At 41.8% G+C, this 209,638-nt stretch overlaps 6 protein-coding genes, 1 long non-coding RNA gene and 1 other non-coding gene across 46 annotated transcripts; 3 read left to right on the top strand and 5 right to left on the bottom strand.

Annotated features, from left to right (window-relative positions):
* Positions 1-43,060: 43,060 nt before the first annotated feature.
* LOC128909679 (uncharacterized) lies at positions 43,061-49,215 on the bottom strand. The gene is made up of 4 exons (XR_008466452.1): positions 48,959-49,215; positions 48,688-48,876; positions 47,531-47,647; positions 43,061-46,158 (listed from the first exon to the last, which is right to left on the bottom strand). It is a non-coding gene; the product is annotated as an uncharacterized LOC128909679 (long non-coding RNA).
* Positions 49,216-51,416: 2,201 nt separating this feature from the next.
* Positions 51,417-54,176, top strand: ANKRD9 (ankyrin repeat domain 9). Its single transcript, XM_054201680.1, has one exon. The coding sequence runs from the start codon at positions 51,531-51,533 to the stop codon at positions 52,665-52,667; it is 1,137 nt and encodes a 378-aa protein (XP_054057655.1). The 5' UTR covers positions 51,417-51,530; the 3' UTR covers positions 52,668-54,176.
* A 154-nt stretch (positions 54,177-54,330) lies between these two features.
* On the bottom strand, positions 54,331-114,185 carry TECPR2 (tectonin beta-propeller repeat containing 2). 7 transcript variants are annotated; one of them, XM_054201647.1, is made up of 21 exons: positions 114,038-114,185; positions 109,096-109,380; positions 108,875-109,003; positions 108,327-108,458; positions 107,229-107,386; positions 105,814-106,126; positions 104,876-105,008; positions 103,109-103,573; positions 101,471-102,462; positions 99,848-100,031; positions 97,674-97,847; positions 95,284-95,464; positions 93,687-93,828; positions 92,081-92,321; positions 91,208-91,297; positions 90,117-90,350; positions 86,250-86,398; positions 73,238-73,379; positions 71,837-71,986; positions 65,741-71,570; positions 54,331-55,444 (listed from the first exon to the last, which is right to left on the bottom strand). In XM_054201647.1, the coding sequence occupies exons 2-20, from the start codon at positions 109,321-109,323 to the stop codon at positions 71,413-71,415; spliced, it is 4,395 nt and encodes a 1,464-aa protein (XP_054057622.1). In that variant the 5' UTR covers positions 109,324-109,380; positions 114,038-114,185; the 3' UTR covers positions 54,331-55,444; positions 65,741-71,412. The 7 variants fall into 7 exon arrangements, with proteins under 7 accessions (XP_054057622.1, XP_054057626.1, XP_054057625.1 ...); XM_054201651.1 differs by lacking the exon at positions 54,331-55,444 and having other exon boundaries at positions 65,744-70,044; positions 71,354-71,570; XM_054201650.1 differs by lacking the exon at positions 54,331-55,444 and having other exon boundaries at positions 65,745-70,044; positions 70,679-71,570.
* On the top strand, positions 114,155-120,197 carry CINP (cyclin dependent kinase 2 interacting protein). Of its 2 annotated transcripts, none has more exons than XM_054201681.1 (5): positions 114,155-114,218; positions 115,218-115,386; positions 116,557-116,683; positions 118,251-118,380; positions 119,845-120,197. In XM_054201681.1, exons 1-5 carry the CDS (start codon positions 114,212-114,214, stop codon positions 120,045-120,047), a joined length of 636 nt encoding a protein of 211 aa, XP_054057656.1. In that variant the 5' UTR covers positions 114,155-114,211; the 3' UTR covers positions 120,048-120,197. The 2 variants fall into 2 exon arrangements, with proteins under 2 accessions (XP_054057656.1, XP_054057658.1); XM_054201683.1 differs by lacking the exon at positions 114,155-114,218 and adding an exon at positions 114,274-114,453.
* A 597-nt stretch (positions 120,198-120,794) lies between these two features.
* ZNF839 (zinc finger protein 839) lies at positions 120,795-137,366 on the bottom strand. 7 transcript variants are annotated; one of them, XR_008466441.1, is made up of 10 exons: positions 135,193-137,366; positions 133,220-134,152; positions 131,023-131,274; positions 130,186-130,278; positions 129,681-129,833; positions 127,843-127,983; positions 126,699-126,837; positions 123,109-124,972; positions 122,926-123,014; positions 120,795-121,658 (listed from the first exon to the last, which is right to left on the bottom strand). XR_008466441.1 is itself a non-coding variant. In XM_054201654.1 (8 exons), exons 1-8 carry the CDS (start codon positions 135,865-135,867, stop codon positions 123,996-123,998), a joined length of 3,363 nt encoding a protein of 1,120 aa, XP_054057629.1. In that variant the 5' UTR covers positions 135,868-137,366; the 3' UTR covers positions 123,093-123,995. The 7 variants fall into 7 exon arrangements, 1 of the variants encoding a protein (XP_054057629.1); XR_008466443.1 differs by having other exon boundaries at positions 120,795-123,014; positions 123,109-123,190; positions 123,931-124,972; XR_008466442.1 differs by having other exon boundaries at positions 120,795-123,014; positions 135,193-136,454; positions 136,686-137,366.
* On the bottom strand, positions 136,485-136,558 carry TRNAI-AAU (transfer RNA isoleucine (anticodon AAU)). The gene has a single exon. It is a non-coding gene; the product is annotated as a tRNA-Ile (tRNA).
* Positions 137,367-137,429: 63 nt separating the features above from the next.
* Positions 137,430-158,472, top strand: MOK (MOK protein kinase). Of its 8 annotated transcripts, XM_054201676.1 has the most exons (12): positions 137,619-139,099; positions 142,117-142,231; positions 143,978-144,067; positions 145,702-145,772; positions 149,729-149,807; positions 150,254-150,302; positions 151,223-151,401; positions 153,817-153,918; positions 154,341-154,514; positions 154,750-154,861; positions 155,831-156,028; positions 156,116-158,472. In XM_054201676.1, the coding sequence occupies exons 2-12, from the start codon at positions 142,212-142,214 to the stop codon at positions 156,194-156,196; spliced, it is 1,155 nt and encodes a 384-aa protein (XP_054057651.1). In that variant the 5' UTR covers positions 137,619-139,099; positions 142,117-142,211; the 3' UTR covers positions 156,197-158,472. The 8 variants fall into 8 exon arrangements, 7 of the variants coding, with proteins under 7 accessions (XP_054057654.1, XP_054057650.1, XP_054057652.1 ...); XM_054201679.1 differs by lacking the exons at positions 137,619-139,099; positions 142,117-142,231 and adding an exon at positions 137,430-137,572; XM_054201675.1 differs by lacking the exons at positions 137,619-139,099; positions 143,978-144,067 and adding an exon at positions 137,465-137,572.
* Positions 158,473-161,556: 3,084 nt separating this feature from the next.
* WDR20 (WD repeat domain 20) lies at positions 161,557-209,155 on the bottom strand. Of its 19 annotated transcripts, none has more exons than XR_008466450.1 (5): positions 208,793-209,148; positions 180,004-180,186; positions 173,700-174,977; positions 171,862-171,929; positions 161,593-162,459 (listed from the first exon to the last, which is right to left on the bottom strand). XR_008466450.1 is itself a non-coding variant. In XM_054201657.1 (4 exons), the coding sequence occupies exons 1-4, from the start codon at positions 209,054-209,056 to the stop codon at positions 161,922-161,924; spliced, it is 1,767 nt and encodes a 588-aa protein (XP_054057632.1). In that variant the 5' UTR covers positions 209,057-209,149; the 3' UTR covers positions 161,591-161,921. The 19 variants fall into 19 exon arrangements, 15 of the variants coding, with proteins under 15 accessions (XP_054057640.1, XP_054057635.1, XP_054057632.1 ...); XR_008466449.1 differs by lacking the exon at positions 161,593-162,459 and adding an exon at positions 165,586-166,577; XM_054201657.1 differs by lacking the exon at positions 171,862-171,929 and having other exon boundaries at positions 161,591-161,963; positions 208,793-209,149.
* Positions 209,156-209,638: the final 483 nt, after the last annotated feature.

Here is a 209,638-nt window from a genome sequence, read left to right as displayed (position 1 = left end):
CATCACAGAGGCTCTCGTCTGAAAAGGCATGGAGCCAAACCTGGCACGAACCGATCAGATATGTACAAAGGAAAATCTTGACAGCATCTGTGAATAGAGTTTAAGGGAAAGGAACAAAATAATACCACATATGTTAACAGATTGAAATGGTAGCTATGGTGACCACGGACAGACAAAGAACAAACCATTTTGACTGAATTCAGCCAATTCTTTCTGACAACAAACTGCAAGTACAAAGCAAACTTTTTAAAATCCCTAATGAAATCATTATAACAAATCCATTCGGCTCCATTTGGCTTGTTTGCTTTTCAAATTTCAGTTGCAGCTATTACATTAAACCTATTAATCATTGATGTAGTCAAATACTTTCTGCCGACTAAAAATGGGGATTTTCTCACTGTAAAAAAAAATATGTTTCATTGTTTGTATTTTCAAAAAAAAAAGTCAAGGAATAGTTATTGTAAAATGACAGGCATTCATAATTCAGAGCATTTCCTTGTGCATGAGAGAGTGTCTGGGTTTTGTAGAATAAAGGCTTGTTTATAAAAGTTGGATTACTTTGCCTATCCTGATATGCAGCATAGCTGTGAAAAATTACTGTCCTGCTTATTGTGTATCACAGTGTCAAATGTCTCGGAGTCTCTTTCCTCCAGTGTGCCAGCCATTTTTTTCGTCCCTACGGCAGAGCTCATGCTCAGCACTCTCCCATCGAGGGCTGGCTGGCTGTGCCTTGGGGAACCGAGCTGAGGACCATGCAGGAGAGCACAGAGCTGAGATAGTGAGGGATGGAAAAGATGCCTACTGAGAACCAGCCCTGGAAATATGCAGGCAGGAGACAGGAGGGGTTATTCCACTGCCAGCACAGCATAAGGCTGCCCAAAGTGATGCAGAGCTGCTTGCTTGCTCACAAACTTCCACCCCAAGGGGTTTGAAGGGGCTGGAGGAGGCTCCACAGTGAATGTCATGATGGTGACTCCGGCATATCGCCTGCTGCGGAGCATCCCAGGCACACCCTGACAGAGACCCCACTGCCTGCGGCCACCCGGATTTAGCCTGGAGACTGTTTCAGTACAACCCAAAGAAGAGATGCTGCCCTTGCACACCCTCCCTCCATCCAGCCACAATCACTAGGTATAGTTTCAGAGCACAAGGCATAATCTTACTTCTAACCTGTAGAAAAGCTGCCGTCATTTCCCTGACTGAGTGCTTAATATTTAACTCGGTGTGTTCAGTACCTTCTGCAGACTGTAAAATGCATAACAATATAGATTTGCAATGTAGCCATGCTTTTGATGCTTCAAGAGCAATAAATCCAAATTGCTGTAGTGCACAGACACTCTCAGCTCTACTCTCACATTTTCATCTGCTGAAGTTCATCGTTCTTTAAAGAACAAAACAAGAACAAAGCAAGCAAAAGAGCACACAAGTGTCCCCCATTCAAATGCTGCTCCCTTTATCTGTCTGCTAACTGGGGCTCTGGCATAGCCTTCTGTAAATTGAATTAAGTTCCTGGCTATGCCATCACTGCCTGTGTGAGGAAGGACACTTCACCGTCAGTCTCTATTCTTCCATTCCCCCTACACTAAAAACGGGATCAGCTTTAAGGCCTTTCACTTCTGCCTAGCGCGGCCCTTCCCTGTATTCTCCTCCCACTCGCTTTGCTTTCGCTCTTGCGAGCGAGGGACCTGACCCAGGGCAGGTCCTTTGGGACTCTTCCTACTCAGGGGGGGTACCCCGAGAGCAGCGCTGAGTGAGGGCGAGCACATGTGATCCCTGTCTTTTGTAAAGGGAAGGACAGAGAAATAAGCGTTCAATCCCGCACAGCCTCACCTGCTCAAGCTGTTTGCTTTAGCTGTGGCTTGAGTGCAGCAGTAGCATGTGGGCTGTGAGGGGGTGGTGGTGGGGAAGAGGAAAAAAATAAATAGCACTTTTTTCTTTTGGTATTGCCTGGAAACAGTAAAGAAACGGTTACTTTGATTTTATGTGCAGTAAACTCTCACTAGATGGCTCCTTACAGCAAGTAAATACATTCCCCACAGAAAAAACACTGATGTGGCATAATCTGTGCGAGAGCGGAGATAGCGTGATGCTAACTGGGCTTTATCGCTGGCTGAACGTTTTGCATGGAAAAGCAGTGTATAACACGGTTGTGGGTGGGCGAGCAAGTGAGCATTTACATGAATTACAAATGACACCGCTCCGCGAGTTGTGCACTATGAGTCACATGGGCACGGGCGTCTCAGGCACATGAAAAATGCCACTTGCCCTTTTCTGTAGGGTTTTAAGTTAATCGGTGTCCCATTCGACTTTCTAATTCAGAAAGCAGAACTGGACTGCAGTCGGGGGTACCAGCAGTGGAGATCCTGGGGGGAAACAGCTGATCCCAGCAGCCGTAGTGATAGATGGTATTCAGCCTGAAACCCCGAATGTCATGCAATCACTCCTAAAACAAAGAGGCGACACTCACTTCTGAAATGCTCCCCCCCACCACCACCATCACAAGAACACGTTATTTATAATGTGCGTATTGGCAGGATGTTATGGGCAGAAGAACAAAAAGAAATGAGCTGTCATCTGCAGTTAACCTCTCATTCATACATCACTGTGGGCACTCGGTGGTTCAAGGTTATGCAAGCTGATTGTGCCCTCATTAATGAGCAGTGTTAATTGGTGTCTATTCTGCATTGAGATAAACATGCACATTATGTGTTAAAAGTACTGCGGGCTGTGAAGGAGCTGTACAATATACAAACGTATATGGGCCCTGTGTAGGGAATTACAGGGAGAAACTGCGTTGTGAAATGCCAGGTCTGATTTAAATCCACCAGCGATTTCAACGTGGGCAGCCCACGTCCCTGCAAGATGGGCTGGCGCTGACTCCAGGGCCGGGTGACTTCTGCTGGCAGAGCTCTGCCACCGTCCCCGTGGCTGCCCACACCAGCTCTTGCCACCCCGCTGAGCACTCTGCCTACAGCCCACCTCTCCAGGTGGACCAGCAGTGATTTTAGTTTCCCTTAAACCACCAGGCTGTAAGCTCTGGCAGTCAGCAGCTCGCGGGTGATGTAACCGTCCGTGTGGCAGGGCGAGAAGACGCAGCAGCAGATGTTGTCCATCGCCATAGAAACTGCCCCTGCTCAGGAGTCAGTGGCGGGGCAGCCAGGTTGGCTCCCTCTGTCCCTGTCAGCTGCCCTAATGGCTTTATGCAGCCTCTTCCCTCTCGCTTTCCCCTCTGCCCACGTGCTGGCGCGGTGCTATCTCGGGATGAGCTCAAGTACACAGATCTACCAGCCTCACCTCTCCCGGCGAGTGGCAGAAAGCGAGGTCTGAAACGGTGGCAAACTTGCACAGCGTGAAAAGACCTTTTCTTTTTTTCCCCAAGAGCTGCTGAAAATCGGCACAGATAAATACCCTGAGCCAGGTCGTAATCAACACACAACATTGATGAAATATACGGATTAGAGAATTAAGGCAATTATATTAAATAACTTGCTGGAAAATTTTCACTATAAATGCTCAAAAGAAGAGCCGCATGTCTTATAAACAAGCCCAAGCCATCCCAGACCAATGCAAGAATTTACTAAGAAAGTAATATTTGATCATCTAATTAACAGAGCTGTTATCTCCCCACAACAACTCGAGGCTTAGAGCTTTTAGACTGTTAAAAGTTTTCTCTCATGGCTTATGAAAAAGTAGCACCCGACAGACTTTTCTTTTCTTGCTAGCGTTCCCTTGAAATGCAGTTGTTTACTTCAGGCCTTGAAGGCCAGATTAAGAGAGGAGATTGTTTGCTTCAAATTGTACACACAAATTTTATCGTCAATGCTTCTGCCACTAATAAGCTATTTAATAAATGTCAAAGCTTACCAATTGCAAAAGTGAAAGGGTCAAACCAGTGATTCCAGAAAGAATATTGAGATTTTTCTCTCTTTTCATGAAATGTACTTGCAGCAAGCAGCATGAAAGTGCTTCCAACTTTCATAGCAACCAGCTCATGAGTCAACCCAAAGAGGAAATATGTCATCGCCCAGCGAGGCTTCCAGATATGCAAAACCATCCCTGTGTCTACGGCATCCAGGGAGGAATTTTTATAATACCAGTTGTAGTCAGCACTTTATTACCACAGTCCTGGGTGTGGGCAAGTATCTGGGTGACTGGGACCGGGATTGCCCCCCACACCACTGAGCATTTCATGCTCCTCCTTTTCAAAAACAGGAAAGAGACGAGACGTCTTTCTTTGATAGCTGCTGGAAAGACCCAATTAAATTCTCACGGTTCTACCTTGAGTACTCGCGTTCCCCTCCATGCTCACCGCACCGAGGAAAGGGTAGGGCTCTTATCTCAGCTTTCTGGAGTTCCAGCCCTTCTGCAACTGAATGAAAACAAACAGAAAGAAAAAAAATAATCAGCTTCGTATGTTTTCTTGCCTGTGTAAATTATGCATCACACTCATTATAGGAAAAAGGAAGATGCAGATTTGGAAATCACTTGAGGGTTCCTCCATTTTTCTTACAATCATGCAAGTGTTACAGCTGGATACACAGGAGACTTTCTTTTTTTTCTTGCAGCTTTACACCAAAATAAAGGCCTCGGTTGTTCTAGTTGGTGATTAGGCTCAATGTTATGCCTCTGGGAATGGGAAGCACTGGGACTCAGAGGAATAGAAAACTTAATGAGTTCTTTATCTGAAGAAGGGAAAATTTTTCAAAATGTTTTCCTGAGCTCACAGGAGGGATTCGGAGGCTATTCCCTCTTTGGGAAGATGCAGCTCTTCCAGGTGAAAAAATTATACCCCTTGTCTGTTGAGCAGCAGCCCCTCACCAAAGGTTTCCTTGGCCTCCGAGCCCACAGCCGAGCTGCGATGCATGTATTCTCTCACTGGCTAAAATGAAGTCTGCCCTTTTACTTGATCTTTTTACCAATATGGTTTGTACTGGCATGTCTCCCTGCAGGACTTGGGATGCACAGTGGGATCACTCAGAAACCAATCTTTAGTTGTACAAGCAGCTCCGGAAAGACAAGGAATACGGCCAGTGAATTTGTATCACTCGCCTTGGAGTGGAGCTTGCAAGTGGCCCATGAACCAGGCTTAGGAGGCCCCTGTTTTGGACAGGCTCCTGTAGCCAGGGCTGACCCAAGAACATCTGAGCTCAAAATGGAAACTGCTGCACCATGAGCCAAAGAGCCAGGGACCTGGCCCAGCAGAAGCAAATGGAAAATATTGTTCTCTGGGAATTTTGGGGTGTTGTGGGGTTTGGGGTTTTTTTGAGATGTGAATATTTTATGTAATAGAATAAAGAAAACCAAACCCAACCTCAAAATGCTTACAGAGCAGCTGGGCAGCTGGCAGAGTATCCATGAGGCTGGCCAGTGGCTCCTCACTGTCACCCCGAGGCAGAACCTCCCGGTGCTGCTGCGTCTGTGACACCTACCCAGGGAAAACACCGCAGAGGCCACAAACCCCAGAACCAGTTTGCCCAGTGCTGGAGCCGTGGGCCAGCCCCAGCTCAAAGCAGCTCACCTAACAGCCTTCCCTGCTTAGAGTCATAGAATCATGGAATGTGTTGTGTTGGAAGGGACCTTTAAAGGTCATCTAGTCCAAGCCCCTTGCAGTAAGCAGGGACATCTTCAACTAAATCAGGTTGCTCAGAGCCTCATCAAGCCTGGCCTTGAATGTCTCCAGGGATGGGGCCTCCACCACCTCTCTGGGCAACCTCTTCCAGTGTCTCACCACCCTCATTGTAAAGGACTTCTTCCTAATGTCTGATCTAAACCTACCCTGCTCTAGTTTAAAACCATTGCCCCTCGTCCGATCGCTACATACCCCTGCAAACAGCCCCTCCCCAGCTTTCTTATAGGCCCCCTTCAGGTACTGGAAGGAGCTATAAGGTCTCCCCGGAGCCTTCTCTTCTCCACGATGAACAACCCCAACTCTCTCAGCCTGTCCTCAAAGGAGACGTGTTCCAGCCCTCTGATCATCTTCGTGGCCCTCCTCTGGACCTGCTCCAACAGGTCCATGTCCTTCTTCTGCCGAGGGTTTCAGAGCTGGACACAATACTCCAGGTGGGGTCTCACCAGAGCAGAGTAGAGGGGGAGGGACCCTGCCATCACTGCTGCTGGGACACAGCACTTCCAGTGCTGAGGCATCTTGTTTGGTAGGGCCACTCACGGGCATCTATTGAAGATGACCCTACTGCCAGCTCTGTCTACACTAGGAGGTAAAGGCATGATGGTAAAAGCTAGTGGGTATCTTATTTTATCCCAGTGCAGATGTCTCTAAATGTGTGAGATCTGCCTGGTGCTTCCAAGTGCACTCAAGGCTGCACATGAAAGAGGATAGGCGAAATAATAACGTTGCACAATGCTGAGAAGAATAGAAGTGCTCACCCGCTGTATCTGGGCTGCTAAGTTCTTTTGAGTAAATGAAACACAGAGCACAAGAAAAATGCACACATCATACATGATAGCGTCTCCTGGGCTGCCTTATACCAAGATGAAAAAGAAAAAATTACCCATGCAAAGCCCACATCATCTATAATCTGCAACGCATTTGGACAGAGGGAGACCAGCCTTAACCCAAACCATGTGCATTTGCCTTTAAAAACAGCATCATGGGGGCTCAGCCAGCCTGTGTGCCATCCCGCCTGTCCTGGATTCAAGGCTGCTCTCCCGGATTCCGTGTGTCTCTCCACGTTTGCAGCTGAAGCACTCTTGCATCAGCAGCAACGCCGTGGGGAGTGTTCCCTCTCTGGGGCAGGCAAGCGGGGAGACCTCCAACTCAGCTCCGGCACAGGATCTCTTCCAGGATGCCATGTCAGACTTCTACAGGGCCTTGTGCAAGTTGGTTGCTTGGGGCTTTTTTAATCCCAAATTAAAACTTAAGCTTCAAAGGCATAGATCTAGGGGGGTCTCTTCATGCGGATACTGTATTTCCTGGAACAGATCCTTTAATTTTGTGGTGTGCCGGAGCTGAAGACATTTGTATTCAAATCCTTATTTAGGCTCTAATGCTTTTTAGTATTGGATATAGGGATTTTAGGCTGGAAATGGCACTCTTGACTTTACTATCACCCCAAACAGACAATCAAAATTTAAGCTGCTATTTCTTTTCCAGCCTTCTTATGCTGCTCCCAGCACTCTCACAGAAATTGTAATTATTCTGCTGTATCTACTCCGCTAATAAAATTTATTCTGGTCTGTGTTTTTCCCCCCATTTTCTTCTCAAGCCTTACACCATCAAATAAAATCAAGGTTTTCATTTGTAAAGTGGTTATCAGCAGCTCAGGGTTTACTTACAGTTCTTTGAAGGGGCCGCGGGGATGCTAGATGAGTAGAAATGTAACATTATAGCATATACTGTGGTGCAACCTCCAAGCATCGTTTTGTATGGGATGTCCCATAGTAGCCCTGTCCTTTTAGGTTTTTTTTATCCTTGTTGATGATAACAGTAATGGTTCTAATAATTTTGCTGGATATTAAAAACAGATATGATCTAGTCAACGTTCATGTCATTCATGCCACCCCACCTCACTGTTTGCCATCCTACACACAACAGGACTTCGTAACCTCAGTGGGCCCTTGTAGAACAGCCCTCACTTAGGGATCTCTCAGGGCTTTACAAGCTCATGTTATGCTGTTGTGTGTCAGCTTTAGGTATGAGATGGCTAAAAAACATGGAGATGTACATCTGGGCTCTTAAAGAGGCGAGGGCAGAAGGCACCTGTAGGTTCCAGTCCAGGCGCAAGACCACATCCCTCTAAAAATGCACCAACTCAGACTTCCTACAAAGGATCGAATGCATTTAAATTCTTAACTACACACAAAAGGTATGTTGAATAAGCACAAAGGATGTTTAAATCTGCGTTTATTCCCCAATTTGCTCATCTTTTTTTGCTGGTGGCTTTGGGAGCTGCACCTTTTGTAAGCTCTTCAGCAAAGGATTCATTCCCAAGCATACCTGCTGTGCAGATGTGCCTTTGGTGTCCGTAGGGTGCCATGGACCTCCTCCACTCCCAGGTGTGCAGGTTTGTTTCCCCAAATGTTCGTATCAGAGCTGGGATGCATGGGCAGAGCATCAACAAACACTTGATTCGCAGGCCTGGGAGAGTTTTGTTTCATAGGCTGGCATCGGCCCTGAAAAAAAACCACACCCACATTAAGGACGAGCTGAAAATTTGCTGTATATTCCCTTGGCAGAAAACGGGGACTCCAAAAAACTGGGGAGGGGGAAAAGAAATCAAATGTCATTCCCAAAAGGCAACAGGCACCAGCCATTTGCGTGGTCTCACATTCCCTTATCTAAAACCAGTAACAAACACCCCCAGATAAATAAAACAGACAAGCCTGTTCAATGATTTTGGATCTGGGGAAGAATGCAAAAAGTAGTTAGGAAGAACTTTTCATATTCTCAGTGTGTGGATGCGCACTGCTTTGGTGGCAGCTTTCCACGAGCGCTCCAGCTAACAAACTTGCTGCAGAACGATCTTTGAGCAGCAAATTTTCAAAGGAGACCTCGAAAATATTCCCCAGAATAAAAAAAAAAAAAAACAAACCACACTAGACACCTAATTTAGGAGCTCTGATCATCCCTCCAGCAGCTAGAAATATAACACTTCATCAGAAGAAATGTGTGTAACTCACAGCTCAGTAAGTTATCGCTCACCGATATCATGTGCTGGAAGTCAGGGTTTGCTTGCAGAAAAGTCCTAAGTGAGAACGAGCATGTGTGTGACGGGGGGTTCCCTCGAGTAAATTATTTACCGTGAATTACTTACCCAGCCCTAGATTTTAATTGATAATTTTTCCCTTGATGTGCTGTGTATAAAGGAAATGTTAGCATTAACCAAAGCTAATCCACAGCGCAGTTGGGAAGGGGATTATTTTGCCAATGATTACTTCCTTTAAACATGGAATTGTGATCAAAGCAATATGGTTCTGATTTTTTCCTCTATTTTTAGCTTTGTAGTATGGTTCTTCTTAATAGTAAGTTACTGCTATAAGCATGCTGTGAATTTCCGATATAGCAAAGCTTTAATAATTTGCAGCCATAATTGTTCCTGCTTCAGTCTCCAATTCAATTTGGTGTGGAATTCCCATCTCCCAACACAAAGCTTAACTCAATGGTATCTGTGTGAGACAGACTATGAAACTAGTCTGGTATAATGGACTTCATTAAGGGATAGTCAAATTATTTTCATCTGTAATCTATTTTAAATGGAAAAAAAGGGCTTTTGAATAAATATTTTTCCTTCAAAAGTTATTAATTTCTGCGGGAAAGAGGGGATGGCTGTTGCTCATTTTTTCCTTTGTTTTCATAAAAGGTTTGAAAATTATTTTCTGGTTGAATAATTTCTTTGGTTGAAATAACAAATATTTAAGCCAGGAATGGAAACAGCATCTTTTTACTTTACTGAAGAGTCAAACCGTGCTAGGAGCTTTCCCCTTTTTGGCTGCCCAGCCGTAACCTCTTTGGGTGCTAAAAGCTAAGCTTCTGGGCTGACACACTGAGCATCACCCACCTCCAGACCTCGGTGGCCATTTGTCTGCCAAAGTGCAGATTCGGTAGCCTCAAACCATTTTTCAGTCAGGCCTCAAAGCAGTGAGCCATTTGATGCTAGCACAGAGATCTGGTTTTAAGGGGCAACCTGCACTGGCACAAGACCCATTAACCCTAACCTGAACCACACACATGCACAGACTAATAACAGGTTGGTGGAGAGCCTTATTCAAGCCCCGCCATGAGAGTAAATTACTCCCTTGATGAATAAAAGCCATTACTTAGTATTTAGCATCATAGCAAGAAGCCTCTTCGGCCTGTTCCTAACAGAGATGTTATAGTTAATTTAGTGTAAAATTATCACCTGCTGTACAATAAAACAACAAACTGCAGTCAAATAATCTCTTAATAAATGAAAATGTGTAATAAACTGTGTCAGCACCGCAGAGACTTGGCAAGGCTGAATACTCTAAAGGTACCAGTCCAAACAAATTCACCATACAATATATGGCCTGTGTCATTTCTGGTTCTTATCAGAGATGATTCATCTGGGAATCCTTGGCACTGAGTTTTACCTCTAAAGGCCAGGCAGTTATTACAATGATATAATTTCTGCCACATTAATTAAATATAATGCCTGTAAGCCCCTCTATGGGGGGGGGGTGTCTATAAATGTGATGTAAACTTATGCTGTAGACGTGCATATGTAATCTTCAGAATGTAAGAAACATTCAGTCAACTTCCTCTTGGTTGCGGAGCAGGGAGGGAGGTGAAACGATTGCCGTGCCAAAAAAACCCACAAACGCCCAAAGGCAAGCCTAATGCCATGCATTAAATATATATGTACATGGACAGAAATCCAGGTGTCCGTCAGAAAGGAAAAGTTGGAGGGACCAGAAGCACGGGGTGCACAAATCAGCCGCAGCAGCCAGGAGGACAAGTGGCTGCTCTCCCTGCCCACAGGCTGCTGGCTCCAACCTTGGTATCTGCGGAGGACAAAGGCACCCCAAGTCACCGCAGTTCAGCACGGTTCCTCTGCTGGCATCTTCTGACTGCGGGAGAACAGCAGATGCGTGAGGTGTTGCTAAAAATCTATTTTGCGCTAATTTACTAAGGATTCAAATGCTCCCCCTACCCGGTATGAAGGAAAATAAGAGGAGAAAACAAAAGGTAAAACGAAAGCTGAGTAACACTTCTTGCAGTCAGCCAGACCCAGACTTTGAGTGGCTTGTCTGAGGACCAGGCTGAGCAGAAACAACAGACTTTCTGCTGCATTACGTAAGAAGGTTAAGGAGGAGCTTCCCCATCCCCGTGCTGCCCTGGGAAGAGGAAGGCAGAGGTGCTGGTTGCCCAGAAGTCCAGCCCATCCTTTTGGAAAACACAAAAGAATCTTCAGGCTCTGCCTTTCTGTGCCCTGACTTCACACTGGTAGCTTCAGAGTGCGCTGGGAGCTTGGTGCCCCTCAGCCATGCAGGTGAGAGGCTTATTGCTGGCATGAGGAGCAAGTTGTCTTCTCCTGGAGCTCGCTCAGGGCACATCTCCAGCACCACTGACTCCTGGCCTCTGCTCTTGGAGAGAGCCTCAGGGAGGTCTGCAGCACAGGCTGTTCACACCTTCACGCTGTACGTGTTCTTGGTTTGTTTCACATAGTTTACAAGACAAGAGCAAGGGACACCCCGTGACAGCTGAAAGCAATGTAGGGTCATCGCAGGACACAGTAGGATGCAGCTACCTAGCAGAAGTTTTAAATACAAATCACCATCAGGAGCCTTATTTTTTTTTTGGTGTCAGGCGGCCATCCGCTAGCCCCTTTATAATGCAGCCCTTGCTGTTACAAACGACTCTGGTCCATCAATGTTTCCAATCTCAGTCTAGTACCATAGGCAGCAGGAATGACCCTTCCAGTCTACTGGCTCACACATATCTTCCAAACTGTTGCTGGTGTCTTTACACAGGGAATTGTGCCCCCAAATGCTCAGGTCCCCATGTCTCCGTGGTGCCTTCTGCAGAAGAGCTATGGAGCAATTTTTCTCAGGCTTCCAGAATGGGGAAGAAGGCTGTGCTGATGCATAGATTTGGCTGGCCACCTGGAGGTAAAACAGCACTATTCTAGCCCTTACCTCCAGCAAAGTGGCTGACGTCTCTTTGTCCATCCAAGTTCCTGGCTAGCAGGTTGACGTGACACCACTGGAGATGCCTGAGAGGTTTGGGTGCTGCTACAGGGCTTGGTGGAACCACCACGTGGGTGTGAGGGGGGAAGAAGCTCCAAGAGCCCATGGGGTAACCACATCGACTGCCTGGTAGCTCTTACAGGGCATGTATCACACGAGGCAGCACTAAAGGTGGAGCAAGTCCCTCCTATTGCTGATATACCCCTTCCCGTTATTGAACTGAAGGGGCCTTCTGGCGGGTACCTGTTTTCCAAAGATGGGACCACCCAACCCGCCTCAGATGCTGGGCTTCTGAGCCATGAGGGCCTCCATGAGTGGGGCCGGAGGCATCAGTTTACGCACATCACACCACCATGGTGATGAAGCACACATCCAACACAGCTTGCCCCTGTATTCCCTCTAAAAGGCTGAGACCAATCATTTAAAAACAGGAAATTAAAATGACAACTGAAGGAGACATCTCCTCCGCCCACCTCCCTCCTCGGGAAACTCCATTCCCATATAAACATCCTCTATCGTTAACCTTTCTGGACAGCATCCTCGCCAAGCAACAAGAGCAAAGCCTTTTCTTCAAATTGAGTTAAGATGAGCAAAAGATAAATACAGCATTTTTCCTCAATTACATCAAGCATTTTTAACAGATGGGATTATCAGGACGTGCCAGCACCTTCTGGTAGCAGGAAGGGTCTGTGCAGCAGAAGGGCTGGAGGCTCCTGACATCTGCCCTGCCAAGTGTCCCCACTTCCCCAGAGGCTTCGGCCATGGGGCCAGCTGGTATCTAAGTTGGCCTCAGGGACAAAACGAAACGCAAAATGCTCTGCGCTTCAAGTCAACGCTAAGGTTTTCCTCGTTTTTAAGAATGTTTTTTATCAAAAGGGTGAAAGATTCACTGTTTTGGGGAGTTTAAAGGCCGTGCCTCATGGCACAGCCAGTGTCCTGTCCTACTGCCCCACGGCCACGCATGCTCACAAAGGTAAAGAACAAAAGTAAAATTAGGAATGCAGTGAACATTTTTTTTGTTTTTTTTTCCCCTTATAAGGCTGTGAACGGTCTGTATATCCATCATTATTCATCCAGTGTTTGAGAGGGATCCTGCCCGGCCAGCAGATAGATCTCAGAACCAGAGCAAAGCAATAGGCCTGAGCCACCTCCAGCAGGTTTCGTTCAGAGCCATCCTGTCTGAAGGAGTGGAGAAGGGGAACTGCATAGTCAAGGACACAATCCTTCAGCCTTTAGTTACAGAACAGATAGGGAAACACTGTCCTAACACCAAGCCGGGCCAGGCCACGGGCAGGCAGGCAATGGGCTCTGCCCCAGCATGGCAGCTTGGCCCAGGTAGGCAATTCCTATATCTTCTTCCTATGTTTTGCAATGCTGGGTGGGTTTTTTTGTTGAGGTCTCATCTCCCAAACCCACATGTGATAACCGAGCTTTCCATAAACATCATGCTCCCAGGAAAAGCCAGAGAAAAACCCAAGCGGGACCTTGCAGTTCAAACCTATAGTGTGCAGAAAAGGGCTCGAAAGTGTCTTTTGACCTTTACAAATTATTTTCCTTCTGAAGACAGGGAGAGGAAGAGTGAAGTAAATGTGTTTTACAGCAGTTCTTGGCCAGAAAACCAGCCAGGTCTTTGGGTGGCCGGGAGGGGACCCTGACATCCCGCCAGTGTCTGTGCTCTTCGCTTGGCTGCGCAGATTTGCATAGGGGAGATATCTATAGCTGCTTCTCCTCTGGCAGGCGAAAACCAAGAAGTCTATTGTCTGTGTCTGACACAAAGTAGAAGTTGGCAATAACGGGATGTTGTAGAAAACCTTGTCGCTTCCGAGACAGGCCGAGCCTGACGCAGTCTGATACCTCCAGCCAAGGGCAGCAGATACGACACCGGGATCTGGCCACCAAGACACCACGCTAATCAAAAGGACATCACAGCAGCGAGGCTATTGATCCAGCTTGCTTTGTGGTCCCCGACTGATGTCTGACAGGAAGCACTGCCTGTGAACCCATCCACCACAATACAGGAAACAAAAACGTTAAAAGTGAAGCCAAGAGGCAGAGCTGAGGGGGAGGCTGCCGCCCGTCGCTGCTCCCTGCTCACACCCGTGGGCAGGGGAGATCGGGGACCCACCGGCTCGTTCACGCTGGTCACGGGCTCCATCCTTATGGGCAGCAGGGCTATATGTGCACCCCCGCATCCTCCCACCCCTCCGCGTCTGCCTGCTGGCTGCTAAAACAGTTAAACTGAAACCATCTCGAGCTGGGCGGTTTATCTCGTATCACATACAGCCCTCTCAGTGCTCACCGCTCTCTGATGATGTTCGCTTTCCTCAAAATGTCATCTTATTTAAAAAATCTAATTCTGCTGGGGGAGGGAGTTTCATATTTTTTTCTGGGGTTGTAGGGTTGGGTTTTTTTCCTTCCTTTTTTCACCAAGCAAAGTCACTTTTGCCTCCTGTAATTGGAGAGAGAGAAGGGAGAGGATCAGTGTGGTCCAGAGTCTTAAACTGCTGTTAAAGGCAGAAAAGGAGGGACTGTAGTTTCCTTATTCCACCCTGGAAGGGTCACTCTGTCTGTAAGGCCAGTGACCATACGATTGACTGTGTGATCTTACTCTGTCAATGAAGTGGATGGACCACTGCACGCGCTTGCGTTCTTGCTGCTGTCACCAGGGTGCCCCCTGAAGCTCCCCTTCCAAACGAGATCTCCAGCCTCAGCATGTTCCTGTCTTTGTATTATGAAAATGGCTATTAATATGAGTATTATTGCTCCTGGCACTTCAGTTTGATGTGAAATTAAATACCTGGTTTGGTACTGAACCATGGTGTTAAGGTTTTTAATGAAAATTAATTAAAATCAAAGAAAAATAGAAGAAAAGTTTGAAACAAAGTGTTGTCTGAATTTTTTAGAAAAGCACGAAACTGTTCAGTTTTAATTTTCTTTAGAAAATTAAATTTCAGCCATTTCAATGTCATTGAATTTTTGCATTTTTTATGGAAGAAACCCAGCCACTCCAGTTATGAGCTGTAAAGCTAAGAAAGATAAACAAGAAAAGTTTCACTTAGCCTTTAATCTGTTGCCAAATCAGACTGCGCCTTTTGCCTGAAGCACAGTTACATTACAGCAGAGATGCCCATGTCAGAAGGGTTTTCTCACAATACCCATGGTCATCGCCATCACTTACATCCTCAGACAGGATTCACTTTGCTCATCCGGGATCACCTTGCTTTCTGTTTTGCCTAATCCTGGATTTTTTTTCTCTCCATCAAAGGCAAAACCCTGTTTGTGCAGTGGGGTATGTTATGGTAAGCAACAAGGGCAGGAAAACATCATCCCTTTGCTGGGGGCTAGCTGCAAAGGCGTGGGGACGCCCCACCTCTGCCAAGAACAAATACCACCCAGGAGTGATTCCCCCTTGGCTGCCGGCATCCTGCCCAGGGCACCGGCATACGTAGGACCACACCGTACTCATGTCCTCAACGTCACAGCTTATAGCGTGCCTTCCCCCTTTTCTGAAATACCTGCTGAAGGACAAGTGCGGAAGGGTGATGCTGGCAGCCGTTTTGGAGTCACTCCTGATTTACACCACCACTACAGCTGGCATAATTTCTGTAGGAATGGCACTTTACTCCTGGCTGCATTTAGTCCAGTGTGACTGCTTAAGTGGTGACAAGGAGCAGGATTTGGGCCTGTATTATGGCCTCGTTATTTCGATAATGACTTCTGCTTAACAGACATTTTTTTTCCTCTCTGCTGAGTGCAAGTTTCACACTGAACCAAAAGCCATCCAAAGTGCATTAAAATGCAAAGCTATCCATAATTCACCACAGGACCCTTCCCATGAGCACCTTTGATAGGCTACATGGATAGCTCTCATTCTATTTTAAAAAAGACCCTGTTACAGTAAGAAAAAAGGGGGATGCGTGACATGAAAGCTGTTACACTTTTTCACCAGGTCTGTCAAAAATGCACATACATAAAATGAAGTTGCAAGAAAAAGGAAGAAAAACACACACCTGAAAAATACCCTACAGTCCAGTTCCCAGGCTACTCAGTGCTGTTTTGCACGCACCCAGACGTCGCGTAAAGGCATAGCCTGGACTTTTCAGCCAATAACTTTTTTCTTGAATCAGATCTGCGTTTCCTCTATGCAGCACACCAGCACTGCTGTACAAACTGGGCAAGAACGGGAGCAGAGACATCTGTACATGACACACCCATGTAACCAGAATTATAAAGGGTGGATATTGCAGAAAGAAACAAAGAAGCAGGAGAGACCTACGTGCACCCTGGTCTTACCTCTGCCCAACAACAGAGGTGGTCCCACCAAAGAGTCGCCATTGGCACGATGGTTTGGGCTTCTCCCTGGTTTGAGTTTCTTTCCAGCTGCATGTTCTGGGCATCACAGACGCGCCCAGGGTCTCAGCATCCCAAGCACGGCATGCCAGCACAGCTCAACAGCGGTGGCTCTAAAGGGGACATGAAAAAGTTTGTTGCTCAGTAATTAAAACTGAACTCTCACCTGGCACACAGCTAGGAGATGGAGCAGCGGAGGCTGCTGCGGAGGTTTATCTTCCTTGGGGTGCCGCTCACGAGGGAGAGCACCCCCCTCACCATGCTGCTTTCTGAGCCCTGTGCCTGGCGTCACAGCTGCAGACCCAGGCACAGCCCGAGCCCGTACCCAGCGCTGCAAGGGAAGCCCCCGGGGCGAAAAACAGCTCCATGGACAAGCCCTGCTCCCATGTGCACAGCATGGATGTATCCCAACAGCAGAGTAACTAACAGAGAAACAGCAAAACAGCTGCCCCAGGGTTGCTCCAGAGAGAGAAGAGCACCTGAACCCACTTTTACCCCACTTAGTAAGGAAAAGAAAATCTAATCCTGCAAAAAACGGCTCTACAGCTTGCTTCTGTTCCTTTGCACTTTTTCCATTCTTTATGGACCTTGGTCCTCTTTTTCTTGCTTTGACTGTCCAGGTTTTTCTCTCAGTGTAACCAATTGCACAGCTGTCCTGAAACCAATTTCTCCACTCCCAGGAGAGGAGAAATATAAAAGCACAGATTTCCTCCCTCAGTCCATCTCTCTTCTCTACTTTCTACAGATTTCCATTTTCCCTAACGCTAATTTTCTTCTGCTGAAAAAGTCCCTCAAAACAACTAATCCTCCTGTCCGGCCCCCTCTCCCTCCCACCTCCCGTCTCCCCATTCCCTGCTCCTCTCCTGCTTCAAGTTTCTTCCATTTCATCTGATTTCTCTCCACCAGCTGCTCTATCCACACGCACAGCTCGCCTTTCCTTCCCAGCCTCTCTTCTCTGTTCACCCTATCATCGTGTTTTCACTCATGCTAATTAGGCCCTCAGCAAACACCTTCTCTGCCTCCCTTCCCCCTCCCTCCCTTCCCATGCCTTCCTAACCCGCCTTGTCCTGGCATTTTCCCCTCCAGGGTTGCCTTTAATACCCTCCTGGGATAAAGAGGCCACCCAGCACTTCCAGAGGTCTGCATGGGCTCTGGCAACCCACATGAAAACACCCTTGCTCAGAAAGCTGAGCCAGCCCCACGCTGTGTGCGTGTCTGCCACCCCGTGCAGCTCAGCATCACCAAGGAGCCACCATAATTACGACTGCCCCAACCGGGGCCCACCAATTAAGAGAAAGAGGTCAAATCATTACCAGCAGGTCGGCCCACCAATGCTGTGCCGGTCACCCTCCTCCCCCAGCATGCCCAGTTCCGCATGCAAATTCCTGCTCCGTGGTCCCAAATCACAACCGCGCAGGGACGGATACGCATGGCCGGACTGCACCCTAAAGACCGATTGCCAGGAAGGGCTGCCAAGATGTGCGCATCTCTCCTTGCAGAGAGGAACGGAGCCACAAAGGAGTATTTCATGTCAGAGCCGCTATTCATGCCACTCGCTCTCAAGGACATATGTTACAGCAGCAGCCTAACTTATAAACAGAGCCTTGCTCTGCATCCTGGTGGCAAGTTCCCAAGTCTCCAAATAGCTCAGGTCACCGACAAATTGTATGATTCAGATGCTAAAACCCTGATATCGGGGCCAGCTCTAGTCAAGAAGGGAGGAGCGGAAGGTTTGCAGCTCCTGAAGAACCCAGCCCATTGCTGGGAGAGGAGATGGAGGGAGAGGTCAGAGGGTTTTGCTCTGTACTCCTACACTTGTGCGTGCTTTTGCCAAAGCTGCACTGGAAGAAAGTTTCCCCTCCCAAAAACACCTTTTAGTTTCTTGTCCCAGGAGTATTTGTGCCACCATAGGATCCCCAGGCAAAGATTTCTGCAACTGTCAGAAAACAAAATGCTTGCAAAGAAAACCGCTCCGGCTCAGTATATTTTGTTTCACCATCACTTCATTTTTCTTTCTGATCAACCTGTACCACCAACCCTGCTACTGCACTAGACTGCGCCCAACATGGAAAGATGAACTCTCTGGAGCAAGGGCAATCAGCTAGACAATTAGCTCACTTTTTAAAACAATTTGGAAGAAGAAAAGTAGATTTTTTTTTTTTTTTAAACTTTGAAAACATTGAGACATCGCTTATCTGCCGGTAGCAGGAGTTGTCCAGTCACATCGCTCAGACGCACCATCCACCTGAGGGTGCGGGAGGGAAAGGCGGGCGCTTGAAGCTGGCTTTTGGCCAGCACTGCCAGTAATGCCCAGACTTTGCCTCTTCCCAGGCTGCTTACAGAGGCTATAAAGGACAGGAGGTATGCCTCTTACAGGAGGTAACTGAGGAACTGGGGGTTGAGATGTGTACACGAGTGCTCAACTCCACTGAAGCAGCACCCGAAGCACCGTCTCGCTGAGAAGAGCCCCCAGCAGACTTGCGCCTTCAGACCCTCGCTGCTGCCAGCGCCAGGCTCCGTGCTCTGGAGGATTTGCCCCAGCTCATCACAGCCCCTCCTCAAACCACAAGGACATCACGTGGAGCCCAGTAAGACCAAGGACCGGAGAAGGGCTCTGCTGAACTTATATGAGAGCTGGCACAGGGACACTGCTGTCCCTCCCCGGCCCCATGGGGCCTTGCTGAGGACAACGAGCCACCGCAGATGCATCTCTGTGCTGCAGCTCTCCCCGCTTGGAGGAACACCCGCTTGGGATGTGTTTGACCCCACATGAACTTCTCCCTCCTCCCCCTGCCAACTGCAAATGCGTCACCGAGGGACACTGCCAGAGCCAACCCCGCTGAGAAGTCGGGTGCTTTTTATTGCAAAATCAATGAAAACGAGGCAGTTTGCACATGAAGCTATCTCCAAAAAAATATTTCAACAGGGATAAAGTTATTCAAACTTTTTTTTGCATCACCAAATCTAAAGGATTCTATTTTAAATTTTAAAAAAAGTTTCAGTTGATTTCTTTCTCTTTCACTGCCCCTTTGATTTAAAAGCTAGGTTAGCAAACACCACAACGCAGCAGCAGTGCTGTAAGCTCCCAAGCAGCCTCCTCATTAACCTTGCAGCACAGGCAGGTGAATGAATACCAGAGGACTCTTTTAAATTGCTCTCTGCTTTTCCCTTCACCTCCCACTCCCCGCTCCCCAGGACACGGCTTCCCCTGGGTCCGCTGAGCGCACACAGACCATCTCCGCTTCCCCAAACACCACACTTCATTACGCAATGGGGATAAACCCTCCAGGCTGGGGCTGTGCCCCCTCGGCTGTCTCTGGGTTCACAGAGGTTGAGGAACATCCCAGCTCCTCCCCAGGTCAGGGCCGGTGGCCCATCCCGCACCAGACCTTTGCCAGTGCTGGGTTACCCCAGCACATCGTCAGCCTCCCAGGGTTCTGCACCCCTGCCCACCCAAAATGTTGTTCTTCCTCTGGTGTTCACCAGCCGTGGGGTGGAACAAGCATGCCCATCTCCAGCCATGGCTTCACCTCGCCAGGTGTGAACACCAGTGCGTCACCCACAGCGCAAAAATTGGTGGTGGTCAGGTACAAGCACAGGAAGGCTGAACTACCCCAAGTGCTGCCAGTAGCTACACTCCGGGGCCGCGCTGGCTGTGGGAAGATGGGTAATCTCTAATGAACCATGCAGCTGGAGCAGCCCTGACAAACACTATCTGATCATACATCAAGCCAGCCGATACAGTTTACTTGTCAGAATGTTTTAAGCCCATTCGGACAGGCGGCAGGAGCTCGTGCTGCACCAAGCCTCTGTGGCAAGGGGGTTACAGTGGCAGTGAGCTGGGCTCCAGCAGTGGGGATTCACAGCACCAGCAAATCAAGCTCGTGGCTCTCCTCCCATCCAGCTCCTGAAGTTGACATCAGACAAAGTGGCACGAAGCAAAAAGCAGCAGGACATTTTAACCCTGCTCCTTGATAAACAGTAGCAACAGCCCCAGCCAGCCAAAAAGAGGGAATTTTAAGGCAACGACTGGACCTCAGACAGGATTAACAGCACATATTCTGGAGATGAGGTACTGACACAAGAGGAAGTGATAGGGACAAGACCAGCAGCGCTTTCCTCTTATAGCAGTGATTCATCCAAGACAGTAAAGAAACTAAGTAAAGTTTTTCCAGAAAACAGAACAAGGTTTGTCCCTCAATTAGAATCGTAGAATGGTTCGGGTTGGAAGGGACCTTAAAGATCATCTAGTTCCAACCCCCCTGCCATGGGCAGGGACACCTCCCACTAGATCAGGTTGCTCAGAACCCCATCCAGCCTGGCCTTAAAAAATTCCAGGGATGGGGCTTCCACCACCTCTCTGGGCAACCTGTATATATATACACTATATATATACACTCATATATATATTATATCTTTTATATATATATGTATATAAAAAATTATATATATAAAAAAATCATTCAAAAAGAAGAGCTGTTTCTAAGTTTTCCATTGAGCTTTTGCACTCTCCTTGGCCACTCTTCCCAGGAAAACCTTTAGAAATGTTGAGGGGGTGGAAGGGGAATGACAGGAGAAGGCTGGTGAAGGATGCCTGCAAGTTAACAAACAGAAATCAGTGTGGAGGGCTGTTCTGTGATGAAAATTTGATCATCTGATTTCCTAAGGGCTCCACACTAGGTTGTTTTTTTCTTTATTGATTTTTAAGAAATTTGTGCATATTTCCAAGCAGCTGTAGTACTAGTTTTATACACCATCTCCCTGAAACGCCTAGAATTCCCCTCTCTGACATAGAAATTGCTCCTGGGAAGATGCAGAAGAGGTGCAGCTCCCCCTCCCATCCCCATGGCCAACACTGGACAGGGCGCTGGTAGCACATTTAAGGCTTTGAGTACCATAGCTGACCTGGAGCAGGTATCAGCCAGGAGACCCTTGCACAAGGTCTCAGGGCTGGAAGCTTCAAATCTCAGGTCAGCAGTGCAAGAACCAGGCACAGAAAGGGGACTCATCCTGGTCCTGGTGAAAAAAAGACAACCCCAGGCTCCCACAAAACCAGCCCTGCAACGGACGTGAACTTTTAGAAGTGCTTATTTCCTCTGCTGCACCCTAAAAAATAAAGAAAAAAGTCTTTTAATGTGTATTTCCTGAAGTTTTTCAAATGCTTGCTCCCTGCTGTGCTCTGCCAAGTGCTGCCCTGACACCATTTGGGGCAGAGGAACAGGACAGACATGCAGGGTTAGAGTCATCTCCATCAGCTCACAACTGACACAGGTGCTACATTCCAACAGCAGGCCTCTTAAATCAAACTCCCGAAACCCAACAGGCTGCATCCTGGTTCACAAGAGGAACATTGAGGAAGGAAGTTTCCCCCTTCTGAGCCTGGGCAGAGTGCGGATACCCCACGCAAGCTTAGATAAAGCACCTCTCAGCCTGGTGGCTTTCTCCTTGCCTCTCTGTGCTGCTCCACAAAGGAACTGGGCGTTATGTGTAACCAGAGGGTCCCCACAGCAACACATGCTGCCGCCCCATCATGCCTCCCGACCATAGGAGCCCAGCCGGGCTGCTGGCATGGCACTGTGGTTCCTGGGGACAGCTCTGTCCCAACAGGCTGCTGAGGAGGACAGATGCCCAAATGTCCCCTAAGTTACACTGGCAGCCCCGTGGAGGTAGGAGTGGGAGACCAAGGAGTCAAGGCTGGAGGTGGAAATGTGCTTGGGGAGAGGATCAGGCTTCCCATGGTGGGTCTGATTGATTGCATCCCCTCCAGCTCTCCACATGGCTGGTGCAAACCCAGCCTGGACCAGGCTTGTAGAATGAAAGCCAAAGTTTTGCTCCTTGTCCATCCCCTTCAGGGCCTGCACACCCATCGCTTGCCATCAACACACTACACACCAAACCCCCACTGGAACATCACCGTTGGGCTGGCTTCCTCTGCCACCCACAGGCTTCGAGCATCCAGCAGGGCCACGGGCACAGTGGGGACTCACTGCACCTTCTGCTGCCCACGTTCCTCCGCTCACCCTTTCCCTATGGCTTTTGGGCTGAGGACTATCCTGCCCTGCCCAGCACCTCCAATACTAAACATTAGCAGATAACAAAAAATAATGCTCTACCTGCCACTGGCAGCACCTGTCTTAGGCTTTGGTTTGTGAGGGGGGAGTGAAATGCATTTTCAGGGGCTTTTTATGCTGTTACAAGGTTCCACCACAAAAAGAGAAGGGGGAGCCAAGCACCCTATTTCCACCATCAGCAGCAAAATGTTACATAGCTACAAAGCTGAACCTGAGATTATAAAGTAAGACTAAGTTGAAATTTAGTACTGTTGCCTTCATTTAAGAGGTTGCATTTTCAGTGGAACCTTAATTACTTCTTCCAGCTGTAGGTCTTAAATAAGCCTGTCCATCAAAAGCTCACAGTTTGGGTTGAAGTGGAAATTTCTGTGAGGCCAGATTTGGAGCAGATGAAATTAGAGAAAAATAAACCACAGAAGAAAACCAAAATGACATAATGCACTAAACTGGAATTTATTTTGCTTTCTCGCCAACCCTCTCAGAAGTAGTCACCGAGTCCCACACACCTGTGCCCAAGGTGTTGGGCAGGAAGAGAAGAGAGCTGCTACGGTGTTAATGCAGTGAAGACCATCTACCAAAAGTTGAAGAAAACCTGGGATAACTAAAGTCAAACTTCATTAGGTAACTCCTTAGTACAGCTGCATTTTATCATCTCCCAAGGTCAGTTTTCCTGCAAGAGAATGTCAAAGTCAGCAATTCACGTTTTTTTATTGATGTGCCACCTTGCAGGTTCCACATTAAATTTAACAGGTGCAATTTTCAGCAGGGCAGGCGGCTGCTGTGATGTGTCACCTCTCACACAGGGAGCCTTTAGCCCTGGCTACGGCTGCCCCGGGAGCTGGCTTGGGGCAGAGCCAGGGCCACGCTGGGCTTGAGAGTCGTTTGGCCACCAAGAGCTGTGGAGAGGGGTAAGGTCCCATGGGCCCCCTGGCACTGCTCACACTGCACCACAGCCTTCCATGGAGACAGTAGTCAGCCTAGCATGGACAGCTCAGGGCAGGGGGCTTTGATGGAACAGCACGAATGCCAAAGCCAAGAGTCACTGTTGGAACATTAGAATCTACTGCCAAAGCACATCCCCATGAAATTTGTATGGAGAGTTGGCCTTAAACCCTGAAACCACATCTGGAGCAGATCAAGACTCCTTCAGGTCATCTTCCTCCTCACTTTTCTCCTACAGACAAGCGATGTGTTGCTCAGCCACCACAACAGGTGGGAAATGAAGCACTGGGGACAGTATTCGGCCCTGGAAGAAGAGGACCCTCTGCAGAGAAAGGGGCACTGGAGGGAGGTAAGGCTCTGCCCGTGGGAGGGATCAGCTTGCAGACAACAAGCCATATTTGAAGGTGTACGCCCTTTATAGCCACACCACACAGCTGCTGGCCAGCTGCCACAGCTGCTTACCAAGTCTGCCATCGCTGTTGGCGAAGCCCAGAGCTCTTCTTCAATGAAGGCACCCCATCACCCTCACCTCTCTGCCCAGCCAGCCCTGCGCACCCCCAGTCCTCCACACCACATTTGGGCTGGTCGCCTGCCTGGAGCGCCCCTCTGTCTCCCTCCCCACCTCTGGGCCCATTCCTGCAGGTTTTGTTGTGCCTGATCACATGTAGCAATGCACAGATCATCAGCTGACCTTCATGCCCTTAAAAAGCAAAAAGAAAAAGACATGATGAAACTCAGTTTTTACAGCTTTCTGGGATGCCAGCAGAAGCCACACTGCATCACACACGTTCTCAAAACCTAGTGGTATGATGTTATAACAAACTTTACCCACCCAGACCAGGGAAGGAAGCTGACCCTCTCCTTTATATTCAGTATATTGGGTAAAACACAATCCCCCAGACTCTATTAAAACAAAGTGCCGCCTACGCCTACCTCCCCCCAGGAAAGGACAAGAGAACAGACAACTCGTGACAGACGCTGTCACCTCCCACTGCACTGGGCGGTGCTCAAAGCACAGAGCAGTCGTCCTCGACATCTCCAGGGAAGAGAAAGATGTGTCCAGAGCGGGCTCCCCTACTCACAGCAGGAACACGTACTTGTGCATGTCATCCATCACCCCCCACCTGCATATTTTCTTTGCCATTTCAGAAGTGTTCGGTGTTACTTTGGGCTTTCCCCCTCCTTTTCGGTGACATTCATTGACTGTCAAGACCTTTCCTGCCTCTGCACCGCCCAGTAAGCCTCCCAACATGCAGGTCAGCAGCGACACGGGAGGTGCTCTCACCCCAACGCTGGGCTCCCACTCAGGGACAAGCCGAGCCCTTTGCTCAGGCCCACACCAGGCCAGTGCCCAAGGTGGCCCACCGCCATCACATCCACAACGTGCATGTTGTGCCATTTCCTCGCTGGCTCGCTCCCTTTCCCATGCCAGACCACATTGCCCTCTAGTGGAGTTGAATTTATAAAAAACCATCAGCCGGCAGTGACAATGGCTGGGGGGAAGGGGGCGGAAACAAACCAGAAATTAAAAAAAAATAAAAATTCCAAACCCAGCAGTGCAGCTCCCAACCAAGCTCCTCCCATGCGTGAGGAGCCACTGTCTGAACACAAGATCCAACAGGCGGCAACCCCAGTGCACCCAGCCATGGGGGATATCAGAAGCCCCCCAGCACAAGGAGCCACTGGCTCTGTAATAGGAAGCACCAGAGCCAAGCGCCTGCCCCATCCGTGCTGCTCAGCCCCGTGAGAAGCCAAGCAGGCTTTACAGAGCCTATGAGCGCAGTTTACAGCCATCCCACATGGCAAGACCAGGACAGGGCCTTTTACACCCATCTGGTTCCCCTTTGCACCCCGGGCTGAGGCCTGCATTATCAACAGGCTGCTGCGTTTTGTACGAACAAGCAAGGAGGGAGGAATTAAAGTGAACAGTTACCAACCTCTAAAATGCAAACACTTTTGGGAGGGAAACACTCCAACTATTCAACTGAGGTGGTGGGTTAGGAAGGCAAGGAACGAAGCGATCACTGTGAGCTGCTCCAGCCTGCCAGGGGGCTAATCCCATCACTCTTGCACTGGCACCCAATGAGAAAAGCGAGATCAAAAATCCCCACAGACAACAAGATTTCAAAGCATCTTGCACAATCAGGCCCACCAGGACAGCAGCCTGTCGTTTCTGAAGGAGGGGCAGCACAGCTGGGAGCTGCTGGTGACAAACATGGCACCCTAAGTCCCAAGTCTGGGGACAAGTCCTTAAGCTGCAGGTCAGTCCTGAGACACAGGCACCCCCCCAAAGTTCTGGAGAGGCTGGAGCAGCTCCGATTCCCAGCAGTGGTTTCAGGGTGAATCCCTGCCAGCTCCTGCAGGGCAGAGCCAGGGGAGAAGCTTCAAGGGGAGCCACAAAAACAACACAAGAGGCATCATCAAACACTACAAAAGCTGCCCACCTTTCCAAGGCGTTGATTTTCTTTGGCAATCTGACTCCACATCCAGTAATGCAGGATCAATGCAAGACCTGGTATGCTCATTGCAATAACTGAGGGCTTTGGCACAGCAGGTCACGCCAACATTGAGACCACTCTTCCACTGCACCAGGACAAGCCAGACTCTTGCCAGGGCTTGGTGGAAAACCAGCACATATGAGAAGAGAATTGGGCTTTCATGCCACTCCTCCATGTAAAAACAGTTAAAATTAAAAGAGATATGCCTATTTTTGCCTTCAGGTCAGCACAGACCAGCCTCACCCTGTGCTCCCCAGTAGATTTCACCCACCCCAAGATGCCACCAACCACACCAGGAGCTTGGGGCCATGTTGGGTCAGGGCATTGTCCCACTGAGCCTTAGAGAGATGGTCCCAAGGAGGGTACTTTGGGCCTTTCACAGGCCTCCCCCTCGGTGCCATTCAGCAACTTCTGTTTAAAGTTTCTGTTGCTTTGTGGTTTGTGGGGCCGGACGGCTGCCACCACATGACTGCGCCACAGAGTCATCCCGTGTGAACATTTGCTGAGGGGAAGCTCATCCAGGCTCAGATGCTGACCAGAGCCTCCCGGGGCTGGCACCCACCTTGGTCACTCACCCCACATAAGGGCATCCCCCACGCTCTTTCTGGGGTGACTCTGGGCAACACCAACCACCAGGCAAAGCAGATTTGTGGGCTGAAGCACATAGAGCCTCATATCTCCCAGCCAGCAGCACCTGATCAGGATGCAGGACAGATTGCTGCACCCCAGCAGGACAAGAAGGCAGGGACTCACATGCAGAGGGCAGCAAAGTCTTCCCCTTCTCTTGATCCACCTCAACCAGGAAGGCTTACACCCTCTCAGTTAGCCAATGTCCCTCCATGCAGGAGCTTCAGGGGTCCCTATACCACCAACACACAAGTTAAGATTGAGCACATGGTGTCCATAGCTGCTTTTTAGGTTTGGTTTCTCCTTCTGTGCTCCTTATAACCACAGCTCAGGTGTGAAGGCCCTGCAGGAGAAGTCCTGTCACCAGATGTGTACTCAGGTCTTGCAGGTCATGCCCAACACCATCCAAGATGGGGCAGGAAAGGAAAAGGAGGTCAGCGCACAGGAGGTTACTGTGCTCCTTCCTCCAGGCCTGGGTTAGTGGATGACAGCCCAGCTGTCCCTGCTGAGACAAGACCTGAGGAGGCAAACAGCACTCTCTCCCCCCAGTGTTTCTGCTTGCGTTGCTCTGCTAAATCAACATTTGCATAATTTCTCCTGAGTACCTGTGCACGCTCACCTGGTTCACAAGGCTAAACAAGCTTTGCTCAGCCAACACATAGATGCAGGAATATATTATAAATAAGCCATCTATAGTATGTCTTCTTGACCTAATCCATCTTTCTATTTCAAAGGTGAACAGATGCTGTGCAGGACACTGGACTGAAGTGCACAATCCCCTTCTGCTAGGCAGCAGGATGTGGGGAATGGCGTCGCATCCCATTGCCAAGGACTGAAAGAAAAGCAGCAGCGTTTGACCCTCTGGTCCCTCATTCACTATTGCTCCTTGACAGACACTGTGTCCCTCTGGGGACATTGCAGGTCTGTCACAGGCACCCGATGGTCCGGACCGCTGGACCAGCACATCCGCTCCTGCGGAGCTGGGGGTGAGGCAGGGAGGGAAGCAGAACCCCTTCTTCGCTCCTGGGAAGTCCATCCACGGGAAGAACAGCATCAACCTCCCCTCGGCAGCCCCTTTCCCTCCTCCAGCCCATTTCTCCCCAACTCCCTCACCCACCCCAACCCAAAGCCGCTCTGCATGCTCCTCTGCTGCCCGGGGCAGACCACACTAGGAAATTAGTGTATTTTCCAACACACCCTAACAATAAAGAATAAATCATCCCCGATCTACTGGTGCCAAATGGGGACAGCATTTACCTTCAGATGTCCTGAAGCACAGCATCCCAAGGGCAAGATTTATAAGAGGTCCTGAATAGACAGAGAAGGAATTCAGACAGCTTACGCTATTTGGGACATTGAATCTAAATTTGGAATCAAGCAGTTGCCTTCCTGTTAGCCCTTAGCCATCCGCTTTCCCAGAAGTAGCTGCCTGTGTTTCCAAGACATTTGGCAACTTTTCTATCTCTTGCTCACATCATGACAACTTCCACTGGCTTCTGTAAAAGTTCTCCGAATAAAGGGAAAATGCTATAGAAAGGTAAAGCATCCCCTTCAATACAGGTTACAGAAGGCATAACCGCCTTCTATCAACCTCACTCATCAAGAAGAAAAGGGGGTTTAGTTACAAGTGCGTTTTCAATGATGAATTGCAAGTTCAATGAAAGAGTTTCAAACAATTTTTTCATTATTACTACTGACAAATTACGTATGCGCTCAACTAGTGCCAAGTAATGTCTTCTAAACCACCGATAGAGCCTTATTTTATCTGATCATTAGTTACAAAATTAGTTCTTTGGGAATACTGTCTCCTTGGAGAATCAGGCAAGTTGCAAAAATTTCCCTCCAGGGAATCACTGGTTTAATGTTCAGATTCAATTATCTTCTAAATTTCTGGTCTGACTCTCCGGTACAGTTTGAATATATAGTTGAAGACATTTAGTAGAATATACTTTATCAGCAAGCTGAAATTTATATTTGGTCTGGGAACTTGAAGGTAGAAGCGTATCTTTCTTCCCACCTTGCTCTGAGCCTGTTCCCCCTGTCGGGGCCATATCACACGCGGCACCGTTACACGTAAGACTAATTTTGCAATGCGCGGGTGCTTTGTAGCACCGCTCCCCACGCGAGCACAGCTGCTGGGACGCAAAGGTCTGTGCCCCAGAGCCCAACATTAAAGTAGCCTCACATACAGGCTGTTCCCCGGCCAGGATGAAGCAACTCAGCGATGGCCGTCCAGCTCAAAGGGCAGAAACCCACATCAGAGGAGTCCCTGATGCAACCAGCACCAGGAGCTAAGGGTGGTAGCAACAGAGTAAAATGCCTTTTACACCTAAAAGCAGACTGGATGTGGGAGTGACGTGTACAACACCGGTGGCTGCTGGAGGAGGGGAAACCTCACCCACCAGTGCCCCAGGGCATTTAAAATAATAAATCTTATTACACTAAGCATATTACTGTTAAGCCACTGTTGGAAGAGCTGGACACAGCCACAAATCAGCCTAAAAGCAACACATCCGAAGCAGCAAGACAATACTTCTGAGAGCAATAATTACTTTGGCTGGGGAGACTCAGAGCCAGTGCAGCGACCATTGCTCCCATATGCATCACCAACACCACAGAAGCACTGACTAGTTATCATGGGGGACCTTTGGGAAACGTCCCCTGAGGCCAGCTGCCTACAGACATGCCTTCCTCCAGCCTCATGATGGAAACTGCTCCCCCTGGGACCCACCTGCTCCTTGGGTTACAGTTCTGAATAACTTAGACCATCAGGTTCTCCCACATCAGGGAGCAGCCCACACAGAACTCACCTTTGTTAAGGCACACAGAGCTCTCCAACCCTTGAACATCACACAGGCTCTGCTTCTCCATCCTCCAAAACACACAGAAGCCTCACTAGCCCTGAGCCCAGCTCTTGCACCCTCCAGAGAGGCAGGAGCCCACCTCCATCTTCCAAGGCAGAGGAAGGCTCCCTGCCAGCACTGCTCAGCCCCGGTAGAAGGCTTAACAAAACAAGCTTCCCTCCAGCCCAGATCCCAGGACTGCCACACACATTTATGTCTGAGCAACATCCCAAGGCAGCACCTCCTCTCCAGGATTCCCAAACTAAACCTCCCCCCAGCTTCTAGGCACCCTCTATAGCCACCATAAATAGCTAACAGCAATCACCTGAAGGCCAATCTGTAGGACCTGTAGGTTGTTGAGGGTTTTGTTTTTTTCTTTAACCACCCACCTGGTGAGGGGTTTAGCAATCCAGGTGGTTTCTGTGGGTATCTGGGCATTGATGATGTACAAGGGGTTGGAGGCAAGTGAGCTGTGCTGGGCCTGGGTCTGCACCCACCCAGCATCCTGTGGGACCAGGCAGAAACCATGCTGGGTTGCACTCACATCACCTATATTCTTTGTGTCATGGGTTTTTTCAAGAGGTTTTAATATTGGTCCAATCCTTCCGTACTATTTGTTTAAAAGGGACATTATCTTGAATACTCTATTTTTTATATTATCAGCTGTGATTCCAGCACTTAAAGATAGCACCGGACTCAAATTATCTAATGTAAAAATCATAAGTTATCTTAAAAACAGTGCATTTTGGGAGTGTGTTTTAAGTTCTTCACCTTCCTAAGCCTGTCTAGGGCAAAATTTTAAGTTAGAAATTGGGAGCCGGAACAGAATTTAAAATAAAATAAAAGCTAAGGTTTGACTCCAATACCAAGAATACCTGGGGCTCTGAAAGGTTCCTTGAATATTTGAAACCAGAACAGTGTTACAAGAACCAGCTGTGCTAAAACTATTCATGTCACTGTTTTCACACAGGAGGTGGAAATCTATATTTGCTAAGTATTGCAGGGGACTTGAGCACCCTACGGGAACCAAACAAGAAAAATTCAACCCTGAAGATTTGGTTGATTGAACCTAAATAATTGGAAAAAGAGCGTGTGCTGCTTCATTCCATTTGTGACAGACCCTGTCATCATTGTCACTTACTTGATTTCCTTCTCTGTTTCACAAGGGACAGAGAAGGCTGCGTGCATGGTGGGGTCCTTGGAAGCTGTTAGTCATCGGCACGCTCAGATCTGCGACTGAAGGCTGTGGCAACACCGTCTGGCTCCTTGAGCTGCTGGTGGGTAGGAAACAGGCAGGTAAAAAGAGATCTGTGTCACAGAAAAAAACCAGATCCGATTTCACAACACTGCACACGGGATGGCTCCATCCGACCATCCTAACAAACGGGCTGGGACACCTTCATTTGCTGCTAAGGCTATCCTGCACCCAGCTGGGGCAAACCAGGGGGGTTTCCCCAATGGCAAAGGATTCCCAAAAAGGTTCTCCCAATGCATGCGTGCCTTTCTCCCACCTCAGGGAAAGGATGCCTGCTGGACTAAGTCAGGCAGAGGCAGGCAAGGGTGGACGTGGCCCCTGCTCCTGCTGCCCTCCCCCAGGAGCGGCCTCGCTCCATCCCTGCTGCGACGGCTGAGGAGGCTGCACGTGGACTGCCCACCATGGGATCTCTCCTGACGAGCCTTTCCCAGGCCATTTGGGACAACAACATTAACAAAAACAGTTGAAGGCCCATTAAATATGAGTCATGCATCCTGTGACAGCCTTTGCACAGGGACACCATCTCCTACCGGTTCCTGGTGTGCCAACAGCCTCCAAACCAGTGCCACCAGATCAGCACAGAGCACATATTCCGTCCTGAAACTTGCACTGGTTCTTTGATGGAGTTGCTTGGCCCCTAAAAGCAGAGCCCAGCCATGCAGCAATCTCACCGATAGCTTGTTCCATGCAGCCTTGGTTCTGCTGGGGAAAAATGGTGCTGGAATAGGAAGCCTGACGTTCGATAGCCCAGGGGCTAGCAGCCTGGGTTTGAGGTACACCCTCTCATCTCTGAAGCGTTATCCATGGTTTGTTAATATGACTTGCTCTGAGCAGCCCGCAGAGCACAAAACTGTTTTATTGGAAAGTCCTTGGCTATTCAAGACACGCTAGGAAATCAAATGGGATGAAATAAAACAGCTCCAGTGAAGGTGGCACTCCACTGTGTTATCCCAGTTGGAAAGGCTGAACTAAATCCAGCGGTGAGAAAAATCTTGATTTCAGTCCTGATTTAGCATTTTAAAAACTAACACAAGACCACAGTACGCAAACGTACTGTTATCAAATTAGTTGACTTCAGGCCCTGCCCAGCTCCATAAGCAGCTGGATCGATACAGACGCATTTTGCTCTTCGCTGCACCAGGCTTCTGGATGACTCCATCAGAGGCCAGGTGGCCACCACACTTTCCAGCAGAAAGGTATAATTTCATCTTCCTATTTCTGCATATTTGGGGCCAAAACTGCTCTTCCGTCCCCTTTCCGTGCTCAGGCACAAAGATCTAGACAAGGACACTTCACCACCGTTGATGAAGACCATCTCCAGACAGGAGGCTGGTTCGAACAGGCCAGGGGAGACAAGACCTTTGCTTTGCATTTTCCTTCTCTGCTTTCTTTACATTGTTTGTCTTCTCGCCATTCCTTTCTCCAGAAAGTGCCCCCAGCAACAAGACCAAATTAATACTTGCAAAGAGCGTCGCATCAGACTGCAAATGCCACTGCTTTTTGTCCTGAAATAATTCTCAGGTGAGTGACTAGAATACGGATTCCCTAAATTGCAATTTCTTTTACCTAAGCCCAAGTGTGGAACCTAAAACTATTTTGACTTTTTCAGGAGATGGGGAGTTCCCAGAAGTGCCATTTGCTTCTGGAGCGAAGCGTGACCTCTGCAGGGAACGGCTGTGTCCTCTGTCACTCCTGGGGGTGGCTGTCCTGCTCCCAGCAGGGTGGATGGAGTCAAAGCTCCGATAAGTCTTTTTTGATGCTCTCTTTGATCCCAGGAAGAGCTGCATTTGTAACAGATAACGGCTCAGGGTGATGTTTGAAGCTGGCAGATCCATGCTGAGGTGGCAGGGAGGTGGCATCTTCCCCTGGGTGATGTCTGTGTTTCCAGAGGACGGAGGGGCAGCACTGGGCACAGGGACATGGCCCCACCAGATGCAGAGGGACTGGGGCAGGTCTTGTCTCAGCAGATGTAATTTGTCACCTACAAATATCTTCTTTATAGACAGTACGCTATATTTGGTCTTACATACACATGTGCACACGTGTTCCTATCAGCAAGGTTGCTGATGTCCCTCCTACATTGCCACTAGGTTGAACACTTGAATTTCATCACCCAACAGCTAAAAGACACTACAAAGTGTCTTTTCCCTTGGGGGAAGTGGAAACACCAGTCTCCACCCTGGTGGGCCCTGTTGACATACCCATATACCCCAAACACAGCCGCTCACGTGGCCCAGAGCCCAAAGAGACTTTTGGGGTCGGAGACAGGACTACGTGACAAAGCCCAGACTGCCAGTCACCCAAGACATTGGCAGCAACCAGATCAAATCCAACATTTGCACTGAGCAGCTCAGCAGGCCTGTGTACAGCGTGACAAAATCTCAATGCCAAAAGTACTAAATCCAGAGGAAGTTTAAATCCAGAAAGAAAACACTTATACTAGAATCAGCCAGTATTTAGAGTGTGTGTTCATAGACGGGAGTTTGTGTGTTTGCATCCCATCTACACGCGCTTGTATGCACACAACGACTACTTTAATTTTTAACAAAAGTTAAAATCTAAGTTAGATCACAAGAAAAAAGAATCGCTCATATTAGTCACATTTTTCATAGGCAAAATCACAGCTCAGGCTGGCACCACGGTCTGCTTTTGCTCAGCTCTTTTCCCACAAACAGCATTTTGGGGCACAAACCCCCTGGTTTAGTGAAGGTGCAGAGCACCAGCCCGTGCCAGGGGCAAATTCCAGGCCTGGCCTAAATGAGGGTAATTCACATTCAAATCAGTTGAAGTTATGCCAGCCTGCTCCAGGACTGGCCCTGCTCCTGCTGCAGCTTTTCTCCTGAGCTTTGTTCCCAGCCTGTCATGGTAATGAGCGCAGGGACCCAGGATTTTGGCACAGAAGTGAGGCGAGGATGAGGACGGCCACGCCAACCAGTCACAAAGCTTTACATTGGACGGAATTGAAATCAGTCAGCGATTTACCACCTCCCAGCCTGATGAGGCCTGTGACGATGAGGAGCATTTGGGGATACATATTTATGTTCCCAGAAATGAAAACATAGAGGATTATTAATAGCTGAATCTAAAAGCATCCCTGAGACTGCGTGAGGTCTCATCATCTGGCAGCACTTTGCTGTACCCACTGCCGGGAACGTAATCATGTAGGTTGTCATTGTGCAGCCACCATCATCAGCAGGAACACGAGCTCAGCCCCACTTTGGGGCCAGCTCAGTCTCCACCAAAGGGGCAGCAATGTTTTAACCCCCCTCCAAGGCACTTTGCAGAGGGAACAGGTGCCAGAGCCGGCTCAGCTGTTTCTGCCTTCCCTTGGGAGACAAGCCGCCTTTTCTTCTCTTCCCAGACAAGCTGAGGGAAAGCCTGGAGCCACCCTCTGGTTTAATGACAAAGGTACACTTGGGAGCAGGAGGGCACCCATGAAGGATGCTCCTCTTGTCCTGGGGGCAATGATGAAGGAGGATTCTTACCTTGGAACAGGACCTGGCCGGGGCTGGGGAATGGCTGGACCAGTCTCAGTGTCATGCCTAGACCTTCTCAACATATGGACCAGGAGGTCGGAAGTACTTCTCACCACCCACATCCAGCGGAGCCAGAGGATCAGGTAGGACTCGGCTGCACAGGCCAGGTTTTCAATGCCCTGTGCGTCACTATTCATCACGAGGAAGAGAAACGCAACACTCTTGTCCGTTTGCTTTTATGTCCGCTCCTCTATCCCCCTCCCCGCTCCCTTGAAACTGCGGACACAAAAGACTTTGCTGTCCAACTCTGAGACAGCTGTTGCGCAAATAGACAAGACGGTGCAAGAGGATACTGTCCTTCTCCAACAACCTCTCTCGGGTCTCTGCTGTTGCTCTGTAGAGGTGGAAGCGTGGGCAGAGAGCAGGCTGGGGTACCCACTGCTAGAAGGTGAAAGGCTAGAGAGGAGGGTGGTGTAACCAGCTGAATCCTGGCTGGAGTGCTTGGGTCCTGGGAACCTTTTATTTTCTTTCTTTTTTCCTAGAAGCCTGTGAGTTTTCTAGGTAAAACTTTTCTGAACATGCTAAAACACAGGTAGCTCACATCTGCTCTGCTCTCATCCTTTAGCGTGGTCATCTGGCACCCCGTTGTGAAGCTCTATTTCTAGAAGGTCATTCTACTGTAAGGCTGTTTCAAATAGCTTAAAGTTAGTTACAGATTTATAAACAATCACATATTTATGTAAGGAGAGGAATTTATGGGTTTTTTTAATACACATTTAATAAGACACTCAGAGTATGAGCTGGCTATGCTTTGGGATTTTGTTAATTTTTATGGTTTTTCTACCCATTTATTTTATGAGCTCTGGGCAGTGGAGGCTAAAATTGGGAGCTTATAAGAGGTTAGAAAAGAAAAGGATGGACATATTTTTCATGGCAGTTTGAATAGCCAGGTTGGAAAATATTTAAAAAAAAAAAAAGAAAGAAAAAAAACCAGCAGTGCTTTTTATTTACATCATAGCCAACACTTTTCAGCCAAAGGTAGAAATAAAGAGACACACATGCAGAGCCCCTAGACTGAGCAGTACTTGCTCAGCCTGAGCTCAGCACCATTTTTTCTTAGCGCTGGACGCAGGCATGGAGATGTGTATTTTATTTTCTCATAGGCTTTTCTCTGGAGTGCCCTGGAGGAAAACCTTTGAGAGCTTTTCTCCATCTCCACCAGCATGAGAGCATCTGCTCTAACTGCAGCCCAAGGAGCAGAGGGCTGTCATTGTCCCCACCTTAGGGACTGGGGCAAGCCAAGGAGAGGCTGCGAATGGCCATCAACTGCAGGGGCCCAGGCAGAAAGCCCCAAGACCTGAGTTGTCAGGGTACATGGCACCATGAAACTCTCTGGGTGTTTAAAGCATCACTCCTACTAATGTCTGTCAAAGCTGCAGGCACCTGGCGCTTATGTAAGTCATATTTTCAGGTCGTCAGCAGGCACCAGGAGAGTGCAGAAAACACATGTATGTGCCATCTGTGGTCAAACATCACAGAAGTCCAGACACAGATTTGCACAAACCAGAAGGTCCCAATGCCCAGGATGGCCTGAGGAGTCAAAAGCTCAAACTGCCTTGTGTGTGGCTGGTTACACATCTCACGTGCCCCACTGCTGGCCCATCGTCTTACAGCAAACTTCTTGCAAGGAGAGGGAACAGCTGGTGAATAATTCATTGTGCGCCCTCCCGGTTGTACTGCAGCCTCTCTGCTTGTCCGCAGGCAGGGTTATCTGTACCACCACGAGCCAGTCCCCCAACGCTGCTGGAAACAAAGGCTCCCTTTTTGCGGCTGTTTATCCAAAGGACATAGAGAGGGATGCGGGAGGAGGTGGGGAAATAACAGTGGTTGGAGATCCCACCCAGCAAGGTCCCTCCTCAAGGAGCAGAGGTACCTCCAGGCAAGGAGGGCTTGGGACTCGCAGCCACGTCCCAGGTTTATCTGCCGGCTCCATTCCCCTCACCACCAAGCCTTCTCCCAGCTTACTAAGGAGTTAATGACCCGTCCTCCCTTATCAGAAAGACTACTTCTCAACTTGGTAATGAAAATGAAGTTATGAAAGAACTAGCAAAATTAAAGAATTAAGAAAATCAAGTAGCACAGTGGCAGAAGAAGGCTTCAGGAACATTTCGGAGGGTGAGGAGCAGGGCTGGGCACAGGGTGTAACAGGGATAAATTCACAGTGGGAGCTGGGGCTCTGCTGAAAAGTTGAGCAGAAGCGTGGTACCTCTTTAAAAAGTTGTACTGGCCAGGTACATACCAGCACCCTCCATCTGGAGTTTGGTGGCAGAGAGCACCCTGGGAGACATGTCAACAGGGGTGGCTAGCTCCAGGGACTGTGTTTTTGGAGAAACATTCCAAGTAGAGATGAGCCATTCCCCGGGACAGAACTGCCAGCTGGGATAACCACGCTGCTTATCTCCTGCTGAGGACCCCAGCCATCATCTCACTTCCAGCTCATCCTGAACCGGTAGAAAAGTTATTATACTTACTGCACCTCCCAGCCCATAATTCACGCATCTAGTAGTCAGCAACACTCTACTATGTTTTTTTGCCATCGCTCGCCGTGCTTTAGATGTTGCCAGGGTCCAGCTCAGGGAATGTTTCTCCGACACGTCTTTAGACGTAATTAAAAAAAGGACTCTTTCATCAGCTGACCATCCCAATTAGCCTGCAGCACGGAGACCAGGAAGAGGTTTTGCATGCTTTTTTTACAGGATTGCAGTAAAAAGCTGTTTCCTCTCATATCCAAGAAGTTTCCTGCGGGAATGAGCCGGGCGCAGCCACGACGCCACGCGGAGGGTCACAGGCTCCATCTCCATACATGGCTGCTTCGGGCAGGGGGCGAGAGGAGGTGGGCACACAGCCTCGCAGCGCTCCCCCCAGCCTGACCACGTCCCCCCGCAAAAATCCAAGGAAACAGCCCATTTCCAGGCTGCCGCTGCCAGACGCTGCTCTTTGTGAGCTGCACAGATGCAGCGGGAGAGAGAACATTGGTCGAATCCTGACAGACCTTGTGCTAATTCACCAAAGAGCATTTTAGACCATCCACGGACTCTTAATCGAGTGGGAGAGCCAGCAGCGAACACGACATTTAATTGTGGGAAAGAAAAACGAAGTCTTTTACCCTGCATTTGGCATTCTCCCAACACACAGTTAATTGTTAGGAGGGTATATTAGAAGGCAATGAGGGAGAAGATTGAAAACCCTGATTATGCCAAGGTCCTGAAAATGTTGAATTTATTGAATTTCACATGAGAAAACACAGGCTGTGCCACGCTGAGGGCTGTGCCAGCAGCCAGCTAAGGGCTCAGGGGGTCTGCGTGTGCATATTAGAGGAGGACAAAGCACTCCGATCTCTTTATGAGCCCCTGCCAACTGCTGGCCAAGCCCCACTGCATCCCTAACATGGGGCAGGTCAATATAATGGAGTAGACACCCCTGAAGCGTGGGCAGACCTTGGCGTAGGTGATGCAGAAGGCCAGCATGCTCTTCAGGAGCTCAATTTTCCTTTGGAAAAAGGATCTAAGCAGGCAAAGCTGTAAAGGACGTTTCAGCTGTGACCTCTGTGCAATACATTCAGCTGGTTTTGCCTAAATTTGGCAAGAGTCCGCAGAAAGAACAAGCCCAAATCACTTTGGGAAGCACTGGCACAGATGCCTATGAGAGTTGGGCTGGATCATGTGAAGGTCCATCCGTCCTGGGTGCACCCGAAGGGCTGGGGGTACTATAAAAACAGAGAATCTGCAAAAATTCTTCCCCAAAATTCCCACTGCCCCCAACAGTTTGATTCTCAGGCATGTCCTTGGCCTGTGGGTGTAGCTGTAGCATCCCTCAGCACATATTTCCCCATGAATTTTCTCAGTTGTCCCTTGAACCACATAAAATTTGAGCCCCTATTTTGTTCATGCCTGGTCATTGGCGAGGGGCAAAACCGTGCCTGGAGCTGACCTGTGGATTTAGTTGTTTTATCACGATCCTTGGCCTAACGTGTCTCCCTGAGAAACTCTCCCGCCCCAGGAAGAAGAAAAGTGCTAATAATGGCTGATTCCTTCATGCCATTGACAGCTCTTTGCTGAAGTCGGTAGAATTGACTCAGGATTTTAGGGGAGCAAGCTGGGGGTTTTTCTGTCCCCCTTGTTGCTTTGGTTTTTGGGTTGTTCATTTTTGGTTTTTTTTTCCTTTAACATGAAAATCTACACTGATGAAAGACATCCAGCTCGTGTTGTACCTGCAGTAGCTGTAGGTGTACTGCAGGGGGGAATCTTTGGCTGCTGATGCACTCGCTGCCGCAGCCAAGGCAAGCGGAACGGGCACCACAAGTCAGCTCACAAAGGAGCCCTGGTGATTTGTACCCTGGTCCCAGTTTAATTACAGGAAGCTTCTGGTTTTCCTAGTTTGAAATAGCCTAAGAAAATTAGCCTTAAAAATAAGTTTAAAAAAAAAATTAAAAGAATACAGAAAGACTCTGACGTTGGGGGTAAGGTAAATTATTCTTTTGCTTCTCTCAGGTTGCATGACTTTTGTGCCTGACCAATGTCACCGGAGATACCCAAATTGAACACCTGAATCTGCCTCATGGGCACAGAGCCAGGCTGTCACTGCAGAGGGGAAAGTCCAGCAGAAAACGTTATTTCCTAGCTCCTAAAAAAGTGCAGTAAACAAGGGGAAACCTAAAAGGCTTACGGAATAGAGCAACACCCACTTCACATCAGCAAAGTCAAGTAGGTGTCCCAGTTCAGAGCACCTGGCTCACGCTGAGCTTTGATGTGAACCCCAGCAGCTCCAACGGGAGTTAAATTAATTCCCAAGTCAGGTCCCAAGCCGCTGCCCTGGGAAGCCATCGGAGTCCATGCATCCTCCCAGGACACCCAAGGATGCTGCTGCACGCGCCTCCCGGGACAGGGAGCTAAGGCAGAACTGTGTGACATCTCCATGTTCATCGATGGGGATCTCAGGGTGAAACTCCACTCAGCTGAGAAAAAAACCCCAAACCAAACAACTGTCAGTCGGTCTGCCCCCAGCAGCCAAACGCACTTTGGTTTTGGCTTCCATTTATCAGGAGCCTGACCCACCTAGCACTCAGCAGCAAGCACTAGCCAGGCCGAGTTTACAGGGCCAGCCCTGCTGGCCACCCTGGGCTCTGGGGCCAGCACAGGGGCCGTGGGCAGAGCAGGGCCGGCGGCTGCAGGACCGGCTGAGAGGCGAGACCCCGGAGCTCCGGCTCAGCCCCGCAGCCTCCACCCCTTGCGATACAGCACTTAGGGAAATAATTAAGTGGAGCTCTTTCTTTTTTTAGTGAGTCAAGAATAAATGTCTTAATTAAAACATCCAATACACTGTTAAAAATACGATCTAAACACTTCCCACTGTTTTTTATAATACTTGGCCCTCTCTGTGGGATTTTTTTTGGTGAAGCAATTTTCCCCTTTAAGCCCTACAAACATTTTCTTCCGCTGAGCTCTGGGAGGAAGGGGCTGGCTGATCATTTGCAAGAGTGCTGTTCCCCGGGGCTGTTCCCAGCTGCGCTGCCCGGTAACGCTCCAGGAGACCTGGCAATAATTCACCCCCAAGCTGTGCATGTCCCCAGTCACATTGGATTTTTCAAGAAACATGTCAGCGTGGAACCACGTGTGCCAGGCACCCGATGCCCTGCCCGGGGCAGCAGGAGGAACGTGGGAGCCCACACCTACGGGCAGGTCACACAAGTGGAAATGAAAGTTAGAATACTGCCAAAGCCACGCGGCGGCAAAAAGCAGCTTCCTCATTTTGGATTGATTTGAATCTTTTGCCTTTAGTCTGCAGCAACAACCACACCTCAGGTCCCTGTGGTCCTACCACTGCAAGCGTCCTCCAAGTGACCTAGGGAGACCTCTTGATGTGAGGAAGAATGGAAGGTCTCAAGACAGCATGGGCTCATCAGTGGGAAAGCAGTGAGACAAACCCAGGCCTCACTGCAAAAGAAAGGGGAAAAATAAATATTTAATCTTAATTGTAAAAAAAATAAATATTAAAATAAACTCAGAGCAAAGCCACCTCATCTACAACACTTTTAAAATGGAAGTCAAACTGAAGCCTGGAAGACTGGCCTGTGCAAGAAGCACATTTTCCTGTCCCCCGTACAACAAGCAGAGAGTGGTTTCGGTTCCTCAGCGGCTGCGCAGTTGCACAACGCAACTCGCTGATGAATGAGCTGCTTTAAACGCAACGGAGCTTTGGCCTCTGGGTGGCTCAGCTTCTCCAGTGTCTCTAAAATGTTTGCTTATGAGTGGGAAATGACTAACAGGCCTTTGCAGAAACGAAGGCAGTTCAGGCTCCAGCTTTGGGAAGTTGCCCACAGCGTCAGGAGGACGGAGCCAGGGAAGTCCCATGGGAGCAGGGGCTGGAAGGCAGCAGAGCCAGAGTGGATACAGCTCCACCCTCACCACTGCAGGTGACCTGAGGAGTTCAGCTCCTGGAGACTGGTTCAGGCCACCAGAGCCCTGAGAGCAGGCCTGAATGTCGCATCCGGCAGTTCTGAACTCGCCCCTCCTCTCCCCACACTGCCATCCTTACGCTCTGGCTTAAAAAAATCCAGCCCTCGGACACATGTAGTCTTTGAGAGCACAAACCAAGCATCAGTCCCATCTTCTCCAGGTGACAAAAAGCTGGAAGTGGCAGCACCAAGAAGGCTTGCCTTGCCTTTACATCTCCACAGGTTGTCAACTCTGAAACTTAATGATGATGCTAAAGCAGCAGCCATCCTTGGCTTGCTTCCTGGGACCACTGCAGTGGGCTACCAGCCACAATGGGCTTGTGCCACCATCCAACGCTCCTTTCATGAAGTCCCAGCCCCTCGGATAGAGCATACAGCTTAGCCCACGTGCTTGCCATGGCATAGCCACTGCAGCATGCCAAAGACTGGAAACCTGGAAGCTCACCTCTGATGTAGGACAAACTACAACCCACACAGCACAACCGTATCGTACTCACCAAGAACAGCCTGGACACTGGGAACAATAGACCAGCACCCTCAGGGAGCCCATGGACGCCAGCAGCAACTTAAGAAAAGCTGCTTTTATTCTATACAAGCAAGCAAAGACCTTGAACTCTTATCAGGCACTTATCACCAGGACAACAGAGAAAGGTGCTTGAACCCTCGCCAAAATGTTTTTCTTTCTGCTCCACAGAACACATGAATTGCAAGAGCAGCATGTCTCCAGGAATACTGGTGCCACAGTGACAGCAGCAAGATTTCCAAGGTAAACTGATATGAAATCTTATGTTTCCTGTGGTCTAAACCCGACCACAAGTATAAGGGATCTCAAATGCTGACACCATTTGAAAAAGCCCAGCCCAGCCCAGCCCAGCCCAGCCCAGGGGCATTACCTCTCCTGAGCACAGGCATTACTCCAAGACCTACATCCCTTCATCACACCACACTGATATATTAGCCCAGACCCACTCTTCTCAGTAGTTTAAGCTGAAACACCTGGCTGCAAACTGGGGCACAGGCACTTTGGTCATCCCTGGTTTGGGGGCAGAAGAGTGGGGCTAAAGGCTGGCAGAAACAAAGCAGAGAAGTGAACAGGGGAGCCTGAGCATTTTGTCCGACTCCTGCAACACTTCTTAGCATGAGCTGTAAAACTCTGGAAAGTTTAATTATTCGTACGCGTTTCCAGCCCCTGGAGTCATATGTAACACACCGTGAATAGACCTCCTTGTTTGTGTTACCTGCCTTCCTAGTGGATTTAGCAAAAATTCCTATTTTATTGAAGTGAAATTCCCACTCGCATTGTTGGGCGCTTCAGGAGGGGCTGCCCTACCCAGCTCTGGGTGAACCTGAAGCCAAGAACCCATCAAACAACCCCCATCTGTGATGGACCACGTTGGCATGCGTGGGGTACACAGACAGACTGCGTGGCCGGCACTGGGCAACACCCCTGCCCAGCCTCCACAACATGCCGTGCTCCGCAGCCCCGGCAGCACCAGGATCTGGGAAAACACCTGAAGGAGCCCAAGACCTTGCCCAAGCGTGCTGTGCACCTTTCTGCAAGAAAAAACCCATGTGTGCTCCAAACACGTTGCTCATGTCAACGGCGGCTGCTGCTCCAGCCCCACGGCAGGCAGCCCCTCTGCCGAGAGGGAAGGCGATGGTGAGCCCGGCGAGCCCGTCCTGGTCCTGGTGTCGGAGCAGGGCTGCAGGAGAGGTGTGGGGAGCAGAGCAGAGGGGGAGCAGCCGGCCGGGACCCCCACGCTCGCCCCGCATGGCTCAGGCGGCAGCAGGGAGCAAGCCGACCTTTCTGCCGTGCTTAGCAGCTGGGCTCGGGTGTTTCGCGGCCTCGCTATTTATACCAGCCTCACTATTTATACCTGGCTTGTTTTTGTCACACATCTCCTCTCCCCGTTGCCTTACATCGTCTTTTTAGCCCTTTTTGATTTCTATTTCCTGGGCTGGAGGCATCACAGAATACTGGCAACACCTTGGAAACGATCAGCTCTCCCATCTCCCTAAACTGCGTGTGCAGGAGCAGAGGGAAATCCTGGCAAGGGGAGCAGCTCCCTAATCTCCCAGCCACTTATGGAGCCATGAAAAGACATGCTAACAGACAAGCCTGACCAGGCAGTTACAATAATTTCAGGCACAAAAGCAATAAAACAATGCTTGGGCCGAATCCTGCAGGTAAAAGGCATCGCCACCCTGATTGTAGGTGCCTTTACATGCGCCTAAATAAATAATCTTATTGCCTCTACATAGAGGATAGCTACTGATTTAGAAAAAGAAAAAGCAAACCGAAAAACCCTCCTGTGAACTTGCTATGGTCTAACCTCGTGATTACACTTGGATTCGAAAATTTAATTAGAAAATAATTACAGAGAAACCGGAAATATTACGGAGGCCTCATCACCAGACCCGGGAGGTTTTCTTGGCAGCAGAGTGGCTTCAGGCAGCACTAGAAGACCTCTGACTATTTTTTTATAAAACAAAAGGGAAAGAAAGACTCCTTCTAAATGCTACTTTGCAGCAAAAAGGCTTTTGACTGATAATACAATCTTTTTTTCAGGAAAAAAACAGGTTTCCTACTGGGATGTCCACGACAGATGAATATGTGCTTATTGATGCAGCCGTTGCCATTACAGTTAATGCTGTAACGCGGCCGCTTCCCACCGAAGGAAGCTCGTGACAGGGCTGCCCTCTTTCCTCACCCCTCTTTGTTATTTCAACAGACACAGCGGCAGCCAAGAGTGGAGAGAACGAACAAACGGGAATAAAAATAAGTCCTCAAAGACATGCAAAGCATTAGCCAATTTTTTTTATTTTTTTTTTTTTAATCATTCTGCTTGGCCTTATATCTATTGTGTTTTATGATTCAAATGGCAGGGGGATTTATACAGCAAACACATCAAATACAACCCTTGGGTAAGCGTTATACCGTAGGGGTCTGCTTCTAAAGAAAAGTGAAGTGGCTGCTTTGCTTTTTCTTAGATAGGAGGGGTTCGCCCTGCAACAAGCTACGAGGCCAGAACAGTTCCAGACTGAGCAGCAGGGTCTGAACCACCACCTGTGCCACCAAAATTAAATAGACACTGATCACAGGTGAACTCGAATTGTTTAGGCCCAGCTGTTGAATAGTGGATTGCTGAGTCTCAGAGCCCTGCTCGCGTCCCAGCTATAAATTCCTTGGGTGTAAAAAAGGGATGGTTAGGGTAACGCTCCCTGCGGCAAACCCGAGCATCTCCACGGTGATGTTGCTGCGGCGGGAAGACTTCTCTCTGCCTTCAGCTCCAAAGAGGCTCCGTCCCCCCAAACCTCATCTACAGACGGGCACCTACACAGCCCTGACAAGTACAGCCTGCTCCAGAAATCAGGAGCCTGTGAACATACGGCTCACAGCATATACCTACGCATCCCTGGGCTTTATGCAGAGCCACCTCAGCGTCCCCAGCAGCGTCCCCTGGAATTAGGGCGCTGCTGTGCCAGCAGTCCCGGGGCCCTAAAGCCCGGAGAACCACAAGTTTCATTCAAGCCAATTATAGCACATTATAAATAGAGGATCCTGCTTGTTTTGGAACCGGCAAATAGCGGGCGGCAGGTTCTGCTTCCGCAAATAGCCCGGGAAGCGGGTAAGGTCAGGCTCATGTCAGCTGGCCTGAGAAACGCTGGGGTTAAAATGCCATCGCCGGGGAGCACGGAGGTGCCTCCCACCCCTGCCAGAAACTGGGGTGGACAAGCCTGGGCGCCCATCCTCAGCGGAGTCAGGCTCTGCTTGAGCAAAGCCTTTATCCTACTGACCTGCAGGAAAATGGAGCTTTCGTCCTACGCCTTCTTCGAGTCTTTTAAGTCAGCAAACGTCAATAATACAGTTTTATAGGCAAACAGATGCTTTTGTAACCATTTTAGGCACATTCACGACACACAATGCAAAAAGCAGACACCTTGTTGGTTCATTACCTATAGCTCTGTTCTTAGGGAGCCAGAGGGCAACAAATTCACACTGAATTGAATCGGGCACCTGCTCAGAGAGATTCCCAATGGGGAAGGCATCTCCTTCTCTAATTGTAAAACACAGCATCATTTTTCTAACCTTTGAATATTATTGATTAGTTTTTTTCTTTTTTTTTTTTTTTGTTCGGGTGCAGAGAGAGAAATGCCAAGCCTGATGTCAGCAGGCAGCAGTACATGGCACAACCGCTCCTTCCGAAAGAGGAGCACTGAATGCCAACTGAAGCACCGGCTGGATATTGCATGATAATGGAGACAAGCTACGCTGCGCACGTTTCGGGCAAGGGAGGCCAGGGTTTGACCCCTCAGGCCCCCCGGGTTTGCTCTGCCAAGGCCAGGTTGCTATATCATTGTGATAAGGGTAATCCTGTTGGGCAAACACATCAAACAAACAGTCATTCCTGATTGCAGACCTTGTCTAGGCAAATCTAACCCCGGGGTTAAAAATGTGCTGAGCGCACAGTCCTGTGGCACAGCAACGCTTGGGGCCGAGCGAGGGATACGTGGGGTCTTCTGTGCCCCAGGACCCTGGTGCCGGCGCTCCCCAAGGCTCAGGCCAATGCTTGGAAGCATCTAAAAATTGCACGGGAATAAGTTCCCTCTCTTTCCCCTTCACTTCTTGTGTAGAAGAGGACAGATGACTCTTATGTCAGGCTGTTTTGCTTCTATATTTATGTCCTGCCTTAGGCTCACAATGTTCAGCTCAGATGCAATCCAGTCTGGTCATATTAATACAGCTGGGATAATATTTTTAACAACCAACATCAAGCTGAAGGCCACAATCACCCTCCAGCGCCAGGAGCTCTCTGACCCCTCTCATCCTCTTGCTTACGAAACAGAAGGGCTCCCCAAAAGGTAACTTTTTGTCTTTTAAGGGCCAAGTACACATTTCAGCTTCCCCCTGTAACACACTGGATCAAATTTAATCTCTGCTGTGGCTCTGGGAGTTTCCCCAGGTTTCCAAAAGGATGAATGTTGCTCGTTTATTACAGGTACCGAAATCAAGACTTAATGAGGGGTGGCCTGCGGACCTAGCCAAAATAAAGAGGACACTGACGATAGCCTGCAACCATCCCTGAGGGCCTGTGAGATAGCTACAGCTGAAGGACCTTATCGCCTTGCTGCCCACCACACTTCTGCCAGGCCACTTTTCTTTGTCAAGGAACCAGAATAAAAAATAAGTTTCAAAGCCTTAAAAATTGGGTTATCCCACCAGTGGACACTGACAACCTCAACAGACCCGTGACACCAGCTGGGCCGTTGATTCAGCCTCCCATCAGCCGGCACTGACATTTGAGAGCAGTCAATCCTCATGCTACGTACTTCCTCAAGAGCCGGTGGAGAGATTTCCTTTCTAAAACGAAGTGTTTTCAGAGTTCCACTTGGGCTCCCAAGCGTCATTTGGGATGCAGAGTTTTGGAGGGGTGTCACATTCGCTCAGCAGCAGCCAGGAAACAAGGGGAACAAGAGAAGGCTTGTTCGCTTTGCTGTTTCCAAAGCAGATTTTCTTTCACGCTGTGGGTCAGGATGGAGCTGACCCTACAAAGCAGCAGAGAAAGCAAAGCAGCCAGGGTTACGGGCAGCTCAGGCTCCACATAAAATGATGACTCATAGAAAATCAGGCAAGTAGAGAGTGCCCGTAATACAAAAGAAGCCTGAGGAGGAAGAAGAGGTGGGTGCTGAGTGAGACAGTGCGGGGGTGAGTGGTGAGAACAGGGTTCAAGACCACGACTCCTCCCCTGGATGGAGCGACGTTGCCTGATGGCTTCAGCAAGGCAGCCAGGAGCGATGCCCCAGCCCAGATCACCTCTGACTCTGCGGCATCTTCAGCACTCTTCTTTCTCAAACGAAAATGTTTTCCCACTTCCCAGGAAAACTTTTTTGTCTTTTTTCCAAAGCAATTTGAGATTCTGAAATGAAAGGACAGGGTGATTTTTGACCGACACTTGCAAATACATGCCCCTGAAAAAATGAAGTTGGGCAAAACAGGCACACAAAAAGCATGTACACGGTGGGTGTTACAAACTCAGAGGTGGGTATAGTGTGTGTGGGGGGGTGCTTTCCTCTCCACGTCTGAAGTGCAACAGACATCCATGACAAGTTGCTCTCACCACCATGCAGGGAGGAGACATAGAATCACAGAATGGTTTGGGTTGGAAGGGACCTTAAAGATCATCCAGTTCCAACCCCCCTGCCATGGGCAGGGACACCTCCCACTAGACCAGGCTGCTCAAAGCCCCATCCAGCCTGGCCCTGAACACTTCCAGGGATGGGGCATCCACAACCTCACTGGGCAACCTGTTCCAGTGCCTCACCACCCTCACAGTAAAGAATTTCTTCCTGATATCCAATCTAAATCTCCCCTCTTTCAGTTTGCAACTGTTACCCCTCGTCCTATCATTACACTCCCTGATAAAGAGTCCCTCCCCATCTCTCCTGTAGGCCCCCTTTAGGTACTGGAAGGCTGCTATAAGGTCTCCCTGGAGCCTTCTCTTCTCCAGGCTGAACACCCCCAACTCTCTCAGCCTGTCCTCACAGCTCCAGCCCTCTGATCCTCCTTCTTGGGGAGAGAAAGGACAGTCCCTGGGCAGCCTTCCTGGGCTCCCATCCCCAGTCCTGCAGGCAGCCAAGGGCCCTGCTAGCTGCTTCCCAGCTGGGTGCTCTGGAGATGACAGAAATACAGATGAGCTCCTCAGATGGGGAATCAGCAGCAGCAGAGGAAATGAAACAGAAAGGTTTCTGGAGAAAATGTTTATCCAAGGCTTCCACGAGGTGTCAGCAACAGCTATTATTCATCACAGCCAAACAAACAGAGGTGCCTGGGACTGCCATCCGCCTCTTCACCTGGCGTGTCCTCACCAAAGGAGAACATGTCCCGTCTAGTGACTGCCAGCAGCTCTGCCTTTTGTCTCCCCACGGGCCAGCGCCGGATGAGCAGCCTCTGTCCCCTGTCTAGCACAGCAGAGCAGAGGGGTCCCCCACAGAGCCAGGACCCTAAGGTTCAAACCGATACATTTGCATATTATCCCCGACCTAAAGAGCTCGCCGGCTAAAACAGAACGGTGGAAGCGGTGTGACTGCACCCCTTCTGCCGATGGGATACTAAAGGCACAGCGAGATTAAACCAGAGGTCAATGACGTACCCGCGGTGGGAGGGGGATATTCAGTGTGTATATTCCAGCCCAGCACCCCTACTGCAAACCCCTGACTCTCCTCACTCATTACTTCTCTCTGAAGATGTTTCATTTTAGCTAAACGGGACATTGGGTGTTTCTATCCAACCTGTAGACAAAGACCCCAGCGCCAGGGGCTCCAGGCAAAGCGGCAGCTCTGCTGCTTCGGCCCACCGCGGGTCTGGGGCTGTTGTCCGAACTCTGCTGACCTTCGCTCCCGAGCCTGCTTTTGAGAGAGGAGACTGGTAAATGTTCAGAGTCAAACCTGTACACAAAACCCTTGCAAGGACTGGAGTAAAACCCATATCTTTCAGCCCTTTTTCAAAAATGAGGGATGTACGCTTTGCCCAGCCTTCCTCTCATGCTCAAAACCAGTGCTAAACATTAACTATGTTCAGTGTGCTCACTGATGCTGCCTATTTTCATATTGCTTTTAATTACACCCACAATCGTGTCCAGTAAGTCAATATGATCCTGCCCTCAATTTAATGACAAACTCAGGAAACAAATGATGCCTGGCACAAGGAACGGCAGAGCTTTTCCTTTTGTCCCATTACGTGGCTGGGTTTCAGTAGAATTAAGCGGGCTTTAGTTGGTCACTGGCTGGAAAAAACGAAGGATCAATGTCCTGGAGGAGGATGAAGAAAAAAATAGCTCCAAGAGGACACGTCACATTACTCAGATGCGGTTGCACCGACGGAGTAATCTTCGTCATGTGCCAAGGAACCTGTGATAAGCCCTCTCATAGTCGGATCACTAATAAGATCAGTTACTTAATTCAAAGTGATTAAAACCAGGCTGGACTGCAAACAAGCAAGTCATGTCCATGGGTCTGCGTGTAAAATACGTATCACAAAATTAAAACCTTTCTGGGTTCATCACTAGTGCTGGGCATGCTATAAACAATTTTTGGAGCAAATGTGACAGTTTTTTTCTCTGGTGCAGCCCACAAACAGGCTGCCTTTCCTACCTTCCTGCTTTGAAGGTACGTGACAAGTACATTTCGCAAACAGGGGCCAGACGCTGTGTAACCCACCGGCCACGAGGCTACGAGGACTCAGACAGCTCCGGCCTACTTTTAAGCCAGTGCTGGGGCCCAAAGCACCTTATGGTTGTGGCTGGTCCCCCCACATCCATGGGAGAGCTTGGCCCAAGGAAACCAGTCGCACTTCCACACCAAAGACATTAATTTCTTATGCAAAAGCCACTTTGGCTTTGTGACTACGCTAATCCCCCATCTTTGGGCTCCAACAGCACTCAGCTTACCCAGGCGTGCAGGGAAGATGAGTAGAAAGGTCTGGACATCCAAACGGATGGCAATATCCCGGTGCGACAGCAGGGAAAGGATTTGGGATTCATGGTCGGTCAGGGCCATCTCCCGGTGCAGGTGGCACACAGAGATGTAGCAGGTACCGCTGCCATCGGCGACGGGCAGCCAGGCACAGGCAGGTGAGGCTGCATCGGACAGAAAGGAAAGGTTATAGAATTAGCTATTTTGAAACCATTTCTTTTGATCCTGTGCTTTGGTACAAATTACCCTGTGTCTGCAGTAATGGGATGCAACTGACAGGCGAGTGCCCCGGTAATAGCAGAGGGTGGTGGAAGCGGCTGCCTTTAATGAGTTTTCATCTGGAACGGGACACGAGCGATGAAAGAGGATTTTCCGTGCCGCGGCTGACATCCGAGACGCCAGGAGCTGCAGTAGATCCACGGGGATCCTCGGATGACGAATCACACTGACAAACGCTGGACGTAATTCTCTCCGGCAAAGCAGCTCAGCGCACGTTACCCTGATTTCTCTGCCCTCAGATGTGGTCACTGAGAGTTTCTGAGCATTGACAGCAGCGTGCAGCATCCTGCCCGGCTTGGCCCCCCCACCTGCATCCCCTCCCACGGACCCCCGGGTTCTGGTGCGTGAGCATCGCGTGGCAGGGAAGAAGGTACAAAGCAAACCCAGCACAGTCAAAGCATTGTTTCCCTGGCTGAATGGCGGTTCAGAAGAGGCACGACAAAGGGAGCACTTGTTCCTCGCCAGCTTCGCTCTCACGGGGGTCAAGGAGAGTGTTGGCAGCATGCCGTGGGCTCCATCCCTGCCACCCCGAGCACCTTCAGAGGGGGCTGCAAGGGAGAGGGGCATTTCAGCAGACGCCTGGCGATCCCCCCCACGGTGTGCACACACACGTCGTGCTGGGACAGCAGAAACTGTTGCCCGTTCCAGCAGCTGGAGAGGGGAAGTTTGGGGAACCCCAAGGGTGGAGAGACTGTCATCCATGAACCTGACAGTGACCAGCATCACCCGCCTGCGGAGAGTCTGATCACACCCTCTGGATCAAGAGAGCGATGGCTGCTGGGGGCCAACCACACAGTGCAAAAGAAGGAAATGCTCTGCGGGGGAATAACAATGGAGCAGATCCCAGGATTTGCTGTCAGTAAGGAGGCCTTATGAGAGAGCGCAGGTCCCAGTAACCATCTCCTCGCTCCTCTGTAGCCAAAGCCTGATGGATGACTGTCAGCAGGAAGGGCTGCAGGCAAATGTCACTCTCCAGGAAAGAAGTGAGAGCCATGAGTTCCACAGCGAGCACGTGTGCGTGCACATGTGGGACCCTGCAGCCGGCGCCGGCTGCAGGGCAGTGCCAGCCTCCGGCCACAGCCACCCGCAGGGGACGAGCCAAGAAGTGGGGTGGGCCAGGCTGGGCCCTGCCAGGGCAGGCGGGGAGGCGTGACACCACCTGCCTGGGACCCTGTGTGCCCCCCGTGCCTGCAGCCTCCTGCACCCAGGAGCCCGGCTGTCCCAAAGCCCCTGTGCACGGGTCTCCCTGTGTTCCCCAGATCCCACAGACTCAGGACACCATGCTGCCAGGACTCTATGCTCTTTGCACTCCATACCCCCAGGACCTCATATCCCCATGACTCCATGTGCCCCTGGCCACATGTGCCCTGGACCGCATACCCCCAGGACCCCATGCTCCCTGGACACCATGAGCCTGGGACTCTATATCACCAGAACCCTATACCCTCTGGACCCCATGCCACCAGGATTCCATGCACCTGGGACCCCATGTCCTCTGGACATCATGACCCTGGAACCCCATGACCCTGGCACTCTATACCCCCCAGACCCCATAATCCCTGGATCTCATGCCACCAGGACCCCAAGCCCTCTGGACACCATGACCCTGGGACCCCATGCCCCCTGGACACCATGACCCTGGGACTCTATATGCCCCGGACCCCATAACCCCTGGATCTCATGCCACCAGGACCCCAAGCCCTCTGGACACCATGACCCCGGGACCCCATACCCCCTGGATCTCATGCCACCAGGACCCCATGCCCTCAGGACCCCATGCACCCATGCCCCTATGCACCTGGGACCTCATGCCCCCTGGACCCCATATCCCCAGGACCCCCTGTCCCGTGGACACCACGACTCTGAGACCCCATACCCCCTGAATCCCAGGACCCCATGCCCCTGGACCTCACGGCCCCAGGACCCCATACCCCCTGGATACCATATCCCCATGCCCCCTGGATCCCACAACCCCGGGATGCCGTGCCCCAGGACCACAGCACCCCATGCCCCCGTACACCGCCCCCCGGCCGTCCCCGCCCCGCCCCCGCCGGGACTCCGAGCCGGCAGCCAAGTTTCTTGGAACTTTGCCTCCGGTGACGCAGGCGCTGGTGCAGGGCCCCGTCCTCCCGGCCCAGCCAATGGGCGCCGGGGGGGGCCGGGGCGGCGGCCAATCGGCGGCGGCTGGACAGTTCCCGGGTCCTGACCGACCTTCACCGCCCGGGGCGGGGGGTGGGAATAAAAGGGCCCGGCGGCGCCGCGCCGCGCGTCCGTCCCCCGCCCCTCCGCTGCGGCACCGGCACCGGGGAGGTGAGCGCCGGGCGGGGGCGGGGGGGAGCCGGGCGGCCGCGCACCGGGAGGGGGATCCCGTGCACCGGGAGCGGCGGGTTGCCGGGGGCGGGGGGGGGGAGGTGCAGGCGTTCCCGTGCTCCGGGATACGGACGTCCTGTGCACCGAGTGGAGGCCGTTCCCCCGTACCGCGTTCCCGGGCACGGGGTTCCCGTGTACCGGCGATGCAGCGGGTTCCCGTGCACCGGCGATGAGCGTGTGCACCGGCGGGAGGGAGGTCCCACGCACTGGGCTGTGGGTGTCCCCTGCACCGGCGGTGTTGTCCGATGCGGCGGGGCCGCCGCAGCTCGCTCCGCCCCCTTCCCGGGCAGCTCCCCGTTCTCCCCGCAGCCCGAGGAGCCCCGGCCGCTCGGTACTGACCTCCCTTCCTCTCCCGCAGGTCTTGGCCCGATGCGGGCTCGGTGCACCGGCGTGGAAGGTAGCCCCCGGCAGAGCCCAGCCGCCCGTCATGCCCTGGAGCGTCCGGTGGGTCGGCGGCCGCGGCGCCCAGTCCCAGAAGCAGTGCAAGAAATCCTCCTTTGCCTTCTACCAGGCAGTGAGGGACCTGCTGCCCGTCTGGTTCCTGGAGGACATGCGGACCATGGAGGTCTTCCACTGGGAGGACGGGGGCAAGGTGAGCGTGTACTCACCCTCAGAGGCCCTGCTCTACGCGCTGGTCCATGACCACCAGCCCTACGCCCGGCACCTGCTGACTAAGTTCCCCCAGAGTGCCCTGGCCGTGCCCAGCCAAAGCTTCAGCTGCTGCCAGTCCTCAGCCCCACACCTGGCCATGGCCGTCCGCTACAACCGGGTCCGCATCCTCTTCCGCATCCTCAAGGCCATCCAAGCCTTCCCACCGAGCGACAGAGCTGGCCACCTGGACCGCCGGGGCTGCAGCCGTGTGGAGGGTGGCAAGACGGCCTTGCACGTGGCCTGTGAACTGGTGCGGCCTGAGTGCTTGCTGCTGCTGCTGGGGCACGGCGCGTCGCCCTGCCTGCAGGACAGTGCCGGGAATACCCCCCTCGACACCTTGCTGCAGCAGATCTCCCACACGCCAGCGGCCAACATGCGTGCCAAGCTCCTCTGCCTTGACTGCCTCTTCTTCTTCGTGCCTCAGGACCTCCAGTTCGCAATGAAACAGCAGCTGGTGGACAACCGGCAGCGGTGGCAGGACCTCCTGGGGGAGAACAGGTTCCAGTGCTTGGTGGGCTTAGCTCCCCCCTCGCTGTTTGTGGGAGCCATGCGTGTCTTGATCAGGACCATTTCACCCGAGCATTTCCCAGAGGCTCTGGACAATCTGCCTCTGCCTCATTTTCTAAAGCCTTTGGACTTGAAATTGGAGAGCTAGAGGGGTGGTACGAGAGCCTCCCGCTCACCTGACAGAAATAGACTGTTGTGCTAAAACTGTATGGGTATACAAAGCTGCTAAGGCAGCAGCCAAGTATCTGTTTTAATTAGAACTGTATTTTTTAAAAGAATTGTATCTGGCACTTTACAATATATTTTATTTAAACATCCTTGTGGTGAGGTGAGGCCCGCACTGCATTTTATAAAAACATTCTACAGCATGTACAAATTGGGGTATGTGGGAGAATATGTTTGTAAATACATCTGAATAAACCAGTGGCAGATGTGGTCAAAATACCAATGGAGCGATGGAGAAGCCTGAAGTGGCATGTGCCTTGGAACAGCGTGTGCGGGGGGGGTGGGGATAGTCGCTCTTCGTTAGGACTTCCCTCTTACATAAGCCTTGCAGTCCTGGAACAGGATGACTCTTTTTTTACAGCTCTCCTAATAATCTTGGCAGGGATATGGATTTTTTTTTTTTTTAAAGGCACAGATGAAGACTCCCTTGTCTTGTATACGAAACCAAAGAGAAGCAAGATACTATTAAAACTTCCCTAAAGAAGGCTGGCAGGGATGTGCAACTGAACAAAATATATTTTAAAATATGCACAAATAACAGTTGGTTTCCTTGTGAAGTTCCCTCTGCTCCCCTGGGAGAGCCAAGGTGCTTGTTGCCAGGTGGAGGAGAGCAGGAGCACACACATTGCTCTGGCCAAGAGTGTTTCCGCCCTGGCGGGGGACAGGAATGGACCCTGCAGCCCCTCTGTGCGATTGCTGTGGGGTGAGGAGGGTAGCACGGAGCAGGAGGGCCAGCCTCCTTGTGCCTGCCCTCTGCCATTCCCAGAAGGATTTATGTAGGCATGGCAATGCCCCGGGACCCTCGAGCAGCTTTTTCCAGTGGATTCCAGCAGGATGTGATGGCTTAGGTTCCGCTGAGAGTACTGTAGCAGTCTCTGGGTACCAGAGGAGAAGCTTAGATATCCCTCCTTCCCCCAGCTACGCCTTCTGAGGTGCTCCAAGGTACACAAAACACCTTCATGGCTGCTCCAGATCAAAAAGCCCTTTAGGGGTAATGTCCTACCTCCGGCACTTTGGTTTAGACACGTCAAAGACCTGAGCAAAGGGTACAGCTCCAGTTCTTTGCTCTGCAACCTTTACTCCACAGCGTCCTGGGCAGTCAGGCTGCTTACTTGCCTGTAAAACTGGCACTCCCCCGGCCTGCTCTGCAGGGAGCAAGCTGCGCCGGCTCCACCGGCAGCGCAAGGACAGAAACCTCCTAGGCCACAGCGCTGTCGCTTTGCCTCTGTTCTTGGAAGTCATCAGTGAAGCTGTAGGGTTTTGTTTCAATGCTTAAATTTGTAGCCAGGGAGCTGTTTTGCCACTTGAAATAGTTCAGCGCTGCCGTTCCCTTTGGGGTCATCAAGGAACTGATGTGCTCAGAGAAAAGAGGCCACATTCAAGGCACAAATTTCTTTATTCCTGAATTAATTTTGGTTATGGGAAAAGAAAAGGAAAGAAAAGACAGAATAAGGCACTATAAGCCGTTCATACTTCAGCAGAACAGAGAGGTATTTCATCTAAAATAATCTCCATACTGCATGCACAATAAAAGATAAGCCATACTTCTGAAATTTGAGATGCAACAGAAAGAAGATTGCTATTCTTGGACTGATGGCACTGAAAATGTTTCCTGGAAGAGCAAATGTTCCTTTTTCCCAGGAAACCAAGCTGATATGTACGCAAGCTAATTATCATGGGAAATTTAGGTCCCTTGCTAGAAAGCATAGAACAACCCTAACTGTTCTCTTCAGCTACCTTGTTGATAATAAAAATACAGAAATCCAGTGAACTAATTCCTTGCTTAGCAGCTTAATAAAAAAAATAAATTAAAAAAAAATCTAGATTGCTAAATTCTTTATTTGAGTACACGTTCCCCAATGCTTCTTTAATAATGGTGTAGAAGCATCTTCCAAAACAGACAAGAAAGTAAAGCAGTCAGGTCTAACTCGCAGATGGAAAAGCATCTTGAGTTGGGGGAAGAGACGGAGCTGGGGGTGGGAGGAAAGGTTTACCAGCCTTGCTGGACAAAGACATAATGAGATTCAGCAGTGGGGAGTTCATCAGTTGATCCGAGCGCTGGAAGATGCTCCAGCTCCCAAGCTGCGAGGGTAATTACACACTGGAACAGCATGAGGGGCTGGGCAGGACATCCTACACCTTAAAATGAGCCCATTAACAAAAGAAGAATTCGAGGCCAAAGCTGCCCCTGCGATTCCCTGCAGCCCTCCCACCAGTGCTCGGGTAATCCACTTTAACAAACAGAAAGGGTCCCCTCAATATGTTGTGATGGGTCCAGAGCCAGCTAACTGCTGCGCCCCTCCTGTTATTCTAGGACAGAAGTCAAGCCCATTGCCGAGCCCATGCTGGGATCACTCTGCTGAAGGTCACCAACGGACCTCGCTACGTGTGGCTCATTGATGTGTCTGGGATGCTTAATCCGGAGAGGCCGGGAGGAACCGTGGGCAGCCTACGCCGGTGACCACACAGATCACTCAACCAACTGGGTCCCAGGCTTGTTTTTCAAACGGAGTCACAGCTTGGAAAAAGGCTGGGGCTTCTCAGCTTTGGAAACAGAAGTCCTTTGTTTATAAACCAAGCATTAGTGACATCAGCTTTCCTCAGACTGACTTGCCAGCACATCTCTGTCCTCTGCCACCTTCGGAGCACAGTGGAGTGCAGGCTCCACAACCCGTTCAATTCTCCATCTCTTGGCAAAGGCTGTCAGCAAAAATGCAATTAGTGCCACTTGCAACACCATTGATAAGCTTAATAAAGCAAACATGGGCAGTCATTACGTCTCTGCAGAAGAGGACTGCCAGTGCTAGAGTCAAGGAACCCGCCACAAAGGTGGGAAAGAAGCTTCACCAAGTCCTAACACCATGAGAGCACAGAGGTAAGGACATATACACTTAAAAGCTTCTGTCTTACCTGCACAGGTTAATCACGTCACATAAGGCAAATTATTCATCTGTAGGAAATGCTTTCAAAAGCAGTGATATAAAGGCAGCATATAGAGCCAGCGTTCCTGAAAAGCCTACTTACAGCCAGTTCCCCCTAAAAGGCTACTTTCTATCATGCAACAGTGATGAAATACAATAAATATTTCCCACGTGTTGCTTAAGCACTTTCAAAGCAAAATATTCATATCCTACCCACCTTTTAGTACAAAGTGGTTTTATTTATTGTGACAGATAAAAAAGGCCTGAAACACCTTCATTCGGAAAGCAAGGGCAGAGAGTAAGTATAGGGTTACTTTTATTTTTGACTCTTTGCAGTTGACTCCTCTCTGCAGCTCCCTTAAATACTTCAGGAGTTACAAAGTTTAGCCTACCTAAAGTCTGCCAAAGGAGCTGATGTATATTGTAATTTTGAGTAACTTGATTAAAGGATGTATTTGGCATCTTTAACAGTCATCTTTTACCCAAAGTATGAAGTAGTTAAAGGATTTAAATTGATGTGAACACAAAACTAGGTGGTTTAAATAATCTAAAAAATCCCTTACTATAACGTTTGTTTCAGTCTTGCTCTCTGACATACCGTCCTGCCATAAAAGCTGCATCCTTTTTCTTGCCACGGTCACAGCCTGGTATGAGCACTGCCAGAGATGGGCATCTTAAATTTAGCAGAAGATGCAGGTATTAAGTACAGATAAGAATCACTCCTTCGTGAAGATATATAGGTATGGAATACCAAGCCTAACATCAACTCAACACTCAGCGCTGCACAAAGAAAACAGATAGAAGTTTCATACAGTTTCAGGGGGAGAGGAGGAGGGCTGTTAATGAACAGGCTCCTCCGTGTGGACAAGTCTTGCAAACTAAAGCAAACTGAGGTGGGCATTAAGTAAAGGAGAAAAGGAAGCAGGAAACCACTGAAAGCAAGACTTTGCAGGGAGAGGAAGTCTCAGCTATAAGCACGGCTGCAATTACAGACCGTTTTGAAAATGAAGTTGAAATAGCAAGGACAAAGACGCAGCACAGAGGCATGGAAAGACAGAGACTAGAAATGGGCCAGGGTGCCAGGTTTGTTTCCTAAGCCCTATTTGCCCTATGTCCGGTGTTCAAGTCATTCGGGTTTTTGACTTGCAATATAACAAACCTATTGACATCAGCACCTCATTGTGCATTGCATCACCCCATCTTCAGACCAACGTTCCCAACTAGGCAAACAAAGCACCCATGCCACGTGCTTAATATTTAAACAACACTGTTAAATCCTTGCAAACCAACTTTTCTAGCAGCTATGTTAATAACAGTACTTCCATCACCGGTTGGTGTCAGAAGCTCTCTGCAGTTAGATCACCATTAATTCCCAGCCTGGCTTCAGTGGCCTCTCCTCCACCTACAGCGCATGAAAAAGAAACTCCGCCTATTACTTGCTCAGACTACATCGAACTGTCCTCTATCGTCATGCACAAGAATCACATCTACGGTGTTGCAAGGCTGCTGCTTGCACTGATTTACTCCTGCTCTTTCCACCAACAAGGTAGACATGCGTGTGGAGCACGCGAACGGAAGGAGCAGAGCTCTCTTGTGAAACGTAACTCATCAGTCATAGCAGAAAACAGAAATACAGTTTGCAAAAACATCAGAGACCCCTCACTGCTGCTAAGAGAAATGGATCCAAGTTCAGCTGGGATAAAAAGCTTTCCCCCACTTGCCCCAATGACCTCTGAAAGGATTGGTATCTCTTTGTCCAGTGGTTTAGCTGGAAAGACCACATAAATCAACAAAGCAAGCCTTCAGAAGCCCCAGATGATGAGAAACACATCATGTTTAGGAATTACTGCTAAAGTCAGAAGAGTCTAGTCTAAATTGTGTATGACAGGCCAGAAATTCCCATGTTGGACCTATCACATCTGATTGATTTGCAGCATCCAACCTTACTTCACAGATTTTTAAACAGTGGGGCATCCAAGGCTCTCTGAGGAACTTGTGGGTGGCCAAGCAAAGGTCCCATGCAGATCACCTCGATTTCTCATCTGTCCCTAAACCACAAAACACCCCCTGCCATCAATCCTGCCTCCTCCTTCTGTAGGAAAAAGTAATCACTTCCTAATGCAAATGTGAGAATTGACCAGAATAGATGTAAGTCAGCAAGGAGGGGAGGCAGAGACCCACTTCAGAGACGCAGAGAAGGCAGAAGGGGGCTTTGATCTGTCCCATGCTTGGGCTTCAGCTCTGCGAGCAAGGTTTCACCAAGTGTCTGAGCCAGTAAGTCAGGGCCCCGGGTGAGCCCCAGTCACACCAGCCCTTGTAAGGTTACATTCCCTGTACCACAAGTCTAATAAGAAATACAGCGGAAATCAACCCTTCTCCTTTAGGAAAGGATTTTAGGCCCGAAAAGTTCAATTCCCAAAGTCAGGCCTGATGCAACCCATTCTGAGCCACAGCGAGACACCGGCACGCTTGGGATATGAGGGGAGACCATGGGCCAGTCTCTCCTTCCCTGTACTCCCCACCTAAACACAGGGGCAGGAAGCTCCATGGATCTCAACAGGGAGGCGAGCAGAACATCGGGGCCAGCCAAGCCCTTCCCTTAGGCTCCTCTGTGGAAAGCAATGGAAGGAGGCCAAGGGAAGAGAGAGGCTTCCAGGCAGAAAGCATTTGGCTGAATGCCTCAGCCAGGACAGGGAGCAGTTTCCAGCTCCGAGGAGGACAGCATCCTCCCTGCCGCTTGGCTCCCTGATTCCTGACCCATTTGCCACAGCTCCTCTCCCACAGCCTCACAGCTTTGAGGGTGAATTGCCTGTCCTCCCACCTCCTGCTCGCGCACCAGTGACCAGGCAGCGTCCGCAGACCCTGACTCTGTTTGGAAGACTGGGCAGCCCCATCTTCTCTCTCAGCCAGCAAAGCTCCCTGGCCCAAAATTGTCCCTCCACTCGTTTGTTCCAGCCCCAGGGGTAATTACTGTTTTGATGTAAGGGTGGTTCTTTGGCACCATGCTCTTAATATTCAGGCTTTATTTTATAATCATTAGGGTTCTTCTTTTTAATGGTGCAAGTAAATTATAGTAAACACATTATACTACATCGCATTCATATTTTTAATGCGGTGTCATTTCCCTGACAATGTTTGAGGCGGCATTTTAGAGCAAAGCCTAAAAGGATAAGTCATTTCTAACTCAGAGTAAGAGAGAGAATTAAGTCCCTTGAGGAGCTGAGTTTTTGAACGTCCTTTCCTCCAAAACCATCTGCTAGTGCTCTCCCGCTCTCTCCCACTCCTGCAATAAGGAAAGCTATTGATGGGTTAGTGACTCAAAGCGACAAGACAGAAGGATGCAGACTCTCAAACTGATTTCAATCCTTTGTTAATGACATGCACAGACAGGGCTATGGCCAAAGGCAGGCTGGACGCAAGTCTTGAACTGGAGGTGACCTCAGCGACTTCTTGTCCACCACTTCCGCAAGGAGAGGGACATGTTGCTTCTTTCACTTATAACACATTTGCAGGCTTGCCCAGCAGGAGGGATGCTGGGACCTTAGGGACCACAGGGCTTAGGAAAACTACTGAGAGCGCTGTAGGGCCACAGCCGTCTGACAAGAGCCACCAGAGAGCTCCCAGGGCAAGCGAGGGAAAACACTCACATGCCAGCAGGAAGAGCCTGGCACTCCCTCAGGTTTGCCTCCTTCAGATGGCCAAGGTTTGACTCAGCTTTGCCTCCACCTCATCGTCCCTGCCAGTAGCAGCACCAGGGCGGGGGTTAGACCAAGAACGCCCTGGCAGAAAATCACCTCCTGAGACAGCCTTGAGGTAAGAGCTGCTGGGAGGGCAGACCACGTGAGTCACTCACTGAGTCACTCGTCTGGTGGAATATTTAGAAGGATAAAACCAGATAATTTCCTTCAAAGTGAAATATGCCAGTTGCACAGCTAAGGTAGTACACGTATTGCCCAGGTCACCCTCACTATGGAGAACACTGGCTGTGGTGTTGGAGGTCTTGTACAAAGTGCTGGCCAGAGATGGCCAGTTCACATCCAGCAACATCATCTCAACCTTCCTAATAGGTCAGCAAGCTATTACCCCATCAGCCACAGCCATGGTACCAACCTCCAGATGAAAGACTCCAGGTGTATTTCCTCATAAACCTTTGCTCCAGCCAGTCTGATCCCTCATGAGATCATGGCTTCTCCTGAAGGTTATCACCCCAGACTGGGTGCGCAGTGGGAGACGCTCCACCCTCCACTCCTCCTCTCAGGAATAAAGCCCTCTCCCACAGCACAGCCTGTCCTGAGACTTGTCTGCTACTGGCCCCTTCCAGCACTGCTTACACCCCTGCTCTTAGGGTGGCAGGGGAAGCACACCACCAGCACGGTGATGGGCAAAGAGTATGGCCAGCATCCAAGCTATCCTTCACTGTCAAAGAGACTTGGTAAGTCCCAGCTCCCCAGAGAGATCAGCTCCCCAGGGAAGCACAGAGTAGGAGGCACCTGGGGGCTGGGGAGAACAGCACAGCCAGGCAGACAGCAGGGCCTGGCACCACAACACTTGTATCACGAATGCTGTGAAAACTTGAGGTTTTAATTCTTTGGAACCACATGGTACCACCTATGCTTATGTACGTGCTTAGATACGCCTAGCAAGGATATGCCTGTGGTACTGATGCGTTGCCCACATAACGAACAGCCAACTCACATCACATCTCCTCCCCTTTCCAGTTTAGAGAGAGACAGAGCAGCTAAATCCCAGCTTCTGAGCTGGAGCTTTTTTCTCAAGTGATATCAGCAAATATTCTTATCAGCAGAGGCCTCTGGATCAATATTGCCCTGCAGTAGCCACAGCAGTGGCCTTTAACTCCTCAAGTCTCACAGCCAGCTAGCAGCAGATCTTGTCCTGCAATAGATCACGCTCTACCTGCAAACAGCATTTTTGCTGGTACAAGCCAGGGAGTTATCAGGCAAATGTTTCGCTCTGCTGCGCAGCTAAGCCCACCTGGGCCAAAAAGAACCACAATCCTCGGTGCTCTGCTCAAACCACAGGACTCTGCTCCGTTCCCATCCTCCTTCCACTTTTGTTGAATGATGGGAGGAGAAAAAAGGGGGATCGAATTGCCTTGCTGCCCCTGATAGCGAGGGAGTAACTTTCCAAGCCAGAACCAGGCAGAAAAGGGGAGGAGTAACGCAGAGCTTGGCTCTGCCCACCTCCAACTCAAAAGGCAAAGCTCTGCTTAGCAAATGCTGTGCCTTTCAGAGGGTGCTAAGCAGCACTGAGCACTCACTCTGGGAGGTGACAAGTCCCAGCTGGCGGTCTGGATCTGCATCTATTTGCCTTTTCTGCATTTGCAGTTCATGCATGGAGAAGTGGGACTGTACTGTACCAAACCAAGGATACAGAGCTGGGAGGGCATTCGGAAGTCTTTTGTCCCAGAATCAAAAGAAGCCTTTCCTGCCTCTTGCTTGGGATTTGATGCTTTAGAAACTGGTTGCTCAGATACCAAACAAATCTTGTGTAGACTCCCTGTTAAAGCAAAAGCACAGAAATTTATGCCACCACATCCCTGCTTTGGACTGGGACCTTACCAGGCCGTATTCATTAATTAGGCTACACTGAAGCTTTACTCAGATCCAAACCTGACACTGATGCAGATGACTCTGTGGAGACACCCTTCCTAATGGGACACATACCGAACATGCTGTTTTAATGCGATGCTGACCGCAAGTGTCCTTGATGACCTAGGCATTAAATATAGCGTGGCAGAAAGATGTGTCCTACCTCTCTCTATTAGCTTGTGTCTGTGAGGAAAAAAACAAACCAATGTAATTATTAGCTCAGCCAGCAAAAGGGCTGCATGCACTGTGATAGCGTGTCTTGAGCTCTGTGCCTAATCTGTATTCTTTGTGGTATTAAAACAAAACTCTAGCACAATGATCATGGCATTTTTGCCCACCTTCCCAGTTCCCCAGCCTCTGCAACGGGAAAACATCATTCTTTATTGGTTTGTTGCTCCCTTTTCTATTACTGTAGGATGTACTTGCCCTGAGCATCATGCTTCTCGCACGCCCACACCCTCATTTGTAAAGTCCAAGCTTGACACCCTGCTGAACTTCTGGTTAGCAAGGGTCACCCCACCCTGCTCACCACTCAGGTTCACTCCTTTTCGGAGCAGCATTTGGAAAATGTTCCCCAGCACAGTAAATCTGTCAGCAGCAAACCTTCAACTCCTGTTTCTTGTTTGCCTGCCCTCCTCCTTGACAGGCCTGCAGGTAAAGACAAGTTTACTGCTGATCATCCCTTTGGAAAGTGCTGCTACCACAAGAAAACATGGAGAAATATATGAGATGGCTGGCTTTGATGAAAAATTCCAAGGCTTTTTTCTTTTTTTTTTTAAAAAAAAAAAAAAAAAAAAAAAAAAAAAAAGAAAGGTTACACCACACATCTCAGACCTGTTGAAGTCAAAGGCTGATGCTAAATGTGAGCATCCACTTGTGGAGGGATCACCTCTGAGGAGAAAGATTATTGAAACCAGCACCTACAGCTTGACACAAATGGATTTACTACATTAAGTCTAACCATTTTCCTTTTATAAATCTGCCATATGAATCACGGAATGTTTTGGGTTGGAAGGGACCTTAAAGACCATCTAGTTCCAACACACCTGCCATGGGCAGGGACACTTTGCACTACACCAGGCTGTTGTGATGTCAAATCATCAGCGGTCAAATTAATCCCTCTCATCTTACGCTCTTGTCATATTGATCCCAAAAATAAAAACAACCAAACAAGCCCCCACTTATGTTACAGCTATTACAGGTGATGTTACATGTATTACTTTCATGCCTCCTCCACAATAAAGAGCACTGTTTTCACATAGGCCATTGATAAGCCCTGAGTGTTCTTACATATAAAGGAAAACAGCTGGAAGACTGATTTATACAAATTTTGTATCCATGGCACCAAATGACATCAATGGAAGATGCACATGTTCTGCACCTTCAAAAGCCCTAACTTCCTGCTAATGCCATTCAGATCTACCAAACAGAACACAAAAGGAGACAACAGTACTTAAAGAATTGAAAACAAGGTAATACCACCTACATAAAAGAATCAAGCAAAGCAATGAAACATTAAACGGCTCGGATAGGCGTTCTCATCCCTTGATATTATTACAGGGATTGCTCCCTTTATCCAGTCTTAAATGCTTCATAGAATGGGACTGTCCACCATTTCCTGACAACAGCACAACCAAATAAGCCTTTTTAAGTGTTTCCTGCCATTAAGCCCAAGTCTTATTTCCTCATTCTTCTTCCACAGGTCAAATTATTCTCTGCAGCATTCCCTGAAACCATCATATTACCTCTACTACACTAGCAACCATGGATGAAGGCGGATATTCTTTAAAGTCTCACTGACTTCTTATTCCTGCCCCCCACCCCCCAAGTCATTATCTTTGCTCAGCTCATTATTAATACTGGTTTTCTCAGAACTTCTTTTCTGAAATTCAGATGCTTCCAGCAGTTTGTAGTAACCTAGGTGTGAACACATCAATATCGGAGAGAAAATAAACTACGTTAGCACTATGCAATGCGAAAGAGCTTCACCCTGAACCAGGAACAAAACTGCAAATATTACACAAAACCTACCAGACAGGTCTCCCTGGGACTTGACTATCTTTTGGAAAGATACGCTCCTGTTTCCCAACCAGTGGCACAGAATGGCTTCCAAAGATACTCCTTACTTATCTGGACTACAGCAGAGACACTAGGAAAAAGAAAATAAAGATGATTCCTTCCCCAAGTGTCATCCATGTTAAAACTTTACGAGTCACTGCCAAGGAAGAAAGACAATCAGTACCTGGCTATCACTTCATACAAAGTAGATGCATTTATTTTGCAAAGTCACTCGCCTGGGATGGCATCCAAAAACATCCCTTACTTAGCTGAACAGAAGCAGAGTTGCCTCTAGAGATGTCATATGACGAAGCCTCAGATCCTACTAATATTCCTGAAGCCATATCCAGATCCATTGTAGTGAAAGCTTTGCCATGGATTTATACAGGACCAAATATGAAAGACAAGCATTCCAATATTCCCTACTTGCCTGGCTGTGTTTTCACAAAATAATTTTTCAAAATAATCAAAAGATATTTTTTTTTCCTAGACACCACATTATGGTTATAACTGTTAGCAGTATTTCTTCAGCTTAACATAACAACTGAATTCAGATACTGCAAATCTGCTACTGGGAAAACAGCTAAATATAAGCCACGAGATCAATGATACCAATGTTAATAAACAAAAATAAACTCATTTTCAATAGTTGTCAGATTATGTATTATTTTTGGGAAAGCAAGAATATGTACCCGCTTCTCCTGCAGTAGTGTTTCTGGAGCAGTGATTCTCAAACCATGGTCTATCAGGCACTGACAAGTGGACCATATTTCGTTTACAGATGTCTACAACTTTTGCAGTGCTTTTTTTATTAGAAGCTTGACGGAAAAGTGCAGGAAAACCTGCAAGGAAGTTTTAGTGGTGACCCAGGTCAACACACTCAAGAATCTGGGGAATCAATATTTCAAATTTACTCACTCCGCACATGTTGGTACTTGTACAACTAACAGAGATTAATACTGAAAGATGAGAATTTTGAATGCAGAAAGCAAAAAGGATGGGTACACAGAGACAGGTCTAATTGTTGGGTCCATTAGACGATGGATTTCAAAAATACCCAGCTCAAGCTAAAGGTCACCATGACCCATAAAGGTCCTTGAAAAATTGTAGATGGTAGATACAACAAGAGCTGTGCTTGTACACAACTCTAACTTTTAAAATGAGAACTGCATGCAATTTGGTGAAATTCAGCATGAAGAGAGCATGAATAAAATTTCATTTGTAACAACTGATCGAGGGTGTGGTATATATCTGTGTTATGCTGACATGTTCCACCTTGGCTGACTTCAGGAACTGTAGCAGGGAACCCTAGACCTAAAGCAAGAATCCTTAGAGACAGACCTAAGAAACCACACGTTTGCCAAGATCTGCAAAAGATTCCTATTATCCACCACAGAAGCTGGCAAAACTACAAGGCATGGAATCGTATGTAGGCTATGAAACTATCCACGCTGCCCAGAACAAACGTGCTATGGGAGGTACTGAAGTTTAGCTCTTAGCAGTGCAGTTCTGCAGAGAGAATATTCTTCTTTAGGTCTCTGAACCTGACAGTAAGAGCTCCCAACCTGCTCCTAAAACTGGCTTTGAGCGATCACTGGATGTATGAACAAAGCATGGCCTTTTAAGTGAAAGCTGAGCTCACCTTGCCCAGTATGCTTTGAAAACTCATCTGGCAAGATACAGCATCTCTTGCCCATTAAAAATAAAAACAGCCAACCATCTGTCACCTTCCATCTTGAAAGTCTTCTATTAAAATCGGGTTTAAGAAGTTACCATATATTGCAAGCAGCCAGCAATGGTGAAAATCATGCTGCGAAGGACTATGGACAAGGTTAAAGGTAACAGAAACATCCGCTGGCTTTAACTTCAGTTTTAATAAAATACCAAAGCTTAAGTAGGAGCTGCTTCGCAACATCCCTGGACCTCAAACTCCTGTCCCAGAGCAATTAGAAGTGGCAAGATGGGGAGGAAGGAAAGAAGGCAGCATACACAGCACTCAGAACTGCCCCTACACAATCCTGCGTTTTCCTCCCAGGAATGCTCTATATGTAATCACATAGTTGTGCATGGAATGACAGGAGAAAGATGTCTCCACTGAGCAAAGAACAAGTATGAAAAGAAGTCAGCAGGCCTTAAAATCAACAGGAATTAGCTCTCCAGTATATCTGTTCTTACTACAGACAAACATCTATTTCAGATTTTTTTTGTTGTTGTTTTAAACACACGCTCCACGCTGATAGTATTTTTAGTAACCAGCCAATTAGACCTGAAGCCCGACAGATCTCCTGCACAAGTACCTATGGCACCAATGTTAATATTTAACAAGGTCAGCATTATTATTACAGTAATTTTAAAGTGAATTAACAGTGCTAAGCCTGTTACTTCACAGCGTTACACTGATCGTTTACCATCTTCTCCTTAATTTAAAAGGTCCAACTTTCACCCCAGCACCGTGGAACGAAGTGCAGATCCGCAGCTTCACATGTTTGTTATTCCCAATTTGGAGCGCTGGGTGCGGCTCACGGAGAGAACAGACTATAGCCCATCTGTTGAGGCAGAGAACGGATTTAGCAAGACAAGCGTGGGAGCCGAGCAAGTAAAATCTCAGTCATCCTAGCAATTACCCTACTTACTTTGCACTTCCCATGATCAGCTGGCTGGTCTGTCTCCTGTAACAACCAGGGATTGTGGGGTTTCTTGCTGGCAGTTGCATTTTCCCCCCTGCAGCTCAAGCAAACTCATTCTTTTTTGTACATTCCCTCACAGCGTAACCAGGCACATGTGCCAGGCAGGCTGCCGGGGGCTACCCTGGAACTTTCCTCCCAGTCTTTTATTTTTTCTGGGAGAGGTCTAATTAGCTTGATGTTTCACTTGACCCGGGGAGCTTCGCTAAATTCATCCAGCCCACGGTTAGGCAAAACACAGCAGTGTAACAATTTCAGCAGGGAGTCACTTATCGACTATTCTTATTTCATGCTTTAACAGACATAGTATCTATGCCGCTTCTCCATTCTATTTAGACGATACCTATGCACACTCCTAACAACAGAGAGCTCCTCCTGGCAAAGTATACAGGTCCACTGAATACAAAACAAAGCACGCAGGCAGCTTGTGCAAATTCTGGATGGTAAATACAGGACGATAACACAATTCTGTAAAGTTCTCTAGGTATATTTTCTCTTTCTATGAGATTCAAAACACAAGTGTTGTAAATCAAAGTCTCCTTCCTTTATCCACCATAAATGAATCTCAGCTGAGGCTATGAGAAAGGTATATTAAAGAGGAAAAAATAAGTCACTGGTTTCTTCTATACTGGACAGAAATAGTCAATAATGTTTGAAAGAATAATTCATAACTACAACTCCACTCAGTGCTATTCAGTTGTGCACTATGAAGTGCCTGTATCAGAATCACAGGCTATGAAAATCAGTATATTTTAGCCATTTCTGAGGGCCAAGATAGAAAGGGCATTTTTCAGTTTGGAGGATTTAGTATTTTAGTATTTAAGATTATTATTATATTAGCTTTTAGAGAACAGAAACCAAAGCTTTTATACATGTGTGTGTGTATACATATATATAGTCCACATTCCATAAGAACATAAAGTTTCTCAAACAGATATTTACTTTTTCTACAGCACTGGTTTTTTTCCCCCCACTAGCATCAATCAGGATTTAGCTTCATGGCTATTATAACAACTTTGATAGACCTATTCAAATAGATTTCGAGTCAGATAAACTCAAAGACCAAAGGAATTATAACAGTAATTTCACCTAGCTTCCAGTATTATACCAGCCACAGCATTATCTACAACATTTCCTGCACTGAACCCAAAACCTCACTTCCTAGCTTGATTTCAAGTGATGAGAAATCCATAACTGTTTATGTGATAAACCTAGATATCGCCATTTAGCAGTCTAGGGAGATCATTTCATTTACCCAGATATTTTAGTCTTTATCAGTGGAGCTCTGGCTGTAATAATTCACAAAAGATAATGAATGCAACTCAACCTTCATTTTCCAGTGATTAAAATCTAGTCCTCTATATTACAAGTTCTCTTCTGTTCCACTGATGTGAGAGTCGTTATTTTTAACTACAATAGCTCATTATCAAACAGTCAGGGTGATCTACTCTGTTTGGCAAGGGATACATCTGCTTTCTTTGCTGGCTACTTGCCACCATAATACTACTTCCAACATGCAACTTTCACTTTCAGGAAGGCTGTAAGAGGAATAAAGCCTGCATCCCACATTTTACAGCTAGAAATCCTCAACTCAGGTCTTATCTCTCTACTCCTGATGGTAGGAATGGGATGTGGACAGGGCTGGTTAACGTAAAAAATGAAGAACAGAGATTTTTCACCAAGTCAATGAGGAGATCTCTGTAACTTCAAATATGACTTATGATTTTCTAATTGCTAATTAACAAGGCAAAGCCATAGGCATACAGGCACTTGAATTTCAAGCCTTTACACTCAGAACAGCATTACTAAGCATTACTGTCTCAAGGTTGCTCCTTGAAATCTATCCAAAAGTCTAGCAGAAACAACAAGCAACAGCTCAACTCATTGAAGGGAGTTGTATAAGAGAAGCCAGAAAATAAATGAGAATGCCATGCTAGTCTGAAATAACTCACAAGTGCCTTCGAGATATTTGACAGGACTCATCTATTGAGAAGTAATGAAGAGGAGTTATGGGGTTCAGACCTTCTGATGTCCACATGTGTGTGGGGCGAAGAAGGGAGGTTCTTGTCCATGACATCAAAAACACTTTTTGTAGAGATACAAATAGTTGGGAATAAATGTGACTCTTTGTACCTGTATAAATAAAACTATGCTTAGACAATCTCACAAGTCCATAATGAAGTGTTCCTCACTGTAATTTTCTTAGCAGTAACAGTGTTTCCTAACAACAGTTCTACGATCTAACTTAAGCAATTAATGTATTTTCTTTGACACTAGATAGTGAAAGATTTTCTTTGTACCATTTAACACGATCCTATTCATTGCTGCAAGACAAAGAAAAACAAGAGTTACTTATATATCCAAGACGGCTGTTTCACACCAACTCATCACAGTCATCTGAACTTCCTTAAACTGTGACATAAGGATTATTCCTGCATAATACCAACAGGCTGGTGCTGTAAGGAGACTACCATTTCCCTGCAGGAGCCAGCAGAAGCAGCAGAACCGGTTTGTCAAGCTAAAAGCTATGATAATTAGCGCAAGGACATCGCCATCTGAATCTGAACAGGATTCCTGGGGATGGAAGTGGGTTTAAGTGTCAGAAGCATCATTAATCATTGCTATGCTTTCTTGTGTGAAGTTACTCAGGTCGCAACTCTTGTCAGGAAACAGTTCTCCCCTCTGGGAAGTGAAGCCAAGGTGCTCTCTTGAAGCCCCAGCTGCAGTTACAATTAAAAGCCAGAAACACAGGAAGTCTTCAGATGAGCTCAGATATTTTAAAATGCAAGGAAGGGTGCAGTTACAGCACATGTGTCGAGGCTGAACTGAAAAGTAAAGTTACTGAACAGAAACTTGGTTCTGGTTTTACCTCAGACCAGGACAACATGGTACCACCACCTCTTTTCTGCTTCAACATTTTCTAGCACATGCGCATCCTTCATTGAAAGCTGAAATATTTAACACGCAAGTGTAATTTTTGTTTAGCATGTAAGGAAAGAAACTTGTTTACTTCTGTTAGAGCAAGACCATCTTAATATGAAGGCAATAAGATTCATATTCAAATATGAGAAGAGTTTAATTGTCTTTGCTTGGAAGATGACCATTTTGCTGTTTGACACACCTGTCACAATTTAAAAAAAATATATGAAATAAGCTTTACAATATCCAGGTCCTTACATTGTCATTATCATATTGTCTGGGGTAGGGGAGGGGTTTCATAAGCATGTCTGTCTTCCATATCAAGACAATTTCCAGACACAGAGAACTGTCCTCAGAATCATACAACAGATGAGTCTTACCACAGTAATTTATTTCTTAAAAATCTAGTTTATTGCACTTGTCTCAAAGCACAAACAAAACAAAAAACCTAAATACAGAAATAAAAGTAAAAAACCCATCCTATTTTCATTAAAACTACCCTAAAAAGTAGTCTGAGAAGAGCTCTTGACACCAATTTAATATTAATGACCATAGCAAGGTACAGTATTATACAGTAAACAAACAACTAGCAAGCTCAAGCCATTACTAAGATGACTTTGAAAAACGTAATACAAAAGTGTCACTATTAAATAATGTCATTGTACTTGAGCATCTGGTGCTTGGCAGGGCACAGAGAAGTACTCCTGTCCCTTCTCCAAAGTGATAGACTCAGGAGCTGCCACAAGATACTTTTAAGCTGAATTTCAGCTTGTTCGGGGTCCTCAAGATATCAAGCTATGCTTGCATGAAACAGACTGGTTACTTCACAAGCTGATTCCATTACAATCCACTGCCAGACAGGCTAAAAAAAACCCTCCGGGGTTATCTCCGTATACGGATGACATAGCAATAAAGCAAACGTATCATCTGTAAAAGGGAAACAAATCTGTCCTCCCTATAAGACTGAAGGATCAGACTGAGAACTGACAGCCAATATCACAAGTGCTACTAAAAAAAAGTGACATAACTTGGTTCTCTCACCACCGATTCACATTCTCACCTTGCACCAAGTTTGTTCCAAGTTTAGTGCAGTACACACATGAATTATTCTGAAAGAGAACAGAGGTTAAAAAGAAAACACATCCTTTTCCGTACGTATTAAGTTCTCAAAACAGAAACATCCCCACTTTTCAACTCTTGGCCTTTTCTGAAGTTGGCTCTTCTACAGTATCGTTAGCAGCTGCTTAAAACATTCTGATGATTTATAAGCTTAGAACGAACACAAAATAACTCCTCCGCCTACATACTGAAGTTCTCTCATCTATAGTTCTATTGCTTAAAAAAGATGAGGTATCTTTCAAAGAAGATTTAGAGTTTAAAGAAAAATAAACTGCAATGATTAACTTAGGTTACTTCCCAGTTCATCACATACCTCTGCTGCAACATCTGTTAAGTATAAGACACTTCAAAATTTAGCTAACATAGCTAAAAATGAGAATATTGTTAAGTATTTTCTCACAATATCACAATTTTTAATGGGATATATAGGTAATTCTATCAATTACCATTTTTCCTTTTAATACATCTAAGTTTGGTACTCAAAACAATTTGAGTCCAAATGTTAAAGCACTGTCTGGAGGCACAAATACAGCACAACAGGAATTATGAAAGCTGCCTTATACATTCCTGCTTTGTACTACAAACCCAACATGCAACTTCTTCCTATTCCAAAGTGGGACTTACCCCCCAAAATCTGTCACCTTCCTGATGGCTGTGTGAAATGGGCAAAAGTCCCCTTGATACTAGGTGTAATCCAAACTTCTCCCTTGGGAATGAAGCCAAATTATGAACCAAATTTCTAGAAATGCAAGATTAGTATAGCCTTGCAGATATTCATATGGCGATGGATCAAACTAAGTTCAATGCAATACCAATGCTGTGTCATCATGATGTTCTGAGATATTACTAAGAAATACTTTGCCATATTTTCTTCCATGCTGCAAGGGAAAATAATTCTAAATACACGTACAATAGTCGGAGAGCGTTCCCATCAGTTTGGAGTTCCAAGTACAAGAAGAAATTGAGAAATGCTTAATGTTTCTGCTGTAGAGAAATATTTAATGCAACAGAATTCCTTCTCAAAATAAGTACACATGTATTAGTGTGCATGCTGTTGTGAAATAGTCACTTTCATTACTAGTAGGATTAACTTAAGAGTTATATTTCCAAAGGAGCTTCTACAGTAGTACGGTATAACAATTGCAGTATGCCACACCTAAAGAGTCTCCCAAGAGATAATGGAACAAACATGAGAACTCACAGCTCGGGGGATATTTAACAGGTCAGTTTTTCAATACAAAAGTGCTAATATCACAGGTCCAGCATGAGTGGCTTTTAGATCCAACATTCTGTACATACATTACAGAAATTCTGTATGTCCTTCTGTTTTTTTCACGGCTTCACATGCTTGAGAGACTTCATATCACTTCCCATTCATCTTCAAAATCATCAGGGTGAAGCAGAACAGAAGTGTCATTATTTTTTGGCAAACTATGGGAATGGCTAAAGGTCTTAGTGAGGCGCTGGAGGAGGGATCCTGAAGCACTGATCGCCCACAGTTCATCTAGAGGGGTCACTGCAAAGCATAAGTTATCCATCTTTTAATGAAGGTAGCAGGTTCCAATTATAAATGTTAAATAAATAATATTTGGATCTATTTTCCTAATTATACCCAGAGAAGGTTTTTACTAATGTGATAAAATCACCCTTGGTGAAACTCTCACAGCCAAAAAAGCATTTAGATTACACAGCTCTCCCTGCATATGGTCAGCTTGAGCACCGTCAGGCAGAAGTCAAAGCAGACATCACAATGTTTTGAACTGTCACACAGAACAAACTTGCCTGTTAACCGTGAGACGTTTCCAGGAATCTTCTTCCAGTAGTCTCCTGCTGGATTCTTGTCAGTAATCCCATATCGACGAGCTACATCTCCATTCGGACAGCGTGCCCAAACGGTCCTTGTACTTATAGCCAGCTGACAAGCCTGCAAACCTAAACATAATTGGACATGATGAGGGAATAGTCACAGGCTTTCTTATATACTAAATACACTCACAGAAAAGTTTATTAAGAGACCACGACAAGATTGTAATAGTGTTTATATATTTGTACATTAATCTAGAGAAGAACTCTCCATTATAAGAGGGACAAATAAATACCTAGTTTTTCAGGAGGCTTTCTGAAAAAGGACTGGCAAGAGGACAATTTAGGACTACCTATTTCCTTACACTGACTTTAGGGGAGTTGAACAGAGCAGATGCTATTCAAATCTGAGCTTTTGCCCCTGTGTAAGCAGAGTATCAGAAGGTAGGCCACTTGCAGCACATGAAGCTCCACGTGAACATGCAACTGGTGAATAAAAAATAATGCTTTAATTGCAGACTTTGTACTCACTGCACTTATTGACCATAAGGATATCACACTACAGATACATTTTGGTATGTGGCCACAGCCACAAGCACCAACCAGTTACAGGATCTTCAAAACATACTTTTTGAGCCTCCACTGCATTTTACTACCACATGGGGGATAATCCAATTTATAGCTTTAGTTTGTCTAAAAATGTTTAACATTATAGACATTGTGGACTTTTTGTTTCTTCCTCTTCACAAGAAAGCAAGTACTCCGCAACTAAATGCCATGCATTTATGCAATGAAAAATCTTTAAAAAGCAGACAGTTTCAATAAACAGCTATTTAGAAAGAAACAACTAAAATTTAGTTTTATTTCCAGGCAAGGCAAAAATGTAATTACCTAATCTAGAATGCGTCCAGCACACAGGATTAACAGAAAGATGTGCAAAATAGCATTAGGTTTTTGTTAGCCACATCTAGATAGGAACCCCAAGTTGTATCACATTTAAACACAAAACTTCCCACAGCACAGTAGTCTCCTGTTACTTAGGAATACTACTTTAGTTCTAATTGAAAGGGAACTCTACCATTTATTAACTCAGTGGCAGGAGCCTGAAACAACACACAACAGAAATTCATCCAAAAAAATCAGATTTCTCTTTAGTTAACTACTCAGTGTTTTCAAGTAAAACCAAGGTCCTTTTTAAAAGATAAGAGTTATCAAACACTTTACTATGTTCCCTATAAATAATCACACTTGATTGCTGAGAAAAATATTTTATTTAAGCATTGCTATTTAATTTAAAAGGCAACAGGGAAAAACAAAACATCAAAAAAACAACACTGAGAAATGGCAGAAAGAACAAGGAACTGATGCATTAACTTTTACCTGGTACATGTTCCCAGTCAGTGCCTACTGGCATTTCATCTGTAATTCCAACTCGTACGTGGACATTCCATTTGCTATCAATTGCCCACAACATCTGATCATTTGGACTTGAATGAATGCTGACCAAGTTGATTCCTATTGGCTATAAAAATTAAGCACAGTATTTAAACTTTGTACTATTGTATCTTTGTACTATTGTATCGCTTGTTCACAGAAGTACACAAGGGAAGTAAAACATTTACCAGATACTGAAGACAGGAAGAAATTTAACTGACATTTTATTTGTCATTGTGCAAAATTACCAATTTTCCAAAAAGTCAATACCTTCATAAATAGAAAAGGAAGATGAATGAATGTCATGTAAAGTTACTGATAAAGATATTCATATTTAAATGTTCAGCATCCAAGTCTAATAGTATCAGTATTTGCTTAACCACTGTTATTCCAATCAGGCACGGTTTCAACTGCAAGTTGAAGAGGGAACTCCTCCACTGAACTGCACAAAGTGCAATATTTTCCTCATGCCTTCCTGAAAGTTCTCCTAACAACTAAATCTGCACTTTATTTCTAAATAGCAGTATTCTAAAAAAGCAGTACATTTTTACAGTCTGAAAGTCTCCTCTTTGCAATGAAATGGTGATCTGCCTTCTTCCCTGTACTCCATTCTACAGGAATACAATGGTGGAACTCATTGCAGACCACTGCAGTAGTGGAGCAGCCACACCTGCAAGAGAGTATCCACAACATTACCTGTTGGCAAACCCAAGTGAAACACACTTCCCATTCCGCTCCCAGGCAAGTCCTTACTCTGGCTGCTTCTATGGGGATTTGCCTTAACTGCTGTTCAAAATCAGTGTTACCGACCACAACATCGTACGGATGTCAAAGACAGTGATTTTGTAGCAAAACATATCAGCCAACAGGTTTAGTGAACACTAATATCCTGAAAAAACATGTACTTTAAATAAAACACAGATAAGAACAAGAAAAAAAAACACCTTTTTCTTTGCATCAACCTTATAAAGCCACTGAAGACAACAGTAAGATGCCCCGAAACGTGTCATCACCTCACAAAGCACTGCATTTCTCGCTTTATCCTCATAGGCATAAGCTGAATAAATACACGAACAAGCAGCTCTTTGCATGTATAAACCTAGGAATACAGAAGCATTATCTGCATATGTATATAAGGACACGACCCAATCCCAGATGGGTGTCCTAGGCACATAAGAGTTACCTGCTTTGGTTTTGCTATTAAAATTCTGGTGCTAACACATGTCTGACAGCTACAACCATGTTCAACTTTGGATCACCAAATCAATCCTGACTGTTCAGGTTGCTAGGCCTTCGATAAGACTGTCTTCTCATGTTTGTGCTCTCATTAGGTACTTGCCCTCTGTTGGAAGTTTGAGGCTGGTAGAGGCTTGATGAAGTGTTTACCTCTGGTTCCAGTAAATTCACAATGGCTGCACTTTAAACACTTACAGTAAGACAATAATTGTCTTGAAGAGTGGTGACTACATAGAACATATAACTGCCTAGCTACTTTCAAACTGGTATTCTGCCATACTACAAATAAACTAAACTACTGTATTGCAAGGAAAAACCAAACCAACAAAACCCAACACACACACACCCCCACCCAAAACCAAACCAACCAAACAAAACCGAAACCACAAGAAAACCAAAGTACCCCAAAACTCCATACAACTCTCCCCTCTGGTCTTGCTGCCTCTTCACTGGAAGTCATCCTCAACTCGTGGGCCTGTTCCTGTTTCTCCCCTCCATTTTTATTTGCTTGTTTCTATGGCAACTTTGGCTCTGACTCCTTCCCAGTTCACCCTGCTCTCTTCCTCACACCACCGTCATGGGGTGTGCCTCACTACTGTGCTGCTTCCAGCCTCATCACATCCCTCTCCATATTTCTACTCTTGTAGTCCCGTGTTTTCAAATAAGGGGTCTGTGCAATTAATAGCTTGTGCAGACTGAATTACTGCACATAACAGGAGAGCTTTGCCTTTTCTTTCCCTTTTCTTCTTCTTTTTTTTTTTTAAATCCACTTATCCCATTCTCCCTGCAACGTTCTTCTGCCACAGTCGCCTCTTCCTCGGATTTCGGACTTTCTGCCACTTTTCCCCCCCATCTCCTTCAAACCATGAATTGCCAGTGTGCCTGTCTGAGCTCCACACTTCATGTTCCAAGTACAGTCCTTCACAAACTGTGCCAAACAGCTTGGTGTGAGCCTGTTTACTGAACTGTTGGGATTTGCGCACCTAGCTCTCCACTTTTGCATGTCAGGATCCCATTCCTCCCTTTCTCTGTCATTTGTCTAGAAAAGAATTCCCTGAGAAAGAACTGGAGAAGTATTTCCACCCAGAAAGCCTTACTGAGTGCTTACACCCAGTACCTAAGCCTCTGCATTACTACATATTTATAAATACTGGAAGCTAAGAAAAGCAGATAAAACACCCCAAAGGGGTAGCATGAAAGGAGCTCCACGATGCTCAGCTAGATTGCTTCAGATACCACTGTGGGTTCAAGTATAATCAAAGCAATTACCTCTACCTTACTCCGCAGCATCAACACAGCTAAGAAACAAACAGAAATTATCAGGTTCAAAGTGCATCTCTACAAGCTTGGCCAAAATTCTTCTCATTCTTTGTTTTTCTAAGTGAGCTCCTGTTTCCTCAAGTTTCCTTGCCTCTCTGTGTATTTCACTTTCGGTTTCTCTTCCTTTTTCAGGCTACTTAGCTCTTTCTGATAAACTCACATCAATAAAACAATCCTCCTATTCACTCTCAGTATAAAGGATCCAGGCACTACGTTGATGGCAGCGTCCAATGCTGTTAACAGAACACACCCCACTCCTCTGCAGCTTTCTGCTGTGACACAGACAGCAAATGACACAACTGACAGGACAGCAAGTGATATGATAACACACTGCAGCTTTTGGCACAACAGTGACAAGACATGGGGAAACAAGTACAGGCAATTCTTAGAGCCTGTTGCAGAAGTTTTACCTCTAGGTTTTTGTTTTGGTTGGTTGTTTTTTTTTTTTACCCAGAAATCAGCGACCTACAACAAAAAGGTGTTCTCATGGCTACCACACTAGGGTGGAAAAAATTAATTTAAAATTTTCTTGACATAATGTACCATTTTTTGGAACAATCACACTGACATAATCTCAGATATCCCTCATTTTCACTAAGCTTTAATTACCCTAAGCAGGCTTTAAGTATTTTATAATCTATATAACAAGAAACAGATCTCTACAGCAGCAGTTAAAGATTAAATAAACTTCTGTCATAGCTTGAGATATCTGTGCAAATTTATAAATCTGCTGATAACATTTCAGAGACGGATAACCATGAAAATTAATGAATTATTTCAGCATAGCCTTTTCTCAGCTGGTTTAACTTCCAATAGCATTCATGAGATTTATATACCTTGACTGTGAAATATGTCATATTTGTAATTTACTGAAGACTTTGGAATTTTAAAGAGTCTCTCACCCTTCCTCCTCAGATGCTGACACACCAAACTCTGTTTATTGGTTTATCCACAATACTCATCACTGCAAGAGATCGACTTGGTACGGAGCATTAATGGATTCAGCGTTATCTGATTAAAAAAAATGGTGGAACACTGTTTTCCTTTTACTTGTGGAGCCAAAAATTTCTACTCAAAAAGTCTCAGGAGACTGACTGTTTTAGGCAAGAACAGAACACAGATCCTCCTGCCCTCTGGTCTTGTACTTCAGCTACAAAAAGCCCAGTCATTCTCTCTCTTTTGAGGATTTCCCACTACAGCCATGGACTGCAACACATGCCAACTATGTACTTTTCAACACTTAAAACTACATGCTGAGGGCTGTGCATACCTTTATCGTCTGCTATGAATAAAAAACAATGAAAAATACTTCATGAGCACCCACATGTCTGATGAGAAAACAGTGCTGATAAAATCAAGTAAACCTGAAGGAAGCACTTACGTGACAAATTGTTAAATGATATCAAGAAAGAGTGCTTGTGCTAAACATATTTAAGTTATGAAGTTGACCATTAGCCTTATGATTCTGCGCAAGTCATTTCCTTTCTTTCTGCAAACCACGGAGAGATAAGCTTCACTGTAGGTACTTCATTTAAACAATACTATCAGACAAAATCCAAAGTAAAAACTAATGCAGTTCCCTCCCCTGAACTACTACTCAAAAGTTTTATTTTATTGTAATTACTTCGGTCACAGGTGAACCCAAAACACAGTGATTCAACTTCCTTGTCAAGGAGGAAAGGACAAAGCATGCACATACACATGCACAAAAGACATCAGAACGTTTTCCACGTCACTTCTCAGAAGCAGAGAACCCATGTATCAGCAGACCTCCGCTACCTCTGTTCTCATGCAAATATCCAGCACCAGGAAGACTAAACATAAGATTCTTAGTCTGTCCAAGCCCAACCCTTTTTATAACAGGTTGGTTGCTACAAGCAGCAAACAGGTTCTCCTCCCTTCAAAAGACAAATCAGAAACACCTTCAGCTGGTCCAGAACAGGCTGCAAGAAACTCAGATCAAACATACTTCTCACACTGTCAAGCATTATCTGTAGATCAGACTAGATTTTCATCGCTAACAGACATCCAGACCCTATTAACTAGTATAACACACAGAGATTGCAATTTAGAGAGAACCTCCCAATATAGGCCTGACTATTTGCATATTATTTTCAGAGCTCCATTTGAATAAAGGTTGATAAAGCACTTTCAGCATTGGAGATACCAAGAAAGCACGAGCAATGTAAGAGCAGTACTGACAAGAATGTTTTGCATTCAGACTTGGAGGAGAACAGCTTGCTAAATTAAGTGCCCCTTTTTTCTCTGCAGAGAAGTTCAAGGCAATATACAAGAGCAGGAAAGATGAAACTATGTTTAGTCTTCCTGGAAGGCACATGTTCTTCAGTAATACTGCCATTGAATTGTCAGAAAAAAGATTATTATTTATTGACTGAAAAACCAGAGCACTATTTTCCTCAGAAGCCTTCCAACAACATGACCCTTTCCCCCACTTTCTGCCTTTGGTGAATAAAGAGATAAGGGCCTTCACTGGATATCTCCAGTCTATGGCTAGCACAATCAGGAAGAAAAGGCAAAGCCAAGCAGTCAATTCCTTGACCTCTCCTTTGTTGACTCTAAATTTTTTATTCCAAGGTTTTTTTTCTTGCAGAAACACATGAAAGACTACAACACATGGCATCAAATCCTAGAAAAGGTCATACCAAACCCATGTGACTATTCAACATGATAAAGCTCAACAGAAACATAAAATACTTTCAAAATATTTAGTACAACTGTTCCTTATAAGTAATAAAAAAAAAAAAAAAATTAAAATCTAATGCAATCACTTTAAAGACCATACAAACTACAGGCCTACTCAGGTTTGCCCAATTGTCTTGTGGTCACACTGTCTTATACCTAAGATTATAAACTGTAATGTAGTGGATGACAAGCTGCCTGTAATTACCGCTACAGGTATTTTTAATAACGTACTGAAAAATTGAACTATTAGGACCAGAACAACTAAGTTTTTACAGAAACGCATGTCAAGTAAACACTATGTGCAACAACTTCCCATGAAACTGAACATAATTTAGCACGAGGTAATAAAAACCTTGTATAAGCAAAACTCTGAGTAACCAAGGCATTTTTTCAATTTTGTTTTTTAAAAACACACCTTTAACAAGCATCAGTAAAACATCCTCTCACGCAAGCTACACCAGTAAAGCACACCCCTCTAGTTTTTGAGACGTAAATACCTTACCAAGGAAAGTAAAGCATTTTTAAGGTAAAAACACCCATGCGTTTTTAACATCAGCCTCCGCTCTGCTTTGCTTTGCTCTGCCAATTTTAAACAGTTATTAAACTATTGCTTTTTTTGCCATTTTGCTTTTTAATATTTGTCCATAGTATTTAACATGTTTGTGATGAAAATGCCACACACCTTTGATAGTAACAGAAGTTCCCATTTCATTACTGCACTGCTTTATGAACAAATGCATATAACCTTCATGTGTTACAATTCATTTACATAACCAGAGGGGAAAAGAGACATCAAAATACCTGTACAAGAAAACTCCACAAACTCAGAGAGGGAGTTAAAAAAAAAAAGTAAAAAAAAATATAAATCAACAATTCTGAAAAGTTACAATCTGAAAGGATGCAAAATATATCCCGTAAGTCACAGGAACAGTAGAAATGCACTCAGGATACAACAATTACTCCTCATCATGTAGTACTCATCCAGTGCTAAAGCTCTGGACTAAGTACTGTCCCAGGTAAAGTGCGGCCCCCAAATACAAGGCAATGCTGTCTGTGTCTTAAACTACTGGATAAAAACAACAGTACTCCAGGGGTGAAGGATGAGAAATGAGGCCACTGCTTCCCAGAGAGATGACACATTTGCTAGACTATATAGTCCAGTCTCCTCTGCCGCACTTACTTCTTAGCTTCATTAGACTTGGGTTCAGTACATAGCGTCTTCCTACAGACCAGACTATGTGGCAGCTCTGTAGGAAGGGCCATCCAAGCAGGAGATACACACCACAACCCAGCCCTCCAGATCCCTGGGAAGGCAACTGATTGCTAGGCTGGTTTGCAGAGAGGTTGTCACCACCTTGTCTGCTTACAACATCATCATAAAATAGGGAGACAGTAACACACCAAGCTCCTAATTCAAGGTCAGAGTCTGATGTGCCCACCAGTTATCCCAGAGTGTCTCCTTACTCAGCGTGGACTTCTTGGCTCACTGAAGTTCTCTTCACTGCCCATACACCCTGAGCTCAGAGCCCACTTTTCCTGGCCCAATTTACTTCCCAAAGCTAAGCTCCCAATTACAACCTGTCAACTGGATCCAGCTCCCCCCTGTCTTTAAAAATAAAGCAAGCTGAAGTTCAGTCACACAAAAAACAACAACAAAAACTGCTCTAACCAAAATTCAGAAAGTGCAGATGCAGATTTAATAAAAATGCAACAAAACAAAAATCCCCAAACCTCTTAGTTTATACTAGCACAAGTCATTTTTTTATGACTGTCTCTCAAAATTCCTTTTCAAGGACTCTTGTTTATTAAATACTTCAGGCTATCACTACCTGCAAGCACATGAGCAGTTCTGCTGAAACCAAGACACATGCTTGCTAAATCAAGATGCATATCCTTTACCCATGAATTTTTACATCATTAGGTTTTTATTTTTAAATAGAATAATTCTGAAAAAACTCTCAAAGCTCAACAATTATAGTTGTAACCAACTGAATGTTAAATATATTTCTTAATCTCTTGGAAAAATAATTAAATGTATAATTCTGTGTTAGCTAACCAAAATACAGGCACAATGAAAGAGTGCAGATGTGAGGATGTTTCTAGGACTGAACAAATGAAAGTATGAAAACCGATGGGTCTCCTTCCCACAATTTTTGGTTTCAGTGTAAGCTAGTCTTGTCAAAAAACAAATATACCACACTGAGATCATATTTCAAAAGGATATGGAAGGATCGTCTACTCAGTTTTCTGGGTGTATGTCATTTTGTGCATTTTTGTGATCTGAAGCTTCTGGCGCTGATAATAATTGCTATCTAATGTGACAGGCTACATGCATGCTTTTCTGAACACGGCGATAGCAATGCCTTAAAACAAATATCAGAAGACTAAAACTCCAAAGCAGAAAAATGCAGTGAAATATAGTGACAGCATTTTTCTTAACCAGCAACAAAAAGGAAGAAAATAAGCACTGAACTGAGCAATGGAATCGGTGTGAGACAACTTTAGTAAAAATGCTGGAATTGCATTTTTTTGAGTATCTAAAGCACTTTTTACATAACTTACGATTTCTTAAGAAAGTCATGCCTGTGAAGAATAGTACATATGTGAACTTAAACATTATGGTATTCTAAGACAGCTAACCAAAATAACACTGCTGCAGGACCTTTGATTTCCTATACTTATTTGCAACCCACCTCGATACAGCCACAGACTACTGCCAAACAGTTTTTCTCTACATCATTTGAAAAGTGCAGTCCTCCAGGAAAATCCTCTCCCTATTAATGTCTTCAGGGGGAGTAAAGATAGATAGAACAACAGACTAGCTAGTCTGGTCCACAGATAACCAGAAGGTTTAATGAGTGTATTTCCTCTCCAACCTAAGTAGAATTGGTCTAATAAAAGATACTTCTGCATCTCATCTTAGCACTCCGAAGTAGAACTCATAGCAACTCAGAAAGATAATCTGTGCAACAGCTAGGTTATGCAAGCTAGTCTGTGCTGGTGAAAACAACCAGATTTAAAAAGAACAGTCATGTGGATTAGATGCATCAGAAAGAAGAGTTTTTCATGGCAAGTACTTTCCAAAGTAGCATGATGATTCTGAAGTAAAAGTTATAAAGCATTTTCAACAGAAAAATCCCTCCCCCTCCAAATATTCAATCCTTGAAGATCATTTCAAACAAACCCTTCGTACGTTTCAGCTTTGATTTTGGCACCTACCGAGAAAGATCTAATGGCAAAATCTGATCTTGAGGAGTGCTCACAGCCTCCTCCTCTAAGTACCACTTAACACAAAACTGGCCTTAATAGTAATAGAAACCTCACTGAAAAATGCAAAGGCGAGGCAGATGAGGGAGGAAGAAAGTCTCCAGATTTGCATTAAGCATTCTGTAAGGTAAGCAGAATTTTATTTAAAGAGAGGAAAGGAAACAAAGGTCATGACAACCATTTGTAACAAGTCACCACTCATCCGTAAGGCACAGCCAACCTCCTCACACTGAAGGTAGATTAAGAGAAAGGAAGGTACTGAAAAGAAATTAAATCTAGCGTGTATTGATTTTGCAGAGTTACAGAGAAATTTCCTAAATTTCAAATGATATTTTTAACTACCATTTGCTTTGTAGTTTTAACAATTTTTGAGTGACAGTGAAAGTGTGAACAGCCTTAATTTATTTTTTTTTGTGCATGCGTGAGGAAAAAAAAATAGCTCCTCCTAGATCAGTAAGAATTTCGACTCTCTTATCTATGATATCAAGCTTAAAATATAAAGAGACAGTTACTAGGTTGCTTATGGGAAAAGCAATAAATCAAAAGTTTCTCTAACTTGAATGCACATACTGCAAGAGATCACTTTATGGCTAACTAAATTTAAGTTGCGCGGTACTCTTCTGCTGAGACCTAGGAACTACAAAGGATATACAGTAGGCAAATAGCAAACATCTCCTTAAATAAACCCCTTTTATGCCACAGTTTGGAAAAACTATGCAGAAATTTACATAAACCTCTCAATGTAATAAAATTGCTTTTTCAATCCTATTCTCTAAGAAATTTAGTTACGAAAGAGCGAAGAGTAGCAATTAAGCAAATGGCAATTAATAAAATGTTTAATCTATTTTTAGAGTAAGATTGATTGTTTACTAGTTGATTGGTCACTCATTACAAATACTTCTCCTGATCTTTTGTTTCCTTTAATTCTCTTAAATAAAGCTTTGCTTATCTGATAGATCCCTTAATGCAAACCTGAGAAGGTGGTTCTTAAGGCCAGTTTCTATGCTAAGTAGTACTTGTAGGAAGTGAGCGTTTCTCGAGATAAGATTTTGTCTCTGCCTTTTTTTCCAGAAGGTGCCAAAAATAAAAGCTGAAATGTTGAGAGAGTTCTTTTCAAACAAGCATACAACTTCTGGGGACCTTTTAAAGCAATTTGATGATGTTTAACTTTTGATCAACTTCTACTCCATCATCACCCAAATTAGTTTTATTGACTATATTAATTTTATGTTTGATTTTTAATTATTCTTTCTTTAGGCCAGAAATCTGCAAAGCATTAAATCTTCATAAACAGACATGCACAGATATGTAAAAACATACTCTATAGTATCTACATAAATAATATTTATATTTCCTGTTCTTTTTTTTTTTCATTAAATTTAATGTATATTGAGGCATGCTACAGCAGGTAATAGCTCTATCCTGTATATTAACAGTAGAATGAAAAACACTTTCTATTTCCTGGACTAAAATAATTTCATCGAAGAATTCTGATCAGCTTTGTCAATGTCCTTGAAGCAGCTTCCAAAAAGCTGCTTAACTACATGATTATTTTGAGTTCTAAGACTGCAGAACAAAATAAAGGAAGCACAGAAAACATCTGCATATAAACTACTACTGCTCAGATACTGTAATGATGTTACCAACCACTTCTGAATTGTTGGGTAAAATAAAGAAAAGGGAGGGCACAGAACATAAAATGTTGTTTTTCATCTCAATAGATACCGCAGAAGGGAGTTACAAAGGGAAGAGTAACAAATGAGAATGGTTTTAGTCTAGATTAAAACCCAACCATACGGCATCACAGAGCAAAGACTGAATTTAAATTATATTCACTGATTTTAGCATGAGTAAAATCTCATCAAAACTATTGTCTCTGAATACCTTTGTGAAGTTGTGCAAAGACGGATGCTGTGAAATTGCAGCACTCCTTTAACGAAAAGTGACACCATAAAAGCAGAGTATGTAGCTGCTCATGAGTCATGAGATCTGGGATATGGCAAGTCATATTGTCTCTGACATTTACTAGGGAACGAAATATCCATAGTTGGTTTTAAATTACGTTATTTGAGAATGTCCCTGTACTTAAAGCAAGTGAAAGGCAATTTTGATTTCCTTCTTCAAACAGAAAATGACTGAATCGTTCACAAATACTTCTTAAAATATTTCTGTTGTTCTGAAGATAAAGTGATGCAGCATGAACTGTGTCAAAGTGAATTAAGGGAGAGATAACAGTAAGGTGCTGCTAATAAGCAAATACTGTTCACTGAATAGTCCACTCCTCAGCCTGTTATATTTGTTATCCAAACGCTAAGTTAGCATTTGGAGATAATTTTAAAGTTCACATATTTTCTTATTTTGCATTAAGCCTTTGCAAAAGCATGAACGGCTGCTCCTTCAGTACTTTAATGACATGTTTTAATATGCTGGAATTTTCTCAAAACGAGCATGTAACCCACGAGCTTTTATCTCCTCTGCAAGCAATGTTTGAATTTTTGCCCTTTCATATCGACTCATTAAATTTGCAATGTCAGGTGTTGGCAAGATAACAGGAAAGAGAATGACACTGCTCTGGGTATCAGAAGGTTATAATTTTGGAAGGCAACATCATCCAGCTTCCACGGTAAGGTAACAGGAAATTTCAACCTTGTCTACTTAAACACTTTATACATAAGGAAGTCACTGCTAAATAATGATTCACGACAAATCCCAATTTCTTGTAAACACCTTCGTATTGAGTAGTTTAATCTACTTCACTGGAGGAGTAGAGAGTACGCTTAGTACAGACAAAACAGTATTGGCGTAGAGAAACAGCTTTTCAGGCTAATTTCCTAATTGCTTTGGTAAGAAGATACTACACAAGTTAAACTCTGTCTCTTGGCAAACTCAGTTGAAGTGGAACACATCCTGGAATGTGTTTCCCCTCCCTTTTTAATAATACTACCCTTATGGAAGACATCATCACTGATATCCTCAGTCTCCTTTTCCTGCTGCTCTACCCCCTGTTAGCACGAAAAAATTGTCTCTTACAGACTACATCAGAAAGACCCACTTGCAGCACACAAAGAACGAGCAGTGTAATCTAGCCCTTGTTGCAAGTGATATTGGTACTTATTTATCAGTCTGTACTGCTATTCTGCAAACCAAGGTGCCACTTCTCCAGCTCTGACTGACCACATCCCCAGCACAGAAGAACAAGTCTAAATTGTTGTGCTGACTGATGGGATGCAAATCTGCAGTTTCATTTCCCTGCACGTCTTCCCTGTTATACCCTGAGATTCACAGAAGGCGCTAGTAATTGGCTGATGAGAGATAAGCAGAACTAAAAGCGAATGATGTAAAAAACAAATAAACTATTGCAACTCCACTGCCTCAGATTTACTTTTATTTCTTAATATGTCCTTTCAAAAGTACCACACATTTCAAAATCTTCAAGAGAAATTCTGTAACATTATAAAATGTAAATCAAGTATGCAAACACATCCAGTGCTACTGTGCTAGATCAGCAGACAGTTCAAATGATTTTGTGCCAAGGAGCAAAGAATGAAATCAGTAGTCAGAGGTCAGCTCCATTGCAGCAGTCCCAACCCACGACACAGAAATTACTCCCATTTCATAGTTTAACTTGCAAGGCATTAGAGCAGCAACGAAAGCAAGCACTGAGGTTTAAGGAGAGATTAAAAAAGAAACCAGACACTGGAGAAACACATTTTGTCCATTCACTATATTCAGAAAAGATGCTCCCAGGGTACTTTAGGAGGCTCCCAGATGGCAGGTAGAAAGGATATAAAATCTGCACATTCCAGGAACACGGGAGAAGAGCTGCAATTGTACTGCACGCTTACTAACCACTGGATGATAAGGAAAGTCCCTAAATCCAGGCGCAGCACCCTGGCAAACATCCCAGACTCACAAGGGTGAGGATAAAGGGAGAGGGAGGCAGGCACTTCACCACGATGCCACTTGAGCAAAGCCTTCCCACACCCTCTGCTTTGTGCTGTTTGCCAGTCCAGCCTCTTGGCTTGCGCACAGCAGGTATTCAGTATAGAGTCCAAGACTGCAGGCTACTACATGTCTATAAAGCTGCTGTGTTACGAGAAAAGTAAACTTTCATTAAGAATAGAAAGCAAAACAAAACTTTCCACTTTTGAGAAAAAAATGAAGTTATTTGATTTGTAATGATTAGATGAATTTGGGATGACTTATGGTGATAAGGCAGCATATTCATAGTACATTATACAGACTCTGGTTTTTTTTCTTTTTTTATTTTTGAGAGAGAGAAAGCCTATAGAATTCAAACATGTGGGACAAAGTTTTAAGCTACAAATTTAAAATCTGGCTCTATTGTTTTCCATGACTGTTAAAAATTGTTCTTTATCAAACGCATAGAGCTAAACCACTGGCTTACAAAGAATTGTGATCAACATTTTACCTGTATAGGTGGCTCAATCATTATCCATGCGGGAAGCATCAAACTTGGGTTAAGAGGTTGAGTTCCTACTCGGAAATAAATGCCACCACTGGTGTCACAGGCCCAAACATGCTGATTTCCACAGGTCAAGCTGATCAGCTTTACAGCACCTAATAAAAAAAGACTATTAGCAACCTGTCATTTTCCTTTCAAATTCAGCTAATAATGAGAACTTTTATTTAGACTTATTGTATTAAACTAACTTTAAACACAGTCACATAAAAATGATTAAAAGTTAATACAACTTGTGAGAGAAAAAAAATCACTGGATACAATGAATAAAAACAACAGGTAGTGTATGTGAGGTACTTCTCTTTTAAATCTAAAAATAAATGTTTTAGTCACAGGATACTGCAACTTCTAAAGTACGCTAAAAATATGCTATTAAAATAACTGAATTCAAGTAGGGAAACATTCCGTGACAAATGTTATCAGTGCCTAGACAAACTTTCACATGACCTAATGTGAACTTTTCTCTGTAGCTGGCCATACTTGTAGACTTTTAAAGGTGTTGAACTGCTAACACATTCAGCAAAGAACATTCCTAATGCTACCAGTGCTTTAAAAATATATGAGAGCATATGGATTATACATTTCAGTGTTAACATACCAGTGTCACATCTGTAAATAAACGAGCTGATTTTCAAACTGTATTCAACAGTGTACGTATTTATTACACCTATCTCAAAAGCGCAGCAGTATTTTAATCCTATGTAAGTCAGCCCAATGAAAACAAAGCTGCCAAATAAGTAAGTTTTGGAATTTTGAGATTTTTTTTTTTTTTTGCATACCCAATCGCACCCATCAATCTTGCTATTAAAAGTTTGCAAAGATAGTGGAGAAGCATACCTGATATTTTAGACTAAAAAGAGATGCAAGTTAACTGTCAACTGGAACTATTACTCTTTCAAATTCATTTTAAAATAGCTGTGTGATGTAATATATGTAACATTTGACTTTCTTTTATTTTTTTTTCTCCCAGCATCGGGACAACACAATGCTAAGTAATGGAAAACATGTTCTACAGAAAGAGGGACCCAATCAGTACAGATATACTACAGAAGGAATGCTCTGGTCACACTCCAAACTAAAGACTAAAAATAGGCCTCGCTGGTTGGTTGAACATGCCAGCGCTGCTTGGGATATCCCATTCTTGGTAACAGCTCTGTCTTCAGTGATGCAAAATCTGTCAGCAAATCCTTGTAAAGTGCATCAGATACAGCATTCCTTAAAGAGGGGGGCGCAATTTTATCCCACAAAGTGCAAGTTTAAAACATTTTATTTCTGCAGAAGGTAATATTCCCTGTTGTTAAGGCCCGCTGGGGGAAAGAACAGGAAAAAACAGGACTATACAGCTTTATCTTTTAGTTATCTGTAATAGTAAACAAATCTTTTCATGAACCAAAATTATTTAACTTTCTGAATCATAGGAATACAAATTAATTCATCTCACCCCAAAATTTCCTTTAATCGTACAGCTTCATATTAAAAACAAATGACAAAACTATACACAAAAACTTCTACTTCTTGGGATAATAACATCCAGAACAACTTTCTTTTGCAGGCAGGGGCTTGACATTCAGCTACAAAGTCAAAATCTTACTTTAAACCTCATTATCCCTTCTAACATAAAGTATGACTCGAAGTAATGGCTTTGTCACATGATGTCTCAGCTGTTGAAATGTTCTGATCCAAACAAGCATCAGAGCACTCAAATATGGAATCACATATCACCTACTCGGCATAGCTGATATTATTTACGTCTGCAGTACAATCTGATATTCAAAAATGCAGCCCTTATGTAAATGTTTTGGGGTTTCTCCCTCCTCCCACTGACTGTTTTTATCTTAGGAGAAGGTCATGCTAGCCACATTCAACTACTGTTTAGAGAAAGTAGCATGATTCAGAGGCATTGTTTATTGTTGAAACCTAAAGGTCATTCTGCTGTGTTTAGAAACCTTGATACTGATAGTGGAAACCTAATCAAAATAATATACTAGATACTACTCCCAGTACATAGTGTCAGGGCAAGAAGAAGATAGCACCAACATAATATGAATGTTTCAACATAAATGCTGGCAACCCCATTGCTTCCACACAGAACTCTGGATTGTATTTTACAGCAGCTCCCCACCCCAGCAAATTACAGTCCTAATGTTTCAGGAGTAAACTTAAACATATGCTTGATCAATAACAATAGTTCTCCAATTTCTTCATCCTCATTAGAGCAAATAAAGGCTCTTATATTATAACAATGGATATGTACTACCTTGTTGGTCTCTACAGAAGTCTCTTGTCAGTCTTTATGGCAGTGATCCACCACACACATTTAATTGGAGGAAAAATGCCTAAAACATGTTCATGCTTAAGTATTAACCCACAGTGACAGGTAAAGTGGAGTGTCTTTATACAATAGTACCACCAGAGTGTCACGAAGCTGACAGGAACAGCTGAATGTAAAGGTTGAACTTCTGAACTACTGAAGTTCACAAGCCAGATGCTACAATCGGCTAGCACCAATTATACTGATTTCCTTTATGAGTGCTTTGAGGTTTTCAGACAATAGCAAGTTGTTATTTATTATTACAGTTAAACAGTTATTATCTAAACTGCTGGAAAGCAATGGTATAATGAGAAAAGTTTCAAACTCTACTAAGCAACATGAGAAGGAGAGTGTGGACAAACCTATCTTTGTACATCAGTGAAAGTAAAGGCATAAAGCAGGGCTTAAACTATGGTACAATTAGTGGTCACAATTATGGTACAATTCATCAGGTCTGGAAAACCTGGTGTATAACTGGCATTAATTTTAAAACACACATTTTAAGAAGTTTTCCATGAAGTATTACAAATCGTATACTAAAATTCTACATAAGGCTTAAAGTCTGCCAGCTGTGTCTGCCTTTCCTTAACCCTGAAGTTAAAATTGCTTGTCTGTTCTCAGACCAGTCATGAACATTGCCATTAAAAATGGAAAAATTGCAAAACATTTTAATTATTTTTAAAATGGTGCGAGAATGGTGCATAGTCTCAATTTCTTCTGTCTTCTCTTGAAACAGTAATGCAGGTTAGCATGAAGATAAGAATGTTCTAACAGTCTGACTGTTAGACAGACAAAGAAATAAATCTGATTGTAATATTACTGATGAAGCTGACAAGTGGCCTGATTACCCCAGAGCCAAACTTGGAGAGTATTTTAATGATTAAAACATGGCCAACAACCTTGGTCTTATGCCTAACCAAATAAAAAGAGCAGTTAACCGGCAGCATGTTCTTAACATTATGCTGAATCATTAGATCGGTATAAACCTGAACACAGGAGTGTTATCAGCTGCATCGCGTAAGATGATGCAACTCTTGGAGCATAATTTTTCCTTTGCAGGATCCTAATGAAGCTTTGGCCACTCTGTTAAAAACGCATTTAACTGCAAATTTCAGGGTCTTGTATGGAACTGCCCAGGACCACACGATTACGGTTACACTGTAGTACAAGAACTAGACTGGTTAAAGCTACTGATAGACCTGCACAACACTGTGTCAGCCTGAGTCGTCTCAGACTGACAAACTGTAAGCAGCACATACACATAGAAAGTGTGCAAACAGTAAACATGCCGTCTCTAGCAAAAGGCTAAATTAAACATCGTTTGAAACCCATAGTTGCTCCTGATGTTTTACAGTCCTCTGCTGTGAGGCCCATTATTGTAAGGTCCTATTTAACCCAGTAAATATAATATTCTATATCAGTACAACAAAAGATACTTCTGAAGAAAAATATTGACTGTCCACTAAGAGAGTTAAGAGATAGTCTACTCAATAAAAATGTCATACCTAGTTGAGAGAGATCCAGTTTTGTCCAATGCATCCCTGTTGGACAGCTGGATGAAAGCGTTCTGATAAATATCTGCCCAAGACTATCCAAACCCCAAATGGCATCCTGGCAGGCAGAGTAGTGCACCATTTCAGCCTCCGGTGGCAGCTGCACCGTAGAAGGACGAAACTGAGGATTCTGATCACTGACACAAAACAGATCCTTGCTGCTTTGGCACAGCCACAGAAAGCTTCCTATGGAAAGGACATTTCTGTTATTAAAATCATTCCTAATCCACCCCGAGAAAGCTTACACATCCACTTCTGAAAAAATGATCAGTACATTTGAAGACAAAGTTAAAGCTTCTTGGCTATGTTCATAGGCTAAGATTTTGGAGGACAAACACACATCCTAAGCCCTTATTTAGGCACCTAAACACTCACTTTCTCAAATCGAGGAACTAGTAAGTGATCTCATTTGAAGAAATAATTCATTTGAAGAAACTAATGGAAGACAGACATAACAGTGCACTGTCATTTCCCTTTATTCTTTTGCTCTTCTTTATCCTTGATAACTGCCTTTGAAAAATAGCATTCTTTTTCAGTTCTAAATCACACACTTTTTCCAATAAAGCCAGTGTACTTAGATAATGCAATTTCTAACTATTGTAACTAGCAGTTGTATTCCCTAGCATGGTTGCACTTTTACCGATAAAATGTGCAATTTTGCTGCAATAACTGCACTGACAGGAGAAGTACTTTGTTAGTACAGGCATTCCAGCAAAGCACGCTCCAAGATTTCATATTACAAAATTCTGGCAATTCATGCTGCGGCAATTTAGGAAGCTACTGCTCCTAAAGGACTGCCCGGTTTCTCTGTTGGATGCCACTCCACATCAAAGGTGGCAGAGTGAATCATATGCTGCTGCTTTTTTTTTTTTATTTCCAGTACTTATACAGATGTATTTCCACCTTACTTCAAATATTTCAGATCTCTGCATACAGAAGAGGCACCCAAAATCTGAAGTAATTCAGGATATTTAATTACACCATCAATTCCACGCAAATTAAAAAAATTAGATATTATATGCTTGCACTGTTGATTCACTAACCTTCTTTAGATGAAGCTGTGGAAGCCAACACAAAAATCCATTTTGTGGCAGAAGCAGTACCACGAGGCACAATATTATTCCAGTAAGTGCCTTGAAAGAAAGAACAGAGTGCTATTAGTATGAAACTCAATTTTCTATTAAAATTTGTTATTACTTAAAATGCTACCATTTTAAAGAAATTATATTGCAATCAGTTATTAACTATCATCTAGACAAGATTTTCTATGTATATCTTTCAAGAAAATGTTGGAGGGGGAGGGAGAGAAAACCTCCTTCGACACATATGTACACACACAGAGAAAATTGGGAGTGCAGAAAAGGAGGAGAAGGGAGAAGACAAATGATCTTCATCAGGAGACCAATTTGGTGACAAGGTTAAACAGACAATATATTAGGGCTATTCTTAGTGTTTACCTGATCAAAGAAATGTACTAGATCAACATTCTACTTTGAGAAATATAGCAAGAAAAATAAATAAAGCAGTTCCTCTATTATCACTGTAAAACCATAACTTTACTCTTCTGCATAGTCACATCGGTCATGAACCAGACTCCACTGTGCTAGATATAACAGGCACAATAGCTTAAGATTGCCTTCTCACCCCAGAGAAGAGTGTAGGTACTAAAAGGAGTAACTTATGCACAGTTCACTTGTGCACAAAGAATTTTCCATGAAAATATTTACCTTTAAATGGGAAAGTATTTAAGACCAAATGCTAAGGAATCATTTAATTTAATTTTTAAAAATGGAATTGTTTGTTAAAGCTTCCCTAACTCACTGTGGATAATGTTTGTGGTGACAGAACTGTCATTAATTACTTTCTCCTACTTATTTTTCTTCACTTGGAAATATTAGATGTAAAAGCACACCAACCTATTAAGTTTCCCTTTGCCACATGGAATTCATTTTTGCCTGAAGAGATCCAGACTCCACTGCCATTAACTCCAAGGAGGCTGGGTTGACACTGAAGCTGCTGTGACCAAAATGCCATTCGAAGTTTATCAGCCACCTTCTCCACAGGTGCCTGAGCTGCAGTTGCCACTGTATGAGTTGCCTGGATTATCGTCTGGAACAGGCTGCACTGATCAAACACTACATAATCAGTGATGCTTACCTGGAAAAAAAGTAAAATAAGCGTTCTTGATAATTAGTTAAGCTTTTGGGTGAACTGCAGAATCTTTCATCAGAAGCTTTTTTTTGGTGTGTACAGGAAATGTACATTTTTTATGTACAGGAAATCTACCAAGGGTAGATCTACCACTCTGAAGGCTTTCCCTACCTTCAAAGCGTAGGAAGGGAAAAATAAAAACAGTACGTTTTGAATGAGGAAGAGTCTTGATAATAAACCAGAAGCAACGTTAAACATCATCTTACAACTCCCTCCTACCCAACAACCCACTTTGAATTCTGCATCGTAAGAAAGCCCTTTCTTTTGGGATGAGACTTCTCTCCCGATAAAAACACGTCGAACTCTGCAAACTAAGAGGTGAATTTTCAGTTTCCCAAAGGAAGAGAGAAACCTGCATACCAATTTAAATCACATCACAAAAAATTGTATGTAATACTCCTTTACAACAACCTCACGGGCATTTTAATTCATAAGGCAGGAGGAGGTCTAAGTAAGCATATGCCCAAGTTCCGTCATGGGCAACTAGGTTGGCAACACTCTGAGATACTCCTAGAAAGAAAGGGAATGCTTAAGAGCACAAAAACAAAAGCAGTTTCCTGCTAACCTCAAAGCCAAGCTATTCGTAATGCCCATATGCAAGAAGAGATTATATATGCACATAAATTGAAATTCTTTTCACTTAGGTAGACATGTAGACAAGCAAGTTCTCTGTATAACTGGTTTTGTACCCCCTTCTCCCTCACAGCTATCTCTGGGGAAAATAAGAAAAGCTGGGGAAAAAGAATCAGGATTTCTAAATCAATACCAGAGAGTACTTGCAGTAACTTTGTTGTTACCCACATGATCTGTGACTGAAGCAAACAACCCCACACGGTTTGAAGAAACCTCAACTGAATGGAAAAATGAGTAATAAAAGCATTTTTGCACGGTTACTTACTATTTGTTTCATCTAGCTAAGGAAAAGGAAGGGTACTGGAAGACAAGAGAAGAGCCTACATTCAGCAGCCAGACTTGAACATTCTGCCTAAACGGCATGTCCTACTACCCCTGTTAAGATACCAAGTTACATGCACCATTGATAGGACCTGGTAGAGCATTTTGTGTTCTTGAAAACTGCTGTGATGCTGCTCTGGATGACCATGGGATGGGGTTTTTTCCCCCCTTTTTTACAGCAGACATGAAAAGGGACTTCAGCCATAGCCACACCGCGGTTTTAATATATTGAATAAAGAGTGCTATAATATAACAAACAATTCATTGAATTTTATCTTAGAATCTCATGGGAAAATAATGCAAATAATAAACCCAAGGTAAAGGACTAAACTGAAAGCAAAATAAAAAAATGCCTACTTGCCACCAATGGTTATCATCTCCTTGTGGTTTCTTTGAAACTATACCAGTTCTGAACCACAGATTTCCGTGGATATCCAAAGCCCATAATGTCTGCTGATCTCCAAGGGTTATGCACACTGGTTCCAAAGCTTGCATTTCACTGGAAATGCAAACAAGTAAAAAAAATTAAAAACCTTACTTCAAATTTATGCTTGCGCTATTTTACGGAAGCTGTTACAATGCTAACAGCAGTTCAAAATGATCGAACTCAGTGTGGCCAAGCTCAAAAACACATTTGACTTTAAATTTTCACAGTTATTCAGTAATTCAAATTTTACTAGTTTGCATAAGTAAAAAACATCCAGCAACAAAAAATTAGTCCTTCAAAGATCACTCAAGATTTGAAACTTGGATACATCACAATAAAACTAAGCAAAAACTATTTTGTTCAGTAAATAAGAAATAAAGAGCTGTGTTCTTTAAATTTTTGATACAGCAGCTTCATAAATGTATCTCCTCCAACTTCCTTGACCTATTCTGAGACCAATACTAGCAGTTCGGGGACCATAAACAGAAAATTCAACCTAACTATGGCAAAGATAAAAGCTGAGTTTAGGACTATAAGTTTCCTGTATAAGTAAACAATTTTCAAGTTCAGAAAGTCAACAAGATCAGGTGATTGTATCAGACATTTAAAAGGTAGCCAACAATGCTATTTCTTTCAGAGAACCTTTCTCAACAGTTTAAGAACAAATACGGATTGCCTTCTGCAATTTTAATACAAAGTCTAAGACATTAAATGTACTCAAGGCATAGGTCAAGCAAATATTTTCATTAAGTAAACTAATCAAGTACATGCAAATTTCGGATTTGAACAAGACACTGAATATTTCCTTAGACTTTTCAAGAGCCAAATACTAGGCCGGGAGGTAACACAAGTTAAAGCTTCACAACAGGAGAGTCAGTAGAAGATAAAATCATATGATGACAAGAACTGGAATTTCTTCCTGTACCTGCTTCAGGCTGATGTCACAAGAGAGACTATATTCTAGATTCTCAAAGCCAGCAGTAAACACTCAGTGCTTGTAACTTTATCACAAACTAACTACAGCAAGCATAGGCTCAACTACAAAGCTAAATATCAATTATCCAGAATACTTATAAAAATCTGTGACTGGGAAGGGGAAAAGTATTATCCAGCTGTGTGGATGACCAAGAAAACACTGAGATTTAATCACAGAAAAAATTCACTCAAATATCTGAGCAGCTCATTAAAGCTATTACGGCAAAGATTAAAGAAACAGTATTTAATAAAAAATGTCATATTAACAGATATTATAAAGGTCTTTTAAAAAAATGTTAATTCTTAAACTCACTTTAACTGTGTTACCACATCTGTTTATAACAATTTCTTCCATTACATAGCAGTCATTCATCAGACAGAAAAAACACCAATTACTCTGAATATGGCTGGACAAAGACTAAAGGAAATATATATATATACACACACATATCTATGTATACACACGAGTTCAGGTAACGCTTTTTCAAATGTCAAGGAGTTCCATCATTGAAAACAATTATTTGTGTCCTTCCGGTTATGACGCTGTCCCACCTGACAATATCACTCTTCCATTGTTCTCCTTCAGGACAAAAGCTGCGTACTCCCTCCCGGTATAGCAGGGCTCGCTGCTCACTCAGTGCCCACACAACATTATTTCTGGATGTAACCTGCGACAGTGGATAAGGGCAGTCAACCTTTACTGCTCGGGCACAAGGACGATCCACACTCAGGCCTAGAAATCAAAAAAGGAAGATTGCTTTACAAACTTTGGCTTTTTTGCAACTAGAAGAAGAGACAAAGCTACCCAACAAAAGAAAATGAGGAGGTAAATATCCCTGACATGCTAACACTTTTCATTTGATGACTATTTCCTTTATCGACTGCTCTTTCTATAAACTATTATTTCCTCTAATATAGCTGAATTTATATTTTAAGAAATAAAACACTGTGTATCTCCTTCAGCATCCCGCAGAGCACACAAGTCCTGTCCTGTCATTTCTGTTCCTCTTCTCCCTCTAGTGTCAGTATCAGGAATCTCCATTTATAAGACATGTATTAGACTTGACAGAAGCATCACAGGAAAAAGCAGTAATGGAAGAACTTTTGCCAAAAACATGCCAGGCAGAGAGTCAACCTGATCTGAATAGTGGCAGCAGAGCTATTACAAAATAGCATGCCACAGTGTGCAGTACTGAATTAAGGAGAGAGGTTCAGGTAGATTTACAGGCGGTTTGCACAGATTTATACATATAATCTAGAGGAACATGTCGTCTTCACAATTACACTGAAGCTTGATTTGCATGTCCGCATGTGAAAACACTTTAAGAGACAAAGCTTTTGCTTAATCCTCTCATGCTGCCAAAGCAAGCATGAACAGACTCATCTGTATGATATTCTAAAATAACAAGAAGAATGCTCGTTTCCAAACCTCTGAGAGCACACTTTTGTTACAGAGGTTAGACAGGATCTTGGAGAAACAACTATCACTGATTGCCTCACATTAACAAGACGGGTATACTGAGAATTTATTTTTGGCATCAAAGACAAATTTAGAAACCTAAGAACAGCAGAATATAAACTATATAATCAAACCTATGTCTCACAGAGAAGAAAAATATTGATTCAAACCTCCACAGAGCCCTGTGTGATTGGCATCAAAAGTTCACTCTATCACCACTATCCATGCTTGATGGCAATATGCATGTCACCTTGGGCAGGCCACTAGATTTCTCTGTAACTACTAAACTTAATTACAAGAGCATAATTTAAGAGTAGAGATTCTTTGAAACAATGTTGTGTATTTAAACGCTTGTTTTAATCATGAAGAACTTCTATACTGTGCTACAGCAATTAAATCTACAAGAGACATTAGGAGAGTACCAGAATTAAATGGAAGATAAATAAGAATTTTGACAGCCACTCTGAAATGTTGTCCTGCTTTACTGTGTCTTACTGTTTCCCTTTTACATAGTCCTCCTCTTACTTCTCCAGTAATTCCTCCATCATGTTATTGGTAATTTTCCCTTACCGACTCAGCTCTCTGTGCAAAGTCTGCATGCCAAAGAGTCCTTGATACTCTTCTCCCTTAACTCTAGAACTTGGAGCTCCATCCTTCATCCTAGCTCCTTGTATTTTGCCTGAATACTCTCTTCATAACATCTTTCGAATGCATCCTCTTCTATTCACTGAAGCAGATAAAACTAAGGCCATCACTTCAAAGTTGCCACGGCACTGTCCCTTTTTCTGATTCTTGCCTCATTCGCAAGCCGTGAGAAGGCAGTTGTAAAGATGGCTGCTCCACGGCCCTGTCCATTCCTCCACTGGCTTTACTTTTTCCATCACATGAAATACATACCATTTGCCTGTACTTTCAAAGCGCTTTATGATCTTCTGTCTCTGAATACCTTCCTTTCAAGTGGTAACTTTTACCTTCAACAGATCCATGCTTTTTAAAACAAACCGCTTCTACTTTTCCCTACACTGCTCTCCATACGTAAATTTCTTCTGAACAGCCACACACTATCTCATCACCTTTCAAAGTCCTTAAAATTTTGTTAAAATCATTAAAGCAAGAAAAGAAAACCCACTTAAGGCTCAGTTGTTTCAGGGCACTGTACCATTTTCAAGGCAAGGATATTATTTCAATATTTTCTGCAATCCTTTTCCATTTATCTGCATCCATCCCATATCGTTCCCATGTCATAAATCCTCTATACTGTATGCACTCTGTGTGGCACAAAAAATAAGTGGCTATGAACCGCGTTTTCCAGCCTCCTACACAGGATCTCACAATTGTTTCCAACCATTTCTGAAGATAAAAAGGTTTCCCTGTGTCCTGACTGTGGATAAAAGTTTAAAACAAATTGTGACCATTCCATAGACTTGAACTCTAATAATCTTAGCCCGCAAAAACGCAAAGAGCATACAATTAATTCAGGTACCTGTTTGCAGATACAGATCTCCATTTGTTCTGATAATCCAGGCAGTGTCATCACTTAAAGCTACAAACACAGCCTGGGGTAAAGCCTCATACCAGTGGCGTTTTCCTTTTATAGTTACTTTTCCACAAGCAAACGCTTTGTTAGTCTTCTGTTCAATCTTCCAGAGAAGAGCCCCTGTATGAGGAGTTAAGAGAGAAAATAGTATCACTTGGCAATTACTGTAGCAGAGACACCACATTTGTCCCACCTACACCTAAACTAACATGCGGGGAAAGGCAAACCAGTAGCATTAAACAAAAATGCAAGATTTAAAAGCGCTTATAATTTTTTTTTTTTAAAAGCAAGACCAGAACAGTGGCCAACTTCTCTGGGAATTGCTGAAATGCATTTACCTTTACAGTATGTGCAATTTTTAAACATTAAAATGCAAGTAATTTCTTAGTTGTACACTGAAAACTAACAAACAAAGCAAATTCTATGTCAGGGCCAAATAAACCTACCATTAAGAGACTGAAATTCATGGCTTACTTCTGTACTAGTGTGGTGCATCCTCAGTACGTAAAGGAAATGGATTAATTCTAGTACTTTCAACTTTTACAAATACTAGTAGTAAATCATAACTTTTGTGGACCAGTCATGAGTGACAGACAGCCAAAGAGGTGTCCTGTCCCATGTTGCAGTGGGCAGCGCTATTACCTGCTTGTTATGTAGCACATGAAGAGCAGACAAAACTCAGAAATGTAACTGCACAAATCCATCTTGAGAACTTTTTCCCTCACTCAAATTAGAAAGCATAGCTCAGAAAAAGAAAGCCAAATGGAATTCCAAACTTGGATGCTGATTGGCATCCGTGCTGGTTCCTACCAGAGCACTACATTGTCATATTCACTTCCTTTGAATAATTCCACAAAGTCGCATTTAATTCCATTCTGACATACGTGGTTAACATGCTCTTGTGTTAATACATCCACAGGAAAACGTGGATGATAAAAATTTCTATGGATTCAATGAAAAACTGGGTGAGCTCCTGGAATTGAGGGATGATAAACGCAGAGAAACAACCTGTTGCCCAGGAAAACTCTGAGCCACCAACAATTGCAGTCTGAAACTACCAAGGGCAAATGTCATACTTGCTAGCCCATTCCTTTTCCTTTTCTGCAGGCATCTGCTTTTGACCACTGTTAAGGACAAGATACTGAGCTGGATGAGCCTACGATCTCACCTAATACAACTACTTTTAAATTTTTTTCGTCCGTAACAAAGCTCAGCTACAGATCAAGAAGAACATCTTTCTTCTTGAAACGGATAGGGAATCTTCCCCTACAGAGAGAAGGGAAGATTGACATGTGCTTTCAGAGATGACAGGGGAAGAAAAGTAGCGTCAGGGCAGGAGACTAAGTAAAGAAAATGTCTGAGAAACTTGCGTTTTCACTCCAGTCCTGGAACAATCTGGAAGGCCAGAAGTGATGCAAGTTTATAACCAAAAGCTGTTTAACTTTAATCCAACATAATCCTCATTCCCAACCATCCAGAGCAAACTCATATGTAAATGCACCAAAAACTGAAAGATTTTTCTTTAGTATATAAAAAAGTCAAATCAACAAACAAGCCCATTCACAAAACCAATTCTACATTTACAACAAAAATAATTTTAAATTTGGAAATCATAAGCAGTTCTGGATCAAAACCCAAGATTTTGTACAGACAAGGACCTCTTCATTCATCTCTGCCTACCGCTGAACTGCTACTTCTGAAGTTCATTTTCATCAGGCAGCCATGTGTTGAAAACTTCCCAAAATGCAATGTGAACCTGTTAGAAAGACTACCTAGACTTAAACTAGAACATGTTATGCAGAGCTAGTGAGGATTCAGTCATATCACCCAATATGACTTTTTATAAAAAAGAAAAACCAAAAAAACCCACATTACTTCTACTTGAAGCAAGCCCCAAACAGACAAATTTCTAGAAGTACTGTATTAAAAAAACCCCACACAATAAACTGCCTATGTGGAAGTTACACATGTGCTGAACTGTATCTGTAATCTCAGAAAAATTACAAGTTTCACCACATTAAATAATAGCCATCATTAAAAAAATAAGAAAGCAAGGAAAATGCATGAGTCTATGGAAGTTTCATATTCAGGAGCTTGCAGGGGAGCAGAAGCCAACCGACCTGAGGGGGAAACTGCCACCTGCTGGACTCCATCTTCGAACTTCTGCCACCGCAGCCCGGCGGAGGGCAGGGCGCTGCAGTACAGGCTGCCTCTGTAATCCAGGCACCAAATATACTTTTCTGAGACAACCAGGCTCAGGATGCCGTAACCGGGGCCAGAGTATCCCATCCAGCTCTCTGCAAACTAAAAACCGTAGGGTCAGAACAGTGTCAGGTGTCTTCAAACCGCACAAGAAAATGGCTATATTTTCAGCAGCTCCCATGTTTTGATTAAAGCAAGCTAAACTTAAGGTTGTTAAGTACCTTGATCAATAAATAAATTTGCCTTGTGTAAAATAAGAGTACGTCTGTCAGTGTTCTCTAAGATAGTATGTATCACAAAATAAGACTGCTAGAACAAAAGTTTTAGCCAAAAACCTCAACTTCCACACTGTCATTACCTCCAACAAGTGGAAAATCTTCTCATTAATTAAATAACACACATTTAAAGTAAATGGCAGATGCAAAAAGGAAAACATAAAAACGTAAGGTCTGTCTGTAAGTCCAGGAAATTTATTCTCTATGAAGTGATGAGCAAAGGGAACAAGATAACTGGAGTGCAGATAGCTGAATATCCAACTCTGATAATCTGTGTGTGGTACAGGAGCCATGTAGTGCAGAAATCTGGTTTACAGACTATCTTAAATTTTGATAGCTTGCATGAGTTGAACCCAAGCACTGCAGACATAGCCTATAATATAAGCATCTGTGGAGCTTTTCTAAACATTCCAGAATGTAAGAATATCAAACCCTGAAACTAAGTGTCTTCTACACTTTGGGCTGCAGTTGTTACTAAAGACACCATCAACTTACAACTCAACCTTTGCCAACACATATTTGTTTGATCTCAATACAAGGCTGTTATAGATTTTAAAAAGAAACAAAACACCCAATTTAGAAGAACTGTATTTCCTTCTTAAGACTTCTGCTAAAACTCAGTGATTTTAGCAATATTGCAGATTTAACAATTTATTTTAATACTTCTTTTCTATAGTCTGTATGAGAATTACTATTTCTGGACATGTTCACCCACAAAATAACAATGAAAGAAAGTGGGATAATAGAAAAAGGAAAAATGCCAACATTTTAAATAGTACTAACTGCTGTGTACAGCACAAAGACTAATCATTATTCTGAGTATTTACAAGTAAAATGAAACTTAACCAGGGGCCAGCTATGTAAGATAATCAGCATTAACTCCCCATGAAGTCAGCTGAAGTTGGAAACAGCATCGTGCAGAATTTGGGCTACTGAAGATCCAAACAAGGAGCAGCCTTTGAGCATGACTTAGTTCTACTGTTCACTCTTTAATTCATGGGTTTATGACAGTATTTTTGTTGAGCTTTGAATAATACAGCCAGGGCAGCTTCTACACGTTGTAAACACACATCAACCATTCTGAAGCCTGATAACACCACATTGTGGAACAGTTGCAAGATACGTTGCTGTTTGGCTTTATGCTTTGTTTACTCAATTCAAATAAGGAAAAAATTTTTTTGCTGAAGAAGTAAAGGATAGTGTTTACGTGACTGTTTCTTTCAAAATGCTGCAATTAAGTATTTTAACTAAATTGAAAACACATACCTGATCAGATTTTAACAGCACCGTTTCATCTAGGCTTATCTTGGCCACATCCTGGGAACCAGGCCCAGCACCAATTTCAGGCATGCTAGTCTCCGAGGATGAATACGGTAATCCATGTCCATAAATATCCTCTTCATCACTTGAGGCAGATTTCTCAGCCTTACTTTCATGAGTGTCTGTTACCCATTCAGCAGTGCTAGTACTAGATTTAGCTTTAATTACACTTTCAAAATTCCACCCAGAAATGGAAGTGTTATCTGAATAAACATCGTTGGAAGTGTCAGAGTGGGGCACAGAAGGATCTGACAGAGCACTGTGTATTAGAGAGAGTTGCTGTTGGTCTTCCCTACCAGTTTCACCACTTTCCTTTGGTGGCGATGCCTGAACACCAAGTACACTGTCACATTCCAATAACATTTGGTCTGTAAGGTCTGGCTCTTCAAAAGATTTTTCAGTATCCTGCAGCTTTATTTTATCTAAATCTTCATCTATTTTACATAACGTAGGAAAATCCTGCTCCTCCTCTTGGCTCAGCTTTCCAAGATGGCATTCATTGTCTGCAGAAACCACACCACCATTACATTCACCATCAACACTGCTTGTCAAGTCTTCCGTGAGGATTACAGGAGAGACAGATGTCAAAGTATCTGTAACAGCTGAAGTACCCATGCCACTGTCACTGTTCGGAAGTTTCTGTAAATCAACCATATCTCCATTTTCTTCATTAATTAGTACAGTCGCAGACTCAGGAGACTGTAGGACACTGAAAGTTTCTGAACCGTTATCTTCTTGCAAGATCGTATGGGATTCCACGCTGAACATGCTTTCCTGATCTGGAGATCCAGTACTCAAATGATCAATGCTGCCACTCATTAGGCTGGAAGTCATGGAAAAGGAGTCTGCATTCAATGAATGTGGACTATCACCAGAAAGCTGACGCTCATAAACTGGTGTACCTTCCAGAGAGCTGTGGTTTTTCCTGGTCCCACTCTCTGTTCTCACAAAAAAAAAAAAAAAAGGGAGGAAGTAGTATTAAAAACATCTATTACATTTTGATACAAAGTAAAAAATTAAAATATTTTTATCACTGGGGGAAGAACAGTTAAATCTAAATTTCAACATACTGATTTCTTTCAACTTCAACACTAAATGATACACATAAAGCCAAAAAAGTCTTAACAGCAAAAGATTTTAAAGTTGTAACACCAATATAAACAATTAAAATAATGAAGTACTGACTCTATTTTAACAAACTAAAAAGCATGGCTAAGAAAGATACTGTCAAATATTCTAAATAGGATGAATAGATATTATACAATTCCAAAATAAAACTGGAAGCAGAGTTCACTGCATGTTACCATTAACCCATACATTAGAACCTTAAGCCTGTGTACATAAAGCAAAACAAAGTTAAAAGAATAAAGCAAATAGATCTAAAAAGACTTAATCCATTTATCACTTTCAAAACAGGCTTTCATCTTAAATGTAAATGGCCCATCACAACCACTGATATATCTCAAGAGCATGACAATACAATACAAACAAAGCATGTCAAACACACACACACTCTTGTGTGAAACATCAAAAGCGACATGTTCCAATAATGAGCAGTGGCAGGGAACGTTCTGCTAGAATTACCTTGTTTCTTCTTTTTTTTCTTTTTCACTTTAATTGGCTTTACAATGAGTTCTTGATCAAAATCTTCAGAGCTGATCGTGCTGAACCGTTGTGAAGAAAGGTGACCTTCTCTCTGAGCTTCTGAAAGTTGGTCTGCACATATCATAAAGCTAGAGCCACTGTCCACAGAATTTACTGAGCTGCTTCTGCTTCTTGATTCACTTACTATAGAGCAGCCCCTTTTTCGTGTTTCATTGCTCAAATCTCCCACTCTATCAAAACTTTTCTCCGACAGCGTTGGAGTTTCCAGATCGTCTTCCACTAAAGAATAAGAGTCATTTTTATCACCGATAACCGAAGGGGAAGTAACCATTTTTTTATCTGTTTCCACTGAAGGGCTAGATGATACAGGTGCAACTACTGATAATGGGGTCAGCAACTTAGGGCTCATGTCTGTTAAAGGATTCGGCAATTTTGAATTCACATCTGAAACCAACAAAAAGAAAAAGAAAAGTATAAATACTAGTGCATCAAGGGAGTAGGGGCATAGTTCTTTTAAAGTATTGAAAGAAAAGCAGCTTTATGCAATGGAAAAGTATTCTGTTTAATTTGCAACATTTCAAATATATATATATACACACACACACAATATGCAAACTTCATGTAAGTAAATCTATATTAAATCATTTTAGTAAAATTAATCCCCCAAAGCCTGTATCAAACTTCTATTAGCAAAATTCTGCATTTATGTGTATGTATGACAAATGGTACAGGTCTTTAGCTTGGAAGCCCCAGCTGTATCACACAGTGAAGTGCCACCATGTATCTTCAAACTTCTTCATTCAAACATTTAGTATCTTGGAAAAAAAAAAAAAAAAAATCAAGGAAAATTTACCAGATAAACCACTGGGGTAATTAGAAGAAAATACACTTCAAGAACGATCCTTTCAAACTATACTTGAAAGTTAAGATGAAAATAATAAACACCCCCTAGAAGTTTGTGAGTAAAGAACTGCTTAAATTCCTAAAGCTATCACTAATATGCAATGATAAGAAAGTTCTCTAGCATTCAGTGAGACTTCATAGCATATTTACTAGCATTTTGCTAATACAAAGTATTAGCAAAGATACAGTATTTTAAATAAGTAGTCCTTCTGTGAGTGTAATATGCTGAATAACAGTGTTTACAATCTTTACAAATGAGAAATCAGGCAGCATCATCATTAAGGAAGTATTATTAATCCCTTTTAGAGAGTTCTAGTAACATAGGTTTAGTTCTTTCTTTTTCATTGCTGGGAAAGTTGAGATTTCCTCTGGAATGTGTGTGGTGACAGGTGGCACAGAATCAACATATTCAGGTATCTCCAACCCAGTCAACTGAGATTGATCAATAAAGAGATAACCATGATCAGGAATCCAGATTGCTTCAGCATCATGGTTTTGAATAAGGTCTCAGTTGCACAGATTAGAGATGCCTGACTAGGATAATGCTGATTTGCTCTCAAAAAAAAGGGAACCATAATTAATTTCTTATTGCCCCCATTCTCACTGCAGCCAGAAGAGAAGCTCAGATGAACAGACAGATCAGGTGCCTAAATATAATCTGTAGAAACAGCTAAGTAACTCTACAGAACCTGGTAGGTTTTTGCAATAACCTGAAGGTTTTTGTGTGGGGTTTGGTTTGAATTGGTTTGGGTTTTGTTTTTGTTTTGTTTTTTACTATTAAAAAAGTATGATAGGTACCATGTTCTATGAGGTACATACTAAAGTTTGCTAATCTATACAAACCTATTGATGACAGTCCTTCAGGTCTACTTGAAATTCTTATTATGTCTCTATCTCCCTTTAAGAGAAAAATCTCATTGTTGGTACAGGACACAGACACAATATCACCATATCCTTCCAAGCCACCAATCAAAGCCTATAAAGAGTCAACACAGAAAGAAATTGACATCAGGTTAACACACTGTTCAGACAAAATGGTGCTCTTAACAAAAGCGTTCACTGGAATTCAATCAACATATCTCATTACAGAAGAAAGATTTTATCTTAACAAAAAGAAATAAAATAGTAAAACAAAACAGTAAAGCACCCTTTAATCATGATGTAGCTCATTTTTATACTAATTTCTATTCCATAGATCTATTAGTTTTCTCTGTCCAAACTAGCAGCAACAATATAACGACAACTTAAACAATATACAATTTGGTGGCAGAAAACAAACACAGTACAAATGTTTGATACCATTTAGACAAAAAGATACTAGCTTGTATTCACTTTCATATCCACTTTTAAGAGGACTAAATAGCTAACAGCTCATTCTATACCAAATAAAATGTAATACCTGTTTTTCTGCAGACACCAACAGTAGTAGAAGGGAAAGTATACGTAGTTCCACGCACATTTTATAGGCCTAAAACTTTTTGGATTAATTACTAGATTTTAGATTTATATATACTTTCCTAAGTATCACAATTGATTATGATGTTAACACATGGATTGAAAGCTTTAAATATTTTTAAATTTTCTATGTAATACAGCGAGCTAGTTTGTGAGTATATCATTGCAATGACAACCCGAAGAGGGAGAGAATAAAGTAGTCTTTGTTAAGTTTAAATACGGATTTAAATCGTAGAAGTGTAATGGATAACCCAAAAAGAGTCTTACAGCACAGCATGAACACAAACAAGTAAGAAACAAAATATGGACCCACAAGATTTACCTACCTGGTTCACAGTGTCTAGTAAGTAGATGCTGTATTCATTCCAGGTCAGCACCCATCCTTCTCGGAAAAAGCACGACACAATCCCAAGGTGTTTCTCTGGGGAGCTGTAACTTCCCCTGTCAGGTGGTTCCAAACGGGGATACAGTTCAAAAGTTTTTATTCCTCCAGCAAATACATCTTTCAATATAAATGTGGCCTGAACAGTTCCATGAACATCAGACTTCCAAAGACGAAGCCCAGGTCTGGCAGCAAATAGTGTTAGGTCACTCTGTTTACACAGGCCAGGTATAAAACACGCTCCATATTTTCCACTGCTAAAATGCAAAAGCAGAATTTATTTTAAAAGCTATATACTCAACGTAGAAACAATTTTAAAAACTAACAGCACAAATTTACAATGGCAATTTATCAAAAATAAGAGTCTTCCATTAGTCAGTCAAATGTCTGAAGTACAAATTTGGTTATAGTAAGACAAGAACAGTGCTTCTAAATACCAAGTTTTCCCTCACCCTTAGATGTCAGACACCATACCTATTAAGCAAGTTCAATGACTCCTCCTAATAAGCTTCAGAGCCTTAACAGTATTCTTTGTCCATCTCAGAAAGATCCTACTATGCAGTCATCCTCTCAGAATAAACAAGCAAAATACAACAAACTAATGCTAAGAAACTGACATCCTCTACTTGCAAGAAATACAGAACAGACTTCAACTATTAAAATCTTGATCTCTCACACACAAAAACACCATTACTATCACCCAAGAAAACCCCTCATACATAAGATGGTCCTTGGTATTCCTCACTATTCATATCCCTGAAAGACACATATTAAACCTTCCAAGGGCCAATTTCCTCTGCTTCCAGATATATCAGTCATGCTGTTCTAAGACTGGGTTCCCTCTTCCTTCATATCCAAGGGAGATTACACAATAGAAGATGCCAGAAATCCATACAAGAAGTTCCCAGCCTTCAAGACAACTTTAATTGCTTGCTATACATTTTCCCTTTTAATACACGGAAGCGTATAAGAAAAATGGGGATTTTACATTGCTTTTTACATCAGATATTACACCGCCCATTAGATGGACCTGACCTGCTCACACCAAGTCACAGTAAACCAAGAGGGTCTGCAGAGGAAGTCTCACAGTGATTTCAGTTTAAACAATGAGAAAACATCTTAAATATTTTTGCATAATAGTCCCCTGAAGATATGACTATGACATATTTGCCACCATGTACTTTTTAAGTAGAGAGAATTGTCATTTCATGTTTCAGCACACATAGCTACTGTAACTAACTTTTTATGAGCTGACTGCTGTGTTTTATTAATTTTGCTGCTTAGATCGCTCTTTCTATAATCCGCTCTGAAAAGCTAGAATTAATAGATGTGCCTGCATCAAGATTTTATGAGGGTTACTTTTTTCTGGGCTGTGTTCCAACTTGCTTGACAGATTTCTCTTCTGTGTAAAAAAGTAGAGTCCGTTGTAAAGTAGAGACAAGCAGCACTTTCTGGTTGTAATCCAACTGGACAATTGAAGACGGCTCTTCCAATACAAGGCTGGAGTTGCAAATACCCTTTTAAAGATACATGCAATTAACAACAGTTAACCTTTCTAAACATACAAGGTAATAACTAACACTTCAAAGAAATTAATAAGCCCAAGAAAGAGAAAACAAACAAACAAATGCTTTTGAACTACTGTTGCACGAAGTTCACTTAATGAGTGTGGAGTTCCTTTATGCAGACAAGGAGGATACAATTGTGTGTATCACAGTGACACACTATGAAATTAAATTTCTCTTGGAATATTAGCTAACGCATTTCACTTGAAATCAATAGAAACTCTAGGACACATTTTCTTCCTTCTTCTCCACTGCCAGGTCGTACAATGCTGAGAGACTCATTACGTTTGCAGATGTTGAACCTTTTTGTCAAATCAAATGAGGGCCAGTCATAGGTAAGTCGGGATGGCTGTTTAAATTTTTCTCCCATATAGAAACTTGAGATAGTACTTATTTTGTTGATGTCCCACATCTGTATTAATTAACATGGAATTAGAAAAATTCCATTTACTGGTAACATGCTAGTCACCCAGTAGAAACCAAATATTACTTTCATTCTACACTCTAGACTGAGATGCTGAACAATTCCAAAAAAAAAGTACTTCATCAATACAGTGAATCAGCGATGTCACATCATTCAAAAGTACCCTTTCCAAACAAAAGAGAAAGTACTGAAGGAAGATATGATAGTTATTTCAGACAGAAACATGATAAAATGAGAAGGATCACCACTTTTTTATTTTATATAGGTTATTTTTTTAAACAAGGTAAGGCAGTTATGAAGGATACCCAACGTGTGTGTGCACACTTGGCCAAGTGTACGCAAACCAATGAAGCAGTTCAACTAAATACATGATGCTAAGTAATTAACTAACTACTAAATACTTAAACACACAAGCATTCTTTCAAAAACTTGTAAACAGCAATCAAGGTCTCTATAATAAATACTCACCTGGTCTAGATCTAGAGCAGAGTAGACAATCTTCCCTTTGTCATCTCCAGAGAATAATTTCATTCCATTGGGACTCCAAGCTAAAGCTGTAATGCAACTTTTGTGGATACCAGCAACATCAAATCTCCGAAGCTGTGAAACAATAACAAAGCATTACAAGGAGGGGAAGAGAAAATGGAGACACAAAGCCTATTCAGTAACTCTGACTGATAAATGGGAGGTCAAGTACAAAAGTGCAGATCATTCTAATTTTTATTTAGCACATAAAAGCTAAACAAACAATCAAAAACACCACCACCAAATAGCTCAGCCAGTTATTACAAATGAGAAACTTCTCACAAGCATTTGTGATTAAATGTATCTCTTGTAATGAAAAGCATGCTTTCAGATTATTGGTTTTATAAGCTTAACATATGAAGCCTAAAATACATTCACAGACATTTCATCAGGCAAAATTATTTGGTTTTCACTATTATAAAGAATCACAATAACACTATACTAGATTTGCCATACTAAACCTCACAGTTTAGCCGAATGCAAAGATTTACCTGTTTGTTTCTTCCAGGTAACGAAGACACAAGCTGAAAAACTGCAACCCGACCTGAGGCTGTACCAACAGCAACTAGGTCATCGAAACAACTCAACAGCTTTACAAAAGTAATAGATTCACACTTCCCCTGTTGAAACAAACCATAGATAAAACTCACAAAGTTAATGAGAGACAAACAGCAGCTCAGCTTCACTAGAAGAGAGAAAAGTTAGTATTTACCTCAAAATTATATTTTTTCATCTGGTTTAAATGTCTGCAGTAGAGATAAAGCATTCCAATGCTGCTCCCCACAGCAATGTAGTCTCCATTGGTATCAAGTGCCGTGAGGTATACCACAATAGAGCGAAAGCCTTTTTGGACCTTTGTAGGAATGGCATTGAGAAGATAATACAAGGGACAAAACTCCTTAAATATAACCGGTGAAGCCACAGATGCCATAGCAAGCATTGGCCTCAGCAATTTTAAGGCTGAAATAAACACATCTACTTGATCACATAAGGAAATCTGAAAGACAAAAGCAAAAGACATGTCATTAACTTCTTGGAAAGAGTAAGTGGTCAACAGAAAGCCAGATTTACCAAGTGGGATGCAGAAATTCTCAGGTTTTGTTTTGTATGAATTAAAAACAAGTTAAACTCTTCCAATGAATGTAAGTTCTCTTTAGAAGAACGTTTTTCTTAAGAATAAGCCTATTTCTTAGGTTCAGCGCACATCTGAGTAACGGTAACCACTAAATATGGGATAACCACTCTTTCTTGCAGTGTGAGCTCGTCAAAGTTGAGTTAAAACGCAGTATTTCTTCTCATCTGGCTAGTGAAATAGCTGTAAGGGCTCTGACACTGAACAATCCATGTGGCCTATTTATTCATCGATCTGCAAACTCTACCCTCAATCCTCCCAGTGCTGAAAGCAAGGGATATTCACTGTGTTAGACAGCACAATAAGATTCAAGTGTCAAACCAGTACTTATGCTCAACTCCTGCACTCCAAGAAAAGCACAGTGGAGAAACAATTCAGTTAGAGCTACATCTGCTACATAATCAAATAATAACCAAAAATTAAGAATAGTGTGGGAAGGAAGAGGAAAAAGAAAGAAATCACAATTTGACAGACACAGGAAAATATCCATGTAGCAAGAGAATTTAGAAAGATAAGAGACAAAGTACCATATGCCTGTGTTTCCCTTTATGGTTAAGCAAGTAATTTCATGTTCATGAGTAACACTGTACATATACTAGGGGACAACTCTAGTTGTCTAGTAGTGTCTATTTTCTAAGAATAATGGGAAAAAAGATTCTGTTTGCCTTGTTCAAGAAAAAAAAAATGTAGTCAAAGCTCATCATAGTAATAACCTACTGGGATCTTCAGATGTACCATGATGTACGTAAGAATATTTAAAAAAAAATTAAACCCAGTAATATTTCTCATCATGGGGTGACAGTCTTGACAAGAACATTTTGCAGCAGTAGCTATTCTCCTTATGGATGACTTCACGTCATGGTTTGGGCACGTCAGAACAGGGAAAAGGAAAGAAACCTTCACTTCTTGAATTTTATTTTGCCACAAGCAAGTCTGATTAATAGAATGGTTTAGAATCTACCAAAAATACCTGCAGTTTTCCAAGACAAGGATTTTGGATTTCTATGAAGAAGAGTTTTCTACGGTTGTTTAAGCCTGTAATGCTGAAGATTTTCTTAAGCTTCAGCAGAGTTATAACTTACTTAGAGAAATGAAAAGCAGAAACATGGCAACTGAAGTTAGAAACTTCAAAATGCTCGAAATTATTCTGTAAAGCACTCCTACTGCAATTTGTGTGATATGTCCTATTGTGCCTAGCTTTTATTTCTCTAAGGATGGAAAATGATATTTGTTTGTCAGCTTCACACATTGCTCGCGGTGTATATCAACAAAATTAGAAAAAAATATAGCTGCTCTAGTTTAATATCTCCATTACTGCAAAAAGATCTGATGTCTCAATTTTCAAACTATTTCAGTTATTGTACAAGTGCATTCAGCACACTGGCTTTGGGCCCTGCAACACTTGCTGTCAACATACAATTCCACTAAATCCAAAAGGATTACTTGCATGACATTACCCATTCAAGCCCATGTTAGACAAGACTGCAGCAATAAAGACTGGTTACTGGACCCATATTTCATCTCTGTTACAAAAACTGACAGTAAATAAGCTAGCAGCAGTTATTAGGTGTTCTTAATTGTACTGCTTGCTAGAGCTTAGAAATTAATTCAACTCTCCTCCAATGTTTACTACATGTCATGATACCTATTTCATAAAATATCACAAGGACTAGCTGATTGTGTGTCCGAACTATTTTTGAATGAATAATTCCTTTCAGAGTTTTTACTAAGTTAACAGATAACTTCAGTGCGTAACTAGCCTTTCACAATATTTTCACACACCATTTATTTCCTATCCAATATTTTAGGCCTCCTGCTCTTTCCTTCAGTATTTACTATTTTCTATCTACAGTCAACTAAATAAAAAGAGAACCCACTGCTAAAGTCTCTTGTTTGCTGTTCTAAACATGCTGCTTTGCCAGTTTGGTAATTTTGCTGCTGGTCTTTTTTTTTTTTTTCTTTTTTTCTAATAAAATAAAATCCATTCTTTGTCCTGAGTCTCACACGTACAAATCTTCTTCTGTCTAACCTCAACTTCTACCGCTCGTCAGCTACTGCCTCATGAATTTCACATATTTTGTTTTTTTAAGTCCCCTTTGTTACTCCTACAACACACATCTGTCATCATCCCAAGCCACTCTCATAGCTGGAACCAGCTCACACTCCCCAGTTGCCAATGGACCTTGCAAGTCCTCAAAATTCATCCTCTCTCTTATTTCCATCACTTATCCTTCCAACTTCCTATCCAACTAAACTGTTAAAAACATAATAGTTCATTAAGAACTTGGGTCTTATAGAAATTTCTATTATCCAGAAAAGGACTAGTACTCTTTCCTCTACAACAACCCTGATCACGCGATCTGATGCATGTTTTGTAAGTTTACACTTAATTTACAAAGAGAAAAAAAAGGGAGTGCTTGATAGGGGTTTTTACCCCCACAGAAAACACTGGGGGGAATTATTTATTGTCATATACTAAGTTACGTTTAAAAAATCTGCTGTAAGGTTAGGGTTCGCACTCTTCAAGAAATTTATATGCAATCTTATTTCAGTCTTCTCTGATGGCAAAGTTGTAAAAAAATGAAATTAAGTTTTGCTCTCTATAACCCATTCACACTGTACAGTCAAAAATGTATTAATAAACTATAATTTCTTGCCATCATACATAAATTAGTTTCATCTCAAGTGGTTTACATACTAACAAAACACTTGCAATGCTTGTGCGAAAACATACAACTGGAAGCTCAAATCATCACTTTACTAAAATACTGCTAATTGAGTAATTTTATCTACACCAAACAAACATATGAAGGACTACGGAATTGCAATGTGGCCTATATATCAAAAAAACTCTGCACAAACACCACAATTCTGTGCTTTTGAGCTGAAAGTCTCCAACACCCCCCTCATCACAACTGCGTATCACATGTAGTCTCTTTCTCTTTATTAACAGCTTTAGGATTACGTGTTATCTGTTTTTCCTACTTCATTAATCAAAGGCAAACTGGATATAATCTATTTTCTCAGACAGATTTTGGAACTGGATGCGCATGTTCACTGTGTCAGCCACGCTTACTCTGAAGTACATAACAGCTGTATAGGGCAAATCAGCTTGTGCTAAGCAGCTATCCTGCAGCAGAGATAAAGTAGAGAAAAATACCCTATGTTGCACATCAAAAACAATACCCAGACAAAGGGAGTCCTTCCTCCTCAACTCACAAAGTTCACAACAAACTTTTAAATACTGCAGTCAAGGCCATGCTTTGAAAAACAAGCTTTTTTTTAAAAATTTTCTCTGGTCTCAGAAATAGGAACAAGGCTCAATGCTACCTAACACAGGCAACTAAAGTGAGAGATAATCCCACAGTTAAACAGATCGGCAGTGGCTAAAGGTTCAGTGCCAGGGTATGCCACGGATTGACTGCAGGAGACTAAAGATGTCACTGCGTTTCTCTGAGCCCGAGTGCCCTGTCTGTACAAGAGGGACAAACAGCTCTAGGATTTTTTTTATTCTTTGGCATAAAAACTTAAATTTAAGCCCCTCAGAGTAGCAACAAACTCATATATATATGACCACAGCCAAACACAACAGTCTCCGATCTCAGCTAGATCCTGCCAATTAAAAGACAAGTGGTTTTATTTCCTAATACTTCCCATGTTTTGAGCCTAAGGAGCAGGTCACTCAACTGCCGCGTCTCCAGGGCTTTTCCCAGCGAGCAGCCGCCAGGCAGCGGGAGCAGGCGAACGCAGACCCTGCGGAGGTGAGGAGCTCTGCCTTCACCAGCCCCTCTGGGGGCTGAGGACCAGCCAGCACACCAGGCACAATTACCTGATTAACACACACGTCGCTTCACGCAGCTCGTGAAATGCTGCATTTTTGGCTCAGAATAGTTTCTTTTGAAAGAAAAAGAGCACACCACAAACCTAGGTGACAGAGACGGAAAGGGCAGAAAAAGGCGCACCTGTGGTCACTGCCCATGCAGGTACACCAAGGCTTTACTCTGATGGCCTCGGTACACCCCGTTTCTCTGGGAAGCCATCCTTCCTTCAATGTATTTCGATATTCCGGCAGGTGTTTTAAAGCATTCCTTCCTAACGCGCTGCGTTCTGGCGCTTGAGGGTTTGCAGCTCCTGAGAGGGGAGGGGGAACACAGCCGGGGGCTCCCCGGCTCGCCTTCCCGCCGGATTTACCTCAGCTTACGCCGGATTTACCGCCCGGACCCGGAGCCCCAGCCGGGCTGGGGAGGTGGGGGGGCGGCGAAGTCCCTCCAGCCGCTCCGCTGGTCCCCAAGGGCCGCCTCCCCCCCGCCGGACCCGCCGCCCTCCCCACACACCACAGCTCCCTCTCCGAAGGGGAGCCGCCAGGTGAGGGGCGGGAGAACCGGCCCGCACCCCCTCGCCGGCCGGGCTCACCCCGGCCGCAACAGGCGCCGCGGCAGGCCCCGCTTGCGGCGACTAGGGAGGGGAGCGAGAGCCGGGGCAGACCCTCAGGCAGCCCCCGCAGAGAGGCGGCTCCACTCACCTCCTCAGGAGCGCGGGGCAGCCATAGCTGCCGGCAGCGGTGGGGTGAAAGGAGAGAGCGCGGCGGCAGCGTCGCCAAGGCCCCGAGGCGGCGGCGGCCCCGGCTGCCTACGCCGCTCGGCGGGGCCGGGCCTGGGCGGGGCCGGACGTGAGCGCACTTCCGCGGGGCGCCGCCATGGCGGGTGAGTGAGGGCGGTCGTGGGGGCTGCTCCCCTCCCGTGGCCCCATCGGGCGGCGGCACCAGCCAGGCCCTGAGGCCGGCTGCTTTCCCCTGGCGGGAGCGAGGTGCGGCGGAGGGTTGGGATCAGGCCCGGGGAGCAGCCGGAGGCCGGGCCCTGGTGCTTCACAAGTAAATTAATAAGGTGTCTGTGGTGCCCTTCCTGCCCGCCGGCGTGTTACTTTCTCGCGTGGATGTGGGTGAGGAAGGTGCCCAGCACCTCGCTCGTTACCCCCGGGAGAAGGGAGTGACCCCCGTGTGTGTGGGCTTCGCGTTTGTGACCGCTTTTCAAGCGTCCCTGTGAATAAAAGTTAAAAATAAGTAATTGATGCTAGCAGGGTTTGCAGCCCCCTTGCTGCCTGGGGCAGGGCCAGAGGTGTGAAGGTGCGGCCACTCGCCACCCTCCCCAGAGGTGATGCTGGAGCGGTGTATGGCAGATTCCCCTTGCCGTGGGGTCCCTCCGACGACACATGGTGAAATGTGGGCTTTAGGCTCAGTGGTAAAGCACCCGCCGTCTCCAGTAGGACCCAGCTTTCTCCCAAATAACTGCTCACATGTAGACGTGAATTAATTCAGTGCTCATTCGTGGCATGAGCATTGCATGCATGCAGTAGTTGTTGCTGTGATTTCTTACCATCATACGCTGTGTTAGCATTTGACTATCCTAAATTGACAGAAGTCTGCTAGATTGGCCAGTATCGCAAAGCCACTGCTCTCCATGTTACAATATCACATCTCAGAACACGCTTGCATTTTTTAATAACATTATTTTCTTGTAAATATTAACAAGGCTGACAGACAACTGGATTTCATGAGTGAAGACAGCTAATGTAAATTCCATTTTACTTTAATCAATATTCAGCAGTAACGCACAGAAATCATTCACACAAACAGCTGCTGGCCGGCACACTGATGTGTTTCTGCATGCTTTAAATAGCTTGAATTTCTTTATTTTCTCATATAGCAAAAAGTCCTGCTGATAGTACCCCAAGAAGACCTGTTTTATCTGTCAGTGCAAGAAAAATTAAAGATAATGCCGCAGACTGGCACAATTTAATGATGAAATGGGAGAGACTGAATGATAATGGATTTACTGCAGCAAACAAAATAGTCAACATGAAGATCAGCGAGCAGTAAGTATGCTAATAACACATACAAGTAAAGACAGCATAAAGATTGTGTTTATTGAGAAATTAATCTGTTTTCTTCACTAGAAGGTTATTTTTGGAGATGGGAGAAAGATGTCAGAGTGGATAAGCTAGCTCTTAGATCAAACTCAGTAGTTGATCATAACTTTTGGTTATGTAAACTATTGGCATTCAAATAATAAATGTCTCATAAAGATTAAAATAATCTCATAAAGTAATGATATTTGCAAGAAATGGAAGATGTTTATTATACATAGTCAGGCATAACAGATATTTAAAATACTTACATAATGTAGGAAGTTAGAATCTAATCCTATAGATCTCAACCTATGTGAGTTCCCTTACTCACTTGCATATTTACACTGAGGCCAATATTACCAGATTTCACTAAAGTTAAAAACTCAGCAGATTTTAAGAAAGAATCAGTGATTTATGTAGACAAAAAAGTTATAGTACTGATGATTTGAAGAAAAAAAAATAAAAGAAAAAGATAACTGGTAGAGCTATTCCCTTTGTGCTGTAATGAGGAACTTATAACTAAGGTTTTGAGAAGAAACTTCTCCGGAGTCCTGACAGCTGAACAGGGTTTGTCTGACAGGTACAAGCTCAGGAATATTTTGCTGTAATGGTGTCAGATGTTGCTTTTGCTCTCTAGCAACTCCCTCTCCCCTGTCTTAAGTTTACAGCTTCTGTGGAAAAGTCAGCAAGACAGCCTAGGTGTCTGCACATTAGCTGCTCTGCGTTCACAGTTAAATGGCTTGGCTTAAATTGGGCATGAAAGTGAGTTTGTGGTGAGGCACCAGATTGTCGGCTGGGGCAGCTGAAGCCTGGGTATGCCTTGTCCATTACAAGAGAATAACCTCCAACACAGGGGCAAGGTAAATAGGAAGAGGTGTTATCATCTTGACACCTGCAACTGTTTTTTCAAGCACGTGCTCTAAGGTAGACTAATTCTGTGTTCCTCTGAAGATTATGGTACCAGCCCCAATTGGTTACATGGCTAGTTATGTCTCTTACTATTTTTTATGTAGGAATTCTCATGAACAGCCCATGAGAGAGAGATTGTGTAGGATCAGACCCCATCGATTTTAAATCTGCAGAGCTCAAGTAAACCTATATGCAGTTGTTTCCTTTGTCTTAACGTTTCTATTTTAGATTTCAAGACAACAAACTGGAGATAGCATGTGATAACAGTGCCACAGAGTCTGAAAAGCCAACTCCAAAATACAACGAAGAGCTGGACAATTGCTGTGCAGAATTACTTCAGACCTTAAAGCATATGGTAATGCTTATTTTTCAGTCTTAGTCAATACAAATCAATTCCAACTGTGTTCAAGTATGACATAAGGAAAAGTCCTCAAGTATTCATTGTAAACAGAAAATTGGGATTTTTGTTCATGGTTCTTTGGCTTCAAACCTAAATGATTATAAATCCAGTATGCACCATTTATTTGCTTAACTGGTGAATTTGAAAGTTGTTTTTGTATCTGCCTTCTGCTTATAATTTTACTCCTCCCTTTATAAAGTGATCTGAAAACGAGTCATACAAAAAATGCACGCTAAAACTGCACCTGTTTTGTCTTTTCTCATCCTGAATATTCCCTCTGTTTAGAACAAAACAAACAACAAAGCATAAAACAGTGCTTTACCTGCCATCATATCTTTGCAGCTATCTTTGATCGGACATAATGCAGTTATATTTTTAGTCTGCCTACCGGCATTTTCTGCACAGAACTCCTTCTCTAGAGAGTAGAGTAAGATAATTATTATGTAACCCACCTTTTTTGTGGGTACATTGCTAGAAATTAATGTCACCTGTCAGTTTGACAGGAAACAAAAATAATTTTTTTTTGCCTGATACTGTAATTTAAAATTCTTATTAAAAATAACTTTTACAACCTTCTGCCATAGTGGAGGTCCATTAAAAAAAATATAGTTCTATTTATTTTATATAGACAGGATACCAGTCCAGTATTTAGAAGAATAAGCAGGAAAGCAACTAGATTTGCCTCAAATTTTGTTCTGTAGGAAAAAGTAACAGTAATTTTTTTGTTTTTTCTTTTTTTTTCCTTGAGGTAGTTTCGTATTCAGTCTACCAAGTATGTTGATGCAATTTTTTATTACTCCTGAGTCTAAGCAGCCAGTGTTAGACTGGATACTAAAAATAGCTACTACAGACATATTTTATTTTTTATTCCTTATGAGTATGTACCGGCTTACGAGTTTATAGAAATATCTGTATTTTAGCTTCTTGACTTAAAGCTCCATTTTCTTGTAAATATTAGTCCCCATCAGTAATGCATAAACTTAGGTGAACATGAAGAAAGCGTATGGAATGACCTGTTTTTTGAAGCAAGCTGTTAAATCAGCCTAGATATATTGTCAGTCGTAGCTTGAGCTGCTTTTCTCACCTGCCGCTGATCTTTTGAAATCAAATTTAAATCACCTTGACATGGTAATGTAAGAAAGCATGTGTTTATAGAGCCTGTGTCACACTTGTTCATAGACAGTCTGATGTTTTTCCCCAGTGCTAAATCGCTACAGGAAAAACCCAGAGAGGTGAAAAAATGAGAGCACACTTTAATATATTTCTACATGGGGGAAACAAAAGAATTACGCAAAATCAGAGTCAATAAGCCATATCTGCAGTGTTCAAAATTTTAGGGTGTCTCATATTAAATCTGTATATAAATTCCAGCTTTGATTCCTGTCTGGAGTTTAAAAAAGTGAGTTAGAAATGTTAAGACTAAATACTCTTCAGAAATAGCATGTTTTAAAAAAATGTTTAAGATTATAGTAACCTAATGTTCCTGAGATATTCATTAACTTTACATGTTCATCATTTTCAGACAAAAATACAACTGAAAATGGAAAAGCTTACTTCAACTACTAAAGCAATCTGTGACTTGGAAACATTCCACCATGGAGCTGGGAAATGCACAGCACCCTTCTTTCATACATGGCCTACACCATACTTCTGTAAGTAAAATATTGATTAACTTAGCTAATTGCATTGTGTCGTTGATGTCATCTAATTTAGGACTGGAAAATAAACCCTTTTATCTGGGTGTCTTGCCTTAGAGAGAAAGAGAGAGTATCTGTCTCCTTTATAATTGACTAATCAATAAACACATGAATACATCACTTGGCTTAGGGTTACTGCTGATGACTGCTTGTATGAATTGCCAAGCATTGTCTGACATGCAACAATTACAGCATAAAACTAAGCTTGTCAGCAGCTTACAGTGTCCAAGCTGCAACAGCCACCTCCTTTATAGAGATGTATTTGCAACTTGGTAGCGTTAAGCCATAGGCTTAACTGACTTGACTTGTTACTTGACACTGAAATGAAATCCTTGAATGCAAAGAACAAGCTACACCTCAGTTAATTCTCAGGCAGCCAAAGAAAAATTCCTCTGATCTCAATGTCAGTCAAGACAAGTAAAGAAATGTTCAGTTACTGTCTACTGTTAATATTCTTTTAGCATTCGCTTGATGGCAAAAGGTGCGGCCTCCCAACTGGTATTACCACAGTTTTAAAACTTTGAATTCAAGAGAAGCCTGATTGCAAACCAGCTGCTGCCTCTGTGAAGTGAGCGTTGTACCTTTGTGAGGCCCTGCTTCCTACTTCATTACCACGAGTCAGTGGGGATTTTATGTATTAGTTTCTGTCAGCTTAAAAGGGTAGGAATGACAAAGACAAGTGCTGTCAAAACGCTCGTTGTCACTGAATCATTTAGTGATGCTCGCTACTCCATGAAAGACTAAATCCTCCTGAAGGTAGTGATAGTTAAGGCTAAGCTAGAATCACAAGATCAATCTCTCTTTAAAAATAGTTTGTGTGGTTTATTTTTTAGAAAGTCAAACAATAAAGATTATTACATATTTTAACCCTCCTACTAACATAACTAGTAACAATATTAGTTTTTACATTACACGCTTCAGTTTTGGTCTGTTGTTCATAAAACTTTTCACTCTTGGTATCGCTTATTGGTGATCGTGCATTGCTAAAGTGCCTGACAGCACGTGAGGACATCCTTTAGATTAGCTAAAATCAACAATGACTCTCAAATGTGAAGCTTGTGTTTCAAGATAGCATTACCAAATTTTAAAATCAAATTTCAGTTATTTGAAAGAATAGTTATAATTGCTAATTTTACAGTGGGTCCTGAGAATCAATACCACTGCTTATTCTAGAATTAAAAGGGGATTCATGTCAAAATCACGTGTGTAAAATACATCCAAAAGCTGAGGAAATTGTTTAGTGTTTTATATTCTAGTGTAAAAACATTAATGCTGTAAAAACACAGATGTCTAAATATGGGGAATATCTTATGTAAGGTAGGGGGTTTTTAATGTTCAACATATTACAAGTATGATTTAACTTTTAGAGAATTGCTGAAATGTTGTGGTCAATGTGCTTGGTTTTTCAATCCATTTCAGTCGAGGTTTCTCTGAAGCTCTCTGAAATGTACAAGAAGGAACTCCAACTCAAGCAAACAATTGTACAAGACATTGCTCATTCTGCCGACCGGGATCTGATGATGGTCTATTTATCATCATGGTTGTACCAGCCTTACATTGAGAACAGCAGCAAACTACTACTCGAAGCCATGCTGCTGGAAACAGGACACAGACAGTGCTAGAATTTCAAATGTTCCACGGTTTGCTTCTAATAATGCTTACATGAAACTGAAATGGCAAATTGCAAGGCTTACTACGTAAGCTGAGTTTTGTAAAACTTATTAAAAATATTTTTGTCTATTTGTATTTATTATTTTGTCTCAGCTGATACTCGTTTTTCTGCATGGGACAATCTGGTTTTGGTTGCTTTATCCACTTTAAATGCAATAGAGAAGCTACAGGTAGGAGGCTAAGTCCCCTGTAATCAGAAAGAGGTAAGCACTACTTGGTGGTCTGGGGGGATTCAATGCACACAGACACCTAAAGCAAAGAATTTAACTACTTTTCAAGTCTTGACAGTCTAAAAGATCTACATTGTCCCTTTCACCATAGAAATTCAGCACTTGATCTTTTGTGTTTTGGTTTTTTTCAGACATAACAGGGCTTTCGTACTTGCTTTATAAATGGGGAAAAGGAAAGGAAAGCATAAAAGGCAGGATCCAAGAGTGGATCCAAAAGGATCCACATATTTTGGTATGTGGTTCTGAAATGCTGTCGCAGACACTAGTGTAAATTCTGGTTTGGTTTTGATAATGCGGTTAGGTACGTCACCCTTGAAGAGTGATCCAAGCCTGGACTAGCACAGTGGGAAGGTTTAGTACAACTCACCCTTCCACAACCGTTATATGAAAAGGTCTTGTCTCTTAATTCATTGTAACTTTTTTTGTTCTAGAGATGTTTCATGAAAGCATAATAAGAACAAGACCTGCTTCAGTCATGGCCTTATCCCATATTGTTTGCTGTCACAAGTCTCAGCGAGTTTTTCCTTGGATTACTGTTTCTGATGTCAAGTGGTTTTGGTATAAAGGCATGCCCCTCTGTATTTTTGGTTAGCAGTTTACATTACAAGAATTGGTGGCTCAAATTCTTGTCTTGCTTTTTTATGCTGCCTTCTTGGTAAAGAGAGTAGAGAGTGCATTCAGGAGAAACGGTTAATGCAAAGGCTAAATGCTGAAGTGGAATTCAATAGCCTTTTTTGCTTTCATGCTTTCACTCCTAAAGACATAATAATCACCGTAGCATACTGTTACATCAGAGCTGGGTAGCATGGAGAAGCTGCTACACTTACCCAGCCCTAGTAACTCTTAGCTGCTATTGCAAATTAGCACTTTTCAGAAAAGTGTATTACAATGTCGAAACTATGCTGCTGTATCATCAAATTTTTAGTTAAATCCCTAATGTGTAGTGAATTTAGACCTTCTGCTTACTTCATTATGATAAATAGTCTGAATTCCTCCCACTTACTGATTGCCTGTATGGCCTGTTCCTATATAAACTGATTTAGATTTCACACGGTTATGTAGTGTTTCTAAGTGCTGTTGACTCATTGTTGCGCCCTGACAGATGTTTACCCTTGATTCTCCTTGAAACAATTATTTGAACTAAAAGACAGTAATATGAAATGCACACTGCTATGAAATGACCATAATGGCTGTGGTTTGACACTAGAAAAAATCTAATTAAAACAGTGAGAGACTCTGGAACAGATTTCTGATAGGAAAAGTAGGGTCACTTACTTAACAAGTTCCAAGCTGAAACCCCGTGAGCTTGGTAAGGGAAAATACACGAGTTTCCTGCAATAATGGGACAGACAGACATGGATTAGAAAAGTTTTCTCAACATGCTGCTCTGTTCAACAATGAGGTTGTTTCTGAAGCTTAATAGTGTTCTATTTCTTACCTCAAATTTCTAGCATCTAAAAAGAAATTCTGCAGTAACTCAAGGAGAATACAAGCCGTTATGAATAGCTTTGTTGTTTTTTTTTTATTTTCCTGTGCAAGCACTCCACCTATTTTAACAGCCACCTTAATTTAACCGAGTAGGGCCAGGCCTTTGTCACTATGGAAACACCTTCATACTTGAAAAATATTTTCCAAGGAGAAAAGGTTGGTTCACTTATAGAATTGTTCTTTTAAGATGAGAGTAGGTGTATTGTATTTCCCAGCATGTGCAAATCAATAGGGAAGGCAGAATTGAAGCAAATTGTAATTTTCTGCACAGGTGGAAACTGGTTTGTTCTTGTTTCTTAGAGGAAATAAGCTCTTCAGGAAGGGGTCTTCATATTCGCAGACCCCTTTGCTCATTGACTGCTATCAGACACAAGAAGATTACTGCAAAATCATTGCAGGGATGTTTTGCCATTGTAGCTCTAAGCAGTTGATTGTTATATTTGAAGCCCTCAGATGTAGTTATTAGACAGTCAGTACAAAAGAGTGTAATAAAGAATTGCTCACTGCAATCAGAAACTTTGAAAGACCACCAGAACCTTGCTTTGTATGGTATCTTCACTTATAAGGTAGGCCTGTAGCCTCTTACCATCACCACCTCCTGAAAAAAAGAGAGGAAAAAACCCAAACCAAAAACTACACCATAAACCCAACCACCACACAGGAGCTTGCTAATATATGATGACATCTTTCCGATCCACACATGAAAAGCAGTGTTTTGTCTAATCAAAATTAACCTCCTATTTAGGCAACCAAGGCAAAAAAGAAAAAAAACCCAACAAAACCAAAACCAAACCCCACTATGTTAAAGGGATACAGTAGAGCAGATTGTTTCATCTCTAAATTGTCCTCTCTCCTGTTTAGATTCAATTTTAGTGTAAGTTTCTGCTCAGTAACAAGACCATGAAAAATCAGTGTTCATACTTAATTTAAGAACAGTTCTCCTGCATATTACAGGTCCTTTTAGCTGATTTATCCAGTTATCTCAGTAGCCTCATGTCTTTAGCAACGAGGCAACACACACATTTTAAATGGGTTACCAATTTTCAGTAACATCTACAATAGCTTATGAACAAAATAAAAATACTAGTCGTTTAAGAGTGTTCTTTTTCACCTGCTAAGCTTCTTGAAAGAAAAGACGGTGCCTTGGACAAGAAGCTGCTACACAGGTCTCCACAAAAATACTGTCATCCAAGCAACATACTGAAAGTATGACAAAAATACAAGATAGCAGTAAATAATTAATTTGGTACATTTTCTGTCTGCATAGAGAAATGGGGATTATAGTCAAGGATACCTTTTTATTATGATTAAATATTACAGGGCAGTGTGGAGTTACTAGGAAGGTCACAGCTTAGAACTGACAAAGAATGCATTATCTGAAAGAAAAAAATATAATACAATTCTAAGAAAAACAGACTGTCACAGACTAAAGTGAAAAAAGAATCTGTTATCTCATTAAGAAAAATCAGATCACTACTTACACACCTTCACATTTCTAAGTAACAGCAATTTTTAAAGGTTAGACAAGCATACTTAAATACATTTACAGCAGTTCAGTACAAATCGGATCTTGTTTGAGGCTATTTTTGTCCCTAACTTGGATGCTTATTTAAGGATCAGTTAGGTTGTCACATTGTTCCTGGAACACACAAGTCTGGATTATATTTAAAACTGTCCATTTTTCCAGGCAGATTTACGCACATCAAGTCTAGATGCTAATCAATATTCAAGGTAGCTTTAAGAAAGTGCACTAACGAAGTGTTTTGTCATCTCAATGGCACAGAAAACGCACATTTTTAATATAGTTTTTATTTTACCCATATACAGCTTGCCAGCACACAGCACATCACTGCTGAACAGCAGTACAACTGACTGCATTTTTAGATGGCAGGAGAGAGAAAAGGAATTATGTAACAAAAGGGAATAGTGCAACAGTTTTAGGGTTGACAGATTTCCGCTTTCCACCCACCCCCAACATATAAAGCAAATAGAACGATGTTAATTCTAGAATTTTTGGTTGCAATGCTGCTAGATTTATATAAACATAAGTTATAAAAAGTACAGGGCATAGAAACAGTTTACAAATAAGTTAAATTTCAATTATTTCAGTACTCACATTAGAAAAATATACATTTTATAGAGTCAGTCTTTTCCAGAAGAAAGCATATAGAGTTTTCTAATTTATGGCTCCAATTCACTTTGCGAGAGCAAAATATCTTCGCTTTGGCCATCTGCTTCCATTGCCAGTAGTGCTTCCACAGTTTCCAAAGGTATCCCCTCAGGTGTGCGAATGTGCATTGTCGTACCATTGGAATCGGTTACAATAACGATGCCTTCTGCCTGAGACAAAACAGCAGTATCTGGATGAGACAGGATAAGCCCGTCTGAAGTCTGAATAAAAATCTGTTCATGTCCCTGAGACAAAAAATCATGGCTCTCATCAGTAATCTCAAAGGCTACAGTTTCATCTACAGTAACTGTATTCTCCAGCTCATGTTGTTCCCCTGTCCCGCAAAATTCATTCATGTTTTCATGGTTCACATGAGCAGACAGGGAGGCTTCGTGGACAGGGTCCTGGTGCGACTCAGTCTGAGCACTGTGTGGGTAGTTTATTGGCACAATGTTTGTTGAAAAAACTTTTTCAAGTTCCTGCATCTCATCAGTGATATCAGCATTGTGAAGTTGTCCAGAACGTTCTTTAACTGCAGAATCATGGTTTTCTTCTTGCACTTTCTGATATTTTTGATTGTAACCATTTTCTTTGCTTGTCGGTAAGTTAGTGCTCTGACTGCCCGCTGCACTTTCTGACACAGAGCTGCAACGTTCAGGAGCTGACAGTCCACCTGCTGAATTCTCACTCACAAAGTGCGCTTGAACTACTTCAGGGGACCCATCTGCTTCAACAGGCAATACAACTTCCGCATGTAGCAGAGACGCGTCACCTGCCATATCTGGTCCCTGTATGTTTACTGCTTGGGAATACTCTATCGTCATTTTCACAGTCTGGGAGAAGGTACCTGAATTTTCAGCATCGATTCTAACTCCTGAATCAACAAGTAAATTATGTTCCTCTGCTGTTGGTAACGTACTTCCAGTTGTGCAGCAAGTGATATGCCTATCTTCTGAAAGCACGATTTCTCCATTTAATGGAATAAAACCTGAAAAGACGAAAGAAATGTAATTTTGTTGGGGAATCTAATATTGCTAGAATCTAATAAAGCTAGACTGCTTCCCTGCTTTCTTCCCCCAAACTAGCAAATCTGAAGCACTTTGCAAGAGTTTCACAGCACTTGAGGAAGTCAGTATAAAAATACTTAAGGAATTTTGGATAATGAAATATTATCGAGTATTTCCATACCGAGGGATCTTACATTAGAAGCAGCGTTTTTCTGTTAATCCTGAAAACAACCTGGCCTGGAAGTCAAACTCAATTTTTTTCCATCTGGTATACAGCTGGTAAACGTTAAAAGGTAAAGAACTGACCAGGCACAAAGTAGTCAGCTGCTCATCCCCATTACCATTAGTAAATTGGCAAAAGCATTTAAAGTTGACAAAATTTCTGTTGATAATCAAGCTTATCCTGGACTCAGACATGTCACCAAGTTACTACATATCTAATTAGCTGTGCTAACAGCCCCAGGAGCACTTTTGTCCTGTGACAGAAAAGGTAAAAAACACTAGAAATTTAGTGCGTTTTACCAGATATTTGACCTGGACCAATAGCCAGGTCACAAACCCAGTAGGTAGTTGAACAGTAACTCCTAAGCTGCAGTAGTATGAGCTGTCTGTTTTTATTACAGAAGATCAAAAGGAACAAGTAGGTTATGGTTTTTTGGTGGGTTTTTTTTTGTTATGAAATATACCACTGCACAACAAAGGGGGCCTAACACTGCAGACCATTTTTAACTTTTTGTGCTGTAGACTAAAAGCCCTATCAGCAGGTGCAAGTGAAACAACATTTTAAAATCTCATAGCCCAGAAGCAAATCATAATACAACAAGAAATAAGCACGGTCATGCAGAAAGCCTTTCAGAGAAAGAAAAGTAAACTAAGGGGGGAAACAAAAAGCCAACCATTGACAGAAAGAGATGCAAAGGGCAAAAGCAAAGCATCTTGCAGCAACACCAAAAGGAGACGTATAGAAAGCAAGAGGACAGTACAGATATACACATCTTACTAGACATGGGTAAGGGCTGGAATCTCTCGCAATGGTGATTATAGTGCCTCTGAATTACTGCAACACTTTCACATAAAAAAACAGTGGAGTTTTGGGAGATTACAGCTGGGGACCCATCTCACTTTCCTTTCTAATACACTGTTACTCTGCCAGTCTGAGGGGCAAGGGGAATAAAGACAAAGGAGGGATAAAAAGAAAGGCAACCACCCAAAGACTGTGGTGCAAAATGTTGCCTCAATTACAGTCTTCAGGGCCGGCATCTCCCCAGGAATACAGGACAACCAGCACCAGCTCTCCCCCTCCCCCAGGATCCACAAAGCTCTGATGGTTCTGCTATCGCAGCCTGCTGGGGCAAAGAGGAAGGACACACACGCTGCTTCCTCTTCCTCTGCTCTCCTGCTGCTGACACAAAGGTCATGCACTATCTCCACTATAAGGGACGGCAGACAGGAAGCGGACGGGCTGCAGTAGCAGCAATAACTGGATTATCATGCATTCAGAATTGAGCTACTGCTGTGGTCTGCATCATCTGTAGTATTCTTCACCCTCCGTGAGGCCTCTTCCAGTTAAACAGCTGATTTTGAAGGACTTGGGAAACAAGGTAAGAAACAAAACCTTAAGACAAAACCCACAGTAGCTTGAAGAACAGAGAGATTTGTTCAGCTCCCCTATCAACAGAACAGAATCGGAAAATCTGAAGAGGTTACCATCTTTTTCAAACAGTGTACACAAATTCCCACTCTTTTCCTTCACTTCATCTTGACTGGCATAAGCATTATTCACATTCTCCGTTACGTCTTCTAACTTGGTCCTTTTGGCTGATGGCAACAGTTCCTCCCCTGAGCTCTGTCAATACAAGAGATAATTAACTGGCTGCCAGCGTAACAGCTGACAATATTGGAAAAGATCACAAACTAACTGTGGGCACTTCATGGCAGTGAACCAATACTCTCCGTGAAAACAGGATTTTACACTAAAGGTCTTCCTAAACAGTAAGAATTTAAACACAACCCTCACACTTCGCCAAAATGCCACTGTTTACTTTTGATATTTGGGTGAAACAATCAGCCTATGCTTCAACATCAAAGCTTCTCTCTGAGCCTTTGTGATTAGCTGTATGGCATGAAACCTGCCATAAGCTCTCTCCGACCTATGAACAGCCTGCCCAGACTGTTCGGTTAATGAAGACTAATCAGCTCTTTAAATTTAACTACAGGCAGAAAACGGAAAAGTACTAGTCTTATTTATCCACCACCAGAAACAACTCTGGATTAAATAAGAAGTAGAACAGTTAAGGGGATGGACGATAAAGATGTGACTTTCAAGAAGAGGAAACGCTGCTCCGTGCTACAGCTGTGAACAGACTAAATCTAGTCAACTGACTTGTTAGAAAGAAACTGTTTTCATGCGCCTCTACCAACCACCAATGAGCAGAGCAACCACTTCTCCAGCCTCTGAGCCTGCTGTAGGTTAGCCCATTTCCTCCAACACAAGTTATTAGAATATGAGGATCCTTCTCACTGTGGGGCCCACATTTACTAACTCTTCAACAAAGTTGTAGCATCCCTTGTAGCATAAGATTACCTGTAAGCCTTTGAGACTCTGTCCTGAATGCTACCAAGTGTCTTCCCAAAGCACATCTTTGGCATGCTAGTTCATATGCTCTGCTATGATACCACAGTAGAGAGTACTTCTTTACATATTTCCAAACACAGTGAAAGCCTTACTTTAACATGAGTCAGGTAACACTAGTATGATTTTATAATGAATAATAATCTGTCTTTAAAAGTTTTAATTTGTCTTAGTTTCATTTTTAATTTTCACATATATTTTTCACATAATAATCCATACCTTAGCTAGCCGTTTTTGTCCCAGTATCTCCACAGGCACTTGCTCACTAACCGCTTTATTTATACATTGTGAACAAGAGTCTACACCTTGCATCTTTCGTTCTCCAGTGAGAATTTCTGTAATTCCTAGTGATTCAGCAACCTTTAAAAACAGTTACAGGAAAAAAAAGTAAAAGTTAGTCTCTCCGATCTGACTATATAAATGCTGAAATACTGGTTTGTTTTCTTAAAGCTGAACTAGAACTACAAGGGGTCTAATCTGACAATCAACCATCACAGCTCAATGAAGCAGTCAAACTCCCATGTTTTCTACTAGCCTCCACGTTAATAGAACACGACCTTCATTTCAAGGTGAGCATTAACAGGCAAACTCAGAAGAATTAAGAGTACAATGCTTATATATAGAATCCAGAGACAGTTACTAAGAGCAGAGTTTAATAAAGAACACTGTCGAGGCTTTCCATTATTTAAAAACCATGTAAGACTTCCTGTTTAAGAGTATCTCTTAATAGTTAAGGATTTCCCCCCCTCCCATTCCATTCCTCTGCTTCATCCTTATGTAGGTGTGCTACTATACAACTTCTCAAGGCTAGGTTCCCTTTGTTTGTTCTGTGTGTCCTTTGGGGGTTTTGGTTTTTTTTGGTTTTTCTTTTTTTTTTTTTATTTTTTTTAAAAGCATAATTCTATATTAAGAATGCACATTAACAATGAAGAGAAGCAAGAAAGAGGTTCCATTCTGGGACTGCCAGTACCAACACCATCCTTTTATTTGGTGCTACTTCATTTCTCCAAAGGGAAACATCGGTGTTACGTACAAAATAGCAGGATAAGCAAACAGTAATTCTAGAAAGTTTTTTAGTACATACAGTGAAAAATGTTAACCACTGCTAATAGTCCATACAGGACTTCATTTTTTAAACCAGGATTATTATAAGAACGAAAATCTTATCTCCACCATCCCTACTCTGAGTTTTCAAGTACACTCCCCTCTCTTAATAGTTGCAAGTTCAGTGCTGATGTGCTTTAATGAGCACATTGTTTAGAAATTTTGTTGGAGGTAGTATACAAACTAGTGTTTTCACTACTGGAAACAGAGAAGGGAAAACCAAAAATATGCTATGTACAAAGCACTGTTTTATTCTAAGCAAGGGGAACACAGATTGATAAGGATCCATAAGGATAAACAGATCCACATTAAAAAAACAAACCAAAACAAAAAAACAAAACCAAAACCAAACCAACAAACAACAACCAGGCAGAAAACCAAACCTACATTGTCTTTCAAGATACATATGCATAAACAATGAAACTGAAGAGTCACTGAAATAATGGTTTGCAGTTTTATTAATGTATTCACTACCTTTCATATTTGTTAGTACAACTGTGAACTGCACAGATGCATTCAGTTTGTCCTCATTTTGCAATGAAACCACTTATCCCTTTAAATCAAGGCCACTCATTTTAAATATAGACCCCTCCTTCCTAATCAAACATCATGATGTACTTTTTTTAGCAGTTAATGCTAAATACACCTTGCAGTAACATGCGGCTTCATACTACCCTAGATAGACAAGACTGATATTAGTGCCAGAATTTTTTTTTTTTTAAATATTTCTAGTTGTATCTGTTTCCATAAACTAGAACTGTAGTTTTACTATGGATTTCTTCTTCTCTTCGCTTAGTTGTCGGACTTCTTACAACAATGTCTATTTTTGCTCATCAAAAAACATGTTTTCTTCAGCATGACAAAGCTTATCAGAGAAAAATAAAAACACAAAGCATCTAAAATAAACAAAACAAAACAAAATAATCACAGTTCCAAACAGAGTGCTTTATTACCTTAGCATCTTTTATTTCGACAGACTGCTGGCAACTCAGCAAATCAGAGTTACTGAGGTGATCATAAGCCATTTTCTTTACCATATTATGCAAGTCTTCAAATTCCCTATACACATCTGGGAAGTAAGCTTTGGCTGGATACCCTTTTTCAACCTAGAAATAAGAGAGGAAAAAAAGGATTTGTTTCCCCCTCACTATATTTTAAAAAAGAATTAAATTAAAATCTGTCAGTTTGTTTTGTTCAACATTTTAAAATAGAAACATTCAAATCTAAAGATCATGGAATATTCAAAAATGCCACTGAACTAGTCAGCAAAAAGCAGGACTTTCAATCAAAAGACCTACCAGAGTTTTTGCCTGTGTAAAACATAAGCAATGTGTAGAACATCTACATTCTGCACAATTCTAACTTAGGAAACTTAGATACATCTCTAAAGGAATCTTTTTATGTATACTAATGGAAGTCTCCCTGAAATAATTAAACATTTTTACATAAAAAACTCACCTTCATCAACAGAAATTCATATACTGTAACAAGCTTTGTAAGACGTGGGAGAGCCAGCTCCATTAAGTCTTCATTATTGCATTGTTGTATTAGCTGTCAAAAGCCAGAATGAGTTTATTAGAGCAGAGCAGCCTACAGAGGTCATGCATCCCGCATTCAGAACATAAAATATCACTACTTTTTTTGAAAGATACACTGTATATTTCAGCAGCCTTGAGACTAGATGCAAATACAACATCAAAAGAGGAGATAAATTAGAAAACCTCAGAACAGTTACTACCCATACACAGACAAAACTCAGTCCCACAATGCTGCCAATTCATAGAAAGAAGAGCAACATCAGTAGATTTAGTGGCCATAAAGGATCTTCCACAACACACAGGAAACAAACAAAAAACTGTGTTAGTAGCATGGATTTTAATCCCTATTCTATCCTCCCAAAGAGTTTATTTGTGGGTTTTTTTTTTTCCATTTTCAATGTTGCCCAACTTCAGTTGGGTTTATTTCTTTATACTTTGTTGGATGCGATACATAATAGTAGCTAGTAGCTTTCCTTCTCCAGAAAAAGGATAGCGAGAGTATGTCTACACGTCAAAAGTCCCTTTCCAGACTGAGTTCCCATTTTCCCTTTGTCCAGTGTGTTGCTAAAGTATTTTTTCCCTGAACGACAACTTAATGTTTTCTTCTTAGAAGATGTCTTAGGCTTTCATCTTGTCAGTACACAAAGATGTAAAAAAGAAAAAAAATTTTTTTTTTTTAAAATAAGCAATTAGGAAAAAAAAGAGGGCAGGGGAAAGATACTGATACTTGTGAAGTAATTGCAGAAGAGAACCATACCTCTTTTAACCTAGCTTTTCTTCTGAATACATTGTGTTCTGCTGACACACTACTAAGTGACTTTGAAGGGGACTGACCAGGTCTGCTAAGCCTTCCAGAACACCTAGATCTTCCACCCATCCTTGGTCGACCACGTCTCTTTGATCGTCTGGGTCTTCCAGGTCCTTTTGGTGCTATGGGTCCCCGGCATCCTGAACTGGTTTCATTTTGTTGTTCTGCCAACGAGTGTCTACCTTCTGCAGACTTACAAGTCTTAATTAAAAGAAAAACAAAAATATTTATTCACTGTTTTAAACAGTGTTTTGAAGAAGACAATTTTATAGTGAAGTTCATCTATGCGAACAATAAATAGCATATTAAATAAATGCAAAGCTGGACACAAGCATAACTGCAAAGAAAGTTGTGGAATAAATCCAAACATTAGTAAGACTGCTACTGCTGCAACACACATATGCCATTATTTGCAAAGTTAACATTTTTGATCCACAAAATACAGAGATTAAGGGAATATAACTAAAGACCTGGTTTATATCAGTTAAATATGTTTAGTATTTTTGAAGTAAAATATGTGCTCTTCAAATAAAGAGGTTGTAGAAATAAATCTTAATTAGCGGTAAAACATACCCAAAGAAAAATTTGGCTTTTATTGTAACTATGTCAAAGCATGAAGACTTTATATGAAAGACAAAAACTCTGAACAGCCACGAAGAGCGACAAGCCCATAAATAAAAATAAATACATCGTCCAATTTCCACATTTCAAAATCCTTACTCTTCCCTAAGAACACAGTTATCATTGTGATTTCAATGCAAACTTTTTTTACTGATCAAAGCTGTGATTTCTTACTGAACACATCTTGTCTTCCCTTCCAAGCTAGAATTTCTAAGAACGTCCCAGTACTTTTAGAGAGAGGCGTTTACAACAGTACTGAGGTATACCAGGCTTCTTTTCGCAATCGGTACATTTTCATCCCAAAGTTCAGTACCTCCCTACTATTCTAGTGATTAGGAGAGCTCTAAAAAGGGCAAATTTATGTCAGTTCTATCCAGGGATTAAATTACTAAATTAGTTCTAAATATGACATAAGACTAGGTTGAGCATGGGGATCTTCATTGCCTTCCTGTCTGTATCAATGTACCTGTTTTAGTAACCTGGCTATTCTTTCTAGAAAGTATTTACCTGACCGATACCCTTAACAAAATCAATGAGTTAAAATGCAAATTTGTAGAATCCAAATTTGCTAGTTAAAAGTAGCAGGTACAACAGCAATCTACCAGTCAGTAGTAGTAAGTATGAGACTGAAATTTTTCTAAATTCCCATCATCCTGGGTAAAATAAGTGCTGCACAGGGAAGTAACAACTACATAATACAGAGAGCAGACTTTGGTATTCTGCAGTTCTCTTTTTCCAAAGATGATAGAAGACTGTAGAAGATGGAGGAGGTTTGTTTGCTGCACTGGCATCTTAAGCTCTAAATTTTCATGTTTCTGAGAGCAACTTCCCATTCACAAATAAAAGTAACAAATGTGACACTGCTACATCTAACTGAGTATTCTTCCTAGACAGAAGCTGTGTCAGCTCTTACCGCAAGATGTTAAGTCATTTTAACATTAAAAGAGAAACTTTACTTTGAAGTGACCAGCTTAAAACATCACAGAGAAAAATTTGCAGCTAAAGTAGCTTCCAACCCAGAGACTCAAGTTTAACCAAAGTGTTTGGTTTGCAGGGGGAGCTAAGTCAGATTTTCAAAACCTGCTCTAGGAAAAGCTGCAATCCACTGTTGGATTCCAAATAAGAGATTTTTCTGTGATGATGCTTTTTCAGTAACAGAAACTAATAGAGCAGATGATGTCTTGCTGTCTGTCATGCTAAAGGCTGTAACTGTACACAGTACTCTTATCCGAATGCAGAGAAGAATGCTATTTATGCAGACAAGGTTTTTTCAAGACGAAAACTATGTCAGAAAACCAGTAACAAATGAACACTCAGTGAACATTTTGGTTTATGTGCCTATGCAAGAATACTACTCCTGCAACACTGCAAGAGACAATAATTTGATTTTCAAAGCACTTCAATGGGAAATTTGTTTAACTTAATATATCAGTGGATATTTCTGAGCAGTACAAGACTATGCAGCTACAAAATTGCCATTCTACTTTCCACAAAACTGACAGCTTTTCTAAGTAATATACTTTACCTGTTCTCCAGCCTTTGAATCAACAGTTTCTTCCAGACTGGTAGCTAGTGCATTTTCATTATTTAAAGTGACAGCAACTGAATGCAAATGTGCTGGACTCATCATTTCCTCTCTTATTCCACAGGCACTGTCCACAAATACACTTCCATTAGGCTTATTTAAAGGTATTTTTTGAGGTGAAGACTCCAGCTGTCCATGGCCTGGGTTAAGTTTATAATGTCTTGCTAATCCTCCTTTTCCTATATAGGATTTTTCGCAAGTCTGACATTTAAACATTTTGGGTTTCAGATTATAATTTGAAGAACTGAATAATGCATCCTTTCCCTTCACTTTTCCTTCTTCATCATCTTCTATACTCAGCTCAGAGTAGTCATCAGAATCAGACTGATGACCGTCAGCCAAATCCTCCATTTTAATGAATTTATAATCTTTAGCTTTGTATTTGGGAGGGCGTGAAATCCGTCCGGAACGAGTTTTCACTTTCAAGGATTTTTTTAACTTGTCATCTTTTTGGTTTTTTTCAAGGCATGGTGTCAGAGTATTTGCTGAAGTGGCTGCAACCACGGTAATATTTGGAGACCTTGTAGCCGATACTGCGGCATGGGTAGCTTTCTGTCCATTTAGCATCTTAGATGTGGGAATCTTGTTCACGGATACTGATCCGTGAGATGGTAAAGGTCTCTCCATAAGCAACTGAATTGGAGACTCTGAAGAACTATGCAGGAATAGCTGCTGCTGCTGCTCAGTTCCTGTAACGGGCTGTATCCTAATTATCTGGGGATTAATAATGCCAAGTCCTGGTACGCTGGAATTTCTACTAACTGACTGACTCAGCGTAATAGTTTTGGACTGGACTGGTGCCAATGATGGCATTGGCCTTTCAGTTTCCTTCATCTGTCCTGGCTGAACTTGGATACAAATGGCTTCCAGCTGCTTTTGTGGAAAAAAGGAAGAGTTAAGATTACACAAATACAGTATTTATAAATAAAGACAATATTTATCAAGATGATACACACATGCCCTTAAAGCAAACCATAAAGAATCCAACGCACATCATTAGTTTTCCATTTTAATGCGTCAAAGCACAGATTTAACATCAAAGCACAGATTCCCTTCCTTCAAGCTACGGGCTTTCCTGTGCATTTACTGATGTGACTGCTGTTCAACTAGAGCATGTAAAGTTTGCTCTTAGCCCATGTCAGACCTTCGTTTCCTGCTAGCCGGCCTGTTCTGGAATAGCAGAGTCAATGCCATCACTTAAGCAGGTTCATAACCTTCAGCAAACCAAATGCAGCAGAACGACAGTCTGCTAAATGACACAGGCCAAATACCAGATCCAGGCCACACTGTAATAAGTGCTCAGTTCAAAAAAACCTTTATGATGATGATTAGGAGGAGGTATGTGATACTGTTCCTCTTCCTCATTCATCCAAATTTCTGCCTCAGCTTGAACCAATGACTTGACACCCCCTGCATCCCAAAACGTGGACTGAAAACCCAGGTATTGTCACCTTCTGTAAGACGGGTACACATTATTTACCTGTGCATCACCATTTAACCACTAAGAAACAGCTCCTCTACCCCAAAACGCAGGCTGAAAACCCAGGTACTGTCACTTTCTGTAAGAGGGACATGCATTATCTACCTGTGCATCACCACTGAACCACTATGAAACGGCTCCTCTATGCTGTTTCAGCTGCGCTTGTAGTCGGACCGAAATACTGACCACAGCAGCTAGTGCCTGCATTCAAACACAGATTTTTCTAAACTGCGTTGAAAGTTGTGCCTTTCAGCTGCGAGACTCGAGTCTACACCCAAGGGCAGGTGTGACTGAAGAGAAAAATCAAAAAAGGAAATAATAAAAAAGATACTAAAACTCCTCCACCCGAGACCTGCCCTCGGCGGTGGATCACCGCCAAACGGGCGCCGCAGGCTCCCTTTTTCCCTCCCTCCCCAGCCCCAGCCTCACTTACCTTCTGCGGGAGGAGCCGGGCGGCCGCCATGGATTTGCCCTGCTGCAGGGCGACCTGCTGGGCCACGCTCTGCAGCTGCTGGGCGGCGTTCTGCATGATGCTGGCCAGCGGCGGGGCGGCCCCGCGGGCCTGCGGCGGCAGTAGGACAGCGTCCCGGGGCGGCGGGCAGCCCCCGCCGCGGCAGGGCGGCGGCCCCGGGCCGGGCTCCAGCTGGGCAGCTGCCGGCGGCGGCTTCTGCTGCTCCTGGGCCTTGCTCACTTGCTCGATGACCCGCTGGAGCTCGGCGGGGGCCAGCGGCGTGGCGGCGTGCCGAGGAGGCGGCGGCTCCGCCGTGCCCGGCCGCGGGCTCTCGGCGACGGCCAGCAGCTGCTCCAGCAGCCGCCGCTGCTCCTCGGCGCTCAGCCCCGCGCCCTCCACCAGGCTCCCGTCCGCCTGCAGGTAGAGGACGGTGCCGGACAAGCTCTGCGCCAGCTCCTCCCTCACCGCCAGCAGCTCCGGGCCCTCCGCGGGGGGCGGCGGGACGATGGGCCCTACCGCGCCGCCCTCCTCCTCCCCGCCTGCCGCCACACTGAGGGGAACCCCGCAGGCGGCGGCCGCCCCTCCGGGGGGCTCGTCTTCAGCGGGAGGAGGGGGGGGCGGCGGCGCCTCGGTGCCCCCCTCCTCAGGAGCCGCCATCTTGGCGGGCGTTAACGGGCGGGAGCCGCATCGCCGCGCCCCCCCCCCCGCCAAACTCTCCCCGGGGAGGCCTCGGCGGCGTGGGGCGAAGCGAGGGGGCACCGGCGGCGCGCGGGCCAATGGCGCCCCCGGCAGCCGCCCGCCGCGCCCCCGGGGCGGAGCCGCCCAGCACCGACGGCGGCTTCGAGGGGGCAAAAAGCCTTCGGAGGTGCGGGAGCGACCCACGCGTGACAGGAACCGGCTGCGGGCGCGGTGTCCCTCTCCTTCAGACTAAGCATGCACTCCGCCACTCGCTCCTCCTTGGTGGGGTTCCGCATGCCCATGGGGAGTAAGGACAACAACCAGGCGGCAAGTGAGGGCGTGCCACGCGTGAAGTGGAACCCCCACGTAAGAAAACGCGCCTGAAGGGGTGACCGGAGCACGCTGCAGGCCGGCCGGCACGGCGGCCGCCCTCGCAGAGAGAGGAACCCTCACTCTGCTGGAGTCGAGGGGTCGTGAAACCCCCCCACTCCGCCGCGGCCGTGTCCTTGCGCAGCGGTGACACGCGTGTCTCGGCAGGAACAGGCGCGGCGGGCAGGACGGCGCCGCTGGGACACAAGAAAAAAAAAGTTTGCCTCTGGCCCGTACGGGGATCGAACCCGCGACCTTGGCGTTATTAGCACCACGCTCTAACCAACTGAGCTAACCGGCCAGCTTACAGCAGCACTTCACGCCGCGGGCAGACAACCGCACCCCAACCCCACCGCTCCCATCCCGACCGCAGCGACGGATACCCTCGTTCCCCCTGCCCCACACAGGCGGGAACACGCCGAACTCACCGGCAAGGCTAGAAAAGCCCTCGGCCTTTCCTACCGAGACGCAGTGCCTGGGAAGTAACAATCACAGGGATACGTTCATGATTTCACCTCTCAGTCAACAGGCTAACGCTTCCCCAGGTTTTCCAGGATATGAGTCCAGTTTCACTTAACTAAGCAAAATATTTATTTTGGGCATTTATTTTAAAGCAATTACTCTTCAGGCTGTTTAATACATCGTTAGGATCTTAGTTTGCACGGACAAACGACTGACCTTTTCCTAATATTTTACTACATATGCAGCATTTAAAAGACAACTTTTCTTCTCAGCTTCGAAGCTTACGTTAAAATACCATTATGTCCGTTTAGCAAAACGAAGGGGGGACACACACACACCTCTCCAAAATTTATGTTCTTTTGCAGGCCGGCTCACCACAGCTCGGTGAGGAGAACGCGGGGAGCGGGGCCGCGGTCCAGATCCCCGCCTCTCCTGCCAGCTGGGAACCGGAGACCGGGCACCACACCCACCTCGCCAAGCCAGGAATTAAAACCCCCGCGTAACTCACGCCTGCAGTGCCGCAGGGAAACCGCTGGGGATCAGGAGATCGCCGGAGATCAACGCGAGCTCCTCGGAGCGCAGCGCTCTGGGCGAGCAGCGGCGGGGGGAAAAGATGGCTGCAGCCCACTGCGCGCGAGCCACCTCCCTCCCCGCCGGCCGCACTGCGCCTGCGTGGCGGGACGGGACGTGACGTCCCTCCGCGGGGGCGGGGCCGGGGCCTGCGCGGTTGCCAGGGTGACGGGAATACAACATGGCGCGCTGAGGGCTGGGCCAGGAGGCGCTCAGCGGTCGGGAGGGGGCCTGGCCGCTCTCTCGCTCACCCCGAGACCTGCAGGCGAGCGCAGGATGAACAGTAAGGGGGTGTGGGGGAAAGCAGTCGGGCCCTGCTCGGTGTGGAGGCGGCGGGCAGAGGGCCCTTCCTCAGGGGTGGTGTGGGCCCGGGCGCTTCTGAGAAGGCCGGCCGTCACCGGTGACTTTGGCCTGAGGGGACCGGGGTCTAGGCCGCGCGGGGGGCACCCGGGCTGAGGTGGTCGTAGGTGCTTTTGTAGTCCCTGGAAACCGCCGTCACTGCAGCCCGCTCCTAGATCTCGCTGCCGAGACCGCACATCTAAACGCTGGTCTCTCTCTGCACACCAGTCCTCCTCGTCAACAGGGCGCTAATAAATCTTTCTCCCACTCCTGTGAAGCAGTAGGCTATCTTCTGGTCTCTCTAAGTCCTTTCTTAGAAATTGCTAAGTTTTCTCATTCTTTGTTCTTCAAACTTTTTCTTCCATTACTTGACATCCTTCAAATCATCCCATGTCACATCCTACACGTTTAGCATGTTTCTTAATGCAATAATTACGTGCCATGGCCTTGTGACTGTGGCTGAAGCTGGGCTTCTTGTTGCTTTCTTAATTTTTTTGTGTCATTTCTCTCTTCCCACTTGCATCAATGTCATGTTTAAATGTCATGGCTTTATCTTCCTGAGCATCTTGGCATCTTTGCAACAAAATACCTGCTTTAGTTTTTTATAATATCCGGGTTTGACTATTGTAGTGCTATCCTTTCTGTCATTTTGCATTGGATTCTTTAATTCTAAATGATGATTGATTTTTTGGTGCTCTCTAGTTACAGTAATACGGCTGTAGTCTTTGAATTCCATTACTTTCCCATAATTTTAATTTACGTTGTTCTTAATTTCCTGAGTCCTGTAGCCTCTTGCACATTAAACTTTCCTTCTGTTGAATGATCACCTCTCTGCTATTCTCATGGCCACTTTTTTGGTGTTAGACTAGTGCAGATTGCTACAACTTATTCTTAAAAATAACTTCTACCATATCTTTTGCACTTGATTTTCTTGATTTGTATGGAATTTCATTCAGTTTTCCTAACCTTTTTCTGTCTTTCCGCTAACGATTCTAAGCCCAAACATCTGTGTGTGCTGAGAGGAGGGAGGGAAGATGTTAGGTAATATCTAGCTTGTTGTAGATGCCATGAAAGAATTGCAAACCAGTGATTAGGTCTTCTTTATTCTTTAATGTTATACGGAAGTGCAATTAAAACACTTTATTTAATTTCATCCTTAAAGCTTTCAGTCTTAAAATGCTGATAAAATTTTTAATATTTCTGTGATTCTTTATCTTTGAGTACCACAAATTCAGGGAAATTAACTAGTAATTAGTTTTGTTTTGCAGCTGTTGTAAGTTTCATAGCTTAAAAAGTGACATGCTTTGACCGGACTGTCTCTTTAAGTGTGTGTTTGAAGTCCCTTGTTTTAGGGGTGGTTTTTTTGCCACTTGGTTACTTTTGAAGGATCAGTTATGTGGTGCTGAAGAAGATTTTTAAGAATCTCCAGAATCTTGTCTTGTGGATGCAAACTCAATATTTGTATTAAATTGTTAGTACATTTGAAGTCAAAATTTTATTTCTTCTTATTCTATATAAACTTTTATGTTATTATTCTTACAATGTCTGAGTTTCTTTCAGCTTCTTATTAAATGGTAACTAACTTGTCACATGATCATTCTCATTTTCTCCCTAGGAGAAAAGCACTCTCATCTTCAGTGATCTATTTTGTTGAGAGTTTACACATTGATTTTATGCATCAAAGAGTCATTTCAAATAATGCAATTTTCAGTCCTGATTCTGTACTTTATTCAATCAATTGAAATTATTCAGGTCTTTGCTGTCATAGCTCTCTCTTAAGTGCCAGGTTAGAGCCTCAGTTGTGTGTTATGTGTGAGTTTTCTATTTTGTATGTATAGCAATCTATTGTAAAAAATTAAAATAACAAACTTTACAGGCTTAAATTAAAAAATCTTTAGTGCTGTAAGAATGTTTTAAAGTGTGTAAAGAATTAACTCTTCTTACACTATCAAAACTCTTCAGTTTAAAATAAAAAATATATTTTGAGCCTTCTACTGTCATTCAGACTTCTCTTGTAGGAGAAAAATACATATATAGAAGAAAATATAAACAAAAACAAATTATATAAACACATACTATCCGTCTTCATTATATATCTAAAAATATTTTAAATTAATTTGTACAATAATGCTTTCCCTGTGTTTCTCTGCTTAAGTACCTGGTTCATTAGCACCTATGGTTGGTTTACCATGGATATTCTTATTTTCAGCTCATATGATTTCTTTTTTTTTTTTTTTTTGTCCAGAGAGTCAATTACTTGCACTTAAGAAACAAAAAATAAGGGATTGCCATTTATTAGAATCAAAGAGTAGGTCAACAAATAGCTATTTTTTTTGTATCAGTCTTGGGTATTTTTGCCTTGGGGACTGGCTCTGACATTATATGAACTATATAAGGCAGGCAGCGTATATCTAACAATTTGGAGAGTACCGGTTGCTACCAACAAAACCCGTTGACACTTTTTCTTTGGACTTCTGTAAGAGTGGGTTTTAAGTAGTCTGCATTTAGACCTCCATCTTATATTTAGCTATTTAGATAGATAGGAAATTAAAACTTAATGTGGGGGTAAGAGAGCACGGTGCAAAGTGTGATTTTTGCTGACAAAGCACGTTACTTGCTCAGTCACGTTGCTTAGTGAAGTACTGAAGACTAGGGATCACCTTGCTTGAAGCACTAATTGACCAGTTATCAAATAACAGCTACATGAATTAAACAGTCCCTTGGTCTCTTCCTTATTTTGGAGTTAGAGATTGCCTCCTTTACCCATAATGATTTTCAGATTTGCTTTCTGCTTTTAATTGTCTGTATAGAGTGCATTAAATGGTGTCATTAATTTTTAAATTACTCTGCTTTTTCCCATTTTTCAAATTTAGATGGCCTAATTAGTTAGTTTATGATCCAGCATAATGCACAATGATGAGAAAACCTAAGCAGCAGGTCATAAAAATGAGAAGAGCAACTGACAGTTCTCACACAAGTGCTGCTACTCTATTGGAGAAAGAGGGATTTTCAAGGGGAAGGTTTCTACTAATTAAAATATAGGCATTTGAATCACAAGGAAAGACTTTTTTTTTTTTTTAACACGAGTAAGTGTGAAAGTTGGGGAGGAGAAAAGAGATGAAGACAACACAAATTGATTGCTAGTTGGAAGACAGTATTAGAATGTCCCTGCCTAAGTAACTTTCCCTCCGCAAAATTTCTTGGCAGGCTTCTCCACTGTGAGGCTGTATTTATACTTGTAAATTAAACATATCTGGAAATCTTCTTGGACACAAAGAGCAACTGGCATGAAATGGCCCACATCTATGCTAGTAAATTTTCTTATCTTCCAAAACAAAGCAGTAGGACAGAAACTGCTTGAGGAATGACCTTAGAAGGAGCCTCACATCAGGCTGGGAGGGTACCTAGGAGAGTGGTGGTTGTCACAGTAACTAATGCAGGCAACTACACTTCATTGAATTGACTGCTATCGATGTAGCTTAAGACTCCTACGGTTATTCTAACTCCCATAAAGGGTTGAATATGATAAAAGAGGTTTCCTGCTCTGCCTCCCTCAAAATGACCAGATTTGGATCTTTCTTAAATAATAAGACTACGTTGAAAGCAACAGCAGCATAAAGTTATCCAGAATTGGGTTTTGCTCAGATGAAATTACTGGAAGAATTATCAAGGATAGAATCTGTAGGTGCTAAAAATAAAGGGAAACAGGAGGACAAACTGGGTGAAGGGAACCAGGCAGTGGGATTGGTAAGGAACAGTTAATCACAAAAGCTGAAGGAGAATAAAGGAGGAAAGAAAAGAAATGTCAATTCTGAAGGAAATTAGGAAAAGACATAGAAATTAATATAAATAAAGCTTTCTTTATAATCCTTATGTTATCTGCTTAATCTCTTAAAATTCTGCAGAACTAGAATTGACTGATTTTCACATCCTTGTGTTTGGTGCACTTCATTAGTAAAGCCAAGCATTATTTTTGGTCTAGTGTAAAACTATCTGAATTCAATATGGAAATAAAGCAACTGCTTTGCTTAAAAAAAAAAAAAAAAAAAAAAAAAAAAAAAAGCAAACCCAAAACCAAACAAAAAAACCCCAACCCAAAAAAAGAGGAAAAAAAACCCTCACCAAAAAAACCATGTTGGAACAATGACAAGATACACTTGCTTTTCAAGATAATTTTATGTTTTCAGTACAATGTAGATAAAGGTGGTTTTTTTGTGAAAGAAGCAAAGAATAAATTCAGGTATGAGTTGCTAATGTGCTGAAGCAGAAAAAAGGTATGAAGTGCTGTGTGCAGAGGCATTATGTCTCTGAGCAAGGAGGTAGTAGTTTATTGTCTAAGATATTTATATATATCTTATGTGTAAAAACCCTTTTATTTAAAAATTTTCCATTAGTCAGAATTCTAACAAATCAAGTATGGTTTGATATGCAGTCTTCATAACAATTTCTATTTTAAACATGCTGAAACAGTATATTTTTGTTTTTTAGAATATAAACCCATTGGTAAGATAGGAGAGGGAACCTTTTCTGATGTTCTGAAGACACTGAGTCTTAGGGATGGAAAGTACTATGCATGTAAACACATGAAGCAACATTTTGAAAGGTATGGATAATTAATCATAGTGCTACAGAAAATCTTACGTAAATTTGGTGGGGAAATGGGAAATTAAGACTAAAGGGACAGCAAGGGAACTCTGCTGCTGATTATTCAGGGCCTTCCCATTTGGCATTGCGGTTATTTCCTTGAGTACTTTGATGTCATCTGCTGTACTAAATGTTGCCTGGCCACTGGGGCGAGGGTGAAATGGGAAGAATGAGGACTAAATAGCTGATTTTTGCCTTTCCAAACACACTGAATATACTTGTGCTGGTTTTCTTTTTGCTGTAAATAATCATAGGAGGAGGAAATGCATCAGTCCTTCCCCTGGACAATACTTTTTTCAGTCTTACTTAAATAACTGTTTTAATGCAAGTTAAGAACAGTGTATTTATCCTTAGTCCACATATAGCATTAGTTCTACTTCATACTTGCATTTATATTTAATTACATCCATCAGCAAAACGCTATTTGGTCACAAAATAGGTACTTTTTATCGGTTAGGAAAATAGAGGAGAGGGCTGTGTGGAAGTAGCCATAGACTTGACATTCTTCTCCAAATATATTTGCACCTTTTGGGTCACTGTATTTGTATTCTCAGTTAAATATTTTAATTTCCTAGTGAAATCAGTGGGAGTGACACATTTGTACATATGAAGTAAAATGGGACATTTTGCTCGTAGGTGAGGTTTCACAATGTAACTCAGAGCTTCAAAAACTAAGGAAAAGTGGAGCTCTGAAAAAATTACTGTAAGTTAGAAAAAAAAAAAACAACTCAGAGATCTGCAAGTAATGTGGTTTCTGATTCTCTTTTGTGTTGTTAGAGAACTGTTGGTCTATTTATAAATTACCTACAACCGACCAATTGTCCAATTTGTGATCAAAACAGTATTTAAGCTAACTGCTTAACTACATGAAGGGCAGATGGTGTACGATTCAGTGGTAGGACACAACAAGACTCTCTTCCATGTAGCATGTTTAAAATATCTTTTAGGCCTTTAACCCTTTGATAAATTGACTGAGAAATTCTTTTGATGTAATGAACTCTTTTAGCAACAGGTAAGAGTTTTAAACAGAACCTACCCAAGGTATTTCTCCGAGTTTCAAATTGGAAAATATTGTTTTGGTGTTTAGGTTTAAGTCTGACTGCAAAAAGGTCTATGTGTCCTGTTCTGATCCATCAAATAGCGTGCAAAGCTCTTTGTTTCCTGCTTCCTCCCCACAGTTTCTGTAGCATGTAGTTTATTAAAGCCTAGGAATGCAACATAATAATGAAACAATAGTCGAATAGTGTCTGTTTTTTATGAAAGAGGTTAGCATCAAAACTTAACTTTAAATGTTAAATTTGGCAAGGCTAGATTGTCACTTTCAGCATCATGCTGAGGAGCAGTTGGAATGTATCCTACACCAGCGCAGAATAAACAGTATCATACATACTATTACGCAACACGAAATTCCTCCCGGATAGCTCCTTGGCATAGTAACTGACATCTGGAGTACAGTACATTACTACTTATCTTGTCTGGGTAAGTCCAGCTACTCCAGATTGCAAGGAGGAATAAAGCCATTCTCATGATCACTGATTTGCTCTATAAAGAAAGAAAGCAGGCAAAAAATTTAACAGGTCCTGCATTTGAAAGTTCAATTACAAACGAAAGTGGAGCGTTCTGACAGTCTCATGGCAGGGAAGCAAACAATTATAATCTGGTCCCTGATTGCAAGTCAGTTTTCCTCTTTTTAATTCAACTTTAGTATGGAACAAGTGAATAAGCTGAGAGAAGTACAAGCACTAAGGAGGCTGAGTCCACATCCTAATATCCTTATGTTACATGAAGTTGTTTTGTAAGTATGGTGCATTCATTTCTTTCTTCCTTATTCCTTTATTTGAATGATATCCAGTAACTTTTGGGTCTAGAGGCAGCCTGTAGGCACTTAACCAGCTTTTTATTCTAACAGAAAGAAAAAAACAACAAACTTGTCCAGTTCTACAGTCTTCATGCCTTTTTTGTTAAGAAAATCTGATGTAGCTCTCACTTTATCTGGCTCTTTCGCAGCAGACCCAAAATATTTCAACATCAGTATGAAAATTACAGACTAGATATGTTTTAAGCATAGTTAAACTTGGTATCATAATATGTAATACTTGCTGATGATTTCAACCCATGTCCCATATCCAGTGAGTGCTTTAACTGCACAACAGCATGTCTACTGGAGACACTATTTTGGTTAGGCACACTCGGAGCTTATCTGCTGGAATAGAATCTTCTGGTACTTCAAGGATCTTTGCTTGTCTTGTCAGTTTGAACTAGGGATCCAGGTAAACCATTTGGCAGCATCATTTCATAGGCAACTTTACAGACAACCCTTTGCAAATAATAGAAGTTTAGACCTCTGAATTAGGCAGCAGCCGAGCTATGAATTTGGAAAGAGATCAGTCAGTGATGGAGTTGGGTTCCTTAGCCTCGTTAGACGCTTAAGTGTCTTCTGGGGACGGGTTCTGTCTCATGAAGAGATCAGGTTGTATGACAGCATTTACTATAATACATTACTGTGCGTTATACTTCATCACTATGCAACAGCAGACTTCATTATTCAAATACCTGACACAAAACTTGTTGACTGCTCTAAAATATTTTTTCTTGCTCTTCAGGCTGTCTTATTCCTTTGCTCAAAGCTCTGGTACTATGCTGTTATTGACAGGCCCATTTTCTACCAATATATGGAAAGCCAGTAATCGTGTCAGCGGCTTAGCTTTCTGGAATTCTCAGCTTCAGCTGCCGTGTTGTTAACAAAGTGTAATCCAGATGGCCAGCCAGCTCATCCAGCTCTTTCACAGTCTGTCTGCGAACTAAATTGCAGATTGTACCCTCAACCTTTTGCTGTCTGGGTTAATGGAACATTGCAGAGGGGTGGTACTATAATGCAATTATCTTAAAAAAAAAAAAAAAAAAAAAAAAAAAAAAAAAAAAAAAGACCTAAAGATGTCTGCCCCTGCAGGGCAGTGACATAGAAATTAAAATCTCAGATGTATTATTATATTGCGATAATATTTAAAATTAAAACACAGATTCCAATCACATACTCATTTCCGTGCAATAGAACACTACTCTTGACCTGACTAGAAAGTATTTTCATATATGGTATAATGGCTTTCCTATCTTTTCTTGTAAGATTGTATCAGTTAATTTACTGGAAATTTCTTGATACTGAACAGTGTGATATGCTCAGAAAACATGCATTCAAATAACTTCACTGAGGAAATCAGTTAACTTTTGCAACAGATACTTAAGATAGTATAAACTAAACCTATGATACCTCAGACCCAAAGTTGAAAAACTTCTATGCGAAACTCTCAATTAAAAATGAAAATGTCCATTTTAATACTGGTTAAACTAAGTACTTTTTTCTATGCTGTGTACAAATCAACATGTAAATTTTATTTCTAGCTTAAAGTTTCCTTATATTTGTTTCTTCAGTGATAAAAAAGCTGGCTCCCTTTCACTGATATGTGAACTTATGGACATGAATATTTATGAGCTGATAAAAGGTATGTAGCATATGCTTAAGAAACACACAAACACTCCTTGTGTAGATCACGAAGTGGAATTAATTATTAATTATTTTTCACTTGGTTGTTCACCATTACATATTATAAAACTGCTAGGGAAATTTTCTGCTGTACTGCTTTACTCTGTATTTCTTTCCAGTGCAATATACCCAGCCATTTAAGGCAGGGATGCATGCAGAAGGTTTCTAATGAGTCAGGTCAATGACCATCTATTTCTACAGTCAAACTTTACATGAAAACAAAGAAACAACCTTGACTGCAAAACACAAAATAATTGCTTTATGAAACAAAACATACAACTTAAATAGGTTCTTTGTTAGGTCCGGACTCTAATGATATAAGAAGAAAATTATTCCCATTTGTTTCAAAAACTAATGAATCAATAAATAACGATTTTCAGGTTTTATATCTAGTAAAAACGCCTTTTACCAAGATTTCTCTATAAATAACATTGTTCCCTGAAAACTCCTATATTTAATAATTATGGAGCTGTTTGTCAAAGCAGGTGGGAGACCATAAAAGCTTGAGAAGAGTTACCACAAAAAAGTTCAGAACAAAAGCTGATTTAAAACCAGATCTCATATAAATGCCAAAGGAGTTGGATACAGCAAATGAAGGGGCAGTTACTTACAATTCAATATTAAAACAGGATTTTTTTTCTGAATAATTAAAAATTTGTAATGTCTTAACAGTTGGGAGATTCATTTAAATAACTGAGCATGCAGCTGTCGTTCAGTGTAATAGAATAAAGACTTGCTCCCATGCATTGCATTAGTGACACTGAGTATTTAGATCTCTAACAAAAGTCGTAAACCTGTTCCTGACATAGATAAAATATTGAGATTAAAATACAGTTATTTGCTGGTCAATGAAGCAGACATGAATATTTGCTGGTTTTAATAAGCCATTTTATTTTTCTGTGATAAATTTGTTAAATTGTAAAGTCAGAGTAATGGCATATAGGAAAGAGTCCTCATTGATAGTAAGTTAGTCCAGTGCATTAAAACAATCCTGCATTGTCTCCTTCTAGAAAAGATACTGTACTTCAGTTATGAAAAATCAGAATGTTTCATTTCGTTCTTTAACTGCTTTTTTTTTTAACCCCAGAGTATTTGCTTTCATTTGGTTATATTTCTCAGTGTTTCTCTCATTCTTTTTATGTGAAAAAGCCTGTTATGGTAAACATTGTATACAGATGGAAATTAGTCTAATAGTTTCATTATGTTCCGCTATGTTTTTTTTTTTTTATTTTAAAATACAGTTTTTATCAAATGCAAGTTTTCCATAAGAAGATTGTTTTCCGGCAATCCAGTGGTTAGACACTGGAATAGGCTGCCCAGGGAGGTGGTGGAGTCACCATCCCTGGATGTGTTTAAGACTCGTTTAGATGTGGTGTTAAGGGATATGGTGTAAGGGAGAACTTTGTAGAGTGGAGTTGATGGTTGGACTCGATGATCCCAAGGGTCTTTTCCAACCTTAATGATTCTACACCGCTTAGTTTTAAAACCCTCCTTTTTTATGGCATGGTAAATCAGTTCAAAATGAAATCTGTGTTCAATTGTAATCTGCAATGCTGCAGTTAGGGGTTATCTGAACATTAATCTGGGTCTACCTGAACTTCTATAAATTGCTGGTTCTTCTTTATGGTCTAGATTTTATGTCTGGACTGTGTTTCCCATGATACGATGTCATTTTTTCACCTAGCATGAGGTGGTGGCACATGGAGTGGAGCTTGTCAAATCATAGAATAAAATGGGAAAATGAACAACAGATTCCTATGGAGATTATAATATATAAAAGAAGTATTTTGATAGTTTAAAGTATTAAAGTATTTAATTTGTAGCAAGTGTTCCGCATTTTTCAGAAATTAATTTTGGGGCTTCAAAGTAGACATGTCAACACCACAATTTCCTATGGGGCAGAACTAGCTTTTTATTTGTTTTCTCCCCCAAACAACTCTACTTGTGGCTTACTGCAAAGTCAGGAAATGTAACATGTAGCAGTCATTTCAAACAATAAATATGGCAAAAACTCCCAAGTACGCAATTAAATTGGAAAATTAATCTTAGTTCTGAGACAGAATGCTTATTAACTGAGGATATCTAGTTAACAATGGTGAGTAGAAGGAGCTCCTTTTGAATTTTCAGCGTTGTGATTTGAAGGAGCGCATTACTAATTTGTAGAACAATTAAATTGTGTTCATTAGCAATGCTCTGTCACAAAACGGTTTTCAAAGTGTACCGAAGTAGTTACATTTCAGATGATTTACAATCTTTTGTAAGTTTCTACAGTGTATAGTAATACGATTGCTTGTCATTTTCTGACTACTCTGAATCTTGGAAAATTAAGTTTACTATAGGAGTAGAACAATTTAAAGATTTTTAAGTTAGAAAACTTTAGAGGCAAGCATGGTTTGTACAAAATTTTGTAATGAAGAAGAACTTGAACCTGGGGTTGACTGAAAATTAATTTCTAATTTAAGAAAGTGTATGGAGACACTTCTGTAATTAGGAGGACAGTCACTGTAATGCCGCTAATGTGGAAAGTTGATCTTTTTGGTTTTTTCCTTAATAACCTGCCAGATTCAGGTTCTTTCAGTCAAGACAAGGCTATTTGTCTTTACCCACAGTCATAATCCTCTTGCTATTAATTTATAGTGGTATCACAAGTCATTTAACAACTGAAAAACAGTCTTGCCTTTTGTCTAATCAAGAACGGTGTGGTCATTTAAAGCAATGAAAAAAATACGGCTCAGAGAGAGGTGCGAAAGGTGCCTCAAGCAAAAATGATTGTAGCCTTAAGTGCCGCCACCTTATGATTCACTTCACTGTTACTTCCAAATGAGGTTTCTCTAATGATAAATCTGGAGGTAGAAGAGCATCTGCTCCAGATTTTACTAGTGACCTGTAATGAGAAAGCAATTGAGCGTGACTTCTCTTTATGAAGGCCTGATTTTATTAAAAAAATACTAATAATCCGAGTTGGCTTGAATAGCTGCATTTTATAACATCTTTTCCTCTATAAATGACAAAAACCCTGATGTTGAAAACACCATATATCTCCACTGGGGTAATAATACTATGGTTCCTGATGTAAACGGTACTCTGTTTCAAGTGCTTTGTTACCTAATCCTGCTCAGTGGATTATGTGGCTGACTGGAGGAGCGCTGTAATCAGTTTGGAACACAGGTCCTGCTGGCTGCTGGGACCTGCAGCCTCAATGAGTTACTGTCCTGATAATCTCCCTCCTCCTCCCCAGCCAATTACTCATGCTACTGTCATCAGGCAGATCAGTACCTGCTTTGTTTTTCAAAAATGTGATCATTTCTGCCTCCGTTGATGACATTGCAGTGTTACATAAAGGCATTACAGCAAGATTAAAAGGTCTTTGGAGCCTATAAAAGAAAAAAGCTGAGTGGTTACTGAATGGCTCTGAAAAATAGATAAATTTTATAACTGTCATTATTGTGCAACGGCAATAGCAAGCTAAACTACATAGGTTAACCTTTAATTTGCAAGTCAAATGTGAATCACAGTCATTTAAGCATTGCAGTAATCTGAGCTGGTTGATATGAATCTTGAACCTTAAGGACAGTTACTTTGTTTAGAGAGGAAATTAGATGTTTAGAAGTGAAATACTGCAGTTCTGTTAGAACTGGGGGAAACAGATACTGCGAGAAAAACATGCAGTAAAAGCTAAGGTAGATTACAGACTATTGAATTGACAGTTGTTAGCTGAGCTATTCTGGTGCATACTGAAAGCTAAATTATGTCTGAAGTAGAGTGGAAAATGGATTACAAAGCTAGCTATAAATGACAGAAATAGTGTAATTGAAAAAAAAGTAATATCAATGCGCTATTGGAAGCCAAAGAATATATTTTTTGTATTCTGTTGTTTGCTAAAAAGGACTTGTACAACTTGAAATTTAATTCTAGGAAGGAGAAAGCCATTACCTGAAAAAAAAATTAAGAACTACATGTACCAGTTATGCAAATCTCTTGATTACATACATAGGTAAGAGACCTGGTTCAGCAAAAGTTTTACATTAAATGTATCATACATTTATTTCAGGGTCGTCTCTAAGCAGAGATATACAATTGTCTGGGGCAGCAGACTGCTGCAGGGAGAAAAAAGGCCATGGCCCAGATGCATCTTTGCCTGTAGCAGAGCCCTGGAAGGCAGCAAACAGGCATCCCGCGCTGCTGCCAGCACCCAAAGGAGCTGTAGTGCCTGCTGCAGGAAGCCCTCCTGGGATGGGGTGGCCCTTGCAGTCCTCTGGTAGCCTTGGTCAGAGCAAAAGCAGAAAGCCTGCCCTCAAAATGCAGTTTTTTTACTATGCTGTTGATAAGTTTGAACAAAGTGTTAGCTTCTTCAAGTGTTTTTTTACAAGTAACTGGAAGCACTGATAGTGTTTATCTTTTTACTGAACTCTTCTCTCTGGTGTGTTTATATTGCTACAGAAATGGGATATTTCACAGAGATGTGAAACCAGAAAACATATTAATAAAGGTAATTAATTTTATGTGAGAATATTTAACTGAAAGTGAAATATGTCAGTGTTTTTCTCCTTACTCAGAGAAGGTAATCCTTCTTCGTGAATAAAAGTACAGTTTTCAAAAAATGTATAGACAGTTACTTCTAGTACCGTATTCCTGATCAAGAGGAATGAACGAGCAAGTTTGTTATTGGCTAAACCCTGACACGAATCAGATGCATTACAGCCTGCACGTTCCAATCTAAAAACCTGCTCTTTATTACTTTATATTTTCCTTTCTGTGTTAACCCAGAAACAAGATATAGGGTTCAGTTCTGCAGCCCTTTCTTTCTACATTCAATTCCTATGTTTAGTGGAAGTTATTCATACAAAAGACAGCAGAAGGTATTAGATTTCAGAAGATTTCTTTGTGGAAATCTATTCTCCTGACAGTTTCAGAATGTTATTTTGCTCATGTCTGAAAAGGAAAAGGAAGGATTTAAGAATTCAGTTTATGAAATTTTATTTTCTAGTGATAAATTTTTCTTTTAAGTCTTAGAAGTGTACAGGAGAAGCCGTTACAAAGAGAAGCCAAAGCCACCTATTATATCACTGCTAAACACAAGAACTCTTAACAAAATAACTTAATCCAGATGTCCTATTTAGTCTTCCCTTCAGTAATAGTCCATATGCTTTTCAGTTAACTCTTAGCTCTTTCTTTTAATGATGTACAGAACAGTATTTGCATATATTATAGGACACAGATACCTTCAACCCTGAAGCTACTTGCTATTTAAATGCACTATTACTGCTATAATACTACCCCTGGGATTTCTGAAAGTTTAAAGTAATTTGTGGTTTCTTTTATGATGACTACTTCACACATTTAAGGAAAATATTTGCTTGAATATTTCAGTGTTTCTAATTTGTCAAAATACTTCATTTATTTTTGCAGCAGAATACTCTGAAGTTAGGAGATTTTGGATCTTGTAGGAGTATCTATTCTAAGCAGCCACATACAGAATATATCTCTACACGCTGGTACCGAGCACCTGAATGCCTACTTACAAATGGCTACTATAGTTACAAAATTGATCTGTGGAGTGCTGGCTGTGTTTTCTATGAAATCACAAGGTACAGTGCTCAGTGGAGGGTCTTCCATATCAAGAAAATCAAGGGTAGATAACTCAAAAAAGGAGCATGTGGTATGGGTAATATGATCTTTGTTTCCATGGTTTTGTGGAAGCTGCTTCTATGATTATTCTGCAGGGTTGGTGAGGCAGTAATCCTGTCTTGTCTGGCACTCTGCACCCTGTGGCAGGTTAGCAATAAAGCAGTAGGATGTTCAAGAGAACAGAGTACCAACAAATATTATTTACAAGCAAAATAACATTTTTGAACAGTTTGTTGTTCTGTTGTTTGGCTTGGTTTTAGGATTGTTTTCTAATGGCTTCATGTTTAAGTTTGGTAAGTGTGTTTTCTCTGCTTTATCTCTGAATGGCTCATTTCCTGTCATGAGCATCGCTTACTATCCTCAATCTTGTTAATGCACTTGATGGTGAAGTTTTTCCCCTTGTTTTTTGACTTACTATTCTGCAAAACCAGAGGAGATCAGAGAAGACGCTCCCTCTGATTTATTATTTTGATTTATACTATAGCATGTTTAAGGCCCTTGTACCAGGACCTTATGTCCTGGCATTTTTTGAAGTCGGATTGTGATGAAGGAAGAGTTCAGGAAAACCCGGATTATAGTCCTTTAAGCTTTTCGATGGTGATGGAACTATAACTCAAAAAAATTGTCACTGGTCTTCAAAAAAAAAAAAAAAAAAAAGGAAAAATAACCACCATGAGTATTTCTCCCAATATCTTTGTGCCCTAGCAACAGCAGCAGTTCTTCTTTATTCTCCTCCCACACTGCAGTCTCCGATATGCAACCAGGAGTGATAACATTTGCTTTGCTTCTTTCCTCCTCCTCCACATGGCGAGTGCAGCTGCTGCCATCATCATCACATTAAATGACAACCCTTATGCTTTGCCTGCTAACTTGTAGAAACAGTTCTACTTCGGTCAGAAAACTGTTAACACAAAAATCCCAAATGTGGCAGTTCTCTTGCAAAGTAAATCGGGACCAAAAGCTTTAAAAATGCTGTGGTTTTCCATTTCAATTTGAATCAGGTGGGCTTTGAAGTTTGGCAAGAAAATTAGATGCTGCAAACTTAAGTTTTCTTAGGGCAAAAAACCCTAAGAATGATATTTCCTCATAATTTTAGCTTAATGTAACAGATTTCATTCTTTGCAACCACTGCACATTTTCAGAGGCCTGATAGATGTGTTCAGAGAGAAATGAGGAATATTTATTGGAAATGACCAAATTAAAAAAGACACAGCCTTGCCAAGCTAAAGGAAGTTATGGGCAGATTTGTTTCTTTTTATTTGCATCTTGCAGCGTTTGCTGTTTAATATTTGTGTAAGCCTTTATGCTTCACGCCACATTGTGTAAGAATTTTTAGTCTTTTACTCAGCCATGCTTATCTTTCAAATCTTGGTCTCCCCCTTTCTGTTCCTTATAAATCATGCTTCCTGGATTAGATTTTTTTTGTGGATTGCACAGTTGTTCTTCCCTAAATTATAGCTTTACATTTGGAGACGGCATATTTTTGTAGTTCACGCAAAAGCTGCTCCCAACTGCTGGTCTGGATAAAACTGCACAACACGAATCAGACCTGTTTTCTCTCCTTCCTCTACTCAAAGCTTTATAAAGACATTCGGAGAAGTGTGCAGCCAGCTGTTTGATTGAATTTGCAAACAGTTCAAAGAAGTTTCCTCCTTCTACAGAGGGCTGAATGTATTGCTTTCAAGAATCACATGGTGCTACTGAAGTGTTTCTTAAATTATAAACCCAAGGAAATGCTTTGCTAACATGGAAAAAAGCAACATGTGCAAGAAACAAATGTTAGTGAACCTAACTTGTTTCATCTGATTGCTCTATTGATAACAATGTTTTCAAGGACTCTATGCAAGTTTTATATTAACTGAGGATCAAGCTCAGGAATGCAGTTCAAATTACCATCTTTCCACCATTGCTGCTTCCAAAGAACCTGTGTGTTAGGAATGGAATGTTTCTTATAAATATATTTCTATGTGCATGCACAACAAGAGGGACTGCTTGACTCTCTTAAAATGAGGAAAACATACTGTCTTCTGGGATCTGCCACTTCACTAGAAGAAAACACAACCCCATTTCCATTGCCTTTCACCAGGAGGGATGTTCTCTTTACGTATTTTATCCCTAACCTGCGAGGGGAGGCCAACTAAGGTTTCTGTTTAATAATCCAAACTACTCTTTCCATCTAAACATGCAGTTGTATTAATCTGCTCCTCACATGTTATCCTTCAGTTGTTGGTTGGTGTTAAACTGCCCACAAATGAATAATTCTAAAATGTATCTTCCTCGTAAATGAACATTTTTTTGACTGAAGTGGCAGCTATGCTACTTCAACTAGTTTAATCATGTCTTCTGTAGTGCTAATACCACCTCTTACCTTGCAGTTTTCAGCCTCTCTTTCCTGGATCTAATGAGCTGGACCAAATTTCAAAAATCCATGACGTTATAGGCACTCCCACTAACAAAACTCTCAACAAGTTAAAGCAGTAAGTATGCACTCCTGTAGTTATTAATCTCACTGTTTAAATATCCACAATCCAACTGTACAACTGTGTGTAATTTCTGCTCAGGGAACCACCACAACAATCTAATAGTGGTGTGATGGCTGCTGACTAAGTCGGAGTGTCTTCTGTCCCTACCCAGAGATAGTCACGCATTCATGATCCTTGTAGGCAGAGCAGAGGAAATCTGAGCCTAGGTCAATCTTATTTGGCCTTTTATTTCTGTAGTATCTTTAAGGCCAATGACATAACTTACTAGGAAAGAAAACATTTTTTTTCCAAGTGTTACTTACTTGTCCCTAATAAATGATTACCTAAATCAGATTAGAATTTCTTTTTTTTCAGTGAACTTTAATTCTCTCTGAATATGCATGAATAACTGTTTGTTTTTAACTCACTTAACACAGGTCAAGAATTGCAAGTTTTGATTTCCCCTTTAAAAAAGGAAAAGGAATACCTCCTCTTGTGCACAATTTGTCTTCCAAAGGCTTCTCTCTCCTGTATGCAATGATAAAATATGATCCTGATGAGAGAATTGCTGCCCATCAAGCATTACAGCACCCTTATTTTCAAGAACTCTGGCAAGTGACTGTAAATCACTTCAATCTCGAAGACTAAAATTAAGAAGTGGAGGGAGCGCTGTGTGCTTATTATTTAAAGTGGACTGAAATGAAGTTTGCTTACAGTGCTAGTACTTAGCTTGCAAGACAATGAACGTAATTCAGTCAACATAATTCTTTGCTTTGAGTCCAAACTTCACCTAAAGGACAACTGATGTTTTTCTCTTTTTTTCTTTTTTTCCCCCAAACTTTTTAGGGCAGCTGATACGCAAGCTTTGGCCACGCACAAAAAATTCAGATTGCTAGGAAATACAGCAGGGCAAGTACCTCTGCATTTGTGGCAAATTTCAAAGGAAAGTCAAAGACAGGTAATATTAAAGTGGAACAATAGTCAGCCCATTTTGAGAAAGTAATTTGTGACACTGAGCTTGTTAGCTGGAAACAAATGTTTTAAGCTGATTACTTGGTTTTATTCAGTCTGCCTAAACACTGATCTTTATTGGGTCTGATGCAGTTCCACCCCCTACAAGCCCTGAAAATCATGAGTTAGAATTTAGAAGCTGTGATACCACATAATCCCTGCAGTAGACGGTTGTCATAGTTGCTATTACTTAGAGGGTCAGTTCCACGGTTTTTTAAAATATCTTCATCCTCCTCTTTTGTTTTCTGCCTTTGAGTTGCAAAGTTGTACAGGTGAAGCTGTAGCAGAGGCAGAAAGTGTGCTTTTGCCTTCTTAGGCCTTCAGCCTGCATTTTGAACAAATAAGATTTTTTTTTTTTTAACTTAAATATCCTGTATTTAGATGATACCTGGGAAAATCCTAAACTTCTATTTAACACTGGAAATCAGCAAATTAAGATCTGATTAAAAATTCTGGCCAGTTAAAACTTCATCTTCAAGCTATGTGAAAAACACTCAACATATTCACTCTTAAGGGTTTACTATATCTGCAAGGTGTGATAGAAGTTAGTACTGCATGAAAATCTCTCAAATTAATTTTTTCCCCACAAAAACCCAAATTACGCTAGCAAAAAAAATAATAAATTTCTGCTGTGCATTTAACCTTGAAAGTGTGAACTCTTCTGCCGTAGGAGCACCCACATTTTCCACCAGTTTAGTTCTGGGATCCGTCAGTGTGAGCTTAGCAAGAAGTTCATTTAGGAAAAAATTGCAAGAAACATCCAGTAGGCCAGTAATTTTTAAAAAAGAATTACCTGAAGTAATATTTGGCTGAGGCTTTGGGGTTGTTTTTTTTTCCTGATTAGTTGTATTTTCTTCTTTTATTCCTTAAGATGTTCTCAGAAAGAAATTGAATCTTATTTTTTTTATTTTAAAAGTTTTTTCTTAGGAAAGTCCAGGAAAAAACAAAACAACACGCAGCTCCTCGTGGAGAATTAGCAAAATTAAATCTTTCTGAAGTAGCCAAATTGACTTCCTGCCCTACTCCTACATTGCATTCAGTTTTCCGGGCACCTAAGGAAAGTGGTGAAACCCCTGTGTTACCGCCTGTTAGATTTATTGGATCGGATACCAAGGTACAGACCCTAACTTGCTCGTTAAAGTGTAATAGCAAAAATGTGTTTTACACAGTGTATTTCAAAATCCTGTTGTTTCCTCAACAGTCTGAGAAACAGAAGGTGCTTAAGTCTTCCCCGAAACGTTTCCACTTACCTGCTATAGACCGAAGAGGAGGAGATTACTGACCACCTTGTAAAGTATTTGGCGTGTGAGGAAAAGCCACGACTGCCCAGTGAGAGACCAAATCATGCTTCTGTTGGTAGAGATCTAACAAGAACAGCAGCGCCTTATTTTGCGTTTCTCTGACAATTGATAGGAAAACCCCACAAGGTTATGAGGGCTGCTTACCTGCCATTTTGGTATTCTGTTCCTGAAGGGTAACAATATTTAATTAAAGGATTGTTCTGGCAGAGCTTAGAGATCATGTGTATAGAACTTTCTAAGCATTTTTTTCCTTTTAGAACCCGGTGGAGGAGGAGGTTGGTTAAAAATAACATGAAAGGATTCTTTGAGCTTCAGTATTAGGAATGGAATGTTATCTACAAAATATAAGTTTTCATGTTATATTGTAAATGACAGCTTTTGTATATTTTTTAGATGTAAAAAAATTTTATTTTTCAGTCAACTCTGGAAAGTACTTACCTCCTAGATTTAATAACTTCAACCTCAAGTTTTATTGAGAATGTGCAGATTACGCAACCGTATGAGGTACTTGATTTTGATGCAGTTTCTGTAACTGCTGAATATTTTTACGTAAGTATAATATAGCTAAAAGCTGAAGCAACTTTTTATTTGATTCAAAAGCAAATAAAACTTAGTCATAGTTTTCTTCAAGCCATTGATCTTAATAAAAAGTTTTAAGAGGGACTGATACCTCAGCTAGTTGCTTAAAAGAGCAGTAAAGGAACATATCTTCTCGTGGTTCAGAAATTTTGCACACACATCATCAGTAACAATTTTATATAGGGTTACTGTTTGATAGTGCTATAAAGGGAAGAGTTAAAAGGCAGCATTTTTATCTTACGTGGAAAAAGTAGTTATTGCAATTTGATACCATTGATTTTAAAACTCCTGAGATGATCTAAAATTTTGCAATAGTTAATTTGCAATACTTCAGTTTGGGGATGTGTTACAAAATAGTTTTGCTATTTAAAAAACAAGTAAATTTGTAGCTGGGGGTTTAAAAATCTTCTGCCTACCAAGTGTGCATGCAAGACAGGTTTTACAAAAAACTTTGTTGTTGTTGTTTTTTAATAGTTCTAAAAGTTACTCTGCTCATAACTGGGAAGTGATCAGCTTTTTTTCTCAGTAACCAAACACCTCTGTCTGCTGCTGTTCAAAATTTTCTGTGCAACAAAAAAGTGAAAAACCAAGCAATGGTTGACGAGCGAAAGCAGGCAAGGGGCACGCTGTATTAGACGTCACTGCTGCACTTGAGGCACTATGAAAAAGCAAGGAAGAGAGGCAGCGCACTGGGTAGCGGATCATGTTAAAGTTACTAAGCCAAGCTTTCAGCATCAATTTGAGACTGATGCTCTAAATCCAGACAAACCATTTATTCTAATCAGTTCAGATGCCGCTCAAACAATGCAGTAACAATACACATTAAGATTTTATAAAAATACTGGTTGTGTAGAATAAAAGATATGCCCATTATGCGGTCAGTTCTCCTTCTGAGATTTTACTGGGCTATGCATTTGTGAAAATAATGATTTTTCTCACTCATTTAGAGGTTTTCCAGTAGTTGCCTTTTTTGGGGTCGTTGTTTGGGTTTTTTTTAAGGATCAGTGTCTCAACACTGGCAGGATTCTGTTGTGACTGCATTAGATCCTATTCCTTGTTCTACTGTTCAGCTTCTGGATAACTTCAGGCATGCCCAAATTCCACATTGTAGCTTTTCAGTGTGGGGAAGCTCATGACACTCTAGTTCTTGATGAATCCTTTTGAGATTTACTGCTTAAAAGTACCTGTCTATCTTAGGTTCTTCCCGTGTTGAAGAAGGTACTATTTTCACATACTGTACTGAGGATCAACATGACATTTACTAGCAGATTTTTTAACATGAAAATATCGGCAGGCTAAATGTTTACGGTGCATACCATGGGAATCATTTTTTGGTATTGATTCAGATTTGACTGACTGAGTCGAGTATCTTGCACCTGCATCATGGGCTACTGTACCTTTGCTCATTTTATTCCATTTCTTCACAGCAAACTTTCAGAATCTCACTAGCAAGAATTTAAAGACAACCCAGTCCCGGCAAGAATTCTTGTAAAATAAGGCTGTAGCAGATGATCAAGGCTTTGCAGGGAAACCTGTATTGCTGCTACTCGTCCCACCTATGCCAGAGGAATCGCAGATTTCTCTTACTAGGACCAAATAAATACGGAAGCAGAGCTTTAGTGGAAGAACTGAACGTCATAATAAAGGGAGAATTAAACAGCAGAACATAACGGTATAACTAATGTCTCTTTCTCATTTTATTGAAACTCATTCTGGATGGATGCTGTCTTTCCTCCAGTTCGAAGCAGAAAATATGCTCCTGACCATGGTGTCTCAACGTGCAGTGGGGGGGCACATACAGACAGAGCGACTGCCTGAGTTTTACTGCTCTGTTACAGTTAATCATCTCCACACTTTGGCATGCTTTCATATTAGCAACTCATACTACAAGAACAGATAGAGAGCTTCAACAATAAGGCAATACAGCATTTGTTTGAATACCTAGCACATGGAGGTGTACCTGTGTGTGTGTGTGTGCGTGCATATATATATATATATATACACACACACACATACATATATATATATATATATATATATATATAAAAAAGAAAGGGGTGATGCTAAACTTAGGAAAGGGGATTAAGGACTGCAGGTCTACAGGCAACACAGTGTAACCGGTAACCTCTGAATTCTTACCTTTGGAATTCTGAGCAAAAGGTGCCATCAGCTTATCCAGGTTTTTTTCCAGAAAGGAAGATGCTGAGTTGCTTGGTGTTAATATATTTGGCGTTGAGCATGGTGTGCAGCAGTAAAAATGATGGTCTAAAAATAGGTAACTTACTGTGTCTGAGCAATCTTGCTCTCCACAGTTATTAATTTCTTACAGGATGAAAAAAAAGAAAAAGACAAATCCTACTCCCCCCACTTTGGACTGATTGTTCAGACTCAGAGCTCTTTTACGTAGGCCAAGGTTCATATTTCAAGAGTATGTTCCTGATGGAGGTATGTTAATTCTATTGGTAGCTTCCCATAATAATTTTCTGGAAATCTCAAAGCACAGATGCTGAAGTTAAAATATTTCCATTCAACAATTCAACTAAAAAAAAAATAAAGATACCTCAGATCCTGTGTGCACAAGGTACTTTCCTATTTTCAAAACTGTTACTGTAGCTGTTTGCTTCTATAATTAATATCATGTAGGTAATTGCTTTATTCATATACCAGGAAAGTGGTTGGTCTTTTTTGAAATGAAATGAAATGAAAAAAGATGAAGTCAGAATTTTTGGTAAGTTGGAGAGAAAAGACTATCAGAGTAGTGTCTTGTATGTTACCAGCAGTTCTCTCGCATGTACTTTTATCAGGCTGTTCTAATGAAAAAGGCAATTTCACATTCAGCAGGTCATTTTTGCTATGAAAATTGGGGATTTCAAGTGAAGGACCACGTTGGAAAGTATTCTTCATTTATTTTACACTTTCAGGTGGATCTTTATACACACGGTGCTTCATGGGTATTTATTTCATAACTAAAGTTCTTTGCTGTTTTACCTCCGGAGACAACTTACGCTACTCTGGCTGTTGGATTAGTAGGCAGACTTGAGTTTTCCCACCTGCTTTATAGTTAAAATACACTGAACTTTAAACTACTAACTGGCAAGTATTGTTCCTACCCTCATTCTTCTAGCTAAAATTCCATATTGAGATGATCTGTGTTCCACTCACTTGTAAACTTTTTTTTAACATAATAGGAAAACATTTTTTATTAAGAGCTGTATCTATAGTAGAACACCACGTTCTTTCCAGGTAAGTTATTAGTATCTCTTTTCTTCCTAAAATATTTTTTTTCCCACATGGAATAATGGGTGGGATGGGCAGTTCAAGCTTCTAGATGATTGCCTAAGAGTAAAGAAGAGGCTGAAAAAGGGAAAACCACATACACTCCTTGTATGCTCTTCAGCTATGATTTGTAGCAGGGACGTACTCCACAAGTAGCTGCTACTCACCCTAAGGTTGGATGCTATGGTCCTTTCAGTACTGGTTTTATATTTTTCCAGCAGGAGGAAAAAATTCTTTTAAAGTTATTACATATTTTCTTAACTCTTTCATTTTGACTCAGACTGTATGAAGCCCTTACGCAAAAGAAGCCTACAGGGAGAGAACTACACTAGTTTTCAGTGATGAGGTTTATTTGTATTTTAACAGTTAAACCCACTATGTTAATAAAACTAAACTTCTGAACAATAATCATGCTCAGTTTCAGTATATTCCCCATGCCTCATATTTGAGAAGAATGTAAGTAGATAAGAATTGTAAAATGCAGCTCCATCTTTAATGAAGTAGACAACCTCAATGCCAGCTTATAAATGTATCTGGCAGTTTTCCACGTGCTAGCTGCATTACAAGAGCCAGACTTAGTTACAAGTTACTGCGGTCGCTTCTCCCCAAATTTGCATTAATTTGCAGAAAAAAATTTAACTTCTCATGCCTGAAACTGTCTCAGGTTTGCTTGCAATTTAAAACATTCTACCCAGCTTTATTGCTGGGGAGCAGGAAAGGCATTAATGTGTGCCCTCATATACAGCATGTGCGTAGTCGGGCAAGTTCCCCTCCGTCCCACTCTGCCCGCCCACAAGATTCTGTAAAAGCTTAATTGTGAATATTGCTGCATAGGATAAAGGGAAAGATACGGCGGATACTTCTGTCATTCTGGGGCTTGACACAGAGCAGCATCTCTTCGGGGGTGTTTTAACCTTTGCAAGAACTACTGAAAACGATTTGCGTTCTGTTGCTGCATGATTAAAAATAACGTGTGCTCAGCCAAGCAGCATGAAACTACACAAAAACATGGATATGTCTATCTCCACAACACTTAACAGTTTAAGAGTGTGTTGAATTATAAACGAGATGCCTGATTTAAGACAAACAAGTTGTCTCAGAAATGTATCTCCTCCAATATGTTGACCTAATTTTAGATTGCCAAGTCAGAAAGCGTGTACGGCTGCTACTGCTGGATCTTTCACAACTCCCAAGACAAATATGCGGGGCTGTGGGATTACAAAATCCATACCCCACAAAGTTGCCTGTCTGCAAGAGTTCCACTGTATGATGTATTTAGAGCTAAGCCATTACGAAGGAGAACAGAACAACTGTATTGCACTTTCCTAACTGAAATTCAACTCTATTGGATATGAAGCCATGTTCCAGATGAAGTATTCTTGAAAGGAATTTGTTCTACAAAGTTTAGATGATATTTCTGTACCAAACATTTAATTCAACAAAGGATTGATTACATCAAAAGTGATTTGAATTTGAACAGAAAGTAAACAAAAATGCATATTCAAGATAGTTTAATATGTATTTTCTGAATTAGAAATACCAATTTCTTAAACGAATGAGAATTTCTAGTGTAATGATCCATTACTCCCCTTTCCCACCACTGAATTACATTATTTATACATATAATACAGAGCCGATTGCAGTTGGAAACAACAATATTAAAATAAATGTTTAATAGATACAAAGGATCTTTTCTCCACAACATAGTTTTTCTGGTGTCTGGACACCAATTTTAAAGTAATTCTCTATTAGCATTAAACTATTTAAGTGCAAAACAATTTTGTTTTAAAAATCTATGATTGCAGCATCCATCTTCCTGAATAACATTTTGAAGCCAGAAAGTAACGACTTTCATTTTCCATGAGTGCATTCCAGGCTGTCTTCTAGCCATCTCTGGTTAAAAAAATCAGTGCAAAATAAACAATGGTGAAGTACTAGTTTAACCATTGAACTTACTTGAATTTAAGAAACATACTTTATTTTACACTATATATATATATATTATTTATATATTTATAGAGAGAGATTAAATTACACTGGACTCAAAAAGTATAAAGAAAACCAAAAAAATGTTACTATTTTTTCCTGCAGCACCAAAGGAAGCTTTTTTTTTTAAAATGAAAACTCTTCCTTGGGTGAGCAGCCTAGCAGTATTAGCTGTAATAAGAACTCATTACATTATTCCTTTGCAAATGACTATGTGATTCACATAACTCCGTGTTTACACTCTGCCACATTATAATTTGTGATGCTCTTTGCCTGAAGAACAGCTCCTGGTTCCACTGTCATTACTTCTTGTCCTGCGTTCAGAGGTTTGCTAGCAGTAGTGTGATGGCTATACTACAGTTCCACTTGGAGAATTGGCCTGGTTTTGGGATGACAATAAACCCTGCAAACAAAGCAGTTTACATTAATCCAGCAAGAGAACCTGGCATTAATTTTATAAAGTTCTTAGCCTGAAGCTAAAACGAGTACAATTTATTTTTACCACCTTGCTTACTTTAGACACCAGCACCTTCTTCCCTACAAAAGAATCTACGCCACTGTCATATCAGTCAAGCAGCACAAAAGAGCTTTCAGTAAATCAGAAAGCGCGTGCGTTCGTGACACACGATGATTCTGATCCCAGCATTTGATTTAATCTACCTTGCATTTTGAGTCACTGCGAAACTTTAAAAATTGTACACCAAAAAAGTGATCGGCATTTTATTAGGGCAGCAACAAACAAATCTATTCCGAGACCAACAAGTTTGCCACCTGACCTGGCACAGGGAAACGCTCAATCCCTTTTATGCTATTCAATATTACAAGCTTTGAATAGAAAAACAGATTATCTAACCAAATTTTTATTTTGGTAATTTCAAACGATAATGAAACACTGAGTAACAGTTCAATAAAGACTTCCCATTACAATTTAAGCTTGCATTCAGGAAAACTTTTTACCAGCTCGTTTAACTACGTTGCCATTGAAATAAAAGGAGACTTAACTTCAGCCACAATCCCGCAACTGTGCGGCGCCCCTTGCTAGACAGAGGCTACTGCTCCGGATTAAGGCAACTATACCTTACGGATCCATATCAATGGAGAGATTCCATTTCAGATTTATGTGTAGTAGTCCCTTTTTAATCGTTTCCATAAAAGTAACTGTATATCTGACTTATTTCGGAAAAACTTAATATTGAAACACAGCCTTCTGGCGAGGTCGTTATTTAGTTATAACATGCGCCAGCAGGCCGAGGAGCGCAATGGCAGCTAAGCTGGAAGCGCACCAGTGAGTATCACTGCGCAACTCCTTGCTACGTAGGCACGATAAATGCAGTTTTAGCAATTCCTCTGAACAGCTACCAGCCTAGGTTCTTACCTCAAAATTAAGATGCTGTGACTCAGATCCATCAAACTAGACAAGCTCAGGCAGCAATTAGCACGCAATGTGGAATTAGGTCACATCTTCAGAATCTACAGGAGCTCTTTCTTGCTTGGATCCAAGAACTGAGAAGTCACGACTGACGGAAGAAAACCCTGACCATAAACTGAAGAGGTGGAAAGGAGGCCTGGACTGGCTGGATTCAAGTCATCAAGTTTCTACTAAAACCGTAGCCCTTCCTTTTAAAAAACATCTATTCTACCAGTTCAGACACATTATGAATCTGGATACGTTTGTAGGATTTATAGCGGACTCAGTTTATGTGTGTGTGCATGTGTGTACATACCCACGCGCACATTTTATATTACATTTATATATAATGAAGTAACGTGGCACTTAATTTGGTACCTCCATGGATCACAACTGCAGGAACTAGAACACTTTTTTTATTTTTACATGTTTATTTAGTGGATATCTGATTCAAACACTGTTGAGGTAGACTGAAGTGGGTTGGTCTTTAAACTTGTTTAACATTCAGAATGTGCAAAGATACTGCATATTTCATAAGAGAACAAGTTTCCTAGACATTAGTTAAGGAATAGATAGTGAAAAAAGGCAGAATTTCAGAGCAAACAAGCTACTGAAGCACCTCCGAAAATTTTTACCCAGAAAGTTTTGTTCAAAAGTGATAAAGATGAATCAGAACTCTATAGTTCATTACCGAAGCATTCTTCAGAAGTCTACTAAATCCAGCAGCAACTGGAAGGTCTTTCTTGCCAGAAGATTATATCCACTAAGCAACTCTCAAGTACCCTGGAAAGACGTCCAAAGGTATTATTTTCAGTCTTTAACAAATCAGTGATCCAAACTGTTCATATGAAAAATATGTGCTTTATAAGCACACTGAAAGTACTAGGGCTGGCATAAGATGAAGCCTTTTTCACCAGGCTCCTAACCACGCTATACAGATGAAGAAGATACATACTATTCTAGTATCAGATTTACACTGTAATGCAACCGATTGCTGGGAAACAAAGTGAGGAGCCATTCGTTTTCCTACAACTCCTCTAGAAAGAGGCGGCATGGCACATGCTGAAATTCACTGTGGTGCCTTGTTGCCCGTCAACTACCAGACACTCTGGAATTCAAGTTCCAAGACCAGGAACAAGGAGTCAGTCCTGGTTTCAGCTCCCTGGCCTGATTTCAAGAGCAGCAGTGCAGCGCAGGTGGCTCTAAGTGAGTACTAGGCACTCCTCATATTTCAGTCCTTGCTCTGGATTAATTCTGCAACTCTGAGCAGGCCAGCCAGAGGAACACCAAAGTGGAAAGAGCATCAAGATCAATAAATGTCCTGGTGCTATTGCAGGCAGGTATTTCAAAAACTTTGCAAGGCCTGCCTTAAATCTTGACCAGGCTATGATGGTCATTCCAGAACTTCACTTCCGTGGGAGAGATCAGAAATTTTGTGAGTTCTTTCAAGTACTTAATTTCAGAAGACGTCTTAGAACTTAGATATTCATACAAGAAAAGCAAGAATAAGAATTTGTTTTTTAGGCACAGATAGAAGTTTTACTGAAGCGGTGAGTGTTCTCAGGGGGTCCCGAGTAATAAAAAAGATTCTATAGAATTCCAGCATTATATCAGAGCCTTTCAAACAAGGCTATTTAAGAAGCTATGTTAGGTCTAACATAGGAAACTTTGGAAAAACCACATTAGAAAAGCAAGTGAGGGCTCAGTTGCAGTTTTGATACAAAAGTTACCCCACAAAAGTCTGAGCTGTAATACAATGGGTGTGGGACTAGAATATTTGTTAATTGCATTCTCTGGGAACAATAGGATGGATAAGGTTATGAAAAAATATAGAAAGCTCCTGCCTGTAAAGGAAGAATAAAGAAATTAGACTGCAGTGCTTTCTGTGATTAAACTACCTGGTCTAGTCAAGCAGGTGGTAGAAGACGGAACAAGAGCTGCCACAACTTGTTAGCGTAATAGCAAATCGGCAGAGTTTAATAGCCATGACAGGAAACACAGAAGTTGAGATGCAGCAACTGCAGCTCTGCCGTGCGGTACAGTGCATCAGCCTGAAGTTCAAGAACAAACAGATCATACTGAGCAAGCGGCAGAAACAAATTAAGAGGCTGTTCAAAAAAGTTTTGAAAATAAATGTAGTCTTTTATTAGTAGTATTATTTTGTCAGCATGTGGGTCTGGCAGGGGGTGCGAAATGGAACAGTTATGAGACCCAAGCCAGGAATTTGATAAAACAATCTTCATCACAACCTCAGAGAACGTCCTCCAAGTAGGTGCTACATCATCTGCCATCTCAGTAGATTCCTCTACAGCTGAAATGTGCTGCTTTTGCAGAGGACTGTGTCGTTTTTCTTACTTCCGTTAGCTATATGAGAGTATTAAACACAGACTGTTGCTTGGGCTATTTCGTGTTTATCTATGCATTCACCGACTTCCCACAACACACAGGACTTTGCATATTTGGTAAGAATAGGCTTGCACAGCTAGGAATGAAAAGCCGTAGCAGATACAATCAGTGAGGTCATTTCCACCCAAGGTTCATGGCACTCAGAGCTGTGGTCTGTCCAACAAGACCTGCAGCACTCTTAAGACTCCTCACAATTAATGAGATTGCAAGGGGGGGCTATTTTTATTTTTTTTAAATTCCACATATGCTCCAGCCAAAAGATTGTGATTTTCCAAAGATATGAAACACAAGGTTTCACAACAGAGACTAATTCTATGAAAGATGAGCATCTAATTGCTATATTAAAAAAAAATACAAAAAAAAAATCAGGAAGATACTACTAAGTAAAAAAAGACGACACCAGTAACTACTGAGTTAATATTTTCTTCACGTAAATCTGAGTTAATGTTTTCTTCATGTAAATTAGAGGAGGCTTAATTGGAGCCAGAGATGCAATCGTACGTAGTTTCACTAATGCAGATAATAACCTGCAAGTTTGGACACATGAGCAGGACAGGGGCAGTTCATGTCTATGTGCTACTTCACAACACCCCTGGCACACGCTCAGCCTCGGCCCTGGCCACGCGCGTCCTGCTGCCGCAGTCACCACTCAGCTGGCTCCCCGTAACTCCCTGGATGTCAGAACTTTCCTATTTTCTGTTTTGAAACTGAAAGGTGGAAAAGCAAAAAGGTCCGATGTAACAACCAACATTAAAAAAAAACAGAAAAGTCTCACAGTACATTTCACTACTGCCATCAAACCAATTTTAAAAACGGCGGCATTAATGACTGCCCATACAAAAAAGGTCTGAGACCTTTGCTTGACAAAAGAGCCCACGGTCCAATACATTTATTATAATATGCCAAAACAGAATGAGATTTTTTACATTTCTTTAAAATTCCGTAGTCAAATCAGCTGAATCGCTTTTAAGATTTCCATGAACAAAGTCTCTGACAGTTTCTGATTCCAAATGAATCAGCATTTATTAGCATAAGTCTCTGAACTGCATATACTCACTAAATCAGATATTAATCTCTAGTGGAGTCAAAATTAATTGAGAACGTTCAAGGAAGCACAGGCTGAACGTTCATGTAACATACTACAAGGAAATACTTTGTATGGGATTTAGGGGGGACATAACAAAGCTGGTACCTATATTTACACAGTCTGTATGTTCACTAAATAGAGTTTTAAATACATTATTTGTTTTCCATTTGCCTTTTTCCCCCCCGCTTTGTTCAAGCGGTGTTACAGAAAAGCATAAGTGCTTGAACCATTTGACACCAGATCTTGTAAAATCACGTAGTTGCATCAAGGAGGTTTCACTTGCAACTTCTGTGCACATAAAGGAGTTTTTCTCCTAACAAAGGTGTATCACCATTTTACTCATTGTCAACAAACAGAAAAGTCAAGGCTGCTAGAAAACCAGCAGAACAAGACTAACTAAAAATCTGTCTAGTGCTATTTAGGCAAGATTACTTCAAGACTAGTATATGATTGGCAAATGGCAGATATGCACATCCAAAAGAAAAAGAATTTAAATAATTTAAGATGCAGCTACTTGTGTGCTGGGAAAAGCACAAAAGGCTTTTGCCAGCAGAAACCTGATTTGGCTCTAGCAATAGGACCTTAAGCTTCATGTAGGTCATAAGGGCTCACGCGCTTAGGAACAGTCATTTCTCTAGCTTACTCAAACTACAAAAGTCTGCAAGGTTAAAAATTTTCAGATTAGAAAATAATGAAATGGAGATAAAGCAGGGAAAACCTTGGGGGAAAGCATATGACTTAAGGCATACCCATTTTGGTAAGTTATAAAATAAGTGTGATCTTATCAGAAGAAATGAGCCAAATGAATTTGATACGGTTGAGCAGCACCTACCTAAAATCCAACTTCAAAAAACCAGAAACCGTACAAGTGATTTCCTTGAGAAGTTTGTGGAACATTATTAAATAAAGACAAACAAGACAACACTTTCATGTTCCAAGACATCTTTTGCCAACGTTATCTTCTATGACCACAGAACTCGTGGAAGTTTGTTCCGTTTCATGGTCACACTGACTGTTGAGAAACTGGTTTGACCAACCAGTTCTTGCATCATTTGATGTAACTGGCTGTTCCCAGAAGCTTTCAGGATGGATTTCATGTTGTTCCTCCATTGGCACCTGGTTCCTAAATATGCACATGTTATATACATAGACCATCAGAGTGGTCAATCAGTAGCTTCTGAAGTTCCAGAAGGTTCTCAAGTTCACATAAGAAAGAAGATTTTCTCAGATTTAGTTTACAGAGTATTTTCCCCTAAGAGACAGAGTCCTACCTCAGACTGGACCAAAAGTAACTAACTTTTTCACTGAAATGTCTCCAAAGTGGCTTTGAAACGCTTAAGTAAATATCGTTTGGCTCCTTCATCGGTTAACATAGAACCACTGCTGCAAGGGCGATTCAAACCCTACTCCCCTCAGATGGAAGGGCAACATCTTAAATCTTTGCCTAAAGCGGTTCCAAGAAATTTTGCAGCCAAAGTTTTAGACTAGTTCAGAGCAGTTTAATTCTAGACTAGCCAGTTTTTCTAGACATAAGCCACTTGAATCATCCGCGTGAGCCATATCCTCAGGGCTGTAAATTCAGCATTCATTAGAGGTAAATGTCAAGATGTCAAGCTGGCATAAAGAACATACCCTGCACCAGAGTCCATAGAGGAAAGAGCTCCTGTAGAGTCCTAGAAGGAATGACAACGCTCTGCCCCAGCTCCCATTTGACAGGTAGGCAGAGAGAATCTAGATACACCCGTGTCCATGTTTTACTGAATCTGAGTTTAAACAGGTCTGGTAAGTGGTTTGATAAGTATTCTATTTCATATTACTCTAGTCTTAAAAAGAAAAATAAGTATCATGAGACTTGACCTTATCAGCAAGATTTAAACATCAAAAGGTATGCATTGTCTTGAGATGAAGTGGAACATTTACTCAGAGCAGGTTACAGGATGCATCAAGTTCTTACTTTAAAATATGGCAAGTTTTCATATAATAAATCTCATTTCAATAAGCTTTCATTGTGGCCATTTGTTGAGTACAGAATAACAGCATAAAACCACCTACGGACTGCAAGATAAATTAAAACTCAAATGTGGAAAGGACTATTGAAAGTTATCTACATTTACAGTTCAATCACACATTTTTATTTAACATCAGTATACAGAGGACAACCCCAGCAAGTTATTTTGTAATGTCAAGTATTTAGTAAAGTTCTTCAGCTGTAACAGTGACAATAGAACAGCTAAAAATAAGCAGTATGAAACAAACATGATCTTCTTAAAATTATAAATATACCAACAATACTTCTTAAAGCTTAATTATTGCAACAGTTAAATCAACAATAGTTCATGTTAGAAAGGCTCTATGAAATTTATTCAAGTTGTCAAGAAATTAGATGGAAGTGTAAAAAGGAAATACATATGAATTTTACTTTTGATTTTCACTAAAGGTAGTCAATACAATTTTGTACAGTATCACCTAACATGTCAATCTTTAACAAACTCCAGTATACAGAATTCATAAAATGCAGAAAAAAAATATTGTTTAATCTTTACATGTAAATTGACAGTAAATTATCTGACACAAATTTTATTATTGTAACATAAGCAGGCCAGCATTTTAAATATTAATTTAGTAGCTTTATCTTGTTAAAGGGGCAGACATATACAGTCATTCCAAGTACATAACCAAATTTTAAGAGCTGATAATTCAGAACATGGGTTTTCTAAAAGGTGTTTAGTAAAAGTCATGTTATTTCCTAATCCAGACATCTTCATCATAAAGCCTTTACAGGGTTATGATCTCTCCTGGCTTTACCGGAGCCACTAGTCACGCCTCCTCACACACGCACACGCGCAAACACACATACCTTGCTATAAATATCACACCAGTGTACTAGGTTTAAATTCACCCTGATAATGCGGGTATGCTATGTGCAACTTTGCTATTATGCACATTACAGAAAGCTTCAAATTTCAGCATGGTAACCTGAAGTCATATAGCTGTGTTTCAGTTTTACTATAATCATCCCTGAAGTTTATACAGATACCGTATCACGTTGAAAGAAATCTATTTGATAGTACTTAAATACCAGCAATTGAACTTCAATTGTAATGATGAAATGCTCCTTTCCATTGAGGAAGAATTAGTAAGTATAGCTGCTCATCTCACTCAAATATCGTACATGAATGTTTAAGTACTTTCACTAAGACAAAAGTCATACTAAAACATGATACTGTACTACAATTGTAGTTAACTAGAAAATTCAAGGATGTTATAATTTAAGTCTAAGTTTTCCTGTACAATAAGTCAAATAAATAAATTCCATGTGCATTTGTTTTACAAAATGGTAGCATGTTTATCTTGCTAGGTTATACACTGCCGTTTCACCTCTTCACGCTTCTGGCCAATCTTACCTTGAGCTTTCTCACAATTAATCAGTAACTTTCACTTAGATAAAATGGCGATGAAGATGGTGAATAGTTACTTAAAATCAAACGCATAAATTATATAGTTCATCTGACCACTAAATTCAGAGAAGACTTGTTTTGCATATTCAGGTACCACTTCGGGTTCTGGGGAGTTTTGTTGAGTTGGGTTTTTTTGGTTTTGGGTTTTTTTTTAAATTGCTTCTGCAGGTCCTCTAATTCAGTTTGAAGTAGCTATAAAGATAACATACGAAGTTTACATTGGTCCCTTTAAAATTCCTTTTCTGCGTTTTCAGATTAATACAAGAGTTCTATAGTCCCATTTAGGTTTCCCACCAGGGGCTGGGAAAGATGGGGGCGGGGGGAGAGGATTCGGCAAACTGTCACCACGTTGAGAAGAAAGTTCATGCTCTTGTTAAGGCAACCTATTTTTCTCACCACACTGAACCTTCTTCCTCAGAAACAGGCTAACAAAAAGTGAGAGTAAAAAATTGAAACTAATGAATCCTGAGCCTCATTCAACTGGTTTCTTACTGGATTTTGCCATTCACTGGACCTCACTCTGACTGGGAGTTAGTACAACGGTTCTGGAAGAATGGCCTATCCCGCGAGGAAGCTCAAGGTATGATTATGTATACGCTGAAGTAGTAATTTGGAAAGTTTATAAACAAACTGTCAGGACACTCTGTGAGCACTGTATCAGCTATCATAAGGATCACGGCTGAAGAGACATTTCTGGATTTTTTTTTTCCCCCCTAAGGGCAGCACCAGCCCAACCAGAAAAATGAAGAGAACTTGTCACACATAGAAGTGTCCAATTATCCAGCACATCTTTTGACGGCTATTAAAACCAGAGGGAAAGGTAGCACTGGCTCAATGGAAATTACGTTAGACACTGCAAGCCTGCTTCGCTTTTCCATCCAATTCTTTCTTTAGGCTGGCAGTGGCATGAATTTAATGAAGGCCTTTTGAGGCAACGATGGAAGAAGCAGCAAGATTCAGAGGCTTTCACTCTACAGTTGGCAGACAAAAACGTGACGGAGTTTTAAGATCACTTGGGGACCCATACTTCAAAAGGAAGACTAGAAATAGCAGCTTTAAACCCCAGAGTATTGGGATAGCCTAGGATAAAACAGCTGGCGAAACAGAAATGAATGGTATATAACCCAGTAAGAAAGACATTACCATGAGTGTTTTATACTTTGACAATTTTCATTAAATAAAATTATTAAGTGCTTTCCTATAAACAAAAAGGATGCTCATAATGTCCTTCTGGCACAAATATTTTCCTATCAAAGCCCTGTAAACATGCCACCAAAATTTAGTTTTTACCAGCAGAGTGAGCTCACTAGAAATGCAAATGAAATCAGAAAAAAAAAAATTAATTTGAAAATTTCTAAGTAAATACTTCCTAAACAATATGGCATATACATCAGTGTGCAATATATTAATTTTGAAAGTGATAACTTCAGCATGAAAATTACTTACCTGTAATTAAAGTTTTCCATATTGGCCAATACATAAATCCTGATTTTTTGGTACTGCATACTTTATCTCTGAAATATTTGAAATGTCATATTCCAAATCAAAGTCAATACATAAAAATATTTAAGTTATACCCAGCCTAACAAAACCCACCTCAGCCACTGAAAAGAAGTTTAACAGTGTAGTGTTTAGTAGTATGCAAAGGAGTTTTAAAACAGAAAGAAAATATAGGTCACAATAAAAATCTGAGGCATTGCTGTACGTGTATAAAGTTAATTCATAAGCACATGTGAATTGCACTGAGTCACAGAATTGATAACTGCTTTAGTATTTTCATTTAGGAAAAACATTTTAAATAATTTAGTGTTTGGGGGGAGGGGTGCTTGCTTTTTTTTTTTTTCCTTCAATTAATGCTGGATCTGTAGCGTTTAGGCAAAAAATACTTTTAGGTAACACCCTCCTCCCTTCTCCACAGAAAAGGGTTTACAATTCTTAGTTTTAGATTCAACCTTTAAGTATGCATTAAGATGCAGAGCAGACATAGCTCTCTACACATACCTAGGTTGTGACAAATTTGATAACATCTCAAAGAAACTTACGTTATAGAAACAGTTCTAAGAAAAATTATTGAGGCTTACTTAGAAGCTTATGGCAATGAATATGTGGTATATAAATACCGTACCTCCACTTCAAAACTCAGATTTATGAACCAAATGATTAAAACCTAATAAACATCAGATTTTCATTTAGGTTGCCCAATGTGGCAATGTTCAGGTATTATAAGATTATTTCTTTTTCTTCAGGTGATAACCTACATCCCCTTTCAGAATTTTTCACAAAAATAATGTTCCTTTTTGCTAGATCCACTCTGGTAATGTTTTCATAGCTGTATTCCTTTAAAATATTGCTGACAAACAAAGCTATTGTAGCACAAAGTACTTTTTAATAAAATAATAATCACCACGTTTAGCTTCATTCAAAATTTAGCTTACTATACATTGGACAGAAGAAAAATAAAGTTTTACCTGTGTTCAAATGCATTAACAACAAGAGCTAAAACTAGTAATATATTTTAATGAAGGGAACTGATAGAACAGGTGCCACCAAAAAGCATGAGCTTGTCGATGATCAAACTGCCTAACAAAACTGACAGTAAATTAACACTGAAACTACTTAGAGAAAGCTTGCGTGATTTTCCCCTAACTTAACAAACACATAAATCAAAAATTAGAGTTCCTTGATAATACTGATTCACAACTGCAAAAGCATAAACTACAGTCAAGTAAAGGGCTCACAAATCTGTCCATGAAATGGCTGACGTTGGAATAAGAAGTGGATTTACACTAATGTCAGGCCACTACAGAAAAGTATGCAGGAACAAAACACTTTGGTTTTCATTTTTTTCAGAGGCTCACGTTTCTCATTAGACATAAAAGCAGCAGCTTTTCACAAGCTACTTTCATTGGGAGTACTGTATTTTGTAGAAAACATTAGAAGGATTATAATTATTTTAGTGATTGACAGGTTTTACTTCAATTTTTACACAAATAGCTTTCACCATATTGTGGTTATGCTTAAGTATAAGAACACTGATCAATAGTTTAGATGCACAGTATTTATTTCTTCTGCTGGAAGGCAACTATACTTAATAATTGTATCCAAGACACTTCAAATCATTCAGAAATATGGCATGCAGTATCCAAAAGTATGGCTCTGAGGATTTTTTTTTTTTTTTACATTAAGCATAAAGAAATTTTATATTCAACATTCATTTATATTTCAAGAAAACTACCTATTCAGAGTTCTAGTTCTTTGATGCAGCATTAAGGATTAAAACTTACCACTTTACCAGGCCTTGCCCATGTGCAAATAAATCCCTCCTGACAAGCAGTGACTATACAGTCTTCAAGAAAAATTAACACAGTCAGTCTTTCATGTGCTATCTTTTTACAGATAAGAGGCTCTAACAAGGGAACATCTTCCATTCGGGGACAGAGAGGTGTTCCCAAAGTTTTAGCTGGGTCCGTTTTGGTTTTAGTAACTAGGTTCAGTTTGTCACTGCTCTTGCTAGATATATGTCCCATGCTATGATTTCTCTTGTGATCTTTTTCATGGTGTCTTTCCTTCCGATCGTGTAGCGATAAGGTTGCAAATTTACTAACGCCAGAAGCAATGGCACCATCCATGACACTGCTTTTACTGCCAGCATTTGAGACTGCAGAGTGTGGAAGGCTGTTTGACCGTGGAAGAGGAGGGGGTACAGAGTTTCCAGGTGTTGTGATACTGTTTCCGTTACTTCCTGGGTTAGTTCCACCACTTCCAGCAGGTGGACTTGTGGCATTCATGACATTTGTATGTGTCCTTGCTCTTGAGAGAGGTTGGTGGGGAAAGAGGATATCTTCTGTAAGATCCCACAAACAGAGCTGTGTGTCCTGGCCTACTGAACCAAATCTATACGTAACGCTTACTGGACGACTGTCTGTAGAGTTCCTTTTGGATAGCCTAGATTGCGTACTATTTGCTCGATCTCTGCCAAAATGAAGGTCTTGGAAATCCTCATCACTTCCGCTAAATTCCATCGGGTCACTCTCTTCTACACTAGTGGTATATGGATCAAACGCGACAACACTGACCCACGATTTATGTCCGTGGCCTCTCGCTATTACTCGACAGTCCACGAAAGACCAAACTGTTACCAAGTCATCCTCTCCACCTGTCACTATGTACTTCCCATCGGGACTCCAACACACACACAGCAGTCCTCCAAAGTAGCTTTTCATTGTACCATGCAATTCCACTGAATCAAAGTTAAACACACGAAGAAAACCATCCTGGCTCACACATGCCAAGAACTTCCCATCGGGGGAAAAGGCAAATTCATTCAGGGCACCCTCACCTACTGTCCATTTAAGCAGAGGGTTTCTTGTGGATTTACTCTTGCAAGTGTGAACTGCAAAACTTTCTCCTTGTTTAAGTAGCTGGTAGTGCGGGGCTGTGGTACCACAAGTGTGCTCCACGTTATACAAGTACATATTGCCACTGGAATGAGCTACTAGGAAAAGGCTTTCCGAACCTGGTACCCATTTTACACAGGTTACTCTGGACTTGTCTATTAGTCTCTGTGAAAAACAAAGAAGATACACATCAGAAAGTCTGAAAATTAAAGTTTTAATGATTAACCGTAAATCTGAGCTTTCTGAGGGGATGGGGAAAAATACTTAACCAAAGTGAACTCAACTTTCTAGAGAGGAGCTACGTTACTGTATTTGCAAAAACTTATCATCTTATCAGGCAGTAGAGAAGAAATTATTTTTAGACAAAGTGCTACCAAAGATTATTATTACGGTCCAGTCACATTCCGCAACGAACATACTTCACTCAAGCCAACCTGTTGTTATGAATCTAAAGGCAGTGTTCTTAGGTTTATTTTTTGCTGCGTAGGTTGAAGAGCGTGAAAAGGAAAATCAAGAAAACACAGAATGAGCTAAAGGGAAAAAAGGCAGTTACTCATCTGTACTACATAGCAAAGAGGTTACAAATCAACAGCAGTAAATTTAGACTCTGGTTTTATCTGAAATCACAAATAAAATCCATCCTCTGAAAGAAGAAAAAAAAAAAAAAGAGTCCTTAGGAACCTTTACCAGCTTTTACTGATTCAGGGAGCAAAAGCTACATACACAGTGACCCTGTTATCATGTGGCTGGAAAGTTAGTAGTTAAACGCAGGTGGTTCAGTGAATTCAGAAGGTACCACATACTCTTCACCTTGGAATTCCCACCCTCCAATTACTTTTCATTCATTAGCCAAGGACCTGTCAATACTCTCAGTTACTACCTGACTAGGAAGTTTCCTTAAAAGAAAAACATTTTAACAGAGTCCATCATTGCAAAAGAATGAAAACACACACAGTAAACAAACATTCCTGACCATAATGTCTTCAGTGGTGTAAGAATTGAGAGATAAAGTTTGCCTCCTTGAGTTCGCTAGTGTAGTTCCAGTGGATTTCTAAAACTTACCAAGTCACCCATGGCATCATTCAACTGCAACTTGGAGGTAAGTAATTCTTTACATGCACATTCAAGATTTGCATTTGGCATAGATTGATTATAGGCCGAAAGAAGAGCTGAGCTACACAAAAGGCAAGAATGAAAATACAAAGAGCCTAAGGAAATACCAGAAAAGTTACAAAAGCATTATAAAACAAAGATCAAAAAAATCCCCCCAAAATCTTGCTATACTGTTTTATCACCAAAAACCCACAAAACCCCAACCGAAAAAAACAAACTAATGGATAAGACGTTGACTGTTATCCCTTCTGAGCCTGTAGCTACCACTGGAATGCTGCACCTGTTCATTTTAGATTATATTTTTGTATATACTTTTGCTGCTGTCAACCTCAGTGTAACACCAGGAAGTCCCTTTTCTGTAATTTCTCATTGGTTAAATTAGCCGTTTTGTACTTGAGAGCCAAAAGATATAACTTCATCTCAAATGCAGTAGCTTTAAAATAACATATTCTTAGCTTCTGTGGGGATATTTTAAACAGTTTGTCATGTGTTCATTGATACAGAATCATAGAATTCCTGCCTCAGTAATGATGATATCAGAAATATTAGACAAAGTTACCTGGTACACACCAAGAGAATATGGACAGGGAACATCAGCCCAGCTGGCTTGCTATAGACAATAGTCTTCTCCTTACTAAACTACCACTAATATGGCAACAAAGAGAAATTTCTTGCTCTCCTCTACTAGAGCACTCAACCTGACACCCAACCTCTACTCATAAGGGCAGCTGCTCAACTTTTATACTAGAAATGGCATTTTAAGTCCATGATCGTGTTAAGCTACATAATCTTAAATATTGTACAGAAATCCTGCAAACCTGATCTTTACCTCAAGGAGGCTATGAACAAAACAGAAGATTGCAAGCTGCAATGAGAACAGATTAGCTCAAAGAGACCAGACACAGACTTTAGGCTGATATGTTGCAAGTGACTACAACTCATTCCCTCCTCAACCAGCAGAGCTTTAAATTCAGCAGGAAGATAAAAACTCTGAAGTTATGACTTTCTGAAGTTTTAAGAGCTTTCAACTGGGCTCACACACTTCTGCAGCAAAACAAAACAAGACCTGACGTCAGTACGACTGGCAGACGCATTACAAGAACGGACTGAATGCAGTATCAAGCAAATCAGTGGAGTAGCTGGGATAAGGAGCTTATGTTCAGTTTGGTGAAAGAATAGTAAGTGAAGGAACTTCAGTCACTAGTCAGGAAGACAAGCCAAGATCATCTTGGTAGCCATGTTTTGAACAAGCTTGAAGGCAAAACATTATAGACATAGGCCATAAAGGAGTGAAAAAAACTGATGCAATCAAGGAATAGGCATTAAGGGAGCACAAGAGCACAGAGCATAAGGCACAAAGAGCTCTGGCAACAGGAGTACAGGAAAAGTTTATTAGGAAAAAAATGCAACTTAAGGCTTTAGTTTAAAGAAAAGAATTTTAAAAAAAAGAAACAAACATAATTCACTTGGCTAGCTTGAGAATAACCAACTATCACCTGGAAACAAGGGAATCTGTGAGGTATACTTTGTTGGTTTTGGGAATAAGAAAATATCGCTAATTAGTTTTGACACAACTAGAAGGAATACCACTGTTGATACAGATTGATTTAGGTAGGCAGACACAAGCTGCATGGTATCACTCACCTCAGCCTTTCAAGTCCCTATTGTCTTCTACATCAATAGAATTAAAAAAAAAAAGAAAAAAGGAAGAGTAACAAGTTAGACTGCATTAAGGCTATTGCATTTTAAGTTCAACATAACCTTCTGTTTCACAACGGGTTAAGTTATTTCACATATCACATACGACTATGTGTTATCCTGATTGCTTTATCGCAGGTGATAGTCAAAACAGAGCTTTGGGCTACCTGAATCACCAAATTACTAACAGGACAGGTGGTGAATTCTATTACCTCTAGCACTAGTGCTGAATATGTCAAAAGATGTAAACACTCATTTAGACCACTTTCTGCCTATGAAGACATGTTTATTCTCAAATACTATCTAAACTCTAAATATATTCAAAACCCAACAGCCACCTTCATCTTGAAGCAAATAAACTGGCTCAAACATCAATGCTCACTGATGCTTCTCTGAAATGGCTTTTAGATACAAGCCAGAACTAACTTCCAGACACATCCAGGGCACACTTCAGTTCGGCAACTGACAGATTAAAAATATGAGAGTTTTAGAATTGGTTGTAACTGCAGATAAGATCAGTGTAGGAAACAAGAATTCATCATTTAATTCTACCCTACTGTGTGCGTAGTTTTGGTAGTAGAAAACATATATCTTATTTAACTTCCACCAAACTCTCAAATGACGTATTCTCACCACAGGGAAGTGATGTTGGTTATAGCACAGAGAAAAGACAATACTGTCTAACAGAAAGTGGCTTCAGTGCTTCCATAATTTGCGGTTTACCACAAGAACTATTCAGCCTGCAACACAGCTTTATGCTGTAGACATGGACAGTAAACAACAACAAGGCATGTAAACATGCATTGGACCTTTAGGCAAGTTATTTCAGCAGAAGTTTTTCCTCAAAGCAACTACAGTTCAGCTACAAGAGCGGGAACTGCTCTGTGATATGAAACTCTAGCTGTTCATAGTATTCCTACTGCCATTTGTAATACTTACACTATTATCATACAAGATTAACTCAGAGTTGTATTCACACAAGGAGCTTGTTCACATCCAGACCAGCACTTCCACTGGTAAAGTTGCACCAATGACAAAGTTTGGTGTTTTTTTGGTTTGGGGTGGGTTGTGGTTGGGGAAGGTGTAGTGCAGCTGGAGGGGTGTTAAGACAATGCTAAAATGAACATTTCAACTACTTTTACAGGGGTTTCTACCAAACAGAGCACTCCATGCAACATTAAGAGACTCTCCAGCGCTGCTTCCCACTCAACACAAGCAGAGAGACAGAACAGGTGGGAAATGGCTAGGTAAGAAGAAAAACACCCCTCTTCTGATGTAGATGTAGCTATTTTTACAAAGCTGAGGAGGAATTAGACAGTTCTAATTATAACACATCCCCATTGAGAACAATACTTCAATCTTCTTTGCACAAAGACAGAGCAAGACAACACACCTCTCTGAGGTAGGAAAGATATGCTTGCTCAGTTTGAAAGCTGAACAAAGCTTAACTTCATCTGCAAAGCCCTCATCCAGATTTGAAATTCAAAAGAGAGAGACCTGCAAAGCTCTGCTGTTACGCCTCCCCACAATTCACCTGCAGCTGGGTTATAACACAAACAGTAGCAAAAAAACCACCCCCACAGAACAAACCATCCCCCCAACAAACCACCCAAATTCCTATAGCTTGTCCTCTGCAGAAAGTACTATCAAAAGTTGTACCAGTTGCCAGAGCTTTTGCTAGCATCCAGACACTTACTCTTCCAAGAATGCCAATACTAACAGATGATCAGAGCCAGCAGTCTTGTAACTTGTCATTAGTTCCCCCATAGTACTCCCTTCTATCTTGCCTTATTGCACAGCAGCAGAAAAAGCAGATGCAGTTTCTTTCTGGAACATCACATGGCCACAACCTCATAAGCCTTCAGCTTTTTCTATACAGCATTCAGCTTGATATCCTAGTCTTCCCCAAGCAAGCCTTTAGGAGTCCTTGATACAGAAAGTTTCTGCTGTAACACCCTGACCATAAAAATTGGTAATTTTACCTTATTGAATATTTTGACCAAAGTATATTAGTTAAATAGGGGCTTAAATGTTTTCTTCTGCATTCGGAACCAGAAGTCTCAGGAAAACTGGCTGCAGAGCACATGCAGCAACATTTAGATTTGTAGACCTTTTTTCCATCAGTTAACTGTCATTAACTCTAGTTACAGTATTACTCCAACTAGAGAATCCAAATTTTTAATCTTAAACCACAAAAGATTCCTTCACGAATAATATTTTTGTGTAGGTATTCCAAGCCACTGAAACAGCTGAAAAACAAAAGGTAGTGACTGAATGATAAGCTATATAGGCAAAGGGAGCCATCTATAGAACTCTGAGAGTCTAGGATCTTTAGTATCAAAAACACATTGCATGCAACAATGTTAAGATTTCTACTTACTTCCTCGTTAAATAATTTGCTAGTTTCTTTTTTAATAGGGTCTATAAGTTGGACCTGGCCTGCGGAGAAGCCCACTAGAAGAGACACGCTTTCTGCTGTGGCTGTTAAGTGATTGAAGTCATGGCATGTAGGTTGTGTTCCTTTGTATATCCTTTTGTCTATTGGTTTACTCAAGTCTGCAGCCTGCAAAGAGAGCAAACAGAATTAAGACAGTTTGTCACAACATGTGCATATAACCAGTTCTATTTGCAAATAATATTTATACTAAGAAACAATTTATGCAGTCGCAAAACCTTACTGTAAAAAGCAGCTCTGTATTTATCAAAGACATCCACGATGTTGTCAAAAGGTTTATCTTTTCATATAATGCAATACTTGTGGTTTTCAGTTTTGCTAAATACTACACCTACCCCAGCCTTCGCAACTACATCGTGACAAATCAATGACAACCATTCAGTAACACAAAGGCTTCAGCGACTCAAGACCAACCTATTCACAGAAGGCTTCTCCTGCTGGAAGGGTCACTCCGTCACAGAGACAAAATATCTTCTACTTTCTTAGTAGTGGCTTTCTTATTGAGTACAACCAATTTTGGATTAAAAATACCATATTCTCAATCACCTGATTCTTGTACTGTAAGCCTATCCTGTTATAACAGGCAAACATACGATATCGGTCTCAATAATAATAAAAAAAATTATCAACTAGATGCTAGGAAAGCATTTTCTAGGAACACTGACTCAGGATGCTGATGCTGTGATTATAAAATACATTTTAAGCCATTAAGTTACAACGTAATTGTGCTTCTGACACTGAACACTGAATTCAAATATAGCTCAGACAAAATAAGTGCCAACAAAACTGAGGAACTTCAATATAAACAACTGAAGATCTGGCACTGAAGTGTCAGAAGAATCAAAAGGAACAGAAAAGCAATTCAAAATGCTCTCTCAGTTGTGTAAGCCATGTTTATCCCCGTATCACTTCAGACAACCGAATCTTTCATCATCCAGAGATTAAAACCCACACATTTAATATGCAAGATCATACATCAGGTTCAACTGTTTTGTTGTTTTTAAACTCCCTGTTTCCTAGGTTCAGAGTCTGTAATTAGAAAGCTGCAGATACTCAAAAATATTACAGACCCGAGACATAGCTGTGATTCAGGACTCAGATTCTAATTTTCATATATACTTTTTCAGTATTTTTAGTTGGAGCAAATCAGGCCAGCAATATAAGAAATAAAACTTCTTTGAGGAGGAGGACAAGCTTCACATAAAAGAAAATTGCCCCAGTGTATTAAACCTTTGAGGATGAGGTCTAGAGAGCAGCAAATCCTTGGTGTGCATGGAGCTACACAGAGAGAAACTAGACCTGTCAGTAGTGAAAAATTGTAACTAGCTATACAGTGAATCCTGTCAGGTGAACCATTTCCAAGGCAAATTTAACTAAGAGATACACATGATAAGTATATATACGCAACAATATTAAATTCGCACTTATGTTTTGCAGCATATATTATAAACCAGTTTAATCAGGTGTATGGCCTCCTGGTTGAAAACTCCAAAATGAGATGATGTATTCCAACTTCTAAAGTCAGCAGATTAAAAAGTTATTCTCCAGAGCCCAGAGATCCATTATAAGCCAAAAAAGAATATTAACAATACCTCTTCAAGGAGAACTTAAATAGAATATTCGGTCTACTGGGAGATCATAGGGTAAGGCGCATGCCTACCAAGGAGCATTCACAGACAGATGTAAATCTGTAATTTGAAGCTGAAAGATCAAATCCTAGAGGCCATGCAGTTACCTCTTATATTGTACAAGAGTCCTTTGTCCTCTATCGCTACAAAATAAGCGATACCAAGAGATAACTCTCAAAATTGAGGCAGCATTTCTATCTGGAAGACCATTCTACAGAAATATATAGATGCATCCTTCCGTACCTCAAAGAAATGCAGAATTAACAAGGTTAACCTATGAGACTCAAGGTTGTATCCTCTGGACAAAAATTCCAGCAGGACCCAATAGCTAAGAAGGAAGATCCCTTGTGAAGTAAATAGAACTCAGCCTGAATCATACTGAATGATCAGAGAATCACAGACTCTCCCAGCCAGCAGAAAACATGGGTATTCCCAGGTTCTTCTTCTGAATCTTCAGTATCCTTTTAAGTGGCAAAGAATCAATAGGTGTCTGTTTTCAGATTGGAGCTGTATCTTGCACTTTCGTCTGGTTGAGGTTTTATATCGCTAGCTTTTGTTTTCGTTGTCCAACAAATTTGGTGTGACTGAAGTTCTCTGTCTTCTGAAATTGTGTGATAACAGGACTAGCAAGACATGAGATTCTGGTAAATTAAATCTAGGCACAGACTTTATTGTGCTTGTTCTTAGCTGTTCTCTGGCAACCAGATGGCAGTGACAATCTATCTGAACTTAAATGGAGTATAAATAAACTAATTCAACCCAGAATTAACCAGGCTTCTACTGACAGGGATGCCCCGCCTTTTATTTACATGCAGCTAGTGTTTTCTGTTATAATATAGCTGTCTCACAGAGATAAGTCAAATCTACAAGCACCAAAGTACTCTTTTGGTCTTGATCTCTCTTAATTGAAAGACAGGGTAGAATCAATGAGTATAAGAACTAGGAGACATTTTCTTTATTTCTGCACAATTGAAGGTTGCTACTGGATTTTGTTAAGAACAAGAAAAGCACTTACTCATAAAATTCAAATCGTGCCTGGGACTGACTATTTCATTAGCTCACCAATAAGTCCGTTTACTATAGCTATTTTGCGGAAGATCTGATTCCCAGAAATGAGCTTTTACATGAGATTTGAGTTCATAACTGTCAAATCCTAGGATATGACACTATTTACTGAAGAGGGTGATGTGAACTGCCCCCCTCTCAGAAGAATGGTGATGTACTTTGAAAGAGAACAGAAAGATCTTGGGATTAAGTGTTACCGAACATGGAGGTTAAACGCACAGGATCACGCACCCTCACCTCTGCTTGAGCTGGTAAGCAAGCTATTTGCATGCTTCCTGTCCCAGTTCCTTTAAGATTTTCTTCTGAAAAATACTCAGCACCATTCCAGCCTATCCACTTCGAGAAACTTACTCCATTGTGGATGACTCATGATGAGAGCAACACTTTGTAATCAAAACTGACTGACAGAAGGTAGGGACATCTAATGCCAGGCTAAGAATCAATACCATCCTCCCTTTCAGTAAAAATTTGTGCAAGCTATTGAAGTACATCTTAACTAATCAATACTCTGGTATTAGCACCTTGGCCAACTGATACCTCCATTAGAAGTCTGTTCCTTCCAACATACAGTGGTATTTCAAGTACCCCTTGGGCAAAGGAACAAGGAATAATGGTTATCAGGCAACAAGAACAAGGGAAATCTCACACAACACCTGTCTAAAGTCAGTGATACAGCTGAATAAAATCAGTGTACCTTGAGCATCAACAGCTTCCAAGTCCTGTGTCTGAACAGATTAAAACTCTCTAGAGAGCCTTACACTTCCTTACAGAAGAAAAACTGACCAACTTTGCCATTTAGATTCGTGATGAATTCACACTCATAATAAAAAGTGAACCATGTAACTGTCTGGGGGACTTCCTAGTCCTATTTTGTTAACTCTCACAGCATGCCATTTTAGCAAAATTGCCCAAACTCTGCTGGAATATGGAGAAAAAAAATAATAAATCTAATATCCTAGCAGTTGTCCATTCACCCTGAATTATGACTTCCAGCAGAAAGGCAGTCAAATGGAACATCTTAACCACAGCTTTAAGTACCTAAACACTAGGAAAAAAAAAGGGGGGAAAAAAATAATTAGTTACCTTAGTCTGAAGCAAATATTTCAGTTTTCAGATTCTGCTGTTTGAAATGTCTGATTAGGATGGACATCAATAACCTTGCTTCTGTAGCTGTATGTAATTCTTAGGTCAAAGCCACATTGATATCTGTCCAAGATTCATTCTTTTTATGTACTATTGATCCGAGACTTAGAGCTTTCATACTAAGATTTCCTAAACAGTGAATCACTTTATTTCAAGTCAGCATTTAATCATGCTCCTTGACAGATGTGATTTCTTCCTGTATCTTTTCTTTTCCTAACTTACATCTGCAGCTTTCTGCAAATTTTAACTGAATGAAATGTATCATAGACACTACATTTCCTTCCAAGCTAAAAAGCATCTCCAAGATCAGAAAGGAAAAGAGTTATTTTTTAATTTATCTCAGATAATTTCAACTGTAGTCATCAAAATGCTTCCTTTAGATACTTAAAAGTATTTAATAACCCGTTGGTCAGGACACTGGCTTTCAATGGGTGACAGCTATAAGTGAGATCAAGACAGAATATTAGGTCTTTAAGCCTGGAAGTGAGGGCAAACATTAAATAAAAATTTTACTTCCAAAAATCCTCTTAAGAAAAATCTCTCCTGTCCAGAGCATTAACTGATCTTGAGCAGCAGATTACAGATTGGCTATGTATGTAGAGCTCTAGTGCAAAATAAAAGAGAAGACACAAAGAACTTTTGAAAACAATTTCCTCAGCATTTCTGGAGCTTGGAATTCACAACTTATTACCTGTAGCTTGGTATCTCGGCAATACCTTGCTGTCCAGGAATTTAATGGTTCCGTCTATAAACAGAACAATTTGAGAAAACTGTGCTTTTTATTATGCTATACAAATAACATGAGAAATCAACTATTAGAATTATTACTAAGTGAACTTCATTGAACTTCACAGATGCTCTTTAAACCCTAGCTGAAAAAAAGAGACAGGGTAACTCCTGCTGCAGCACTTTGTCTTACAGTATCCCCTAGTGAACAGGGCAAGGTCTTCCAGGACAGACTTGCTCACTGTATTAGCAAGGACCGGGAAAACTAAACCAGGAGGCCCCTTAAAGCTTGTTTATCCTTCCTCCATGTCTGTGCTGGTCTCCCTCTCCTTCCTGCAGAGCTAGCTGAAGTACAGAGAAAGTTGAGGAACATGACAAGAAAGCTGAGTTCTCCTAGACACTTTTGTAGAGTTTTCTGGAGAACTCTGTTCATTGTTTCTGTACACAATTTTTTCTGCCAGAAACACCAGCTTCAATACTTTACACTGGAAATCCCTTTAATTACTTTATTATCAAAGGAATAGATTATAAGAATCTTTTGTAGAGCTTTAATACAGCTCACTTAATATTAGCAATAGAATCATTTGTAGTTATTTCTCTGTGGCTTCAAGCTGGTCTGCTCTCATAGCTGACCCCACTTTAGGCAGGAGGTTAGACTAGAGACTCTCAGAGGTCCCTTCCAACTTGAATGACCCTGAGATCCTAAGCTTAGGATCAACCAGAGCAGCAGCAACATGGCTACTCCTAGCTTACTTAACAGGTCTGGTTTATGTCTGAAACGTCACGCAGGAAGAAAACTACAGGAACAAGTTAGTTGTCTTTCCCATAAAGAACACTGATGTAGGGCAAAAGTTCTTCTGAATTTATGTGAGATACACAACAGAAAGTCCAGGCAATGCTTCCTGCAACTATAAAGCCCTAATAAAACACTTCAGTGCAGCTGACAGTGCCATAGCCAATCAGTAATAAAAGGACTTCTACAAATATAACTGCACATAAGCTGGCAAACTGCTGACTAATGGCCTTAGTTTTCTTGGTAGAAAGTTTAAAGTCTGGCAAGAACCCACATCAGTCCCAGAATCTCTTCAGATTCAACAGCATGAACCTTTCAGGTGGTGTACAAATAAATGCACACTCAGGGCCACTTCAGAAGCCCCCAGAAAATTTATAAACTAGTTTGAAAGCTTCTGGAAACACTTATAAATGAAAAAAAAAAGCAGAAATTTTCTTTAGGATTCTATAAAAACCCAGCAGACAATAATAATTTGTGAAGTTGTCCTATTTACACAAACTATAGTAGGTTTCTTAAACATAAGGACAGTTTCTTAAAGAAGTAAGAGCTGCTTTTTTCCATACCTGAGTGATGTGCTTGGCTTTAAAGGTTGCACAATAGGTGTTTTGTGTGTACACACAGACTAGTCTTAAGTGTCTCCTAAGCCTTGCAAAGCCATTAATGCTATGGAAATTTTAGGTCTTTATTTTGCAACATTGCATTCAATGCACCTGCTTTATATTAGAGTCACATTTGTAAAGCTCAAGAAAACTATCATTTTGTTTTTAGTTTTGCTTTTAAAATTTGGATGAACTTTCAACTCTATGAATTGAAGCTCAACACAACAGCACAACCAATGCTGGATTTGCTGCCAATTAACATAAAGGCAAGTATGAACTAACACTAAAAATAAGCACACGCATTCACTTTCCCTTATTCATCTCTAATTGAAGGCAAGAAAACCTATGAGAAAGGAATGAAAGCTGGACTGGAAAACGTGAATTTTGGAAACTAAAAACTAAGAAATTGGGGCAAAAGCAATTAGCAGGCAGGAAAAAGAATCTGCTACTTTAAATATACTGCCTCAAAGACTTTCCATTAAGGTATCTCTCTATAGCTTCCTCTCTCCAGAAAGTCTCCAGAAAGCGTAGCTGCCAATTCGTGTCAGTTTTACTTTCATAAATCCTAAGATCCCGATCTTCAAGACATTATTAATTTGGCTTCAGTGGCATATCTTCTGATGTTCTTTTTCTAATACATATTTGGAATGATGACACTTAAAAGTTTAAAATAATTTCCATTTATACCCGCTCCCGACAAAAGCATTTTAAGATTTATTTTCACTCAACAGAATATTTATTCTCCTGAAGAACACTGTTCCTCATAAGTGGGTTCCTGTATCTTTGCAGAAGGTTTTTTATAAGTTACAAAGCACTTGATTAAATGCTGAACAGGAACACTTAAGGCATGTGACAGAGTTTCTAGGATACTGTATAAGAACAACTCTGTTAGTAAAACAGGGACACCAAGTAATTTTATTTAACCTAATTTTTTCAAGTGTTCCACACAATTCATCCATAACAAAGTCTTAAAGATCAATTTTGTACAAAGCCGTTTGCAAATTTGGGAAGCTACTTGATATTCTTCTCCCTTCTATGTTTAATTTCCACTTGGGGCCATAAAAAGACATACACAACTTTCGAAAGGAGAAAACAAGATTTCAGCACTTATTCATACAGCAGACGAGTATGACCACATACATTAAGATAAAAGCTCTAGTCCAAACAACTGAACATAAATTCATATTTAGGCAAAGATCAGTTTAGTTTTATTATGCATCCAATAAAATAATCATATTCTGCTTCCAGAAGAATTATTCTAAGCACTCGAACAGAGCAAAGAGCACGCACTGGTTTGAAATAAATCTATGTGATATTAACTGAAACAATGGTTATATAATTGGCAAGATGAAGAAAGTGGATGTGAACACCATAAAGAACACGCATAAAGGACTGTCTGATTTACAACTTACCGTAACAATGTTAGCTTCATTTTAGTAAGGCTATAAACCAAAATGTTTATCAGGTTACAGTATATATAAGCACATCCTACTGGAAGTTACCTAATGTGAAAGCACCAGTCTATCAATAACTCTAGAAAAAGTAGACATTTCTATTTAAAAAGAGTTCAAAAACCCACAACAGTAGACCCCTCCAAAAAAGAAAAATCCGCTTTTGTTTGCAAATCCCCATTCACTTCACAGAGTGCATACAGAATCAACTTACCCTTTATTTCTCTATAAGACTAGGCAACGGGCATCAAAGTAGGACAGGAATGTTAACACATTTGAACTACTGTAGGCCAGGGAGGTTCAGGGAAATTGAAACAAGGTTTTGAACCCCTCCACACAAAAAAATACCTCCTCTGTCTTCTGAGCAGAGAACACTGCTGCTGCCTCCGCTTGTCACAACCCAACAGAGGTCTCAAGTCACTGAAATTGTTCCTTTAAAAACTTAAAGCATTTTCAATTCAACACATTACTCATTTGGTAGTATTTACACCCATGCTGACACTGCTGCTTTTGAGTGGAAGACCAAAACATATAACTTGTGACAGTGCTATTCAAAGAGTCGGGTCAGACCCAAAGCTGACCACAACGCTCAGCTCAGCACTCCAGAGCAAGTCCTGGTTAGTCCTGAAAAGGTCTGTGCTTTGCGTCTCCAAAAGAAACCAAACAGACTGCTCACTCCAGGAGGCAGACTGGAAGCACTCCAAGTCACTCCAGCGATCTTCGGCTGCGCTAGAATCAAATCACTAAAACTTCAGGGAAACGACATGACTTAACTTTTCAAAAGGTACTTGTTTCTATACGTTTAGCAGAGTTAATTTTTATTACACCTGCAGAACAAAACCTGTCCCTTTCCTCCCTAGAAGTGCTCCAATCCTTCAAATCCCACTTTGCACAAGGCTGCTTTACCGTGATACAGAAAGAGCACAAGAGCCTTAACTTGTTCTTGAGCGTCTAAACAATCTCTCAGAAACCCACACTGCAGAACAGATAACTAAAGCAGTATTTCACAGTTCCTTTTGCAAAGTTCACCTTATTGTGGGTGTCAGTTAATGGCATGATCGATTCAGATAAAAATTGAGACTGACTTCAGCATTATACATTTGGCCACACTAAATCTGTAAACAGGTTGGTTAAACTCAAACAACTCTGAATATAGTGACTGTATCACACACTCCCTACAGACATGAACTGAATTAGATATTCTATTTTGGTTTAAGCAATTAGTTGCCTTTTTTTTTTTAATAGGAAGAAGGGAAAAGAAGTATCAGTATTGTCTCTTCCCAGTGACTGGTCTACAGAATTTTGGCTCAACTAGCTCAGCCTGCTGGATAAAAACCTCTTCAACAGAAACCTAATTCAGAATCATATATGTTCTGCATGCGATGCAGACACCTTCCTCCTCTTCTCCCCCCACTCAGCTCTTTTTAAGGAGATATGTAAGAAAGAGATCTCACTGTGCAGTTGTAAATTCAAAAACAATGATCTCTCAGGGCTATTAATAAATCATGGGTGACAGGTCACATTTCTATACTGGCCTTTCCCTCACTGGCTTAAAAATTGAGACACAGATTTAGCAAGTCATGGCACATAAATACTTCGTAATCATGGACTGCAGAACTGGACCACAATCCAAGACTTTTTACTCCAATATAATTTCTTCAACAGTGGACAGATACATGTTCCAGAACTAAGTTCAAGAAGTTAGCTGCGTTAATGGATTATTGTCCATCCCAGATTTCCTTCAGGAAGCCATTTAAATTGCAAACATGGAAGTTTAATAACCCTTTACAGGATTTTTTTTTTTTTTGCATTAACTACTGCATGGAATTCCAAATATTGCCAAATTTTGTTTTAACACCCACTTTCTTTTCATTATTTACTTAGATGACTGAAGCAACACATCCTGAGAAAGTTAAATGTGAAAAAAGTATGAGTTCTGAATATTGTTCCCCTCTGATTTTACTGAATATGCTCTTGTTCACAAGAAGAAACTAGGTTGTCTAACATTCCTTACACAGACAGCACTTATACACACACACACACACACACAATCTTACTAGAATAAGCAGTCACACCTTCTCAGTATTTCCATGGATATTTTCAGCTATCACAATTTTCACCATTTCTCTGACTCTCTTTGCAATAATTATTTTTTTCAGACCTGTATGAACACTTATAGATGGATCTACTGATTTATACAATGCAATGTGAATTACTCCATTCTTGTTTCTAGTATTCTTCCCCATTCCATTTCTTACAATAAAGAAAAATTAGGATTCAAGTACTGATCAATTAGGGCAGTCATCTACAGCAATCCCATCTTCTTTTTTTGTGCAGTTGTTCCAAACTGACTCGTTTTTTCCTCCAGTGCGTGCCACCAAAAGATTAGTGGGAACACTCCTGCTCATTCACCTAACATAACTGCATCTCCCAAGTTTCCTACTATTGCACCTCTTGCCTCAACAGTTAGTTAGTCAACTTAGTCCACCTTCAATTTCTGCTGCTTCTCTCCTTTATTTCTTTTCCTAAGTTACAGATCTACCAGAGAATTATAAATTACCATATGTTAAACTTAGTGGGATGAAAGCTAGAGTTTTATTTACCGTGGCTAATCAACCTCACAGTTCGTCACTTCCTGTGGCCTCCAAGTTCTTACTTTTCCTTGGAGTTAAACCCTAGTATAATCTTCCAGAAGTTTTCACATTCTACTTTTATTTTAATTATGAAGTGATCCATAAATCCTTTTTAAAGAGGTCAGCAAAAAGCACAGACTAACCTGTAATTCAATATAAGAGTTGCTATTTGTAACAAGTCTGCAGCTCAGCATCTTTACACTTAAAATTCATGAGAACTCCTGAACACCATTTCAGCCTAATACTTCAACTGCTTGTTCCATCACCTCCAACACTTCATGTTCCAGTAACACCACTTCCTAGTTATCACAACATCAAACCTTCCTTCCCAAGACACCATGTGACATAAAGGCAGAGGCAAATTAAACATAGTTTCTCAATAACCTAAACTGCTTTCCCTTAGCCTCCAACTACCTAACATAATCTCCAATCCAGGTTATGCAATGCATGAAGTGATGAGGTTGAGTCACATGTCAGGGTAGGTGTGCACAATCTTGATGTCCAACAACGACTCTAACCACCATCTTCAGGAAGTTTTTTGAAGTAGCGTCTCTCGCAAGCCACAGACTGACCTTCCTACATAACAGCTTTCTCTTTGGGGGATGAGATGTTGGAAAAGACACATGTAAATACACATACTAATTTACATTTGAAAGAGAAAAATAACTGCATGATTTGCATGTGACCACACCTATGGAAAACTGTACAGCAAGTCACATGCAATAATATCAGATTTAGCCACAATATACTGACAGAACTGCAATATGAAATGCTGTGTTCACAGACAGTTCAAAGACAGCTGACTAAACAGGGAACCTATCAAACTGAAAATCACCCCATTAAAATACCAACGTATAGACCTTTGTTACAGTTAGCAAGCCTTAAGACAAACAACTGCAGGAAAGTGAACTAAATACTTCAAGATCTTTAACATACACAAATCATTACAAAAAATATATAATACACATAACCATGACTTAGGGACGTGGTTTAGTGGTGGACTTGGCAGTGTCAGGTTAATGATTGGACTCAATGATCTTAAAGGTCCTTTCCAACCTCAATGATTATATGAGCATAGACAAATCATTAAACATACATAGATCATATATATATGATCTAACTTACATATAATCATTAACATAGACAATTTTTTTACATATACACACACTATCCTGGTCACATCTGTTAAACAAGACGTGGCACACTGAAAATATGTCAACCTTGATTACAGTACTTAAGTAATTCAGCTGTCTCCAAGAGGCTATTCTGTTCACTCAATGCCCTTACAGTTAGACGGCAAGCCAACAAAGAACGTCACTCTTCCCTGCTTGTGAATATTGCCTGCTTTGTGTAAAACTCTGCACTGGCAATTAAGATCTGCTTGATAAAACAGGATTTTAAAACAGTGTTCTTTGGAAAACAGACTCTAATAAATTATGAACAACTGTTTTTGCTCTCCAAAGTGATTGTTTCAGTTCACAAGTTTTCTTTTGTGTATCTTATTTTCCAAACTTTGGCATGAATTTCCTACTGTGTTTGCCATAGTAACCAAGCAGCCTGAGCCTCGACTTGAAATTCTGTTTAACTGTTTAGTGTTGCATATTGATCAAGATACATTAACACCCTAATGTATTTCAAAGAGTGAAGCAAGCAATTCTCATACTGCAGGAATCACCTTATTAACTACTACAAACCTCGAAGGATTTTTGCTGTTGTTTAAGATGAGAGGGTAATGGGGAAACTTCACTGCCAAAGACGTGCATGAATAGCTCCCAAATAAAGAGAATACACGCAGATGTGAGAAACAAGATATATTCACTATATAAGGAGCTACACTAGAACAGCAAAGAGTCCCTATTTGACACTATCTTCTCTTCTGTGAATCAAGACTTTGCACTCATGTCAGAAAGGAAAGTTTGTTCCAAAAGTGCATTTGAACGAGAAAGACATTTTCCATACATTAAAGCCTGTACCCTCACGGAAAAATGTTCTGTTCTGGTGCAAGAGGGGCCAGGTAACTGGGTAACTTACTTGAAGTTCTAGGATTAACATTAGCAGGGAAAAGCCAAGCCACAGTTGCTAGCTTCTCTTAGTTTCCACTTTGAAGAAAGATCTTTCTTCAAACATTTATCTCAAATACAGGATCATGAATATGAAAACATCTGTTCTAAGCACATGGAATCTTTCCTGATTCCCAGAAAACATACTAAATACCTCAGCATACTAAAATTTTATATGTAAGTAAAAAAAGATTAGGAAAACCCAAAACAAAACAAAGCTTATGGCTTAGTTTTTTCAGTCTCACTACCCCATATCATTAAAAAAAAAAAAGTAAGGGTTGGCTGGTCACCTCTTTTTATAATAAATTAATGCACCCACTATTACCTGATGTTACTACTCAAGAAGATCTCATCCTTTACTCTGCTTATGGTTAAAGATAGGATGAAATATTTCTGACCTTCAATGCCTGCTATATAAATGCAGACTTACAATACAGAGAACCATCTCCAAGAATACCTAAAACACTAAATAAACTAAATAAATAAATTTTGTAGGAATCTTCCCTACAAAACTACTGAGACACTGTTACCATAAAACATAGCATGCTCTTTCCATGGTATCTGCAAAGTCAGCTGTACTTCCATTCTTTGGAATTTACCATGTCCAGCTCCTCAGTATGTTATACTTCATTTCCTCTCCTGGATCTAAAAGCCAACAAGGTAACCTCACTGGGTACCACACAGATAGTTCTATTTGTATCACTATAAATATATTTTCTTCATCCCATTCATCTGGTTCAGCTCTAAGAAGCTTCTGGATGAAAAGCTCTGCCTCTTCTTAAAATCTATTCTGTAGATTCTGTAGCCTATCACACCATGATATTTTCATTATGCAGTTCAACTATTAGCAATAGCTTATAGCAGGGCTGGTCAAAGAGCAGGAACTTTCTGAATTAATAGTAAATTTTACATGATTGGGATTTGTGGGAGACCTCACCATGTCTCTCATACATCTAGGGAAAGTTTTGTATTATTTATTCTCTCCCTTCTTTTTTCTTTCTTTCTTCCTTTTAGAGCTTTAAGAAATAGTTATTGCTTTGCTCAGCTAATTAAAATCACACTCTTCTTTTTCCAGTTTCACATTAGACACCATCTCCTCCTAGTAGCAGGCATTAAAATTCACCTTCATCACACAAGTAACTAGAATATCATACAATACTAAAGCTGTCTTAGTGCCATTGTACAAGGCATTGAAAAGACACTTCCTTATTTCTTCTGGTAAACCTCATTTGATCTATCTTTGAATTGCATTTATCTCCTCCTGCCTTCAACAGCTGTATCACAAGCTGAGTCAGCTTGTAATCAACATTACACTCTGGTTATCATCTTTTCAGTGTTTTCTGGCTGAAGCAAAAAATTCCCTATGTATTTTTTCAATTGATTTTCACTTCAATCAGCTTGTTTCTCCTTATAAAGTACTACAGTTATGAGCAGTGACGCCTCCCAACTTTATTATGAGAATTTTGCCGTCATGTATGTGCTCTTACTTGTCCCAACGTCACCAATGAAAATACTGTTTCCAAAACCACTCCTTGAAGACCTCAACTTGAAGCTCTCTTCTTAACAGTTGACACAGTCCCTGTAACCAGTAAAATATGTAAAAAGATATCAAGAACTATGTATTTTAATTCTCTCCCCATTTCAGAACAGAATGAGCTTAAGGTTCTAGAACTCCCTCAGATAAATCATCTATTATACCAATCTAAAATTGCCAGTTCATATAAGGACATGAACTTAAGTTACAATTCTCTCTTACTGACAGAGTGTTACACTAGAAAGGCTGAGCACCAAAACTTCAAATAAAGCTGTCTGTATAATACATGTTATACATTAATGTTTTCCCACCACAGGGAGACAATGTTTTACTTTAAGCAAAACAAAAAAACTAACACAGAAGTCTACTACCTCAGAATTTCAAAACCTAAAACTGAAAGCAACTTGAAGCAGCTGAGAATTTTCTTTTTTGCGATCTTCTCTGTTGTTATGGTGGGATGGGGGGTGTGTTGAGTGCTCTTGCATGTTTCTCTCTACCTAAATACAATCAAGGATAAGCCTTAAGAAAATACCTGCCTGTCATTGGAGTAACAGGCAGTCAAAGCATTTTTAGCAGAAGTTTTCACCATTAGGGATATGGTGAATTAAAAAGCAACTGATTTCAGAACAGGAGAGAGCATACCTAATATTTGCAGGCACTGACTGTCACATGCTGTGTAAAGAATGTATCACCTTCTGTAAAGACTGGAATGCACCGAAGCACACATTTTAGTCTCTTCACTTTTGGGGAACTGAGAAAATTAAGTGTACTGTAACAATTATCTCTTAACTACACTTCATAATTAGGTTCTGCAAGGTTCACTTAAGATTTATGCTTAGTTAACTGTAACTCCTTTCTCAATAGTTACAATATAGTAAGTTATAACAGATTCATAGCTCTGAAGTAGAAAAGTGATAGTTATCTTTTTGATCTCCTTCTTGTTTCTTATCCTCCAGTGGATCCTTTCATTTCCTCCTACAGTCTAGTCTATACTTAAAATTGCCTGTACTTACGATCAGTCCCTTCTCATATGTTTTTAATGCCGAATGAGGTATGATTCAGCTGAGCTGAACCAAGATAAGATACATATACTAGAGCTAAGAAATAAATTAAAATAAGGAAAACAGGTATGTAAATATCAAGTGGATTCCAAGTAAAACCACACATTCTGGCACAATTCCGCAACTTTTCTTGTTCACTTCACAGGCTCAGTTGGAATATTTGTTAAACACTTAGTAAGTTACTTTCACTGGGAAATAGTTTAAATTGGCTCAGCTCTAAGTAAAACTGGTTAGAAAATTATACCTGTTAAAGGTGACACTCGTTTAAATGAGAGCTGGCAGGCTGCTTTTAGATGGCCGCCAAAATATGGAACAAACTGGGAACATTGCATGACTTAAGGATAGCGTCATCTCCGAGTTGTTCGTCTCCTCCCCATGCACTCACAAAAAAGCTACCTGACCTGTTGGACTAGCGCTCTAGTCAGTCACACCTTCAAAGGAATTACTTTCACTTTAGCTTTGAACCTCATTTCTTTTCTTCTCTAAAACATTGGTATGATTTTGTTATATCATCAAAAAAACGCACTTCAACAATACATGCACACCTATCAATAGCATCCTTTGAGGTTGACTGCATACACAGCTTGCCAGAGACAGAACTGCTGGTTTTGTTTTTTCTTTCAAGTGATCAGATATTCAAAGTATACTTAAAATACATCACACAAAATTAAGCTCCCTGTTGAAAGACTAAGGCTGCTGCAGCTTCATCACTGAAGTTGTTCAAATTTTGTTTCTTCTAACTTTAAAAATACCAAAATACAGTAACGCTCAAAAATTGGCTTTACAAGTGTGTTTTATGGCAAAAAAACCACCAACACCTGCAATCCCTTGACAATACCCTCATCTTTTCCAATTTTAACATTCCTCTCTTTAAAGGTATTCAGAAGTATCAAAACAAACAAAACATAAAGAGACATGAAACATACAAAGAACAAATAAGCAAAAGCCTGATGATTCAGGGAATCAGCATCAGGACTAAATTTTATTGATTGATTTACTTGAAAGTTGAAAGCCACTAAATGATCATTATTATTAAATTTGAGCAAGTTCAGTTTCACGTAGACTTGGGAATAGGTAGAAGTGAAGTGTAAATTCATACTGCACAATAACATATCCAGTACACCTCCATCTTACTAAATAACACACAGGCAAGTTGCAGTAGGTTGAGTTTACACCCATCTACCACCCTGGTATTTATCTTTGAAAGTTTCCCCCATTCCCTTTTCAGCACATAAGAGCTCAGGATTATCTGTTGCTATAACAAAACCATGTTTTAGTCCAGCAGTGTAAATTCACCGCTTCTAAGAAAAGATTATCTGTTACAGAAAAGCAGTCTGAATAATTGCACCCTGCATTGCCCTGTTGCTATAGAAACTTATTTCACTATAGCAGTTAATTGATAATCAATGTATATTTTTTTCATTACAAAGCTCAATAAGAGTCAAATACAACACAGTAATGTCTGTCCAACAACTCAGAATTATGTCTTTTCTGGCTACTGTTAGATTTTGCAAGCCCTACAGGAATGCTGGACATTTTTGATACAGTGTTTTTATTAAGCCCATAACTCCATCATGGTGCAGCATGTTAACAGAATATTACTAGAACAAAGCCCTAATTACTTTTGTACTAAAAATAAGATGTAAGTGGCTGGTATTCTAAGAGCCCCAGAACAGTCCTACAGAAGTTAAGAGAATAAATTATCAACCAAATGTATAACCTATGCTCCAAAACCAGAATGAGGCCCACTGGTTTATGCTTTTTGTGGTCATATTTAGTAACAGACAGATGAAATAACATATTTGCCTCAACTCTTGTCCCGAAGTTGTTCATTTGCAATGCATCATCCTTCTGGGGCTGCAGACATTTCATAAAGACCCAACTCAGCTAGGCAGTGTTACAGAACAAGAACAGGAGCACGAGCTACTAGAAAACAAATATCAAGGACCAAATCCCTAACACAGACACACTGCAGAGAACTCAGACTTCCCACAATCCCATACCTACAAGGTCTAGGATATCACCTGGTCTGCAAACCAGAATCCGCTTCAGAAGTTTTAGAGCAAAAGGAGCATGTTCCCAATTTCAGCACTAGCTTTCCCAATAGCCTTATTTTAAAGCAAGCAAAGTATTAAGATACTTCAAGTAATAGCAAGTGCTGACAGTTTCACTAGTACATATATTACTTGGAAAAAAACCCAAAACCTTTTGCCTGCTATTAATCACTTTCTTTTAAAATTACCATTAAAGGGCTATATTGTTTAATGTACGAAATAGTCACACAACATTGTCTCTTTCCTCAGGCTGATTTTTGTCTCAAGAGTAGGAGGGAGTGATCAGACTATCTATTGTCACTTACTGATCTTGCAGACAGCAAAGGTGCCCACCAAGTAACTGCCCACACCTCAAGCATTTTGCTATAGGTCCTAACAGAAGTCTACATGAGGGCACAGAACTGAACACGATTAGGCTACTGACAGAACACAGCCCAGCTATTAAATCAGCCCTCCCATTGATATGGGCATACTAATATGCATACTATGCATAATAATATGCATACTATGCATGCTAGAGATTTATGCTGTCAAAAATAATCATACCTTTAACCAGCACCAATATCAACAGGTTGTCCAAATCTAAATTTTCCTTTATATCAACTTGCACTGGAAGTGCCACAGCTGCAAAACACCTAATCAGAGATGATACAAATGAAGAAGGGGTTCCAAATGACTGAAGAAAAAGCACAGCAAAAGTGTTTTCTAGCATTGCAAGACTGGACTTCACCGAGCACTGATCTTCACAGCATTCCCCTTTGTCTGTCTCTCTTATGCACAAGCAAAGCCTCTAACAATTTAGGACTAACAAAAAAACAATACACAGATCAACCAGGTCAATGCCACCCCAACACTTTTTTGCACAAGGGGTTACCTATTGCTCAGAGGGAAGAGATGTGCATGCTGCTACAGGGCAACACAGAGTTAGAGCAGCTATGCAAGCTGCCTCTGGACTGCTGCAGGAACTTAATCGACAACGAGTACTTCGTTACTCTAACAAAGGAAAAGTGTGAATCATCTCGAACATCACTAAGGGCAGCTTCATCTGGGCATCTGAGTCGTTCAGAACAGTTGTTTGCCCATCTCTCCTATTCAAAAGTGCTAAGTGCTAACATGTGCCCACACTTAACCATCCCGGTTCAGCCTAGCTCGCTTATAGGGGCTGCATTTTGGCTAAAACACAGAACTACACTTGAACAGTCACTTCATTGGCACAGAGTCTACTTTTCCAACATTGTTAGAAGGTTGCAAACTTCATCTAGAAAGAACGGCACCTTAAAACTTTGCAGGTGTTTGCAAACCGTACATGACAGAGACAGGAGTTACTCTGTACAAGGGACCACGGTTTCACTGCTGAAGGTGAGAGATGCAAGCCATCCCCATGTGTTAAAAGAGACTGTCCAGTTACATTCACATCAGTTCAGAGAGGATAGGGCGTAAGATACCATTCTCAAGTAACAGCAAGATTTTGCTAGGAGTCACCTGTTGAGATACATAGCTAATGCTATTAAACAGCAATAATTCCCTACTCCACCCAAGGATCTTTCTTTTACAAGCAAGCTCCATCCTGTATTTCCAAAGACTTCTTTGGGACAAAACTCCTCCTGGATCAATATATCACACTGAACAGGCACACTTTAAAAAAAAAATTATTTGGTTACTTATAAGCAATAATTTGAACTGACACATCAAACACATGCAAGATGGGCTACACCTGTAGGACAGGTAAGAAATACTGCATTCTGCAGTATACATGGTATCAAACTTCAAAAGTGGTATTGCCTAACCATGCAACTATTCCTGCCTTCATAAGCTATTTTTTTTAAAGATAGACCCTCCTGACAACCTAAATGCACACAGGTAGCTATTGAAGATCTCAGGCCCACTCTCCTACTGAAGAAAAAAAAAAAAAAGGGACACAAAGCTCTAGAAATACTTTCATTTTAAAAAAAAGTCTGAAAATAAACGCAACTGTTTGCTATATAGATCCTAGTAGGAAAGAAACATGGGAATTTGAAGGAAAATGCACACTAAACCTCAGTCTATGGTTTCACAATACAGAATTAAAGTTGATTTTTTAGAGGTAGTATTTGCCATTCAGACCACTAAATTATGCAAACCTAAGCTATAATTTCAATCTTATGATTTAGAAAAAATACATCGCATAACTATTTTTCTGTAATAATGAGGACACTTAACTAATAGAAAACCAGAAAAATCAAGACAACAACAAAAAATACTTTATAATTTCTGCCAATGATAGCTTCAAACTTGTAAAAGGGTCATGCTCCAATATCCGCCTCAAATCCAAAGAAAACCTGCACAACTTCTGTAGAAGTCTTAGTTACGAGAACTGTGACCAATAAAAAAATAATCCTTAGAAATAAATTGTCACAGTTAAAATATGACAAGACTATGACTTGTAGGATTACATATTTGTTATGGTTACATTTGTAAGTGTCAGGAAGAGAAGACATTTATGTTAGATTTACTGAGTTATCCTCTGACTGTGCAGGCTAAAGTGTCCTTAAGGCGTCATTCCAATAGTTTATTTCAGACTTGAGGATTTTTAACAGATAGTTTCAATATATATTGGCATCCATTCAGTCTCCTGCTGTCACTGCTCCCCCTTCCTTTAGTTGAAAGGGAACATTAAAGCCATAAACTGGAGTCCTCTCAAAGTTTTACGTGGTATCATTTTCCCGACAAAATGTATGCAAACTTCCTGTAAGATCATAAGAATTCCTTTTTTTTTTTTTTTTTTTAATTCCTAGGAGACTGGGGATAATGACGTTTGTTCATAACATCCAATCATTTCTGCCTACTCCAGGGCATGTTTAAGTTAAAGTTCTTGCTTAGACTAGCGTTTAGATTAATATAGCTTTTCACATTCTCTAAGTGTACAAAAATTAGGCATTATTAAACCAAGAATTGCTTAGTACTGCCACTTTCTATTCTCACATAGAGTTAAAAATGAAAAAAAAAAAAGTAAGTAGTATTTCTTTGACCATTACAGCCATGTGAGAACCTTATGATTAACTCATGAAATTAAAGACCAATTATAGTTGGTAAACCAAACCTGAAATCAATTTGCAGCAAGTACCTATTAGAGATCTACCATTCCATTAGGAACAGCTTTACTGAATAATGCAAGAGAAAAATCCCATCACAAGTTATGACACCATCACTGGAAAGATTTCGATTGTAGTGGCTGGTGGTCCTGCCCACAAAGACTACAGGGCTACATCTAGTCTCCCAACAGTCTGATAAACAGAAGCTGGAACAAGCAAAAGCAGCTGCTTTATTTTAAGTTACAGGGCACAAGAAATGGGAAGTATGCAGATGCTAGAAGATGGACTGCATATACATTTGGACTTACAAGTGGGGTGAGGTAAGGAAGGAAAAATACTTGATTTTTGAGAAGGACACAACAGAATATTATTACTTTAACTTACAGTATGGCACATTTAATGTCAGTTTTTAGTCTCCTTAAGCTTTCTAAGAGGACAACGGCATTATTAGGCACTATTGGCACTAAATGGCCCCATTTTCAAATAGTAATTTGTCCAAGTGTGTCAACTCATAGTCATAACAACTGGGCAGCAAGTGGCCTTTGGATACATGTGCTTCAAAAGAAAGTGAACTACAACAATAGTTCAAACTAGGGCATTACATTTAATTCTAGAACGTCAAACAAGACAATTACAGCTTGCAATCCTCTCAGAGATGGGTCTAGGCAATGTTTAATTAGAATTTGAGGCATCTTCGATGTACATTTGCATTTGTGAAGCATTATGGCTAAAATTTTGTCAGTCTGCAAAGAATAAGTGACACAATGGTTTTACACTAATTTAAATTACCCAACTGAATTAATGTAAGTGCAATATTACTAAAAATATACTTCAAAACAAAAAAACCCCCCAAATTATACCTACAGTGGCAAAGCCCCCCCAACCAACCACACACAAATTAATTGCCTATAAAATACTGCACACCAATTTGGAAGTTTGGCCACCATAGGCTAGTATTCACTCTCAAACACACCAGCCAAACAGGCAGCCATGGATAAATGAACTATTACCTCGGAGAGCAATCCTTCAGAGGATACACTGCAATAGCTCACTGAAGGCAAACAGTTGTGATATAGGCTTGAAGCACAGGCTAGGAGAAGCAAAAGCACTACAGACTAATGACACTATCTACAACTCAGAAGTAGCCCCCAGATAATAATCATCTTGCAAGCTCCATCAAGTGCAAATATTTCGTTCTCTTCCACAGCAAGAAACATTTAACAGTGTAACAGTGCCATTTTAAAGCAGCTTTTTAGTCTTTCCTCTTACTCAAGCCACTCCTACTTGTTCTATATTAGCCTCTCAACAGAGTTAAACACTTAAATCTACCTATACTCCCGTAATTTACATTGTATCTTCACTATTTCCTTCAGAAGTGTCATTGAAAGGAAGGAGTCACCAAAAAAAACCCCACCCTTCAAAAAAACTCTACAGAAATATTTTGTAACATGTCTTGGCAGTTCTTAGTACAGCCCAGCTAGAATTAAGAAAAAAAACATCAATCTACATTAAAAAACTTGAGCTGGTAAGTATATCCATCAAACAGTTGAGAAAATTTCCAAGAGACTTTCAAATACCTTCACAAGCACAGATCTACAGGTAAAGTACTACTGATCTAGCCACAATACCTCCACAGGACTGGCAAATTCAGTCCCAACATAACACCTATTTTCTACAAGATAGAGAAGAAAAAATTCAGGAAGAAATTAAGGGGTTTCTTGGAAAAAAGAAATCTACAACACCCTTTTGAAGAGGGACACACCTGAAAAATGTGGACTATGCAAATTCCTGCAGCACAGAAAAAGAGCATCCCTGTTGCAGGATGACACAAGATAACTTTGAGAAAAATTCTGCGGCTTTACCATGGTACTTCCATTAGCTACCTTTGCCCATCATCTTTTTGACAACAAGAGTGATGTTTGTATCTGGTATGAATATTTAAATGCAGAACACTTTGTAGTAGAATTTGACAGTCATAGAAGTAAACCTTTCTTTGGTATCAAAACCACAGAAACAAAACAGACTGTAAGCACACAGACAAAGCAGGGGAAAAAAGCACACAAGGTAAACTTGCCAAAAGCAAGCACCAAATGAATCTAAGCGTCTTCTGAAAAAATAACTGGACTAGAAAAAAAGGTCAGCAGCAAATGCAACATGTGGTTTTTAAGTTCTATGAGATACTTTTGCCAATGGATGAGAGTACACATCAAATTTGTGAAAGACATCAAGACTGGAAGGATTTTTTGCAGCACAGAACTGGAAATAAAAACGCTCTCTAATAAACTTAGAAGAATAAAATTCAATGAAAATGCTACATGGCATTTATGAACAACAGCAAAAAAAAAAATCAAACCATGGATAAAAATGGAGAGAAAGCAGCAATATGACACGAAACAATTCAAGTGGGTCAACACTACGAGCAGGATTCAAAAATGTCAATGCTATTCAATATGTTAGAAGAATATTAGAAGACAGACACAGTAAGCAATGATTCTCCCTTACTCTGCAGAGTGGAAGAGCTAAGTTTAGTTTAGGTACCAAAAATGCAAGCTAATAGAAGCCAATATAGAGGACAGCAATCAAACATATGGAACTCAAGTTCTGAGGAGAAAGCTTAAAAGAACTAGATTTGTTTATGTCCTGGGTTGAGCGACACGAGACTAATTTCTTTTCTAATGCTGGGGAAAACTCCACTTTTGGAAGACTCTAGTGTCTGAATTTGTGAAAATATTTACTTCATAGACAGCTAGGCTATGTGGGATTCAAGGTCTCAGTGTTTTCAAGCCTTGCCAGGTGCAGGGATGAGGAAGAGCGAGGCCTGGGCATTTGACCCAGGCTGGCCAACAGGATTATTTCATACCATGAATGTCACATTCCATATAAAATAGAAAGTTTGCTGTGTAGTTTCTCTCTCTTCCTTGATGGAGGCAGTCCAGAGAAACTCCTTGCCCCAGTGCCAGACCCCTGAGGCATTCCTTTCCTCCTAAAGCTGTTGTGCTCGCAGTGTCCGACACTTGTTGTCCACTGCTGGGAGTGTACAGCTGCCTACTGATAGAACTGGCTGAGTATAATTCTTGTATATCTTATATAAGTATGAGGATTAATACTGGTTCTTTAGTATTATTGTTAATTATTTAGTCTTATGCTATTAAATCTATTTATATTTCAACCCTTGTGTTTTCTTGCTTTCCCCGATTCCCCCTTCCAGGTGGGAAGGGGTCATCAGGTGATAGAATAATTATCTAAACGACAATAAATTGTTATGGGTTTTCTCAAACCATAACAGTTTACCTTAGGAAAAATCAGAGGACAAACTAACAAGTTTTCAAAGATGTAGAAGCCAAACGCAATAGTCAACTGTTCCCTATGTCCACAGTAAATAACAGCATTCAGCCTGATTTTTTCCCCTTGAACAAGAAGTATAAGAAGGAAGTGGGAAAACTAAGCACCAAAACAAGTGTGGGGGGTTCCAAGTCCACAGGGGGCCGTGGAATTCTTGCTAGTGCAAGTTTAAGAACTGGTCACAAAGATGTAGGTATATTTCACACTGCTTCAGAGCAAGTGTACCTTCAAAGATCTTTACAAATCTCAGCATTTTTATTGCTCATATATGCTATTAAAACTTACATTTTTTTGAGGTCTGACACAGCTTAGCAATCTCTAAATATACAGTAACATAAACTCCCCTTCCCACCACATCTTGAGAAAGTTTAATGGTTTTCTCCACAGATTACAGCTTCCAGTCCAGAATTGTCTCTTGCTGCTCTTCCCAGAGCAATATATTAAGCACAGTGACAAATGCCACCCATTATCATTCTGTCGTTGAACAGTCTATAGAATGAAAGTCACCACACCAAGGATAATGCTTCCCAACTGGACAACAAAGACTCCAGTATCAAGCCAGTCATAAAAAAGGTAATTCAGAGAACTGCAAAGGAAGGAATCCTATTTGTCGTCAGTATTTTTACTGATAACCAGGAACTGCCAATATGCTAACTCTTAATAAAGAAGATGAAATATAAGATTACTTGCATCTTAGTACAAATACAATTATTTCTAAGCCACTTGCTCACCGTAAAGTTAAAAAGATAGTCAACAGATTCTGCCCTCCAAACCTCCACTAACCTCAGCTTACCACCTACATATGTTTCTACTCTAATACTATTATAACATACTACAATATTCCATAGCTATTGACAGATTGCTGCTTTAGGTAGCTGCAGAAAAAAGCAGAACTGAAGACAAAGCCTCTTTTCATAAGAAAGAGGTTCCAAAAAAAATGAAACAACCAATGTTAGGAAAGTCTGCCACACATTAACAAAGAGAGTAGGTAGTCAGAATTTAAATACAATACAAAAAGCTTAACATAATGTAATAAGCTAAACTACACAGTCAAATTTGATAACTTCCCAATAAGTTATGTAAAAACTAAGACTATTTACCTTGTGACACTGTCACTAATATGTACCCCTATATGACTACTGTGGTGACAGCTGCAGACTAACTTGCCCAGAAACCTTTACAAAATAGAGAATACGTTAATTATCATATACACAATTTCTTAAAGGAAAATGCACTAGCTTCCTAGTAGAAAGGGGGGGGGAAAATGGTAGACAGTGTCAGCAACAATCTAGAAAGCCTTGTTTTGTCAGTCATTCCTAAGGCAAGCAAGATGAGATAGTGCTCTCGCTTTCAAGATTAATGCATCGACTAATAAATCATTTTGCAAAGCTAGCCACAAACTATATTAAAGTAGCCCAAGACTGCCTCACAAGCAAGAATCAAGTAACAGCCCTCACTCCTGATTTGGGGCTGCAGGAAAAGGCAACCCATCCAAAGCATCAATGCATCATAGTCTGAGCAATAACTTTTGAATTATTACTTTATAACCCTACTCCATGAAGAAGCAAACCCCTAGAATAATAGAAAAGGCTTCCTGTAACACCTATAACTTGCTTAATCAAAATTAAGTCAACAATCCCCCAAGAACAGATGATTTGGAATCTGATTTAAGGCTGAAGTTTTATTCAGGTGAGACCTCATAAGGCAGTGGATCTGATCTGACAGCCCAGGCCACTGAAAGGAGTAACTTTGTCCCTTCCCCCCCAACCCCTTCCTTGCTGTCACTAATATCTGACCACAAGATGAGAAAGTTCAACTCACCAAATCAAGAGAAAATGTGCCCAGAAAAACAGTAAGCATTTTGCTACTGGTTTAGCAAGCTGAACTAGCTCAACCAGAGGCTGAACACTGCCAAAGACAGCAAGGAGACAGGAGCGCGCTGACAAGAGGATACTATACTGCTAGACCATAATTTTCAGCTGTCACTAGATCAGTTGAGTTCATGAAAATTCTCCCCTTCTCATTAACAAGAGATCACTGTACACATCTAACCTTAAAGCCAAAGTTAAGGAGGACTGAAAGGGAAAGCCCACTGACACTCAGTACAGTTGAGAATAATTATATACTTACATAAGTAAAGCAACCACATCTCATTCCATCACAGTTTAATTTCTCCTTACTAAACTACAAGTTTATTTCTTTTTTCAGTGGATCCAAATCAGAAAACAGCAATTTTCTGGAAGCCTGCATTGCCTTACTAACACAAAGAGAGCTGCATAAGTTTCATTATAAAAAAAAAAAATAATGCACTGTCTTATAATTGATGTGCTTTCTATGACACGGAAAACATGCAAACATGGCAACATGTTTCCATGTTTTGGTAAAGTTTAGTGGTAACACAGAAACATGAAACAGTAAAAACTCAGATTCTTTTTTAAAGAGGAGAAGAACAAAGTTGGGAGAAAATACCTTTTTGCTTCAAGAAGTCCCTAAAGACAGCTTAAAATGCTGCCCAGAACTCGCTCTTGTCTCTCTACCAAACTATTATCATTCTCTATTAGTACTCTAATCTCCTGGACACTAGACATAACTTTTCAACCACGTTTTTTGGAAGAAGGATCAAGGTTAAAGAAACATCCCTGGAAACATTTTTTCTTTATATAGGCTAAATATCCTAAGCAGAACACAGACATTATCAGTCCACTTAAAAAGATGACTTACAAACAAGATGTAGCAGATACAATGTATTTAGGATTTAAGGGAAACTAAAAGAAGCTTTGCATCACTGATTTCAAGAAATATCCTTTCAAGTGGTGTCTTTGACTCAGTATTACATTATTTATTCTTAAGTGTCATTCATGGCTTAAGTGTGACTCTTACTTGATGTGTACAGATCTGCAATGGATTACTGATGCAAGAATTATCTCAGTATCTAAGACACACAGTTACTTAAAATAAAGTCCTGGTCATTCTTCCACTCGTTTTAGTAAAAATATAGCATTTTCTTCGCAAGAAAAGAAGCAGACCTTAAAAAAAGATCAGAAAAAGACAAAATCGTAGCTACCCGATATATACACAAAGCACAGCTTCACTAAATTCAACTCATACTCTAATATTCTAATATGACTTAACCAAAATGAAAATTATAGTCTTAAAGTCATTAGGAAATTTTTTAAAGGGATACTTAGATAATTATGAACTAACAGTTAAAACAAGTTATTAGCATCTGTATTACGGAGAGGATCACAAGTAGGTAGGTCTTCAACAGATAAAAGTCCCTCTTGCCCCCAAGAACAGGAAGGCATGCAGAGTCTGATGGTTTGCCCAGTTTAAGGCAGAATTGTCAATTTAGGTGACAACAGTGCTCTCCCTTTTACAATAGCCACAAGATATAGCTTTTGATTCTGAAAAGCTCAAATAATCAGTTGAAAGCCTGTCAGCCTGTTCTTATGTTAACTTTGTACATAGACAAAACAATGACTTAAAATTGAATAGTTTCAAAATAAATTCCAAAGAAGCAAGCATTACAAGCTTAGGACAGACCATCTTCCACATTCTCATTTAAAGCATTTTCCTTAAGTGTGTTTCAATCTATTTCAGCTCTTTCTTTAGGTTCACTTTACTAAAGTTAATGTATTATACATACAGAATATACAGTGTATTTTAAATTGTTAATACTGTAAAAGGTCATTGAAAGGAATTCTGTTCTAACAATGCCTGTTTTACACAGAGAAAAAAGTATTTAACACTGTAACAGGTATGCCTCAAAGCTCACAAGTTAACAATCTGACAAACTAAAATTTTCTCAGTTACTGCGTATCATACCAGTAGCTTTTCGCATCTGAAACAAAAATTAAAATACTCAGCTCAAAGTGATTTTTATAATTTGAAAAAGTAATTCAGTTCCCTATTTTCAATGAAATTCCAGGCTTTAGATTTTTATTTTTCAGAACTGTGGCAAGAGATGACTAAGACAACTTGCAAGAATCACATGTACCATTACTAAACTACATAAAGGCCTGCTCTGTAATCTGAGAGAACCCTGTAGTTACTTTGTATGGAAAAAACGAAAATAAGATGTCAGAATCCAAACATGGTAATAATTTAGGATACAGATTTTCAGATATATTATCACCCACAATACCTTGTAAATAGTAAAGACGGCAACTGCTTATAAATAGCAAATGCTGGGTGCTACAAAATACTCATTGCATGCTTAAAGAAGCTATTGTCCAAGTATTACTTAGAACATAACTAGATTATTAAAATAGAGTGAAACTAAAATCCATATGCACACTTTTCCATATAATTACACAGAACATATCAGATCTGTCAAGTCACAGCCAACAGATAACCGCGCAGGCTTTATTCTCCAGTTGATGCTTACATTTTATACAGAGGAAGAGTGATACGGGCATTAGCTTAGGACATAACAGATTCAGGTATAACTCCTTGCTCATCTACATACTTCCTGTACAGCCGTGCATACCTCACTAGTTCTCTGTGCCTTCATCCCATCTTGAATGGTGCGCTAAGAGCAGGGAGATTTCAAGGTACTCGCATTACAGCAACTGACTCCCAAGTATGTAAGATAATGGATACCCACTTTTTGAAATGTAAAATAGAAAGCTGACAATCATTGCATCAGTGTTCACACATATTAGGAGTGAAACATGTCCACTCAGCATGCCAAATTCTGAATCCTTCTCTAAATACCACAAAATCAAGGACCTCAAGAAACAACAAGTATAAAGGGTTTGTTCATAAATACGGTGACCTGAGAGATTAAATGGATACACTGTCCTGCATCAAATAATGACAGTTAAGGAGTCTCTCTCAAGTGCATCAATGGTTCTTTCCTGTAAAAGCAGCTTGCTCTGTATTAATCATTTGACATTTAAAACTCAGCTTATTGCATTGCTCCCATTTAGAAACAATCCTAAAATCAGTCCACGCTTCGAAGTCACGATAAAGGCCTAAAACTACAGTGCATACTATAACCATTCAGTCAAAGCTAGACAAATCCTGGAAGCAGGGATCTGACACCACCAGAATCACGACAGGCAGTAGCGTCCAGTAAACGCGGACCTGAAGCAGCAGGTGAAGGAGGCCTAGGTCTGCCTTGCCAATGGGAAGCCAACCCTCATTCCTGTAAGCCAAGGAAGGCCCAAGCAGTCGCATCCCTCCAAAGGGCTCCTCGCACGCACACACCTACCGTCGGTAACACAGCATTTAACGTAGCCCGCCAGCACCGTTCCCCTCACACAGCCCTCCAGCCCAGGCCTACGCTTCCCCGCCCCTCACCGCTACCCCAGAGGCCAGTTAATCGGGAGAGCGGCTGAAGTCCCAACCACAACCGGGCCACAAGCGAGAAGCTGCCAGCCCTAGGGCCGCCGCGGGGGGTGGGGGGGCGAAGGAGAGCCGGCCCGGCGGGGCGGCCTCTGCCCCGCGCCCACGGCGCAGTCCCCCACCGCGGGGCTCCCACACCCCACCGGCGGCCGGCGCCGAGCCCCCGCCACTCCCCCCCTCCAGCCCAGCGGCCGAGTCCCGGTACCTTGCGGACCCCCTTGTAGATGTAGAAGTAGAGCTCCCGGCCCACATTGAAGCAGAGCCGGTCCCCGTTGCCGCTCTGGTCGTTGACGTTGACGAAGGAAACGCGGACCGGGTTGGAGCCCTGCGAGTTGAAGGGCACCCGGTTAGGCCGGCTGTACTCCGAATGGCTCAGCAGCTTGTACAGCCCCTCCCGGGTGGTGAACTGGGTCTTAATCTCGTTCATCTCCTTCCCTCCTCCCTCCGCCGCCATCTTGGAAAGGAGCATTCATCCTGCCCCAGTGCCCGGATGTGGCGCTACTGCGCAGCCGCCGCCGCCACCGGCGCTCGCGCGGCCCTGCGCGGAGGCGGCCACGCAAACGGCGTAAGGGGGAGGAGCGGCGGCGCCTGTTTACGGCGCCTTTGCGCATGCGCCGGAGCTGCCCTGCCCTTGGGCGGGCCCTCGTGGGGAAGGGGCGGGGCTGGCGGGGCTGGCGGGGCGGGGGGGGCGGTGTCCGCTCGCTGAGGTGGGGGTCGGTCAACATGGCGGCGGGGCGTGAGGGGCGGGAGCTGTGGGGGACGGGCTCCGGCTGGTGGGTGTGAGGAGAGGGACCCGTCGCCTCAGTACGTGGGCTTCCAGGGTGAGATGGTCACCGCCACGCCACCCGAGGTGCTGAATTGGGGTCGGAGAGGTGTCAGTGTGCGCTGGGGCAGTGATGTTGTAGGGGTGATGGCTCCCAGGGGAGAGCCTCCGCCATCCTGGTTACGTTCATAGGCTGGTTTGCCTCGGCCCCGGCCAGCTTTCTCCACAGGTTACTGTGTCCGCAGGCTCCTGAAAGCCTGGTCAGCCTTGCTACACCCTGCTGGGAGA

This window comes from Rissa tridactyla, chromosome 4, assembly GCF_028500815.1.
Source record: "Rissa tridactyla isolate bRisTri1 chromosome 4, bRisTri1.patW.cur.20221130, whole genome shotgun sequence".
In the NCBI taxonomy this organism is placed as follows: Eukaryota; Metazoa; Chordata; class Aves; order Charadriiformes; family Laridae; genus Rissa; species Rissa tridactyla.
This window is presented reverse-complemented; position numbering and strand designations above follow the sequence as displayed.

Coding starts and splice junctions, on each gene's coding strand:
- WDR20 (XM_054201671.1), bottom strand. CDS start 209,056: ATGCTCCTTTCCAAGATGGCGGCGGAGGGAGGAGGGAAGGAGATGAAC. Junction 174,978..180,003: donor GCAAATTATTTAACGAGGAA/GTAAGTAGAAAT, acceptor TGTTTTTCACAG/AGACTAATAGACAAGTCCAG. Junction 169,013..173,699: donor GGGCAAGGCCTGGTAAAGTG/GTAAGTTTTAAT, acceptor TTTATCTTGCAG/TCCGTAGGTGGTTTTATGCT.
- CINP (XM_054201681.1), top strand. Junction 115,387..116,556: donor AACATGAAGATCAGCGAGCA/GTAAGTATGCTA, acceptor TTTCTATTTTAG/ATTTCAAGACAACAAACTGG. Junction 118,381..119,844: donor ATGGCCTACACCATACTTCT/GTAAGTAAAATA, acceptor AATCCATTTCAG/TCGAGGTTTCTCTGAAGCTC.
- TECPR2 (XM_054201647.1), bottom strand. CDS start 109,323: ATGCTTGCTATGGCATCTGTGGCTTCACCGGTTATATTTAAGGAGTTT. Junction 86,399..90,116: donor ACTGGATCTCTCTCAACTAG/GTATGACATTTT, acceptor TTTTTTTATTAG/GTGCTGTAAAGCTGATCAGC. Junction 73,380..86,249: donor TGATTGAGCCACCTATACAG/GTAAAATGTTGA, acceptor TAATTTTTATAG/CCAATAGGAATCAACTTGGT.
- MOK (XM_054201672.1), top strand. Junction 145,773..149,728: donor TATTTATGAGCTGATAAAAG/GTATGTAGCATA, acceptor ATTTAATTCTAG/GAAGGAGAAAGCCATTACCT. Junction 151,402..153,816: donor GTTTTCTATGAAATCACAAG/GTACAGTGCTCA, acceptor CTTACCTTGCAG/TTTTCAGCCTCTCTTTCCTG.
- ZNF839 (XM_054201654.1), bottom strand. CDS start 135,867: ATGGCGGCTCCTGAGGAGGGGGGCACCGAGGCGCCGCCGCCCCCCCCT. Junction 130,279..131,022: donor GAAAAGCTAGGTTAAAAGAG/GTATGGTTCTCT, acceptor GGCTTTTGACAG/CTAATACAACAATGCAATAA. Junction 124,973..126,698: donor TACACTGTTTGAAAAAGATG/GTAACCTCTTCA, acceptor TCGTCTTTTCAG/GTTTTATTCCATTAAATGGA.
- ANKRD9 (XM_054201680.1), top strand. CDS start 51,531: ATGAGCGTGTGCACCGGCGGGAGGGAGGTCCCACGCACTGGGCTGTGG.